At 45.4% G+C, this 270,934-nt stretch overlaps 2 protein-coding genes and 1 pseudogene across 2 annotated transcripts; 1 reads left to right on the forward strand and 2 right to left on the reverse strand.

Moving 5' to 3' along the window:
- The first annotated feature begins 9,196 nt into the window (after nucleotides 1–9,196).
- On the forward strand, nucleotides 9,197–179,867 carry P2RX5 (purinergic receptor P2X 5). The gene is made up of 12 exons (XM_088453673.1): nucleotides 9,197–9,394; nucleotides 76,962–77,112; nucleotides 77,189–77,260; nucleotides 123,377–123,452; nucleotides 142,976–143,075; nucleotides 145,591–145,671; nucleotides 150,318–150,456; nucleotides 153,510–153,646; nucleotides 165,984–166,077; nucleotides 173,083–173,148; nucleotides 174,085–174,167; nucleotides 178,730–179,867. Exons 1-12 carry the CDS (start codon nucleotides 9,258–9,260, stop codon nucleotides 178,824–178,826), a joined length of 1,233 nt encoding a protein of 410 aa, XP_088309799.1. The 5' UTR covers nucleotides 9,197–9,257; the 3' UTR covers nucleotides 178,827–179,867.
- LOC148481327 (5S ribosomal RNA) lies at nucleotides 68,313–68,431 on the reverse strand (annotated as a pseudogene).
- A 33,170-nt stretch (nucleotides 179,868–213,037) lies between the features above and the next one.
- EMC6 (ER membrane protein complex subunit 6) lies at nucleotides 213,038–220,547 on the reverse strand. Its single transcript, XM_088453661.1, has 2 exons — nucleotides 220,222–220,547; nucleotides 213,038–213,769 (listed from the first exon to the last, which is right to left on the reverse strand). Exon 2 carries the CDS (start codon nucleotides 213,738–213,740, stop codon nucleotides 213,408–213,410), a length of 333 nt encoding a protein of 110 aa, XP_088309787.1. The 5' UTR covers nucleotides 213,741–213,769; nucleotides 220,222–220,547; the 3' UTR covers nucleotides 213,038–213,407.
- Between the last annotated feature and the right edge of the window lie 50,387 nt (nucleotides 220,548–270,934).

A 270,934-nucleotide genomic window follows, 5' to 3' on the forward strand; every position in this document is an offset into this window, starting at 1 on the left:
TGTACGCAGTTTGCGGAGCATACAGATGTGTCCTCTTACATCCTTGCCGATCACACTACAAACGTCCGCACACATTGCGCCATGCGATTACCCGCAGCAGTGTATGCTATTGTACGCTACGGAGCGCAATGCGATCACATCATGCAATTCTATGGAGTCGCGGATGTTAACGCAGTGCACGTATCCGCTTGCGAGAACACGCCTCGCTAAGTGCATGGCGCGATTTTCTGCGTGAGCAGGAAAAATGCAAGAGGACATATCTGTACCTTCCATGAATTCTGCATGCAAGTGCAGGCAGTACAGAGACATATCCATTTCAATCGCATCTCCACATACAATCGGAGAGGCTGAACAGGGATGCACAGGGTTTCAGCGTTCATGAAGAGCATGTTCACGCAAAAGCATCCTGTGCAAACCTGGACTTAAGCAAAATTATTAAACCTTCTATCGGATGAGGTGTGTCATGTGTGCAAATCACTTATCAACAACAATAATAATAATAATAATAATAATAATAATAATAATAACAATAATAATAATAATAAATTAAGACACAAAGACATACATTTGGCATATAAATTGTTAGCTAATTATTTAAATATATATTTAAAGGAAAGAATAGTGTCACAATCCACAATAACAACCAACAAAATACATTGTAGGCGGATACTGCCTAGTGTGCACAACTCAACTATAACACAGCTATAACATCACAAAGGGCATCCACTCGACCTTCCAACTTGACTAACCACCCGTTTAGGTGATGACACTGCCCCTGTCAGGGTGGTCAGCCAACTTATGGTCAACAAAGGGAATGTACATAAAATAAATTATTGTCCCCCAACTGGAGATCAGCCCTCATGCCAGCCCCCATCCTAGAGGTTCAACCACTTAACTGACTAATTTTTTTTTCCAAAAACCGCTCCGAAATTGTCGTTTTTTTTTTATAATTGAATTAGGTCAAGAACATCTTTTTAAAACTATTCCAACGCATTTTTTTTTTTTAAACACCATATATCATAAAAATAAACATTTTTATGGTATACTGTAGTGATAGCCATTGACAGCTGTACCATCGATGGCTGATGGGTTCAACAATCGATATAAACAAAAGCAGCTGCCGATGTTTCCTTGACATTGGTTGGGGGGCTGCACACACAAACTATACACTTATACAGTATATATGCATATATATGGGTATATATATATACAAACATACAGTATATGTATATATACATGTGTGTGTGTAATGTATATATACACACACATATATAATATACAGTATATACATACACGTATATGTATATACACATGTACATATATATATATATATATATATATATATACACATACATATATACACTCACTCACTACCACTGAACGATCACTGCTCCGAGGGGGAGACATGGAGCACTCACCCAGTCACTGACAGCTGCGCCGAGAGGAGAAGGGGGAGGTCGCTGGGCTCAAAGCGGCAGCCGCCGCCGCCGGGCCGGAAAGAGAAGGTGGGCAGACATCAGTGGTGGGCTGGGCCGGGGGGCAGGGTGCCATGTGCCCCCCAGGCCGCAGCGTCATGCGGGCCGCGGGCCGGTGCAGTCTGTGTCACTGTGACACAGACTGCACCGCGTGTGTAGCGCTGACCGGACGGAGTCCGGTCAGCGCTACACAGCACAAACACACAGCCGCTGGAGCCGGCAGCTGCGTGTTTGCTGTAATCAGCAGCCGCTGAGAGTCTGTCAGACTCTCATCGGCTGCCGCTGCTCCCACTGCGGGAGCCATCTTCCGGCTCCCGCAGTGGGTAATGGGAGAGCCGTCGTCATGACGACGTCTATCCCATAATGCAAAGCGGCCAGAGGAGCCGGTGGAAGCGTCGGGACCGGGAGCGGGAGTTTCAGGTAAGTGTTTTTTTTGTATTTTTTTTTTATTAAGCCGCTCTCTACTGGGGGCACTACCAAGGGGGGGATTACTATGGGGGCACTACCAGGGGGGGATTACTATGGGGGCACTACCAGGGGGGGGATATCTATGGTGGCACTACCAGGGGGGATTACTACAGGGGGCACTACAAGGGGGGGACTACTACTACTGGGGGCACTACAAGGGGGGGACTGCTACTACTGGGGGAACTACAAGGGGGGACTACTACTACTACTGGGGGCACTATAAGGGGGGGCTACTACTGGGGGCACTACAAGGGGAGGGACTACTACTAGGGGCACTGCATAGGGGGGAGGGGACTACTACTAGGGGCACTACATAGGGGGAGGGGACTACCACTGGGGGCACTGCGAGGGACCACTGCTGGGGGCTCTATATAAAGGGCAATACTGGGGGTACTGCATAGGGGGGAGACTACAACTGGGGCCACTATTTAAGGGACATTGCATATGGGTTACCACTATTGGGGGCACTGCATGGGGGGGTGGACTGCTACTGGGGGCACTGCATAGGGGGTACCACTATTGGGGGCACTATATAAGGGGCTTACTACTGGGGGCACAAGGGGCACTGAACAGGGGGGACCACTACTGGGGGCACAAGGGGCACTGCATAGGGGGGGGATCACTACTGGGGGCACTACTGGAGGCCTGCATAAGGGTGTTATCTCCTGTGGCACACGGGGACACTGCATATGGGCACTACGACAGGGGGCTGCCCCTAATCTTTATTTTTACCTTACATTAATCCCATATGGACCCGCCTCCTCCCTGAAACACTTGAGGGGGGCGGCGCCGTAGCATGCACGTTCTTCGGGCACCCTGGCTACACGCTACTCCTCTGCCAGGGCCGCCTGCATGCATTTGCCCCCCAGGCTAAAAGTTGCCAGCCAGCCCCTGGCAGACATCAGCAGCCGCCGGGCCCGGAGGAGATGGACACAGAGCGGCATCTGCCACCGGTCACCCAGCAGCTGCCGACGGGAAGAGGAGGTAAGTAAACTTCAGCAGCCGCTGCTGACGACGCCGCGCCTGGAGGAGGAGGAGGTGGAGGGTGGGCTGGAGCGGGGAGTCCATCAGCACCAGAAGACACTACTACAGCGCCGGATAAAGGGGACCCAGCCGCGCAGGGAGGAGAGCCGCTCGGGGAGTCCATCAGCGCCAGAAGAAGAGGGCGGGCAGGCCCGGGGACATTACTACAGCGCCGGGCGAAGGGGACCCAGCCGCGCAGGGAGGAGAGCCGCTCGGGGACTCAGTGCAGCGCCGGAAGAGGGTAGTCCGGCTCGAGGAAACTGAAGCGCCGGGGGAAGGGGACCCAGCCACGTCGGGAGCAGATAAAGTGGCGCCGGCTGCCAGGGGAAATGTCACGCAGGCTGCCCGATCACTGCTGGCCACAGTGATCGGGATACACTGGAGCCTGGAGCCGCGCGGGAGGGGGGTGCCGCCAGATGTCCAATCACTGTGGCCAGCAGTGATCGGGACAAACTGGCGGGGCAGCTGCTGTTGCAGAGGGACCAGCAGGTCCCTCTGATGTAGGCGGCCGCAGGAAGATTAGCTTCACGCAGCCGCCCAGTGGACATCTCTGACTGGTCGTATCAGATACGACCATGTCAGTTAAAGCCCAGTCTGGTATGGTCATATCTGATACGACTGTGCCAGGCAAGTGGTTAAACTACCTCATTCTTATAGAAATTATTCGGTCTCTCAATTAACCAGGTACATGTAACACACACCCAGATAGTGGAGTATTTTCAGATGTGTACAACTCTGCTTATGAGTGAATATATGCATTTTTTTCTGTGCACAGAACTTTTGAGCAATGTACACCTGATTACTGCCATCTCTCCATCAGCCCCATAATGTACAGTCTCATATTTAAGGACATACATAAAACATTATAATAACCAATGCACATCTACTTATCTCCATAGTATTATATTGAATAATAACATTGAACACTGGTATGATAAAAAAAAATGAGCTCACTAACTTTGCAGTAAATCATATTTGCCTACTTTTGAAAAAGCATTTCAGGGAGATTGTGAAAGCAACACCTATGAGAGCGGCGGTAAAGTGGGCGTATACCGCTACATCTGAGAGACGTGTCATAAAATTGATTTACATTTAAATGTAAATGAACCCCAAAGCAGTTAGTAAGATCTACATGTTGATTCAAACACACTGATACTTTTCAGAAAATACATGTAGCCATAGGGATCATTGGAGTAGATGTATTAAAGCGGCACGTTAAGTGCCGCTATAGCGCTTCCTGCTTCACCTCTTTACCGAGGGGAAGCAGGAAGCTCTACCGATGAGATGTAAGAACATCTCATTGGCCAGAGAGGGGGAGCGTTAACTCCCCTCTCCGGCGCTACCCGCTAGATACAGCAGCGCATCAGCCTAGTGCTGATGCGCTGTGTCTCTGTCCAGGCTGGCTCCACTGATACATGGCAGGGTCACACATACATACATACATACAGGGTCACACATACATGAATGGTCACACATACATACAGGCAGGTTCACACATTCATACATACATACATACATACATATGCAGGCAGGGTCACACATACACAGATACAGTACATACAGGCAGGAAGGGTCACACATACATACAGGCAGGAAGGGACACACATACATACATACATACATACATATGCAGGCAGGGTCACACATACACAGATACAGTACATACAGGCAGGAAGGGACACACATACATACAGGCAGGAAGGGACACACATACAGGGTACATAAAGGCAGGAAGGGACACACATACAGTACATACAGGCAGGAAGGGTCACACATACAGTACATACATACAGGCAGGAAGGGACACACATACACACATACAGTACATACAGGCAAGAGGGTGATAGACATAACTACTAGAGTATAACCTCTCTTACCTTAATGTGGACCCTAAAGCTTCTTCCTCGAAATGTTGCTGTAGTGTAGCCCCGAACCTGCTGGGGTTAGATGAACATGTGCTGAGCTCCACCAATCAGGGCTCAGCACAAGCTCCTCTAGTGACCAGGAGTTTCTCACTAGAGCAGGAAGGCAGGACAGGATGCTGCTGCTGCAGACTCGGCACAGGCTGTCAGCTACTTGACAGCTGCTCCGGAGTCCGACTGCAGGGCGCCCTCTGGTAAGTAAGGCGCCTGGAGCTCACGCTCCAGTGGAACCTCCCTCCCTATGCCCCTGGGTGCAATCAGTCAGATTATTAGACTCTTCATGGAGTTAGGGAGATTGCTACTATTTCAGGGAGTCTCCCTGACAATCAGGGAGTGTTGGCAAGCATGCAGCATACTTGCCTACCTTTTGCTTCTCCTCGACGGAAGAAGCCTGGGGAGAAGCAGGTGGGTTGTGATGGGGGCGGGGCTTGATGGGGCGCATCATTAAGCCCCACCCCTTTGCAGCAAATTGTCATGGTTGGCTTAAATTTAAATAGGGGGCGTGGCTACATAACGCGATTCATGGATAATTGCGTCATTAAGCCCCGCTCCCTACACGGGGACCAGCGATCGCCGCAGAAATTCTCCCAACTTCACTACTAAGTGGGCAGAATGCGGGAGCAGTGCATACCCTTCCGTTGGTGCGGGGGGTTACCCAAAAAATCAGGAGCCTCCTGTGAAAACCAGGAGGGTAATCATGTATGGTACGCAGTAAATAAATTCCTGTATTAAGTATACAACCTAGTGATACTGTATCTGGACTCACCATTCACCATATGCAAAGCCCAGGTTCACATGTAAGGGTTATTTGCAGTATTATTTTAGCACTGTATTCCAAAAACAGTTAATCATATAGCAAAACCACATAAGGTGAAATCATGTATTCCCTCTCCTACATGTGAGTACATGAGGGAAGCCAAACATCATACTATCGCAGGAGATCTTTCAGAGCATCCCTTAATAAATCCTACAGGGGTAAAGAAAAAGGAAGTACACTAGTTAACAGCAATAACTAAATAGAAATTATATGGAGTCTTCCAGGCAAGACGACCACTTATGGCACTTGCAGTTATTTCTAGATCAGTCAGGCTGTTCATTGGGCATCAGCCGACATCACCTTCAGCCAGTTGAAGATGATCTTTGTTAAAATTTAGAAATGGGCCCTGTGCTGATATTTAATTCTCAACCAAGGGATATTTTAGTAATTGTTTCCTTAATAGCTTATTCATCTCTTATCATTGTACATGCCTCTTCTGTGTGCCTAGACATCCAGCTAGACAGACACAGGATGATTATCACATTATCAGGCCCTCCTTGTATGTCAAATTAAAGAGGATGTCTGTCTCCACACAGTAATTAACTTCAGTATGACAGTGCTGGGGCATACAAGTAGGCAAGTATGTGCTGGGGAGACACTGCTGGAGGAAATCTGATGAGACCTATATCGTTCCATACATAGCTTTGGGGACAAGGGTTGCACACTAAAGGTATCAGTCGTTTTCAGCCTCAAATATCTTTGCCCTCAGCTTTTTCAGTGTGACTGGCTAACCTGACATGATTGTGGTACATCATAGAGATAAACAAAAACCGAACACACCCGAACTTAGGGTTTCCGAATGAATCCGAGTCCCGGCTCGGGGTCTTCATGCCAAATTCAGATCCCTGAACAAACCAAAACATTCTCAGAGTCGGATCTCGCGTGTTTTTTCACTGTCTCAATTTAAACACTTCCTATGTGTAGGAAGAAGATGATGGCCCAATAAGCCCTACCATTTTATAAGCCCGACAACCGCGTTTTTATTCAACACATGACAGATAAAGGGGGAGATAAGGACTTTAGATCCCACCATGTGTTGAAAATGTTCATTGATCACCAGACAATAACTACTAAAGGGGCACACAATTTAATAGAAAAGACTCCCCTCTTTCAAGACAGGGCACCTCCATGTGTGTGCGGGCCAGTATGGGGGAGATAGGTCACAATATGCCATACCATTGTGACCCTTGCCTATCCATGAAAAAACTGTTGTGGTCTTTGCACATCCAGTGCTGGAAGAGGGCGGCACTGTGCCATGTGCCAGCCCAGCCGCCAGAGATCATGACACAATGTCGCACTGAGGGGACAGGGACAGCAACGGGAACTACAGCACTGCCCAGAGCATCCTCAAGATGATCCAGGAAGCTGTACAGGCTGCAGGATGCATGCCTGGAGCTTCCAAAGTACTCCAGCAGCAATACTGGCTGCAAGCTAGCAAGATGCAGGTGCTGTGGGGCCCTAGGGCCCTGTGCCAGAAAGAGCATCGATACCCCATCCCTCCAAGCACCCCGGCTATTTTTAAAATCATGACATTTTGCAGCGCGTGCTCAAAAAGGGTGTGGTCTTGTGGGAAAAGGGTATATATATTTAAATAAATAGACTGGAGATGATGGTTCTATATCCTTGGGAAATAAATGGGATATGATACATGGGTGAGATGGGGCCTGTATCTGAGAGCTGTGACCAGGAATACATACTATGTGCCCATGCAGACTGAGAGGAGAGGGAGGATGAGGGAATATGGTAGGGAGGTCGGCGACCACAGCCTTCAGGAGAGGTTTCAGTGCATGCTTCCTTTTCAGAAGCCTCAGGCCTCAGGTAAGGGCGAAGCCAGCACTTCTTGTTACCAAGTTCACTACACTACACAACACACTACACAGTAAAACACACTACACTAATGCACACTACACAACACGCATCCGACACACACACACACACACACACACACAAGCATTCCACTACCCCAGCCACCACCTGGGAGGAAGTACACCCAGTTACTGTAGGTCACCGGCACTGCCACTATGGTACATTAAACAAACTCCTCCAAATCACATTCACACCCCTCTCTCTGAGCAAAGCGTCAATACATCTCCAGTGTGCAGGGAATAAGGGCACACTCACCCCTTATACAGTGCCCTCAGTAGTGGTCCCCTCTATGCAGTACCCCCAGTAGTGCCCCTTATGTAATGCCCCCAGTAGTGCCCCTTATACAGTGCCAGGGGTGCCCGTTATGTAGTGCCCCTTATAGATATACAGACGCAGACAACAAAAATCCCTGCTCCTGCGCCCACCGCCATCCACTCCATCCTCCCGGCCCGCTCGGTGCTATGGGAGAGATGTCATGACGATTCCATTGCGGGAGCCGGAAGGCGGCATTCATGAATGAGCTCCAGCCTGGCTCCGGCCGTGGTTGCAGCAGCCAATGAGAGTCTGTCTGACTCTCATTGGCTGCTAAAACAAACACGCCGACGACACTGGTGGCGGTGTGTTTGTTTTACTGTGTAGTGCGGACCACACTTACTGCGGTCCCCATTTCACTAACTGAAATGGCCCAGGACCGTGGCCGGTGGTGCCCCCTCGCGCCGCTGGTCAGACTGCTCCCAGGGCATGAGCCCCGGCCGACCTACCCTAGTTACGCCACTGCATTCCAGGCCGCCTGCTTGCCAGATATAGGGACTGTGGGGGCAGCGATGGTGCTGCCAACAGGTCCCTGCTCTCTGTGCGGTGGCACAGCTTGCATACCCCTAGCTACGGTCCTGGGGCCTACTTTAGTCTAGGACCCACTTCAACTCTATTATCCTTGTATTGGGGATTAGGTAGGGTTGCTCATCTAGGTTGTACCTTCGATGATCAATGGTTTCTAACCACTGGTGGGAAACCATTGATGGTTGAATCATCAATGGTGAACTCTTGCATAGATGCAGAGCCGGCCCTAGGCATAGATGTAAACTATGGCTGTGCATGTGTTGAACACAGCTGTCATCCACCATTGGACTTCCCACTGCCAAACTTCGCAATCAGTGGACTCCCATCAATGGCAAAATTAGTCACCATCAAACCACCAATGATTCCAAGCCTAGCATTAGGTGACCTAGGCTTCCTTTGCCAGCAGTAACCCACTGCTTCCACTAGCTTCTTCTAAAAAACTGCTTTACCTTACTTAAGAGTAAGAGGCAGTAGTGAGGCAAATTTATGGACATAAGCAAACTGCAGGTCTTTATTTTGCAATAAATATGTATAGGAGTCCTAATCAGCTGGTCAATTTTAAAGTCCCTGCTTGTAGAAATTTATGTGAAAAAATGTATGAATAAAACTAAGCCGTAAATATCATTTTATTTGCAGACTGAGTGATGATCTGACAATGACACCAGGGTGTCCCACACACAGGTGGTAGAGCTACTGTACTGTGCGCTCTGGCTGGTCATGCAGTGAGCAGTAGCACAAGACTCAGCTGCTCGGTTCTCATGTGTCAGGACAGGACGCGTGTCTGAATCAGGGCTGCATTCCCTTCCTCTCTGTCTCTCCAGTACTGCTGCAATGTGAGCAGACAGAATGGGGCAGGTCGCTTGGAAAGGCTTGTTCCTGTCACTCTTTGACTATAAGACTGAAAAATATGTCATTGCCAAGAACAAAAAGGTGGGGATTTTATTCCGTGTTATTCAGCTGTCCGTTCTGGCTTATCTAGTGGGGTAAGATCTCCTTTCTCTTTACTGTATATTAATGTACTGCGTGACTGTGCTGACTACTGTACATTTTATGTAGCTTCTATTGTACTGTATCTGCAGATCAGGATATCTATATGTATACTATGGGGTTAAATCATTGGATCTATATGGATGTACCTGTCTTGCATAAAATATTTCTATAGCACAAACATTAGACAGTGTTCTCCCCCCATTCCTAAAATATACAAAAGGTGTCATTTATATACAACTATTATAACTTAAATTACAATTAAACCAGACTTATATTTAATTATTTTTCAATAATTTCAAGTCCATCTTAAAATTTTTTTTGAAATGGCTTGCTTTGTATGCACTAACATAAATTATAGCTTAGACCAGTGTGAGACACTTTAGACATCAGCACAAAGTAGGTAAATAAATTTATATTTAATATATTTTTGTTCATAAATTAATTAGCCTCTAAATCAATGATTTCTGATGCCTCTGACTGCCTTACTTACCACCATGTAGTCTGAATTCAGAGCAATGTGTGAAACAAATGTAAAATACCAGTAACAATGTTTTACTTTACTTAGAACATTCTACGTGTTTATTTCATTATTTATTTTGCATTCATGCTGCAAAGCTGAATGGGGAAACCATTCTCTCCCCATTTTTATGCTAACAGTCATTCATTAATTCTAATAAAGCCCCACCCCTCGCTGTCATTGGACGCACCCACTCTGTATGAATTAAATTTTTGTGGGCACAGTAAGCTTTAATTGTCCATACATTAGTTACACTTTCCTGTTATGCCAGTTTCATGATGTTCACCAGTGTCCCAATCTATTTTATATATTGACAATGCTACTTTATTAAAACGTGCAAATACACAATATGTGCTTTGTGCAAGATTTTTGGATAGTTTTAAGTAGAAGCCCATAACCAATGCATCAGTACAAACCTGAAACTATCAAAAATAGCAGGTATATCTAGATGTATAGAGATAATATAATCCTATAGATTTTGCTTTTCCGGTTGTATTCGTGTCCGCTAAATACTATTTTTCTCTGTAATCATATATTGTCTACAGAAAGTGTCTGCTAGCTTTAAATATGTTTTACTGCATGCAATACTGTAGCAGCAGCTGATACACAATGTAAGGAGGCAGGTGAGGCCATGGACAGCATGAAGAAAGACAGCCATGTTTATATTAATTCATATAATTAAATGAGAACTCCTTATCCAAAAAAAACCAACTATCTTATTCACTTAAAGTCAAACTACACATCAAAGCGCATGATTTTAAACTGCGAGGTTTAAAACTGCCATCATGATTAGTATATACAGTAGGTATACAAACTGTCCCATGCATTAACAGGCCATTTTCCAAACCACATGGCACATTGTCATTTTCAGTTAAAAAAAAAGATATGGTTCACACATGTGAGATAGCTAAACCGCTCGCTGATTAATAATCTCGCCTGTCAGATTGAGAAAAATGAAGCAAAGATATAAATATTAAAAAATTCCCTTGTACATTGTTGACAAGCCCAGAGCTACTCAGCATTGGGACGCATTTTCTAGCGGGCAGCCTGAATAAAACAATCATATCTCTACTAAAGATGCCAGCCCAAGGCTGAGTAGCACTGGACCCTCCACGTTCACTAGTCAGTGTCTACCAGGGAAAAATGTGTGGGACTATGGGGCTGATTCTAAATCAGACAGATTTCTGCGCACAGACACAATAGCGAGACACAATGGCGAGTGTTTGTATACAGCGCAGGTGCGAGTTTACACATTTTTGTGTATGTCCATCCTATTAGGAGTCTTGTGGGACTTGGGATCTGTCTTTCCATGAAATTGGGTGTTTCAGGGAGGGAACTGGGGGATAACAATGGGCGCTCACAGAATGGCTCTGACTTGTTGGAGTATCATGGGAGTGTCATAGTCATGTATCTACAGCGTTGTGCTATTCTAGATCATGCGTGGAGAAGGGAAACCTGTGTCTGACACATCTCTTGCATGACCTGGTACAAGTGCCGATACTGACAATAACGACTGTGATAACTGGCATGAAATCAGTGGGCAGAGGGGCTTCTCGCTTGCAGATGCATGGATAGGGTTACTCTATTTGGAAAAAAAAATCTGGGCACATTTCCGATGTATCGATATAGCAAAATGGATCAATACATCCATTTAAATTGATTTAAAAAAAATATATATGGGGGAGGTGGATTATAGCAATTCAGTTAATAAGAACGTAGTGACAGGTGCCTGGTGGTGCAATGTCCACAGTCCACGGTACTGGAGCTGTTGTGCTCTAAGGTATTCAACGTTGCCCTGTTGAGTGTGTCTAGCTGTGGGAGGATACAGCTGGTGAGGGATGTGTGCTGCAGTGTAACAGAGAGAGCTCCTGTAAGCTATCTACCCGATTCCCCAATGTAGTTGGTCAGCAGATTAGGGTCGCTGGTTGGTAGGTAGTAGTAGTGGTGCTGCTGGCAGATCCAGCCCCTGCACCCCGCGTTCCCTGACAGGAAGTGTGTTACTGGGTCCTGGTCCCAATAGCCAGAAGACAGACAAGAAAGAGTCATTTGGACAATTTAGTTAAATCAAACGGATCTAATGAATGTGTCTGACTGACCAGTTTTGTCTGTTTTCAGTGTTTGGGAGCACATAGAGGCCTGTCATTTGCTCCCATACATTACCAGATTTTTCGTTCCAGCCAGCCAGATTGGACAGATAATCTTATAGTGTGTACTTATCTTTATAGTAAAGAATTTTTTCCTATATTGATGGTGAAACCTTCTTTCTTCCATTTACAAATGATGACCCATTTTCCTCTATAAAGTTTTTAGTACAAAAAGTAAATTATACCAATCTATTAAATGATCTTGGGCATATCTACACAATAATTAGGTCACCTCTTAAACGCCTTTATTCCAAATTAAAACAAACTTTATAATTTTGCCATTTCATTCACATTATTAATGAGGCTGACTGCCTCTCAGCCCTATCTAATTCTCCTACGGCCATCTCCAACTGTATCACAAATCAAGATGTTATCCATACTTGCAAACCGTCGGCACTGCGGGCGATGCAGGTGGCTCGGCACAGCATGATCGCGTCATCTTGGCCCCGTCCCTGCTAGACATTGCCAACATTGTAAAATGTGGGGGGGGCCAAGATGATGCGATTCAGCGTGAATTGCATCATCGGCATGCCTGTATTGCCCACCTTACTCGGAAAGTAGGTGGCTGGGGTTGGGGGCAGCTCCCGGAGACTTGCCCACCCTTCTGGACAGCCGAGAGCACAACCCAATTTTTGGGAGCCTCCCGGCGGTTCCAGAAGAGTAGGCAGTGTGATGTTATCTAACTAGTTACTTAAACAATGGTAAACCTATGTTTGCATCAAATACATTTATCCCACTTAATGCATCATCAAATTCTGTTTGTCTTTCTAATCACTGCCTTACACTGAGTGCTGCTGCACCTTCATTTTCCCAATTGTATTCTATTTAAGGTTTAAGTAGTAATGATATTACCATGGCCTAGGTGCCTATCCCTATGTAAAGCTACATAACTGTACATCATGCTTGCCAACGTAAGGGAGTCTCGTATAGAAGGAAGCAATAGCTTCTAGAAAGCAGCAGTCCGACTAGATTTATATTGTCACCAGTTAAGCTGCCCATCCACTAGCAGACCTCAAAACGACTGCACTATTACGACATTGTAATCGTGCAGTCGCTTGTCAGTCTGTGCTGTGCCTACACTAAACGAGCAGTCATTCAGTGTAGGCACATCAATCATCTGCAAACATGCTGAACCTGACGTTATCCAGCATGTTTGCCCGATGATAGATGTCTAAACGACCAGCAGGAGCGCCCATCGCTGGTCGTTTTAGACATTTTTGCAAACAATTTGCAAATTATTTGCAAACGATTTGCAAACGATTGAACGATAATGATATCATTATCGTTCAAGCGCTCAACTTAATCGTCTAGTGGATGGGCACCTTTAGACTAGCGCCCTGATTTTTTTTTTGTCTGAAGAGGGCAGCACTGGGAATGGATGACACGACTGCATTGTGTCATCTTTGCCCCTCCCCAATGGTAAAATGCTGCAAATCGCTACTCTGAACAGCGGAGGGCAGAGCCACGTCGTGGCCTCACGCCATCCATCCCCTATTGGATAAGGATGCACTCTCAACCATACATAGAGCCATATAACCAGGGACGTGCAGTCAGGGTAGACAGAGCCTCCCCTATCATACTCCCTGTCATGCTCCAGAGTTTTGATATAAAAACTGTGTTTTTATACATGTGTGCCTCCCCAGCCATTGACCTCAGCGCACGTCACTGCATATAACCTTATATAGAATTACATAGCCACATATAAAGTTACATAATCCAATATAACCATACATAAAGCTACATAAAATAAAAAATTTCATTAGGTCTAAATCTTCTGCAGGTTACATAGGTCCTCAGTCAGACTCAGTCGCAAGCGCTGAGCGCTCGCAACCGGGTCGATGTCTATGCCCTGCGCACGCACAGCGGCCGCACTGCGTTTGCGCAAGCATTTCTGGAGCTCATTACAAAAGGGGCGGCTGTCGATGTTGATCGACAGCTCTCCCTGTTTTATAGGCACGGCGGGGGGGGGGTGTTTCACATAAACGGAGGCGTTCCTTAAGAAACGCCTGCTGTTTTGTGAGCCGCCGCACTGACATCAGCAGTGATGTCAGTGTGGAGCTTCCTGCTCGATCAGAGCAGGAAGCTCCCTGGGGCTTGCTGTTGCCAAGAACCAACCTTAGGGACTCTTCGCAAGCCCCGATGATCGCGATGGTCTTGACCATCGCGACCGTCAACCTGGTCGGTCGCTAAAGCTGTGGGTGGTAACCCACAGCTTAGCTAGCGACCAGGAGGCCGCACTTAAAATTACAAGCGGCCGCCCTCATTCAGAGCGAGCGGTCGCTTCTTGCGACCGCCTCTGAATGAGGGCCATTGTGCTCAGTGTACATTAACTTACATACTTAGTGACATCAGCAAATATGAACACCTTTCAGGGGGCGTTTTATAAATTTAGAAGGCCTGTCTGTGTACGAGACTAGATCTTGCTCTTATTTGTGACATGGGGAGAATGGAGGAGGAACTTTCCCCTTTTCACATATGCTGCTCCACCATTATTCCCCTTCCCTTGTCACATGTGTCCTAAGTAGGTTTGGCCATCAGTGGGTTAACCATAGATGGTGACTATCAATGGTACCATTGGTGGTTAAACTTGATGGTATGAAACCATTGACAGGGGAACGATCGATGGTAGCACCCACTGATGGTCATCCCTGCTCTAGTACTCACCATGCAATGGGCAAATCAGAGGTGGTGCGGAGCTTTGAGAATAACGTCAGGGGCGGAGCTGGGCTCCGTGTCCTGGAACCTTGTTGAAAAAAAAACATTGGGGACTGAGGGCCTGTTTCAGACCCGCTCGCAACCGGGTCGATGGTGGCCCAGAGCACATGCGCACGATGGAGCCTGCTCCGTCGTGCGCATGCGCGAGACCCGGATAGCGACGGGCAATCCGTCGCACCAAATGGGGTATGCTATCGATGTTGAGTGACAGCACGCCCCCTTTGGTGGGCGGGCCGGGGGGTTGCTGCCCAGACGGAGGCGTTCCCATGAGAACGCCTACCATCTGGGGGCGGCCCCACTGACATCACTCTGTTTGAGCCGAAAGCTCTCTGGGACTTGCGGCCACGAGACCCTGCCACAAGGGTCTCGTCGCAAGCCCGATGGTCGCGATGGTCTTGACCATCGAGACCATCATCCTGGCCGCTCGCATTAGCTGTGGATGGCAACCCACAGCAATGCGAGCAGCCAGGAGGCCGCTCCATAAAAAAAAAAAAGACGCCCTGATTCAGAGCGAGCGTTCTGTTAGAGCGTATGGCTCTGAATGAGGTCCTGTGTACCATCGATGACAGACAACCATTGGATATCTGACATCGATGACAAAATAATCTAATATTGGTGTTTAACAATCGATAGTTCTTATCCTACCAACTGTGTGAGCTGTGGTCTGCCTAGCAGCTCCCAGCACCACTGCTCCATGTGAGAAGGTATTCTGAGCAGAGTTCTGGTGGCTTGCACTGACGTCACTGGCACAACATCATATAGCAGCAGTATGCTGACCCCTCCTCCAATGGACACTGCAGCAGGGCTGCTATTGGGAAGGCAGCAAACACAACATTATTACCACACACATATGACACACTGCATTAATGCCACACATATATTAATATTCCACTACACTAAACTGAGTAGAAAGGTCTGTTAATTGCTGAGCTTAGGGCCTGATTCAGAGATGGACGCTAATGCTGCTGAATTTTTATGCAGCGATTGTGCAAAAATATGCTGTCGCAGCCGCCTAGAATTGTATTTGAGATGTGCACTGGCAACATCACAGAACCACGGCTTGTGTATAGGGATGCAACCATTGGATGCTCATCGGTCGATAATCGACCTTCTGCGACAACCATTTGGACATGTAGAATGGCAGTGGGAACTGAGACGCTTGAGCCATATTATCTGCATAAAGGATCGCAATCGCTGTCTGCAACATGCCCCAAAATGTCCTCAACATACCTGCGTTTGAGCCGTCACTCCCCCGTTGCCTCCCACAAACAGACCCTGACTGTCAGTAACACTGTGGTCTATGGGACTGATTCAGAGCCGGACGCTCTGACCAGACCGCTCGCTCTGAATCAGGGCCCTCCTACCTTTTTTTGGAGCGTCCTCATGGACGCTCTCATAGCTATGGGTTACCACCCACAGCTATAGCGAGCATCCATAATGATGGTCGCGATGGTCAAAGACCATCGCGACCATCGAGCTTGCGACGAGACCCTGCGGTAGGGTCTCGCTGCCGCGAGCCCAAGAGTGATTTTGGCTCTATCAGAGCCAAAATCACTCCCACTGACATCATTACTGATGTCAGTGGGGCCGGACTCAGACGGTAGGCGTTCCCATGGGAACGCCTCCATCTGGCCGGCACGCCCACCAAAGGGGGCGTGCTGTCAGTCACCATCGACAGCACGCCCCCTTTGGTGCGAGACCACGAGCGACGTACTTCTCGTCGCTCGCCGGGTCTCGCGCATGCGCACGACGGAGCTCCCTCCGTCGTGCGCATGCGCAGTCTCACAACATCGACCTGCTAGCGAGCAAACTTTGCTCGCGAGCGGGTCTGAATGACCCCCTATATCCTCATTGTGAGAGACATCGGTACACAATCTTCATGCAGATCACCGATAATCGCTCGGTATTGCGTCCCTCTCTGAATCAGACCCTATGGGGTATATTTACTAAAGTGCGGATTTTTAGAAGTGGCATTGTTGTTGCCAAAAGCAACCACTCAGATTCCAGCTATTATATCCTAGAAGGTGTTAGATAAATGATAAGTAGAATATGATTGTTGCTATGGACAACAACTCCACTTCTAAATACACACACTTTAGTAAATATACTACCCCTAGTTCCTTTAGCACACATGGGTGGGTGTTGTCTGGGTCAGGTGCTTTGTCAGTCTTTCTGGTTGTTTAGGTGTAACTATATCTTCTCTTGTGTTAGACAAATTAAATTGAATGATTTGCACAGGCTATTACTGCACAATCTTCTTGCATTTATTCCTCCTTGGTGAATACAAATGTAATAAAAACATATTGAATAGATGCGCTTTCTGTTATCTTCTACACTAAGTGTATCATTTAGTTATCTAATGTTATCAGTATCTTCTTACTGTTCCGAATATGAAAACAATTCTGGCACTAGACTTGCTATCTCTAACAATCCATCCTTCAGCTTTAAACCTTTCTAACCTGATTTCCTTTACATGTTTTGCTACATTCTTAATAGCCATAATTTTATCAATTTGTACGAGCTGCTTTTTTACCCGTATGATCGGAGCAAAATAAGAAATACTGCAAAAAACAAAAATACAGCGCTGAAAATACAATATAATAGGAAATATTTTAATGATAAAAATGTTAAGAGCATATGCAGTAATATCAATCGTTAAAATACATATGTCATCCGGTTCACCCTAATTAGCTAGTCCATGGGTGCTGAGGAGCAATTCATAGTCCAATGTAAATGATGAAATACTGTATAATTCCAGCCAGATAATTACCAAGTCCAATGTCCAATATGAATGAGGGATCAGAGCTGACAACCAAGTCCCTGACGCGTTTCGCTGTGACAAACCCACAACTTTATCAAACGTTTGATAAAGCTGTGTCTTTGTCACAGCGAAACGCGTCAGGTCTTGGTTGTGCCGGTATCTACCACCCATCTTCAACCAGGAGTGCGAGCTGCATCATTTATTTATGTGCCACAATAGTTGTACCAGCTCATCGCCATACCTTTGACCAGGGGACCAGATGTATGCGGAAGCTTGCCAGCACTGCTAATTAGGATCCCTCATACAATCCCAATATACAAGATACAGCGGTACTTTGAACTGATTACAGTTTTCCTTCTAAAATTCAGATTATTTTATGGCTCCCTTAAAAGTATTATTAAAGCTCAAGTTTACTTTTACAGTGTTGTGATCACTATTTCCTAAAGCCCCATTGCCTGTATATTAGATATATTGGGCCTGATTCAGTAAGGATCGCTATTACGATCGCAATAGTGATTACGCACGCAGTCTCACTGCGAAAATATGCTAATGATTGCAATCGCAATGCCGTCACAGCCTAATATAAGGACGCCCCCTTTACCTTACACACATCCGTAATACTTAGCAAGACTGCGAAACCATCGGTAACATTGAGTATAATCGCAGCCTCACGCACACTTACTCCGGCATTGTTAACCTCAGCGCACGCAGTGAAAGGCCAAGGTGCATATGGCATCGTAGTGGCTAATTTATGCATGCCCCTGTAACAACGTTCAAAGCACTGGCATGTGTGTGTTTCGCCGACCACCCTCCCGTCACCACCCCCAAGCGGTACTTCCTGTGAATCACTCTGCGATGGGTCTGCAAAGTCACTTCGATAGCAGTCCCAATCGCAGTGGAGTCTTCAGGCACGCGCACTGCGATTCAAACGCATGCGCAGAATGCAACAATCAGCCGATTTCGTGCGTTATCGCAGTTGCAATCGGTAGTGACTCATGCTCATTATCTGTTCGAAATAGGTGGTATCTAGGTCAAAGGAGCTCCCCTCTTTATATGATTTATATGATTCTTCCACACTTGTAGAAGTAGATGTCTGCTAAAGAGAAGTTCTTTAACCTGAACCCAGGGGCGTATCTATAATGGGAGCAGGGTGTGCTGAGCATACGGACCCCTGGGTCCATGGGGGCCTACACCGTACACCCTGCACCCATACTTGCACATACTTACCTCTCCAAAGTCCCACGTTGGCTAGAGAGGCGCTACACAGAATGCCTGGAATGTGGCCGCAGTGGCCACTTTCCTGGCGTTCTGCGCATTCGCAGTAGGAATATCGCCAGGAAAATGGCATACATGGGCAGTAGACTCCGGACACAGACTAGTGCCTGGAGTCTACTGAATGTGTCAGTACACCGTGGCCGCCGGAGAGAGAGGAGGGGGCCCAGGATGGTAAGTGAACACAGACCCCCTCCTCTCTAAATACGCCACTGCCTGAACCACTAGTTTTGTTATCTTAATTTATATTTGAAATGTTAAAGTTATCCACAGGGAGGATCACAGTTTTGAAATAATAACTGAATTTCAGTATACTTGACAACGTAATGTAGCTCTTAACACACCCCATTCAGTATTTTACTTTGAGGAATTTTTGCAGCACGTTCCTTCTGCTGTGTGGGTCAGATTTATAACATACTTTCCTATTGATAATATTGCCCATGCATGCATTCTAGTCTGTGTGCAATGTTACAGCAGTAACTGAATTTTCTTGTTCCTATAGTAAACATTGTGTTTATTATACAATACCTTTCACCTCTGTATGTTACCACACAGTTACTGAGTTACATGTCCACATCGGTGTTGTGTCTCCCAATACACTATTTCATGTTCAACTTCTTAGAAGTTGATTGTGGTATAGTATCTAGTATATTTATTTAATTGTGGCAAGGTTAGGTCAGGGTCATTGCAGTGCAACACCAGGATAACAGAATACCCAGGATAAGATTGCTGATTGAGCAGTATCAGTTGCCATTCCTCTAAAGCTGCAATAAGAGAGACCATCAAACTAGTGACTAATTCATTATAGTGTTGATTTAACAGTCAGTTTAAGTCATTTGCAGAATTAACTGGAGTCTAGTAACAGGTTAATTAATATGATTCAGTATAAGTGGCTGAACCGTGACCCTACAAGCAGTGTTTAGGAAATCCCTTGCAAGTAACTGAAGATGTGTCAAGTTAAATTTCCTCTTAGATTCAGACTGTAGAGAACAGCGCTGCACGGTGCCCTGCCATTTACAGGGTCAGTATGGTATCGAAAGAACCATGCCACTAAATATTACATTATAAACACGTAAAACGAAATTAGTACATCAATTTAACAGTATGAGCAAAAATCATCTACTAATATATTATTATCCTTTATTTATATGGCACCACAAGGACTCTGCAGTGCCTTACAAAGAGCAAAAACAGTATGAATATATCTCCCAACTGTCCCGCTTCCAGCAGGACAGTCCCGTTTTTCTGGGACTGTCCTGCTGTCTCGACCGCGGGCCGCAGTGTCCCGCGATGGGGGGGAAGCTGGGGAAAGCACAAACCGCTGCTCTGCATAGCAGAGCAGCGGGTGTGCAGGAGGAGAACAGATATGTTCTCTTGTTTACGGGCTGCCTGGGGGCTGCCCAGCATCTCGGAGAGTGCTGGGCATGCTCCCAAAGTGACAAAAACGAGGGAAGCCGCGAGGCTCCGCCCCATTTTGAATCGACTCCGCCCCTTTCCCGGAAGCCACACACCCCTTTCTGTGCGCGCGCCCTGTCCCTCCTTCCTTCATTGAAGTGTTGGGAGGTATGGTATGAACAAAACAAGAAAAAGTGACACAGTACAGAACATTGCAGGACATGGACATGGGTTATAAACATTGCTGCATCAGCCGCCATAATACCCAAATAAGACAAAGGGCAGGAAAATTATGGTATAAGTGAGGGAAGGAAAAGCACATGAGGGAAGTGGGCCCTGCTCATGAGAGCTTACACTTTAAAGAGGAGGGGCAGACAGACAGGGGTGACACAGAGGGGAGAGACAGTGAGCAAGAAGCATGGGGCATTGAATTAGGAGGAGAGCAGGAAGGTTTAGATAAATAAGTGGGTCTTGAGAGCCCATTTAAGGTTTTGTAGAGAGGTGGAGAGTCAGATGGGAAGAGGGAGAGAGTTCCAAAGAAAAGGAGCAACACGGGCAAAGTCTTTGAGGCAGGTGTGGGAGGAAGTAATTATTTAGGAGGAGAGGTGGCATTCATGTATAGAGCGAAGTGGGCGGGTGGGAGTATGAAGGGAGATAAGGTCAGAGATGTAAATAGGAGAGGATTGGGTGAGGGCTTTGTCAGTGAGTATGATAAGTTTGAATTGGGTTCTGAAGGGAAAGGGGGTAGTGTAGGACTTATAGAAGAGGAAAGGCAGATGTACATTTGGGAGGAATATTTCTCAGGCAGCAGATAAGAGGGGGAACAGTAGTCCAGTCGAGAGATGATCAGTGAGTGGATTATGGTCTTAAGAACCCCATAAATCTGCCGGCCTTTCCCCAACTTCCCATTTGGACCAGAACCGACGATCTGCCAGTTGAAAATGCTGATCAGCAGCCATCGATGATCAGTGATCTGTCATGGAATCGCTAAAATTCTTTACATTGAAAATCCATGATTTGTTGATCCTGATCATATTTTGGTTGAAATCGACAAATCAGGGAAATCCAAAATGTTGGATTTTACCAATGCCCCAACCCCAGCATCTGGGGATTGGAGAATTGGCCCAATACATTGCAGATGTATGGGGGCCCTGAGTTGCTTCCAGGGTGAGAGAGGGTCTGTTCCTGAAGGTATTTTTGAGACGGAAACAACAGGACTTCTGTCAGGTACTGAATGTGTGGTTTGAAGGAGAGGGAGGGTGGGAAGATTGTCAGTTCAGTCTTAAGGCCCCTATACACAGGGCGATTTGTATAAGATCCGATGGCACATACGATTTCCCTCGAAAATTGTACGTATTATAATTGACATTTTGTACGATTTGTGTTTAGAAAAGGTACGATTGCACAAACGACCATTCAATCAGATGTATCTTAAATGATTGCAAATCGTTTAACATATATAATATGCAGCAAATTAACACACGATGCATCTGCTGGAATGTCAATAGGGGAGGGCTTAGCTAGGGGGTATAAAAGGCAGCATCCATTTTAGATCTGGGCACACTCTGCTCAGTGACTAGTGAGGCTTGGTTTTATGCCCTGTTGAATGTTGTACTTTGCTAGTGTGCTCTGCTTTGTTTTAAGGCTTGCCTTTACAAAGTGTGATTATTCTACTTTCTATTGTCTGCTGATGGATTCCTATCACTATAAGCTTCTGCTAGCCTATGGCTATCTGAAGCTGAAAGGTGAAGGAGCCGAGAAGAGGAGGAGGATGAGATCCTGCTGGACCAAGTGGATGATGAGGAGGGAGAGTCGCTCCCATATGCCCCTGCTGATGGAGATTAGGGAGATCAACCCGGATGATTATCACAACTACCTGCGTATGGATGATGCCACCTTCCAGGAGTTGTTGCGTCTGGTGACCCCCTATATCCAGAGGCAGGACACCAATATGAGGATGGCCATCCCGCCTGAGGGATGGTCGTTTGAAGACCTGAAGTTTGGGACCCTCATTTCCCCTCAGGCTTTGGCTTTGTCATTGTCCTGAAGTTCCACTACTTCAAAGTAAGTAAAAGCATGACACATTTTTTTCTTGTGAAAGAAACACTTGTTTTTATTTTTTTTAACACACTGGGTTAGAAAAACAACCAACATGGCTGTATAATGTATATATCTATAAAGTTTTTTGTCTTATTCAGTTAAGTTATTCAAAACCAACAGGGCTGATATTTAATGTTTTACCAAACCAACATGGTATATTTTCAATGTATAAAAAGTGCTATATCCACAAGTTTTAGTCTTCATTAGCTATTCAGTTGCATAGTATACGGCGTGTCAGACGACGGATTGAACAGGCCAAGAAGCACATGGCACAAGTCCAGATTGAGGCCCCGGCAAACAAAAATCTGTCCTTGTGCCATGTGTTTAGTGATCCCGTCCAACCCGCTTCATCAACATCGTATACCATGCAGCGCCTATTGGGAGACATAAAACTTGATGATAGTTGTAAATAATTTAAAATTAATAATTTAAAAATTGAGGGGGATCCTCATCTTCTGCCAACATGGCACTATACACAACTTCAGAGGATGTGGAGGGGTTGGTGGTTTGAGGAGTAGGATAACTGGGATGGGGTGTAGGGTGTGATGGGCTTTGCCCCATTATTGGTGTGGCCTGGAAGGTTGGTGGAGGGTAACTACGGGATGTAGATGGGCCATAGTTAAATGGCTGCAGCGTTGTCAGGGGGACAGGGTCATCGATGAGCCTTGTAGTGGTTGCCAGCTTCTTCATTCTCCCTCGGATGACTGTATCATACATAATGCGTTGGGCATGGATTTGCTGGCTTTCCTCCATTTCCCTCAGACTGCTACCTGTAGCTATGTGTGTGCCCAGGTGGGGGAACATGTCCGGGAGTTTATTTAATGCCTGCTGACCTGGCTTAATAGATCTTCTTGCTGAACCTGGTTCTTACGCTGATATCTCCGGCGTTTTGGGGCAGGTTGTGGAGTTTCTGCCTCGAAAAGAGATATTTGTATAATGTTAATAACATGTTTTACAAATGTTTGATTTTATTCTAGTTCCCAACAATGGTGGAGGAGCGGCAGACCATTGCTGAGGAGTTTGAAACGGAGATGGAGCTTCCCGAACTGCTGTGGAGCTATAGACGGAAAACATGTCCGGATTACCCCACCTGCCCACAGCGGGTCCTTTTCTTAAAACTATAAAGGTTTTTTTAAGCATAGTGCTCATGGCAGTGGTGAATACCACTTACGAGTTTATTTATGTTGATGTGGGCAAAAATGGCCGTGCTTCTGATGGGGGGGTCATTTAAGCAAACACTGTTCTATGAGAGACTTAGCTCCAAACGCCCGAATTTGCCACCAATAATGTAAATGAAGCACGGCCTATTTGTGGCTGATGAGACGTTTGCTCTCCATGAGCATTTGCTGAAGCCGTATGTGCAAAGGTGCCTTACAAAAGAAAAGCGCATCTTCACTTACCGTCTACCATCATGAAAGGACTTGCTAAACTTGACAAGTGCCTGGATTGCAGCAGCTCTCTTAATTTTATTCTAGTACTTCGGACTTTTAACTCGCCACAAACACTCATGAGCGTGGAAGAGCTCAATAAACTCAGACACAAACTGCCTGCCTTTCTCTTGCCATTCCTGTTGGGAACACAGATTGTAAAAATATTAAAGTTTGAATGTTTAATAGTGTTTTAAAAATTTAAATTAGTTTATATGTTTTAAACATGTTTGACTGTTTGAATAAATACATTAAGTTCACTTATTTTATTGTAAAAAACGGGGATAACAAGTATTGTTTTACACTGTCACAACTTGCTTGGGCAGGGGTTACAATGCGGGTGTTGTGGATTTTACACATTGATGGGCTTGTACGTTGGTGGTATAGTATAAGGTTCATTGGTGGTGCAGGGGTATGAATTGGTGGCGCAGGGGTTAATACACATTGGTGGTGCTGGGGTATACATTGGGGGTGCAGGGGTATGCATGTGTGGCGCAGGGGTTAAAACACATTGGTGGTCCAGGGGTATGCATTGGTAGTGCAGGAGTTAAAACACATTGGTGGTCCAGTGGTATGCATTGGTGGTGCAGGGTTTAATACACATTGGTAGTGCAGGGGTATGCATTGAGGGTGCAGGGGTATGCATTGGTGGTGCAGGGGTTAAATCACATTGGTGGTCCAGGGGCATACATGCCGACTATCTGGCTGCCCCTTCCGGGAGGGAGCAGCCAGATCGGCATTACTGGGGGGGCGTGGCCAGCAGACGGGGGCGGGGCCGGCAAGATGAGAAGGTTTTGCCGGCGGGGCGGGGGTGGAGCCACGCGAGCGTGTCATTTTGGCCCCGCCCCCGCTACACACTGCTGATATTACAGGCAGTGTGAAGCGGGGGGCGGTGCCAAAATGACGCGAATTGCGTCACCGCCCCCCTTCGCTGCCGGGAGACTTGCGGTGGGACAGGAGGGGTCGGCGGTGGGACAGGAGGGGTGGGCGGCAGCCGGGAGACTTGCCTGCCATCCCGGGAGGTCGGGAGCGGCACCCGATTTTCGGGATGGCTCCCGACCAAATCGGGAGGGTAGGCAAGTATGTCCAGGGGTATGCATTGGTAGTGTAGGGGTTAATACACATTTGTGGTGCAAGGGTATGCATTGGTGATGCAAGGGTTAATGCACATTGATGGTCCAGGGGTATGCATTGGTGGTGCAGGGGTATGCATTGGGGACGCAGGGCTTAAAACACAATGGAGGTCCAGGGGTATGTATTGGTGGTGCAGGGGTTAAAACACATTGGTGGTGCAGGGGTTAAAACATATTGGTGGTCCAGGGGTATGCATTGGTAGTGCAGGGGTTAAAACACATTGGTGGTGCAGGGGTATGCATTGGTGATGCAGGGGTGTGCACTGGTGGTGCAGGGGCTAATACACATTGGTGGTGTAAGGATGTATATACTCACTTCACAATCCAAACTCCAGACATATGATGCTGTGCTGATTTCTGCTGTCTTCTCCAAAGTTGTCTGTCACAAAATGGAGGAGGGGAGTGTCCAGGGACATCGTACATTGCATCGTACTTCAGCAAAAGTGCGTACGATGTGTGTTACATCATACACGATCAGTCGAAATCTTTCTGCAGAACCATTTCATCTACGATCCCGATACACGGCGCCGGGGACGCGCATCGGCATCGTAATCGTGTATGAAAACACCACTTCTGACACCTCCTTCTGCATTTGCATTAAGATGGATGGATTTGCAAAGCTGCTTGTGTGCGGCTCTGCCATTTTGTCCATCTCTGAATCAGGCCCAGTGTGCACAATTAGTCACATGACTTATGTGTGCCACCCAGAATGTGTCCAGCAGCAGCAGCATACCAGCTTTGGTTTTTACACTGAGATCAAAACTAATCATCAGGCATTGGAGGGACCAACACACCAAATGGCAGCAGAAATCCTCTCCTAAATGCCCACTTAAGCAATTACAAACAGAAGATAAGGTGCTTAATCAAAGTACAAGTAGAGTACTAGAATATATATATATATATATATATATATTTATAATTATATATATATATAGTTCGCCACGTCAGCCCACATGACAGCTGAGATTGCAGAACTGATGTATAGCATACCCACAAATCACTTTCACATTTATGAATAGCTGCTCTTCTGCTCCTTTCATACTGATATATATATATATATATATATATACATATACATATACACATATATATGCTTAGGTCCATTTTATGTTATATGACAAACAGCTGCTTGAAATAATTAAGGAAAGTATTTGTTTATGAAAATAAAGCGAAGCTAAATGTACTGAAGAAATGCATAATTGAAATCAATGCCTAGAAAGTCTGAAGTGTGAGGTAATAGTCAAGAAATGTCATGTGTAATGTAGACAATGCTGTAGCAGGACATGGAGGCGCCAAAGGCCGGCACCCCACTGCCTTTAGTACATCATGATGTGACACAACAAGCGCCAGGAGAAAAGAACATTCGCCATAGAAGATGGGTGTCGGGTGCGTCTTCTATGTAGCCATCTGAATACTGCCTGGAGAGACTTCCAGCAAGGTGTAAAATAATACAGATGGGGCAGCGACCATGTCGCCACCTTAGGCACACACCATGGGCGGCTGCACTGGTCACACACCTCTCATTACTGCACTGAATATGCATGTGATGTATGTGCTCAGACACTTTACTAGTAAATTTACTAAGATTTTTGTTGTTGTGATCTCGGGTTAAAAAATAATTTTTTTGCTTATCGGGAATTTACTATTATTAAACTCGGGTGGTTTATAATCTTTTGGGGCTGAAATCGGGTGCGTTAATGCAGCAAATTCATCCGTTTTGATCACTAGAAATGAATACACCATCGTCTCAAATCGGAAGTACTTTTCATTCAATTCGGCCTAAATCGGGAATATACCATTATTCGTTTTGCTGTATTCGGACATTTTTACAGCCAAATCGGGGACTAAATAGAAGTTTCAAATGCACCACCTCCTGAGCTGCGAGATTCCATCAAACATACACAAATCAGTGTGATGTGGGTCATAGGGATTGATGAATCCAGGGGCGTATTTATAATGGGTGCAGGGTGTGTGGTGCACACGGGCCCCTGAGTCCAGGGGGGCCACACCTCACACCCTGCACCCATATTATACTTACCCCTCCGAAGTCCTGTTTTGTGCTACGCTGCACAAAACACCTTGAAAATGGCTACTGTGGCCATTTTCACGCCATTTTGCGCAGTAAGGAAATCACCGGGAAATTGGTGGCCGCACCATTTTCCTGGTGACCTGCGCATGTGCAGTAGACTCTGGGCACAGGCTAGTGCCCAGAATCTACTGCTGCAGTCAGTGCGCAGCCGACCGACGGGGAGAGAGGATGGGGCCCGTGTGCATTCCCCGTCTGGTGCCCCCTCCTCTCTCCCTGTTGGTCGGCTCTTAATACGCCTCTGGATGAAAGTCAAATAAAAATGATAGTTCTCTGTCTACTAATTATACTCCAGCACTGAAAATGTAAGGTTCATCCTAAGCATCCTGGTGAGAATGTGGGACTAACAAAAACAGGATGTCCTTGTGTAACAGATGTGCCTTCTACAGAATTATATGCTTACCACACAGTAGATCCTTTACTAAGCAACAAGGGCTAACTACATTGTTTTGGGGGCAGTGGCGTAACTAGGGGGGCCCGAGCGGGGCTCGTGCCCTGGGTGCCATGGCAAGCCATGCAGAGGGGGGCGCCGCTGCCCTGGGCATCATACACGCATTCTTAAGAGGTTCCACATTGTGTGAAACCACTGTATAGGTAAGGTGCAAATGGAATGGAAAGGAATGTTCCCAGAGTGACAAGAAATGGGTGGCGTGTCATGTTGGCACGCCCCATTTTCAGTAGCCGCGCCCCTTCCGGTATGTGACCATGCCCATTTTCGGAGTGCAAAATATTTTTTGCTACATTGTGGTGGGAAGGGGTGGCGCCAATCTTAAACTAGCCCTGGGCTCCGAAGACCCTAGTTATGCCACTGTTTGGGGGTGACTCCCAACATGGAGTCCCTAGTGCTGGACTTTTTGCTTTCAGTAGAAGGGGCAGTTTGCTTTCAGTAAAGGGTGAAACAAAGTAGGCGAGACACCTACTTATTATAATCAGGGCTCTTCCTTGCTACTGTTATACAGTGGTGGCTTGGGAAAAACGGTTCCCGCTTAATACACAGCTAACTATACACTTATTATAAATCCTAGCACACAGAGAATCCTTCTCACAATTTTTTTGTGCTTCTCAATGGTTGATATTGTCAACTAATGAAATACATGACAAGTGTCTGAAAAGGGGCTGAAGTTATGAGACCGGCAGCCGCGATGCCGCCGGTATAAATCCCAACAGGGGAAGCCTGACAAGGGACTTAAGTTAGGTGTCGAAATACCGACGCCTATTTTAATCCCGATGCCGCCGGAATCCAGAAGGACAGCCCGAACTAGGTAAGTCCGGGGCACCCTTAGCGTTAGCCGCGGGGGGGGGGGTTAAGTTTAGATAGCATAGCGGGGTTAGCATTAGGTTTTGGGGGGTTTAGGGTTAGGCACACTTAGTGAGGAGGGTTAGGGTTAGGCACCAGTGGGGGAGTTGGGGTTAAGCACTAAGGGGGGAGGGTTAGGTTTAGGCATGAAGGGGGGAGAGCTAGGTTTAGGCACTAATGGGGAGGGTTAGGGTGTGGGGTGGGGAGTGCTAGGCTGCAAGAAGGGAGGGCTGTGGGGAGAATAGGGGAGGATAAATATACTTACCCGACCAATATCGGGATACCAACTATAAGGATGCAGCTGTCGGTATTTTAACAGGAGGCATCCCGACAGCGGGCATTACATACCGATTCCTTATGTATGATTTTTGCCATTACTCTCTGATTGGTTGAACCTTGGCTTTGCCCATATTGGAAGGGCACCAGGTAAGGGGCCAATTTATTGGAGGGGGCTCCTACAACTTAGTTGCCTTGGGGCCCCCACAAGACTTAATCTGGCCCTGTTTCTAATACTTCAGAGGGTAGAGTCACAATTATTTTATTCCTTAAAATTATATTATGCTCTACGAATAGCTGTTACATTTGTACCTCTCTTTAACTTTACTTTCGCAAGTCGCAGTTGTCCATGTGACTATATCTTTTATTTTCCTTTTTTTTGTTATTCTTTGACTTGCTTTTTTATGCTCTGAGTTGGAACCTTCATGACTTGCAACGATAAGGTATTGTTTTGGTAATGCTGTTTTTGATTGTTATTTTCTGTGATTTATTCAATAAATACATAAAAAATATGTATAGGGTTTTTTTTTCCCAGTGGAATGCTTCATTTAAAAGTAGGGTCAAGGACTTTAGCCAAGATATGCTGTGTATTATACTGTATCTAATGAAAGTCCATTACTTTGATTGACAATGCATAGAATGTGGGAATAACAAAAACAGGATGTTTTTGTTTTTTAAATATGTTATGATATTTTACCCTATTTCATATTATTGTATATTACTTTTCACCAGCACCTGCTCTGCCCTATGCACCACTTAGCACTGTATTAGTTTGGGAGTTATCAAGTTTCACCACTCCTCATTTTAGTCAGTAGATTACTTAATATAGAATCAACCAATATTACATTTTATGGAGATTGATGCTTTTGTGTATTTTGTTATTTTTATCTTATTTGATCTGTTTTCATTTGTTTTATTACTATATTATACAATTTAAGTTTGTTTTCTAAACTGGGCTTAGAAAACATTAAATGATGCAACACATCAAATGGGAAGATGCGGCCACACAATTAATTGAACAATGAATAGGGTGGAATTGGGGGTACACACTATGGGCGAGATGTAATAGGGTCCGAGTTCTAAAAATGTCCGAGTTTAGCAGTAATATCAGTGTGATCCATGAAGGCTTCTGTCTTATTAAAAGCAAGTAAACAGTTAAACTTAAAAAAAAAGACATGTCCCCTCCCTCCTCCACAAGCATTACAAGTACTGGGCTCTGTTGAGCCTGTCCTGGTTCTAAAAATACAGGAAAAAAAGGTGTAGGGTTCTCCTTTATTTTAAGAACCAGCACCAAGCTCTATTGAGCCAGTCCTGGTTAAGAAAATGTAGGAAAAACTGATGTAGGGGTCTCACATATTTTCATCAACCAGCACCAGGCCCAGGACCGGTTGTGGAAATACGGGGGACAAAATTAGTAGGGGTTTCCGCGACTAGCGACTAGCATCAAACTCATTCTAGCGGGTGTGTAATAACATAGCCTTCAATGGTGGAAGCCGCTAGGTTACTAAAGGTTAGGTTTGTTGGGAACTGTAGTTCTACTGTAAAAGATGATATTATTAATTCTATTTTGCTGTAGCATAATAACCCCCGCTAGAAAGATTCTGGTTATGGAATATACAGTGGACCACTACTCATTTTGTCCCCTGTATTTCCAGAACCAACACTGGCTCACTGAGCCCGGTGCTAGTTGTTGAAAATATAAGGGAACCCTACTTTTTTTCCCCTGTATTTTCACAACCAGGGCCGGCTCAGAAAAGCCTGATGCTGGTTGTGCTTTTAGGAAAGAACCTCACGTTATTATTATATTTTTTACACACAGAAGCCTTCACGGATCTCACTGATCTGTGAAGGCTTTTGTATAACTCGGACCTTGAAATGAATCGCATTACAAGGTGCAAGTTTTCATAAGATTAAACTGTAATAGCCTCAAACTCACAAGTTCACAGGCTATTACATTTGCAGAGTTGTGGGACAAACTCGGACCTTTAAATGTGCAAGAAGGCCAGAGTTTTTCTCGCACAGAAAACACGGACCCTATTAGATCTCGCCCTATATGATGGTTGTTGTGATCCATCACAAGATTGGCCAATATATCCTATTGTGTGTACGCAGCTTTAGACCTGCTGTCATTTCACTTCCACCTGAGAGGGTTGTTTGCAGGGCCAGATTAAAGCTTGTAGGGGCCCCAGGGCAAGTAAATTGTGGGGGTCCCCTTTAAGCAACACAGAGCCTACCCCTCAGCCGCACGGAGCCGACCATCATGGGATTCGCAGGGACAGAGCTTTGCTGCAAACCTGGTCTTGAAAAAGGTTCCTGGAGGAGCGAAACATGTCGACATAGAGGGGACAGATTCACTTGTGACTGCATTTGCACCGATCATATACACGCCTGGACCAGCGTATACAATCATTACATTTGGCGGAAGGGAGGTGCACGCAGGGATATAAACAGATACATACAAAAAAAAAAGAAAAAGTATTCCTATAATGGGGCACTCACAGACTAAATACTAATCTTTACCAACTATTATAATAGATGTTTCACTTATAATGACCCTTCATATCATCAAAACTGGTTATAATACATTACTTTTAAATCAGCCTTAAAATTAGGTCAGCAAAATATTTATTTTTAGATTTATTTTCTTTAAGTGTAAAAACAAACAATTGTGAAAATTAAAAATGTTGTGTTACCACCAATATGATGTCTTGTATTATTTACATTACAATCTCCATCACAATGCCGCATAGTTATTATAAGTATAACAGATGGGTGTCTGTAGAACAAGGACATATACTATTTATTTGTAATCAAAGGTGATTTGTAACTCTAATATGTTAGGGTCTATATGTAATCCTAACTGCCACCAATCTTAATACACAATTTGAACTGTAGATCTTATAGCCCTCAAATCTCTTAATCAAGCTGATGTATTTCTCATAATTAGTGTTTCTATCTAGCCAAAATAGATCATTGCTCTCTATATATATATATATATATATATATATATATATATATATATCCATCCCAATCACCATTAGCAATCAGGTTCTTAAACATAATTAGGAATTCTGCTGAATCCCATGTCCATGATCACTTAGGGATTATGGCAAATCCCATATGATGAACAGATCATTCAAACAGCCTAAAGATCAAGTTATCTCATAGTACCTATCAATCCTAAACACTGTAATGTATTTGTTGTTATAGCACGTTGAGAATTAATCTGTTTATTTAGGTTTACTTCATCAACCCTTTAGGAATTGCTGCAAATCCCATATATCACAATAGATGAGAGCTGTGCTATTGATATGGTGTATCCAATTGTTTACTGTTGTTAAACAATGTTGCTCTTCTAACATAGCGCCTGATTCACTACGGATCGCAATTCTGCTTATACGCACGTAACGCAGTTGCTAATATCAGCGCTGATATGTAAATGTTTGCATTCGCATTGCGATCGCAGCCTGACATAAGGACACCCACTGCCTCTTACTCACATCCGTATACTAGGGCAACATAGCGAATCAATCGGTAACATCGAGTAACATCGGAGCCATACGCACAGCAGGTCAGACCTCACTCAGGAACTGCTTACTTCAAGCCATGCTATGAGAACTCAGTCTGTGTATGGCTTTGCAGTGGCTAATTTATGCACGCCCATGCAACGGCGTCCCAACGCACTAGCACGCCTGTGTTTCCCCGACCTCCCCCCATCACCACCCCCAATCTGCACTTCCTGTCAAACACTCTGCTATGGCTCTGCATAGCCTTTGCGATTGCAGTCCTGATAGCAATAGCTAGTTTGCGCACGCACAATGCGATGCATACGCAGAATTCAACAATTGGCCGATTGCGGGCGTATAAGCAACCGCGTTCCTTGCTGAATCAGGCCCATAGTATCCAATACAGGCTGAAAAAATCACTGCGATCTCCTGGTACACGTTATTATATTAAATAGCAGTCACTTTCAATTGGTAAACATATCTTGTAATAGGGTATTTAGGAACAAGTTGTCAATGGCAATGTATCCTAATGTTGTGAGTAGAGGGCTAATAAGTTCAATGTCCTCCGCTCATAAACATAAACATAGACTGGAGTGCTGCATTATAAAACCGGGAATGGATTATAACACTTGTCAGTTTCACCAGCATATTTATTAACTCAGCAGCAATATCTGTGCACATAAACTAGTGCAGATATCCTCAGTAAGGTACATCTATATCTATATGGTGAGTTTAGAACACTTTGTTCTCAAACACTAGTAAAGCTGCTGCACACTAGGGCTGAGCAGTGGTTATGTCCCTTGACGATTATACAGGTATTACTGGTATCCCAGCAGCATATTTGACATTATTCTGTAGTGCACTGACATTTTGATATGAATGTCTCCGGTGATATACAATATACATGCTGGGTCACTTGCTTAGTCTGGGCGTCTAACAGACAACCATTACAATAGTAATCAAATTACAATTACAAATGGTGGTAAACACATTAAAAAACACACAGCACACGCTAAACAGCTCGCACCGCGTGTCTCCAGACAGACGTGTTGCTGTATTGGTTAATCATAGGAACAACTCGTCTGTTAGGTATATCCTCACCAACCACCAATCCCAATCAACGTCCTCCTTGGTGATTGATGGAACTCCTGGCCAATCCGCTTAGCCTATCAATGTTTCTATTAGTTAGCATACAATAACAATGATTTGCTTCAGGAAGCTGGAGTGTGCTAGGATTGTAACATCATTGGTATATATTATTCCCTAAAGGGATAACCCCTACTGTTCCAATTCTTACATGGTATTTAATCCTTTTATAATATACTCATATCTTATACTATCCATTATGATACGATACTATCTCACTCCCTATTAACATACAGTACATAATGGGATAATATGTATATACAGCCATTGCCAAAAGTTTTTAGAATGACACAAGTGTTGGTTTTCACAAAGTTTGCTGCTTCAGGGTTTTTAGACCTTTTTGTCAGATGTTACTATGGTATACTGAAGTAAAATTACAAGCATTTCATAAGTGGCAAAGGCTTTTATTGACAATTACATTAAGTTTAAGCAAAGTCAATATTTGTAGTGCTGATCCTTCTTTTTCAAGACCTCTGCAATTCGCCCTGTCATGCTGTCAATCAACTTCTGGGCCACATACTGACTGATGGCCGCCCATTCTTGCCTAATCAATGCTTGGAGTTTGTCAGAATTTGTGGGTTTTTGTTTGACCACCCACCTCGTGAGGATTGACCACAAGTTCTCAATGGGATTATTGGGGATTTTCCTGACCATGGACCAAAAATTTTGATGTTTTGTTCCCTGATCCACTTAGTTATCACTTTTGCCTTATGACAAGGTGCTCCATCCTGCTTGAAAAGGCATTGTTTGTCACCAAACTGTTCTTGGATGGTTGGGAGAAGTTGCTCTTGGTGGATGTTTTGGTACAATTCTTTATTCATGGCTGTGTTCTTAGGCAAAATTGTGAGTGAGCCCACTCCCTTGGCTGAGAAGCAACCCCACACATGAATGGTCTTGGGATGCTTTACTGTTGGCATGACACAGGACTGATGGTAGTGCTCATCTTTCCTTCTCCGGACAAGAGTTTTTCCAGATACAGCAAACAAACTGAAAGGGGATTAATCAGAGAAAATCACTTTACTCCAGTCCTCAGCAGTCCAATCCCTGTACCTTTTGTAGAATATCAGTCTGTCCCTGATGTTTTTCCTTGAGAGAAGTGGCTTCTTTGCTGCCCTTCTTGACATCAGGCCATCTTCCAAAAGTCTTTGCCTCACTTTGCCTCACTGTGTGTGAAGATGCACTCACACCTGTCTGCTGCCATTCCTGAGCAAGCTCTGCACTGGTGGTGCCCCGATCCCGCAGCTGAATCAACTTTAGGAGATGGTCTTGGCGCTTGCTGGACATTCTTGGGCGCCCTGAAGCCTTCTTCACAACTATTGAACCACTCTCCTTGAAGTTCTTGATAATCCGATAAATGGTTGATTTAGGTGCAATCTTACTAGCAGCAATATCCTTGCCTGTGAAGCTGTGAAGCTCTTTTTGTGCAAAGCAATGATGACTGCACGTGTTTCCTTGCAGGTAACCAAGGTTAACAGGAAGAACAATGATTTTAAGCTCCACCCTCCTTTTAAAGCGCTCAGTCTGCTATTCTAACTCAATCAGCATGACAGAGTGATCTCCAGCCTTGTCCTCATCAACACTCTCACCTGTTTTAATGAAAGAGTCAGTGTACATGATGTCAGCTGGTCCTTTTGTGGCAGGGTTTAAATGCAGTGGAAATGTTGTTTTTGGGATTAAGGCCCTGATTCAGAGCCACTCGCTGCCGCTGCCCGCACGCTGAAATTGTGGGTGTTTTTTTTCTTTTTCTTCTCCGGCAAAGCTGTGGGAGACCACCCACAGCTTGTGCGAGCGGCCAGGAGACCATCGCGATAATCGCGATCATCGACCTTGCGACGAGACCCTACAGTAGGGTCTAGGCTGCCGCAAGGCCGAGTGGACTTCCTGCTTTAATAGAGCAGGAAGTCCACTACTGACATCAGTAGTGATGTCAGTTAGACCTCCCTACAAATGCCAGGCATTCCTAAGAGAATGTCTGCATTTGCCCAGCCACCCCCCCTACCCGCCCACAAAACGGGGCGAGCTGTCACTCACCTTCGACAGCTGCCCCATCTTTTGCTAGCCCCATAGCGACTGAACTTCAGTTGCTCAGCGGGGCTCGTGCACGCTGGACGCGGCGCATGCGCAGTGCCTAAGCATCGGGCCGCTTGCAAGCACACAGCACTTGCATGCAGCTCTGAATCAAGTTCATTGTCATGGCATTCTGGAATATATGCAAATTACCATCATAAAAACTGAAGCAGCAGACTTTGTGAAAAACAATACCTGTGTCATTCTCAAAACTTTTGGCCATCTCTCATATCTCATGATCTACCCTAAAATAAATGTGAAATATGAAGGTGATAAAATAAATGTGAAGTTGGCAAAAATAATTAGTTAAGTGTTTAGAGTGATATCAGATTGGCATTACTACCCATCTGTATCACATATTTTTATATAACCATAAATTAATTAGATGTTAAATCTACAAAATGTGAAATATTTATGTGAATAGTGTCAAAAATAAAAAAAAATTAATAAATCTGATACAACAGTGTTAAAAAAAAGTGTATAATCCAATTAAATGTATAATAAGATGCCCCAATATCCCCTCATATGTTTTGCTCATTTAATCCTACTGACTGTAGACCGCCCAGTAGGAAAGTCCAATGGCTCTCTTTCTTTAATAGATCTTGGGTGATATCACAACCCCTAATCCCTAAATTAACTAATTCTATACCAAGTATTCTTAAACCCATAGGATCACCGTGATGTTGATCATAAAAATGTCTTGCAACAGATGTAAATTGTTTAAATCTCATCAGATCTGTTTTGGAGTTCCTTATACTGCCTACGTGCTCAAGCACTCTCTGCTTCAGGGGTTTGGTAGTCATTCCAATGTACCTTTTCCTACATGGGCATGTCAAACAGTACCCTACCCCTGAAGTTTTGCAATTGATAAAGTCAAGTATTTTATTAATTTTATTATATTTATCTTTCAATTCTGTAGTGCATAACATATAACTGCAGGCCTTACAACTGCCACATTGAAATGATCCTTCAGCCACAGGTTTTCTTTTCCTGTTGTTATTAAAGTGGCGGTGAACCAGTCTGTTTTCAGATTGTTTGATTGTCTCCAGCTTATCAAGACTTTGGGTCCAATGTTCTTAGCAAGATCTGGGTCAAGTGTAAGTACCAGTCAATGTTTATGTATTATGTGTTGGATCTCTTTCATTCAACACAAAAAATCTCCAACAAGTCTGATCTTATCTGGTTCCTTTGGTTTGATTTATTGGGATATACTGTAGGAGGGAATTTCTGTCTCTCAGACTAGCCTCATGTCTGGTCCTCTCCTGATATATCCTCTCCTGATCAATCTCTCAAACAGTTCTTTAGATAATATTGCAAATTGATTGGGGTCTGAACAATTTATTTTAAGATGTAAGAACTCCCTATTTGGTATTCCCTTGAGGACTGGGGGCAAATGTGCACTTGTTCTGTGCAGAACACTGTTCATGGCTGTATGCTTCCTGTATAAGTCTGTAGAGATTTTACCATCTTCCATATCCTTAGATCAAGAAATGGGACTTCCAGTTCACTGACCTTCTAAGTTAGTCTGAGGTTCATGTCAGTAGTATTCAACAGATTGATAGATTCTAAGAATTTCTCTTGGGGACCGTCCCATAGTATTAAGACATCATATATGTATCTCATACAATCAATACATGTTTAGTGTATTTATCATAGATCTCAGTGAAAACTATGGTCTCTTCCCACCAACCTAAGTAGATATTTCTTTATGTGGGGGCACACACTGCCCCCATTGCTGTACCCCTAATTTGAAGATAAAATTTGTCATTAAAGACAAAAAAATTTTGGTTAGTACAAAAAGAGTAAGTTCACCAGGAAATGTCCAAATTCCATTATTCCATCCTTTTCCAAATAATATGGGACTGGTTCAATGCCTCTCTCATGTTGAATGCTTGTGTAGAGCAGTGGTTCTCAAACTCGGTCCTCAGGACCCCACACGGTTCACGTTTTGCAGGTCACCCAGCAGGTGCACAGGTGTACTCATTACTCACTGACATATTTTAAAAGATCCACAGGTGGAGCTAATTACTTCACTTGTGATTCTGTGAGGAGACATGGAAAACATGCACTGCTTGGGGTCCTGAGGACCAAGTTTGAGAACCTGTGGTGTAGAGTGATTCTACATTACAAGTCGCGAGTAAAACCCCCTTGTCAACATGGATTTCATCCACTTTTCGTAATACGTCCATAGTGTCCTGCGTGTATGAGGGCAAGTTGGTTACAAATTGCCTCAGATGGGTATCTAAAAATGTACTCGCTTGTTCTGTCAAGCTTTTCATCCCTGACACTATCGGATGTCCAGGTTGTACAGTTTCCTTTTTATGGACCTTCGGTAACATAAAATGTAGGAGCCACTTGGTCCTCTACCTCTAAGAATTGGCATTCTGTTCTGGTGATAACTCCCTGTTAGTACTCTGTTTTTACCATGTTATACTGTCTCTTGTAGTCCCCAAGTGGGTTGAGTAGTAGACTCTTATGGCAAGTATTGTCTTTTAATTGTCTCATAGCTTCCGTTATGTATAATTCTTTTGCCCAAAGAACAACAGCGCCCCCCTTGTTGAAGAGCTTTACTGCTACATCATTCCAGGATTTAATTTCTTTGAGGGCCATATTTTCTTCTCTACTTAGGCTGATGGTGGTCCTCTGATGTTTTATATTCTTATTGTACAATTTGTCTAGATCCCTAGACACAAGATCTATGAATGTGCCCACTACTGGGCATACACTGGTTGGTGGATATAAGGTCCCCTTCTTCTTACAAATTTGTCTAACTGGAAATTGCATACTACTATTCTCATCAGCTAAATCTTGAAGGATATTGATGGCTTCTATCTCTTCTGGAGAGAGTCTTTCACTAGAAGTAGAGTTGTCAGTTCCCACAATGTTTCCCTTCAAACAGGTCATAGTTAATTGTAAATTATCACAACTTGTTACATTGGTGGAATAAAATTTTGCAAGCAGGAGCTTTCTTCCAAAATGGTGGAGATCTTTCTCCCATTTAAATTGATCGAAGTTTTTATCAGGGGAAATGGTCAAACCTCTACTAAAAACATCTATCTGGGTTTGTTTTAAAATCCTAGCAGTCAAATTGATAATCCTCAATTTGCTTTCATTGTCTGATTATGATATCTCCTTTTCTGGGATCTCTTGATATTTGGGATTGCCTTGTATGTCACATTTGTCCCGGTATCTGGTGTTTCTTCCCCATCCTGATCTTTCTCTTGGGGTCTTTGATCCAATATGGATCCTTGAGGTAGATCTAAAAAATCCTTGGAAGTGTATGATGGTAATCTATCCTTTAACTGGAATGATTCGTCTGTGCCAGATGTTCCCTGGTCTTTTGATGTATACCCCTGTGAAGGTCTCCTCACTCCCTCCCTTGTCCGGTCACCCCTTCTAGTATTCCATCTAAAGACCTCATTCAAGGCATAGTCTCTTTTATCACGTGCAAACTCTTTTCTCTTGTATTCGGTTATTTGTGACTCATATTCTGCTAATTCTTTTTTCAATGGTCTGTTGGAACTTTAATTCTTGCTCATACATCTTAAGTTTATTAGTTAGGTGTTCAATTTCCTTGGTATGTTGGTCCGACATTAAATTGTCGTGTTTGAATAATGCCAACATGAGATCTTATGCACACTTTTTAAGTACATCTTCCCACTCCATTTTTAAATTGTCAGTAGCAAGCTCGAAAGATGGAATGACTTTTGGCCTAAGGCCTCTTGGGCTCATTTTTTGTTTTATATAATTCTCAAATGTAAGATTAGTGGCAATTATAATTACATAGTTTGACCCTTGTAACATATTAGAGTTACGAATCACCTTTAATTACAAATAAATAGTATATGTCCTTATTCTACGGACACCCGTCTTTTATACTTATTTTAACTATGCTGCATTGTGATGAAGAATGTAATATAAATATAAATAATACAAGACATATTGGTAGTAACACAACATTTTTAATTTTCACAATTGTTTGCTTTTACACTTCTAGAAAATATATATAAAAATGAATATTTTGCTGACCTAATTTTAAGGCTGAATTAAAAGTTATGATTTATTACCAATTTTGACAATATGAAAGGTCATTATAAGTGATACAACTATTATAATAATTTGTGAAGATTAGTATTTATTCTGCGAGTGCCCTATTATAAGAATACTGTTTCTTTTCTTTTTGTATGTATTCATTCCAAAGAAGTCAGACTGATAAGTGATGAATGATGCTTTTCATTTTATTACAGTACATGGGAACATCTATTATGTCTTTGATCAAATGGAGGGAAAACTAGTTCTGTGCAAACCGACTATTGTGAACCACAAAAAAATAAATAAATGTTAATTTGTTAGGATGAGATTATACATGATCCTTGTATAACATATGAATATGTATATAACCTTGCAAAGATTGCCTGCTGAAATATAAGCACTAACTAGCAAAATCAGATGGAATTAGTACTTATCTTATATTAGTAACAAATACACATAATCATACATCGCTCATTATTCTGACTGCTGAGTTCCTCACTTGTCACTCATAACTTGTCAGTCATCGTTCCTCACTTGTCACTCATAACTTGTCAGTCATCGTTCCTCACTTGTCACTCATAACTTGTCAGTCATCGTTCCTCACTTGTCACTCATAACTTGTCAGTCATCATTCCTCACTCTTCCCTCTCTCATTGGTCACTGATTATATCATCATTTATGACTCAGCATTTATCATTAGCCACTCATCACTTGTCAGTCATCACACACTAATTTGTTTCTGATGAATGATGATGTTTAACTGTGATAAATGATGAAGTACTAAAATGTACACACTCTACTGATTTATTATATCATTGACATAATGGTTTTGAAATATGCGCATAATAGAAATAATTGATATTTTATGTTATCCAGATTATAGTTTTTCAGCAATCTGGGATATCATCATGGCTTACCCTACTACAATACACTGAAAAAGGGCCACTGAATTTCTCTGTGCAATCTCCAGCATCTCTTTCTTTGTTACCTTGTGTAACAGGACTCAGCATAGTGAGTATAGAAGGAGACTTATGCAAAGTTAGGCAATCAAAAAAGGAGAAAAGAAAAGTAGTAGTTCTATAAGTGTACAGGTTTCAGCCATGACGGACTTTGTTGTTATGAAGACTGTAGATGTAGACTGTATATGTATACAGTCAATATATTAGTTGTTGAGTTTCTAGCAGGTCCATTTTGTAATTATCTGTATATGTGCTCTTTAAGATATCCTGTCATATGGTTAACAGTAACCATGTCAACAATCATAATGTTGACATTGTTCAACATGTTGACAGGCACCATGTCGTCATCCTCAGAATGTTGGCATATTCACAATGTCACCATGTGAAATGTCAACATTCTGAGGATGCCGACGCTTAGGGTTGAGCATCTCTGGGATGGTTAGTTAGGCTGCGGGGGTAGGTTAGCGTTAGGCTGCGGGGGTGGAAGGGAGATAGGGTTAGTCACTAGGGGGTGTATTAGTAGTAGGGATTATGGATAATTTACTCTCCGGAACACCGCTGCTGAGATATCACCACTGGCATTGCTCTGCACATGAGCAATGGGACCTGAAAGAAGAAGGTGGAGCCGGCAGAGTGTAAGATACCACTAGACCAGGGACTGTTTGTCGATAGTTCAGCATGTCGACATGGTCACTGTTGATGGTTCAACCATGTCAACATTCTCAAGGTGACCCGACTCGTGTCAACATTATAACTGTTGACTAATCATACTGCACCACTCTGTAAGGTGGACAGACCCTTTGTGAATTCTATATATAGTGGTCAGTTGGCTACACCCCTTCCCAACCTTAAATATGTCTGCTTCTTTTAAATCTGCCCCACCTACAATGCACGATGTTAATGCCAAGTTGCAAATGTGCACTTTTTTATGCACTTCTAAAGCTGGGTACACATTAGGATGACAGATCGGCCATCCGACGATTGGTAAGTGTCCCGGAGTGCAGCACTTATCGGAGATTTTTTTTCACCACTGCCCCAGCAGTTAAAAAAAATCCCCGATAACTAGGTGGTTAACGGGTGTGCAACCCTGTCAACGTTCAAATCCATAAACGTTTAATGGATTCTGGCCCTGATTCAGAGCCGGACGCTCTTTCAGAGCACTCGCTCTGAATCAGGGCGGCTTTTTTTTTTTTGGAGCCGGCCTCCTGGCTGCTTGCTAAGCTATGGGTGCTCACAGCTGCACTCCATTCAGTCAGTGTGTGTGCAGCTCACAGCTGCAATCCGTTCAGTCAGCAAGGAGTCTGTCTGCAGGACTTGCTTTCATTGGTCCCTGTTTCTGTTAAGTTACAGCCAGCCCTACATTTTCTGCCGGTGATATTGCCTGACTTCCGGAATACGTGTGTTGCCCGGTGCTCAGAGTTTTAGCCGGTCTTACCTTGTTCTGCAGTTCCTACGATCAAAGTTGTTGTTATTACTAGTTTCCTGAACCAGCTTTCCTAGTCAGAGGTCACCCTGGTTTCATCTGCTGTGATTCTACCTGCAGCACCGGCCTACCGGTCATCAGCCTGCGCCTTTACCACTCCTCAGCCTATGTCTAAGCCGCATCAGCCAGTGTTCAGCCGCTTCAAGCTAGCAGAGGTCTCCTTCTCGTTGCCTCCAGCCTGCAGTCTAAGCCACACCAGTGATCACATGTCTGTCATACCTCAGCCGGTGGCATAGCCGCACCTCGGACCTTAGTCTGCTACATCAGCCAGTGGCCCACCCACATTATTGTGCTTAGGCCTGTTGTTCTACAGTCTGCGGCATAGGCCACATCACTGTCCATGGTCCAGTCGTTCCACAGCCTGCGGCTTAGCTGCACCGGAATCCATAGTCATTCACTCCATAGCCTGTGACCTTGCTGTACCACAGTCCCGGCCGCTACTGCTCCATAGCTAGCGACTATCCACCTAGTGTTTATTCGCTTTATGCCTGGCAGCCCAGTTGCACCATAGTCCCTAGACGCACCTGAGACCATCACCATTTGCCACTGCCAGTGTACTTTTACAGCCGTTCCTTTACAAGTTACATTCCTTCACTCCAGCTAGTTCCTGCACTGGTAGGACTACCACTTCATAGCATGACCTTGTCTCCAGCCAGCAGCCCTGCGGTCTTCCGTCAGTTGTGTAAGCCTCTACTGCTGGAGGTTTAAGTCCAGACAGGCATCTAAGTACCGATGTGAACATCTACCACTAAGGGAACAGCGGGTGGCTGTTATTGGTGGAATATCCTCTCCCTGGCTCTAGAGGTCTTACACAACTGTGCGGGATTCCATAACAAATCACCTAAGCGCGTTTTCACCGGAAATTCCAACTTTAGCAGAGACAAGTGTGCCTCTAATGAAGCTGGTATAAACACGATAAGGTGGACCAATACGTCTAATGTTATTACGCCGAGAACACTTCTCAATGCCGTCTATCTTGTTGCGTAGGTAGTAATTATCTTTCTGTAGAACTTGTACCTTGCCTTTAAGATCAAAAACATCTTGAAATGTGGCACCCAAACTGTTTCCTGTATCCGTAACTCTTACCAACAATTGCTGAAGCTGTTCTTTAATGTCAGTTACTGCCTGAGACAAAAGAGGGGTCATTGTGCTTTTGATTGCTTCTACTATATCTCCATAGGTAATAGGATCTGTAAGATGACAGGTCTGTTCTCCTACTTGTGCCGCAGCCTTTTTGTGGGCTGGAGGGGTGACCTCCGTTTCATCATCAGATGCCATGTTGTTACTCCCACTGTGTTTTTTCTGGTGCGGTGATTTTGAAATAGAAGAGGTCGGAGTCTGCAAATATTTCTTCATACAAGCACAATTTCAATAAAATATTATAAATATATCAAGTAGTAGGCGCCTTGAGTCTCCGTATTATATGTAGGAATGAGGGAATGATGGTGTAATAGCTCAGTACAATCCAAGCATTTAAAGTGATGTAGGGTGTCACAAACCTTGTCCTACACAGGTGGAAAATGTGAGTTTTTTTTTTTTCCCAGGTGTGTCCCACTACAAAGATAGCATAGCTAAGTCAGATAAGATTCCCCTAAAAGTTTGAAGGTGCATGCAGCAAACAGACAGTCTCACCAGCGGTTACAGTGTGGGGATAATGGAGTGTCCAGCAGCGCTTGTATTTCAGCTGCCTAGCGTCTCTAAGCCTCAATCAGTCTCAGCTGGAGGACCGAGGTCCCACAGTAAGCTGTGGACACAGAGATGCTGTTTTACTGTGCGGGCGTCTCACCACTTACAGCATCGCCGCGTGATCCGTCTCCGGAGTCGCGGTGTTTCTTCTGAGTACGACGGGCACACCAATCCGAACCTGGTAACTACCGGATCTGAGAGGCTCAGGTTGGTGATAGGTGGGAGGCAATAATAGCCTTGAAAAAGGGTATGCTACCGGGACTAGCATGGAGCTGCCTACTCCATGAACCCGGAACCAGAAGTCCTCGATGATGGGCCTATTTATATGTGGAGGCCTGGAGGTGGAACTCTATCTGCCCCATTGTTAATCTAGCTCTGACAATATGGCGACATTCCATCATGTTGACATTTTATCAGTGTCACTCTACATGATGGTGTCTACATTATGACCATGTTGACATTCTCTTGTTGACATTATGAATGTGATATATCATACCTAACCCATTAGAACTCTCACATAATATAAATGTTCTTAATTGGCTGTAAGAGAACCAAAACTGCTCTTATTTTTTTAAACTGTTGCAACAATGTTGTGATCTGTACAAGTCATATAACTCCTTATGGAGCCTATTTATCAATTAATATTTGCTGGGTATTCCATGAAAACAGCCATTTGTGGGGGATACCTCCAAATATTAAGGATCCCCCAAGATGTACCATGGAGGGATTTCAGCAGATATCTCCGATATCTGCCGTGATCCCTCCATTTCTGACGAAAAATGCAGTCCCCATAGGTTTCGATGGTGGCTGCTGTGCCGCCGGATTTATCAAGCTTTGCCCCAATAGCTAATGCCATCAGGCATCAGACTCTAGAAGCATATGGACTACTGTATCAGGGATTCATTCGGAGAGAGGAATCCTCTGGATCCCTCTGTATGTTCCCTCACTGAAGCATGTGACGGCCGACGGCCACGCATGCACAGTACACACAGAGGACCTGTATTAGGAAGCAGAGTGGGTAACGTAAGCTATCACTCTGCTGCCAGTTCCTCTCCCGGATGGACTCTTATCATGGCTCATCTCCAGGCAAGAGCTTTTTACTAAATTTGCATGAAAAATAAACATTTTCACATTGAGAATTTAATATTTATCTCATCTGCATTTAAAATGCAGATTGTGATAAAGGCATATTTATGTCCTGCTGAGATAGTGATAGATTAAAATATTGCTATCAGTATCAACCATAAGGCCTTATATACAGGTTCTAATTTAAAAAATGTTTAAAGACTAATAAATGTTCTCTGACGCTGATAGTAGAAGAAAATAGGATTTTGGTACTTACCGATAAATCCCTTTCTCCGATTCCACAGGGGACACTGGAGCCTCAGTACAATGGGGTATAGAAGTGGGTTAGCCGGGAGCTGGCACCTTTAATAAAAAAGTTGAATGGTGGCTAGCTCCTCCCCCTCTATACCCCCCCCAGGTCAGTCTAAACAACTGTGCCCAAGGGGAGCTGGAAAGTAAGGAGAAGGAGACAGAGAAACCACAGCATTCATATATAAAGAAGGTTAATAAAAGACAAACCAACATTCCAATCAGACAACAGTAACATAAACAACTGTCTGAATCTGGAAATAATAACAATGCAGGTAGAGCAGTGCAGGGTGGGTGTCCAGTGTCCCCTGTGGAATCGGAGAAAGGGATTTATCGGTAAGTACCAAAATCCTATTTTCTCCTTCATCCACTAGCGGACACTGGAGCTTCAGTACAATGGGGACGTCCCAGAGCTCACATCCCGGGTGGGAGAGCACTGAGAAACCTGCAAAACTGCACGGCCAAACTCTGAGGTGGAGGCCGCAAGAGTATCAAAACGGTAGAATCTTAGAAACGTGTGCTTGCCGGACCAAGTGGCTGCTCGACAAAGCTGGTTTAAAGAAACCCCACAAGCAGCCGCCCATGAACGTCCTACCGAGCGCATAGAACACGCTGTAATAGAAGCCGGAGGTCGTCTGGAAGCCACCACATAAGCCTGTTTGATAGCCAGACGTATCCATCTGGAAATAGTTTGTTTGGAAGCCGGCCAACCTGGTCGGGCCAAATCAAACCGAACAAACAAAACATCTGATTTACGGAGCGAAGCAGTCCTGTCGACATCAATCCTGAGTGCTCTGACTACGTCTAAGGATTTAGAAGCTGGAGACTCATCCTTAAACACAGGGACTACAATTGGTTGATTTATATGAAAGGCAGATACTACCTTTGGAAGGAAGGATTTTTGCATGCGTAATTCTGCCCTGTCTTCATGAAAAATGAGATGAGGGTGGCATGATATGGCCCCCAGTTCAGACACACGCCTCGCTGAGGCGAGTGCCAAAAGGAGAACCACCTTCCAAGTTAAGTACTTTATCTCCCCTCTGTAGCGGCTCGAAGGTTTCAGACTGGAGAAAAGCCAATACCAAATCCAAGTCCCATGGTGCCGTAGGAGGCACAAAAGGAGGCTGATGCCTGACTACTCCTTGGAGAAAAGTCTGGATATCCGGTAATAAGGCCAATTTTCTCTGAAAGAAAATGGATAACGCGGATATCTGTACCATTATGGAGCCCAGACGAAGACCCGCTGTTAAGCCAACCTGAAGGCAAAGAAGGAGACGTGATACCTTAAATACTGATGGAGGTGAATTGCATCTGTAGATTTTAAAATGAACCTCTATATACCCCTGCCTGTACCTTCTAAAATCCTTCCTATAAACCTCTAAGGATGATGCTAATTTGCGTACGCAGTCATACAATAAATAGAGACTCCAGACTCAGAACATGTGGTTCCGAAGCACAAAGTATAATTCAAGTAAAAGTACAGTCAGTTACACGCTATGATCTGTGTATAATAAGCGCAAATAAATACAATGAGAGAGACAGAGAGAGAGACAGAGAGAAACACCCAGAGAGAGAGAGACACACGCACACAGAGAGAGAGAGGCACACAGAGAGAGAGAGGCACACGCACAGAGAAAGGCACATGCAGACACACGCACAGAGAGAGAGGCACACGCAGACACACGCACAGAGAGAGAGGCACACGCACAGAGAGAGAGGCACACATGCAGGGAGAGCATGCAGAGAGAGAGGCACACGCGCAGAGAGAGAGGCACACATGCAGAGAGAGAGAGACACACACGCAGAAAGAGAGGCACACACACAGAGAGAGAGGCACACGCAGACACACGCACAGAGAGAGGCACACAGAGAGAGAGAGGCACACACGCAGAGAGAGAGGCACACACAGAGAGAGAAGCACACACACAGAGAGAGAGGCACACGCACAGAGAGAGAGAGGCACACACGCAGAGAGAGAAGCACACACAGAGAGGGAAGCACACGCACAGAGAGAGAGACACACTTTAGGCGCAAAAGGAAATTATACAGACCCCAAGTACAGTATACATACGCTGCGCCTCCGGGCCCGGAGATAGACATCAGTAAGAAACCTTCAGTTCATACATCATTCAGCATGGACTAAAAAAACAGTATCCGGGCACACATATTTATCCCCCTCAGACTAGAACAGGACAATGGGGAAGTTTCTTGCTGATGTCATTGGTTCCCAGAGGAGAAGCATATGTTACAGCACATTTAACAGGCTGGTTCAAATAGACTCTCCCTGCCTCTAACAGCGGGGGAATCTTTCTAGTAACGCCTCCTGTACATTCCAACAGTTAAACATTTTGTTGCTTGTAGGTTCTGCGATCCATAACTTGAGTTTGCATGATGCGATCTCTCCACCGATAATACCGGAATGCTGTAAAAAGCGTGCGCATAAGAACAAGACCAAACACAACTTGCTTATCATGTATAATACCTTAGTTATCAAAAAACTTTATTTCTCAGCATTTAAACTAAAATAACCAACTTAAATCATACATTTTGATGCTTATTGAACCTTATGAGTGAATATGAAATGTGTGGGTATTCAGGGTTTGATATAAGGACATATTTAATGTGTGTATGAAGGTGGGTGCATTTGTCTCTAACATTTTAGCATGCTGGGCCAGATAGTTCTACATGTCCTGTCAGCAGGCCCTCCCACCTTTCCTGTGTCCAAAGGAAAGATACCTCTGTCGGTCTCTTGTGTGAAGATGCAAAATATCCCAACTACAAGGGACAGACCTAAGGTGACACTCCAGCCCTTGAAATCATGTCATTGCAGGAAGCTTGCTTATTTATTCTAGCCAGACCACCCGTAGTGAACAAACACTATGCAGGAAGCTTATCTACACAAGCCAGTTGTCACCTGGCCACTTGCTTAACGCAATACTGTAAAGCCATTTCTGGAATATATCCTTTATAATACGTAAAGTAATGAAATAGGCTTTTAGTGAATCGCCATAACATATGATAATGGTCACAGATGCATTCGCATGATGCTAATGGTATTATCGCCAAATATACTAAAATGTGAGTTTATCTAAAATGGCGCTTAGGCGGCCATTTCGCAAAATGGCATCTTGCGGCCAGTCGCAAGATGGTGTCGCTGCGATTCAATTTTAAACTGATCTTGTCTCGGCCAATAATCCAGCTTCGACAGTCCACCCTTTGATAGCGAACAACATGCTATCACAATCTACTATTAGAATTTAATATAGGCTTACATTTACATATTATTTGGTGTTATTATGGGATGGCACAAGGTGGTTCTTACTCCATCAATAATGTGTCTCTGAGTGGGGACATAAAACTACTATTATACGCACACCGCGGATCTTGGAAGATCATGTGACAGGTGTGGGAATGCACTAGTCTTATAACAGCAGTCTTGAAGGGGAATTGAGACTTTACATTGTCTGAGGTGTTCTATAAATAACATTTCATTAATACATTCTATGCATGTCTAAATATAATACATTAAATGATGGTACTTACTAGCTCAGGGTTGTAATGCAGTTCTGTGTCTACCTCGGTATTCATACTGGCCACTATCATAATTTCATTCTTTCGTTTTACTCTATTTTTACATTTTCCACACTTCAACACAATAGGAACACACCGGACGCATATGCCAATTACTATGATGACAATCAGCATAAGGATCAAGAATTTGCCTATGCTGGCGATCACTTCCTGGACCCATTCCCCTATACCTGAGAACCATTTCACTGGGTTCAGCCATGACACCCATCCTTCTATCTTTTCCCCTGCTTCAGCCACTGATGCGTTATGGTTCTTACGGAATTCCCACTGTAGCTGCAGAATCTCATCCATCTTCTGGTCTATCACCTCCTTAGGGTCGCTGGTATCATTGGTGACATAAGTACAACATTTTACTCCAAATTGGGTGGCTAACGTTATGCAATACCCTCCAGTAACAGCAGTTAAATAATTCAACACTAGCCTGTGTTGCACTAGTTCTTTCTTGTACGCTTGCAATTCTCTCCCTGTGTACCTGAATGTGTCATCGTACATCTCGGTGATATTATCTATTAATTTAGCAAGTTTCTGGATATATCTAAAATTTAATGTACCCCTAACAATCCTAGTGGGATCCAGGGCGACTAAAACTTGGAAGCCAGTTGTCTCACTGATTAACTGAGCGGCTTTATGCATATCACCAGGTATCATATTTCTCTTGCCTCTGTGTTCATATTGTGTGTGAAGATATGGTGACGGTGTGTTTTTATGTATTCCCAACATTTCAACATGTGTGAGGGTCATAACTTCTGGAAGTATTTTTCCAAACAACATAACAATTACAATACTAAAATTGGTCAGAAACTCCCCTGATTGGCATTGCACTCCTCCTGACTCCACTCCATCAGCTCCGCCATCAGCTTACATCTCTTTTATCGGTCCCCCATCACAGACACTGAGTATTCCCAAACAGATCATCATGACAAAAACTCTGGAAAGAAAAAGAACTAGGATGACCACAGCAGACCACTCCATTGCTGGAAGCACTGATCTACATATTTCTTTAGCTCAGGTATCTCACCGTCACCTTTTTAATTCTTCCGGCACAAGCTCGCAATCGACAGGTCCACGTTATCGGCCTTGTCTCTGTCTTGTATCTCCACCGGTTGGTTAACCTCCCTATAGTGAGTGGAATGGACCCACGTATCTTCCCCGGCCACCCTTTGAGGATGCTGTATCGTCAGATACGGACCTTTCCACCGATCAGTCAAACGACCTGAGCTAAAAAAATTTGGATCATAACAAATTCTTCCAGATTTTGACATCATGACAGTTTGCATTAGACATGTTAGTTAATAACACTTTCAATTTCGGTTATTCTCATTCATCTTCGTGAGACCCTGCACAGTAACCTCATTATCATATTTTCACATGAGGCTGCCTGTTTGAACAGTATCTCAAAGGGGGGGCAAATAAAGGAAAAGACAGTCTCAGTGTTGTTACCCATCATCTTACACATGTTCTTGGAAACATCACCTGTAAAATAAGTCCCCCTATCATTTTTAATAATTCTAGGGATATAGTATCTGCATACAGGTTCCTGCAATTAAATCTTGTTATTAATAGGTACTGTTCTAAATAATGCCTGTGCCACTGTTTTGGATAGTATCCCGAGTAGTCAGCCTCAGCCTGGCATGGCTGCCGTTTATCCTCAGCAACCTTGTGTCCTATGAGTGGGAGATAAAGCACAACCGTTTAACATCATTTAAACATGACCTAAATTACAACAATAAATCATCCACATTTTACATTAGAACAGATCCATTGATAGGTTGAAAAGATTATAAACAGTCATATAAGGCCTGGGAGAAGATACTGGGGTTACCTATGAACCCATGGGAAACTCGGGTTCCTGTGTGGTGTTCTTCATATTGCAGTTCTTACTTACGTGTCCCACTTGGTGACAGTTAAAACATAATTTTGAATGGGGTGGATGAAAAGATTGTTGTGGGATTTGAGCAAGAGGGAAAGGTGGTGGGTATGGGTAAGGATAGGGACGGTAAGGATATTGTGGGGGATATGAGTATGGGACCTGTGGTTGTGTATGATATGTGGGGTAAGGATGTGTTTGCTGTGGTGTGGGATTGGTGAGGACGTGTAATTGTTCAGATGCAGGTGTGGGTGCAGGTGTGTCGGTTGGCTGTGATGTTATTGTCATTCCTTCCAGAGCTTGGATACTGACAGCCATTAGTTTTTCGCTCTGGGTCTCTCTCTTCTTTGTGATATTTTTATCATGTTCTATGGCAGACTTTATGAGGGTGTCTATTGTGAGTCCCCTTCAGCCAGTTTGTGAGGTCTGAACCCGAATCTTTAAATCATCTTTCAGACCGTCCATGAGTACCGTGACTATCATTCCCCTGTGGTGAGTGCTATCTTTAATATCTTCTATCCCAGTGTACTGGGTGATAGCCTGCAGAGCCCGGTCGCAATAGTCTTCTGCAGTTTTACTCTCCTTTTGTTTGATTGTGAAGATTTTGTTCCAGTTAACTACTACTGGAAAATATATACCCAATTGAGTCACAATGGGGGAAATGTTACCTTGGTTTACTTGGTCTGTTAAGGGAACGTCACCATCCAATACACAATCCGTGATAAATTTTGTCACGTCGGTATTGCATGGCAGACAGGCCATTAACACCACACGCCAATCTTTATTAGTGGGCTCATGAGAACTACCCAAATTTATCAAAAATCTTTGACATTTGGCTAGTTCCTTTTTGGGATCGGGGAAATCATTTATGATGGAAGTTAGTTCTGCTCTTGTCCATGGACAATGCATTACTACTTCCCTCGTGGGCACTACACCGTTTGCATCCGCATTTCCATTCGGAACAGTTATTATCCGAATGGGATGCAGACTGGCAGCGTTGCTACCTCTGACCTGGTTACCTGGCTGGGGGTTTAATCTGCTGCTGCTACATATGGTATTAACAACTTCCTCTACGGGTGCAGAGGGTGTTAACACTTCCCTTGCTGTTACCAATGGAGATGGCGGCACCACCCATGATTATGGTGATGCAGCATCTATCATTTGCACAGCATGGGAAATGGCAGACATTACAATAGGCTCATCATCCGCATCATGAACATTTTCTTTATAGTTGCTTAAGAGATGGTACAAGTTGCTTGTTACATTTTTATGGTTTTTTTTTTTAACTGTACTTGCACCTCCATCCACATAAGGTGGGGGAGGTGAGCGTGAACTACTGGCAATACTCTCCACGACGCTACCTTGCCGTACGTGCGCGCCAATTTGCAGCTTGCCCGTATTGCAACTCAGCGTCGTGGATGTATTTTCTGGCAATGCGCTCGCAGCGCTGGTTTGCGTAGTTTGCACATTTTTAAGCCAAGCATCCCCTTCATGCTGCCATAGTTTTAAACATTCAAAATACTTAATATTTTTCTCTCGGGATCGCACCATACTGATGTGATCCTGGACATTGTCTAACACATTTTTATCAAAACTACCAATTCTGGGAAACGGTCTAACACTCTTCCTCGTCATATTAAACCATAAATCACAATACCTTATTGCATAAGTACCGTACTTAGTATGCATAATACGACGGGCCGATCCAATCGGAGCCTCCATTAGCAGCACATCATTGCCTAACATCTCTACTGTTTGCGTGGCTCCCATTCTGAGACAACTCCTTCGCTTTTCAATAAAAATTTAAACTAGTGAAAGACAATCAAGATACTTTCACTTACCTGTGGACGATTTAAGTCGGCGGCGCCCACACACCTGGATAAGATTTAGTAAGGCAACTTCCACACCTAGATAAGATTTGAAACAGGCAACTTCCACACCCGGATAAGTTTTAGTAAGGCAACTTCCAAACCTATGAGAGTTTATATGTCAGCTACTCTCACGCACCTCTATACAACAAAGACAACATGTACACCTGCTACTGTGAATAGAACGGTAAAGCTGCTTACCGAGCAACTAGGCTAACCCTTGCACCTAGCCCTTAAGAATCATACGATACCCTTAACTTTGTTCAACAAATATTCACTGTTACACACTTTTTTTCCTGCACAGAAAAATACACGTTTAACCCAGATATTGGTAATAGAAAAAAAAATGTAAACCTCAATGGCTTTGTTCAAACACATGGCAGCAGAGCCGGAAGTGCGTATACGCTATTGTGCGACCAGCCGCATACACATTAATGCGACTACCACACAACCGTATAATGACTTTTTAACTGCGTACTCAAAAGTGCGTCTTTTCTGTGCGCAAAACTGCGACTCAGCCGCATACTCAATACTACGGCACCCCTTTAAACACTAGGTTCTATCAACAAAGGAAAACAAACTTTTTCCTTTCTTGTCCCTGGATTCTAGTCAGCTTCCTTTGCTCACACGAAAATGGATAGCAATTTTTCAGCACAAAGCGGTTGCAGGAAAACCCTGCATGCGGCCACTCCACCCTTTGCTGAGACATCGATAGCCGTATGTGCCGTGTGAGTAGGTAAGTGACTTCACTGGATGAGCCCCCATCTGTAGATTTTAAAATTAACCTCTGTATACCCCTGCCTGTACCTTCTAAAATCCTTCCTATATACCTCTAAGGATGACGCTAATTTGCGTACGCAGTCATACAATAAATAGAGACTCCAGACTCAGAACATGTGGTTCCGAAGCACAAAGTATTATTCAGGTAAAAGTACAGTCAGTTACACGCTATGATCTGTGTATAATAAGCGCAAATAAATACAATGAGAGAGACAGAGAGAGAGACAGAGAGAAACACCCAGAGAGAGAGAGACACACACACACACAGAGAGGCATGCACACAGAGAGAGAGAGGCACACACACAGAGAGAGAGGCACACGCACAGAGAAAGACACACGCAAAGAGAGAGGCACACGCAGACACACGCACAGAGAGAGAGGCACACGCACAGAGAGAGAGGCACACACGCAGAGAGAGAGAGGCACACGCGCAGAGAGAGAGGCACACACGCAGAGAGAGAGGCACACACGCAGAGAGAGAGGCACACGCAGAGAGAGAGAGGCACACGCAGACACATGCACAGAGAGAGAGGCACACATGCAGAGAGAGAGGCACACACAGAGAGAGAAGCACACGCACAGAGAGAGAGGCACACACGCAGAGAGAGAAGCACACACAGAGAGAGAAGCACATGCACAGAGAGAGAGAGACACACTTTAGGCGCAAAAGGAAATTATACAGACCCCAAGTACAGTATACATACGCTGCGCTTCCGGGCCCGGAGATAGACATCAGTAAGAGACCTTCAGTTCATACATCATTCAGCATGGACTAAAAAACCAGTATCCAGGCACACATATTTATCCCCCTCAGACTAGAACAGGACAATGGGGAAGTTTCTTGCTGATGTCATTGGTTCCCAGAGGAGAAGCATATGTTACAGCACATTTAACACACTGGTTCAAATAGACTCTCCCTGCCTCTAACAGCGGGGGAATCTTTTTAGTAACGCCTACTGTACATTCCAACAGTTAAACATTTTGTTGCTTGTAGGTTCTGCGATCCATAACTTGAGTTTGCATGATGCGATCTCTCTACCGATAATACCGGAATACTGTAAAACGTACGCATCAGAACATGACCAAACACAACTTGCTTATCATGTATAATACCTTAGTTATCAAAAAACTTTATTTCTCAGCATTTAAACTAAAATAACCAACTTAAATCATACATTTTGATGCTTATTGAACCTTATGAGTGAATATGAAATGTGTGGGTATTCAGGGTTTGATATAAGGACATATTTAATGTGTGTATGAAGGTGGGTGCATTTGTCTCTAACATTTTAGCATGCTGGGCCATACAGTTCTACATGTCCTGTCAGCAGGTCCTCCCACCTTTCCTGTGTCCAAAGGAAAGATACCTCTGTCGGTCTCTTGTGTGAAGATGCAAAATATCCCAACTACAAGGGACAGACCTAAGGTGACACTCCAGCCCTTGAAATCATGTCATTGCAGGAAGCTTGCTTATTTATTCTAGCCAGACCACCCGTAGTGAACAAACACTATGCAGGAAGCTTATCTACACAAGCCAGTTGTCACCTGGCCACTTGCTTAACGCAATACTGTAAAACCATTTCTGGAATATATCCTTTATAATACGTAAAGTAATGAAATAGGCTTTTAGTGAATCGCCATAACATATGATAATGGTCACAGATGCATTCGCATGATGCTAATGGTATTATCGCCACATGTACTAAAATGTGAGTTTATCTAAAATGGCACTTAGGCGGCCATTTCGCAAAATGGCGTCTTGCGGCCAGTCGCAAGATGGTGTCACTGCGATTCAATTTTAAACTGATCTTGTCTCGGCCAATAATCCAGCTTTGACACGTCTTTCACACCAAGTGACATAAGCTTTCCATATTCGATAGAAATGCTGAGATGTAACCTCCTTGCGAGCCCTAATCATGGTAGGAATTACACTTGACGGGATTCCTTTCTGTCTGAGAATGGCCCTTTCAGTAGCCATGCCATCAAATGAAGCCGCCTTTAGTCTTGATAAATAAACGGCCCCTGAAGCAGGAGGTCGTCTTGAAGAGGAAGCGGCCACGGCTCGTCTACCAACAGATTCCTTATCTGCGAGTACCACGCTCCTCTGGGCCAATCTGGTGCTATGAATAGCACTCTGACATTCTCGCATTTGATTCTCTGAAGTAAGCAAGGAATTAGTGGGAAAGGAGGGAATAAGTATACGTAGCGGAACCTCCACGGTGTTGTCAGTGCATCCACTGCTGCTGCCTGTGGGTCCCTGGTCCGGGAACAGTAAATTGGTAATTTGTGGTTCAGCCTCGATGCCATGAGATCGGCCTGTGGACGACCCCACCTGGGAGTTAGTTGGTGAAATACCTGAGAATTGAGCGACCATTCCCCCGGATGAATATCTTGCCGACTGAGATAATCGGCCTCCCAGTTTTCCACTCCTGGGATGAAGATGGCAGAGATTGCCACTGCGAATTCCTCTGCCCAAAGCAGGATCCTGCTTACTTCCCTCATGGCGGCTCTGCTTTTGGTGCTGCCTTGTCTGTTGATATAAGCGACCACTGTGGCATTGTCTGACTGTACTCAGACTGCCTGACCCTGCAATAGAGGATGCGCCAGTTGGAGAGCATAAAATATTGCTCTTAATTCTAGAATATTTATGGGCAGACCTGCCTCCCTCTGAGTCCAGTGCCCCTGAAAATGTCTTCCCTGGGTCACTGCTCCCCACCCTCTTAGACTTGCGTCCGTGGTGAGGAGAATCCAATCCCATACTGCGAACCGTCTTCCTATCAGCAGGTGCGAGGGATTCAACCATCAAATGAGAGATGTTCTTGTCTTGGGAGACAAGAGGACTCGCTGGTGGAGAAATAGGTGGGATCCTGACCACTGGGAAAGAAGGTCCAACTGAAATGGGCGTGCATGAAATCTCGCATTTTGAATTGCCTCGAAGGTCGCCACCATCTTTCCCAGCAGGCGGATACAGAGATGTACTGGTCATCAGCGATGCCGCAAAATCAGGCGCACCATGTTTTGAATGGAGGAGACTTTGTCCTGGGGCAGAAATACCTTCTGTTCCACTATGTCCAATATCATGCCCAGGAATAGTAGACGTTGTGTCGGAGTCAGGGAGGATTTTTGGAAATTTAGAATCCACCCGTGATGATTCTGGGTTAATTGAATGTTTTTCTTAACAATCGAGCTACTGACGGCGCCTTGATCAGGAGGTCGTCTAGGTATGGGACAATGACTACCCCTTGAAGCCGCAGCAGAGCCATCATGACGGCCATGACCTTTGTGAACACTCTTGGTGCCGATGAAAGACCGAAAGGTAGGGCCTGAAATTGCAAATGCGAGTCTAGGACCGCAAATCGAACAAATGCTTGATGAGGAAGCCAGATGGGTATGTGGAGGTAGGCATCCTTTATGTCTAGGGACACAAGAAACTCGTCTTTTTTGAGTCCTGCTATAACAGATTGGAGAGACTCCATCTTGAACTTGAAGGTTCGAAGATACGGGTTTAGATCCCTGAGATTGAGAATGGGTCTCATAGAGCCGTCCGGCTTGGGCACCACAAACAAGCTGGAATAAAAACCCTGACCTCTCTGATGGGTCGGAGCCTTCACTACCACCTGGGACAATAACAGCTTCTGTATTGCTTCTAGAATAACCTCTCATTTTTCTGATGCCAGTAGTAAACCGGTTGTGAAAAAACGAGAAGGCGGATCTATTCTGAAGTCCAACTTCAGACCGTGGGTAATGATGTCCCTGACCCAGGCGTCCTGGCAAGACTTGATCCACACTTCCCTGAAGTGTAGAAGACAAGCTCCCACCCTGTGATCCCCCAACTGAAAAGGGAGTCATGCGGAGGACTTTGCTGCTATCTTGTCCTGCTGGGACCCGGATGTAGAGGATATCGCAGTGCTACCATGGCCTCTAGACCCTCAGGAGAAAGCCGAAGCTCCCCTGGAGCATCCTCTAAACTTGTCAGGGGGACGAAAGGACCGAAAGGAAGGTCCTGCAGAAGGTCGCCTAGGAGGGAGAGCCGCAGATGGTAGGTAAGTGGATTTCCCACCAGTAGCCTGTGAGATCCACTTATCTAACTCCGTCCCGAAAAGAACTTCCCCGGTAAAAGGAAGAGCTTCTACTGCTCTCTTGTACTCTGCATCTGCGTGCCATTGACGCAGCCAAAGGGCACTTCTGGCTGATATAGCTAAAGCCGAAGATCTAGCAGAATGACCACATATGTCCTTAGAAGCATCCCCAAGGAAAGCGGCTGATTCTGCAATCTGCTCAGCCAGCTGAATAAGATCTTCAGTCTGCATTCCTGACCTGAGACCTTCTGCAAGTTGTGTAGCCCAGGCTTCGACAGCCTTATTTACCCAACAGCTAACCAGTGCTGGCCGCAGTGATACTCCTGCCACTGTATATATGGATTTTAGCGTGTTTTCCAGCTTTCTGTCGGAGGACTCCTTTAAGGAAACAGCCCCCAGAACAGGAAGCACCGTCTTTTTAGAAAGGCGGGATACTGTTGGGATCTACTGCTGGGGGAGTTTCGCATAATTTCCTACTATCTGGTTGAAATGGACAATAGGATAAAAGTTTCTTAGAGATTTGAAACCTCTTATCGTGGTGTTTCCACGCTGAGGTTAAGATATCATCCAACTCCTCTGAAGCTGGGAAAGTGACAGCCTGTCTAAATCTCTTACCAAAAATAGACGGTTTAGAAGTCACCTCTGAGTCCTCTATATGTAAGGGCTGGCGTACTGCAGTGATTAATGCATCTACGCCCTGTGATATAGGTTCTGATTCATCAGGAAACTGAACCTCCTCTTGAACCTTGCCCTCCTCTGGTTCCTGCGCTTCCTCGTCATCCGAATAATCCCAATGTAAGGGATTCTGGATAAGTCTCTTACTGGGGATATTATATGACGAGGCAGCAGTGGGGGCCTGGGACATAACTTTAGTAAGTCCCTCCACAGATTTGGCTAAAGAACTTGCCAAATCTGGTTCAGGTGATGTCTCTATGATCACCTCCCTGTCTCTGCGAGCTGCTTCAAGCTCTTCAGACAGTTTTGTCATAACAGAAGTTATTTGATCAGACCATAACGGTTGTGATGGTGTGTCAGCAGCCTGCAGCTGAGACATACACTTGTCACACAGCAGGGAAGAGTTAGATTGTTCTTGTGTGAACTTCTCCGCACATTTTTTGAATGAGAAGGATTTTTGTGCAGCTTTAGATCCCTTGGAAGCTATGCTGCAGCACTCTGTCACACACACACACCACACACACAGTAGGTGAGGGGACAGTACAGTGGGCCTGATTCAGAGCCGCTCGTAAGCGGCCGCTCGTTCGCTCGTTCGAGCAATGTTCGCACATCTGCGCATGCGTATGGGTCGTAATGCGCATGCGCCAACCAGCCAGTGCAGTCGGAAATCGTGTGTTCGCAAAATTGCGAGTGCCTACTAATTTGAGTGACAGGATGAGGCGTTTGTGGGTGGTAACAGGGGAAGGTGCTTGAAAACGGGGAATGGAGATCCAAAAGCAGGCGTGCCAAATGGTCAAAACGGGCGTTTTAAGGGTGTGCATAATTAACAAAGCAGCGTCATCGGCCATGTCACATGGTTGTCTCTTAGCCTGAACTGTTCGCATGATTGCGGTAGGAAAATCCAACCACAAGCACTGCGAGCAGTTCAGATGCCTTTCGATGTACTCGATTAATCTAATAAATAGCGGAGATGACGTATGATGCGAGCGGCCAGGGGGCGTCTTTACAAAATAGCGAGCGTATGTTTCGTTCGCTCGCTCAGACCGCAAAGAGCGAGCGCTCAATTTAAATATCCGGCCCCTTTTTCTGAACAAGCGAGCGCAAATAGCGTCCGGCTCTGAATCAGGCCCAGAGACCACATAGTATCAAGGGGGGGGCAGAGAGGGAGATTGCACCCTATGCAGCTCTATTAATAGAGCTATACACAGCCTTAAAAAGAAACCTTTTTACTAGACTTTTTTGCCATATAGTGCAGTCTCCAGGAGCAGCCCTTTCTTCTAAAATGGCCCCCAGCGTCTACTGTAGAAACGCTGGGGTTGCTGGGAGGCAGGAGCAGAAGATGGACTTAAGCTCTGCCCCCTCCGCTATGGTGCTTTCCAGCGCAAGCGGATGCTGCTCCTATGTACCCGGCTGATTAAGTCCTGGCTCTCCCGCTAGTCGGGGAGCCAGGACGCACTGACCTTGTACCTGTCATGGCTGCCGGCGGCGGGGTTTGTGCTGGGGGAAGCCCGCGACGAGAGCCGCATGCAGCGCGTTTAGGGCTCCCCAGAGACTGAGGTCTCTGTAGCTGGAGACCTCAGCGCGGACCGCAGGCAGTAGCGGTGAGGTCTCCCCGGCAGCTCCAGCGGTGCAGACAGGCAGGGGCAGTTGGCTGCCTATATGTATCCTCATTTGTATTTGATTGAAGATTTTTTTTTTTTGTTCTAGTGTGCCTTTCGGAGCAAAGGTCCAGCTCCCATGGCACAATTTTTAGACTGACGTGGGGGGGGGGGTATAGAGGGGGAGGAGCTAGCAACCATTCAACTTTTTTATTAAAGGTGCCAGCTCCCGGCTAACCCACTTCTATACCCCATTGTACTGAGGCTCCAGTGTCCCCTAGTGGATGAAGGAGAAATAATGTTAGTGATGAACCTGTGCACACACAGTGCGCAACCGGGTCGATAGTGGCCCACAGCGCATGCGCACGATGGAGCCGGCTCCGTCGTGCGTATGCGCGAGACCTGGCTAGCGATGGGCAATCCGTCGCTCCAGGACTCGCACCAAAGGGGGCGAGCTGTCGATGTTGAGTGACAGCTCGCCCCCTTTGGTGGGCAGGCCGGGGGAGTGGTTGCTCAAACGGAGGCGTACCCGAGGGAACGCTTGCCGTTTGGGGGCGGCCCCACTGACATCACGAGTGATGTCAGTGGAGAGCTTCCGGCTCTGTTAGAGCCGAAAGCTCTCTGGGGCTTGCGATGAACAATACCCTACCACAAGGGTCTCATCGCAAGCCGATGGTCGCGATGGCCTTGACCAGGAGGCCGCTCCAAAAAAAAAAAAAAACGCCTTGATTCAGAGCGAGCGCTCTTTCAGAGCGTCCGGCTCTGAATCAGGCCCAGTATCTGGTAAGCATTTGCCTGGCTTTGCTACATGCATCAGTTTGCATGTAGGCTGCGATGTTCAAAAGCATTTATGTTCAGTAATTTACAATGGGACGAACCTGGGGCCTGATTCAGAATACTATGCAAACCTAATGGTTGGCATAGTATTCCGATTGTGCGAGACCTGCGATGATCCTGTGCATGTGCAGACCTCCCTCTGTGACGTGCTGTGGTGTTTTGGCAGTGGAGCGGGGCCGGTGATTGGGAGCATTCTACAAAATGGGGGAGTCTTCCCATTTTGTAGACATGACCAGGTCAGTGTCTGCGTCTTCTGACGAAAACTTCCTGGCTCGGCTGAGAAGTTTCACCAGTCATTCTGAGTAAGCTGAGGCTTATTCAGATGGCCTGTGGGCTACGAAGCATTCTGGAGTTTGGCCCTGGCAGCTAACGCCATATTTTAGATGGCATTAGCCCATTGTAGCCTATTGGTTACATTTGCAGAATTTATCGGGAAAGGAATCCATAGGTTTCCTCCCAGCTGCTGCCCGCTCGTAAATGTGCCACCAGATGTCGGAACATGCACAGTAGCTTTCCGAAGCAGAAAGTAAAGTGATCGCTGATGCAATTACTTCACTTCTACTGATCACCAAATCCTTGCCATTCAGGACAATAAGTCATTCAGGCCAATAAGGGTTCCTTATTGCCGTGAATTGCAGTAAATAGACGGCAGAAGGCATATATTAATAAATATGTCTCAAAGTCTTAGGAAACACCACAATTAATTTCCTTTCCTCTCTGTCAGTGCTGCATTTGTAGTTGCTGTCCATGTGAACCACATGCTCATATAAGTATAGTTATCACTGGTCCTTAAGTCATCACAATTGTCCATGTGGTTGTGGTTCTCTTCTGACCCCATGTTGTGTGAAATGTCACATAAGAAAAGGTTAATAAGTGCTTGTCTGGACAAGTTCCAACACATAAAGAACTTGTAATATAGAGAACTGGTAATAAGCCTCATTAATCTGTTCTTATTCTGTGATTATTGCAATGTACAAAAACATGTGTGGGTGGTGTTGGTTTCATTTAAAACAAAGACAGCATGTCATGTATTGTTTTATGCATTATTATTAGTGTGTCAGTGTCAGCACAAAGAGGGACAAACTGTGTGTTGTGTTGCTGAAACCAATTTTGTGTAATTGTACAGCCTACAGGCAATGTCACAGCAAAATGAATCCAGCTCTTGTCAGAATGACGTGTACTGGGTCGTTCACTTACCACGTACCAGGCGGTGTTGGCAATGTCTCTGTGTATAAACTACATGGAATTATCATATTGTTACTGTGCTCAGCATTTAGAGAGTAGGCATACTTGCCTACTTTTGAAAAAGCATGTCAGGGAGATTGTGATAGCAGCACCTAAGAGCGCGGCGGTAAAGTGGGCGTGTACTGCTACATCTGAGAGGCCTGTCATAAAATTGATTTACATCCACATGTAAATGAGCCCCAAAGCAGTCAGTAAGATCTACTTGTTGATGAAAACACACTGATACTTCTCAGAAAATACATGTAGCCATAGGGATCATTGTGCCTTACAACCAATGCAAGGAAATGATACTAATGATCCCATTTGAATGTATATCTCTCTGATTTTTATTTTATATAACAGTGTCATAATGGGGGTAAGGTGAAATGAGGGAGATTGCTGGACTCTTCGGGGAGACAGGGAGATTGCTGCTATTTCAGGAAGTCTCTCTGACAATGAGGGAGAGTTGCCAACAGTGCCAGATTAACGTCCACATGGGCCTGGAGCTGAAATTTATGAAGGGCCTATTGCGTGCCGCTGCAGGGGGTGTGACAGTCGCTGCAGTGGTGTAACTAGTGATGTGGGGGCATGACCTGTGTGGTGTGGGTGTGGTCTGCACAGGGGGTGTTGCCTGTGCCATGGGTGTGGCTATAGTGGAGCAATTACAAGAAAAAGTTGCTTTCTGTGTGAAATGGTATGAACTCTATTCTCTGTCTTTTATTAAGTGTTAAGGTGCGTACACACGGGTCGATTTTTTGGATGACTGAACGATAACGATTTCGTTATTGTTCAGTCGTCCAAAAAATCGACCAGTTTCAGCCCCAAAACGATGAACAGCAACTACCAATGTGCGCTTCCGTTTGTAGTTGGTAGTTGCCGTTCATCGACCGAACCTCCTGTCCAAGCTGACGATATTGTCAGGTTGAACATGTTCAGGGATGAGGGAGGGAGCCCGGGACTGAACGAAATCGTTCTTGATTTCGTTCAGTGTTTGTGCTCAGTGTCGATAACGACACTGAGCACACCCCTGCCAGGGACACACAGGACGATTTAATTCGGGGTGAAAATCGTCCCGTGTGTACGCACCTTTAGAATACAGGTTGAGTCTCCCATATCCAAAATGCTTGGGACCAGGGGCATTTTGGATAACGGAATATTCCGTATTTTGGAATAATTGGATATTATAATGAAATATCTTGAGAATGGGACCCCAATATACACACAGAATGTTTGTGTACAGAAATTAAATTCATTTTTGTTTCATATACACCTTATACACACAGCCTGAAGGTTATTTTATACAATATTTGTAATAATTTGTGCCTTAGACAAAGTTTGTGTACATTAAACCATCAAAAATTAAAGGTTTCATTATCTCAGTCATGACAAAATTATTCCGTATTTCGGAATATTCCGTATTTCGGAATATTTGGATATGGGAGACTCAACCTGTAGTTGCAATTGAAAAAGAAAAAAAATCTAAATTGTTCACTGATCATTGTCATATTTCTATAAGTATTCATCCCACATCCTTAGTCACTATCGTATATTAATAAATGAAATGCCTTCTTTAGCTGTTCCTTTAAAAAAAGAAAAATATCTGTAATGATAATACTGGACTAGGGCAGTAAGGGCTACCTTACTGCTCTGCAGCTGTGCATGCGTGAGTTGGGTTGGGCTTTACATTTTGTTAATTAAAAAAAAATAAAGTTTAAAATAAAAAAATATTTAAAATGTAAAAAAAAAAACACATAAAAAATATATATATTTTTTATTTTAATGTAATCTGTTATTGCCATCCTGAGATAATGCTAATAGAACAGGTAGGGCGGGATGTACTAATGGGGATAATGCGGTAAAACCCTGAAAATTAAGTTTTTACCACATTCCCTATATGTACAAAGCTCGATGGGTAATGCCATCTTCAGGTGGCGTTACCCAATACAAGCCTATGGGCTTCTTATCGGTACGCTCCCCCTTGGGAAGGATCCAACCGGATGCACACACATACAGCACGACCATGCAGTACAGCTGGGACTCGGAGGAGCAGCATGTGACGGAGAACTGCAGAGCACAGTGCAAACTGGACAGACAGCAGAAGGGATGGGATGGTGAGCACAATGGAGGGGGGGTAATCTTAGGGGTCCTTCATAAACCAACTTTCTGGGGCCCCTATACACCTTAATCCAGTGGGATGTAGTTATAATCCTGACCTGCAGCATCCCAGCTGAAGATGTCCCGAGATACCGGAATGCCACTACCCGGCTACAAGACCGGCGCCGGAATACCGACAGGAGGTGATATCCCGACGCCAGAATTCCGTCAGCCAGGATGCTGAATGTGAGTATAGCGGGGCTGGTTAGCACTTAGCTGTGGGAGGGGGGAAAGGTTAGGTTTAAGCATCACAGGGAGGGTTACGGTATGGCACCACTGGGGTTAGGTTAGGGTCATGCACCACTGGGGGAAGAGTTAGCGGGGGAGAGGAGGAGGGTTAGGGTACTTACTGGTCCCTGTCGGGATTTTGAAGATCGGGAATGTCGATGTCGGTCTTCTGACCGGTGGCATCCCTTCCGGCGGTATATCATACCGATTCCTATATTCCTATATTGTATACACACACACATTATACACACACACACACACACACACATATATATATATATATATATATATATATATATATACACACACACACAGTATACACAGACACACACACACATATATATATATATATATATATATATATATAGAGAGAGAGAGAGACACAACACTCCGGCACTCACTCACTCCGTGTATCCGGACTAGCAGTCCAACCTTGCTCCGGTGCCCTCCAGGAGGACAGCACCCCCAATGCACAATGCACACAAAATCATAGGTGGCACTCGGAGACTGGTAGAATACGTGAAACCCTCAACTAAGGGACTTTATTCAGTCGACGTTTCGGGGTCTTCCGCCCCTTCCTCAGGACAACAAGATAATACATAACATACAAACAACGTATTTATACATTTCAACTTACCCCTAATTGGCGCCATGAACACCTGAGCTCATTCAGTAGCCGCACTTCCGGTCACGTGACCGGAAGTACGGCTACTGAATGAGCTCAGGTGTTCATGGCGCGGGGCTTTATAAAACACAGGAGCAGGCAGAGCTTGGGCATCCCGGAGTATACAGCATAAGGAGGCGGGGTTTAATGCGATTCATGGGCGGAGCTTAGTGCACCTCAGAATAGACTGCCAGCCAGCCTGGGGGCGGAGTTTTAGACTATCTGGGGGCGGAGCTACGAGCAGGCCCGATGGTATGCGGGGCTTCGGGGGTAGAATGGGAGATGATGCTCTGACAGCAGAATGGATGGGGAGTCGGAACGCTGTAGTGGTGACAGTATAAACTTTTTTTTTTTCCTGTCAGCGCAGCCTGTATTGCAGTAGGTCTTGTGGGCCTATTTTTATGGGATGGCTTGGAGCTGCAGCTCCACCCGCCCCATTGTTAATCCGGCCCTGGTTGGCAAGTATGGTGTAAGGTGGAACTTGCCTACAGTCTCAGACGTCGCGGGAGGTTCCTGATTTTTCGAACAGCTCCCCGCACCCCAGGGAAGTGTAGGCAGATCTCCTGCATCTTGCCCACTTCCTAGTGAAGCGGACAGGATGGGGACATTTAATGGGGTATTCACAGGTGAGCGAGGACGGTGCTAAACAGAGCAATTTGTGTAACTTAGCTCCGCACCCTCCTCACGGTCCTGCGAATCGTAGGCTTTACCAAAGAAATAGGTGGGGCTTAATTACGTCCCCCAAACCGGCCTGCGGCAGCAGGTCTGCGGCTGCTCCCACAAAAGAGGACTATAAAGTCAGTAAGTATGATTATCAGAATGAAGCCTATTACTGCACTAAAAAGCAGACACATCACTGAGATATGAGGAACTTTGTGCACCTGCACCTGTACCGTAGAGATGTCACTACTTACTAGTGAATTTCTGCAGTCCCAAATATTGGTTGAAATGACAATATGGCAACAAAATCTACAGTTAACAGGGACAGTGCGAATGCAAAATGTCAGTGTGTGCAGATATGCAAATATTTGCAGGTTACCTTAATTTACACATACCTCCCAACTGTCCCGCTTCCAGCGGGACAGTCCCGTTTTTCTGGGGCTGTCCCGCCCGTAGGCCACAGTGTCCCGCGGTGGGGGGGTGTGCAGTAGGAGAACAGATGCCCTGCGCATGGCATCTGTTCTCTTATGTAGGGAGAGCCTGGTGGCTGCCCAGCGTCTCGGAGACTGCTGGGCACGCCCCCAAAGTGACGAAAACGGGGGAAGCCGCAAGGCTCCGCCCAATTTTCTGTAAGCTCCGCCCATTTTTAATTAAGCTACGCCCCCCTTTTCGGCTGCACACGCCTTTGGCGCGCGACCTGTCCCTCCTTTGCAGGATGAAAAGTTGGAAGGTATGATTTACAGGTGTACAGTATCAGTGGCAAAAGCAGGATTTCTAGAGCGGGGTTTCCAAACGCTTCAGTTTAAAGTGTGACCAGCCTATGAAGAGGGCATAAATAATTAGCACATAACAAGCTATAGTCTGCCTAATACAAAGTGCAGGATATGTAATACACCAGGGGCGAGATGTAATAGGGTGTGAGTTTTTTGTGCGAGACAAACTCTGACCTTCTCGCACATTTAAAGGTCCAAGTTTGTCTCACAACTCGCCAAACAGGGCCGGATTAACAATGGGGTGGGTGGAGCTGCAGCTCCAGGCCATCCCATTAAAATAGGCCCACTGTGTTGCTGTAGACAGGACTGTAAACTTAGTGCCAGCATTATCTAAGGCACCGACAACTCAATCCCCGCCAGACCAACACCCATCTCTCACTTCTATTCACCCGCAGGGCCGGATTAAGGGGGGGGCAACAGGGGCGGTCGTCCCTGGGCCCCCAGACACAGAGGGCCCCCACACAGGGTCAATGTGACCCTGCCGAGAACAGGTGCCGGCGGCACCTGTTCCCAGGAGGAGGGCGCTCTGCAGCTGCATGCAGCAGCACAGTCAGTGCTGCTGCATCAGCTTGGGGCAGGGCGGTAGTGCGGACGGCACATAAGTGCCGTTCGCACTACACAGCACAAACACACAGCCGCCGGTGCCGGCAGCTGGGTGTTTGTTTTAGCAGCCGATGAGAGTCAGACAGACTCTCATCAGCTGCTGCGACGCGGCCCACTGCCGGAGCGTCCGTCTTCCGGCACCCGCAGTGGCTGATGGGAGAGACGTCGACGTTTCTCCCATCATGCAGAGCGGGCCGGCCCGGGAGGACGCTGGATGGAGGAGCAGATGCCAGAACGGGGATTAAGGTAAGTGGAGATTGTTTTTTTTCCTGTGTGTGTCCGTGGGGTGGGGGAAGTGACTATTCCTAAGGGCATTGCTGGGGGGGGGGGAGTGACTATTCCTAAAGGCATTGCTGGGGGGGGGGAGTGACTATTCCTAAGGGCATTGCTGGGGGGGTGAGTGACTATTCCTAAGGGAATTGCTGGGGGGGGGTGAGTGACTATTCCTAAGGGCACTGCTGGGGGGGGACCTTTCCTAAGGGCACTGTTGGTGGGGGGACTATTCCTAAGGGCACTGCTGGGGGGGGACGGACTACTCCTAAGGGCACTGCTGGGGGTACTACTGGGGGCACCGCACACTGCTGGGACCACTACTAGGGGACACTGTTTAGAGGGGGGTACTGCTAGGGGCACTGCTGGGGATAACAATGGGGGCACTGCACACTGCTGGGACCACTACTGGGGGACACAGCATAGAGGGGGGATCACTACTAGGGGTACTCCTGGGGGGACTGCTACTGGGGGCACGGCTGGGCTGGGGTCAGCGCTATGTAGCTTGAAGGGGGCCCCCGCAACCTAGTTTCCCTGGGGCCCCCACAAGCCTTAATCCGGCCCTGTTCACCCGCGATTCAAATAAAATGTGGGTTACTAGCTATCCCTGTGTACTATGTAGTGCAGTGTCTAGGGGCCTCCTCCACGTCATGTGATGTCACACAACATGACATCACATAGGTGCTGCCGCCCGCGGCCAGCCGCGACCACTACCTCTAGCCGCGACCACTCATGAGCATAAAAGCAGGCTATGCCAGGACCTGCTCTTCGTGAATGCAGCCCGGCCGGGTGATGTGAACTGGTGGCTGCTGCCTCTGCTCATTGGGGATGCAACGTCCTGCAACCTGAGCCTCAGAGACTGTGAAAAAGCTATACTCCACCTGTGAGTGCCACTTAGAGATTTTTTTTAATGTTCTGTTTCAGTTATTTACTAGTATATATACATATATATATATATATATATATATATATTTGTGTATATATATATATACAGTATATATATATATATACATACACACATACACACACACTACACTGCAAATTGTATATAGTGTGTATACATATATATATTTCTTACACTGTATGCTATACATAGAGTGTGTGCGTGTATATATATTTAAATGATTATTATGAAATAGCTCCATTTCTGTAATGTGATTACACCCCTATATTATTTATTAAAATATTTTTTAACTTATCCCCTTTCTTTTATTATTTTTTAACTCATTCCTTTTCTACAATATTGTTTTAAGATACTGTATTTTATTGGTTTTATCCTCGTTATTAGGTTTTACTAAGGGTTTTAGAAGTATCCTACATTTATGGACACAAAGAAAGAGAAGAAAGGCTCTTTGTTGGGGCACTCTTATGAAATAACATGTTTCAAATTTCACATAAAAATTAACTTTTATTAAGCTTGCATAAAATAAGAGAGGTACATTTACATAAATATAAATACAAACATACATGAATCAAAAGCTCGGATATAAGAGCTATCATCCAAGTTAATAGGCAAAAATAATAGAATAAATCCAATCTGCATTTCACAAAATAAGATGCATATGATCTTTTCTTCAATCCATAAATTGATGGTATATATTCATATACAAAAATTCATGCAATGTCTGTGCCAAGTGTTTATCCTATTCTTCCGAATGGGAATTAACCTACGGCACCTGGTATTCCTAGGAGGTCTCCCATCCAAGTACTAGCCAGGCCTATTACTGTATCGCTTCCAAGATCAGACGAGATTGGGCAGGTTCAGATAAGTATGGCTGTAGGTGTGTTTCATTCGGTAAAGGTAGATGTCCCCTTACACATGGTTTCCACAGATTGACATGAAAAAGTGTAGGACTGTCACTCACTGGAGAGTCCGGTTAGTAGTACACAAATATGTTGAGAAAAGTGATGCATGTGCATACCTTATTCATGGGATAGAAGAATGTCATAAATTATCATGCATTAGAAAAACCATCAATATGTGATCCCCAGTAATCCTGATAATTCACAGGAACAAAATCACCCCTGTATGTGATAATTATTTATTTATTTAGGGATCATAAAATAAATCAAATATGTTACATATTAATGATCAATGCTGGTAAGAGAAAATAATACATCAATTATCACCACTTAATCACAGTTAGAATTAACAAAATAATCATATGACTCATATGCATAGTACTGTGCAATTGTATCAACTCATAGTGTCACCGCCGGTCGTAATATGGTTTAAAGGTTAAACACATCACATTTGCATATTGCATAATTGCAAGCAGTGACAACTATGAGTAGTGTTAATATGAGTACCAAAGAGAGGCATTTCCTAACAAGAAAGCGGAACATTGACCCATAACATTAAGTTCTTTTTTCAACCATATCCAGGTCAAATAACTCTCTCTCTCAGGTCATATAAGGTCAAATAACTCTCTGTTTCTTATTACGCTTCAAGATGATCAAAGAATTAACAATAATCACTTTTAAACATCAGAGAAAGCCTCTAACAATCGGACACATATATGATACAAACATAGGGGAGAGGAAAAAGGGGGAAATCAGCTGACCAAGATTCTATTAAATTATGCGCAATATTCAATGTGCATGTCCAAATACATCATGCACAAGGTATTAACCTAAAAAGCTGTGGTCAGCAGTAAGTCTGGCAATGATTTTATAAAATAACAGCTGTTTTATGAATCCCCATATGCGATCTCCCACATGAGCCCTTAACGGTATATAAATCAATGAGTCAAATAAGTGACTCATCGGTGATAAGAAGAAAAATTGCTGAAACATGCACTGTGTCAGCAGAGCCATATATATACGATACCAGCAGGTTCCAGTTCCAAATCAACTGAACCTCCACATGTCGTGTGGCAGATGGAATGAGCGAGGATGCGCGTTTCGCCTGGGTACAGGCTTGTTCACCTCACTGTGAGAACTACAATCCTTAATGCCCCGCATGCTGATGCTTGTGGTTCTCTACGTACCAGCATGTGGGGGAGGCCCGCTGGGACTTGTAGTTCTCCAGCAAAAGACAAAATTATTAATTCTATTTTTTATACATACATTTACACTATCAACCCGGCACCCACCGGGGTGCCGGGGATAGCCCCAGGCTATCAGCCCAGGCCTGGGGTGCCCTGGAGAGGGGGAACCCCTTTATTGGGGGAGTCCCCACCTCCCCATGGATCCCCGGCCTGGGCTGAGTAGCGGTGAGGTGTAAAGCTTTGGCCAGGGGACCTGGTGAAAGGGTTGCCCGGTTGTGGCATTACACCCTCGATAGAAAGAGTCAGGTACTGGTTATGGAAAATACAAAGGATGCAGCTGGGCATATCTGTATCCCATTATAAATATACGTTCATAGTCAGGAACGGACTGGGGCTGGCAGTCCGCCCTGTGCAGGAAGGGGGCATGGTTTAGTTTCAAGGGGGCGTGCCGCGAGTCATGGGGGCCTGGCCTCGCGTCATAGTATTACACCTACCACTTTGATGGTGTTGTAGCTTAATTTTAAACAGAGACAAAGAAATAGGCATTGTGCAATATAATTACATTTTGGCATTTCATATATAACTTTTATCACTTAGTTTATTTTGCGTGCCACAATTAAGACTTCAGTTATTACAAAATCAGTCCAAAGACATACTCAGTTAGTAACTGCTTAGTACTGCTAAGACTGCAGATTCTTAATTTATTTTCTAACACTGCCAAGATGATATTTAATTATGACATCAGTTGAACTGTGACCAAGAAATATTCACATTTCCAAGCTGTGTAAAAATATTGCACTGAGGTAATTATGATTTTGTCATTGAAATTGCTAACTTCATTGCTGCCAGAGGCTGCCTATCCCAATAGCACACTATCTATCTTTACTTTAACTTACTGGGACCCAGGTTTTCAAGATTCATCTTTGCCTGTTCTTGTCCCTTATAATGTTTATAGTTTCAAAATGCACAGTAGTACATTAGTTCTACGATGCCTGAGCTCATCGGCCCTGTCCTTGGAAATGGCATTAAGAAGTTTACATTTCTGCAATTCACAGGGGATTCTTTGATGGCAAATTGGAAATGTGCAATAAATCACCTGACTATATAGATTGATCAAACTTAGGGGTATATTTACTAATGTGCGGGTTTATAGTAGGGATGGGCGTTGACCATTAATGATTCTAAATCATCGATGGTTTGTGGCCGATGTCGAATAGTTTTACCATTAATGACAGAGAATGGTTCTTTGCCATAGATGGACGAGTAGGAGCAAATTTTTTTAAAAAAATCCCCCCTGGATGGGATGGAGCGTAGCCCCGCCCCCTGCTAAGACCCACCCCTTGTTGTGATTGGTCTGAGGCCCCGTTCCCCACCATGGCATTGGCCATCAGGCTGCAAACCATCAATGGCTCACCATAGATGGTTTGTGTGCCATCTATGGTAACCACCGATGGACTAATCGATGGTAACCATTGATGGCCGATGGCCTCCGATGGCCATCCTTAGTTTATAGAAGTGGAGAGGTTGTCCATAGCACATACTTGCCAACTCTCCCTGATTGTCAGGAAGACTCCCTGAAATACAGTAGTAGCAATCTCCATGACTCCCTGAAGAGTCTAGCAATCTCCCTGATTGCACCTTATCCCATACATGCCTACTCTCCCAGGAATCGCGGGAGGCTCACAATTTTTCAGGTAACCCCCTGCACCCTCAGAAGAGTAGGCATATCTCCCGCATCCCGCCCACTTCCTAGTGAAGTGGGCAGGATGGGGAGATTCTATCTGGATTTTCGGGTCCATAGGGAAGGGGCGGAGCTAAATTGTGCAAATCGCATAATTTAGCCCCGCCCCCTCCTCACAGACCCGCGAATCACGGGAGTTTTTTGTAAAGGGTGGTGGGGCCTAATGCTGTCTATCATCTGGCCCCGCCCCTCAAAGAGGGGAGCAGCAGGTTTCATCTTTCTGCTCCCGGAAAGCAGCCCAGGAATGTTGGCAAGTATGCCTTATCCCTATTATGTCGCTGGTATATACTTGAAAAAAAAAAAAAAGAAATCAGAGATATATACATTCAAACGGTATAATCAGTGCCACTTCCCTGCATTGCTTATAAGGCACAATGATCCCTATGGCCACATGCATTTTAATATAATGTTTCTCTTGGCCTTTTATATGGAACCCTTATAAAACATAATACATGAGCAAACCCTCAAAAGAATCAGTGTGTTTTCATCAACAAGTAGATCTTACTAACTGCTTTGGGGCTCGATTACATTTGGATGTAAGGCAATTTTATGACACGGCTGTCAGATGTAGCAGTACATGTCCACTTTACCGTTGTTCTAATCATACTTGCCTACTTTTGAAAACTAGTTTCAGGGAGATTGTAGGTGGCAGCAGAATGTGCCGCGCGTGTCATGCTCCGCCCAAAGGGCTTGTCTAGCTTCACCTATGGGCGTGTCTGGCACTCGGGGGGCGTGTCCTGTATTGCCAGTTGAAAAATATAGTCCTAAGAGCAGCATACCAGAGCTAGTTTTTCTATGGGTAGCCTACTACCAGAGGTGTACAAAGACTGCAATCATGTATCATGACTTATACCTTTTATATATGGTTGCAATGCCCCCATAGTACCCCACAGTGCCTCCATAGTAATCCCCTGTACACACAGTGAGCCTGATTCAGACCCGGTCGCAAGCGCTGAGCACTCGCAACCGGGTCGATGGTGGCCCAGAGCGCATTCGCACGACGGAGCCGGCTCCGTCGTGCGCATGCGCGAGACCCGGATAGCGACGGGCAATCCGTCTCTCCAGGTCTTGCACCAAAGGGGGCGTGCTGTCGATGTTGAGTGACAGCATGCCCCCTTTGGTGGGCGGGCCGGGGGGGTGGCTGCCCAGACGGAGGCGTTCCCATGGGAACACCTACCGTCTGGGGGCGGCCCCACTGACATCACAAGTGATGTCAGTGGGAGAGCTTTCGGCTCTCTGGGGTTTGCGGCCATGAGACCCTACGACAAGGGTCTCGTCGCAAGCCCGATGATCGCGATGGTCTTGACCATCGCGACCATCATCCTGGCCGCTCGCATTAGCTGTGGGTGGCGTCCGGCTCTGAATCAGGGCCAGTGTCCCATATTAGCCCACAGTACAGAGCACCTCCATATTACCCGCAGTACCCTCATATTGCTCCCAATACACAGTGGCCCATATTACCCCCCAGTACACACAGTGCCCCCATATTACCCCCCAGTACACACAGTGCCCCCAGTACACACAGTGCCCCCATATTACCCCTCAATACACAGTGCCCCCATGGTACCTTTTTTCTCCTGTAAAAACAGAGCAGGGAGCCTGGGCAGTGTTGTGAGGAGGGTGGCACAAGCAGTGACACGGACAAGGAGCAGGTCAGCAGTTTGAAGAGGGCTGATATTGCCTCTCCCAAGGGACCAGCCAACCACTTTCAGTAGGTTGGCTGGTCCCTTGGGAGAGGCAATGTTGTGTGGAGCTCTGTGCTGGTTAGGTCATTTCCTTCAGCCTGCGACATACTTGCCGACTTTGGTTCACTCCATTCCGGGAGCAGCCGGGCAGGACCATCTTCTCCCTGCGTCGGGGGGCGGGGCCAGTCTATTGCTGACATTCGGCCCTGCCCCCTTTACAGGAAACCCCCCGCGATTCGCAGGTCTGCGCGGAGGGGGCGGAGCTAAATTATGCAATTCGCGTCATTTAGCAAATTTCAAAGAGAATCTCCCCATCCTGCCCACTTAACTAGGAAGTGGGCGGGATGCGGGAGATCTGCCTACTATTCCGGGGGTGCGTGGGGTTACCCGAAAAATCGGGAGCCTCCTGCGACTCCCGGTAGAGTAGGCATGTATGGCCGTCGAGCAGTACAGGCTCACTGCTGTGTGGGCGCCATGGAGGAGCGGGTCCCGCAGCATTTCTGCTCAATTTAAAGAAGCCCCAGGGAGGAAAGGTAGGGAGTGGGGCCATGCACTGTGGCCATAGTGGGTGTGCCGCGCTGCATGTTGCAAGGAACAGCCCAGTCATCAGACATCCCGGGCCCGCTGTCAGTCTGGTGACAGTGGCTGACCAGAGAGGGGGCCGACCTCAGCCGCTGATCAGTGCCGCAGTAGCCGCGCTGCCCGCCTGTCCCCTCTGGATGCGGACTGCTGGGCTGACTATCCGGCCACCGCTGCTCACAACCCCGCGGTGGCCGGCCTTTTAGTACAATAGTGTCACGCATGACGTTCCCATACAGGCCCCGCCCCCCGGCATTACCGGACTCGCGCATGCGCAGTCCGTTGGCTTAAAAAATTAATAATAAATCGGGAGATAATGTTCCTTTTGCGGGGCGGCGGGAGGGTTCATTAGAAATCGTGAGCCTCCCGCTAAAATCGGGAGGGTAGGTAACCCTGGTTCTAATAGGTGTTGCTTTCACGATCTCCTTGAACTGCAAGCATGCCATAGCAACCAATCAGATTCAAGCTATTACGTCCTAGAACTTGCTAGGTAAATGACAAGTAGAATCTTATTGGTTTCTATGGGCAACATCTCCACTTCTATAAACCCACACTTAGTAAATATACCCCCTATGTCCACTCTGATCGTATTGTAAATAAGTCCCCTGCATTGCTCTGATAAAAAGAGAAACTATCCAAGGTTAATGACATATAAATATTAATGTATATTTTACTGAATTTTAGCAAACATTCATCAGATATACCTCCACCATGAATTCAACAAGTTAGGGAACAGAATTCTATGAATGTGACTGAGCTGATCAGGAAAAAATGGAGTGTTTTAAGTCTTGTGCACACAGTGGAGACAGGAGTTTGTTGGCTGGACCAATATTTACTGTTTTTATTTATATTGCGCACACATATTCCACAGAGCTTATTTGCCCATTCACATCAGTCCCTGCCCAGTGGACCTTACAATATATGTTCCCTACCACATGTAACCGAAGCCTTAATTCCTTACAAGTGTACCGGCCCAGGGTGCAAATAACATTGCAGGGCAGTGGGCAGCAACATCTCCCTCCCCCGACCATGGGGACGCAAAGCCCTTCCCCCTATCAGAAAGGGGCGTGACTTGAACATTACCCAACTCCCCAGCAGCCTAGTCAGAGCCTGCTCACACCCCAGACACACCCACATCTGCCGAACCCAGCCCACACTTGCCGAGCCCCACCCCTTGCAGAGCCAAACTGGCTGCTTCGTCCTGGAGTTGGCAGTCAAAAGGTCAGCAAGTATGCTTTGCACCAACTAGGAGATCTGTGAAACATGCACTGTTTGGTGTCCGTAACAGTGAGGACTGGAGTTGGAAACACTGCCTAGCATTATAGAGCTTTATGTTCTTCCTCTGCTGTTTACCAGAATTTGGAATTTCTTGTTTTTGAAAAACATAAAATACTTCTTTCCTTGTGGCATGTTTATAATATATGCATCGCATTCCGGTGCTTAGTACATATGAGAAGTGCAGTAAAACCCCGAAAATAGCATTCCCCCGAAAACTGCATTTTCGAGAGTTTTACCACATTTTTGTACTTTGGGCCTGATTCAGCAAGGGACGCATGTGAGAGATCGCACGCACTCGGCCGCTGCGTGTATATGCTAATCAATGCATACGCACGGCATCCGCAGCACAAGGTTGCAGACGTCCAGCAATAAATAATGCCGTCCATCTCCCTTTACTCAATCTGCAGGATAGTGCAAACATTAGTAACATCGAGAACCATCGGAGGCAGATGCACAATAGAGGATGACCTGACCTGGTGTCGTGCAGGATTTTGGCCACTTCCTGCGTGCATGGAGTCGTCTGGCTGCGTATGCCGCCACATTGCCTTAATTATGCATGCCCCTATAATGGCGTCCCAATGCCCAGGCATGCCTGCATTTTCCCAACTACCCCCCCCCCGTCACAACCACCAAATGGCACTTCCTGTCGATCAATAGTGGAAGGGTCTGTATACACACTGCTTGTAGTCTGCGTAGCCTTACCCAATCGCACTGGCTAGTTCGCACATGCGCAGTGCGATGCATACGCATGCTCAGTGTGAAAACATCGGTTGAGTGCGGGCATTCTCTCCCTTGCGTCCCTTGCTGAGTCAGGCCCTTAGTACATCCCGCCCACAGGGAGAAAATACTGCTGAAATAGCAACGATTATTTTTCTCATGAACCTTATTGTTTAAATGTAATCTGTGTAGCCGTTACTGAATCTGTACAGCTGTTAGTTTCTCTAACGTAAAGTAAGGTACACTGTTCAGTTTTACAATATAACAACTGTATTTTATCAGTTCCCATGACTTTGGCCTCTATTTATTAACATTATTTTTACTAAAATAAAGTGAAAAAGGGTGTTTTCACACCCTTTTCACATTATTTTAGTATCACCTATAGTTATTCCAGGGCAATTGGATAGAAATTAGTAAAACTCAACTCCAACCCCTAATTATCACTTATTTTTAGTAATCCGATCGCATTTCCCATAATTTTAATGGGAATTGTGATCTGACCAAAGTCACTAAAAATAAATTTGAAAAAAATATCGGGGAAAGCCCTGTGATAATAACGCCACCTGGAGGTGGCGTTATCCAGGGTCTCCCCCGGTTACCGGCCTCCTACTCTTCTCTAAAAGGCAGAGCAGAGCCCGGAGCCGGTCCCAGTGATCAACTGTGTGGTCTAAACAGACCGCAAGCTGATCACTGCAAAAAAAAAAAAAGTAAAAAAAAAATTCACTTACCTGACTCCAGGGACCAGTGGGCAGGGCTCCGGTGATGACTCCCCTCCGGTCAGCTGGTCTCCCATGCTGCACTATGGCCCAGTCATCAGGTGATCGGGTCCCAGTGTAGTATGGGATATCAGCTGACCGGAGGCATGGAAGACATCATCGGAGCACCGATGACTGCAGGTAAGTGCTATTAAGGGAGGGGGATTGCGGGGGGCATCCACGATTGGGGGGCAGGGCTTAGTGTCGGGGGCGGGGCTTAGCACCGGGGGGGGGTAGCAGCGGCGGCTGGTCGGCCCATGCGCGGGGCACTAGTCACGGTATTTTTTTGAGAAAATATCATGACTTCAGTGCAGAGGGGATTCGCAGGGACAGAGCTTTCTCGCAAGCTCTGTCCCTGCAAGGAATTTGTAGTAAATCCCTGTGATATTGCACAAATTCGCAATGCGAATTCAGTCGATAATATCACACTACAATCTGCATTACAAATGCGGATTGTAGTAAATAGAGCCCTTTGAGAGTTATGTACTAGCAAGAATATTCTGGTGAACGTAACATCTAATCCCTGTCAGAAACACATTTTAATATGAAGTTCTTGTTTGCTGTACAGGTGGGTGTTCGTGGTTAAAAAGGGTTACCAAGATACAGACACGTCCATACAAAGTTCTGTCATCACAAAGTTAAAAGGAGTTGCATATACTAACACCAGCGAACTTGGGCCGAGGCTGTGGGATGTGGTGGATTATGTCATACCACCTCAGGTCAGTAACATTTCATTTCAAGAAAATAACTTAAAATAGAAAGGGGCCGATTCATTTTTTTTATTGTCTCTTTCAGGGTGAAAATGTTTTTTTTGTAGTAACAAATCTGATTGTCACCCCAAATCAGAGGCTGGACAAATGCCGTGAGGTAAGAAAAAATCAAAAAAGAAACCTATTTGATGATGATAATAATGAATGGTAATGAAATACATTTAGTATATACTGTATGTATATAGGTTGAAACAAGGCATACCCATTAAATTCAACAATTCCTTCTAGTAATCCCTAATTAATTGCTTTAGGAAAGGTGAATTAAACCCAATATAGCATAGTTTAGTTTGCTCTTAGGGGCATATTTATCACAATCTGCATTTTTAATGCGCATGTGATAAATAGTTTTTGCCTAAATTTTCATTGTGAAAAATAATACTTTCATGCAATTTACAATGTGTCTCTTGCCATGAGACTGGCTCCGATAAGAGCCTGTTCTGGCAAAGAGCTGGAAGCAGCATGGTAATTGACGTTATCACGCTGCTTCCAGGTCCAGGTGCCCTGCAGTCAATGCGCATGCACGGCCATAGGCTACTATTGGCTAAAACCATCTGCAGAAGGCATTAGCATTCTGGGCCAGGCTCCAGAATGCATTGCATTCAGGAGCTTTATAAATCCAACTGCATGGCAGCCCCCATAGACACCTATGGAAGCTGCATTTACAGCTGGAAATAGAGAGACAGCAGCAGATATGGTAGATATCTGGTGCAATCCCCTTATGGTACATCTGGGGGCTGTTTTCAGGGAGGGATGTAGTCCGGAAGCCGACGGTCTAAATCCCGACTGCCGGCTTCCAGACACTGTATTCCCGGCGTGGTACTAATGACAGGCGTCGAAAACTCGACGCCTCTCATTAACCAGACGCCGGAAGACCGACGCCCGGCATACCGAACAAAGGCAGCCGCGGGGGGGGGAGGTTTAGGTCTAGGGCTCCCGGGGGGCCTTAGGGTTAGGCACCCCCCGGGAGGGTTAGGCTAGGGGAAGGGAGGGTTAGGGTTAGGCACCCACGGGGGAGGTTAGGGTTAGGCACCCCCCGGGAGACTTAGGTTTAGGCAGCAGGGAAGGGGGGGTTAGGTTTAGGCACATACAGGGGGGATTAGGGTTAGGCACTTGGGGGGGAGGTTAGGGTTAGGCACCCCTAAGGGAGGGTTAGGGTAGGGAATTAGGTTAGCGATACTTACCTTAGGACGATCGGCTTTTTCACCCTTGCCGGGTAGCTGCTGTCGGGATTTGAACCGCCGGACATGCGTCCGCCAGTAATACTTACCACACCCTTCAGGGAATATCCCTCAAATACTGATTAATAAATATGTTTTTCCTGACCTTGTGCTGACAATCAAACTAACAGACTATTTCATGTTTATTAGCGCTAGGTTTCTGTTTTACCAAGAAGGCATGTAACTGTGTCTACTATAAAGAACAATTTTTGTAACTGAAAATAAAATATTCTTTCCTCCAACAGCGAGGACTGACCATGTGTCCTGTTTGGAGACTTAGGGGCCTATTTAGCAAATATCGCGGCCATGCCCTGAAAAGTAACATTCCTTATTGCTACATATTACAACGGTTTGGAATTTACTTTCTGTGCTATTCAACAATGGTGACACGCTGGGACACAGACTCCGAAAAGAGCCTGTACCAGCGAATGTTGAAAAGTAAAGTGGTCTCTTACGCAAAATGGAAAAATGTGGCCGTATTTACATTTTCAAGTAACTTCCAGCTAATCACAGCCTGTCTGGCTGTGATTAGCTGGAAACGCACCCAATAGAAAGCTACTGCTAGGGAGTCCCTGTGGGTGGTGAATTTTACTGGGGAGGGATACAGTCCTGCAGCCGTTAGTTAAAATCCACTGGTTAAGTGTAACACCCAGCCATGGCGATGTGGCCTAGTTAGACTTGGTCACACTACCAGCTAAGATGCATATTGTGGCATAGGAGGCATCTTAGAAAGCATATCATTTGTGGGTCTGTAAAGGCTAGCTTTAAGTTACATACTGAAGATGACAGCATCAGTATTCTGTGAAAAAAAACAGCTTAAATATGGTTTTAAAAAACAAACAACCTACCTTCCTCCAAATTAGCAAATCAGCAATGTGCAACAATACTTTGGCCAGGTCTATTTGGAGCTTTAGATAGAATAGAAAGGCCCTCCCACTCATTATTCACCTACTTTAGCTATAACCAGTTCAGGTAGTAGTACTGGTGCTGGCAGGGGTGAAGGTAGGCTTTTTATCACCGGGGAAAATAATCAGCTCTGCAACCCCCTCTCACTCCCCTGTAGATAGTAGTCACCCTCTACCGACATGACTGACATATAATGCAGGGAACATCACAGTAACCGCCATATAATGCAGGGAACATCACAGTAATCGCCATATAATGCAGGGAACATCACATTAACCGCCATATAATACTGCGAACATCACAGTGGCTTCCATATAATACAGAAAGCATCAGTGGCCACCATATAATAAAGAGAGTATCAGTGGCTGTTATATAATACAGAAGTGTTCCTTCCGTACAATGCAGAGTATTTTTGATCCCCTTACAATATCATTCCCTCATCAATAATTAACAATATCTCAAAAAGTACAGTATTAACAAATTCAGCATCATCGTAACAACCCCATTCATTGTAATTTATATAATTACCTGCTGTACAATAATAACCTTTTTAATTATTAATTAGGTCCAACATCATCAAATAATTCCATTTAACTCCCTAATTACCTCACTATGGGGATCCCGTTTCTTTCCACCAGACATCGTGTATTTTTTTATAGTCTTATGTATCATTTATTTTCGCCAAAAATGGGAATATGATAAACCCCCTGAATTGTGATAATAGTTTTCAATTAGATAATGGAAAAACAGCTGCATAGTTGATTTTTCATATTCTGATAAAAAAAAATAACAACTGCACATGCTCTGTTTCAGTCTTGGACATGCGCAGTGAATGGTAGTTGGCATTCCCCATAAGTGACGAGCGGAATATATATATATATATATATCTCACAGAGCTCACCACTCATCATAATAAAAACAACTCCATTATTCTATAGGACAGGTATGTGCAGTATATATATATATATATATTTTTATATATGTACATTATATTTATAAAATTATTCCATTTGCTCCTGCACTGTTCCTCTAATAAATTCAGCAGTCAGGGTGCCACATCATTATTTTCTGCTCTTCAAGCGAAACGCATCTTTAAATCCGTAAAGGAGGGCACTCTTCACTTTGTAAATCCAAAAAATCATTTTTATTTAATTCCTTTTAGTCTTCATCACCACCCAGTGTATTCACATAAATTGGAAATCTTGACACTTTTCAGGAAAACAAGCTGGACTTTTACCAAGCCACGCTTTAGCCAAGCATATACAATGCTTCTCAACTCAGCATGATATAGACAAAATGTTACTCACGTTGTCGTGTCCATCGATCTCGGTCCCCTCACAGACCGTTCAAGACAAACAGCTAACCACCTCCGTGTATGATCTCTTGTCAATCAGATCCTCCTCCTGTGGCTTACCTGCACGAGCTTCCTTAAACTGTCTCCCCTCTCGTTAGTACGGCTCACCCTGTCCCACCTGTGCACCTGGTGTGCGTTCCACTAGAATGCTAGAATGCGCATTTGTGCGCATGCCTAAGCAATCAGAAACGTCTGGCCACGTCAGATTCCTCGTACATCCTCATCGCCATGGTAATAACAGTTTTAACCTCCACCGTGCGCCGTGGACAGGGAGCTAGATCTCTATCCAAACATTCTAATAAGTAGACGGACTTCTGGAAGCTCAATGAAACACAGCCACAGGACAAACAAGGTCCTAACAACATCTCACAATAACTTATCCAACAAACAGTACTTTCTTGAACTGTTCATCATGTATCAAAAAACATGACAAACTACCAAAATATAATACAAATATTATCAGTGCTGCCAGAATACAAACATAGATATAATATCTAACAAAAAACATCTAAAATTAATATTCTCATTTAAGCCTTTTAGGCTATGGTGTCCAATGCGTAAATCCACCGTGCTTCCTTCTGTAATAGAATCCTACTCCGGTCACCACCCCTCTCAGATTTTGGAACATGATCAATTAAAATGTATTTTAAAACAAGAAGAAATAACAACGCTGTGAAATACCTGTAACCAATGATAAAATATAACCAGCTATGTCAAAAAGATGAATTTAATAAGCTCACACCCCCTCTGAGGACATCCCGATGGGAAGAAACGCGTCAGTCATTGCATCAGCGGCCATCATCACTAGCACATGTGAGAGACTTGCCAACCTTCAACCCCAAGTACTGGGACATATAATCTTGGAGCCCGAGGCAGCGGGACGCCAGTGTTTTTTTTACATACGGTTGGCAACCTTAACAGCAGCGTGAAACACCAGTTTTTATTTACATTTAAATTTAATTGTGATTGCACGTGTGTCCTTTTTGCAGCGCCATTGCCTTTTTTTCTTGTTTTAAAATGTATTTTAAACTTGCAACTTGATGCCCATTCAGCACCCAATGACGGGCTACAGGCTTATCGCTATGTCCTTCCGCTATGGCCTGTCGGAGGGAACTTCTATGGTTGGCCATCCGTTCCCTAAATCTTGCCGTTTGTGGGTGGTGACGGGGGTGGTCGATGGAAATGGGGGTGTGGTGGTACGAACGCAGGCGTGTCTGTGCGTCAGAACGCCGTTTCAGGGGCAAGCATAATTAAGACGCAGGCTCAACATACACGTCACATGGCTGAATTACACACTACAGCACTCGTGCTTGCGGTATGGTCATCCACAAGTGCTGTGTATGGGTCCGATGTTACTCGATGTTACCGATTGTTGAATACACTTCCTGGAGATGACGTGTGTTACTAAGGGAAAGTGGCTGGTGGGCACATACCGCGATCGCACGCCAAGACATAGAGGGGCCATGCAATTGCGAGTGGGACAGCGGGACAGTGCCTCTAAAACGGGACTATCCAGCTGAAATAGGGACAGTTGGGACGTATGCTAAATGTCGTGACATTTTTCTAGCTTTCTGCAAAACAACAAAATGATGTGAAGTTATCAAGCAGTGAGATCTGTGCTGTCCCGGACAGAATATGGAGATCTGCTGATATCATTTCTGTTGGCAATGCACACTTTCCTGTTCAACATTATCAAGTGTCCATGTGATTCTTCTAATATTCTCATTCCATATGAAACGTGTAAGAGACCAAATGGGAAAGAACTTGTCACTGATAATTCATTTATATTCTAAAATTAGAAAACACCTGTTAAGCAGCAGCTAACGTTGAAGGAATACTTCACCCTCAATAATAAACCAATGTATAAAAAGAATTGTAGTGCTAGGAAAAACAGGTAATGTATTAAAAGTTATATATAATATTCACACTGGCTGATACATAAAGAGAAACATAAAAAATATATACATTAAAACCCAGTAATAGTAATTTTGTATGTAGTCAAATGTAATCAGCATTTAAACCCCATAGGCATAGGAATAAATATAAGTAAGCAGTTAGGGGATTAGTAGCATAACAGTTCAGGTTTGTTTACCAAAGCAGATAAAGCAGTTAGTACATAGCATATAGGCCAGCAGAGCGTAACTAGACGTTTTCGTGCCCTGTGCCAGAAAGAGCATTGGCACCCCCCCCCACGTTATTTTTCAAACAGGGACATGAGAAACGCACCCGAAAAAAGGGCATTGGGCTCATGGGGAAGTGCCAGGGAAGAGATAGGGGAGTCCATGAGCTGCTGGGGATAAAAGAAGAGGAAGCTACAAGCGAGAATGATAATAGACAGAAAATTGACAGGCCCAAACAGTGCCCCCTGCCCAGCAGTGCCCTGTACCACGGCACAGGTCGCACTACCCTAGTTACGGCCCTGTAGGCCAACAGCAGTTCTTAAATGCTTGTTTTAAAGCACAGGTGTTTTATAAACTGGTATAATTACCTCCTCCTGTTTGGTAGCCCTTGCCAGGTTTTGCAGGTCTTAAACTGGGTCTTTTAGCAGCCTTTTGTATTGTTTGTAAAATGTACCTATTACACCTTCTGGAGTTTCCTAATTAGCCCCTGGACACTGGAGGCAAAGCGGTGGCACCCAAACTTGGAATAGGCTGCAGTCTTGGTAGCCTTTAGGTGCATACATTCAGGGCCGGATTAAGGTCTGTGGGGGACCCTGGGCAACAAACTTGTTGGGGCCCCTATGTACCACCGTCCCCTCTAGTAATGCCCCTTATGCAGTGCCCCCAGTAGTGGTCCCCCTATGCAGTGCCCCCAGTAGTACCCCTTATATAGTGCCCCCAGACCCAGTAGTGGTCCCCCCCTATGCTGTGCCCCTTATATAATGGCCCAGTAGTGGTCCCCCTATACAGTGCCCCCATTAGAGCACCTTATATAGTGCCCCCAGACCCAATAGTGTCCCCCCCATGAAGTGCCCCTTGTATAATGCCCCAGTAGTGGTCCCCCTATACAGTGCCCCCAGTAGTGCCCCCAGACCCAATAGTGGTCCCCCCTATGCAGTGCCCCTTAAATAACTATCCCCAGTAGTGGTCCCCCTATGCAGTGCCCCTATTAGTGCACCTTATATAGTGCCCCCAGACCCAGTATTGTCCCCCCCTATGCAGTGCCCCTTATATAATGACCCAGTAGTGGTCCCCCTATACAGTGCCCCAGACCCAACAGTGGTCCCCCCTATGCAGTGCCCCTTATATAACTCCCCAGTAGTTGTCCCCCTATACAGTGCCCTCAGTAGTGCCCCTTATATAGTGCCCCCAGACCCAGTAGTGGCCCCCCACCCATGCAGTGCCCCTTATATAGTGCCCCCAGTAGTCCCCCCTTATGTGTTGCCCCCAGAAGTAGTTCCCCCCTATACACTGCCCCCAGTAGTAGCCCACCCCTATTCAGTGCCGCCAGTAGTTGTCCTATGCATTGCCCCCATGAAGCGCCCCCCCCTATGCAGTGCCCCTTACACATACACACACAAAAAAAACCCCACAACTTACCTGAAACCCCGCTCCTGATGCGACCGCCGCTGTCCGCGCCGGCTCCTCTTCTCCTGCAGTATGGGAGAGATGTCAGCGTCATGACGTCAGTCCCATCATCACCCAGGGGGAGCCGGAAGACGGAGCTCATAAGTGAGCTCCAGCCGGTTCCCTCCGTTGAAGCAGCAGCCAATGAGAGTCTGTGTGACTCTCATCGGCTGCTGTAACAAACACACAGCTGCCGGCGGCGGCTGTGTGTTTGTCACTGTGTAGTGTGGCCGCGCTCACTACGCGGTCTACACTACACAAGCAGCGGGTACACTAGCGGCGGGTGAAGCCACTGGCTGCACCTCTGCTAGTGGGGCCCCTCTGTGTGTGGGGGCCGATGGACGACCGCCCCTGTCGTCCCCCCCCTTAATCCGGCCTTGCATACATTGTTACGTGGCCGTTTGCCAGTGGGTCAATTGGAATTACAAACAATACAAAAGACCACTAAAAGACCCAGGTGGAGGTAATTATACCAGTTTATAAAAAACCTGTGGTTTAAAACAAGCATTTTAGAACTGCTGCTGGACTATATGCTATACTGTATATTAACTGCTTTATCTGCTTTGGAGAACAAACTCTTTGGGCTCTATTTACTACAATCCGCATTTGTAATGCATATTGTAGTGTGATCCCTGGGGATCCCGTTTCTTTCCACCAGACATCGTGTATTTTTTTATAGTCTTATGTATCATTTATTTTCGCCAAAAATGGGAATATGATAAACCCCCTGAATTGTGATAATAGTTTTCAATTAGATAATGGAAAAACAGCTGCATAGTTGATTTTTCATATTCTGATAAAAAAAAATAACAACTGCACATGCTCTGTTTCAGTCTTGGACATGCGCAGTGAATGGTAGTTGGCATTCCCCATAAGTGACGAGCGGAATATATATATATATATATATCTCACAGAGCTCACCACTCATCATAATAAAAACAACTCCATTATTCTATAGGACAGGTATGTGCAGTATATATATATATATATATTTTTATATATGTACATTATATTTATAAAATTATTCCATTTGCTCCTGCACTGTTCCTCTAATAAATTCAGCAGTCAGGGTGCCACATCATTATTTTCTGCTCTTCAAGCGAAACGCATCTTTAAATCCGTAAAGGAGGGCACTCTTCACTTTGTAAATCCAAAAAATCATTTTTATTTAATTCCTTTTAGTCTTCATCACCACCCAGTGTATTCACATAAATTGGAAATCTTGACACTTTTCAGGAAAACAAGCTGGACTTTTACCAAGCCACGCTTTAGCCAAGCATATACAATGCTTCTCAACTCAGCATGATATAGACAAAATGTTACTCACGTTGTCGTGTCCATCGATCTCGGTCCCCTCACAGACCGTTCAAGACAAACAGCTAACCACCTCCGTGTATGATCTCTTGTCAATCAGATCCTCCTCCTGTGGCTTACCTGCACGAGCTTCCTTAAACTGTCTCCCCTCTCGTTAGTACGGCTCACCCTGTCCCACCTGTGCACCTGGTGTGCGTTCCACTAGAATGCTAGAATGCGCATTTGTGCGCATGCCTAAGCAATCAGAAACGTCTGGCCACGTCAGATTCCTTGTACATCCTCATCGCCATGGTAATAACAGTTTTAACCTCCACCGTGCGCCGTGGACAGGGAGCTAGATCTCTATCCAAACATTCTAATAAGTAGACGGACTTCTGGAAGCTCAATGAAACACAGCCACAGGACAAACAAGGTCCTAACAACATCTCACAATAACTTATCCAACAAACAGTACTTTCTTGAACTGTTCATCATGTATCAAAAAACATGACAAACTACCAAAATATAATACAAATATTATCAGTGCTGCCAGAATACAAACATAGATATAATATCTAACAAAAAACATCTAAAATTAATATTCTCATTTAAGCCTTTTAGGCTATGGTGTCCAATGCGTAAATCCACCGTGCTTCCTTCTGTAATAGAATCCTACTCCGGTCACCACCCCTCTCAGATTTTGGAACATGATCAATTAAAATGTATTTTAAAACAAGAAGAAATAACAACGCTGTGAAATACCTGTAACCAATGATAAAATATAACCAGCTATGTCAAAAAGATGAATTTAATAAGCTCACACCCCCTCTGAGGACATCCCGATGGGAAGAAACGCGTCAGTCATTGCATCAGCGGCCATCATCACTAGCACATGTGAGAGACTTGCCAACCTTCAACCCCAAGTACTGGGACATATAATCTTGGAGCCCGAGGCAGCGGGACGCCAGTGTTTTTTTTACATACGGTTGGCAACCTTAACAGCAGCGTGAAACACCAGTTTTTATTTACATTTAAATTTAATTGTGATTGCACGTGTGTCCTTTTTGCAGCGCCATTGCCTTTTTTTCTTGTTTTAAAATGTATTTTAAACTTGCAACTTGATGCCCATTCAGCACCCAATGACGGGCTACAGGCTTATCGCTATGTCCTTCCGCTATGGCCTGTCGGAGGGAACTTCTATGGTTGGCCATCCGTTCCCTAAATCTTGCCGTTTGTGGGTGGTGACGGGGGTGGTCGATGGAAATGGGGGTGTGGTGGTACGAACGCAGGCGTGTCTGTGCGTCAGAACGCCGTTTCAGGGGCAAGCATAATTAAGACGCAGGCTCAACATACACGTCACATGGCTGAATTACACACTACAGCACTCGTGCTTGCGGTATGGTCATCCACAAGTGCTGTGTATGGGTCCGATGTTACTCGATGTTACCGATTGTTGAATACACTTCCTGGAGATGACGTGTGTTACTAAGGGAAAGTGGCTGGTGGGCACATACCGCGATCGCACGCCAAGACATAGAGGGGCCATGCAATTGCGAGTGGGACAGCGGGACAGTGCCTCTAAAACGGGACTATCCAGCTGAAATAGGGACAGTTGGGACGTATGCTAAATGTCGTGACATTTTTCTAGCTTTCTGCAAAACAACAAAATGATGTGAAGTTATCAAGCAGTGAGATCTGTGCTGTCCCGGACAGAATATGGAGATCTGCTGATATCATTTCTGTTGGCAATGCACACTTTCCTGTTCAACATTATCAAGTGTCCATGTGATTCTTCTAATATTCTCATTCCATATGAAACGTGTAAGAGACCAAATGGGAAAGAACTTGTCACTGATAATTCATTTATATTCTAAAATTAGAAAACACCTGTTAAGCAGCAGCTAACGTTGAAGGAATACTTCACCCTCAATAATAAACCAATGTATAAAAAGAATTGTAGTGCTAGGAAAAACAGGTAATGTATTAAAAGTTATATATAATATTCACACTGGCTGATACATAAAGAGAAACATAAAAAATATATACATTAAAACCCAGTAATAGTAATTTTGTATGTAGTCAAATGTAATCAGCATTTAAACCCCATAGGCATAGGAATAAATATAAGTAAGCAGTTAGGGGATTAGTAGCATAACAGTTCAGGTTTGTTTACCAAAGCAGATAAAGCAGTTAGTACATAGCATATAGGCCAGCAGAGCGTAACTAGACGTTTTCGTGCCCTGTGCCAGAAAGAGCATTGGCACCCCCCCCCACGTTATTTTTCAAACAGGGACATGAGAAACGCACCCGAAAAAAGGGCATTGGGCTCATGGGGAAGTGCCAGGGAAGAGATAGGGGAGTCCATGAGCTGCTGGGGATAAAAGAAGAGGAAGCTACAAGCGAGAATGATAATAGACAGAAAATTGACAGGCCCAAACAGTGCCCCCTGCCCAGCAGTGCCCTGTACCACGGCACAGGTCGCACTACCCTAGTTACGGCCCTGTAGGCCAACAGCAGTTCTTAAATGCTTGTTTTAAAGCACAGGTGTTTTATAAACTGGTATAATTACCTCCTCCTGTTTGGTAGCCCTTGCCAGGTTTTGCAGGTCTTAAACTGGGTCTTTTAGCAGCCTTTTGTATTGTTTGTAAAATGTACCTATTACACCTTCTGGAGTTTCCTAATTAGCCCCTGGACACTGGAGGCAAAGCGGTGGCACCCAAACTTGGAATAGGCTGCAGTCTTGGTAGCCTTTAGGTGCATACATTCAGGGCCGGATTAAGGTCTGTGGGGGACCCTGGGCAACAAACTTGTTGGGGCCCCTATGTACCACCGTCCCCTCTAGTAATGCCCCTTATGCAGTGCCCCCAGTAGTGGTCCCCCTATGCAGTGCCCCCAGTAGTACCCCTTATATAGTGCCCCCAGACCCAGTAGTGGTCCCCCCCTATGCTGTGCCCCTTATATAATGGCCCAGTAGTGGTCCCCCTATACAGTGCCCCCATTAGAGCACCTTATATAGTGCCCCCAGACCCAATAGTGTCCCCCCCATGAAGTGCCCCTTGTATAATGCCCCAGTAGTGGTCCCCCTATACAGTGCCCCCAGTAGTGCCCCCAGACCCAATAGTGGTCCCCCCTATGCAGTGCCCCTTAAATAACTATCCCCAGTAGTGGTCCCCCTATGCAGTGCCCCTATTAGTGCACCTTATATAGTGCCCCCAGACCCAGTATTGTCCCCCCCTATGCAGTGCCCCTTATATAATGACCCAGTAGTGGTCCCCCTATACAGTGCCCCAGACCCAACAGTGGTCCCCCCTATGCAGTGCCCCTTATATAACTCCCCAGTAGTTGTCCCCCTATACAGTGCCCTCAGTAGTGCCCCTTATATAGTGCCCCCAGACCCAGTAGTGGCCCCCCACCCATGCAGTGCCCCTTATATAGTGCCCCCAGTAGTCCCCCCTTATGTGTTGCCCCCAGAAGTAGTTCCCCCCTATACACTGCCCCCAGTAGTAGCCCACCCCTATTCAGTGCCGCCAGTAGTTGTCCTATGCATTGCCCCCATGAAGCGCCCCCCCCTATGCAGTGCCCCTTACACATACACACACAAAAAAAACCCCACAACTTACCTGAAACCCCGCTCCTGATGCGACCGCCGCTGTCCGCGCCGGCTCCTCTTCTCCTGCAGTATGGGAGAGATGTCAGCGTCATGACGTCAGTCCCATCATCACCCAGGGGGAGCCGGAAGACGGAGCTCATAAGTGAGCTCCAGCCGGTTCCCTCCGTTGAAGCAGCAGCCAATGAGAGTCTGTGTGACTCTCATCGGCTGCTGTAACAAACACACAGCTGCCGGCGGCGGCTGTGTGTTTGTCACTGTGTAGTGTGGCCGCGCTCACTACGCGGTCTACACTACACAAGCAGCGGGTACACTAGCGGCGGGTGAAGCCACTGGCTGCACCTCTGCTAGTGGGGCCCCTCTGTGTGTGGGGGCCGATGGACGACCGCCCCTGTCGTCCCCCCCCTTAATCCGGCCTTGCATACATTGTTACGTGGCCGTTTGCCAGTGGGTCAATTGGAATTACAAACAATACAAAAGACCACTAAAAGACCCAGGTGGAGGTAATTATACCAGTTTATAAAAAACCTGTGGTTTAAAACAAGCATTTTAGAACTGCTGCTGGACTATATGCTATACTGTATATTAACTGCTTTATCTGCTTTGGAGAACAAACTCTTTGGGCTCTATTTACTACAATCCGCATTTGTAATGCATATTGTAGTGTGATATTACCAACTGAATTCGCAATGCGAATTCAGGTAATATCACAGGGATTTGCTAGAAATCCCTTGCAGAGAAAGCTCTGTCCCTGCGAATCCCCTCCGCACTCTAGTCACAATATTTTGGGAAAAAATACCGTGACTAGTGCCCCGCGCATGCGCCGACCGGCCGCCGCTGCTACCCCCCGCCCCAACACTAAGCCCCGCCCCCCACAATCGCGGACTCCCTGATGACCGGGCCGCAGTGCAGCATGAGAGACCAGCTGACCGGAGGGGAGTCATCACCGGAGCCCCAACCACCGGTCCATGGAGTCAGGTAAGTGAATTTTTTTTTTACTATTTTTTTTTTTTTTGCAGTGTATCAGCATGAGGTCTGTTTAGACCACACAGGTAATCACTGGGACCGGCTCCGGGCTCTGCTCTGCCTTCTAAAGTAGAGTAGGAGCCCGGTAACTGGGGGAGACCCTGGATAACGCCACCTCCATGGGTTGGAGTAGAATATTATGAATTCTATTCCAATTGCCCTATAGGAACTGTAGGTGACACTAAAATAATGTGAAAAGGGTGTGAAAACACCCTTTTTCACTTTATTTTAGTAAAAATGATGTTAATAAATAGAGCCCATAAACTCTTATGCTACTAATCCACTAACTCAGTGGTTCCCAATCCATTTGAATCGTAGCGCCCTAGAGTATCAGCATTGTTTTCAAGGTGCCCCTAAGCCAAACGTTTCTTAATGAGAAATTCTGAATATATAATTATTAAGTAAATTGTGCTTGCCTGTCATCCTTAGGTTCAGTTATGTGGTGGTTTGTGCTTCTGTTTGTCCACATATTTACATTACATTGACTATAAATAATTTTAATTGGTGCTGGACCACCAAGATGAGGCACCCCTGCAAGTGTCCCGAGGCACCCCAGGGTGCCACGGCACACAGTTTGGGAACCACTGCACTAACTGCTTGCTTATATTTATTCCTGTGTGATGTGCTGTGAATTGGGGAATATTTTGGAATGACTTGGGGCACAGAACAGGGATGGCCATCGGTGGGGTGTCCATCGATGGTTACCATTCATGTGTCCATCGGTGGTACCATCAATGGCACAAAAACCATCTATGGTGAACCATCGATGGTTTGTACGCGCCTTAATGGCCAGTGCTGCGAGGGGGAACAGCGGGCTGCGGGCCAATCAACAACAGGGGTGGAGCTTAGCGGCCACCGGTGGTGGGGCTAAATTCCGCCCCATCCGGAAAAAACAAAACCGTCAGCTCCAATGTGATAGTATGGAGGATTCACAGAAATGTTATATAGGGCAAGTAAAGGGACCCTGTATATGTAAAGTCACCGCAGTCTGTCCCCTGCTCCTCCCAAGCCCCCCACTCTTTCCCAACTTGTCCACTGCTCCACCACATCCTACCCTCCATTGTCATGTCCTACCTGCTCTGTGGGGGTCATTCAGACCCGTTCGCGAGCAAAGGACGCTCGCAAACAGGTCGATGTTGCCCCACTGCGCATGCGCACAACGGAGGGAGCTCCGTCGTGCGCATGCGCGAGACCCGGACTGCGACAGCCAAGCTGTCGCTCCGGGTCTCGCACCAAAGGGGTCGTGCTGTCGATGTTGATTGACAGCACGCCCCCTTTGGTGGGCGTGCCGGGGGCGTGCCTGTCAGACTAGCTGTTATATTGCTGCTCAGGAGCACGAGCAGCACAGAGTAACAATCATATCAGTAGTAATTTGTAAACTCTGGGGGTCATTCAGACCCGCTCGCGAGCGCAGGACGCTCGCAAGCGGGTCGATGTTCCCCCAATGCGCATGCGCACAAAGGAGGGAGCTCCGTATTCCGCATGCGCGAGACCCGAATAAGGACGGCCAAGCCGTCGTTATGGGTCGCGCACTAAAGGGGGCGTGCTGTCGATGGTGACTGACAGCACGCCTCGTTTAGTGGGTGAGCCGGGGACGTGGTTGCCAGATGGAGGCATTCCCATGGGAACGCCTACCGTCTGAGTCCGGCCCTCACTAGTGACGTCAGTGGGAGTGATTTTGGCTCTGATAGAGCCAAAATCACTCCAAGGCTTGCGGCAACGAGACCCTACCACAAGGGTCTGGTCGCAAGCCCGATGGTCGCGATGGTCTTGACCATCGCGACCATCTTTTGGCCGCTCGCATATGCTGTGGGTGGTCACCCACAGCTATGCGAGCGTCCAGGAGGATGCTCCATTTTCATGGAGGAGGGCCCTGTTTCAGAGCGAGCGCTCTGTCAGAGCGTTCGGCTCTGAATCAGGCCCTCTGTGCAAGTGGTATTCAGTAAAGAATAGAAACTCTGTCAATGAATACATAAAACATTTTTTATTATTTGTTAAACTATAAAAACAATTTATTATGCGGAATGACGCAGAAGTGTGAACTGGAGAGACGCAAGGAGCTAAGCTGGAGAGATGCAGGGACGTGAGCTGGAGAGACGCAGGGGTGAGCTGAAGAAACGCAGAAGTGTATGCTGGAAAAATGTGCCAGCCCTAACTAGTCTCGCAGCACCCAGAGTGGCCGCACCCTGCCTGGGACGCGCTGGCCCTAGCTAGTTTCGCAGCACCCAGAGTGGCCGCACCCTGCCTGGGACGCACCGGCTTTAGCTACTCTTGTAGCACCCAGCGTGGCTGCACCTTTCCTGGGACGCGCCGGCCCTAGCTAGTCTCACAGCACCCAGAAGAGTCGCACTCTGCCTGGGATGCGCAGGGACATGAACTAAAGAAACACAGGGTGTGAACTAAAAAGACGCAGGGGTGTGTCAGCTGGAGAGACACAGGGGTGTGATATGGAAATAATAAACAGAAATTTGACCGGCCCAAACAGCACCCCCTGACCTGTGGTGCCCTGTGCGATGGCACCGGCCGCACTACCCTAGCTACGGCCCTGCGCAGAGATGTGAACCGAGGAGATGCACAGGTGTGAGCCGGAGAGAGACGCAGGTGTGTGAGTCAGAGAGACGCAAAGGTGTGACCCGGGGAGATGCAGCAGTGTGAGCTGGAGAGATGCAGGGATGTGAGCTGGAGAGATGCAGGGGTGTGAGCCAGAGAGACGCAGGTATGTGAGCTGGAGAGACGCAGGGATGTGAGCTGGAGAGATGCAGGGGTGTGAGCCAGAGAGACGCAGGTATGTGAGCTGGAGAGACGCAGGGATGTGAGCTGAAGAGACAGATGAATGATGGTGATCATAATGGCATAACAGCCACATACTTGGGCAACCTCTAGACTCACGAAGAGTCATCCTTCAGCACTCAGGAGAGGAAAAACCCCCTGTGGAGGAAACCTCTGGGGAACCATGGCTTCAGGATCACCCTTCCCTCTGGGCATTAAGAGGTGTATTAATAGATAAAGGGAGAGGTTCAATACTTTCCAATACTAACCAAAGATCAGCAGTTGTTGTGTAGAGTAAGGGGAAAGAGAGGAGAAGACATTGTTAGTGTAACAACAAGCAGAGTGACACACTGTAAACGTTGATGTGGTTGTGAAGAGGAAAAATCTTTCTATGTAAATAGGTTAATCCGATATTTCAACTATTGAGGACATTGAAAATGCTCTATTTCACAATTTTAGTGTATTTTATTTGTCCCATTTCATCATTTGGATATTCTTTGTACATTTCTATAAAGGTATTTCACTATCTCCAGATCAGTGGCTTAGGGGGAGCGAACAGAGAAAAATAGTCTCCCCAGGTCCAGGTGCTTCTCATGTGGCCCTTATAAGGCCTATCAGATGCCCCACATGCTCCTGATCTCTATGCCCTGCTTTATGCACCCCTATCCTCCTGTATGTCTAATATTGTGGGTGGCTCCCGACCAAATCGGGAGGGTAGGCAAGCAAGCCTGGTGTTATTGCTTCCTGTACTCCTCCTAATTATATTTCCTTGTACATATATTCCCCTATTCTATATTGTCCTGTCTTTCACCCTTATACACTGCACCCTACGTTCCTTACCCACCTCCATCATACCCTGCTATGTAGGACTTACCTTCCTCCTTCTTGACTAGTAACTGTATATTGCAGCAACTGTAGACAGAATGTTACAGGATGAGGCACTGTGATGTCACAGAATAGGTGTATGATGTCACAGTAACCATAGCAATGCTGCTGAGTTACAGCTATTATACATATACATCAATTATAACTGGATTTACATGAACTTTCAGTAAAAAAAAGAGAATAATGTAGAAAAAGAACTACAAGGCAATGTTGTACAGAGTGCCCCAATATTTAAGTGAAGGGGAAGTCTAAGTGATAATAAAATCTAGACTATGGGGCCTATTCATCATAACTAAAGAATCAATGGAGGTAATTAGGTTTAGAACTGTCATGGAGTTTTACCTAATTACCGGAGGAATTCATCATTCCTCCTCTCCATCAGTATCTATTCCGAAAAGCTGTCATTTTTTGCGATGATAGCTTTTCAGGAAATAAATACATTTCCCTATCTACTATACCTTACCACAAATGTAATCAGTGCTACGCATGTGCTGTTACATTCACAAAATCGGCACATGCGCAGCACTGATTACAGCTGCAGTAATTCTGTAACCCGGGGCCGGTGCTACCATTAGTCAACCTTAGGCAGCCGCCTAAGAACACCGGCAACTGGAGGGCGCCGCTGAGTCCACTAAAAAAATAAATGAATGGCATAATTCATGGCTGAGTATCATATAATGAATTTGTGGCACAGCTGTGTGGCGTATTATATATTTGCGGCAGTGTTATGAGGTACATTATGATTTTGGCGCTCTACTGTGTGTAATATTCTATATAGTATATTATGAATTTGGGACACTGCTGTGTGGCATATTATTTAACTGGGACTGATACGTGGTATATTATGAATTGGAGGGAGCAGTGGCGGTTGGTGAAATGTTGCCTAGGGCGACCGGAAACATTGCATCGGCCCTGCTGTACTCCCCTCCTCCCCTCCGCTCAACTCCCCCCCACCAACCTGGCCACTGCAGCAGTATACCCCAACCTCCCGTCTGAAGAGGAGAGAACAGTAAAGTAAAATACATATATATATTATTATTTTTAAATTTTTTTTAAATTTAAACTTTACTGTGTTCTACCGGGAGAACACAGTCGGAGCAGCAGCCGGAGCCGGAGGAGGGACGAGGGAGAGACGGAGCGAGCTGGAGGAGGAATTGCCCAGTTGAAAGCAGGTAAGTGTAACCCGCTATACGCCACCTGAGAGTGGCGTATAGTAACACCATTAAATTCCGAACACATAATTTTCGGAATTTGATGAATAACCTAATTTCTACCTGTGTCCCTTCTCAATCTTCCTTGACAAATTTTTCTACATGTATTCCCCACTTTCTCTCTTCTGTTCTCTTCTCCCTCATACAGGGTGACTTCAATATCCACAGAGTGTGGAAATTAACGCAGGCGGCCTTAACCAGGATATATTAGTAATATCACCTGTGTTAAGTGTGTTATGAATACTAAAATAACGGTAATGAAGGAAAATGTCCTTAAAATTGTTATTTTAGTGTTGATGAATAGGCCCCATACTCACCTATGTATCCCTGATGCCATCACGTCCACTTCTCCAAGTAGATAATCCATAGGGTATCTGTAATAAAAAAAATCCATACTCGCCTCCTCCTCTGTATGTGTCATGTCCTCTTCTGTCCATGTAGGTATCCACGGGCTTGGCAAAACAAAAATACGAAATATTGCGGAACTACGAACTTAGGACCTGACTCAGACCCCCTCGCTAAGATGCATTCGCTCGTAGCTGCTGATGGTTCACATCTTGCGCATGCGTATTGCGTAGGCAGCGCAGTGCGCATGCACGAACTACTGCGAGAGATCGGGATGTGTTCGCTCACTGCGCATAGACTGCCCAGCAGAGTGAGTGACAGGAGAAGCCGTTTGTGGGTGATGACAGGAGCAGGCCATTAAAAACAGGGGAGTGAAGCTGCGAATGCAGGCGTGCCTGAACTTCTCAACGCCGTTTCAGAGGCGTGCATAATTAAGAGGCAACCCCCCTGCGATCAGCTGTTAAACCACCGCAGTGGGAGGAGGACAGTGACGCGATTCTTTTGCCGCCCACGCCCCCTGCCCTGCAGGTCTGGCTGCTCCCTCCCGGAACGAGCAGCCAGAAAGTCGAAAACTATGGCCTAGGCCTGGGGTGCCCTGGAGATGGGGACCCCTTTATTGGGGGGGTCCCCAGGGATCCTTGGCCTGGGCTGAATAGCAGTCAGGGGTAATGCTTTGGCTGCGGGACCCGGTGAAAGGATTTCCCTAGCTGAGGCATAACGCCCCCCTCCCCCGCTAAAAACAGTGGTGCTGGTTCTGGAATTTACAAGGGAACCCTATGCAATTTTCTTCCCCCTGTATTTCCAGAACCAGGACAGGCTCAGAGCCCAGTGCTAGTTGCGCTAAATACAGGAGACCCCCTACGTCTTTCTTTTGTCCCCTGTATTTTGGCAACCAGGGCTGGTTCTGAATAGCCTGGTGCTGGCTTTACTTAATACAGGGGACCCCTACGTCATTTGTCCCCTGTATTTAGCACAACCAGTACTGGGTCTCCAAAGCCCGGTGCTGGAGGGGGCCACGCCGTTTTTTTTTTCAAATTTTACACTGGTTTTAATTTTTTTTATTACAGAAGCACAGACGGATCTCACTGATCCTGTCCATGCTTATGTGTTTATTTATTTACACACAGATGCGTGTATCACGGATCTCCTTGATCCGTGAATACATCTGTGTAGGTTCAGATGTGACACTCGAATAGAAAGAGGTGTTCTTTTTCAGTTTTCTATTTGGGTTATTTTTTGTGTCTTTTGCGGCTGATTGCACTATATTTCGAATCCTTAGTAAATTTCCAGGTCCAATTGCTTTCTATGGCAAAGTAATGCCGAGTTGTTCCGATGATCTGTCTGTCTGAAAACATGTTACCGGTCGAGTTACAAGTATTGTCAGCAGAGTTTTAGACATCGAATGGAGCAAGATCGGCAGAGTTTAGCCTTTAATAAATTCTGAATATGCATTTAACGGGCAAATTTGCCCCATTCGATGTCATTCGACCTTAGTAAATTTACCCCTAAGGTGGTAGGAGGCAGCAGTGTGCAAATGCAGGTTAGTCCACATAACAGACGACTTAACCAGGGATTGGTTTATTAACCAAGTAGAAACAGGAACAGGATAACACAGGGTAAATAGAAGGTATAGGTTATAAGGATTCTCCAGTTGCATCCAGGAGCATTTGTAGGGTTGCTTGTGCTTGTGGACCCAGGGGCCCGTGTGCACTGCACACCCTGCACCCATTATAGATACGCCCCTGATCAGCCATCTATCTCAGAGTTTTTCCTTGCAATGTTTCTCGGCCAATCAAGTTAAATATAGATGATACTGGATTATTGCAGTGACATGAATAACCATTTTGTGTTGTCAAATATGTGGAAGTAACTCAGTAAGTAAAAAATGGAAAATGTACAAGTACTTGAAAGCATGCAACTGATCTACAGTAACTATGCCAGTGGTGAAATCCCCGTCATTATAGCTGGTGAAGAATACAGATGTGTACTCATATACCTAGCATCTATATCGCATGCGGCGCAAGACGCCCAGAGCAACTAAGTCACTTTGAGAGGAGTAGCGTCTTATACGCATCGCAGACGCAGGACAAAGCCACTCACAGAGTACTAGAGACACTAGCCTGCAATATTAACCACACAGGAATTGGTTTTACACATGTACAAAGTCACAGACAAAGCATCACTTGTCATGAGTAAAAGCCACAAAAAGTTCACATCGAACCCTTTTTAGTTACACAGATTCCGACACAGGGCCTGAATTAGTAAGGATCACTTTTGCAATAGCAGCTCCGTAATAGCACACAGGTCTGCTATGAAAATATGCTAGTGATTGCAATCGCAATGCCGTCGCAATACCAGCATAGAGACACCCACTGCCTCCCACTACCGCTATCTCACATCCGTAATACTTTGCAATCCTCCACAAACATCGATATCATTGAGTACCATCGGTCCCTCACGCAGAATCACAGCAGCCATGACTTATCTTAGAAATTGCTAACTTCATTGCACGCAATGAGTACTCAAGCTGCATCTGTAATCATAATGGCTAATTTATGCACGGCCATGCAACGGCGATCAAACGGTCAGGCACACCTGCGTTTCTCCATCCACTACCCCTTTACCACCCTCAACTGCTCACTACCTGTCAATCACTCTGCAAGGTCTCCGTGATCGCAGTGCGATCGCAGTGGTGCATGCGCAGTATGCAACAATTGGCCAACTGCGAGCTCTGTTGCAGTTGCGATCCTTAATCAATCAGGCCCTAAGTCACACACAGAAGTACAAATGTCACAATTCAAATTAACCAGTGTAGATCTTCCTACTGTATTTATGCTTCCACATTTGTGCTTCTTCTTTAAATCCTACCAATCCCCGTATCCCCTTAGTATAAATGATGTACTAGTACAGTAGATTTGTATAATAGCATACAAACCACAATAAAAGGCATAAAAAATGTAAAAACATATTAGTCAGAATCAGGAAAATAAAAGCACTAACCACCGGGAAATGGATTATTTAGTATAGAAGATAGTTTATTTATGTGTGTATTTTCAATAGTTCTATTGCAATATGAGCTGCAGAGAATATTTCTGCTGTATATACATGAGCACACTGGCGCTGATGCAGATGACTGAATACTCATTTAGATTATTTCCCATAAATTGGCCCAGTGCATTCTCAGAAGTCCAAGTACTGTATGAGAATACAGGACCATACACGCATTTAATAGCATCTATGGCCCGTATTCAATTTGAGGCGAAAAGTCTGGACTTTTCACCTGCTGGACTTTTTGCCTCCTTTGCCTGTTTTCTAGGCGGAAAAGTATCGCGCACGTGCCCGATAATCCCCGTATTCAATTTCAAAGGACGCGAAAAACGGGACCCGGCGAAACTGGTAGCGGCGAAAAAAAAATGGGAATTTTCGGGAAAACATCCTATCACCCCCCTAAAGATGTCCAGACATGGGGGATCACTATGGGTACCCCAGTTTTTCCCTGCTGAAGGGAAGTCAGGTTTTTAAATAGCTGCGGCAGGTGCATAAATTCGGCTTTGAAGAAGGTGATGCAGAAGAGTATTTAGTAATTTTTTTTTAGAAAAATAACTATGCCCATCATATTTGGGGTACATGAATATGGGTACAACCATATTTTTAAGTCCCTAAAATTCTTCAAAAATGCACCTGCTGCTACTACCTGCAATGAAGAAAACACCTGCCGTATGTATGGGAACCTCTCTGGATTGAATTTAGCTATTTTACAAGTGTCTTCCCTATTTTATTTTTGAATTTGAAATATTTTTTGGGGGGTGTCCCGATTTTTTTTTTTTTCACATTTTTTTTTTACACACATTGTTTTTATGTTTTTAGGGGGAATTCCCAGGGGTGCAGGCTATTTGTCTGTTTGTATTTTTTCCCTGATTAATGTTCATTTTTATTTACAACACTGCACCAGCCCCACTGTGCTGCCCTACTCCTGATCCACTCCTGCAAAAATAATTTTTAATTAGCTTAATTTGGCCAATAATGACATGTACATTTTGGGGTGAAAAAATTTAAAGTAGTGGAAAATTAGTTTAAAAGTAATGGGTCTGATATTTTGGGGGTTCTGTATGGATGGGACAAGTGTTTTAAACATTGCTGTTGGCTGCACCCGATGTATTTTTAAAAAAATTTAAAAGTGTACTTTTTGGACTCAAAAATATACTTGCACCCATTATAATGTACCCCCAATTTAACTGCAACAATTATTTTCTCCAAAACAAACAGCTTTTTAGCATTTTTCAAATATTGTATGCGTATTATAGCCCTTTGACCAGCAGAAGCTCCTGGCCTCTTACCTTAGGGGGGCTGCCGCTAGTCTGGCCGTGGCCGACCGGGTCCCGACGCCCGCACAATGTATCTGGCAGGCGCCGGGACCAGCGCATGTGCTGGTCATAGTTGGCAAGTATGATTTAGGATGCGGTCATGGTATAGCAACATTTACTTTTATCCTGTAAGCAGCACACATTTACCCTTCCCACACTCCATTAGCACGTTCCACACTGAAAGTATTTATTTATCCATTTTGTAAATCAACTGTATGAGAAGTAGTGGTACAGAAACAATAAGGAAACTATACAATTATTATCCAAGTGCAAATTATGTTATAGGCCATCAAATAACTATTTATTTGTAAAATATGAGATATGGTAAGAACTTACCCTTGTTATCTCTATTTCTACGAAGTCCATAGGGTTCCACAGGATACCTTGGGGTATAGGCGATGGCGGCAGACATCCAGGCACCACAGAGTTAAAAATCTTCCATCCTCCCAGGATGCACTGGAGTCCCTTTCCTATACCCCACCTCCGGGCCTCAGGCACTCAGTTTCATCACAAGCCATAGGCCGGAGGAGGATAAAAAGAGAGAGAAGAAAGTCTGGAACACACAAGAAATCACATTCTCACCAGAGGGAGACGGAAAAAACGGTGACCAGAGCAAAGCCCATCTGCAGTACAGGTGCGACAGGGCGGGAGTCCTGTGGAACCCTATGGACTTCGTAGAAATAGAGATAACAAGGGTAAGTTCTTACCATATCTCATATTTTCTACTTCAGGTTCCATAGGGTATTCACAGGATGCCTTGGGGATGTCCCAAAGCAGTATCCTTTAAGGCTGGGGATGCTCCTGTGCTGAGAGGAGAATCCGCCGCCCGAAGGAAGCATCCTGAGAGGCGTAGGTATCAAAAGCATAATATCGTACGAAAGTATGGACAGATAACCATGTGGCTGCCTTGCAAAGCTGAACCGCTGAGGCACCACGTCGAGCCGCCCACGAAGGACCCACAGACCTAGTGTTTAGTGGTTGGCCTACCTCTCTTATGGAGGCCATAAAGGACAAACAAAAAGTCCGACTTCCTAAAAGCAGAAGTGCGGTCCACATAGATTTTCAAGGCCCGCACCACATCCAAGGTGAACTCACCAACCGAAAGGTCTGGTGAAGTAAATGGTACAATAATTTCCTCGTTGATATGGAAACTAGATACCACCTTTGGAAGAAACCCAGGACGAGTGTGCAGCACAGCCCTGTTTCTATGAAAAATTAGAAATGCAGGTCTACATGAGAGAGCTCCCAATTCCGAAACCCTTCTGGCCGAAGCAATAGCCAGAAGGAATACAGTCTTAATGGTTAGCCATTTCAAATCCACTAAGCCCAGTGGTTCAAATGGCAGTCCTTGAAGAGTCTTCAAGACCACAGCCAGATCCCATGGTGCCACAGGTGGAACAAAGGGAGGCTGAATAAGAAGCACCCTTTGCATAAAGGTGCGGACATCAGGAAGCATAGCAATCCTACGATGAAACCACACTGAAAGTGCAGACACCTGTACCTTCAGGGAAGCTAGGCGAAGACCCTGGTCTAAACCCGCCTGTAGGAAGGCCAGAACTCTGGACAATCTGAACACCTGAGGAGCATAACCTCTAGTGCGACACCACTGGAAGAAAGCCCGCCACACTCTAAAGTAGATGTTGGCAGATGAAGGCTTCCGAGCTATCAGCATGGTGTTGACCACCGAGCTGGAGAAACCTCTGGGCCTTAAGAGGGCAGTCTCAATAGCCACGCCATCAAAGACAGCCGACTCAGGTCCCCGGATGAAGGCAAGGACCCTGAGATAGCAGGTCCTGACGTTGAGGCAACAACAGCGGAGTGTCCACTGACAGACTCTGAAGATCCGTGTACCAGTGCCGCCTGGGCCACGCTGGAGCAATCAGCAGTAGCGTGCCGCCTTCTTGCTTGAATTTGCATATCACTCGAGGAAGAAGGGAGAACGGAGGGATGAGGTACGCACACTGGAAGGTACACTTGACCGCCAGAGCGTCCACTAGACAAGCCCTTTGCGTCTTTTGTTCTTGACCCGATGGCAGTTTGTTGTTGTGTCGTGAGGCCTTGAGATCTATCTCTTGAAGGCCCCACTTGTTCACCAGTAGCTGACACACCTCCTGGTGAAGAGACCACTCTCCTGGATGCACGTCTTGACGGCTGAGAAAGTCTGCTTCCCAGTTGAGAACTCCTGGTATGAACACTGCTGATATTGCGGTGAGATGCTTTTCCGCCCATACTAGAATGCGGGACACCTCTGTCAGAGCCGCCTGACTGCGAGTCCTTCCTTGGCGGTTTATGTATGCCATCGTGGTGGCGTTGTCCGACTGTACCTGCACAGGTTTTCCCTGCAGGACCTGTCTTGCTTGCTGGAGAGCCTTGAATACTGCCCGCAGTTCCAATATGTTTATTGGAAGAGCAGCTTCTACTGATGTCCACCTTCCCTGAAAGAAGTGTGGACCCATCACCGCTCCCCAGCCTCGGAGACTGGCATCCGTCGTCAGAAGGGCCCAGTCTGCATTCCAAAAGGGGTGCCCCTTGTTCAGGTGAGCCGTCTGTAGCCACCAGGCCAGAGATAATCGCACCTCCGGGGAAAGCACCATAGTCTGTGCCTTTATCCTTTGGGGCGACCCATTCCATCCGGAGAGGATTAGCTTCTGCAGAGGTCTTGAGTGAAACTGGGCAAACTCCACCATGTCAAACATGGATACCATGGATCCCAGTAACCTCATTGCCGAGTGAATAGACACCCGGCGACTCTGCAGGCAAAGACGGACCTTTGCCTGTAACGCAGAGATCTTTTCTCCCGTCACCAAGATCCTCTGATGTTGGGAATCCAACAGAGCTCCTAGATGGAGCATATTCTGTGATGGTACCAGGGAGGACCAATTTATCAGCCAGCCGAGAGACTGCAATACAGAGACTGTTAGTTGCAGATGGCACTGAAGTTTCTCTGAGGACTCCGCCAGTAACAGGAGATCGTCCAGATAAGGTAACAGGCGGACTCCTTGCAACCGCAGGTGGGCTGCCATGACGGCCATAACTTTGGTGAACAGCTGAGGTGCTGTAGCCTGACCGAAGGGCAGAGCCTGAAACTGGAAGTGGTCCTTGACCACTGCAAATCTGAGGAAGCACTGGTGTGCTGGGACAATAGGGATATGCAGGTAAGCATCCTGAATATCCAGCGACACCATGAAATCCCCAGGTTCCATTGCTAAAATAATGGAACGCAGGGTCTCCATCCTGAACCGGGGAACCCTCAGAAATTTGTTGAGGGATTTGAGGTTGAGTATTGGCCGATAGGACCCATTGGGTTTCTGCACCAGAAAAAGATTGGAGTAATACCCCAATCCCTTCTGAGACAAAGGAACTGGCACTATAACTCCATTCTGGAGCATCGAGTGCAATACCTTCTTGAGTTCCCGGGCCTTGTCCTGATTGGACGGAAGGCCCGTGGTGAAAAAAAACGGTTGGGAGGTCTCCTGCGGAAGGAGAGGGCGTACCCCTGAGAGACCACTTCTCTGACCCATGTGTCTGAAGTGGTCAGACACCAGCTCCGGGCGAATTTCAGAAGTCAGTCTCCCACTTTGGGGTCCCCCAAAGAGAGGCTCGTCCCGTCAGGCCGAAGGTTTGTCATCAGACTTGGGAGGAGGACGTCTGTCCAAGCCAGCTTCTTAGGCTTTGCAGGTTTCTTAGCGGCAGTCCTTCTTGGGAAGGACCGTACCCTGGACTTATTCTGTGTTCTGTAAGGCCGAAAGGATGAAGAACCCGACCCTGATGGGACTGTAGCTGATGGCAAGCACGCAGACTTAGCTGCTGCTAGAGTGGCCACAATTTTGTCCAGGTCAGGGCAAAATAGGACTTCTTCATTGAAGGGTAAACCCTCCAAACCCTTCTGGAATACACATCCGCCTTCCAAGACCGCAGCCACAGGATACGACGAGCCTGCCGAGGAGATCCTAGACAGAAGCAGGCCCATATCTAGCGCTGCCTCATTAACGTAGGTAGCTGAGTCCCTTAAATTACCCACCAACTTCACCTGCTCAGGTGACAAGTTTGGGTCCAGGGATGCTTCCAGGGTATCAGCCCACTGTTCCATGGCTCTAGCCACCCAGCACACGGCCATAGCCGGTCTGGACACACCTCCTGCAAGGGAATACATAGATTTTAGACATATTTCACTTTGCGATCTGTGGGATCCTTTAAGGAGGACATGGAGGGTATTGGCAATGTAGCACTTCTTACTAGACGTGTGACGTGGGAATCCACACGTGGTGGGGTCTCCAATTTTGAAGAATACATTTTCTGCAAAAAGGGTATGCCACCGCCATACATCTAGGGGGCTGGTAACGTTTACCGGGCGTTTTCCACGCCTCCTCTAAATGATCCACTAGCTGACCAGATAGGGGAAACACCGTAGCATCACCTTTAACATCCCCGAAAAAGGCATATTTTGATTTGGCTACAGGAGGTACGTCATCCTCAATAATCAAGGCCGTGCACACCGCACGTATGAGGTCTGGTATATAGACCTTAGACTCCGTCTCTTTATTACGGGAAGTGTCTGGGTCCGACAGGTCCAACATCTCACCGTCACTTGTTGTCACATCATCCTGATCACCCTGATCATGCTGAGGTTGCAGCTGACGCTTCTGCTGCCGCAATGACCACTCCCTTTGCAAAGCATCCGACAGATGTTGCACAGAGGTAGACAATGAGCTAACCCACGCAGGTTCATGGATGACCTGGGGGGGCGATATCGGGAAACTCTGAGGTACTACCAACTGTCTGGGGAACCCCTGAATAGGGGACAACACCATAGACTGCTGTGAGACCCCCATCTGGGGAAACGCAGGAGGTGTCGCTAGCTGGCCCACTAGGGTTGTAAGTGCCTTAGCAAAACAATCCCACGGTAGCTCCTGCACAGGTGCAGTGACAGAAATTGGCCGTGCCTGTCTAAGACACGCCGTACATAACCCATCAGAGTTACCATCACCCTCTGCCAGTGGTACGAAGCATATAGTACACTTAGGCTGAGTGGAGAACTCAAGCTCACTGTCAGACATCCTGTGTGACCTCCTGTATGTGACAACCTGTATGTGACATCCTGTATGTGACAACCGCACTCACAGTAAACTGTATAGTGAGGTAATAACCCCCTTGCAACACCGCACCGCAAGGGCTTTAGAAGAGAAGAAAGGGATAGTTAAAAACAAATGACTGACAGTTGTGAAAGTGAAAGTAACAGGCAGCAGCTAGCATTAAGTCACATACAATGCAGAATACAAAATACCCTGCACTATCTGCGCTTTATCAACTACACAGACCTGAGTCTGGTAGGAAACAGTACTGCATACACTGACCTTGCACCGGAGGAGAGGTATGCGGGGGGACCCAGACCACGATGCTGCCGTTATCAGCGTCCAGCAGCGCTTGCCAAGTTCAGAAAATGGCCACCGAGGAGCAGAAATGAGGCTGGTCCGGGGGAGGAGCGCATGTAGATGCCTAACCACAGTGGAGAGGCCATGTGCAGCGGGGGAGGCGCGCTCCCCTGGCATGCATTTAACCCCTGGGACGCTGGACATTACTGTTTCTGTCCAGCCCGCTGTCCCAGGGGGTAGTGAAATCGCAGGGATCAGTAGCCTGGTCCACACTGCAGCCAGTCCCCAGGGAGCCCCCTGCCTGGGGACTAAGGACTGTGTTATTCGGCGAGAACCCGCCGCGGGACCTCACCGCTTACCTGCAATCCTCTTGAGTCCAGGCACAGTCCGGGCAACCGGGGCCACCGCTAGCTGTGACCCCAGTTACCCACCAGGATCCCCGGATCAGTACCGGCGTTCTGGTACCAGCGGGGTGTAGGAGCGACGACATGGACGTCAGAATTGACTGTCCATGTCGTTCACTCGTTAGGTGTGCAGCCACAGCTGCGTTGAAAAACTTCAGGGGCCTTAGAGACCCCCACTCTGTACAGTGCATCCGACTTCGGCAAGGCACCGACGAAAACTGAGTGCCTGAGGCTCGGGGGCGGGGTATAGGAGAGGGACCCCAGTGCAGCCTGGGAGGATGGATGATTTTTAACTCTGTGGTGCCTGGATGTCTGCCGCCATCGCCTATACCCCAAGGTATCCTGTGGATACCCTATGGAACCTGAAAGTAGAAATATGCCTGTTTATACAGAAAGTGCATGTCAAGATGGTGTCACCTGCGCTGGTGAGGATTGGGGCATCTTTTATTGCAGCCACCGGCAAAAACGAGATTTAAGTGCGGAACCAGATATTTAATGAAGACTTGAGGTGTGGACACATTGCTATTACCTGTGCATCCTTCGGTCATCTGGTGACCGCGTGTATCACCCCTGCAAAACTTGTAGCAGGATACACTTTGTATATTTCAGGAGCACTTATACAGCAAACTAGAAGAGCAATTGCATCAATGTAATAGAACAGAAATGTAGCACATATGGCGGAATTCAATTCTTTATAGCCGCTATCGCGCCCGACGGAGCTATTCAATTCTTGCTCCTGTCGTGCACGATGAGCTGCCAGCGCTACATTTCAGCTCGCAGCCCCTGGGGGATGAGAACTGAAATGTGTGAAAAGTGACATGTTTGGGCGCCCAAACATCACTTTTCGCGATCGCGCCCAGCACTTTGGTCGGTTTAGCTGCTTTACGCGGCTAAACCTGACCTCTATGGGCGCGATCAGCGCGAACATCTTGGACAATTGTATAGCGGCCTGCGATCTCCTGTCACTTTAGACGGGAGATGCGGGCCGCGAATACAATTGAATTCCGCCCATAGTGGCACTTGTAATCAGGATAGTCCAAATGTCTCCTTCCTTACGCTTGTGGTTTATTTAAGACATAAATGAGACTTGACCTAGCAGAACTGTAGGAGGAAAATGGGAATGTTGCAATGAAAAGTGTGCTCTCATATAGTGATAGTTGGCACCACTTTGGCATTATGTTTTTAATCTAACAACTGTGCTCACTTCCATGTAGACCAACAGTCCTGTAAAAGACCAGTCAGTGTGTTTTTAATTATGGAGCAATTCTGAAAAGGAATATGTAGGCATGCAACTTAAGCTGGGCACACATGTATTGGATAATTTGCCAATTTCCGATGGATCGGACCAACAAATCGTCCATGGCGTACGTTCTATTACGCACTCCCACTTGTAATTTTTCGCATATTCGGTGCAGGCCTATTTGAAGATTCAAAGAACGACACCATTCTTGTGGATGCGGTGGGGGAACGACATATCGATATATATCGTTCGGTCGCATTGTGTGCTGCTGGGTGCACACATTGGATCTCATTCAGACCCCGTCGCAAGTGCCTATGTGCTCGCAAGCGGGTCGATGGTGAGACCCTGCGCACGCGCAGCGGCCACAGTGCGCGTGCGCTAGCTCAGGAGCGAGTGACAAATTCACTCGTACCAGGGCACGCTACAAAAGGGGCGGCTGGCGATGTTCATCTACAGCTCGCCCCGTTTTGTAGGCGGGGAGGGGGGGTGGCCAGACAAACAGAGGCGTTCCGGAAGGAACGCCTGCCATTTGTAGGCGGCCCTACTGACATCAGCAGTGGTGTCAGTAGGTAGCTTCCTGCTCTGTCAGAGCAGGAAGCTACCTGGGGCTTGCGGGAAACGAGACCCGACCCCAAGGGTCTCGTCGCAAGCCCCGATGGTCGCAATGGTCTCGACCATCGCGACCATCACCTGGTCACTCGCTAAAGCTGTGGGTGGTCACCCACAGCTTAGCGAGCGGCCAGGAGGCCGGATTTTAAAGAGGAAGCGGCCGCCCTCATTCAGAGCGAGTGCTCGCAATTTGCGAGTGGCTCTGAATGAGGTCCATTTTCTAATGTGTACCCAGCTTTAGTATTCCAGATAATACGAAAATATTACAGAAGGGAAGCATGTTTGCCCAATTTGCATATTATCCACAGAGTGATTAGTTCCACATCAGAAACAGATAATAAAAGTGTTTATGGGTAATGCATTATTTTACTTCAGTAGCAAACAGTATGGTAACTGCTGCTAGTCAGCCAAGGGCAAAGGTTACATTGGCAGATCTCCATACCCCTTTGACAGAGCGAGATTGTTGAGATTCAAAGTAGTACTTCTTATTAGCATAGCTGGACTTAAATTAGTATTTCTAAAGGCATAGAGTCCATGGATCAGTGATTCCACACACAAGTTATTTTTATTGGTGTATGACTAGTAGAGACCAAGAGCTGTTGAATATTTAATAACGTTAAATTAGAGGTTGTAGCTCTTTAAGGGATTCTCCTATCCATCCACCATTACTACTGGAAGTCCCATGTTCTGGTGAGAGTGGACCAATAACCCTCTTTTCCCCCCTGTATTAAAATGGCGCTGGCTGTCACTTATTGTAACAGATGTAACAATGCAGATATATTTATGCTCTGTGCAGGTCAACATGTTTTACTCAGAGGTTATTTTCCGTTGAAGAAACATTGGTAAATGTCTCTCTGTTTTTGTATTCGATTTTTGTAAAATGTGTGCGATGGAGTTATTATTGATAAAAAAACTGCTTTCAAGCACAATTGTACTCTCAAGCTTTGCTTTACGAAGCTTGGTGCATATGAGAAATGCGGTCAAACACCCAAAAACTGCATTTGGGGGGGTTTGACCGCATAATTGATGATAGTGCATCCCACCCACAATAAGATGCATGATTCTGATATAGCTTTTCACCAGGAAGCTCATACGAGTTTACAATCTATAGGGGACACAATTGGGAGAGGTAAGCTTAGCCAGAAGAAAACCCATTGTATTGTCTGATCGTGCACGGATCTGGGGCCTGATTCAGACCCGGTCGCTAGGCTGCATTCGCACGTAGCCTGCCGATGTTTGCATTCTGTGAAAGCGTACAAGACGCAGTGCGCATGCGCAAACTAGTCCATGCAATTGGGAAGCGTTTGCGCCCTGAATATAGACGCTCCACAAGCATGAGTGACAGGTGGTGCCGTTTGTGGGTGGTGACAGGGGGTGGTCGATGGTAACGGGGGTGTGGTGGTGTGAACGCAGGTGTGTCTGTGCGTCTGAATGCAGTTTCAGGGGCGTGCATAATTAAGACGCATCATCAGCATACACATCACATGGCTGGTTTACACACAGCAGCACTCACAGTACTTGTGGTAGGGTATGGGTATAGGTCCAATGTTATTCGATGTTACCGATTGTTTAAGACACTTCCTGGAGATGACGTATGCTACTAAGGGAAAGTAGGCATCTTGTGTCAGGCTGGTGGGCGTCTAAAAACATACAGCGATCGCAAGGCAAGACATAGTGGGCATTCTAATGTCTTGCTAGCGATTGCGGGATTTGCATACTTTGGCTGCTGACGGCTGTGTGTGAACGCAGCCTAGCGAACGGGTCTGAATCAGGGCCCTGGTTCAAAATCGCTGGTGGTAATATTCATGGAAATTTCAGACAGTAGATATGTGGCAATTTCACACTGTTTAAAAAAGCAAACCTAGAGAAGTAGTACATTATGTAGTAACTGTCTAAGATTTGAAGATAACTAATCAAAATGCAGCAAATGTTTCAAATTGCAAAATGAATGAAATATGAAAACACAACTTACACCCAAAACAAAGAAATAAATTAGATAAAAGCCTCTTTTGACACAATAGCCTACTCCCGAGTAATCTAGATTCATAATTGTGTTCATTTGCTAATTTTATAAGTATGGGAAGAAAACATTTTGAATGCTCCCTAACCTATGGCATAGAGATCAGAAATAATCTCCGGGAGCTCTGTGGGGACCTTTATCAGGAAAGGAAGATAAACTTTCAGATGAAGTAAAACTACCCAAAATGTCTGAACATCCAGCATAGTTAGGTTTGAATTGACTCCAACACTAATGTAAAGGTGCTAAAGTCATAAAAACATCTAAACCTTTTAAATCCCCAGGACCAGATGGGGTCACTGGGGAGATGTTTAAGCAGGGTCAGTATTACATGTACGTTGGTTACGAGGCCGAGTAGGCTGTAATGGAGGTGGCTGTGATGAGGGGGGTGAGGGGTTGTGATGAGGGGGCTTTGATGAGGGGATGAGAGGGGCTATGATGAAGGGTGCTGTGATGAGGGAGATGAGAGTGGCTGTAATGAGGGGGGCTGTGATGAGGGGATGAGAAGGGCTGTGATAAGGGATGCTGTGAGGGGCTGTGATGAGGGGTGCTGTGAGGGGCTGTGATGAGAGGTACTGTGAGGGGCTGTGATGAGGGGTGCTGGGCTGTGATGAGGGGTGTTTTGAGGGGCTGTGATGAGAGAGGCTGTGATGAGAGGTGCTGTAATGAGGGGGATGAGAGGGGCTGTGATGTGAGAGGCTGTGATGAGGGGGATGAGGGGTTGTGATGAGGGGGCTTTGATGAGGGGATGAGAGGGGCTATGATGGAGGGTGCTGTGATGAGGGAGATGAGAGTGGCTGTAATGAGGGGGGCTGTGATGAGGGGATGAGAAGGGCTGTGATAAGGGATGCTGTGAGGGGCTGTGATGAGGGGTGCTGTAAGGGGCTGTGATGAGGGGTGCTGGGCTGTGATGAGGGGTGTTTTGAGGGGCTGTGATGAGAGAGGCTGTGATGAGAGGTGCTGTAATGAGAGGGGCTGTGATGTGAGAGGCTGTGATGAGGGGGATGAGTGGAGCTATGATGATGGGGGCTGTGATGAGGGAGATGAGAGGGGCTGTAATAAGGAGGCTGTGATGAGGGGGATAAGGCTGTATTGAGGGGTGCTGTTAGGGGCTGTGATTAGGAGAATGAGTGGGGCTGTGAAAAGGGATGTTTTGAGGGGTTGTGATAAGGGGTGCTTTGAGGGGATGTGATGAGAGGTGCTGTGATGAGGGGTACTGTGAGGGCCTGTGATGAGGGGCTGTGTTGAGCGGTGCTGTGATGAGAGGGGCTGTGATGAGGGGGATGAGAGGGGCTGTGAATGAGGGGTGCTGTGAGGGGCTGTGATGATGGGTTCTGGGCTGTGAGGGGCCCAATGGGGGGGGGGGATGAGTGAGCCGAGATGGAGGTCCACTAAGGGGCACCAAAATCTATATCCGGTTACATAAAAAAATTGGCTCGGGCCAGCCGTGTGTTTAAGCCATATACAATAAGTTAGCTGAATACTTGTAGGGATATTTTATTAACATATTCGTATCCCAGAGTATTCTGAAGCACTTTAATTTAACTTATATAAAGGTTATTCTTAAATCTGGATGATATCCAGAGGTACCAGCATTTCCTCCTGTTAAATGCTAAATACTCATTAAAGTTTTGGCTGAATAACTGAAAACTATGTTGCTCTCCACCATTAATAGGGGTCAGACAGTTTTTAATGTGGGCAAGAAGTTGTGTGTTAAATATTAGAAAAGTATTGGCAGGAATCCAGCAACTTAAAAGTGCTAAAAACAAAATTCAGATCCAAATTTAATTTTAGCTTTAGACGTAGAGAAAACTTTTCATCTGACATCAAGAGATGCTGATGATTTTCATGCACTCTGCGGACAAATTCTTAGGCATTAAAGTGGAAAATAAAGAATTTACTGTAAACTGTCTAGCACTAATGTGGACAATATGTTATTGATCGTCTCGTAAAATGAAACACATCCCACAAATCTTAAATATCTTTGAGAAACATGGCAGGAAATACGTTTACCTTCATACAAGGTTTAAAATGGATAACCAAAAGCAAGAATTCATCGCTCACCAACAATAAAAGTATATACAGATAACTATTTACCAATACTGCAGAACTCTAAAACTGTAACAAATTTTACTTTATCTTGATTATGCTGCAATGTGGTCCTTAAATCAATTCACTTTCTGAAACTTTTCGATCATATCCAAATGTTACTCATCAAACTTACTTAGACATAAGGAAATGTACGAGGCAGTTTAAGAAGTTTGGCACAATAATAGATTGAACAATGAGTAGGGTAGGTGTATTTAAAAAGTGTCCCTCCAGTTGCTGTGGAACTACACATCACAGAATACCCTGCCATAGTTTTTCTATTAGGGCATGCTAGAACTGTAGCAGGGCATGCTGGGTTCTACAGCAGCTGGAGGACTGTATATTGAATACTTGAGTAGGGTATATGGAAGTACTGGGTTTCCAAATATAACAGTGTTTTTTTCATGAAAGCAGTATACTGACTTGTTTTAGGTGCAAAATACAGTTAGCTCCAGGATTTGCCATGTAGTGGAAAGCTCTATTCAATCAGCATTTTCCCGGCATGGTAAACCATGGGTTAATACCATACTTGCCTACTTTTGAAAATGACTTTGAGGGAGATTGTAGATGGCTGCAGAATGCGACGCGCCTTTGTGGGGGCGTGGTCTGCTCCACCCAAAGGGCGTGTCTAACTCCACCTATGGGCGTATATATTCCTATAAGCTGACGCCCTAGCTCCCCCACTGACATTAATACATCTCTACCCTTCCATATTGACATTAATAGATTCCCCCCCAGACACACACATTCATTTATATGAATAGATTCACACACACACAGACAGTTTCACACACATCACATGAATAGATTCATACACACACACACAGTCTCAGCACATCCCATGAATAGATTCACACACACACAGGAGCTTATTCAGAGGCGGCCGTACGTTCTTCCTATGGGAACGCCTGCCGTTTGGGGGTGGCCCCACTGACATCACTAGTGATGTCAGTGGAGAGCTTCCGGCTCAGACAGAGCCAGAAGCTCTCCGGGGCTTACGACAAGTGAGACCCTACCCTAGGGTCTCGTCGTAAGCCCCGATGGTCGCGATGGTCTCTGACCATCGCGACCATCATCCGAGCGGTCGTTAGAGCTGTGGGTGTTAACCACAGCCTAACGACCGCAACAGAGGCGAGCGGTCAAGATGCAAGTGGCCGACCAGTTTCTGAGCGACCGCTTGCATCCTCCGACCGCCTCTGAATGAGGCCCACAGTCTCTCACACACAGACACCCAGTCAGTCACACACATCATATGAAGATTTCACCTCCCCACACGCACACACACACACACAAATACATCACATTACTACACACACACATACATCACATTAGTACACACACACATACATCACATTACTACACACACATACATCACATTACTACACACACACACATCACATTACTACACATACATCACATTACTACACCCACACATACTGTACATCACATTACTACACACACACACACACATACAACAAACACACAGTAATAGACCGCCCTCCCTCCCCCATGGCACTGACATGAGTTATACATGTGGCAGGAGCTGCAGTGAGCTCTACACTCACAGTCTCAGGCAGCTCCTCTGTTTTCAGTGTCCTCCGGCGTCGGCTCCTCCCCCCTCTGTCATCACAGGCTGGCCAGAGAATGCTGGGAGCATCAGTCTCTCCCAGCAGCAGTCTGTGAGCAGGGGAAGGCGTGCCCAGGAGACCTCCTGGCCAGCAGCAGCCACACTCCTGACTCCCTGCACCCGGTGAGTGCGCCCCTGCATCTTAAGCTCGGGCCCCGCCCCCTTTAATTCCGGACTCGCGCATGCGCAGTCCGGATTTTTAGACAGGGCAGAGGGAATGCGGGGGATTCAACCTACTTTACGGGGTAGCGGGAGCTCCCACCTTTATTCGGGAGACTCCCGCGAAAATCGGGAGGGTAGGCAACTCTGGTTAATACGCGCTAACACATAGATTCCGCACCAGGTATTATATAGCTATGAGGCATACTTGCACTCGTTAAAGTGAGCGTGTACTGCTACATCTGAGAGGCGTGTCTTAAAATGGACTTATATCCCAATGTAAATGAGCCTCAAAGATGTTAGTAAGATCTACAGTACTTATTGATGAAAACACACTGATACTTGTCAGAAAACACATGTAGCCATAGGGATTAATGTGCCTTATACCCAGTATAAGGAATGATCCTATTTGAATGTATATATCTCTGTTTTTTATATAGATAACAGCTTCATAATGGGGGTAAGGTGCAATCAGGGAGATTGCTGGACTCTTCAGGGAGTCAGGGAGATTGCTACTATTTCAGGGAGTCAGGGAGATTGTTGGACTCTTCAGGGAGTCAGGGAGATTGCCTGACAATCAGGGAGAGTTGACAAGTATGCTATGAGGTGCTGAAAGACAACAAATCGATTCCGAACTTGCACTTCTAAATGTATCTGCAAGCTAGACATTATTTAAATTCACTACTGGTGATCAGTTCAAGTGTATTCACTTCTTATCCAGTGGAACGTGTATTGCACCTCACTCAAGTGTATAACTAAAAATACCTCTCTCTATAAAGACTTAACAACTATTGATAATAAGAAATGTTTGCCACACACATGGCAGATATGGAAAAAGCGGGATAGAAAAAGTTAATAAATGTTATAGTCTCCAAATTTGTTACAATATATAACAATAGGCAGAGGTTTTCTTGCGATTCTGGCATCCAAATTACCAGATATAATACCAGGCGATTTGGAAGGGGAGAAGCCAAGCTGGTGGTCAATTTGCGGCAGGTTTAAAACCGTCACATTGCCAGCTCCTTGGCTCGTTATGTGCTTTTAAAAAATAAATAAAAAAGCATGCCCTGGCCATCATTAGCGCTCAGTGTCTAAGTTGGTTGTGGAGAACCCATGCTGTTTATCTTCCTGCTTTTGCTGTTACCAGAAAAAGGATTTGTTTTCGAAGACTTGTGAACTAGGTGATTATAACATCCGACGACTTGTATTCTTAACATTGGAAAAAATCAACACAGTGACGTGTTGAAAACTGCATTTTTTGGTGAGTTTTCAGTGATATCGTCTCTTGGTATGTACAGATGTTTGTAACTAGATTGAAAATAGCTGGATGCCACAATTTTGGCAAAATTGGAGATTATTACATTTTGGCCAATAGACTATGAAGCTGTTAACTTCTTTTTTCCAGGACCTAAATTGCTTATATACTATATGGACAAAAGTATTTGCCCACACCTGTTAATTATTGAATTGAGGTGTTTCAAATCAGACCCATTGCCACAGGTGTATAAAAGCAGCCATGCAGTTTGCAAACATTTGTTATACAAAATGGGTCATTCTGAAGAGCTTAGTGACTTCAAGCGCCGTACTGTGATAGGATGCCATCATTGCAATAAGACGGTTTGTGAAATTTCATCCCTGTTGGATATTCCACGGTCAACTGTAAGTGATATTGTTAGAAAGTGGAAGCGTGTAGGAACAACAGGAACTAAGCCTCGAAGCGGTAGACCACGTAAAATCACAAAGCGGGGTCAACGACATAAAAGTCGCCAATGCCCTGTTGATTTCTACCTAAACTTTTGTTCTTCCCCCTGATTCCACCTCTATCCTTTTCCCCTGGTCTCCTCCACCTCCTCCTATCTCCCCTTCTCTCTCTTCTCCCATCACTCCTTCTTCTTCCTCTTATATCCCCCTGAGGATCCTCCTACCCCACTGCTAATCTCTCCACCCTCACTTCTCTCCCTTTTCTCTTCACTCCACCTCCATCCATTTCTTCATAATTTCCCTCCATACCCACCTCCTACAGGTTCCCCTCTTAGCACAAGAGCCCGCATGATCCCTACACTCTATTCATCTCGGTCCCCCAAAGTAATCTCATCTCCATGCTATAGCAACCCTGATAATCTCATTCACATTTCTCCTAACAACTCTGTCACTCTATCCTTTGCCCTCTGGAATGCCATATCTGTCTGTAAAAAACTGACCCCACCCATGACCTTTTCATCTCCAACTCCCTGAATTTCCTTGCCATTACGGAAACCTGGATTTTACCCTCTGACACCACTTCTCCTGCAGCTCTCTCCTATGGGGGCCTCACCTTCTCCCACAACCCCGGCCTGGGGGTCACCATGGGGGTGATGTTGGGGTCCTTCTATCCCCTGGTTACTCATACCAACTCATAGCCTCAGAACCATCCCTTACAGTTGAAGTTCATGCTATACCCCTCTTCCAACCAGTACAACTCCGAGTAGCTGTCAATTACCGCCCCCCTGGCCCTCCCTCCAAGTTCCTTGACAACTTTGCTTCCTGGCTCACTCACTTTCTCTCCTTTGACCTTCCCTCTATTATCCTAGGTGACGACAATATTCCAATCAATATCCCCACAGAATCCTCTGCCTCCAAACTACTCACCCTCACTTCCTCATTTGGCCTCTCCTAATGGACCTACTCACCCTCCCATGTGAGTGGGTATTTGCTCGATCTGGTATTCACTCAACATTGTGATATTTCTGCCTATTCCAATTCCCCATTGCCCTTCTCTGACCATCACCTTTTCTCTTTTAACCTATCCCTCTCTCCTTCCCCTCCTCTACTTCCGAAAGCCACCATCACTAAGCGTAACATTGAAGCTAGCTTTCTTTTCTTCCCTACTTGACTCACTTCTCTCCCCTATCCTTTCCCCTGCCCTGAACAAGCTGCTTCCCTTTACAATGCCTCCCTTACTTCTACTCTTGACTCTGTTGCTCCGTTGATCACTACTCACCCTCGCAAATCCACACCTCAACCCTGGCATTCCAAATGCACCAGATACCTGCAAAAATGTTCACGAACTGCCGAGCGACAGTGGAGAAAATCACGCTCTCAGGCAGATTTACTCCATTCTAAATTCCTGCTGTCATCCTACAGTGCTGCCCTTTTCCTCTCCAAACAGTCATATTTCAAGAATGTCATCTCCTCCCAGTCTTCAAATCTCCAGCGTCTCTTTTCCACCTTCAACTCCCTCCTCTGCCCACCCCCTCCTTGTCTCCCCTCCTTGCTCTCTGGCATTGACTTTGCTACCTATTTTACATCTAAAATTGATTCCATAGATCAGGACATCATATAAAAACCAGTCCTCCAGCTCTCCACCTCCTCCTTTCCTAGATCACCCCTCCCCATCCATTTTATCGACATCCTTCTCCCCTGTAACTGGAGAGGTAGTAAAGGCCCTCATCCAGCCCTCCCCCCTTTCCTTCTCTCCCCTCGACCCATCCCCTCCCACCTCCTCCGCTTCCATTCTCTCCATTCCACTGAAACTGCCCTCATGAAAGTCAACAATGACCTCCTTGCTGCCAAATCCATGGGCCACTACTCCATGCTCATTCTTCTTGACCTCTCTGCTGCTTTTGACTTTCCTTCACTCCCTTGGTCTATGTGATACTGCTCTTTCCTGGCTATCCTCCTACCTCTCTGACCGTTCCTTCTCTGTTTCCTCTCATGACTCCTCCTCTCCCCCCTCAGCCTCTTACAGTAGGTGTGCCCCAAGGTTCTGTTCTTGGACCCCTCCTATTCTATCTCTATACGTCCTCTCTAGGTAAACTCATCCGCTCTTGACCTCCATCTCTTCCTGGGTGTCCCAGCGATTTCTCAAACTTATAATGTCTAAGACTGAGCTGATCATCTTCCCACCTCCCACCTTTCCCACTATTTCTTTATCAATAGATGGCATAACTATCTCATCTAGTCCCAATGTACGTTGTCTTGGAGTCATCCTGGACTTTTCCCTCTCCTTCAAACCACATATTCATAACCTCTCGCAGTCCTGTCGTTTCCATCTCAAGAATATTTCCAAGATCAGACCCCTTCTCACCCAGGATGCCACCAAAACCCTCATACATTCACTGGTCATCTCCAGATTGGACTACTGTAACCTCCACTTATTTGGCCTCCCCAAATCCCTTCTCTCTCCTCTCCAGTCTGTGCTCAATGCTGCTGCTTGGCTCATCTTCCTCTCCAAACGCTCTACATCTGCCTCCCCTCTCCTACAATCCCTCCACTTCCCTTTCAGAACCCAATTCAAGGTTCTCACACTCACTTACAAAGCCCTCACCCATTTACATCTCTGATCTCATCTCCCTTCATTCTTCTGTCCGCCCTCTTCGTTCACTTAATACACGCCGCCTTTCATGCCAATTGATTACTTCCTCCCACTCCCACCTCCAAGATTTGCCTCCCTCTCCCCATCAGACTCTGCACCTCTCTACAATCATTCAATCGAGCTCTTAAGACCCACTATTTAATTAAAGCCTTTCAGCTCTCATCCTAACTTGCTGCTACATCTTCCTTCCTCCCCGCCTACCCCATCTGTGTCACTTCTATTTGTCTGCCCCTCCCTTAAAGAATGTAAGCTCTTTCGAGCAGGGCCCTCTACCCTCTTGTAATTTCATTTATCTCTTACTCCCCACTAGAGCAACTAACACTTGGCTGCTTATGTGGGTGTAAAGATCGCTAATATAACAATGTTTATTATCCATGTCCGTGTCCTGCTTTGTATTGTTTTGTATTGTAAGTTGCTGGTCACTTATTTGTTTATGTACTTTGTAAGGCGCTGTGGAACACTTGTGGCGCCATATAAATAAATGATAATAATAATTCCATAGCTGAAGAGTTAGAAACTTCCACTGGCATTAATTTATTCCCTATGCTCTGGTAAGCTTTGGAACTATTAGCATATTTTTTGCAGCTGCGATCACATTAGTGTCCACGTCTGAATCAGGCCCTATGTCCATGCTGTGAAACTATTAAAATGGGAGAGTTCAATTTTATTGCCCAAACAACATTATGAGACATTTATGAAAACTGTATCACCAGTAGAAAATGTGCTGCTGATCACAACAACAGATCCTGTCACATTCTACTGTAGTTTACAAAATGAAAACAAAGTCTGATTGATAACAAAACCTTTTCCTCACAGTGACTTGTGGAAGAGGCACAACCAACATGTTAATGTGGTACCCCGGGTGCTGTTTTGGGCACAGATAAGTACAGTAGAGTTGGTAGGATCTTCCTTCTTCTCTGGCAACAACTCCACGAACTTGCCCTTCTCAAGCTGTAGCAGAGAGGCTAGACCCATACAGTACACACAGTAGAATGACTTAACATGACAGCCTTCCAGCACTGCCACACTGTCTCTCCAGATCTCACACATACACTGCTGGCGCTTCCTCCTGCAGTCTCCAGCACTCTGTCCGCGGGTACTCAGTGTCCCTGGCCCTCGGCACCACCTCAGCATTGTTGCTTGCCAAGTCTCAGCTTTCAGCCTGGGGCACATCACCCCGCTCTCCAACTCCTCAGCGTCTCTGTCTCCAATGTGCATGAACGACCTGCAAACCCTCTTTCTCTTAGTAGCCTGTCCATTTTTTGTGTTCTATGGCTCCACCTGGTCCGATATCACAGCGTCTATTTGCTTCCATTCAAGCCAGGGGTATCACACTATCACTAGGCAACCTAAGGTGGTTGTCTATGGTATCACGGTTTAGGGGACAACTAAAAAGACTGAAAGGACGACGCATCATATCTTCAAGAGATAAAGTGGAGAAGTTGCCCAAAGCAACCAATCAGCTTCTAGCTGTCATTTATCTAGCACAGTCAATAAGATTACAGTTAGAAGCTGATTGGTTGCTATGGACAACTTCTCCACTTTATCTCTCCAAGGCTTGATACATCTCCTCCTAAATAAGTGATACAGCACTCTCACACTAAGGGGTATATTTACTAAAGTGCGGTTTTAGATGTGGATATGTGTCAGATTGCGGCCTAGGATCGGCCGTTACTCACCCCAGCACCGGCTTCCCCTGGTCGCTCGTGTGGTCAGATGCCAGGTGCGGCGGAGGGTGACGCGCTGAGTATTATTCTTAGAGCCATGTAGACTGCCTTGAGCTGTGCTGTGCCTTGGTTACTGCGGTCGCCGTCATGGATGCAGCCATGACAGTTTGCATCACCTGACTACCCTGTACCCAATGGTAGCATGGTGGTGGTCAGCTGATGCTATCCACTAATGATCTGCTACTGCAGGGTATAAAGCCGGCCTCCGGACAGCAGGAAGTTGCCTGTGCAACGTTGTCGCTTCTGAGTGTATTCTTGCTGTTACCTCGTTCCAGGTTCCTCTGTGATTCCCTGTGATACCAGTGTCAGATCTTTGTGCAACAGTGCGTCCAGAACATCTAGCCTGTGTGCCAACTATACCAACTCCTTGTGCAACAGTGCGTTATCATCTTGCCTGTGTGCGTTACAAATACCGGATTCCGACACAGCATTGCGTCAAGGATCCCCTTCTAGTGTACAAGTTATAGCGTCTGTTGTGACGGAGTTTTGCATCAAAGCTCCTCTCCAGTGTACATCTCTCAAGTGATCTCCTTGTCATCACAGGACACCTAGCACTACCAGCATTCTAGTACTAGTATCAATCTCCTGTATAGGTGCTTCTTGTTAGAAGTATATCTACTGGGCCATTTATATCGGTCTCTATTCCCACGGTATCAGACACCTGCCAGTTGGGTGCAGCTTAAACCCATATCCCGATTGGTGGGGTCACTGGTGAACACCTCCCTGCTGGTTAGACTCCGTGCCTTGGACTGGTCTCGTCAACGTCTGACATCCGTGGATGAGGAAATCATATATACAGGCCCCATGCCTCCGGTTTCTCCCTCAACCCGGAACTTCAGCTTTCACTCCCTCCAAAGGGAAATTCTCCATGGCGGACGTGACAACATGTTGCCCATAGCAACCAATCAGATTGTACTTATTTATCTAGCACCTTCTAGAAAATAATAGCTAGAAGCTGATTGGTTGCTATGGGCATCATCTCCACTTCTAAAACCTGCACTTTAGTAAATATATCTCTAAGGGCTCTATTTATTAACATTATTTTTACTAAAATAAAGTGAAAAAGGGTGTTTTCACACCCTTTTCACATTATTTTAGTTTCACCTGTAGTTATTACAGGGCAATTGGAGTAGAATTAGTAAAATTCTACTCCAACCCCTAAGTATCACTTATTTTTAGTAAAGCAGATCGCATTTCCCATAATTGTAATGGGAAATGTGATCCGACCATAGTTACTAAAAATAAATTGTAAAAAAATACCGGGGGAAGCCCTGTGATAATAATGCCACCTGGAGGTGGCGTTATCCAGGGTCTCCCCCGGTTACCGGGCTCCCACTCTGCTCTAACGGGGAGAGCAGAGCCCGGAGCCGGTACCAGTAATCAGCTGTGTAGTCTAAACAGACCGCAAGCTGATTACTGTAAAAAAAATAAAAAAAAATTGAAACATTTTTTTTTACTTACCTGAATCCAGGGACCGGTGATCGGGCCTCCGGTGATGGCTCCTCTCCGGTCAGCTGGTCTCCCATAGTGCCCTGCTGCCCGGTCATCAGGTGATCGGGTCCCAGTGCAGTATGGGAGATCACCTGATCGGGAAGCCCGGAGAAGATCACCGGAGGCAAGGAGGATGCAGGTAAGTGTAATGGGGGGAGGGGGGGTGGCGGGGGTCCGCAATCGCCGGGAGCGGAGCTTAGCGTCAGTGGGGGGTAGCAGCGACGGTGGGTCGGCGCATGCGCGGGCTCTTAGTCGCGGTATTTTTTCCGAAAATACCTCAACTAGAGTGCGGATGGGATCCGCAGGGACAGAGCTTTATCGCAAGCTCTGTCCCTGCAAGGGATTTATAGTAAATCCCTGTGATATTGCCTGAATTCGCAATGCGAATTCACTCGGTAATATCACACTACAATCCGCATTCAATATGCGGATTGTAGTAAATAGAGCCCTTTGTGAGAACAGTTACTGCAACCACAGAGAGGTACAAATCAGAATAATGGACATTCAAAAAGCACCAGAAGATTCAGTATTGAGCCATTATGTATATATATTTTTTAACTCCTCTGTCAAACTTCCCCATTCATAATGTAGATACAGGGGGCGATTGTGAGTCAGAGACATCTGTAAAAAATGAACGCATATTCCAATTTTGAGCTTACTGCATCTGAATCACAAAACATGGTGTTCACATGTGCTGCATGATGTGTCTGAAGTTGCAAGTAGGTGCATGTGTGCCTCAACTTGTGCGAAATTAGAACATAAATTAGGCGAGTATCAAGAAGCACCAAGTGGTTGTTTCTGATGGGAGTGTGTTGGGTGTGTATATACATCTCTGTGCAATTCTGAGCATACTTTCCTACTCTCCCGGGAACTGAATGGAGGGTCCTGAAACTCGTGTGGCGCTCCAAGTCCCCTGGAAAGGTGGACAAGTCTCCCAGGTCACGGCTGCCTACTTTCCCAGTGAAGTGGGCGGCACAGGCGGTCAATGACGCAATTCACGTTGAATCATTTCATCATGGCTCCGCCCCCCACTTCACAATCCTGGTAATCGTGGCATTGCATAACACCACCCACATGGCCGACCTACTGTAGCTGCCTCCTCCCAGAAGAGGCAGAAAAAAATTGGCAAGTATGACTCTGAGTCATGGGTATGGGGTAGGGAAGCCTGTGTCTGACGTATCTCTTGCACCTAGTATTTGGCTGGTGCAAGCACCTATACTAATGATGACGTCTGCGGACGTTAGAACAATTGGCGGGATAGAAAAATTGAACTTTTGTGACTTAGTTTTGCGGATTGTTGCATTGGCATATGAAAGTGAGTACAATGGTGCAACAGTGTAGTATGACCTAAGATTATTGCTATGTGCCAAGGTCTGTAGGAGTAGATCCCAGGGAAAATGGCAGAAAACATCAGCGAAGTGATGCAAGGAGAAAGCCATACAGAGTTTATCAGGAATCCATCCATTTATTACACTCACAAAGGTTATTTTTCCTTAGTTCAGACTCTGGATGCATTTAGATGAGATGAACATGTGGAAGTTGTCCTTAGAACTGTTTTCCCTTATCAGTGACCCAAAAGGAAATATGGGATGAATTTTACGGTCTCAGTTGTTCCTTCTTAACTTCTGAATTTTTGATGCCCTTTTCATGGGGCAGCTATCCTTCAGCACCAGATCACCACAAGCTCCCCCCCCCCCACTCCTATTAAGGTACAATATTATATTTTGCATGAACTGGCCACTACAAATTGCATAGTGTTATCACTTTGGTTAGCGTTTGACCAAACTGCTACATGCTTGATGCTTGTTTGTTCCCATGGTCAGGGCCGGATTGAGGGCCACATGGGCCTGGAGCTGAAAATGACCAAGGGCCTATTATGAGAAGCAGAGGAGGCATGACCAGTGCTGTGTGGGTGTGTCCTGTGCCATTTGGATGTGTACCCCCTATACTCTCAGCCCCAATGTCTCCCTAAATATGTAAAGGAAAAAAAATATATTCATTTTGTGAGGTAAAAAGAAATACAATTTTACTACTTATGATTTATGGCTGACCGTGTGGAGAGCAGATGGCCAGTCAACATCATGTTGTCATGACAATGGGCCTATTTTTATGTGGAGGCCTGGAGCTGTAGCTCCATCCGCCCCATTGTTAATCTGGCCCTGCCCATGGTGTCTAAGTTTTCCTCTGGGTACTCTGATTTTCTGCCATATTTCAAAGACTTAGGAGGTTTAGGATGTAAGATTATTTGAGGTCGGAAATTATAGACCTTATTAAGATTCTCTGCACAGATACTGTATATGGAGTATGCTGGCATTATAAATAAGAGGAAGAACAAAACACACACTCTAAGCTCTAAGAATATTGACAATCAAAATAATTTTGATAAACTCTACAATTGGGAGCCTCCCACGACTTCCGGCAGGGTAGGCATGTATGGTATGTAGTTATACGCAACTGAGGTCTAAGAAATGGCCCTAAAGATAGATAAACACACCCGTAGCATTGCTTTATAATTTAACCTCTATCAAGGATCTGCACTAAATAAATTAATGAAATCATTTTCTATATTTGTATTTCTGCAGAGTTTTGGAATCCCTGATGCAGCATGTTTAAAGAACAGTGACTGTCCGGAGGGTGAACCAGTCGTTGCTGGCAATGGTATAACCTGATCATATTTATAGACCTCTGGATAATGTGCTGGCATTGTCTCTTGTTCACTGCATAAATTACATTGCTTAAAGTAGAAAAGTCATAAGTCTGTAGAGGAAATTGCATTCATTAATTGAAGGTGAAGCAGAGAATATGACAAAATAAAGTATAGCATAAAAAGAAGCAAACCCAAAAATACAGTTGAGCGCTTACACTGACTATAACTCATAGTAGAGATAGTTATTGAACATGTCAGACTATGAATATATAGAGAACATCCTGGGGTGACTTTTTGTATTTATATCTTAAGGGAGGTATTCAATTAGCCACGACAAAACAAAAAGTTATCGCCGGAGAAGTTTTCACCCTATTCGCCAGTTTTGGTGCGACCTTTCGCTTACTTTCTTAATGCACGCTCCTGTTTTTAACCCTGTCCAATTACAATATGCAGAATTGCGCATGGCGGAACTAGCAAAAAGTACAGCACATTTTGGGGAATTCAGTCTGCACCCCATAAAAGCCTAACTGACATAGGAAATCAATATACAGTAGAAGTGTATTAAAATCCCTAATAAAAGTATTTTGGGTTCTTAAACTGTGTCAAATGGCTGTTGAATGCAAATTTGCATAAGTGTTCAAAAATTATAAGAAAGCAATATTTTGGGAGAAAATAATTGCTGCAGTTAAATAAATACATTAAAATGGCTGCTAATTTATTTTTGTGTCTATAAAGTGCAGTTTACATTTTTTTTTAAAAAACACCTGGTGCAGACACCTGCAATCCTAAAAACACATGTCCCATACGGCACCCCAAAATACCTGACCCACTACTTTAAATCCATTTTCCAACACTTTTTACATTTTCACCCCAAAAATGACGTCATTATTAGTGGGAATTAAGCTAATTAAAAAATTATTTTTGCCTAATTTGCCATTAGGGGTGTGTCCAAAGGGTTCTGAACCAAGACTCTCATTCAGAGGCGCTCGCAAAATGCGAGCGGTCGCTCTGAATGTGGGCGGCCACATGGGTTTTGAAGTGCGACCTCCTGGTCGCTAGCTAAGCTGTGGGTTGATGGTCGCGATGGTCAAGACCATCGCGACCATCGGGGCTTGCGACGAGACCCTGAGGTTGGGTCTCGGCAACCGCAAGCCCCAGAGTGCTTCCTGCTATGATCGAGCAGGAAGCTCCCCACTGACATCACTGCTGATGTCAGTGCGGCCGCCCACAAAACGGCAGGCGTTCCTTAAGGAACGCCTCCCTTTGTGAAACCACCCCCACCACGCCTACAAAACAGGGCAAGCTGTCGATCAATATCAACACCCGCCCCTTTTGTAGTGAGCTCCGGAGCGAGAGAATTTCTCTCTCGCTCCCTGGCTTGCGCATGCGCAGTGTGGCCGCTGCGCGCGCAGTGCCTAAACATCGACCCGCTTGCGAGCGCTCAGCGCTTGCGAACGGGTCTGAATGAGGTCCTAAGTTCCCACATTTTTTTCCCAAAAATAGGGATTTTGCTAATTTTTTCACCTGCTCTGAGATGGTGAAAACTTTTCGCCGGTTTCTGTCTATGAAGTTTTCACTCATGCAAACACTTTGGGAATTGGATACGGTGATACGCACTTATGTGCAAAAAGTTCGCATCTGCGAACGCTTTTCGCCAAACGTGACTTTTCGCATCTAATTGAATATAGCCTTAAGTCTCTTGGTTCTGCAGCTGAACAGATAAATATTGATTTATTTTGTCAATCATAAGCTCCGTGCACATGGAGCGACAAAACGATCAGATGAATGTTGGGAGACACCTAACTGTCACTTTACAGGCTGTGGGGTCTATTTAATAAAACTCCACATACCGTGAAGTTAATGCCGCTCCTGTTTCACCTGCTAGGTGCCGGCTACTGCAGCTGTTACTAAAAATAGACCTGCCAAGGAGAGTGAACGCTAAAGCCGGGTGCACACTGGAGCAATGTCGGGCCGATATGCTGTTTCGTTACGACATATCGCCTACATTGCTCAGTGTGTACAGATGATTGTGCGCTGCCGCAGTCGCTAGCTACAGTCGCCAGGTTTGACATGCTCCACATCAAACCTAGCGACATCGTTAGCAGCCAGTGCATTGTTAATGAATGACGAAACGGCAATCGTTCTGTTGTTCATTAAAGTCGTCCAGTGTGGACCCACAATCACTTTTCACGGGCATTCACCCCCTCGGCGGTAACAGCTGAGACCCCTTTCCCCTGACAGCCTGTGTATGACTCATCATCTCCCGGCGGCAGCTGCAGCAGTGACTTTTTTTATTTATTTATTTTTTTGTAAAAACTTTATCAACAAACTTGAAAAATGACAACAAGCACCAGATAGGAGAAGCAGATGCCGGCAGCTACAGGCGGCAAAGCCAGCGCTGGAGAAGACACCCGGCGGCAAGTGCCCTCTCCCCTTAGTAACACCTGGGACACTTAGCGCTGCCATAGGTGTTTATGGCAGTGCTAAGTATGGGTGATCGGGTTCGGATTTCTGAAATCCGAACCCCCCCGAGCCCCTCGATCCAAGGCCGATCCGAGTCAGGCTCGACTTTTCCCGCCTGACTCGGATCTGAAATCGAGGCAAAACGTCATCATCCCGCCTTCCGGGTCTCGCAGGTTTTGGATCCTATATAAGGTACCCGCGTCGGCGCCATTTTCTCACTTGGCTGTGGACAGTGAAGAGGGAGGGTGGGAGTTAGGGCTGGCTGGGCTGTGTAGTGTAGTGTAGTGTAGTGCAGAGTAGTGTTGTGCTGTACTGCGCTGTGCTGCTGTTGTCCATAGGTTCTGTGTCCACTACTTCAAAGTCCATAGGGGCTGGCTGGACTGTGTTGTGCAGTCAGTTGTCCATAGGGGCTGTGTCCACTCCAAAGTCCTGTGCAGTGTCCCAGTCCTAAAGGGGTGCTGTAGTGTTGTCCAGGGGGTGCTCTGTCCGTCAGGGGTGCTCCCCCCAAGTGCTAAAAAAAAAATATTTTTTCTGTGTTTGTGAATTGTGTGCGCAGTAGCCGCACGTGCATCAACAAAGTAGTGCCAAGCGTGCGCCTGTGTCATAAGTAAAGGGCCGGCTGGCTTGACTGTTAAAGGGTGCTGTAACCCCCAAAGTACACTCCAAACCAAATAAAAAAATATTTTCTGTGTTTGTGAATTGTGTGCGCAGTAGCCGCACGTGCATCAACAAAGTAGTGCCAAGCGTGCGCCTGTGTCATAAGTAAAGGGCCGGCTGGCTTGACCGTTAAAGGGTGCTGTAACCCCCAAAGTACATTCCAAACCAAATAAAAAAATATTTTCTGTGTTTGTGAATTGTGTGCGCAGTAGCCGCACGTGCATCAACAAAGTAGTGCCAAGCGTGCGCCTGTGTCATAAGTCAAGGGCCAGTTTGGACATCTGGTCCGGACTGAAGGACGTGCCAACAATTTCTGACAAGTCTACTGTCACTGCATATGATACTGTCCTCAAAGCAGCAGCGACAAGCGTGCGTCTGTCTGTTAAAGGGTGGTGTAACCCTCAATGTGCGCTCCACAAACAATAAAAAAATTCTTCTTTTTTTTTCTGTCTTTGTGAATTGTGTGGGCTGTAGCCGCACTTGCATCCTCAAAGCAGCAGCGACAAGCGTGCGTCTGTCTGTTAAAGGATTACATCGGTGACAGCATCCAAGTAGGCATGTCAGACAGTCCATACCTGTACTGGCAGGAAAAAGAAGCAATTTGGAGGTCCCTGTACAAACTGGCTCTATTTTACCTGAGTTGCCCCCCCTCCAGTGTGTACTGCGAAAGAGTGTTTAGTGCAGCCGGGAACCTTGTCAGCGAAAGGCGTAGGAGGTTGCTTCCACAAAATGTGGAGAAGATGATGTTCATAAAATGAATTATCAACTCTTCCAGGGAAACCAGCCTCCAGAACGTACAGAGGGACCTGTGGTTGTGGATTCCAGCGGGGACGAATTAATACTCTGTGAGGATGAGGATGTACACAACACTGAAGAGGATGAGGAGGATGAGGACGACATCTTGCCTCCGTAGAGCCAGTTTGTGCAGGGACAGATTAATTGCCAGCTTGTTTTGTGGGGGCCCAAACGAACCAATCATTTCAGCCACAGTCGTGTGGCAGACCCTGGCGCTGAAATGTTTGGTTTGTTAAAGTGTGCATGTCCTGTTTATACATCATAAGGATGGGTGGGAGGGCCCAAGGACAATTCCATCTTGCACCTCTTTTTTTTCTTTGAATTATGTACTGTTTGGGGCCTAGTTTTTCAAACTGCCATCCTGTCTGCCACTGCAGTGTCACTCCTAGATGGACCACGTGTTTGTGCCGCCCACTCGTATCTCTTAGCATAGTCATCCAGCTACCTCGGTGCAACCTTTTGGATATAAAAACACTATTGTGAGGTGTTCAGAATAGACTGGAAATGAGTGGAAATTAAGGTTATTGAGGTTAATAATAGCATAGGAGCAGAAAAACACACAAATTCTGTGATTTTAGCTGTTTTATGCTTTTTAAAAAAAAAATACAGATCCAAAACACAAAACCCAGAACCCAAAACACGGAAGGGTGGTTTTGGCAAAACCAATCCAGATCCAAAACACGAAGAAAGATCCAGATCCAAAACCAAAACACGAAAAGTGGCCGGTGCACACCCCTAGTGCTAAGTGACCCAGGTGCAGTGGCATATTGTAGCCTGCACTTAGCACTGGCAGGCTGCAGGCAGAGAAAATCTATTTAGTGCATACTGAGAAGCGGGATGTAAAGGGATGTTCTCTGCCTTTAGCGCCTCTAACCCCTTATCTCCCCTTAGTACATAGACCCCTGTGTCAGTTAGAAGCTGATTGGTTGGCATTCTATCTTTCTAAACTTTATCTGTATCCAAGCTTTGACAAACCTCCCCCTTATTGGTCATCTCACTCATCCTTTCCTAATTACCTGCTCAGTAGCTTCACAAATCTCCCAGTTTTCAACTGGGAATACAACAAGTAGAATGTTGGAGCCCCGAGAAAAATGACTGCATAGAGGAGCCCATGGATGACCCATGGTAATGTACCTGGTAGTGTAGCTTTAAGGAAATGTTCGTTCTGCAAATAATTTGTATTGGTCCTCTATTTCTGCCCTTGCCGCATCTTAGATCAATGGGTTTCACTTATGAAAACAATCCTTAACTTAAGCAATATAAACTAACTCCATTGTTATGTTTTTCTATTAATGTCACAGTAGATCATATAGCAATCAATAGGTGTATTGCATTAGAAGTAATGGTAGCTTGCTCTGGTGTGTTTATGACGTCAAAGACGTTACAAGGTCAAATAAGAGTATTGGATTACTATATATTTTTCTATTTATTTATTAATATTGTATTTTGAAGCAACTTAACATTATATAGTACCTTACTGAACATCATTTCAATGGGCCTAAGAGAGACAATTACACTTGTTATAATAATATATACTTTTTCATGTATTTATATGTATGTATTTAAGTTGATAAAAGTTGATTTTTGGGCACAAATTTACATACAGCACAAGCTAAGCTACAGTATGTACACCCCTGACTAACTCGCCGAGTGCATACACACTTACCAATCATTCAGCCAATGTGTCTGCATTGATATCACAACTGGGAGGACATTTAAAATTACCCACACAGTCATATCTAATGCAGGAAAAGATCAGTAATCAGTATTTTTAGTGCTTAGACTGTGCTTCTGCATTTTCCCCTTTTTCTGCATTAGAACTACAGGTCTCAGCATGGTAGCACCTTTTATTATGTTTAAATTAGGATGTGCAGCCCAGCCCCCCCCCCCCCTTTTTTCCTATGTATGTGTGTATTTAATGTATACTTGAAGGTGAAACCCCTTCTCCTGGGCTAGCACTCCCTGCACCTGCCTCAGGTGATTTTAATTAGTATAGGTCCTTTGTATTGCAGTACACACATTTAATGGGCACTATGAAAGGTGTCCTAGATAAATTTATACAATGTGTCAGTATTAGGGATGTCAGGGACCCACCTGATGAGGTCACCGTGAAGTGGTAGGTGGGCAAAACAAACATGTTAGTTAATTAATTGTTGGAGTGGAATGAGATTGAAATGCCGGTGGCAGGTGCTCGACAGAGATGCAATCGGGAAACCGGCTGACGTGATCCCGACAGCTGGCTTCCCGACTGCTGTATCCCGGCGTGGGTTAAATGACAGGCGTCTATATCTACACGCCTGTCATTTTCCCGACGCCGGGAGACAGGTGCCCGGCATCCCGATCAAATGGATGCCGGGCGCCGCGGGGGGGGGGGAGGTTTAGGTTTAGCGCACCCAGGGGGGCCTTAGGGTTAGGCACCCCCCCCGGGAGGGTTAGGGTTAGGCTAGGGGGAGGGAGGATTAGGGTTAGGCACCCCCCCGGGGGACTTAGGTTTAGGCAGCGGGGAAGGGGGGTTAGGGTTAGGCACTTACAGGGGGGGGTTAGGGTTAAGCACTTGGGGGGGAGGTTAGGGTTAGGCACCCCTAAGGAGGGTTAGGGTTAGGGGGATTAGGTTAGTTTTTACTTACCTGAGGATGATCGGGATTTCCAGCGCTGTCGGGCTGCCGCTGCCGGGATCTGTTCAACTGTCGGGCTGCCGCGAATCGAACCGCGGGCCATGTGGCCGGCGGTATTTCATACCGATTCTACTCGACAGGATGAAAATCCAGACAGAGGCAGGTAAGTATCCTAACCTCCCCTGTCCCCCCCTAACCCTAACCTTGACCCACCCGTATTGATTCCTAACCCTCCCTTAGTGGTGCCTAACCCTAACCTCTCCCTCTAGTGCCCAACCCTAACCTCCCTTACCGCTCCCCAAACCTATCCCTCCCAGGGGGGTGCCTAACCCTGACCTCCCCTAGGGGTGCCTAACCCTATCCTCTCCCTCTCAAAACCTAACGCTAACCCCGCTAAGTGCCCTAAACCTAACCCTTTCCCCCGCGGCTAACAGGATGGGCGCCCCGGACTTACCCTATTTGGGCACGCGTCGTCCTGGATTCCGGCGTCGGGATTATGATAGGCGTCGGTATTTCGCCTATCATGAATCCCTAGGCAGCATTTTATTATATATATTTTGATCATCAGTATTCTTAGTGCTTAGAGTGTGCATCCGCTTTTTTCTGCATTAAAACTACAGGTCTCAGCATGGTAGCACCTCTTATTATGTTTAAATTAGGATGTGCAGCCCAGCCCCCCCCCCCCCTGTGCCATTATATTTGCAAGAGATATCGACATCAGCTGTGTTGCAGGGCAGATGCGATATGTCTATGTAGGATGTTGTACACAGACACATCGTATGTACACACCCACTGATACGCTACAGAAATATTGCCTGTTCAATGTAATGGACAATATATCTGTCAGTTTGTACTCAGCATTAGTGTACTGCACTATACAGCTGTCCACCATCGTGACCATTGACCATAGATGGTCGCAATGATCGCAGCCTGCGATCTCCGTCGTAGTGCTGGGAACGCAAATGCAGCAGGAGGTGTCATACACCTCTTGCTGCATTCGCATAATAGCGCGCAGCTTTTGGAATTGCGATCCTTGCTGAATCACCCCTTCAGAGTTAAGACCAGTAAAAGATCCTTCCTATTACGCTGTATTTGCAAGTTGCAACATAGTCCTATTCGCCTCCCATGCTAATTGATTGCAAGCATCAGAATGATGATACCTATCACCAATAGTCTATCCTGCAATAATTTTTTTTTTATTAAATCACTTTATTATTCGAGCATCACACAAAATTACAACCATCGATCATGATATGTCAAGTATACTGAAGAAAAATGGAAAAACACATGTTCATAATCGTATACAGTAATATACATAACTGTAGTCATCTACATGGCTAATGCGCCCAGTGTCACTGGTACAATAGCAAGTACATATCAAATACAGTAACAGTTCCAGGAACATATCCCAATAGAGCCCTTGTTGGAGACAGGAGGAGCCAGAGACCCAAAAGGAGTAATGAGATATCAAGAAACTAGCTATCCAATATTATTATGGATCTAAAAACAATCTGGTTTCGTACCATTCTGTATTTCTAAGGGAACGTCTAATCCGACCCTACAAATCTGATGGGAGCAGGCTCGGACTGGGCCACCGGGGATTCGGGGAATTCCCTGGTGGGCCCGAATGATATATGCCCACGCCCTCTACTGGTGGAGGGCAGGGATTAGTGTATGTCATGGTCCCCCATGACATGAGGGCTTTGTGGGTAGGTCTCATGCCATGTGGGGAAGTCTGAGGTATATTTGAGGGCTTTAACCTTTTTATATATTACACTTAACCTGACATTCTGATGGGACCCAGAAACAGTGCTATAAGATGCCAAAGTTTGAAAGTGATGGGTCACTGGCACTCACATATTTTTTGACTCAGCGCTATCATTTATATATATATATCTCCAAAAGATTAGAGGGCTTTACTCCATATTTGAAAAAAAGCAAAAAATTCTTTATATTGATTGTTCATCACTTTACAATACTTTTTCATCATTATCTTCCAAGTGTATTAAAGCAAATTCATGCACAAAAAATAGTCACAGTATTCCAGGAATACTGTGACTATTTTTTGTGCATGAACTTCCTTTAATACACTTGGATGATAAAGTGTGCTATAACTGAGTGGTGATGAAAAAGTATTGTAAAGTGATGAACAATCAATATAAAGATTTTTTTGCATTTTTTCAAATAAGGAGTAGATCCCTCTAATCTTTTGGATTTGTGGATGGCAGGATAATGACTGCATTGGAGGTGGCATCTTCTGTGATGAGGAAATGACTGGTTGTGCACTTGCTTATTTCTCTCTCTCTCTCACTCTCTCTAAAAATTGATTATGTCCACAACCCTCCCCCTCCCCCCCATCCCCTGCTGCCAAGTCGTTTCACTCCTCTCTGGTTGGATGGCCACAACCCCTTAGTAGACCCCTGTGGGTGCATTCACCTGGTGGGTCCTTCATTCCCCAGTCTGACCCTGGCTGGGAGAATAGAAATATAACTTTCCCAGGACTCCAAAAATTTTGAAACTAATTTCTCTTTATCTAAGGTCATCTCCAACCAGTCCATTTGAAAAATGTGGTGTAACTTCCCTTTAAACAAGTTCAAAGAAAGTGGGAGGGGAAAAATCCATGCTTGTAACATAGATTTGTGGGCTTCTGCGCTGACTGCCAGCAGTAGCTTTCTACAAGCTCTGGAAACCTTCCTGCAATCATTTTACAAAGTTGTCTCCCAAGGATCTCAGTCTGATTAGAGCTACCTCCTCCATTGTCAGTTATCATGCTGGTAGTATGATGACTGCAGGGGGAAGAGAATGTTATTGGTCTTACATTATGCTGTATTCAGTTTTTGAGGGGCAGGTGACTGTTAGAAAGACAAGTGGAAAAGGACCATGCAGCTAGTACAAATATTACAGGAAGAAGAGCAGGTGACTGCGATTACATTGCACCCTATGCTGTATTTAATGAGCAGGTGGTTGTCAGAAAGATAGTAGGGAAAGACAAAGCCACTAGTATAATAACTGCAGGATTAAGCACAGGTTATTGGTGTTACATTGCACTCTGTGATACATTTGGTGTTTCAGGAGCAGGTTGCTGTCAGAAATGCAGCAGAGAAAGGAGATAGGGCTCTATTTATTATCATTATTTTTACTAAAATAAAGTGAAAAAGGATGTTTTCACACCCTTTTCACATTATTTTAGTTTCACATAAAGTTACTAAAGGGCAATTGGAGTAGAATTCGTAAAATTCTACTCCAATCCCTAATTATCACTTATTTTTCGTAATAATATTTCCCATCATTATAATGGGAAATGCGATCTGCCTAGTAGTTACCAAAATAAATTATGAAAAAAATACAGAGGGAAGCCCTGTGATAATAATGCCACCTGGGATGTGGCGTTATCCAGGGTCTCCCCCGGTAACAGGCAAAGCAGAGCCCGGAGCCGGCCCCAGTGCAGGATGGGATGTCAGCTGACCGGATCCATGGAGGACACCACGGGAGCCCCGATCACTGCAGGTAAGTGCAATCAAGTGAGGGAAGGTCGCGGGGGGGGGGGGGGGGAGGGGATCGCGATCGCGGGGGGGGGGGGCTTAGCGGCAGCCGGTCGGTGCATGCATGGGCACTTGACACTGTATTTTTTGCGAAAATACCGTGATAAGTGCGCGGAGGGGATTCACAGGAACAGAGCTTAATCGCAAGCTCTGTCCCTGCAAGGGATTTTTAGTAAATCCCTGTGATATTGGCTGAATTCGCAATCCGAATTTAGTCGGTAATATCATACTACAATCTGCATTCAAAATGCGGATTGTAGTAAATAGAGCCCCAAGCCATTAGTATGATGACTGCAGGAGGAAGAGCAGGTGATTGTGTGACATTGTGCTCCTTGCTGTATTCAATGATTCAGAAGCAGGTGGCTGTCAGAAAGACAGGAGGGGAAGAACAGAGCCACTAGTATGATAACTGCAGGATTAAGCACAGGTTATGGTGTTACATTGTACTCTTTGCTAAATTTTGTGTTTCAAGAGCAGGTGGCTGTCAGAAACAGGAGGGAAAGGATTATGCCATGCTGGAGGGAAGTATAAAAGCCAAAGCAAAATGAATACTTTTTGGAAATACTTATGTAGTAAAATATCCATAAACTGCTATGCTACTAATAAATATTGGTTATCGTGTAATTTATGCTTTTACACAAAGTAATTTTAGTGGTTACATAATGTTGGTGTAAATATTTATCATCTGAGAATTATATAGTCATCTAGTTCAATAAATTTGTCATTTTACACTCGCACTTCAACTTTAATGTTTTGAGGTAAAATTTGTAGAATATGATTGCACTGATGCCAGTAAATTGTAGGAACCTTTATTAGAAGTGAAGCAGGTTAGGCTTCCCGTCACTTTGCTGCAAGAACAACTAGACTAATATTTATCATTACTAATTCATAGAGTAATTATTTTGTAGTTTTATAGAGTTTGCGAGATTGCTGATAGAGGTGTACACATACATACTAGCATTTACCAATTGCCCATGTTTTAAATGATATGTAGTCATGTCAACAACAAAATGTTGATAGTTATGATGTCGACTTTGTTAAATTGTTGACATTGTCAGAATGTCGACACTAGGGTTAGGCTGCGGAATGGCAGAGTTTGAGTTCGGTACTAGGAGGAGGTTAAGGTTAGGCTTGAGAGGAAAGGGGGCTTTAGGGTTAGGACCTACAGGGAGGGGTAGGGTTTAGGGTTAGGGGGACTGTACTTACCTGAATGCCACACTGTCAGATGACTGCAAGAAGTGACTTTCACATGACTGTCGGGAGCCGGAAGACACCACTGGGCCACCAGGGATGATATGTCAACATTCTAACATGATAATTATATCGAATTTCTCATATCTATATTATGAATGTCGACATACAGCAGGGGTGGGGAACCTTTTTTCTGCTGAGGGCTATTTTGATATACATAACATTATTTGCAGGCCCAGTGCAGGCCCCTGTAGTAGTGCCCTCATAGTTATGCCCCTGTTGTAGTGTCCCCATATAATGCCCCTGTAGTAGTGCCCTCATAGTTATGTGCCTGTAGCAGTGCCCTCATAGTTATGCCCATGTAGTAGTGCCCTCATAGTTATGTCCCTGTAGCAGTGCCATCAAAGTTGTGCCCCTGTAGTAGTGCCCTCATAGTTATGCCCCTGTAGTAGTGCCCTCATAGTTATGCCCCTGTAGTAGTGCCCTCATAGTTATGCCCCTATAGCAGTGCCCCCATAGTTATGCCCCTGTAGCAGTGCCCCCATAGTTATGCCCCTATAGTAGTGCCCTCATAGTTATGCCCCTATAGCAGTGCCCCCATAGTTATGCCCCTGTAGCAGTGCCCCCATAGTTATGCCCCTGTAGCAGTGCCCCCATAGTTATGCCCCTGCAGTGCCGCTTGTACGAAAAAAAAAAAGTTACCTTAATCACCGCTCCTGCATCGGCCGCCGGACTGTCCGCCTGGCTGCTCCTCAGAACTATGGGAGAGACGTCATGACGTCTCTCCCATATTGCGCATGGAGAGAGCCGGAAGCTGGAGTTCAGAAGAGAACTCCAGCCTCCGGCTAACGCATCACTGCAGGGAAGGAGCCGGTAATAACATCTCGGCGGGCGTCCAGCTTAGAGCCTCCCTGCGGCGCCGGGCTGGAGGTCACTGATGCCGGGTGACCTCCATTCCTGGGGGTAATGGACGGACAGCCGGGCATGCAATGATTCATATGTATGCTTGGCTGTCCGTCCATTACCCCCAGGAATTTCAGTTTTGCCCCAAATGGGGTAATTTACCTCTGTTCCCCGACCACTGCTTTATGTGATTCACTTAACCTAAGATGAATTTCAGTGGGGAGATTGCAACTTTATATTATAATCTAATGCTGCGTACACATGGTACGATGGCAACGATCAGATAACAATCAGACTATCGTGTCTGATCATCCTGCATGTGTTGTATGTTCATCCATCACATGCAGTAATTCCTTAACGACTATAACGACGCTCACGGGTCCCTATAGTAAGCAGGCTAAACTGGTCGATATCGACCAGGTCTGCCTGCTTGCACAGATGACGGTAGTTGGTCGATAATGACCATACGTGGCCGCGCATCGACCATCGTATGGTCGTTTGCAGGGGCCAGAAACTGTAAGATTTTAACGATAACGTTAGGATTGTTATCATTATCGTTAAAATCTGACAGGTTATCTGACTGTGTGTACGCACCAGTACAGCAGTTGTCTTTGCAAATGGTAACACAGTTTTTTTTAGCAGATATAGGGGTAAATTTACTAAAGTGAGAGTTTTTAGAAGTGAGTTTTAAAACTGATGTTGCCCATAGCAACCTATCAGATTCCAACTATTATCTTCTAGAAGATGCTAGTTAAATGTTAAGTAGAATCTGATAGGTTGCTATGGACAACATTACTTTTAAAACTCACTTCTAAAAACTCTCACTTTAGTAAATTTGAGCACTGAGCTAAACCCCGTAGCGAGAGAGAAATTCACTCGCTCCGGGGCTCACTACAAATGGGGCAGCTGTCGATGTTGATCGACAGCTCACCCCGTTTTGTAGGTGGGGTGGGGGGGGTGGCTGGACAAACGGAGGCGTTCCTGAAGGAACTCCTGCCGTTTGTGGGCTGCCCTACTGACACTCGTGATGTCAGTAGTGAGCTTCCTGCTCTATTAGAGCAGGAAGCTCACTGGGGCTTGCGGGAACGAGACCCTACCACAAGGGTCTCGTTGCAAGCCCGATAATCGCGACCATAACCCGGCTGCCCGCTAAAGGCTTAGCGAGCGGCCAAGAGGCCGGGTTTAAAAAAAAAGCAGACGCCCTGATTCAGAGCGAGCGCTCGCTATTTGCTAGCGCCTCTGAATCAGGCCTCAGTACACAGCAAACAGAAAGTTTCAGGCTTGCGTCTGTCCATGAGGAATACCAAGGATAAAAGATGCGTGGAGATACCTCACTTGCACAGTAGTGTATGTCAAAGATATATATTTCTCAAAGAGAGCGTTTAATTATAATATTTATTTAAAGATTTAAAATAATACATAATAAAAATACCATCATTGGAAAACGTTAAAGTTAAAACAAATATCAATACATAAATAAGACAAACTCCATTTGGTAGTGTTATTAGGAGTTCCGAGAAATAGTGTATCAGTACTGCATCAATTCATCACATCAGCTGCAGTGGTTGTAATCAGCGGCTGAAAAAAAGCATAGGAAAATTCCAAAATAGTTGAAAAAAGAAGAATCCGTACTCCTGATAATATAATAATGCGATTAGTAAAGTTGTTCCATGGGTAAGTAAACTTTGTAATTAAGATGCCTGCAGTCTCAGGGCCTGATTCAGAGCCACTCGTTAGCGGCCGCTCGTTCGTTCCGAGCGATGTTTTCCCAACTGTGCATGCGTACGGATCGTAATACGCATGCGCGAACCAGTCAGTGCGGCCGAAAATCGTTCGTTCGCTAAATAGCGAATGCCTGCTATTTTGAGTGACAGGTGGAGGCGTATGTGGGTGGTAACGGGAGAAGGTACTTGAAAACGGGGAGTGGAGATCAGAACGCAGGCGTGCTTAAAGGTCAAAACAGGCGTTTTAAGGGTGTGCATAATTAATACAGCAGCGTCATTGACCACGTCACTGGGTTATTTTATAGTCAGAACTGCTCGCAAAATTGCGGTAGGAAAAACCAACCACAAGAATAGCGAGCAGTTCATACGCTGGTCGATGTACTCGATTAATATAATAAATAGCAGACATGACGTAGGATACGAGCGGCCAGGGGGCGTAGTTTTCCAAAAAATGACCACATGTTTTGTTCGCTCGTTCACACCTAGAGGCGTGAACAGACCGCAAAGAGCGAACGGTTCATTTGAATAGCCACCCCTTTTTCCTGAACGAACGAGCGCAAATAGCGTCCAGCTCTGAATGAGGTCCTCAGTTCTTATATCAGTGGCCAGCGCTTACCTCTACTTCCCCCACCCTGTGCCGCTGTTCTTTCACCAAGCTGATTCCGGATGGTAGGCACAGCGCGAAGATATAACACCAGACGGCGACCGACAGCCACAAGGTGTTCCTGAAGTGCCACTGTTTACCTTTCTCTCCTGATGTGGCCCACTGACCCCATACATTAGTATGGGGGCCTAAATTCATCAAGCTCCACAAATACAATATTTTCGGAGCTTGATTTGCTCCCGCACACCCACTCCTCCCGGGAAGGAGTCCTGGGTTGTGAAGAGTGATCCTTTCGGATCCCTCCACCCCTGTCCGGCTCCTTCTGCTGGACGCCGGGGCTTTATGCGCCTGCGTGAACTACAGTACTAGAGTGCTAAGTCAGATGTCTCCATGAAAACGTTCATGGAGACATCTGATTTTTAGATCAGCTGTCTACACACCAAAGCAATGATGAATTGCTCCGGCACTCGCTGCGAGTAGAAATATTAATAATGAGCAGACTCCTTATTCAGGATTTTCTGTGCCTGATGATATTATGTAAGACGCACCTTTCTTTGCAGCCCTCCTCTTCTTTATTATATATATCTCTTTCATATTTCCTTAAAAGTATTATCCAATTTTGTCTAAATAAAAGTCTTTCTAGGGGAAGAAAATGCCCCACACCGATTTTGGTGAAAGCAGATATAGAATGGCTCAATGTTCATGAATTAAGCAGCAACATTGAGCATTGGGGCTGGTGAGGTTAAAACTTTTGGGAATCAGGGCCTGATTCAGAGCCGGACGCTATTTGCGCTCGCTCGGTCAGAAAAAGGGGCCGGCTATTTAAATTGAGCGCTCGCTCTTTGCGGTCTGTTGACGCCTTTATGTCTGAGCGGGCGAACGAAACATCCACTCGCTATTTTGTAAAGATGCCCCCTGGCCGCTCGCATCATACGTCATCTCCGCTATTTATTTGATTAATCGAGTACATCGAAAGGCATCTGAACTGCTCGCAGTGCTTGTGGTTGGATTTTCCTACCGCAATCATGCAAACAGTTCAGGCTAAGAGACAACCAAGTGACGTGGTCAATGACGCTGCTTTGTTAATTATGCACACCCTTAAAACGCCCATTTTGACTGTTTGGTACGCCTGCGTTCGGATCACCACTCCCCGTTTTCAAGCACCTTCCCCTGTTACCCACAAACGCCTCATCCTGTCACTCAAATTAGCAGGCACTCGCTATTTTGCGAGCGCTCGATTTCCGACCGCAATGACTGGTTGGCGCATGCGCATTACAACCCATATGCATGCGCAGTTGTGCGAACATCGCTCGGAGCGAACGAGCGGCCGCTTACGAGCGGCTCTGAATCAGGCCCTCAATTCACTGAACTGCAAGCAATAGAACCTTGAACATTGATGAAATCATATGATTTGAACCTCTCACATTTCAGTTGGCACCCTACATAGGTGCAAAAAAAACAATCAAACTTTCCGAGATGAATGAAAATCTACATGGCTGTAGTAACTGAATCAGTCTCTTATGCCGGCCATACACGGTGCGATGGCAACGTGCGAGGCGACAGGGGATCTGATGTCCGACATATCGGGCGGTCCGCACACACGGTGCGATCGGGTGGCCAACCGCCCGATATGCCGGCTCCCCCCTCCCTCGCCCGCATAGCAATGCATGGGATTGCACATCGCATCCCCTGATCGACTGATCCTGCAGTAAGATCAGGGAGTGCAATGTACTACCCCACGGGAGCGTGTTTTGTTCGATATAATGGCTATATACGATGCGATATAGCAGCCGAATTGTACCAATCCGTCGGATCGGCTGCTTTATCGCACAGTGTATAGTGGCTTTAGAGTGGACTACCGGTTAAAGGGAAGTTACAGTAGTCAATGTAGGAAATTATGACTGAGTAAAATAGCTATTTATTGAAGTCCAGCGTAGGAGCCAGAAAAGTGGAGGTGAGTAGAAAACTCACAGTGTATTTCGAACTGAAGGCCTGATTCAGGAAGGATCGCAACTGCAAAGCTGCACGCAGGCAATAATGCAAATGCAGCAGACGGAGTTCGCAGGCTGGGATCACCATCGTGACCATCGGTGGTCGATGGTCGCAATGGTGTAAGGCGCAGATCCTGGCCTAGACACTTCCCGAAAAAGGGGCATACACGTCCCTGTTTCTGGGAACGGCGGCCACCCCAGCCCCCGTGCCGCCCCTTAAATGTCTCTGCCTGTCAATCAGGCAGAGGCATTCAAGGGTTTGCGTGCAACTACGCAGGAACCATTCTGCACACTCGCAAAATGGGTCCTGCGCACACACAGATTCTCAAGACAGCCTGAGGAGAGCTTGAAGATGCGATTTGCAGTGAATTGCATCATTGTGGCCACGTCCCACTCCCAACTGCTCATTGCTGCAAGCAGGGGCTGGCTGGCAACTTTTAGCCTGGGGGGCAAATGCATGCAGGTGGCCCTGGCAGAGAAGTAGCGTGTAGCCAGGGTGCCCGAAGAACGTGCATGCTATGGCGCCCCCCCCTCAAGTGTTCCAGGGAGGAGGCCCCGTCGTGGTGCCCATATGCAGTGCCCCCCTGTGCCCCAGGAGAGGACCCCCTTATGCAGGCCTCCAGTAGTGTCCCCAGTAGTGATCCCTCCTATGCAGTGACCCTTATACAGTGCCCCCAGTAGTGGTCCCCCCTTTGCAGTGCCCCTTGTGCCCCCAGTAGTAAGCCCCTTATATAGTGCCCCCAGTAGTGGTACCCCCTATGCAGTGCTCCTTATATAGTGCCCCCAGTAGCAGTCCACACCCCATGCAGTGCCCCCATAGTGGTAACCCTTATGCAGTGCCCCTTAAATAGTGGCCCCAGTTGTAGTCTCCCCCCTATGCAGTACCCCCAGTATTGCCCTTTTTATAGAGCCCCCAGCAGTGGTCCCTCGATGCAGTGCCCCCAGTGGTAGTCCCCCCCCCTATGTAGTGCCCCTAGTAGTAGTCTCCTCCCCCTATGCAGTGCCCCTAGTAGTTGTCCCCTCCCCTTGTAGTGCCCATAGTAGTAGTAGTCCCCCCCCTTGTAGTGCCCCAGTAGTAGTCCCCCCCTTGTAGTGCCCCCAGTAGTAGTCCCCCCCCTTGAAGTGCCCCCAGTTATAATCCCCAGTAGTGGTCCCCCCTTGTAGTGCCCCCCTGTAGTGCCCCCAGTAGTGATCTCCCCCTTATAGTACCCCCAGTAGTGGTCTCCCTCTTGTAGTGCCCCCAGTAGTAGTCCCTCCCTCTTGTAGTGCCCCCAGTAGTGGTTCCCCCTTTGTAGTGCCCCCAGTAGTAGTCCCTCCCTCTTGTAGTGCCCACAGTAGTGGTTCCCCCTTTGTAGTGCCCCCAGTAGTAGTAGTCCCCCCCTTGTATTGCCCCCATTAGTAGTAGTCCCCCCCTTGCAGTGCCTCCAGTAGTGGTTCCCCCTTTGTAGTGCCCCCAGTAGTAGTCCCTCCCTCTTGTAGTGCCCCCAGTAGTGGTTCCCCCTTTGTAGTGCCCCCAGTGGTAGTAGTCCCCCCCTTGTATTGCCCCCATTAGTAGTAGTCCCCCCCCCTTGCAGTGCCTCCAGTAGTGGTCTCACCCTTGTAGTGCCAGCTCGCCCCCTCCCCAGTAGATACACGTAGTTAAAAACACTTACCTGAATCCCCGCTCCCGCCGTCGCCATCCGCTCCTCCGTCTGTCCTTCCCGGGCCGGGCCGCTCTGCATTATGGGAGAGACGTCATATGACGTTATGACGCCTCTCCCATTGCCCACTGCGGGAGCCGGAAGATGGAGCGGCTCCTGCAGTGGGCGCAGCAGCAGCTAATGAGAGTCTGACAGACTCTCATTGGCTGCTGATCAAAACAAACATACAGCTGCCGGAGCCGGCAGCTGTGTGTTTGTCACTTGTGTAGCGCTGACGGAACTCCGTCCGGTCAGCGCTACACACGCGGTGCAGTCTGTGTCACAGTGACACATGATGCTGCGGCCCAGGGGGCACATGGCACCCTGCCCCCCGGCCCAGCCCACCACTGGCTGCAAGATGTTTCATTGAGCGGCAGGGACGGGGCCATAGTGACATGATTCACTGTCACACACTTGCCTACTATGCTATTGTCTCCGGCAGAAGCCAGCTGGGTGGGAGGTACGGGGGGCATAGCACGATGATTGTGTCACTGTGGCCCCACCCCTGCTATACAAAGTTGTGATTCCAGACTCTATAATGTGGTGGGCGGCAGAGCCGTAAATAGACTTTTTGGTGCCAGAGAGCATTGGCGCCCGCCCCCCACCATTTTTTAAATAGGCACATAAGATAGTGCACCTGAGAAAGGGCCATGGTCTCATGGGGAAGGGCCAGGGAAGAGATAGGGGAGACCAGGAGATGCTGGGGATAAAAGAAGATGAAGCTACAAGTGAGAATGATAATAAACAGGAAAATTTACAGGTCCAAACAGTGCCCCCTGCCCTGCGGTGCCCTGTGCCATGGCACTGGTCGCACTACCTTACTTACGGCACTGGTGGGTGAAGCCACAATGACACATTTCAATATGAATCGCATCATCAAGCCATCTGGACCTCCAATTTCAAGTCGGTTTCAGCAGATTGCATGAGCCTCCCGGACAATCCAGAACAGTAGGCAAGGTTCCAGCATCTCCTGAGGAGGGGGGTGGGGGAGAAAAACATTGGCTAGTATGCCCTAAGGCAGATGCTGTAGAAGTTGGATATTATTGTGGCATTGTTTGCCGCTAGGGATATTGCAGAAAGGGTTGGGTACGGGATTGCTGGCACTCAGGATCCTGACGGTCAAAATCCCGATGCCGGCATCCCGACAGGGTTAGGATACCTTGTCTTGAAATACACAATATTTCAACCCAGTTCTGACACAGTGGTTTAATGTATGATACAATAAATACAGTATAATATATATACATTTTCACCTCAAACATTTTAATTTGCTGTTTGTGCTGCATTGTTTACTTCTGCGGAATATTTCTAGAACAAAAAAATTAGAAATGCTTAAAATACAGTCCAGCATAACAAACGTATGATCATAGGGGTGAAGACTGGACGCTGCTTGAAGACAGGGGCTATAAACGCAACAGGAACGTGTGAAATATTTGCATGGTGTCCACTGGAGAAGAAGCAGAAGCCAGAGTAAGAGCCATTTATCATGCATTGATTATGTTTACAGTAACTACAAAAGTGATTTACAATGATTTAAAAATGATACAAGCATCTGACACCCAGAGTCATGTATCACTACAAACTACACATGTCCAATATATTTCACTTAGGGCCACATGTTATAGCCCACGATAAGTGGGAGCCGGGGCGAGTCCAGCAAGATAGTGACTAGAATTAAAGTGGCAATCAGTTCAAAGGCAAAACCAGGTTGGTTTTACCCTGAAACTAACAGCCGCTTTAAATCTAGTGACTATCTCGCTGGAATCGTCTTTATCAAAGGGCGAAAAGCCCCATGGCCAACAATAGGTCTTTTTGCCTGTTACGGGCTTTGCATGAGAGACTATTTACAGGGATCGTAGTGGCACATGTAACGCTGCAATACTTGTTCTGTTGTTACCTTGGATGGCGATAACAGTATCACTGTTGCTCTCCTGAACCCATCAACAATTTTTTTTTTTAAATTGGGGCAACAACACAATTTTTATTACAACAATAAGCAGCAATAAAAAAAAATCACTGTTATCGACACTTATTGTTATATAGTCCTTTCTATTTTAGTTTCCCATTAGTACAAATGCATTCTGTGAGGCATTAACAAATAACAGTGATAACTGTAATTCTTTTCTCATTGTAATTTGATTTAATAAAAAAATACTGATTATTTATAAAGGATTTTAACTAAAATTTAAAATTTGTTTGCTCCTGCGCAAAGAAATTCTTTGGGGTATATTTACTAAAGTGAGAGTTTTTAGAAGTGGAGATGTTGCCTATAGCATTAACATTTAACTTGCACCTTCTAGAAGATAATAACTAGAATCTGATTGGTTGCCATGGGCAACATCTCCACTTCTAAAAACTCTCACTTTAGTAAATATACCCCTTTGTCTTGGAAACCAGATATTGGTTTATTTTTAATAGAGTTTATAATCTACAAGTTTTCAGCAATACTGTGTTGGATCTTACATGAATGTGTATAAGTAACATTGTATGTAACAAATATAAGGCCAAATGACTATTATTGAACAGATAGCTTATCTCATCTTGGTAAAATGGGAAATAATGTCCTAAATGTGTCTTTCCCAGTCCCATCTTCCCATTTCCAAAATTCTGTCCTGCGATATGTACATTTTGTTTGTCCACTTCAGTACAAATCTAGGCAGACTAGTGTGCTTCATCTGTATTTTAATAGGGTAGACCCTGATTTGCCCAACCACCTCCACATGATGTAATATATGATGTTGACAACACAATGATGATAGGCAACATGTCGACATTCTCACAATGTCAGCAAGTGAAATGTCGACGGCTGTGGACAAGCGAGGTTATTCTTAGGCTGCGGGGATAGGGGAGAAATGCTCACCGAACGCTAGAGCATCAAAGGTCTGACCCGGAAGTGATGGTCACATGACCGCCAGGACCTCAAAACCAGAATGGGAGCCGCTGTAGCCATTGGCTGGGATATCATATCAAACCACACCCACTTCCACAGATACTGCCAGGTGAACCTAGTACAAAATGGTGCTTGTATGCCAAAGTAGGAATTAAGCATTTACACTTTTATAAATTACCCTTATTTCAAAGATTTGCACATTGTCACAAAATATGTCACAAAATAATGGCAAATCTGTTACTGATTAACTTGTGCAGGAAACATTTTGTAGAATACAGACACCACTCATGAATCTGTTAAAAGCCATAAACCCCCACAAGTCTAATGATACCAACATTTTTAAATTACTTCTTGGGGGTAAATTTACTAAGGTTCGAGTCTGGTTCAGTTTGAGTTTTTTGCCTTGCTGAAACTCGGGTGATTTTCCAGTTTTTAAATTCTCAAATTTTTTTAAGAAATGAGTTTAGCTGAAAGTGAGTTGGCCAATCGAGAAGCAGATCGAGATTTCCCCTCCGAGTAGTAAGTTTAGATGAGATTAATCTCCCGAGATTGCTGATCTGTGTATGTTTCTGCAAAACTCGCAGCTCAGGAGGTGGTCTATTTGAAACTTCAATTTCTCTGCGAGCTTGCTACAATCTCACCCGAGATTGTAATCTCGATTCTTGGTAAATTCTCTGTTCCCGAGTTGCATCTTTTTCATGAAAAGTACTTCAGAGTTTGGCCGATGGTGAGTTTATTCGAGTTTGCAATTTCACCCGAGTTTTTCAGTGAAAAATTAAAACTCTCTCCCAAACTCACACGAGTTTGTCTTTAGTAAATTTGCAAGATGAAAAACATGCCTAAACTCACCCGAGATTGCAATCTCGACCAAACTCGAATCTTAGTAAATTTACCCCTTAGTATCAGACCAGTCTTGTAATAAAAATTAAATTATAAAATAATAAGTATAGTCTCCAATTTTATAAAATTTTAAAACCAGTTTCTCCCACATAATGATAATATTTTAAAAACCATCTAATATTATTATAATTAGAATTTTTTTTCTTTATTAGTAAGTTCTCAGTGTTTATTTTCTCTTTATTTATTCATTTTTAGGATACCATTGCTTGGAAAAGCCGAGAACTTTACAGTCTACATTAAAAACTCCATACGCTTTCCAAAGTTTAATTTTTCAAAGTAAGTGCTTATTTTGTTGTTATGATAGCACTGTTATATTCTAATGTACTGTATTTTAAAAGAATGATGGTAACCAAGATTAATATTTTATTTGTTTATTAGTAGTGATGCTTTCATAAGCTTGCTCACCGCCCACCTGCTGTTGCTGGGTGGCAATCCTATTCCTAGAACAAAGGAAGTTTGCAAGAAGGGGTGGACTGACCCTATCAAATATAGTCAGCAGCAGCACATTGTACCCCCTAGGTCTCACTCTTTGTTGCTGAGGAGAGACCCCAGGATCTGCAGGCTGGAGTTCACAGCAGGGTTGGGGGGAGCCAGATGAGCCCCTGCCCTGGGTTCCTTCGCTATCTGTGTGTGAGCTCTCTGGAGGCTTTGTTGTTGCTGGGCAGCTCCGTTCAATGCTGGTCTGCTCTCTCGTGGAGCCCTATGCTGGTTGGCACACTGTGTGTCAGCATAGTTAGCGTATAGGTTAGGCTAGCACTGTTGGCAGGTCATAAATTCCAGCAAACCACTGTTAATCCAGACCTGGTTCCAGTGTCTACAACCCCTGTAGTTAGCATGATACCATGGCTCTGCCTGTACTGGCCAGTTTTCTAGGTCTTAACTCTCAGAAAATGTTATATGTATAAAGCGATTTGTGGAAATTTATCCACAAGATAGATAGATGGCATCATTATCGCTCCAGTTATAGAGAGCAGCGGATTCACTGGATTTTTGTTCACATTTGTTGTTTGCTTTGTCAATTGCAAATATTAATTCCTCAGAAGACATTAGAAAAAACATTTGCTCAATAGAAACACAAAAACTGAGCAGCAAATTAATGGGAAAAAATGACGGCACTTCACAATTACGACTAAAATCCTGGGTCAATCCCGGATGAGACGCGGGTCAAATTCCATTCACACCGCACTGGCAACCTGGTTTATTCCCAAGTCGGCCCCATTTACACTGCAAACAGGTGCAGTGCTTTCTGCTCTGCCCGCATCATTTCCAAGCGATGGTGATCCGGCTCCCCATAACCTTGAAACGGAACATGGGTCGGATGACCCGGGTCACCCGTTCACCCTGCCAGGTAACCCTGGTCCCTCTCGTGTTCAACCCTGCGCAGGTTGAAATGCCAGGGCACTCCACCCGGGTTATTTTTCAAGGACCCTTTCACACCAAGCCCGACCCAGGTTGACCCGACAATAACTGGGGTCGAAACCGCGGTGTGAAAGGGGTATTACCGAATGCTAACTGATTATTATCTTGAGCATCTTGTACACCTTTCTGACTTGGCATCAGTTTGTTTAGTTGCAAGTAATACTTACTTTTGGTAAATATTTTGCAGCCATGTCACTGCAGCCTCTCACTGAATGCAAGATCCAAGGGGCTCACAATTTGAACATTTGCAAAGTACATTCCTTAATGCCCCAATCATATAATTTTCTCATTTATATCATATGTATAACATTACTGTTTACTATAAATATTATCTAAAAATATATATATTAAGTATGATCATTTTTATTTAAATGATCACTGCGGCCGATCTGACACCTTGCAATCACGGACGTTTGCATTAGTGCCCTAGGTACATTACCCTTCACTTCCATGACCAAAAGGTGAATGCAGTATAAGCAGATGGCAGTCATTCTGACAACTGCATGCTGGATGGGCCAATCAGAACAAAGATGTTCCCAGACTGCACCCAGAGTACAGTGGGTATGGAGAAAGCTCTATTTATAGTGAGGAGTATGAGTCATAGACTCCATATTTATAGGGTCCGTATATATGGCAGCTTAATTAATGAGTTGCACTTATCTTGATTAAAGACTGCAGGACCCAAAGACTCTTGTAGGACAGTGATTTAATGAATCAATGGTTGTGAATTCTTTATGTACATATTGGAAACACTGATAGAAAAGGGCTCACTGGTGCTGAGGAAACAAAATGTAATTTGCTGCCAGTAATACCTGTGGGAGATAAAAGCTAATTTATTTCATGATATGTGACGAGAAGACTTATTGCATTTATCAATAAACCAACCCACTGATGTACAACCAGCTGGCCACAACTAGCAGACAATAGGTAGTGGTGCTGTTTACCTTCATCATCAGTTCACCAGCACGCTAACATCTGCAAGAGAGATAAGTCTTCTGGTGTATGTATATGCACCTGCGTTCATGTCTACTTGTGTTGCAGTTACGTGGATATGCCCATATTTTACTCAGCGTTCCTTCACCATGCAGCCTCTCTGGTTGGAAGGAGTGTAAGCTGCATGGGCGTAGCTGTAGAGGCTCTAGACCCAGGTTATATACTGTAGTTCAGTGGTGGCCAAAGCATTGATCACAATTGACTGGCTGAACGCTGACACTCGACTGGTAGATCACGTTGGATGTCCAGCAGCAGTCGATAAGAATCAGGCCGATTTTTATTGGCTGACTGCACCAAAGCCGTTGCTGGTTGAAGGCACAGCTAGCTGAAGCTGCAACTGTCTCTGTCGGCTATCACGTGTGACAGCTATAGCCAATAAGAATCAGGCTGATTCTTATTGGCTGAGGCTGTCACATCTACCAGTCTCCACTGCTCCGGTGCCAGAGCCAGTTTAAGGGGGGGTCATGGGGGGTATGTGCCCTAGGCCCTCCTCTCACAGGAGCCCCTCAGCCAGATCCTCATCTCATTGGCTTAAAAACCCTACAAGCATACTTCCCAACCGTCCCAATTTTGGCGGGACAGTCACCACGTTCCTTGCCACAAGGCCACATAGCCTTATTTGGGCACACCCCACCCACTTTTTTGGCTCCAAACCTTTGGCCTTTAGAGTAGATCACAAGTCCAAAAGTCTGGCCATCCCTGCTGTAGTTGCATAACAATTTCCCGCATTTTCCTGCTAAGAAACTGGGTCTGACCTGTTGCAGAGCCTGAATGGGGTGACATTCAGTTTTCAGTAAGAAGTGTGTGTAACGGATGTTATAATGCTAAGGGGGCACTGTGATGTGACATAATTTGAACTAGGCACTGTAATGTAGCATAATGTGAACTGTATGGCACTGTGTAATGTGACATAATCTGACCTGCTCATTGTAATTTGATTTTAAATGAACTAAAATGCACTATAATGTTATATAATATGAACTGGGACACTGTAATGTGGCATAATATCAAATGGAGGCACTGTAGTGTGACATAAAATGAGTTGGGGTCATTGTAATGTGGCATAATATGAACTGGGGTTGTTGTATGTCATAATGTGATTGGGGATACTGTGTGACATAATGTGTACTGGCAGCCCTACAAGGTGAGATAATGTGAATAAGGGCACTACTATGGTTCATAAAATAAACTAGGGCACTACTATGGGGCATAACTAGGACTCTACTACAATGGTTCAGAAAATGAACTACGATACTATAATGGGGCATAACATTAGCAAATGCTGCAGAAGATGTCACTCTAAAAACATTGGTACATGGGCCCCTTCAAAATGTTTCTATGGGGCCCACAAAGTTCTGGATACACCCCTGATAAAATGTTACCAAATCTGCATATGGATGTAAGTGCATGCAGGGCCGTAACTAGGGGTGTGCAAGTGGTGCCACTGCACATATCACAGAGCCCTGTGGGCAGCACCACCGTTCATCCACTGTCCCTGTATCTGGCAAGCAGGTTGCCATTCCAACCAGAAATGCTGCTGCAGTGCTGCCTGGAGTGTCCTGAGGATGCTCCTGTATATCCCAGCGCTACTGGCCCCGTCCCCTCTGCATGCACTATGGGGGCGTGACCAACACAGGGTGCAGAAAAGCCCTGTTACACCGCTGTGTGTACGAATCTGTTGCTGCATATTTTGCACAAGTTTAACAGACTTACATCCAATTCAACAGCCTTATGTAATTCGAAAATTATTCAGTACAATTATACAATAATGAAATTTCAGAGATATCATTAATTTTAGTGTTAGGTGGCCTTAGTGGTGCCACCCAGGTCCCGGCAGGCACCCTAGGAGTCTGCCTAATGTTAGCACTGTCTCTGACTACGATGGGTTAGTTTCTGTGCTAATATCCGATGTCTCTCACCTGTGAACTTCCCATTTATGTTCAAAGAGGAGAGGCATCAACAATATCACTGCCTGTGTAACATGGGAAAGTGGTAGTAGGAGAGAGGTGAGCAATACTGGGCTATAGGAGACTGTGACATGGAGCACCAGATTGGATGTTTACTTATCAAGGGTTGGGCGCGGGTTGCCTGCACTTGGGATCACGGCGGTCAGAATCCCGACGCCGGCATCCCAACAGGGTCACAATCCATACAGAACGAGGTAAGTATACTCTCCTTCCCCAAACCCTCCCTCCCTACAGCCTAAACTTAACCCTCCCCCCATAGCCTAAACATAACCCCCCCAGTCTAAACCTAACTCTCCCCCCCTAGTGCCTAACCCTCCCCCTAGTGCCAAACTCTAACCCCTAACCCCTTCCCTGACCCCAATACTTACTGTCGGGATTCCGGCACCAGAATTCTGAGCACCAGCATCCTGACAGCCGGGATCATAACTACATTCCCTTATCACAGGTAAGTTTTACTTATTTACCGTTATTCAAAGTGAACATTAAGTTTAGGGTGAAATTTTCAGATTTTTCTCTGCTAAATGTGTTGGTTGTTTCTCATAGAACTAATATTCTGAACACAGAAGATGATTCATTTCTGAAGACATGTCGCTATAGTAAGGATAATCACTACTGCCCCATCTTTCACCTGGGGAAAATTGTCTCATGGACTGGAAATGAATTTCAGGACATGGCAATGGAGGTAAATGACTGAGGACTATTTAAAGTATTTTTTATAATGTGCAGTTCTTATGTGAGTGTGTTCATATTTGTTTAAGACCTCCTTTGGTGTTTTACTAATTAACCAACTTAGGGCCTGATTCAGACCCACTCGCGAGCGGCTGTCCTACAATTTTTTTAAGGAAAATTTCGTAATTTAACGCAAATCCCACTTCGCAGGCTCCCGTTTTCGTAGGTTTCATATAGAATACGGGGATAAGCGGGCGCGCGCCCGATACTTTATCCCAGGTAAAAGCTCCGATATGAAACGTAAACTTCGACAGCGAAGTTTACGTTTCATATTGAATACCCCTCCAAGTGTTAGGTGCCCTAGTGGGGAGTAAGAAGTAGATGAAAGTAAACTAAGGAGAAGCACAAGAGGGTAGAGGGCCCTGCTCATAATATAAATGTATCACTGGACTAATCCTAGGAAAACAAAATTGTTGCAAACAAAACTTTGTGAGAAAATCAATAGGGTGATTCTACCACTGTGACATTAACAGCTTGAAGATACATTTCTCCAATACTAAATCAGTGGTGTCAAACTCAGGTATGTTGCCCTCTTGTGTTCAGATTGAAGAATTACATGTTTTAGGGTCACATCTCAATATAGGAATTATTTATTAGCTGAAAAATATGCAGACATGTTGTCCAATGCATAACAGCGTCATTTCACATCCTGCCTCACTTTTGCTGTCACTTTTTTATTTACAACATTACATTTTTGTACTAAAGGACTTCTCATTAAAGCCTTATCCGTACCTCATTGGGGTAACAGAATACTGGGATTGTATTTGTGTCATCTGTCACATATGTGAATTTAAAATTTCTAATTAATATTCAAAATTAAGTTCACCATATTACTGCTGTCTCAAAGGGCATAAAGAAAGCAGTTCCTACAGCGAGAAAGACTCTCCCATTATCCACTTTATTGGGAATGTCTCCAAAATGCATAGTCTTCATCCCAGTGACTTATCTATCATGGGTAATGGGTGTATAGAGCATACTGGTCAATGAGTCTAGGGGGCCCCAAGCTGTATGCCCTGCACAACCAATTCATCACTGCGAATGTGGTGTCCCCTCCTCCCTATACTCATCTGGCGGCATCATCTTTCTAGTGATATATTCGGAAAGATAGCTCCACAAAGGGCATATTTGCCAACATCCCGGCAGGGATACAGGCGAGGGTACAGCCAAATGGGCGGGACAGGAGCGTTGTGCTACAACTTCATTATTGTGGCACAGCTTCCACTATACAAAGTCATAATGATGGGATTCAGGGAAAATTGCTTCATCAAGCCGCAGCCCGTCCAGGACGGTCAGCAGTAATGGATTCTGGTAGACTTGCCTGCCCTTCCCAGAGTCCAGGAGAGCCACCTGAGATCTGGGAGTCTCATGGACATTCCGGGAGAGTAGACAAGTATGGCACAGGAGCAGCAATATTACTGGGAAGATGGCACTGCCGTAACAGGTATGAGGGAGGCCCACTGCACAACGAGGAGGCCCACTGCACAACGAGGAGGGCCGATGTACATTTATCTGGTCAGCTCCACCCATAAGGAGTCCCACTTTACACTCCAACAGTCACTACATTTTATCATGTTTATTTCTTTTGCTGACACACTAAATATGTTTATTTTGATTTCTTCTCAATTAAAATATCATATTCTACTTTAGGAGTAAGCAATTCTCAGCCCTACATCTGCTACTGAACAGCTATTTGGATTATAAAATCACAGAAATGTTCTGTCATTATGGGGCATATCTATTAATTATTGAGTCTTAGACCCGAGATGAATAATTTCTTATTGTCGCTATTCACGGCAATCAGAAAGTAAGGGTTACCCAAATGCATTACACATGTACAGGGGCTCAATAATGAGTCCCTCCCTGTGGTGTGTAAGAAACGAAAAGATCACATTACCTGTCCCTTTGAGTCTTCCCCCAGGAGCTGTGCACTTGCAGGAATGCTGAGTGCCGGGGATGCTGGATATGTAGCCCATAGGCTGACATCTTCAGATGACGTTAGCTATCGGGGCCAAGCTACAGAATGCATTGCATTCTGGAGCTTGATATATCTGGCTAAAAAACAGCCCCCATAGAAACCACAAATAATAATTGATAAATAGGCCCCTATATCTTCTGACAACCTGTTGGGATGCATGCACAGGCAGAGGCTCCTGTAGTGTTGGATGATTGCATGTATCACTAGAGAGTGTGTATATAATAAATGTTAATAAATATAAATAAGATGGAATCTGATTGGACAAGCACTGCATACATCCCAGCAGGTACTGCCATCCTGCTAACTGTTTACAAATCTAAAGGCATTCAATGCCAGGAATATACACACTTTTGCACAGTGTATTACTCTAATTCTGTTCACTAGCAAGCCGAGGGTTCATGCGAAAGAAAATATACTAAGGACACAAGTATATATGCATGCTGAGCAAGAAGTATTCTAATATTCGTCCGGCTCTGCAACAGTAGCATATGCAGCAGGTATATGCCACGAGTAACAAAAGCTTAGAGATGTGGCCTAACAGTGTTAGTAGTAAATGCTAAAGTCACATTACTCAATCTGTATACAGTTTAATACTATAATGCAGTGCATTGTTACTAATGCATGCAATAGTCACATTTACCCACACCTGCCTACTCTCCCGGAATGGCCAGGAGGCTAGAGAAAATTGCCTGGAAGAGTGGGCAAGTCTCCCGAAGCCAGCTGCCACCCCCAGCCAGCCAGCCACCAACTTACAGAGTGAAGTGGGCGCTCTGCGCGGCCCATGACGTAAACTTTGCTGAATCACCTGATCGCGGCCTCACCCCAGCTTCCCAATGCTGGTAATTATGGCATTGTGTAGCCACATAAAACCATTGCAGCTAAGCAATCTATGTAATGTGTGGCTGCAGGGGGTTAGATGTACTTTTTATGCGTTCTGTCATAACAGAATATACCAGTATACGTATAGGACAGGTACATACAAATTTCATGATAGAGAATAAAGGTGCTTTGTTATAAATGTCTTCTCTCAGGGCGGAGTCATTGGCCTTCAGATAGAGTGGAACTGTAACCTGGATAAGGACGCTTCTGAATGTCACCCACACTATTCCTTCACTCGCTTGGATAACAAATTTACTGAGAAATCGGTCTCCTCTGGATACAATTTCAGGTACATCTAATAACAGATGGTAATATTAATGCAAGCAAGCGGCTATAGGTTTCAATGGGGATATGGTTATCGGTCGGGATGCTGGCGCCAGAATCCCGACCGCTGCCATCCTGATGGTAAGTATTAGGGGAAGGGTTAGGGGCAGGGCCATGGTGAGGATTGCTAGGCCCTGGTTATTTTGGGGGGCGTGGCTTGCACTGCCAAAGATGAAAACTGCTGCTCATCACCGGCAGCAGCTTCTCTGGTTCCACTGCAGCCCAGCAGACAGTAGCGTGGACTGGTCTGAGGAGTGACAGGTAAGGGAGAGGGGCAGTGAATCCAGGCCCCCAACGGGCCACTTAATCAAGCCTGGGTAATTAATACCCGCCCCCCTCTCAGCACCCCTGGTTAGGGGTTAGGGTTAGGTTGGGGAGTGGTGGGTTAGGGTTAGCCTGCAGGGGGGAGGATTAGTGGTTAGGATTAGGGCAGTTGCCTAATTGGGTTTTGATTCTGACTGTTGGCATCACGACCGCCCGGATCCCGTACCCAACCTGTTTCAATGTCCTCACATGTGAATTGCTACTTGCCCATCAAAGTGCTGTAATGCAAATTCTTTATTAGAGCCCAGGGCCAGACTGGGACTAGAGATATACCTGGCATTTAAAGCATACAGCCCATCTGCTGTGACGTGCATGCACATTATTGTTGCTATCTGTAGTGAACTGAGCTATCTGATGGCACAGGTGGGTTATCTCGCTAGTGACCCTGATGTCACAGACTGAGCAAAGTGGGGGTTGTCTCCAGAGTAACCTGATGTCATCAGGGCCAGTGCCAAACGTCTAGAATTCTAGGCACCCTAGGCAAAACTTCTACATGCCCGCCCCCCCCCCCCCCGTACTCATCTAGCCGCTCAGGTGAAAATTACTTTGCACAGGTGGAGTGGCGGATAAGTTTTGTGTTAAAGGTAAATATATACGAAGAGGAGGGCGCAGGCAGAAGTATGTATGTATATATATATACACATATATATATATACACATATATATATATATATACACACACATATATATACAGTGTATATATATATATATATATACATACACACAGTATCAGGGGCATAACTAGAACTTTTTGGGCCCCATAGCAAAATTTTTAAGGGGCTCCTCCTAACTTAGGTCTTACACAATGCCCACATGAGTAGTTCCCCTAAAACACTAAATGCCCACTTGTAATGGTGCCCCTTATGCAGTGTCTCCAGCAGTAATAATGTCCCCTGTAGCAATGCCCCTAAAAGTAATGCCCCCAGTAGTAATGCCCCCTCCACTGCCCTCAGTAGTAAAGGCCCCTGTAGTGCCCCCAGTAGTAATGCTCCCTGCAGTGCCCCAGTAGTAATGCCCCTTGAAGTTCCCCCAGTAGTAAGGCCCCTGTAGTGCCCCCAGAAGTAAGGCCCCTGTAGTGCCCCCAGTAGTAAGGCTCCTGTAGGGCCCCCAGTAGTGAGGCCCCTGTAGTGTCCCCAAATAGTAAGGCCCCTGTAGTGCCCCCATATGATGCCCCCAGTAGTAAGGCCCCTGTAGTGCCCCCAATAGTAAGGCCCCTGTAGTGCCCCCAGTAGTGTGGCCCCTGTAATGCCCCCTGCAGTGCCCGCAGTAGTGCGGCCCCTGTAATGCCCCCAATAGTAAGCCGCCCCCACTGTGCACACACTTAAAAAAAACAAAAAACACTTACCTTAAACCCTGCTCCAGTGCATGCTGACGTCATGATGTCACTCCCATAGTGCACCTCGGGACCCGGAAGACAGAGCTCAGGACTGAGCACCGTCCCCGGCGCCCGCTCCTCGGAACTAGAGGAGTGACGTCATGACACCACTCCCATAGTGCACTGCGGGACCCGGAAGACGGAGCTCGGGTTTGAGATCCGTCCCCTGCAGCCACCGGGGGGTGGGGGGCACCGGGGGGGGGGGGGGGGGGGGGGTGATCGGAGGGCCGGGGCGCCCTCTAGTGGCCGTCGCTCCTAAGAAGCTGCCTAAGCTTGCCTAGTGGAAGCACCGGCCCTGGATGTCATAGACTGAGCATAGTGGGGCTTAAATCCTTAGTAAACATGTCACAGACAGTGGGGGTTGTCTCCCTAGTGATGCTGATGTCACAGACTGAGCACAGTGGGGCTTAAATTCTTAGTAAATATAATGTCACAGACAGTGGGGGTTGTCTCCCTAGTGCCCTGATGTCAAAGACTGAGCACAATGAGTATGATTTCCCTTGTTATTTTGAGGTCACAGACTGAGGATGGTATATATTTCTTTAGTGACTCTGATGTCACAGACTAAACACATTTGTTTTTTTCTCTAGTTTTACTGCTGTCACAGACTGAACAGTCAGGATTATTTCTCTAGTGACCCTAATGTCACAGACTGAGTACACTAGGGATTGTCTCCCCAGCGAACTGATGTCACAAATTGAGCACAGTGGGGGTCAGGGCTGGACTGGGACTTACATCAGCCCTGACATTTAAAGCACACAGGCCCACTTACTGTGGGTTCCATGCACAATATTGTTGGGCAGGGCCGTAACTAGGGGTGTGTGAGTGGTGCAGAGCCCTCTGGGCGGCACCGCCGCTCACCCACTGCTTTTGTAACTGGCTAGTAGGGTGCCTGGAATGGCACTCTTCAGTGCTGCCTGCAGCTTCCCTATAATGCTTCAGACGTGCACATCGCTGCCCTAACAGCCGCCCGGAACATCCTAAGGAAGCTACAGGCATTGCTGTAATGCTTGGTGTCCGTAGCCCCACCCATTCGCGTGATGTCACATGGAAGGGGCATGGCCTACACCGGTTGGCGGAAGTCATAGTTGTTGGGCGCTAATGGGGTATTGTTGGTACAGTGCAACATAAAGCATAGGCACAAACCTATGTATCACGCTGGGTGTTCTGCCCATACCTATTATTTCCCTTGTCATGCAAAGCATTGAATCTGTGTGACCGCACTTGCAGGAACAGAAAAATGTATAAAACCCATAATGTCTAATAAAAGTGATATATGGTAAAATACAAATGGCAAATTAGGTTCTATAACCTAATTTGCCAAAGCAAATGTCCATCATCGAGAAACCTAATTTGCCAAAGCAAATGTCCATCATCGAGAAACCATGTACAGTACCACACCACATAAAGATGTATTGAAAGGTTCAAGTGGGAACAACTCCTTAAATCTTTGTGTCAGCACGCTACCACAGTTTATGACTTTGTGGACATTCTTGCCCAGTATTTTTACTACAAAACGAACATGGCACCAAAACATCAGTCATGTACTTGTTTACTGCCAGAGGTGGACTAAAAAGTCCCCTTCAAAATACATTAATTTATAACCCATATACCTACAGCTGCAACTATATAAGGAGAGCTGCAATTATATTCTGACAGCCAACCTTTCCTGATTGGGTGGTCTGGTTAACACAAGTGACGATTGGGCCAGGCCATCTCCAGTGACAACCGGGGCAGACTATTTGCCAGATGGTTAGTACGGCCCTGACTTAGTGGATAGGCCGCCAAGCATTGCCACATGCACCTGCCACTGTCAGCAGAATTGGTGAGCAGGACACACCTCAAAAGAGTGTTAGCCATTGGGACGAAGAAAAAGATGACACTTGGGTGACCTGTTCCCAAAACCAAAACAAGGCCTTCTACACTGCATCCTATAGAAAAATGTCCAAACTTATGCTGGACTGGTGCTGTTAATATATACAGTAGGTCCTCCCAATCAAGATGCCTGATTGAAAATTAAACGGTTCTCTGAAAGAAAATAAAATGTTTTTTTATTTGTTTTAAATTAACCTTTCCAAGGAATCACCTTGGACCAAATCATTATGCAGCCTTCTAGGAGCTGATTAGAAAGGGCCATGCTTCTGCAAGTTCATTAATATGCACATAATCTAGTTAATTTGACCTAACATGAAGCGGTAGCCTGAAGAAGTTTGGCACCCCTTTTCATGAGATCAGTCTCCTAGATAATAAGAGACTACGTATACCGTTTTTCCTAAGCCAACTAAGGGCCTGATTCATTACGTATCGCAACAGCATACGCAGATTGGCTGATGGCGCTGCACTACAATCACCTATGAAGATACAAAGCCATCGCAGATCAAGGGATGGGACATCAGCGTTTGTGGGTGGTGACGGGGATGTGGTAGAAGAAATGCAGGCGTGCCTTTCCTTTTGAAGGCCTTACTTTGGCGTGCATAAATTTGCCACTGCAACTGCATACTCAGCTTGAGTACTCACTGCGTGCGACGACAGTTGCAGTTTCTGAGTAAGGTCAGGCCTGTTGTAATTGAACATGAGGTCGATGGTACCTATGTATACGCAGGTCTGCGAGAACTTACGGATGTGCGAAAGCGGTAGCGGGTGTCTCTATGCTGGCTTTGCGATTGCAAACATTAGCATATTTTTGCAGCAGGTCTGCGTGCGTAATCGCAGCTGCGATCACAATAGCGTTCCGTAGTGAATCAGGCTCTAAGTACACTCTTATCCATTGGAAGACCAAGTTCATTCCACAGGGCAGACATACTATACAACTAGCTTCCCAACCCAATAAATGTAAGAATCTCTACATATCCAGGTAGTGACTGTAATGAAACCTAAAATATAACAAAACAGCATGAATGATGAAGTCCAAACAAACTACCCCTAGAGGCACAGCTCTCAAATATTAAATAGTTTACTCCTACATGTTTCCTCCTATGTGGCTTAGGGGCCTATTCATCATCATTTAATTTCTACAAAAGCAGGTGAAAATGAACATTTTCACCTGCAATTGTAGAAATTACGTTATTGGGCCATTCATCAAGAAGGTAAAGCAGAAGATATCACAGATACCTCCTACTTACCTTCCTTTTCGCGGAATGGTCCACTGTCCCCATACACTAGAATGGGGACAGAATTCATCAAGCTCCGAAAATACAATATTTTCGGAGCTTGAGTGTGGGAACATTTGCCTTCTTCAGATGCTAATGGATGTGCCTGGCACTTTTTAAGCACTAGGCAGCCCTTTACTCCTCTCCTTCCATTTGCACTTGCACCAATGGTAAGTGTCACCATTCACTGCTGCTCTGTGGGAGATACCTAACAACTTTCCCACCCACGGGTGGAAACTCAGGGTGGCGGTATGGCGCTCTAAAATCAGGACTGTTCTGTCTCAATCAGGACATTTGGAAGATATTGCCTCCACATATTCTATAGATCAGAGGTTCCCAAACTTTGCCATTACAGTCCATGTTTTAAAGATATCCATGCTTGAATACAGGTGACTTAATTAGCACCTCAGTCAATTTGATTAACCATCTGGACTCAAGCATGGATATTCTTAAAACCTGGACTATAATAACGGAGTTTGGTTCCCTCTGCTATAGATGACATTTCGGAATAAGGGGGGATTCTTCCTGCAATCACCATGTGGAGTGCCTAAGAATTACATACGTTTATAACTTCCAAACTTATACAACCTTGATTAGCTTACTTAACCTTAACTACAAATAAAGACACAGACACCATAGCTTGGCTAAAAAAGGTCACAGCTTTTATTTATAATTGAATCAATTAACCTAACCAGGGTGGCAAAGAGACGCTGCAGACTCAGTTCTAGCTTTTTAACTTACTCCAAAATACTCAGGGAACGCCTAAACCGTTCCCCCTTTCAGACGCACTTAAACCGTGAGGGTCTCACTTCCCTCCTGGGCCAATCCGAGGCGTTTCGTGCAAAAACACCCGGGTCCCCCCGTGCGGAGCAGGACAAATCCGCCTTGTACATCGAGAGCAAGTGCTCCCACAGTTATCTTGCGTCCCATAAAACCACTGAGCTGCAGCGTACTCCCGCCAAAGCCAGGCCCTAATAGAGACTGGCCCGCCACCCAAAAGAACTAACCAAGAAACGAAAACAAATCCTGAACAAAAAGATTCATACCCAGTCCGTTCAAATGCACGCCATCATGACGGAAGAAACGTACAAGATCACCCTCAAAAAAGCCATGACGCACCACCAAGCCACCTATCGACACGACATGCTTAGACACTGCCACGTTCACCTTCCTCCGTGTTCTTTCCAATGCCCCAAACTTTCGCACTCCTCTCCACGTCAAGCGGGGTGTCATCTCTGACCACACCATCTGAATGGATGGCCATTTTGTACGAATCGAATCCACAATCTCACGCAGACTCACGATTAAACCCACGCCTGTCAGCTGACCAACATCATTGCCACCAACGTGAAGCACCAGCCATTCGGGCATTCCCCATTTTGCTACCGCAGAAACAATCAGTGCCAAAACACCGTCCACTCGCAAACCTCTCACTCCAATCCAACGCACTTTCCGACTACCAATTGGCAAGCCACTAGTCCGACCCGAGACATGTTTTTCCACCCAAAAAATGTAGGAGTGGCCAACCAACCACACCTGCCCGTCTTCTTTTGTCAACACTGCAAAAGAAGAAACCCTAACATGAGAAACCACACCCAACCTGGATCAAAACGACACAACTTAGAACAAAACAGAGCAACTAACTAGCAGGGATGCCAAAAAAGGGGGAAACAGGAACCCGAGTGAAGAAGAAAAAACCAAAAACCTACCCGTGAACCAAATTGGGCCAGATCATGGCTAACGGGAGGAAAATTAAAAAATCCCCTCACACCCCCAATTGTTGAACGCTAACCGTTCAACGATTGGCAGGTAAACAACGTTTTCGGGTTATCGCAGGGTGCGCACCTACAACTTGTCGCAGCGAACATACTTCTTATAACACCCTGACTTCCAACGCCCCACCTTTTGAATATCCGAAGGAGATGCCCCTGCAAGAGCTGCACAAGTGGCTGCCCCTATTCGAAAGGAATGGGTGCCATAATCTGTATGATCTAAACCCAATTCTATTAAACTTCGCTTAAATAACGCAGTGAACTGAAACTTTGTGAGAGGCTTAGCATCCGCATGAACCAACCACTGAATCCCCCCAACTGGGCGCACTAACATGTATAGCGATGCTAAATGAACCGGGCAAATATTGCAATCCTGCTGCTGCGCAAGCGTGACCCATTTACCCCTACCTGACTGATCCGTTTTAGAGAGACGGAGCTTACAAAGCACCGCCGCATCTCTAAAAACAATGTCCTAATACAACAACCCGGAGGACTCAGATAAACTATTAACTGCCACTAATTCGCTAACCCTGAAAGCTCCAAAAAACGCAGCAGAAAAAGCTAAACGAAAAAGAGCAGCCTCAAACGAATCAGAAGCTACCTTCTCCATAACCTTAAGCAATGCTGCCAAAAGCTGGGTGTCCACTGGCCGACGGGAATCGGCGCGAGCAGGAGCTTGCCTAGCCCAACCTTTTAGAGCCTTAGCAAGAAGAAAAGACCTGGTTGGGTCAATCAAACCTTTTAGTTTGCAAAAAAAAGAGACTCCCGCAAGCGCCGACGCCACGTAGGCCCTGGACCTCCCCTGCTGATATCTCTCCCACACAAAGGATGACAGCAACTCCTTCGGAGACTTACCCTCCGAATCTTGGCGCACGCAGTGACTGCTCCAATCCCGCCATGCGGCCGAGTATTTGCGGAGAGTTGATGGAGCGAGCGATTGCATCGCCAAAGCCTCTAAGCCGGCCTGATTATCTGCCACACAAACGGGGGGCATGTCAAACCAACAGTAGAAGCAGACGGTGCAAGCGCCCGAAAACGTTCAAATTGAAAACGAGACAATGCGTCTGCAATCTCGTTAACAACACCCGGTACATGACGAGCTCTAAAACGTATGTTGGCCTCTAAACAGCGCAAAATTAAATGACGAAGCAAACGCAAAACTAACGGAGAGGACGATCGCTGATTGTTAATAGCATGCACCACCCCCAAATTGTCGCACCAAAAAATTACATGCCGGTTACTCAGACGCGCTGACCAGAGTTCCACAGCAACGACAATTGGGAACAGTTCCAAGAGCAACAAATTACTAGTTAAGCCTTCGTCGCGCCAAACTAAAGGCCAAGCAGTAGCGCACCATTCCCCATTGAAAAAAGCCCCAAAACCAGATGATCCAGCCGCATCAGTATACAGTTGCAATGACCCATTTGCCACTGGAGGCGCTGGCCAAATACGTTCGCCATTGAACTGAACCAGAAACTTGGTCCAAACCCGAAGATCTTGCTTAATCTCTGACGACAAACTAATATGATGATGCGGCTGTCTCGACCCAGCAGTGGCCCTCTCCAATTTCCTACAGAAAACCCTGCCCATGGGAGTTATGCGACAAGCAAAATTAAAGGAACCCAGCAGTGACTGAACTCCACGTAATCTTACCGTGTCCACTGCTAAACAACCCGCAATCTGTTCTAACAATCTAGCCACTTTGTCGCTTGGTACACCTACAACAACCCGCAACCGTGTCTATCTCAATTCCCAAGTACGACAGACAGGAAATGGGACCCTCCGTCTTATCTTGCGCAATGGGAACTCCTAAACTGCGAAACAGAGCTTGAGCGGAAAACAGGAGGTCTGCACAGACGTCGCTCTCCCCTGGACCTATGAAGAGAAAGTCATCTAAATAGTGTGCCACGCCCGCTTGTCCTGTGCCGGCATGAACACACCAGTGTAGAAAAGAGCTGAATTTCTCAAAATAGGCACAGGAAACCGCACAACCCATAGGCAAACATTTGTCAACAAAGTAACCTGACTCTAGTTTGAATCCCATAAACTGCATAGCGTCTGGGTGCAACGGCAATAAACGGAAGGCTGACTCAATGTCTAACTTAGCCAGCAGCGCGCCCTGCCCAAAACTGCGCACTAAACCTAAGACTTCATCAAAACTTTGATATTTCACTCTACAAAAACTATCAGGAATGGCGTCGTTCACCGAACGCCCATCAGGATATGATAGGTGTTGGATCAAACGAAACTTCCCAGGGGCCTTCTTGGCTACCACACCTACCGGAGAGATACAAAGATCCTGCAACGGAGGAACAGGGAAAGGACCCTCCATCCTCCCCAGCAGCACCTCAGCCCTAACTTTCGCTTGCACAACTTCTGGGTAGTCCCTGGCCGAGCGCAAGTTACGGGGAGACCGGACCCATAAAGGACCCACTATTGGCAGAGAAAAACCGAACGAAAAACCTTCTAACAAAAAAGAAGCGTCCTCCTTATGAGGATATAGACCCAACCAGCGAGCTAGTGCAGCTAAACAAATAGGCGAATGAGCCTTAACTAGCTCCTTTTGACCCTTCACGATCCTGGGTGGCACTAGCAGACCCTCTACGGCAATCTTTGGCTGGATGTTCCCCCCCGCAGAGACGACAGGAGTGACGAAAACGACAGGACGACCCCCGTGTACACCGGGAGTCGTTGAAAGCAAAACACTTGCCCTTCATAACTCCCGTCGCCCCCGTCCTACCACTAGCATAACCCTTGCGAGGATGCATCCCGTCCAAAGGGGACCTACGCTGCTGCGACACCTCTAACCACACCTCTACGTCTTTTGCTCCGAACGGAATAATCTTGCTGCCATCATGCTTTCTTCTAAATTGCACGTCGTATTCCCGCCATGCCAAGGCCCGCGAACGGACAAACATGTCTAGCACTAAAAAAATATATCTCACTATGTTTACATGTTCATCCGCTCGCGTCTCCAAATAGCACGCCGCAAATACCAGCATGCCCTTCAACTAACTGGTGAAACTACAGAAAGCCTCCTCGCCCATACCCCCCGCCTTCTTAGCCTGACCAAAAGCCTTTTTCATATCTTCGGTAAGCGTAAAGAAGTCGACAAATTGACCTTTACGAATTCTCCCCCTCACACTCTTTCGCAGGCCGCGAAGAACGGCGGTGTTCGCACAATGCACTGAATCAGCCCCTGCCGCCACTGTAGCTAGCTCCACACTAACGCCCTGTGCAGCTGTACTCACTGACTTCTTGGCTAAACGCCTGGCAACCATTTTGGCTATTTTACGCGGGCGCGCAGGGGAACCAGAAGAATGAGAAGAGGAGTCAGACATAGACGAACAAGAAGACTCATGCTCACCAGCACCAGATGGACCCGGAACAGCTCCCTCGACTTGCTCATTCGTCGTGGCCGAAGACTCGCCTGTCGTCCCTTTCTCCGCGCACACCGGATCAGCTGCTGCAACAGTGATTGGTTCGCTTGACGGAGCCTCGATCGCCCTCCGATTATCTGCAACCGGGGTAGACTGGTGAACAACAGGACTGGAAGTCACTACCATCTGCGCGAGGGGGGTGGGAATGCCGGGCGTAGGCGGAAGGGGTGTAGGCGCGGCTAACAGACGAGCCGGAGGCACCAGCGTGAAGTCGGGCGTCGCGGACAAACTGGTGGAGGTTTGACTGTACATGACAGGAGATGCGGAAGGTAGCATCGGCATGGGAGCCGATGATGCGCTTTGCTGCGAAATTGGCAAATAAGGGAAATAAAGCTGCGGATGAAAACCTGAGAAAGGGTAAGGTCCAAAAGTGGCCCCAGAGTAGTTGGGATAAAACTGAGGTGGAGGGATAAATGGGGGGGGCCGCCCCGGAGCTCCATGAAGCCTGACCCCAGGGATGAGCCGACTGACAAGGGGGGCGCATTATAAATGGGAGGTGGGGCACTGTTGGCGGGGAACCATGGATTCTGATAGGTGGAAGGGACAGCTTGCCTAGGCCAAAATTGGGCAGGTTGACTAAGCATGGGGCTGATAGACCCAGGGGTGCTACTCAAAATGGCCGCCGGGGTTAAGATGGCCGCCGGGCCCGACGTGCAGACCAGGCCTGCGGGACCCCCCGCTCCCCGGGGACCAAAACCTAATGACCCCACGTGACCCGCGACGCTAACCCCCGGCGGGCCCAATGCAGAGTAACCAGCGGGAGGCGCGAGCACTTGCGCCCCCGCCGGTGCAGCGTAAGCGGCAGCCGACGTGTGGCTGATGGGCGCCGGCAAGGAGCGTCCATCGGACGCTCCCGACGGCGGGCCCGATGCAGAGTGACCAGCGGGAGGCGCGAGCACTCGCGCCCCCGCCGGTGCAGCGTAAGCGGCAGCAGCCGCCGCTTGGCTGGTGGGCGCCGGCAAGGAGCGTCCATCGGACGCTCCCGTCGGCGGACCCGAAGCAGAGTAACCAGCGGGAGGCGCGAGCACTCGCGCCCCCGCTGGCGCAGCGGAAGTGCCAGCCGCTGCGCGACTGCTGTGGGACGGCGAGGAGCATCCATCGGACGCTCCCGCCGGAGCCGCGTGGGGAGTGAGTCGGCCCGGGGAGGTTGCCGAGTGCACAACCTCCGCCGGGGTAGCAGGACCCGCATGATGCGCTGGTGCAGCCGCACCAGCGTGCACGGGAGGAGGGGGAGCCGATGGGGAGGACGGCAGCATCAGAGGTGAGGTGGGGGGGGAAGGAGGACGTGAGGACAGCACAGGTGGGGAAAGGGGGGGGCGCGGACGCGCAGGGGGCAAGCTGAGGGGACTAGCATAATCAGCTAGCTGACGGGGTGGGGGAGCAGAGCGACGTGGGCGAGGCATGATCAAACTAAGCTGCTTGGGCTATGGCACAGGGGCACTGGTACTTAGCTTTCAAAATTTCTTTCAAAGAGGCTGATCCCAAGGACCACAGGCTCCTATATAGTCCCCTATAACCACTCCCCCAAACTATATGACTGGCCCTTGGAAGCAGCTGATCACACCCAAACTAATACTCAATTTATCCAGCAACAAGGCTGTCATTCAAAACACACTGTCAGTAAAAACTAATAATCTTAACACTCCTCAATCCTATTCATATTTCGTCATTCATTCTAATCTGATGTCAACTACACAAGTATTGCTATACTCTGCCTCATAGTTCTCAGAAAATACAGCTGACATGATTTCAGGAAATCTCAGGACTGTTACCTTTAGCTGCTGCCTCTGTATGAAGCTGAAGTGCCTGCAAAGAAAAAACCCAGCTTCAGGAGGTGTGTATTACTTTTGTAGGGAGGCCAGTGCAGAGGAATGTGAAAACACGAATGCTGCAGTGCTTTTTCTAAGTCTTGCAGCAGGAAGTATGTCTCCCGCATTCCCCCTCGCCCATACACTCATGTCTCTTAGCCACCTAGTGAGACTTCCTCTGTGAATAGCTAGAGGCTGTGAGAATTTGTGGCACCTGAAAAGTTTTATAGATGTTACAGGTGATAGCCAGTCACGGTGTTAGAGAATGTCACACAAGTCATTATCTAAACATGTTGTTCCCATAACCCATTATTAGCACATCAGAAAACCTTTAAAAAAAAAAATGTGAAAAACATCCAGGACTGTTTTTAGAATGAACATAATTGAAATAATATAATTTATTTTACATATTATATTTTCCTTATTTTTTCAAGGTATGCTAAGTATTACCGTGACATTAATGGAACAGATTATAGGACACTGATAAAAGCGTATGGTATTCGTTTTGACATCATGGTGAATGGAAAGGTACTGTATAACATTTTACTATCATATTAATGTGAATGACGTATTCAGTATAACACTAGTACCCGTTACAGCTTACATTGGTAGTAGATAGTCTTAATTGCTAGTAAATGTATTATGTCAAGATATTTGTGAAATTATACATAGGGGTGTCAGGGACCTCCAACAAGTATCCCTGACGTGGGGGTGAAACTGTGTTATATACAGAGCGCCGTGATACAAATACCTTGCTTATATACTGCCACTACCGATGGAAGGGATGTAGTTATGAGACTGGCAGCTGCAAGGCCGCCGGTCTCAATACCGACACCTGAATCCCGACAAGAGACTTAAGATAGGCATCGAAATACCGCGCCTATCTTAATCCTGTCACAGGAATGGCGAAGGACGCCGGACCGTCTGGGACGCCCCTATCATGGGTTTGTGATTGTGCATTCTTGAGATATATCATATCTTTGAAACTGTATGTCTCAGTGATCTGTGAATCGCACCCAACCTGGATGTTGATTCGTTATGTGTATATGATTTTCCAAGCTTCCAGCTATCATTGATACATCAATTTTATATAAAAAAAACATCTGAAATATGACTGGCCGTTGATCTGGCTATATCTAATCACACCTGAATGTCAGACTGACTACGCTTTGTTTTACACCCCCTAAGGTGTTTGCTCGGCCCTTTGTATTTGCAGCTATAGGAAGCACTCTACATGTCCTGGTATATCTACCCTAGATATACCTGCTCAGTATTTCCTGACTTTGTTGATAGGCTAGTGGCAACTTGGCCTGGCTCTTAATTCCGTTACCTGGGATATTATGACAGGACTTTATCCAAAGGGCCCTCCTGCCCTGTACACTGCTTAAAATTAAGATGCGTCTCCTTTATGTGAAAAGAGGCCTCTTCAGGAACATATAGAGCTAGGTTCCATTTACATGTCAAATGGTTAGATTGGCATCTTCCCTGCTTGTTATCCTTTCATTAACTTGTAACAGGATTCACAGGATACATGATCTAATAAGTCAGCTTGTGATCAGGACTGCGATCGCAGAGGCTACGCAGACCCATCGCAGAGTGATTGAGAGGAAGTGCTGTTTGTGGTTGGTGAAAGGGGTGGTCGGGCGAACGCAGGCATGCCAGTGTGTTTCAATGCCGTTGCAGGGGCATGCATAAATTATCCACTGCAATGGCCTACACTGTCTGAGGTCTCACAGCATGCGTGGTTGTTAGCAATTTCTGAGTAAGGTCAGGGCTTGTGGAAGTGTGCATGAGGCTGTGATTGTACTTGATGTTACCGATGGTTTTGCAGTCTTGCTAAACAATATGGATGTGTGGTAAGTAAAGTGAGCGTCCTTATGTTATGCTACAAGGGCATTGCGTTCGCATTGGATTAGCATACTATCGCAGTTGAACTGCGTGCGTAATCGCAGCTGTGATCGCAACAGCGATCCTTGCTGAATCAGACCCACAGTTAAGAAGAGATGGTAAGAAGCTAAGGAGAGAGATATTCGTATTGAATATTGTAGATGGCGAAAATATGGTATATGTTATTATGTGCCCACTACAGTATATCCATATGTTTCCATACACTGTTAGTCTCATTAATCACCCACACACCCTTCCTCATAATCCAAGTCTATGCCAGTCTTCTGCACTACTTTAAACAGAGTTCTCTATACACTAGTTACTGTATGAAGGTGGCATAAAAACACAAGCACAATTAATCCATATTTAGGTATGAAATAGTATATTTACATATAGGGCTGCCATCAGAAATTCTGGGGCCCAGGACTGATGAAATAGGCAGGCCCCCCCCCTCCTAAATCTCATACGTCATGACTTGCACTATCTCCTTGAAGAAGGCTCCTTCCTTCTGGCTTCTTCTCTTCCGGTCCTGGCTGGCACTGCACCTAACCTGCTGCGGCTCCTCTAACCTTTCCCTTTCAGCGGCACGGCGTGACGTCATGACGTGTGACGACTCCAAAGGAGGAGCAATAAAACCTTTATTGAACAAGGGGGTTGGCGGGGGCGGGTCATGCAGTAGCGTGCAGGTTGAAGCAGGCCTTCCTCTCAATGGGCAGTTTCACTCAAGGGGGTAGTGCGGACTGTGCAGCGGCCCCCACCCGTTCTGCCAGTGTCCAGGCCTCCAGTCCTGGCAGTCCCCTCCTGACTGCGGCCATGTTTACATATACAATATTGCAAGATATTTTTAAAAACTTAACATACAACAGTTCAACATATATGATACAATACGTGTGTAGGTACATGACTTAGGGCTCTATTTATTAACATTATTTTTACTAAAACAAAGTGAAAAAGGGTGTTTTCACACCCTTTTCACATAATTTTAGTATCACCTATAGTTATTACAGGGCAATTGGAGTAGAATTCGGGGTTAGTGTTGGGGGCGGGGCTTAGCGCCGGGGGGGGGGGGTAGCAGCGGTGGCCGGTCGGCGCCTGCGCGGGGCTCTAGTCATGGTATTTTTTGGTGAAAATATCGTGACTAGAGTGCGGAGGGGATTCGCAGGGAAAGAGCTTTCTCGCAAGCTCTGTCCCTGCAAGGGATTTGTAGTAAATCCCTGTGATATTCCCTGAATTCGCAATGCGAATTCAGTCGATAATATTACACTACAATCTGCATTACAAATGCGGATTGTAGTAAATAGAGCCCTAAGTCCAGTAGTTGTTATTCTATATTTTTGTAAATAACACATTCAGATTTCACAATTCCCATTCACAATATGACATTTTTACAGGCATTTTACTGCTTTCACTTGCAATAAAATATAAACTGTTTACAGCCAACATCATCTGGAATTAAGAGCTACTGATATTGTTACTAGGGTAACAGAACAGAGATATAACAGATATAGGGGCCTATTCATCAACACTAAAATAAAGTTTTTAAGGACATTTTCCTTAAATAACGTTATTTTGGTATTCATGAACAGACTTGCTAAGTTCCCCTGCGTTAATTTCCACACTCCCCATACATTAGTATGGGGATGTGGAAATTGTGGTAGTCATCAAATTCCGAAAATTATGAATTTTCGGAATTTGATGCAGTTACTATTAGCAGAATCGACTTACCTGTATCCGCGTGTGCAGGTCCCCCGACGAGTCCCTCCGGCGCTCTGCTCCGTCCTCAGGCTCCGGAGGCTGGTCGGACATGTGTGCTCCCCAGCAGAGCACAAGAAAGTTTTGAAAAAAAAAAAAAAGTATTTTTTTTTTCTAATCTGTCATGTGGTCTGCTGGGAAACCACATGACAGACCAGCAGGACGGAGCCGGAGGCTGCTGCGCAGACAGGTAAGTCGGTGGGGGTAAGTCGTGTTGGTGAGCGGAGGGGGGTTGGGGGGGTACACAAACTTAACGCATCTGTAGGCAGTTCTGCGCATGCGCTGGTTTTACAGATGTAACAGCGCATGCGCAGCACTGTTTCCAGATGAGATAAGGTAGTGTAGGCAGGGAAAAGTATCTATTTCCCAAAAAGCTGTCATCGCAAAAATGACAGCTTTTCGGAATAGATACTTATAGAGAGGTGGAATGATGAATTCCACCTATAATTAGGTAGAACTCCATGCGAGTTGTAAACCTAATTATCTCTAGAGAATTTTTAGGTTTAATGAATAGGCCCCATAGGAACAGATTCTAGAGAAAAGAGAACAAAAAACATAATAAAGACATAAATAGACTAAGGGAAACTCTCACGCAGGATCCGGTCTAAAGATCTACAGTAAAAAGGTAGACAGTGTCTAGATAGACACCAAATGTTAGACAGTCAATAGGTCGACAGGGACAAAAGGTCAACACACTAAAGGTCGACGTTAAGAAGGTCGACAGGTAAAAATGGCATGGTCAAAGAGTTGACACTAAAAATGGTCGACACCTTTTTTTAGGGTAGGCACTTACCCCGACGGTTAGGGTTAGGCACCAGGAGGAAGTGTTAGGCACTTACCGGAGGGTTAGGGTAAGGCACCAAGGGTAGGGTTAGAATTAAGATTAGGGTTAGAAAAAAAAACTGTGTTGACCGTTTTTGCATCGACATTTTGACCATGTCGACCATTTCTACTTGTTGACCTTCTTACATGTCGACCATTAGTATGTCGACCTTTGTCCCTGTCGACCTATTTACTGTCTAACATCTGGTGTCTATCTAGACATTGTCTAACTTTTTACTGTAGATGTTTCAATACACGCCACTCTCACGGTATACATACATCAGTACATTTGGATTAATATGGTTAAAACGTTGACCTGAGAAAGCATCTGTGTGAATCTAATTAATTATTATTATTTTAAAGTTTATACTATCAGGTTTATAAACCAATTAATTTGTGTATCCAGAACATGCTGCCCAATACGTAGTTTGCCTCTAGGGTTTTGTAAAAGTTGAATATACAGAGTAAGTAAAAAAAACCAGTATGAAACCACACCCCACCTGCAGGTAGGACTAAGGCATTTTCTTAGGTATTTTTATAGCATCCATATTCCAATTTAGGGAAGGTAGGAACATATGGCTTGGTGTATTAGTCTTAAATATTGTGTTGCTAAGGCCTATTAGATTTATTTTAATAAGCACGTGATTTATATGAGTAATTGAAACTTGTGGTGTCCTAGGCCTCCTCAGTTATGTTATTATCATAGATAGCAAAGTGGTGGTGACCCAGGCCTTCTCAGTTATATTATTATCATAGATAGCAAAGTGGTGGTGTCCTAGGCCTCCTCAGTTATATTATCATAGAAAGCAAAGTAATGGAGTCCCAAGCCTCCTCAGTTATATTATTATCATAGATAGCAAAGTGATGGTGTCCCAGGCCTCCTCAGTTATATTATTATCATAGATAGCAAAGTGATGGAGTCCCAAGCCTCCTCAGTTATATTATTATCATAGACAGCAAAGTGATGGTGTCCCAGGCCTCCTCAATTATATTATTATCATAGATAGCAAAGTGGTGGTGTCCTAGGCCTCCTCAGTTATGTTATTATCATAGATAGCAAAGTGGTGGTGACCCAGGCCTTCTCAGTTATATTATTATCATAGATAGCAAAGTGATGGTGTCCTAGGCCTCCTCAGTTATATTATCATAGAAAGCAAAGTAATGGAGTCCCAAGCCTCCTCAGTTATATTATTATCATAGATAGCAAAGTGGTGGTGTCCCAGGCCTCCTCAGTTATATTATTATCACAGATAGCAAAGTGATGGTGTCCCAGGCCTCCTCAGTTATATTATTATCACAGATAGCAAAGTGATGGAGTCCCAGGCCTCCTCAGTTATATTATTATCATAGATAGCAAAGTGATGGTGTCCCAGGCCTCCTCAGTTATATTATTATCATAGATAGCAAAGTGATGGAGTCCCAAGCCTCCTCAATTATATTATTATCATAGATAGCAAAGTGATGGAGTCCCAGGCCTTCTCAGTTATATTATTATCATAGATAGCAAAGTGATGGAGTCCCAAGCCTCCTCAGTTATATTATCATAGATAGCAAAGTGGTGGTGACCCAGGCCTTCTCAGTTATATTATTATCATAGATAGCAAAGTGGTGGTGTCCTAGGCCTCCTCAGTTATATTATCATAGAAAGCAAAGTAATGGAGTCCCAGGCCTCCTCAGTTATATTATTATCACAGATAGCAAAGTGATGGAGTCCCAGGCCTCCTCAGTTATATTATTATCATAGATAGCAAAGTGATGGAGTCCCAAGCCTCCTCAATTATATTATTATCATAGATAGCAAAGTGATGGAGTCCCAGGCCTTCTCAGTTATATTATTATCATAGATAGCAAAGTGATGGAGTCCCAAGCCTCCTCAGTTATATTATCATAGATAGCAAAGTGGTGGTGACCCAGGCCTTCTCAGTTATATTATTATCATAGATAGCAAAGTGGTGGTGTCCTAGGCCTCCTCAGTTATATTATCATAGAAAGCAAAGTAATGGAGTCCCAAGCCTCCTCAGTTATATTATTATCACAGATAGCAAAGTGATGGAGTCCCAGGCCTCCTCAGTTATATTATTATCATAGATAGTAAAGTGATGGTGTCCCAGGCCTCCTCAGTTATATTATTATCATAGATAGCAAAGTGGTGGTGTCCCAGGCCTCCTCAGTTATATTATCATAGATAGCAAAGTGATGGAGTCCCAAGCCTCCTCAGTTATATTATTATCATAGATAGCAAAGTGATGGAGTCCCAAGCCTCCTCAGTTTTATTATCATAGACAGCAAAGTGATGGAGTCCCAGGCCTCCTCAGTTATATTATTATCACAGATAGCAAAGTGATGGTGTCCCAGGCCTCCTCAATTATATTATTATCATAGATAGTAAAGTGATGGAGTCCCAGGCCTCCTCAGTTATATTATTATCATAGATAGTAAATTGTGGTGTCCCAGGCCTCCTCAGTTATATTATCATAGATAGTAAAGTGATGGTGTCCCAGGCCTCCTCAGTTATATTATCACAGATAGCAAAGTGATGGTGTCCCAGGTCTCCTCAGTTATAATATCATAGATATTAAATTGTGGTGTCCCAGGCCTCCTCAGTTATAATATCATAGATAAAGTGATGGTGTCCCAGGCCTCCTCAGTTATAATATCATAGATAGTAAATTGTGGTGTCCCAGGCCTCCTCAGTTATAATATCATAGATAGTAAATTGTGGTGTCCCAGGCTCAGTTCTATTATCACAGATAGCAAAGTGGTGGTGGCAATGTGGCAGAAGTTTGAGGTACTGATCTCCGTAGTGTGTATAGTCATATTATTTATCGTGCAGGGAAGTGAGTGGCGTATAAAGTATCTAAGTGTCATTAACCCTTTCAGGCAAACACAAGTCTCGGGCACTCTGATAGTGAAAAGTTGTGACACTGCAAAGTACAATCTTCAAAAAAAATTGTCATTGCCTTTTGTTAGTGCATAATTTCTGTATTTTTTGGTTAAAGTGCTACTTATAAAGTAAATCAAGTATATACACGAAGCATAATAAAGATACATTTTGTTTGTGTATTTGCACAGGCTGGGAAATTTAATATTATTCCAACAATTATCAACATTGGCTCTGGCCTGGCCCTAATGGGTGCGGTAAGGAAATTTGTTTATTTTAATGATTTTGTTTCTGTGTTTTTATGTCATTATTGGATGAGAGATTAGTGCTTTTTTATTATCAATTATATTTACTAAATATGGGGGGGGGGGGGGCGCTACATGATACCTGGAACATGGGGGGCCATCCATATTTGAAAGAAGGGAGTTACCTCTTTTAAATTGTGTGTCTCTTGTCTGGTGATCATCTGTGATAACCATACAAGTTTACACTGCGCTATGCAAAATGCACATATTCCGTATATGGGTGGAGGGCACTATGTGCTCTATTACGGCCATAATACCTGTAGACATTAGACTTGGGTACACCCACATTTGAAATAGAAGAGTCCCCTCACCAGGAATTGTCTGACGATCTCCAGACAATGGGCCCGATTCGTAGGTGGACGCAGATGCGACTCCATCTTTATGCGCAGTCAAACAGCGACTTTATGCTAATGCCGCAGCTAATGGGCTTCCTAATGAGATGCCCACTGGCTGTGGCTCTAATCCACCACTGTGCATCAAGAGTAGCTCCATTGGTCGCACATTGGTCATTAGAGCAGCCTTATAGTTGCTGAGAATGTCCGCCTGAACATGGCCACATGTGCCAGTGCAACTGCATCTTTGGACGCAGACTCTGCTCGTGGCATGCTCATGTCTGACTAGCCACTGCCCTGTTACCTCTCAGGAACGCCCACCGTAATTGCCTCTCTCTGCAACAAAATGTATTTTCCTTCCCTCAGCGGTAACTTTGTTGTATACTATGTGTGAATAGGCCATAATACATTGAGGTGCAGACTTGTTTAGAGTAACAGAATCTCTGGCACAACTGGCCTCGGTGCCCATCACTGACCTAGCTTGTACACTATCTGCAGTTATTTTGTGTCTATGTTATTGTCTATGTATTCACATACATTTCCCCCCACATTATAGGGAGCTTTCTTCTGTGACATGGTCTTATTGTATTTCATCAAAAAGAGCAACTTTTACAGAGACAAGAAATTTGAAGAAGTGAAGTAAGTAGAATTTAAAGACACTGAAGAAGTTTGTTTCTTACCTTTGTATATTACGGAAAGGGGTCCACCAGCTTTAAGAAAATGTTACGAGTTATGATAAAATGTGGATAATACTGACACTGTACACACATTTTCTCAATTAGTCGTTCAAAAATGCTAAATGCTTTTACTTGCACTTCAATATAATAGCATAGGTGTACAATGATTAATAATTGTGATTCATCCAAGCTGTTCACAATTATCTGAATGTGTCTAAAATGGGATGGGTGTGAAATCCCGGCTGTCGGGATGCCGCTGTTCAGAATACCGACAGCAGCATCCCAACAGCCAGAATCCCAACACCCATAAGAACGCAAGGTATGTGTTTTCCCTACCCTACCCTAACCCTCCCTCCCCGGTGCCTAAACCTAATCCCCCCTTCCTAGTGCCTAAACCTAACACCCCCTCCCTGGTGCCTAAACCTAACCTCTCCCTATAGTGCCTAAACCTAACACCTCCTCCCCGGAGCCTAAACCTAACCCTCCCTCCCCGGTGCCTAAACCTAATCCCCCCTTCCTAGTGCCTAAACCTAACACCCCCTCCCTGGTGCCTAAACCTAACCTCTCCCTATAATGCCTAAACCTAACACCTCCTCCCCGGAGCCTAAAACTAACCCTCCCTCCCCGGTGCCTAAACCTAATCCCCCCTTCCTAGTGCCTAAACCTAACACCCCCTCCCTGGTGCCTAAACCTAACCTCTCCCTATAGTGCCTAAACCTAACACCTCCTCCCCGGAGCCTAAACCTAACCCTCCCTCCCCGGTGCCTAACCCTTCCCCTAATGCCTAAACCTAACCCTGATACCTAACGCTACACTCCCCTTACACTCCGATACTTACCCTTCCGGATGCCGACGGTCGGGATACTGGTGCCGGGATCCCGACCTGTCAGGATTTCAGCGCCGGCATTTAGACCGTCGGCATCCCGCACGCAGGGATGCCGACTACATCCCTCTAAAATAGTACTGTACATTACAGCTAATTGTTCTACACATATAAAATATACAAATTATTTGATTTCATTCAGGGTAGAGATGAGCAGAATTTTCAAAAAACTGTTTCATGGAATATTAGTTTCCAGAGCCATAGATAGGCATTTTGGTGCCCTGTGCCAAAAAGAGCAGTGGTGCCTCCCCCCCTATATTTTAAACAGGGATAGTGCGCAGCGAAGGCATTCACATTACAACGCACTTTGGTGTCCGTTATTCACAGTACACAGCACAGTAGTACCCCAAACCCCTTTATACATGTTACACCTCATAGTAGTGCCCCTTATACATGTTACGCCACACAGTAGAACCCCTTATACACATGCCACACAGTAGAACCCCTTATACATGTTACACCACCCAGTAGCGCCCCTTATACACATTATGCCACACAGTAGTGTCCCTTTTACACATTATGCCACATAAAGACCCTTATACATATTACGCCACACAGGAGTGCCCCTTCTACTGTACATGTTATACCACCCAATCACAGCCCACTGTCTAACTGCCCCTATTTATAGCTATCACTGGCCCCAATCACAGCCCACACTTCCCCCACCTATAGCTATCACTGCCCTCAATCACAGCCCACACTGCTCCTCCCTCCCAGCTTACTGCCCTCCTCACACAGCCCTACTCAAAACTCACTACCCTCCTCACACAGCCCCCACTGTGAAGCTTCTGCTTCTAGACCTAAGCCTCAGTTCACACCATGTCTCTGCAGCAACCTCAACCCTGCCCCCATGTCTGTCTACAGCCCTCAGCTCAACCCCTGTGTCTCCCAATAGCCTCAGCCCTCCCTCCTGTGTCTCTATAGCCCAAACACTTTCCCCCTTCCCCTTCCTCAGTTACCTGGATGATAGATCTTCTACTTGCTCCTCCAGAGTCCTCTTCATTGCTGCGCGGGTGACAGTAGGCTCCTCAGTAATCTGTTTTTCATCCCTTTGACGTCATGACGTCACGCGCGCAATGCAGAGAAAAAAACTTTATTGTTCTGAGCGGTCACGTGATTCCGGCCCTGGTAGTCAATGCCTGCATCCTGCTGATTACTGCAGTGGCGCAGGCACAGGCCATGACCGGTTACAATCACCGGACTGGCCCTGTCATGGGAGGGAAGCAGCTAGAGCTGGGAGGAGCAGCTACGGCCAGGGGGCCCCTGTGAGAAGGGGGCCCGGGGTTACTCGCTACCTGTGCTCCCCCTCAATCCAGCTCTGGGCGAGGGCAGCAGCTGTTGAGCCGGTTGCACCATCCTCGCTGTGGCCCTTCTCTCTTTCCCTCAGCCAGCGCGTCCAGTGTTAAACACTGAGGGCCTGATTCAGACCCACTCGCGAGTGCTGAGCGCTCGCAAGCGGGTCGATGTTGGCCCAGTGCGCATTCGCACGAGGGTGCCGGCTCCGTCATGCGCATGCGCGAGACCCGGATAGCGGCGGCCAAGCCGTCACTCCGGGTCTCGCTACAAAGGGGGCGTGCTGTCGATGGTGAGTGACAGCACGGCCCCTTTGGTGGGCGTGCCGGGGACGTGGTTGTCCAGACGGAGGCGTTCCCATGGGAACACCTACCGTCTGGGGCCGGCCCCACTGACATCACAAATTATGTTAGTGGGAGTGCTCTCGGCTCTGATAGAGCCGAAAGCACTCCAGGGCTTGCGGCAGACGAGACCCTACCACAAGAGTCTCGTCGTAAGCCCGATGGTCGCGATGGTCTTGACCATCGCGACCATCTTTTTGGCTACTTGCTATAGCTGTGGGTGGTCACCCACAGCTATAGGAGCGGCCAGGAGGCCACTCAAAAAAACAGAGGGACGGCCCTGATTCAGAGCGAGCGCTCTGTCAGAGCGTCCGGCTCTGAATCAGGCCCTGAGCCTGCACTGGTTTTGTTCAGAGGCACTTGGAACATAGTGGTGGGCGGCTGGTTCCACCCTCAGGGCTGCTCCGCTCTGTGCGGCGGCACCGACCGCACCACCCTAGCTACGGCCCTGTTCGTTTCATTCCACATTTTAACTGTTTCTAGTCCAACTCGAACCCCACCACATAGCAGCATAACAACAGTCCTAAAAATTTCATCTAGTAGTAAAGTAGTAGGTTATATGGATATTGTTGACATTATCCATGTTCTACCATTTTTATAATATTCATAATCATATTTTTTACAGTATTTGTCAAAATCTAAAATATGTAATCAAATATCTGGTTTTTTTTTACATTCATTGCTACAAATTAAGGGGGTCATTCAGACCCACTCGCGAGCGGCAGTACGCTCGCAAGTGGGTCGATGTTCCCCACTGCGCATGCGCACGACGGAGTGAGCTCCGTCGTGCGCATACGAGAGACCCGGCGAGCGACGGGCTTTCCATCGCTCGGGGTCTCGCACCAAAGGGGGCGTGCTGTCGTTGTTGATTGACAGCACGCCCCCTTTGGTGGGCGTGCCGGGGGCGTGCCTGCCAGACAGAGGCGTTCCCGTGGGAACGCCTACCGTCTGAAGCCGGCCCCACTGACATCACTAGTGATGTCAGTGGGAGTGATTTTGGCTCTGATAGAGCCAAAATCACTCCTGGGCTTGCGGCTGGGAAACCCTACCGCAGGGTTTCCTGTGGGGGGAAGCAATCACACTGCTCAGAGCGCCCCCCTTGAAGGGGGCATGGCCATGCCTCCCGCAATTAGGTCACGCCCCCTGTTACCCGGGCCTGCCGCGGCTCTTGGCAGGCCTGCATGTGGTACTCAAGCTTGAGAACCACCTAGTCTTGTTAATTATAACATCCGTTGAGAGCCACTGATTTAGTGTACTGTTTAACAGATTACCAAATATATTAAACAAATTTAAAAATAATAAAAATATATATTTCAACAAGCTAAAACATTTTAATTTGGGTTGTTGATCAATGCCACAAATGAACAGTGATAAATTTGACTTTGTAGTGAACTCATCACAATATTTGATAAATTTATAAAATATTTTTTGATGCAACAATTGTAGAATTGGAATGTTTTGTATTTTGTATACGCCATTTTATGCATATACTGCTTCAATTTAAAAAAAAAAAGATAAAATATGATGGGTAGAGAGAGTTATGAAGCCAGCTAACAAGTGTGGAGTTCATAAAAGACTCTGGGCCTGATTCATCAAGGATCACAACTGCGATTACGCACACAATCGGACGATTGTTGCGTTGTACGTATGCATCGCAGTGCGCGAACTAACCACTGATATTGGGACTGCGATCGCAGTGACTACGCAGACCCAATCCAGAGTGAGTGACAGGAAGTACCGTTTGGGGGTGGTGATTTTGGTGAAACGCAGGCATGTCAGTGCATTTCAACAACATTGCAGGGGCGTGCATAAATTAGGCAGTGGATTCGATGAAGTTAGCAATTCCTGAGTAGGTCAGACTTTGTGCATGTGTACGTGAGTCTGCGATTGTACTTGATGTTACCAATGGTTTTGCAGACTTGCTAAGTATTACTGGTGCATTAATGTTATAATACTGGACATATAATTTCAGCACCCAGTTATATACTAATACATTTCTATCTACAGGTCATTGAAGAAAACAATGCACGTTAATGGACAAAAGAAATCAAAAAGCCATGACGCATTAGACCAACTGAAACAGCTACAGAGTGTGGAGACCTAATTTATGATGCAAGAAATAAACTTTTATTACAGAGAAAGGACTGGAGAATTATACTGCTGGACGCACTGGTCCAGTGCTGAATTGTGTCCATGAACAGTGTGTTCCATCCGCTGCTTCTTTTTGTGCTGCTAGGAGCTGCATATATGAGGAACTGCTGTATCAGTGACTGCAGCATTAACCTATGTAGCCCCTGGGTTGTTACATTACTGTCTATGGTACACGGCAACAAAGTTGCAGCACCTTCTATGCTCCACAGTATGTTGCTTATAATGTATTCTGCTGTTATTATTCCCTGTAGAGCAAATACTAAGAGACTCATCAAAGGACAGCTACTGTACTTCCTACATACACTGCTTTGCAGCTAGAGGGCAGTGTTGTCTTATTGTCTTCCTACCTCTTGACCACCGGACTATTTTTTTATTTGAATTTTTTTCATAATTATCTTCTTGAAGCATGGATTGGACCCTAGTTGGCATAACTATTGCACAGCTCTGTAACGTGTCCAATAAAAGGGTAAACATTATTAAAGGAAGCAAAAATTACTCTTGCTTCCAAGATATCAAACCAAAGAGTGATGTTTTATACATATGCACACACGGCTAGCTGGTCATTGAGGCAGACATTGCATAGGCATACCTAGTAATAACCCATTTATAATACCTAGTATGTCACTTATTGTGCGACCAGAGCTAAACTGGAATGGTAACAGTGCGCATACAACATTCAAATAAACTAGAAATGGTGGTGACATTGAAATGACCTGGCTTTTATACCTGATCCATCGGTCGGTAGTGAAAACCTGGACTATCATTAGGAAACTGAAGCTGAACTAGGTCATAAATTAATAATTAATTTTGAAATACCTAACATAAATAAAACACATGCCCTTTGTCCAATTAGTGCAGTGAGTTATTTAATAATAAAATTAATGGTGATTTAACAAGTATGAAAGGAAGGTTGGTCGGCAGAGCAATATAAGCACCTATGTGATCCAATGTTTTTATTTTGGTAGATTGTTTTTGCCATTAATAAAATACAGGTGTGTGGAATGTTTCTACAAATGTGTTTGGGAATTTATAGCCTGTATTTAGCAATATGAAATGAATCATCCTAATGTTCTCAAGCATTTTTCCTTAGGTTACACACATCATGTTTTGGTGCTCGCTAAGCTTAAGCGATGTTTAGCTCCATAGAGGACAATTAGACCTATACGGAGGCCGTGAGGTGCCTTGTGTACGCAGCTTGAAGCCTAGTTACACTGTGATGCACTGTGTCACTGACAGCATGTCTGCTATCAGACGTAGGGGCCTATTTATTAATCTACAAATTGCTGTCAGTCCTAAGAAAATAGAGGTTTTTGGAGGACTGTGGTATTTTAGAATATTGGGGCTCATTAACAAGAGGGTGCTACAGCAGATATTGGAGACATGTGCTGTGGTTCCACTCTTAATGAGCAGCAGTCCTCATAGCTTGCTACGTTAATGTGAAATTGCCCCATTTAACTTGGTTCTGTTACTGTAGCTATTTAGATGGCTTATGGCTACATTTACCCTTGTTTGTTCCGAAGAAGGATCTGCTAGCTGCATATTCGCATTAGGTAACTGTGCCTGGAACAAAATGTGAAGTGATAATGTTAGCTATCCCTTTACCTTTTACCCTTCATTGAGATGAGCTCTTATCGGAGATTGTGGGGGAGGTGTATCAAGCTGATTTTTATATAAAATCATGCAGAAACGGCATTGCGATTTCACAGAAATCTCCGACAAAGTGCTAATTAGCACTGCAGATCGCAGTCCCCATTATTATCAATGGGGACTACGATCTGACCCCTATGTACTAAACTCCAAAAAGCAAATCTTTTCGAAGTTTAGCCTCCAGTAGTTTACACCATCTTCAGATTACGTAAACTACTGTAAGCCTATGGGGACTCCAGAGGGAGGAGAAAAATCTTTCAATCCTCCCCCCCCCCAGCCAGCTCTGGAAGCTGACACTGTGCGCATTCGCAGTGTCAGCTTCCCCTGGGAAAGACTTTCACTTCTGTGAAAGACTTCTAGTAAATTCTGGGGATATAACCGCAACAGCTGTCCCTGCAAGTTCCCCGTTGCACATAGGGCCTGATTCAATAACAAACGCAACTGCGTTCTGCACATGCATCGCAGTGCGCGAAGACCTCACTGTGATAGGGGCTGCGATCGCAGTGACTATGCAGACCCATCGCAGAGTGATTGAGTGGTGGTAGTCGGCGAAACGCATGTGTGCCAGTTCGTTTGAACGCTGTTACAGGGGCGTGCATAAATTAGCCACTGCGTTGCCATACGCAGCTTGGGTTTTCACTCCGTGCAATCAGGTTAGCAATTCTTGAGTAAGATCAGGTCTTGTGCAAGTGTGCATGACGCTGCGATAGTACCCGATGTTACCGATGGTTTTGCAGACTTGTAAAGTATTACGGATGTGTGTAAGGTAAAGTGGGTTCCTTATGTTTGGCTGCGACGGAATACCGATTGCAATCATTAGCATATTTTCACAGTGAGACTGCGTGCGTAATCACAGTTGCGATCGCAATAGTGATCCTTACTGAATCAGGCCCGTAGCGGGGATATTTTTATTAAAAATGAAAATACCTCTGGCGAGTTAGGTAGATAATTATCACGGCTGGTCCACGATTATTAGTACATAGACCCCTAAGAGAGATAAAGTGGAGATGTTGCCTATTGCAACAAGTCAGCTTATAAAAGTCATTTAATAGACTATTCTAAATAAATGCTAGCTAGAAACTGGTTGGTTGCTATGGGCACTTTCTCCTCTTTATCTCTAAGATCTAATACATCTTCCCTGTGTCATAATTAGCCCTGAAAAAAAAACATTTAAATTCTCTGCACTATGTTGCGATAAGTGGTGTTCATTTTTGAAACTGCACCACAAAAATTAATAATTAGGCTCCCTAAATATCATTCATGCTTAGAACAGCAGGCCTGACCCGCTCTTACAGCATAAGATGGCCTATTTATCATTAAATATTTGCGGTATACTCACCGAAAACACCAATTTTCGGGAGATACCCGCAAATATTAAGTATCCTCTGACTGTACCATGGAGGAACCAAGGGATATCTTGGATATCTGCTGCAGTCCCTCTATTTTTGACAGCAGCCGCAGTCCCCTTAGGTTTCTATGGAGGTTGCGATGCTGTCAGTTTTACCAAGGAATTCTGGAATTTGGCCCCCGCAGCTAACGCCATCTGAAGTCACTGTAGTCTATGGACTACAGTTCGCAAAATATACCAGGAATGGCTGCCGCACATGCGTGGTCAGTAGACCGTGCATGCGCCGGAGTCCCGATAGAGGAGTGAAGAGATTGCTGATGCGGTTACTTCACTACGAGCACATTGCAGGGACAGGCAACATTCGGAGCCCCCGTCCTTGCATGTGCTATTTGATACATTACGTTGTTATCGCATACTGCAATGTGATTTTGGGCGCTAATATCGCGCTCAGATTGCATTAAGTATGTGATTATTGATCAGTGGGCCCCTATAGCAGAGAATAATCACCACCACACCAGGCACAACTTGTATTTCCAGCATAACTGTTTTTAGTGTGTGCTATTGTGAGAACAGAGAGTGACGCTAGTTTTAATGATCCTTAGATCACTGTACATTTTACTAGTGGAAGAGGAGGATAAATCATATTGTAATTTGTGAGTGAAACTTAATAGTACTGATTCTAACACCACAAAAGTTAGATCCAAGTGGGTCTAGTAACAAACCCGTTATAGACTAAAATCAAGCATACTTTCTTCTGACGGGAAATTTGTGTCACAGGACCAGTCAGGTTGAAGCAAGGGAGCACATGAATAATAATAATATTAACCTTGCTGCACATGAATAATAATAATATTAACCTTGCTGCACATGAATAATAATAATATTAACCTTGCTGCATCTCCCCTCTAAAATCCACTGTCACCTCTCTGATTTTGAGCACAGCTGCACTATGTGCAATACCGGAATATCACAAAGTGTTCGCTCTGCGCCAAAAATAGAGCTTATGGTTTTATATATGTTATTACATACAGTTCAAAGATTTCTCAGGAAATATAAGTTAGGGAAAAACATATAATGTTTATAATGTGCCGGTCTGATTGTCTGGGGCGTATTAAAATGGAAGAGGGCCCGTGTGCATTCCCTGTCCGGGGCTCCCTCCTCTGTCCCCAGTGGCTGCCAGTGCACTGACAGCAGCAGTAGATTGTGGGCTCTAGTCTGTGCATGGAGCCTACTGCTGCCAACATTCCCCAACACATGTGCAAAACGCCGGGAAAAATGGCCACGGCGGCCATTTTCCAGGCGTTTTGTGTAGCGCTGCTCCAGCCGATGTGGGGTCTCAGAGAGGTAAGTATTAAAAAGTATGGGTGCAGGGTGTGCGGTGTGGGCCCCCCTTAGACCCTGGGGCCCAGTGTGCACCGCACACCCTGCGCCCATTATAAATACGCTCCTGCTGATTGTGTGGTCTGCTGGAGTTACAATTTAACTACATAGCAGTCAGTTTTAATCCCAAAGGGCAAATTTATCACAATCCTCATCTCAGATGTGGATGAGATGTGATAATATTACCCAAATTCGCAAATGCAATATTTGAATACATCGCAAGGATTTATCAAATATCGCATGCAGGGACAGAACTTACGGGAAAGCTCAGTCCCTGCAAATCCTCTCCCTGCACTTCTGAGGATGGGATGCGATCAATAGCCTGACGGTAGGGATGCCAATGCTTAGAATACCAACACCTGTCAGAATCCTGGCGCCGGCATCCCATCCGCTGGCATCCTGAAGATAAGTAGTGGGGTTAGGGGGAGGGTTGGGCACTAGGGGGAGGGTTAGGTTTAGGCACTAAGGGGGGGGGCTTAGGTTTAGGCACCGGGGAGGGAAGGTTAAGTTTAGGCTGCGCGGGGGAGGTTAGGTTTAGGCTGCGGAGAGGGAGAGTTAAAGGTAGGGTTAGGATACCGACCGATAGGTGTTCGGTATCCTAACTCCGTCGGGATCCTGATCTCCCCCACATCCCGTACCCAATCGCTCAGAGTGTGACTGACCATGCATGCACCGCCTGTGCCTATTGATCATAAATCTAACAGGTAAGGTTAGGTTGTAATACAGTTTTATATTGCAGAGCTATGCTGGGCATTCAGTGCTTAGCACAGAATTGTAGGCTGTTTCTGGGGGTTTTATTTGTGTAGTAGAGAACCATTATGTATGGTCTGTGAAGATCACTGTGCACCAACTTCCATAGCAACAATGAATGGACTCACTGGGAATGTGCTATTAATAGAGTACATCATTAGGCAGCTGTTTATCTGGCATCTTAATTAGGCTTACACTATTTGGAGCCCTCACGCTTTGTGATCTTGACTTTAAGCTCAGTCGCCAAGCAGTGTTTACTCACAAACATAAATGCCCAAGGCGAGCAGAGCCAATCATTCATGGGTTATATTGGATGACTGGGCAGCAGGGCGCAACATGCAGTCTGTTTTGCCAACCTTGAAAAAAAAAATCCAATAGAATTTTTATTGTGCAGATCCATTATTGCCTACCTTTAAGTACATAGGGACATTATAGATAGGAGTCATAGGGAATGCAGAGGAGGGGAAGGGGATGCCTCCATTCCTAAGAGAAGGAGCCATGGCTTCCCAAAAGAACATACATAGGGCCTGATTCAGCAAGGAACACAGTTGCTTATATGCACGCAATCGGCCGATTGTTGCATTCTGCGTATGCATCGCAGTGTGCAAACTAGCCACTGTGATTGGCAGAGGCTACGCAGACCCATGGCAGAGTGATTGACAGGAAGTGCCATTTGTGGGTGGTGCGTTGGGATGGCATTGCAGGGGCGTGCATACATTATCCACAGCAATACCATATGCAGCATGAGGTCTCATAGCGTGCGCTGAAGTAAGCAATTCCTGAGTGAGGTCTGACCTGCCCTAACTGTGCATATGGGTCTGATGTTACTCGATGTTACCGATTGTTTCATTATGTTGGCCAAGTATACAGATGTGAGGAAGGGGAAGTGAGCGTCCTTATGTCAGGCTGTGATCGCAATGCGAATGCAAACATTTACATATCACCACTGATATTAGCAGCTGCGTTACGTGTGTATAAGTAGAATAGCGATCCGTTGTGAATCAGGCTCATAGTTTGCAGGGGAGAGAAAAGATCACAAAACAGTCTGTATAAATTCATTTGCTGCTTGAATACAGCTGTTTCCACTGTCCAACAACCAGAAACAGCCTTGTGTTGATAAACAACCATGTGCCCTACAGCAAGTAAAATCCTCTGTAAACCACATTGACCGGCACTCACGATTGCCCAGGTGCCCTCCACACCAAATAGTGTAAAACATAAGTGTCGATTCAGAGCCGGACGCTAAGCTGCGCTCTCTCGCTGCCAGTAGGGGCCGAGTATGCAAATTACACAATCGCACTGTCTGGTGTAAGGACGCCCTCTATGTACTAGAGAACGACGGCAGAGTGAGCGCACACCAGTATAAAGACGCCCACTTTTCTTACCTAGCACAGGTCATCTCCAGGAAGTGTATGATTAATCAGAACCATCGAGAACCATCGAAGTAGCACGCGTCGCTTGAGGTAGACCCTACCACGCCGCAAGCACTGCGATCACTGCAGGCTGAAATACAACAAAGTGACGTGTACAGTGACGCTTCCATGCTAATTATGCACACCCATAAAACTCTGTTTTGACGCCCAGACACGCCTGCGTTCGCAGCACCACTCCCCCGTTCACAAGCACCTTCCCCTGTTACCACCCACAAACGGCATTATCTGTCACTCAAAGTAGCGTCCAGTCTGTGTACTATGAGCGCACAATTCCTGAGCGCAGTGAGTGACTCGCGCATGTGCATATTGACGTATACGCATGCGCAGACGGGCGACTATCGGCCATAGCGTGCGTTCACGGCTTAGTGTCCGAGTCTGAATCAGGCCCATAGACCGACACACGGCTGCACTCAAAGAACTTGTTATCCAACAAAACTTCGCTGTACACGTTATTATGATTCCAAGATTTTAGATTCTTTTAATCTTCTGTCAAGGACACAACACTGAATCCTTGACAAGAGATTAAAAGAATCATAATAACGCAGACAGCGTAGTTTTGTTGGATAACGAGTCCTGTGAAAGCCACCACGTGTGGGTCTAATATATTACTAAAAAATACACAAAGAACAATGCTGCAGACCAAGTGATTTTATACAGGTCATAGAAATTTGAGACAACGTCTAATTTATGTAATGTGGCCTGCACAATTGGACAGTGGTTGCATCACAGTTCTGGTTTGTTTTCAACCAGGGCCCCATGGTGTGTGGAGTTTGTATGTTCTCCATGTGTTTGTGTGAGTTTCCATTGTATAAGTTAATTGGCTTCTGACAATAGTGTGAGTGGTAGGGAAATTAGACTGTAAGCTCCAGTGGGGCAGGGACTTATGTGATACATATAAAAAGCAACTGAGCAAGCCAAAGATGGCTGTCTCTCCATCTGCAATAATGTATGGTGCATTTAGCCCTTTAAGGAGAAATATACATTATAAATAAATTATTATAATATACAGTATGTGTGCATTATTCTTTATAATACGTGTGCCTCATGAAAATTAAAGCAAGGTCACTCATCATTAATACAGACACCATTTACAGGAGTTTATATTTACACATTATGGACCCCATTCTGAGTGGGATGCATCTGCGACCGCTATTCCATATGACCACCTGTTTACTACCATATGCTAATGAGAAAATCTGCCGTCTTTTCTGAAAATCCTTCTGTCTTCATGCGCATGGCCGGCCCACCCACTGTTTTTTCATCTGTCGCCTCCGTTGTCATCATCATTTTTCCCTGCACTTACATCCACTTCATGCTGGGCGGAAAATATCTGTCTGAAACGTGTCCCACATCCTTCTGTACGCTCCAAACGACAATGGAAGTTGGCCTAAACGCCCACGAGGCGGATCGTTTCTGTGATTGCATGATACCCGCCCAGAAACCATTTCACAGAAAGAGTGATCAATCAATGGATCAGATCGGACCGTCCACTCTTTGTCTCCGCCCATGTTGTGCATATGCATAATATGCAATTGCTTCATACTTGCCAACTCTCCCTGATTGTCAGGGAGACTCCCTGAAATAGCTACAATCTTCCTGACTCCCTGAAGAGTCCAGCAATCTCCCTGATTGCATCTTACCCCCCATTATGTAGCTGTTTTATATAATTTATATATATATATATATATATATATATATAAAAACAGATATATACAGTACATTCAAATGGGATCATCAGTATAATTTCCCTGCATTGGTTATAAGGCACAATGATCCCTATGGCTACATGCAATTTCTGATAAGTATCAGTGTGTTTTCATCAACAAGTAGAGCTTACTAACTGTTTTGGGGCTTATTTACATTTGAATGTAAGTCAGTTTTATGACACGCCTCTCAGATGTAGCAGTACACGCCTATCACATGTATGACACGCCTCTCAGATGTAGCAGTACACGCCATACTTGCCTACTTTTGAAAAAGCATTTCAGGGAGATTGTGAATAGACACCTATGAGCGCGGCGGTAAAGTGGACGTTTAATACTACATCTAAGAGGCGTGCCATTAAATTAACTTACACCCAAATGTAAATGAGCCCCAAAGCAGTTAGTAAGATCTATTTGTTGATGAAAACGCACTGATACTTTTCAGAAAATGCATAGGGATCATTGTGCCTTATAACTAATGCAGGGAAATGATACTAATGAGCCCATTTGAATGTATATATCTCTGTTTTTTCTTAATATAACAACTTCATAATGGGAGTAAGGTGCGATCAGGGAGATTGCTGGACTCTCCAGGGAGACAGGGAGATTGCTGCTATTTCAGGGAGTCTCCCTGTCAATGAGGGAGAGTTGGCAAGTATGGTACACTCCCACTTTACCGCCGCGCTCATAGGTACTGCTTTCACAATCTCCCTGATATGCTTTTTCAAAAGTAGGCAAATATGAATTGCTTTCTACGGTGCATGTGCAGTTTGCAGATATCCACGTGATCTGTCTGCATTTGGATTTGCGTCTGATCATGAATCTGCCCCTGTATTAGCATCAGTTTTGTACTAGGCAAATAAGAGAATTATGATAATTTATTTTCTTTGCCTAACTCCAGGACAACTCAGACTAATGGGATAAATCCTCACCTACTGAGAACCAAAAACAAGGGGTCTGAGTCTAAAGCTGGGTACACACGGAACGATCATCAGCGATAACGATATCGCTGAATGATCTTCCTTTAAAAATCCTGGTGTGCTGGATGAACGATATTGTTCATCCACACACCCAAAAACTCACTGCGCTCGGAAATTGTGCGTTCGTAGTACACAGACTGGACGTTACTTTGAGTGACAGTGCCGTTTGTGGGTGGTAACAGGGGAAGGTGCTTGTGAACGGGTGAGTGGTGCTGTGAACACAGGCGTGTCTGGGCGTCTAAACAGTTTTTTATGGGTTGTGCATAATTAGCATGGAAACGTCATTGTACACGTCACTTGGTTGTATTTCAGCCTGTAGTGATCGCAGTGCTTGCGGTCGGGTAGAGTCGACCTCAAGGGCTGCGAACAGCTCCGATGGCTCTCTATGTTACTGATTAATCATACACTTCCTGGAGATGACGTGTGCTAAGAAGGAAAAGTGGGCGTCTTTAGACCGGCGTGCGTTCGCTCTGCCGTTGCTCTCTAAGACATAGAGGGCGTCTTTAAGCCTTTCCATGCGATCGCGGAATTTGCATACCCTGTCCATGATGGTTGTGAAAGTGCGCTGCTTTGCGCCCAGATCTGAATCGCCCCCATAATTTGCTTATATCTTTTTCAGACTAAGGGCCAAATGTAATAGGTGAGAGTTTAGAAAATGTGAGAGTTTAGCAGTAAAACTATCACACTAATACATTGATTGAGTTGTATTTTCAATACACGAAATACCTGGATGAGGGTTTAAGTCTTAAGAGTTTATTCAATCTGAAAAACATGCAAATTTGCATGTTCTGTGACTTTATTACATTGGCCGAGTTTAAAAATGTGACAGTTTTCTCTCACATTTTCTAAACTCTCACCCTACTACATTTGGCCTTAAATGACAGCCCTGACTAATGGAATGTACCAAAGCAGTTAACATGGGGGACATATGAATCAATCAAGTGTTGAACTCACTTGTATATCACATATATAACATACCTTCCAACATGACCCATTCCAGGAGGGACAAAATGCTCTGTTCCTGGACGTCCCTCCTAATTTATGGGTCCAAGAAGTTGTGGCAGCCATGGTTGAATACCTTGGGGATTCAAGGTCTTTCCCCCTTTAGGCCCGAGCAATATCATCTCATATCAAATCCACCTTGCAAGGGTCCTATTTGCAGGAGCCTGGCCTTTCCTAGGACCATACAGAAGCACAAAGAGGTGATCTGTCGTCCTAATTTGCTTAGATTTTGAGAACTATATAGAAATTGCTCTTACCCAATCTAGAGTGTGCAGTATGGCATCTTGTGGATCTCTTGGTTGAGGACAAAAAGCTGGTAGAACAATATTTTGATTCCAATAAGATTTAGAAATTACTTTAGGAAGTTATTGAGGGTTTGGCCTTAACACCACATTGCATAAATATTGAGTAAAAGGTTCCTTGTGCCCAGGGGCGGGCTGGGCTGGGGGGCAGGGTGCCATCTGTCCCCCAGGCCGGTATGATTTTGGTGTTTCAGGGCCGCCTTCAGCTGCACTCTGCATGCACATACCACAGCTGCGGGAGGCAGAGGAATGGATGCTCCCCGTCCCCAACCACACGTTTGTTCCTCCTGTGCCAGAGCTGCTGAAGTAATCAGCAAGCACAGGCTGGCATGAACTTGGTCTTGGGGCCAGGTCGCCGGGACATGACCCAGCACAATAAAGGTTTTTTGTTTCCTTTTCCGCGCGCGTGACGTCATGACGTCCGCGCACTGCAACAGAGGAGTAGCCACCGCCACCGCAATGAGCAGAGACCAGGCCAGGCCAGGAGAGGTAAGTTTGGGTGTCGGAGATGCGCTGCTTGATTAAACTTGGCTTCAGCCACGAGCCAATCATGGCTCACGGACCGGTGGCCAATCAGCAGCGACCGGTGTCATATTGCATTTGGTGCCGGCCCCAAGCCAATCAGGGGCCGGCCCAAATTGGCTGCCGGTCCGCGGCTGGAGCTAAAATCAATATGCTGCGAGGAGTGAGGAGAAGAGGGAGCATCGCCGGTCAGAAGAGTGGAGCGTGGCACTGGCCAGTAGAGTTCTGCGCGGAGTGGTGTGTGCTGTGAGGGCAGGTGAGCTGGTAGCTCAGCTGGGAGTTGTGAGGGCAGGTTATCTGGGAGCTGTGGTGTGAGGGCAGATGAGCTTGTTAGGGAGGTGAGCTGGGAGGTGTGGTGTGAGGGCAGGTGAGCTTGTTAGGGAGGTGAGCTGGGAGGTGTGAGGGCAGGTTATCTGGGAGCTGTGGTGTGAGGGCAGATGAGCTTGTTAGGGAGGTGAGCTGGGAGGTGTGGTGTGAGGGCAGGTGAGCTTGTTAGGGAGGTGAGCTGGGAGGTGTGGTGTGAGGGCAGGTGAGCTGGGAGCTGTGCTGTGAGGGCAGGTGGGCTGGTAGAGGAGGTGAGCTGCGAGGTGTGAAGGCAGGTGAGCTGGGAGCTGTGCTGTTTGATGTGAGGGCAGGTGTGCTGGGAGGTGTGAGGGCAGGTGAGCTGGGAGTTGTGCTGTGACATGTGAGGGCAGGTGAGTTAAGAGCTGAGCTGTGGTGTGAGGGCAGGTGAGCTGAGAGCTGTGCTGTGAGGTGTGAGGGCAGGTGAGCTGGGAGCTGTGCGGTAGGAGGGCAGGTGAGGTGAGAGCTGTGCTGGGAGGTGTGAATGCAGGTGAGCTGGGAGCTGTGCGGTAGGAGGGCAGGTGAGGTGAGAGCTGTGCTGTGAGGTGTGAGGGCAGGTGTGCTGGGAGGTGTGAGGGCAGGTGAGCTGGGAGTTGTGCTGTGACATGTGAGGGCAGGTGAGTTAAGAGCTGAGCTGTGGTGTGAGGGCAGGTGAGCTGAGAGCTGTGCTGTGAGGTGTGAGGGCAGGTGAGCTGGGAGCTGTGCGGTAGGAGGGCAGGTGAGGTGAGAGCTGTGCTGGGAGGTGTGAATGCAGGTGAGCTGGGAGCTGTGCGGTAGGAGGGCAGGTGAGGTGAGAGCTGTGCTGTGAGGTGTGAGGGCAGGTGAGCTGGGAGCTGTGCGGTAGGAGGGCAGGTGAGGTGAGAGCTGTGCTGGGAGGTGTGAGGGCAGGTGAGCTGGGAGTTGTGCTGTGACATGTGAGGGCAGGTGAGTTAAGAGCTGAGCTGTGGTGTGAGGGCAGGTGAGCTGAGAGCTGTGCTGTGAGGTGTGAGGGCAGGTGAGCTGGGAGCTGTGCGGTAGGAGGGCAGGTGAGGTGAGAGCTGTGCTGGGAGGTGTGAATGCAGGTGAGCTGGGAGCTGTGCGGTAGGAGGGCAGGTGAAGTGAGAGCTGTGCTGTGAGGTGTGAGGGCAGGTGAGCTGGGAGCTGTGCGGTAGGAGGGCAGGTGAGGTGAGAGCTGTGCTGTGAGGTGTGAGGGCAGGTGAGCTGGGAGCTGTGCTGTGAGGTGTGAGGGCAGGTGAGCTCGGAGCTGTGCGGTAGGAGGGCAGGTGAGGTGAGAGCTGTGCTGTGAGGTGTGAGGGCAGGTGAGCTGGGAGCTGTGCGGTAGGAGGGCAGGTGAGGTGAGAGCTGTGCTGGGAGGTGTGAGGGCAGGTGAGCTGGGAGCTGTGCTGTGAGGTGTGAGGGCAGGTGAGCTGGGAGCTGTGCGGTAGGAGTGCAGGTGAGGTGAGAGCTGTGCTGGGAGGTGTGAGGGCAGGTGAGCTGGGAGCTGTGAGGTAGGAGTGCAGGTGAGGTGAGAGCTGTGCTGGGAGGTGTGAGGGCAGGTGAGCTGGGAGGGGTGCTGTGAGATGTGAGAGCTGTGAGGGCTAGTGAGCTGGGAGGTGTAAGGGCAGGTGCGCTATGAGGGGAGGAAGTGGGGGTTTTGAAATATAAAGGGGGCTCAGTATTGCTCCTGCCTAAGTAAAGCCCCCCTGATATTTCCATACCCCCAATTCAAAATTTCCACTTCGACCACTGCCTGGAAGTCCATTCGCTGGAACTAGACATAATGACCTGACCTCTCTTGGTCTTTTGTTCATTGTAATGCTTACATCTAAGATCCAGTATACTGAACAGTGGGTTTCTGTGTCCAAAAGACAGTTGGGGAGTTTGCAGCATTAACTAAATGAATAATAAGTTATGGGAAGAAGTTTAAATGGTTTAAGGTGGAAACCTCACTAATAACAGCTAATGCTTGGTTCCATATCGGGTGATAGGCACTGCAATGCCAGAACAAATGTAAAATTCATCTAGTCTTGTGGCAATGACATCACATATAATACACAGAGAAAAACAGACGGAGGGTGCTAGCGTCCAATTGGGAATTTATAGCTTGTTATTTAATATCTTTAAGCATGGTGTATGTGGCACATACGGTTCTAGGGTCCTAGTTATCATATGGTATATGTATGGGCACGTGTGTGTGTGGTTGAACAGGGGTAGTGTATAAACACAGGGGTATTGCATGTGATATGATTGGACACATGGGGTAAATAAATAGGACATTATTTTATATTTATAAGATAATTAATTTGCACAGAACTTTCGACAAATTCGGAGGGCAATGAATCTAATCCTCACGTGTTCTTGTCCTGTCTTTATGTATGATTTGTTATACCCACTGTCTGGATCTGTGTGGTTTTTTGGCTCCTTACAAATAAACTATTATGAAACCTTATACATCTGCCAGGACGTTCAGAGGGACTTTTGGGGAACATCCGTCCGGGGCACCTCATTATCATTCTGACATGACCATGCTGTGATTCCTACATGTTATGCTTTACGTTCCTGTTTTATGTGAGTGTTTTATGTAATTTAAAATAAATTAGTTATTTGGACATATTTTTGTTCACATATTGATTTGGAGGAAGTGTAAGAACATGCCATATTTCATCCGGTGAACCATCTAATGTTGGAAAACCTTGTGAAACTGCCAGATATACAACTATCTCTAGTAAGGGAAAACCCATTGGGGAGGGAATTCCTTTTCCCTATATCTTACCAATCTTGAATGGCTTGTGGGAAATAAGAAACACATTTCTTCAGCACATTTTGAGTTGTCAGATATACAACACTGTTACTTTTTTGTGTGTTTTTTTTATATATATGTAATATTTATTGAAGATATATTATCGGGATGAGAGCCCAAAAGTGGTGCTGTGAGATGGACAGTGAAAAGGGCAGTGAGTGAACTGTGAAGGGGAGTCAGTGACTGCTGTGAAGTCAGTGTGTGCTGCGAGTGGCTCAGTATTATATGGTAGGAACTGGCAGTGAGAGACCACTATGGAGGGGGCAAATAGGGAAATATGCAGGAAGGGCTGGTAGAAAAGCCAGGGCCACTTGGTTGCATTTGCCCCCAGGCTAAAACTTGCCAGCCAGCCCCTGCTTGTGCCATAGTGGCTGTAGCTCTCCTATTCTTGTGGAAGATGTTATTGCAGCCAGAACAGCAGAAAAAGACACAAACGTTTTCTCCCAGCACACTGCAGTAAGAAAGCAAATAAGGCCTGTACTCAATATGATAATACAATGCAGAGAACTCCGTTACACACATCCGCAAATATATGATAATCCACCCGTCACATAAAGACACCTCTGCTAAGGGGATGGGTATGGGATGCTGGGGCTTGGGATCCCGGCAGGATTAGAATACCAACACTTGTCCGTCAATATTCTAACCCCCCATCTCCTAACCCTCCCTCCCCGATGCATGACCCTAACCCCCCCGCCCTAGTCCTTTGACCTAACCTTCCCCTCCCTGCACCCTGAACCTAACCCTCCCCCTAGTGCCTTACCCTAACCCTGTTACTTACCGTCGGGATGTCGGCGGTCAGTAATTATCCCACCGGCTTTCACAGACAGAAATTTTCAAAACATGACCAGTTAGGAAAACTTGAGGGTTGAGGACCATTGCCCTAAACAATATGAACCCCCATGTTCAGTCACACTTTGTGTTTTTAAATTGAGATCTCACTTACCAGGAGGTATCCAAAATCCTCCAATATGGCACTAATAGGACCAGCATTCCCTCCAGCTCCTGGCAAGTTAGCTCTCAATTTAAAATCGCATGACCCAATCGGGGGCTCATTGTTTAGAGTTGGGTCCACCTTAACAGAGGCGCATAGAATACAAGCCTACTTTGCTGGCTTATTACATTTTGCAAAAGGGAAACCCGTTGTGGTTTTTTTAGCATCCAAATTCATTTAGCAGCCTGAAAATAAATCTCTTGATTTATCTCTTGATTAACTTATCGGAGAATAATTTAACTTAAAGAACCATACTTAAAGTTGACACTGTACTTTTAATGTACCAAATGCTAGGCCTTTCTATAATCCGTTTTGTGTGAACATTCTCTACGTTAATAGTCTGCAGCATGTTTAGAAAATTGCTCAGGCGGGTGCTTTTGAACAGACTTTCTCTGGATTCAATCAGAGTAGAACTGTTTCTCGTGACACTTTGGTAAACCCTTGTCGCAGATACCACAGACTAAATGCCTAGTTTTGCTGCTTCTCTTCCCCCCAATGGGCTCAGAGAGATTACAAATAAATAAGGAAATCTAATATGACTGACTTCTTGCATCGCCCCGTTCCCCCATCGCTTACAAAAAATAGGCTTAACTTGACCTGTTGTTCTTACAGTTCTTATAACCATACTGTAGGTGAGTTCTGATGAACTGCAATGCAATGAATCAAAGAAGAGACAGCTTGCGGGCAAGCTGACTCCTTTTTTATGTCGCCAGCCACGTTACAAGTGTTGCATATCTACTACTGGTATAGTTCAGTGGTTCTCAAACTCGGTCCTCAGGGCCCCAAACAGTTCACATTTTCCAGGTCATCTAGCAGGTGCTCAGGTGTATTCATTACTCACTGACACATTTTAAGAGATCCACACGTGGAGCTAATTATTTTGCTTGAATCCCAAAAGTTGTCGGGGATTCCTGAATCAGTGTTCAATCCAGTTAGAGGTCCAAGTGGTAATTTGTTTTTTGAGAGAACTAAGGTGGCTTACGTCATCTCCCTGCTGTACAGACAGGCTCTATCTAGCCTGGGCTTCCCTACCATGGGAGAGAAATGATCCACTGGTTAACGACAGTGCAAAATTCCTAGAAGCCTTCAGGAAGATGTTCGATGAACCTGGTTGTGTGTCCTCAGCAGCGGCAGGTATCCTGCAATTGAGATTAGACAACTAGTTCACAGATCAGTATGCAGTGCAGTTCAGAACACTGGCTTCCGAGTTAGGGTGGAATAATGAAGCCTTAGTTGCTGCCTTTATGCAAGGTCTGTCAGAACAGATCAAGGATGAATTGGCGTCCAGGGAATTGCCAACATCTCTGGATCACCTGATATCCTTGTGTATCAGAGTGGCCCTTCGCCACAGAGAAAGAGCACGAGAGAGGGAACAGTCTCAGCGTTTCAGTTTCAAACTCGCCCCATGTTTCACAGCTCCGGTTGAGTCTTCCGAGGAACTCATGCAGATCGGAAAGTCACATCATCCTGCCGCAGAGGGAAAAGAGGTTCAAGAACAAACTATTTCTGTACTGTAGCGAACCAGGTCATCTCCTTTCCGGCTGTTCTAAACGTCTGGGAGACGAGAGGGCCTAACTGATCCAGGGGTGGTCAGATTGGAGCATTTCAGCCACCTCAAAAGAAAACACTGCTTCCCAGTTCACAATTGATGTGACTCTGCTTCTAGAATCAGCCTCTGAAGACCTTTTAAGACTCTGGGGCCGATGGTAATTTTATCACAGCCATAAAGGTTCAAAAGTTAGGAATCACTAGTATGCCTCTTCAGACTCCACTCTGTATCATCAGAGTGGATGGGAACAAACTTCCAATAATTACCATCCGCTCTAGGACATTAGAAATTACTATGCCATAAGGAATTAAGGGCCCGATTCAGACTCGGTTCGCATGCTGCCGAAAGGGGCAGAGTATGCAAATCCCACGATCGCACGGCCTGGCTTAAGGATGCCCTCTATGTCTTAGCGTGTGGCGGCAAAGCGATCGCAAACTGGTCTAATGCCGCCCCCTCTCCCTTACAGCACATGTCATCTCCAGGAAGTGTATAAGACAATCGGCAACATCGAGAACCATCGAGGGCATACGCAGTGCTTGTGGTAGACCCTACCGCAAGCACTGCGAGTGCTTCAGCCTTAAAAGGAGCCAGGAGACGTGTACAATGATGCTCCAATTTAATTATGCACGCCCTTTAAACGCCGTTGTGAAGGTCAGACACGCCTGCGTTCGCAGCACCACTCCCCCGTTCACAAGCACCTACCCCTGCTACCACACACAAATGGCACATTCTGTCACTCAAAGTAGTGGGCCATCTGTGGCTTCTGGGCTATCTGACTGGCTCGCGCATGCGAATTACGATGCATACGCATGCGCAGATCGCAAAATCGGCAGCCAGCGTGTGATCGCAGCCTAACAAACGGGTCTGAATCGGGCCCTAATTTCCTTCTATATCCTCCCATCAGCCGAGAGTCCGGTCATCCTGGGCCTTCCATGGTTACTTAAGCATGCTCCCATGTTAGATTGGAAAGCACCCCAAATTTTGTCTTGGGGATCTCAATGCCATCAGAGGTGCTTGCTGACAGTTCGACCTCCATATCGTACCTTACAATGTTCTACTAACTCCCCAGATGATTCTCTTCAGTCACTCAGGGATGTGTTCAGCAAGAAAGCCGCTGAGACTGCCTACTCATTGGGAGTGGGACTGCGCTATAGATCTGTTACCTGGGAAAATGCCTCCTCATGGAAGAGTTTTTTGAACGTGGACGGAGCAAGGTCTTGGAACAATTGTAACTGAGATCCAGAATATGAAACAGTAGAGGTACCTCTAACCGATAGCATAATTTGCTCTTTTGCTTTATAATAGTGAAAGTTAACATTGCATGGTGGTTGGTCGGAGGGTTTCAGAAGTAGCGCTCTGTGCGCTCGATCTAGGTGAAGCAGTTCTTTTGAGATATCTGGAGCCAACTGAAAGAACAGTCCTTCCAAAAATTCAGGAAGATTCAGAAGATACACTCTCGGGTATATTACAAATGATATTGTTCTGACGGTTTCGGTTTTCAGTATCTTCGAGATGATCTCTGTAAGTAGCAATTCTGAGCAAAGACTGGCAAGTTCTCATCCATTTTTTGCTCCAGAGTGTCTATGCAGGAGTCTAGATCAGCGAGCTCAGATTTAAATTCCGCCAATCTCAACTCCGATCTCAACTCTGATTAGATAGTCTTAAGGCCCCCACACACGGGCCCTGATTCAGAGCCGGACGTTCTGACAGAGCGCTCGCTCTGAATCAGGGCCGGCCGTCTTGTTTTTTAGAGCGGCCTCCTGGCTGCTCGCATAGCTGTGGGTGACCACCCACAGCTATAGCGAGCGGCCAGGAAGATGGTCGCGATGGTCAAGACCATCACGACCATCGGGCTTGCGACAAGACCCTTGTGGCAGGGTCTCGTTGCCGCAAGCCCCAGATAGATTTCGGCTCTCACAGAGCCGAAATCTCTCCCACTGACATCACTCGTGATGTCAGTGGGGCCGGCCCCAAACGGAGGCGTTCACATGGGAATGCCTCCGTTTGGGCTGCCACTCCCCCGGCCCGCCCACCAAAGGGGGCGTGCTGTCACTGAACATCGACAGCATGCCCCCTTTGGTACGTGACCCGGAGCGACGGTTTGCCCGTCGCTATCCGGGTCTCGTGCATTCGCAAGACGGAGCCGGCTCCGTCGTGCACATGCACACTGGGCCACCATCAACCCGCTTGCGAGCGCATAGCACTCGCGAGCGGGTCTGAATCAGGCCCACAGTACGATTTTTTAAACGATGTGGCCATTTTCGACCTATTGGAACGGTATATCGTTTAAAAAGTGCCATGTGTGGGCATTATAACGATGCTGATGCGCACTCCCGCTGTCGTTGATCGTGTTCGCTGATCTCTTGAACATGCAGAAAGATCTCGACCTGTCTTTTACGATTTGGCATACATTGTTCCGTGTGTATGCACACTCAACTATGTCATGGATGACATAGATGCACGTACGGATCAAGGAGATCTGTGATGCATGCATATGTGTGGAAAAAATAAGACACAGAAGCTAAACAAAATGAAAAACAGTGAAAAAGGACAGTACTACCCGAATGACCACTCAGCGGCGGGATTTCACTATAGAAATCCCGGTGCTGAGTGTTCATTGGTTGAAAGAGTCGAGCCTTCAGCCCAGTGGCGTAACTAGGGCAGGGTGAGCGGGGTGCTTGCCCTGGGCGCCGTGGGACCGGCGGCGCGGGGGGGGCTCCGCCGGCCACGGTACCGGCCCGCCCTAGTTAGCCAGTGTAGCGCCGACCGCAATGAGTGCGGTCAGCGCTACACATGTAGACAGGACCGGTGCTAGGCTTCCAGCGCCGGTCAGGGGCTGCACACCTGAGCCCGTTCCCTCCCCCTGAGCGCTTGCCCAATAGCACCAGGATGCGAGCTCAGGCTGTGCATAACACACGCATCGCCGCCAGCGTTGGCGGCGATGCGTGTGTCAAACAGCAGCCAATGAGAGTCAGATAGACTCTCATTGACTGCTGCAGCACCCACTGCAAGAGCCGGACTTCCCGGGAGGACTGGCGGGCGGCGGGAGCGGCGTCGCGGAGTGGAGGAGCAGCAGCAGCGTGGATTCAGGTAAGTAAGTTTTCATATATGTATTTTTAAAAACCTGGGGGCACAACGGAGGTGGCTACCACTGGGGGGACCTCTACTGGGGTGGGGGCACAACGGGGGGGGGGGGGTGGCTATTACTGGGGGCACCATTATCAGGAGGACCTCTACTGGGGGGGGCTATTACTGGGGGCACCATTATTAGGAGGAGGGGGAACCTCTGCTGGGGACCACTACTTGGGGGGGGGAACTACTACTGGGAGCATTATAAAAGGGGCCTACTGCTAGGGGCACTGCACTGGGGGGACCACAACTGGGGGCAATAACAGGAAGGACCACTACAGGGACCACTGGATAGGGGGGGTCACTACTGGGAGCCTGCATCAGGGGGACCACTACTGGGGGCACTGCATGGGAGGGGGAGGGGACTACTGCTGGGTGCACTATATAAGGGGCTTACTGCTAGGGGCACTGCGGGGACCACTACAGGGGGCACTAGATAGGGGGGGGTCACTACTGGGTGCCTGCATAAGGGGGACCACTACTGGGAAACCTGCATGGGGGGGGACTACTGCTAGGGGCACTATATAAAGGGCACTGCATAAGGGGATACCACTACTGGGTGCACTGCATTGTGGGGACTGCTACTGGGGGCACTGCATAAGGGGGAACACTACATAGGGCACTGCATTTGTGGGGACCACTACTGGGGGCGCTGAGTAAGGGGAACTAATTGGGGGCTGTATAAGGGGGACCGCTACTGGGGATACTGTATAAGGGGCACTACTATGGGCCTGCATAAGAGGGACCACAACTGCATACTGGGGGTACTGTATAAGGGGTACTACTGGGGTTAAGGTGCATATGGACAGGAATGTTCAGCGTGAAAATAAAGGGGTGTCATGTTGACACGCCCCATTTTGAAGTGACCACATGGAGTGTTAGGGGGGGAGGGGGGAGGGGCTCCGTTTTCAATTTTGCCCTGGGCTCCAAATACCCTAGTTACGCCACTGCTTCAGCCTCTCAGTCAGTGAACAGTTCCTACCTTTGAAGTCAATGGTGAGAACCACAAAACTAAACTTAAGTTACTTTTGTACTGGGTCTCAAAAGCCCGAGCTGGTTGTGCTTTGGGGGGGGGGGGGGTTTCGGGGGCATGCCATTTTTTTTTCTTTTTACACTGGTTTTCATTTTTTTTTAAGACAGAAGCATGGCTGGATCTCACATGTCTTTATTTTTTTTACACACAGATGCTAGTATTATGTATCTCCCTGATCCGTGCATGCATTTGTCTGCTATCACACATGATCTAGTGAATATGCAAGTCATTAGATCGTGCACAATAGATCTGGTGTACATCGTGCACTGGAGCAGCCTGGGAGAGTTCAAGGGAGATCGTTAACGAGATTGGATCGTTAACTACATCGTACCATGTGTACCCACCTTTAGTAACAATTGCTATAACATCTTTAGAATGTAAGTTCTCACTTATTAGTTTTATGTACTACGTAAGGCGGTGCGGAACACTTGTGGCGCCATATAAATAAAGGATAATAATAATAGTAGATAGAGGGGTATCTGTGGGAGGATTATCCTCCAAGTCCGAAATAGGGTCCGTGAGTGACGGGTTAAAGAACCAGACTTCTCCCATGCTCGGAGGATACTAGGCTTAGCAGCCGTAGAATTCCTGCGGTTTTTTTTGCGACATAATGGACTAGTAGTTAACAGGATGCAAATGCAATAGGCAAACAGAGGTAATCTGATATTGTGGTCACCAATATAACCCAGAGTTCTGAGTCAGTGGGCAGAGTGAACAACAGCCAAGCTCAGAGAGTGAATAGGATTCCTTAAACACTTGAAGGTCGCAGCTTGGTTCAGTGAACCATAGCCATCTTAGAAGGTGGATTTAGGCAGATATTATATTGAAAAAAGGTCTCGCTGAGGGTAACAATTTCAGGTAGTAGCCACAGAGTGGAGCCCCAAGGCAGAACAACGAGTAGAAAGGCACTATGGGCCTGATTCAGCAAGGATCGCAACTGCGAATACAATTGCGATTACGCACGTAGTTCAACTTCGATAGTATGCTAATTCATTGCGATCGCTATGCTGCTGCAGCACTGCACAAGGACGCCCCACTTTACCTTACACACATCCGTAAGGTTTAGCAAGACTGTGAAACCATCGGTACAATCGAGCTCTATCGCAGCCTCACGCACACTTGCACAAGCTCTGACCTTACTCAGAAATTGCTAACTTCATCGCACGCTCTGAGTCCTCAAGCTGCGTATGTCGTCTCAGTGGATAATTTATGCATGCTCCTGTAACGGTGTCCAAACGCACTGGCACGCCTGCGTTTCTCCGACCACCCCCCTGTCACCACCCACAAACAGTACTTCCTGTCAATCACTCTGTGATGGGTCTGCGTAGCCACTGCGATCACAGTGGAGCATTTGTGCATGTGCACTGCAATGCATGCGCAGTGCATAACAATCGGCCAATTGCGTGTGTATTCACAGTTGCGATCCTTGCCGAATCAGGCCCTATATCTCCAGTAGGATAAACACATAGAAAAAAATTACTGTGTTCAGGTGACTGGGACTTTCTAAGCATCTCACTCCAGCATTGAAAGGGTCATGACACTGTGGGGCAAATTTACTAAAGTGAGAGTTGTTAGAAGTGAGTTTTAAAAGTGATGTTGCCCATAGCAACCAATCAGATTCTATATAACATTTAACTAGCACCTTCTAGAAGATAATAGCTAGAATCTGATTGGTTGCTATAGGCAACATCACTTTTAAAACTCACTTCTAAAAACTCTCACTTTAGTAAATTTACCCCTGTGACTGCTCAGAAAAAATGGTGCTAGCCAGCTATAGCAGTAAACACTTGCAATAAGTCCCAGGTTAGGGATTAATCATTTCAAGAGAAATGTCCCAAAAAATAATGGTGCTATATATAACAATTGGGTGCTCAAAGGGGAATATATATTAAAGCAGGAGCACTTAGTCAGCATAGGAGTGTCCTATATCAGGGCTCTGTGTATCAAGGCAAGACATCAACGATGGCTGCCAGCCCTTACCTAGCTCCAAGATCCTCAGTAAGTGGGCTGTCTCAGAGCTCCTTGTCAGGGCTCTTAGCAGTCGCAGCTTTCTCCAGGTAAGGGGGATTGATTGCAGGTCCTAGCAAACAGGTATGCGGCCGGGAGCAGGAGTCGCAGCACCCGGAGGTGTGTGGCCGGGGACCGCACTGTAGCAAACTCCGTAGCTTCAGGCAGCGTGCCGGACCACAAGATCAGGACCCAGTCGGGAGTACAGTTGAATAGAGGGATAGAACCCCAGGAGCTCTGGGGGCCGTCGGGAGGTAGATGTGTGGGCTATTAGTGGGGTAGTCCCCAGGAATGGCCGCAAACAGAGCTTAGGAGCAGGAGTGCAGCCAGAGCACATCTCCCATTAGTAGCTAGGCCGCGCCCCCTGACCACAAGAATCTAACGTACCTCAAGACAGCTCATTGCTTGAACTACCCTCTGTCCAGATGGTTGCTATTTTCCGATCACTTCAACTTGGTAATCACCACCGGGGTAGTAAAAACACCAAAGCTGACACCTTGTCTCGAGCATTATCTTCCACCGAGGATGTAGTTTGGGAAGATAAACCCATTCTGGCTCCTACCTGTTTTATAGCAGTGACTAACAAAATCAAAATTCCTCCTGGGAAGACATTTGTAGAACCTGAAATCCATGCGAAGTTACTGCAATGGGCACATGGTTCATGATTCACTGGTCATGTAGGAGTGAAGAAAACTCTGGAGTTAATCCTCAGGAACTATTGGTGGTCTACTGTCCGTCAAGATGTCAAGGACTTTGTGGAAGCCTGCACTACTTGTGCTCAACACAAAGTCCCGTCCCATCCCACCCACCCTCGGGATGTCTATATCTATTATCAGTACCTGTTCGTCCTTGGTCCCGTATCTCTATGGACATTGTCACGGATTTACCATCCTGCCAAGGCTTCAATACCATCCGGATCATGGTGGACAGATTTTCCAAGAGGGTTCATTTTGTTCCGTTAAAAGGCCTACCCTCAGCTTCCAAACTGGCTGAAGTATTCATAAGGGAGATCCTCAGGCCACGGGGTACAATTTACATCTATGTTCTGGAGGTCATTATGTAAATACTTTGGAGTTAATCTGAGTTTCTCATCTGCCTATCACCCCCAAAGCAATGGTCAGACGGAGCGAGTAAATCAGGATCTGGAGAAGTTTATCCAGTTATAATTTGTCAGCCAATCAGGATGATTGGGCATCCTTGTTGCCATGGGCAGAATTTGCCCACAATTATCTTTTTCACGACAATTTGGGTCATTCTCCTTTCTTTATTTAGTAAAGTCTGCATCCTGTGTTGACAGAGTTACCAGCTATCCGGTTGGTTTCACTTCCAGTTATCCAGGGTACAGTGAATCGTTTCCTCAATATTTGTAGAAAAAAAGGAATTTGTGCAAGGACTCTGCTAGGTGCAAACTGTTTGTGGATAGGAAGAGAAAGAAGGGTCCTTTATTTAATCCTGGAGATAGAGTCTGGTTGTCAACTAAACATCTATGGTTGAAGGTGCCCACAATGAAATTTGCTCCGAGGTTCATTGGACCTTTTCAGATTCTCCAAGTGATCAACCAAGTGGCAAACCATCTGAGACTACCTAACATGCTTAAAATCCCAAATGTTTTCCATATCTCTCTAATGAAACCGTTGGTGCTCAATCGGTTTTCGACACCCTGCGATCCTCCTATTCCAGTGGACCATCAGGAGGAGTATTAGGTGAAACAAAATCTGGACCCCTAGACTATCTCAAGGTACGATACAATTCTTAATGGACTGGAAAGGTTATGGTCCTGAAGAACGCTGTTGGGTCAAGAGTTCAGATATTCATGCTCCTCAACCACTCTGGAAATTCCACCAGAAGTTCCCTTCAAAGCCATTAGAGGAGGGGGTAATGTCACTGCACGCTGGACACTGACATGCACTTACAGGGTCCAGCAACGCTGGTCAGCAGCAGGGCAGCAGGCAGGGAGTCCCCGGAGTCCACTGCTCTGTCTTCCAGCTTCCTCCCTCAGGATCCTTCTTCAGTGTGCAGACGGCCAAGGCTCCCCTGGGGGTGCGCGCGCGCCAACCTGTAAGGAATTTAAAGGGCCATCCACACCATTAGGTGACGTCACAGGAGGCGCCAAATTATAGCCCTGCCTATTTAAATAAGTCCCTGGGAGCACTCCTGTGCCAGAGTATAGGCTCCCAAACCTTATTCCAGCGTTCCTGTTGTGATTATTCACCTCATTCCTGACCTTGGATTTTGTTTTGTACCACTGTTAGCTTGAAGCAGCTGATCACTGACTGAGGCAGCTTAGACTTAGGCTGTGGTGCGGAATTGCTACAGGCTGAGGACAGGTAGGCCACGGCTGCAGAAGTCGCTGCTCTGGAAGGTACCAGCAGCGAGGACATGAACAGGTAAAATAACAGCAGATGAAACCAGGGAGACTTCTGAACAGGAAAGCTGGTGCAGAAAACTGGTAACAACTACTTTGAATGCAGGAACTGCAAACTTGCACTTATGAGCACCAGGAAACACACATACTCCGGAGTCCGGCAATATCACAAGCAGGAAATGTAGGGCTGTTTCTTAACAGAAGCAAGGATCAATGAAAGCAAGCCCTGCAGACAGCCTCCTAGATGACTGAATGGATTGCAGCTATGAGCTGCACACACACTGACTGCACACACACACACAGAGTCCCAGCTGCATAGCAACAGCCGGGACTGGAATCCAAGGTATAATGCAGCATCCCAGTTGCCTAATACGGCCGGAACCTGCAGCCAAGATGATCCGCTGCTGCGTATCATAGCATGCAATCCATGTAATGTTTTTCTTAATGCCATTTCTATGCTATTTGCCAATAATGTTTGTGGAATATTAAGCGGCCCAGGCGGGGCCCTAATAATTAGGGATGTGCCGACCCCCATATTTTGGATCTGTATCTCCTTCGTGTTTTGGATCTGGATTTGGTTTTGCCAAAACCGCCCTTGTGTGTTTTGGTTTTGGATATGTATTTTTCTAATAAATCATAAAAACAGCTGAAATCACATAATTTGAGCCTGTTTTTGTTCCTACAGTATTATTAACCTCAATAACATTTATTTCCAGTCATTTCCAGTCAATTTTGTACACCTCACAATATTGATTTCATTCAGTTTAGGCCAAAAGGTTGCATCGAGCAAGCTGGCTGGCCAAGTTTAGCAGGGGGCGGCACTAACATGTGGCAGTTCAGGTTCCGACATGGCACAGAGTGGCACTGCAGTGGTAGACAGGATGGCAGTTTAATAAACTATACGACCCCATAGGAGGTTTAAAAACCAAGAATGTTTTCATTAATCAAGAACTAGGTCAGAGGCCTGAGGGAGTTGGAATATGTTTATGGACTGAACTCAGAAAGGACGGAAGGATTGATTCATTTTTAATATATTTATTTTAATGTTTTGATTCTTAAGAAAATTTATGAGGGAAGATCAATGTACAGTAGGATCAAGTGCTTCAGTTCCTGAAAGACATCTTTGATCTGGAGGAGGTTTTTTAGACATTTAATAGAAATGTGGTGGCCTTGCTTGTGGAGATGCTGCTAAAGAGTACACACTGTAAACAGATGTTTACTTCGTGCTCAGGGAGGTTGTTAGGGATAATGGGACCAAGACTTGCTGGTTACATCAGTGTAAAGCAGCCTGTAGCTCTCTGGCTGAACTACAACTCCCAGCATCCATGCTGTTTGTCAGGCCTACTGGAAGTTATTGTCAACAACTGGTGGCGTGCCTCAGGTTACGAGCAAAAAGAAGAAATACAGGTGCTCAACTCCAAATTCGTGCAGCTGACGGCTTTTGATTACAGCACCACCAGTGCTCCCTAAAACATCTTCAAACTCTGTCTATTTCATCTGGTCCAAACACATAGGAAGCGGGTGAGTTACTATATCCCTGCAACAGAGGACAATGCTAAACTGAATGGTTGTGCACACACAAGCAAATATTGAATGTGCCGTTTAAATTTTCTGCTTGCTTCTTTGCACATTAATGTGAACAAAGTGGACATTGGCAATATAAAATCTTCTCCGGGGGATTGATACTAATTTTCATTTTTACCAGTGAATTCCCTACAAACTATTCCTCTCAGCCGGACGCGGCTAACTGGTTAGGAATATTACAAAACCTTGGGAGTACTATCTTTTACCATCTCTTAATAGCAATACACTAGGATTTACCCCAGGAGAATTTTTCTGTGATTCAACACAAAGAACATTTAATAATCAGCTGATATTATTTAACCAGATGTGAATTTGAATTTTTTATTATATTTAATTGTGATATTATTAATCAGTTGTGGTAATATTTTTTTTATGTTTAGATACATATCTGCATTAAAATTGTATATTTGTATAAATGTTCACATGTTGCTGCTGATTTAAGTACTAGAGCGCGGTTGTCACTTTCTTTGTTATATTATGGGTCATGTGTTGATTGCTACGAAAGCTATAATTGCTCAGGGGTGGAAGACAGCCTCTCTCCCCAACATCACAATCATAGAAAACAAGCTACATAAGCACTTTGTTATTGAAACACCAAATACTCCTCATCCGCCAATTCCATCCACATGAAATGGTTTAAATGGGGAGAATATAGTGAAAAGCCATTCCATCATTTATAGCGCTACGGTTGATCTCGGTGTTCTCTGTTCGCCTCACTCAAATTTGGGGTAGTCCCATTAACTGACTATTTAGTAGCTCGTCTATACTTGTTGTGAAGTGTATTTTAAAACATTTTTTTTCTCTTAAAATGTTTGTGTATTAATTATATGTAAACTGACCAAGATTGATTTATTTTGTGATATGCAGTATGTCTGGCTTCCCCCTCTTCCTTTCTTTTTACTTCTGTATCCCCATTTCTTTGTATTAAACTTTCAATAAAAACTATTAAAAAGAAAAAAAAAAAAAAGAGAAATGTTGCACCACCAAGTTTATTGTGTGAGCAAAACATGGGTTGTGTTGAAATTCACCCAGCTGTAATGTTCTCACAATATTGGTGGCATTGTCAGAAATCACAAATCCCGAGGAAAGTCCAAGCGGGGTAAGCCAGACTTCCCTGAGTTTTTCTAAAAGGTTGTCAGCGGGATGCCTCTTAGTGAAATCAGTGATACACGGAGTAGCCTGCCTATGAATGAGCTGCTGGCACCACTGAAGGCAATACACCTACCCAATGGGCTGTTAGTCATGTAATCTTGCGTTTGCCCTGTTCCACTTGTCCACATATCAATGGTTAAGTGGACAGTATGTACAACGGCATTTTGGAGGACACTAATTAAGTTTTTTTTAACGTCCCTGAACAGGCTAGAAATTGCTTTTCTAGTGAAGTGGAATCTAGAGTAGCGGGGACACAGGACCCGACTGTCTAAAACCCACTGCACTAATGGGAAATATTGGGGACACATCTAATACCAGCATAGATGTTATGGCGTCAGTGATGTGCAAGTAGGTGACTGCTGCCATATTTACTCCCCCTTGCAAAAGGTTGTTTAACTGTCAATTGTTTTTTTTTTTAACTAGTACTAGAGGGCAAGTTTACTAAAGTGAGAGTTTTTAGAAGTGAGTTTTAAAAGTAAGGTTGCCCATAGCAACCAATCAGATTCTACTAAACATTTAATTAGCATCATCTAGAAGATAATAGCTAGACTATGATTCGTTGCTATTGGCAACATCACTTTTAAAACTCACTTCTAAAAACGCTCACTTTAGTAAATTTACCCCTAGTAATCTTCCTGGTTCCCTTCTGGGATGAAGAGCCACTCCCAGCAGCAGGCATAGTGCTCAAGGAATCTTCTGAGGTATCCTGGATTGGGGAGGACTCAACCTTATCAAATTGGATGCAGAACTACTTCCTATCATAATGGAGGATTTTGTTGATGAAGGTGTTGGTGGTGAAGATGGCAGGTGCTTGGATCTAGCAGAGAGAAGGGAGTTAGCTGACGCTGGACTGCTTGTTGTTACTTTTTAGCCTTTGAATTTTGCAGACACTTTTGATGGATGCACTGCAGATTACCTAACAGGGAGGAGGTTCCTAGTTAGTTAAGGTCCCCATCTCTACTTACTCTGGCTTTACAATGGGTACATATGGATTGACAATTGTTGTCCGGATGTGGGTAGAAATGATTCTACGCATAAGAAGTGTGGTTCCTGCTCTCCTCTTAACTGATAGTTCTCCATATCAACAAACACGAACGAAGTGGGGTACAGCACACACGTCAATTTGTACCAATTTTAAATAGTACACAGTATCAATGACCTACAGCGTCACAACATTTTTAATGAATATTACACTGCGGTTCCACTTACAGTGCAAAATATTTTTTATGAATATAACACTGCAGTTACACTTCGTGTCACAATACGTGTAGGAATATTACACTGTGCTACCACACTTGACTATATTACACAGCAGTTCCACTTACTGTGTCATAATATTTTTTATGAATATTACACTGCAGTTCCACCTAGTCACAATAAGTGTATGAATATTACACTGTGGTTCCACTTAGTGTCACAATAGGTGTATGAATATTACACTGCAGTTCTTCTTAGTGTCAAAATACATGTATAAATATTACACTGCGGTCTGACCGGCAGCATCACAGTACAAAAAAAATATATATATATGTGTAGTACAATACACTGGGGTATGAATCGGAATAATACAGGCTCACTCCTTAGATATATTTATGAGTACAACTGAAGGTTAGGGATCACCAATACAACAGTGACACCCAGTGGTATTGAGCATGTCCATACAGACACGCGATCTTGTTACCAATTTTGCAACACTGTTTATAAATCAGGACACGGTTACCAGATAGATACTAGTGTATGATAATAAATATAAACAGTCTTCCTGCAATACAGTCTTAAGTTTCTTAAATAGTTGCCCACTATATCTGTACCATCAGAGTTTAAAGCAGACATACATTAACTCTGGATTTAGGTACGACCAACCAATAACAATTATAAGATAATATAAATTGAGATCACATGAGACAAACATTAATTTAATAGGTTTTTATTTTCATAACATGTTATCACTTTTATATTTCACTTCAGGAACTCAAGTTTAAATTCGTCAAATAAAGGTTATATTTTATACTCATCTTTAGTGCGCCAACCAAGAGGATATTCTCTCTTTTTTTGTTGCCACAGTGTTTCAACATTGTCCTCGGCAGCACCCCCAATCTACCATATAAAAAAATGAAATGGCAGTAACTTTCAATTTGGGGTTTATCTGACATATACTGTAAAAACAATTTATGAACAAGTGCAGAAGTTTTCCCAGATCCCTCTCCCCTTTTATATATTTTATTTATACTCATCTATGGAGGCCGGCATGCGTGACCCCATGGTCACTCAGCCGGCTGAAGGGACCGCAGATCAGCCGATGCTGTGTCCTTGGACGCAGCTCAGATCAGTAATGCAATCAGGATGCGTATCTGTCCGCAGCTGAATCACCCCCTCTGTTCTGCAGGGATTTCTGAAGCACAAGTGATTTGTAAGCTATACTGATTTCTGTTCTGCAAGTCATTATGCTCCTGATGTACCCCATTCCAAACAGTATGAGAATACGCCTGCCTGCAGCATAGTCAATTACTCCTAATTTGCATAGTAATCCAGTTTATAGGCGAGGACAATGTAAAAAAAATAAAACTAAATGAAGGCTGCAGGTGTACTTCAGGGTCCAGTCTTCAACCTGGGCAACACCGGGCATCTCAAGTAGTAAAAAATATATGCTATATAAACACACCGGACAAAATAATATGGAATGCGGAAAGACAAGGTGGTATAAGTTCAACGTAGCGGAAGGTGAACATGCGTGATTATGCTATATAAAATGTCAGCATAGAATATTTACTCCACTGCCAAAAGTAAAAACAATTTTAAGCAAAGATGAATTGTATTTATAATGTTTATTATCTTTCTGCAATTTACATTAATTCACAATCCCTAAGATTTTCAATGCGAACACAGGGCCCGATTCATGAAGGATCGCTATTGCTAAAGTGTACGCAGACGGACGATTGTTGTGTACTACGCATGTATTGCAGTGCGAGAAGGCACCACTGTAATCGCATTACGATCACACAGACCACGGAGAGCCATCGCAGTGATTGACATGCAGTGAGCGTTTGGATCATAGAAACGCAAGCGCGACTGTCCATTTGAACGCCATTGTATAAATTAGCCAGTGCAATTGCATACTCACTGCGTGCAACAAGGTTAGCAATTTCTAAGTAAGGTCAGGGCTGCTGCATTTCTGCGTGTTGGGCCGATGTTAACGATGTTTATGGAGGAGGTTTGCAATGTGTTACAGATGTGAGATAGCAGTAGTGGGAGGCAGTGAGCGTCTGGCAGTGTGAAAGCATTGCTATAGCATTCATTAGCATATTTTCACAGCACACCTGTATGCAATTACGGAGCTGCAATAGCGATCCTTAATGAATCAGACCCTCAATATGACGTTTTCAATGTACAATGAATTATCAATTAATGTTAAGATTTAAATACAACATCCTTGAAAATCTGCTGCCAACTCCCGTACTCCCACTACTTTTGCACTGCACGGTAGCAGTGATACAGCAACAGCCATGACAGAATAGGTGGCTGTCAGCATTCATATTATATACCTCAGGACTCATGGGGAGAGCTAGGTCAATGTTTCACAGCACCAGTCCTCAGGAACCCTAACAGTACATGTTTTCCTGGTCTCCTCAGAGAAAGTTAATTAGAACCACTTGTGGGTCTTAAAATGTGCCAGACAATAATGACTACACCTGTGCATAGCAAGGAGATAAGGAAAACATGCACAGAAGCTAAGAAACACTGAGCTAAGGTATGGTTCTCGGAACCTCTTATGATTGTTTCCGTTGGCTGACACTCAACTTCTATAAACATCTACCATCATGTTTTTATTTTATGTTTAATTGCCTTGTTTTGTCCAGTATCTGTACATGTTAATTCAATTAGTGACAACCAGGTTGTAAGTGACATTGGTTCCCTGATATTCATTCCATAAATACATCTTAAGGTGCATATCCACTAGCAGACAGTGGAACGACAGTACGATTACAACATTGTAATCATACAGTCGTTCCTCTTGCCCTGCAGTGCCTACACTGAGTGATATGTCATTGAGTGTAGGCACCCTCCCTTATCCCTGAAAATGGTCAATCTGTCGTTATCGGCACATTGACCTACATGTTCAGGCAATGATTGATGTCGAAAATGACCAGTGGGAGCGCGGATCGCTGGTCATTTGACACTTTCATGCCTGATTCATGCACTATTAATAGAGCGAGTAAACGATAACGATTTAGTTATCGTTCAATTGCTCATTTTAATCGGCAAGTGGATACGCGGCTTTATACTATGAGGAGTGCATATATTCATTTTAATTTAGCTCTTCTCAGCAGCACCTATTTACATACTCAGGAGCACAGATATCTGACTTCAATGTTTAAATCTTTTAACATGTTCCTATACAGTGTATTCAAATGCGGCCCTCCAGTTACTGTGGAACTACACATCTCAGCATGCTCTGCCAGTTTTGCCATTAGGGCATGCTAAAACTGTCAGGGCATGCTGGGATGTGTAGTTCCACAGTAGCTGGAGGGCCACATGTTGAATACCCCTGGTTTAAGAAGTGGTGAGTCAAAATAATATTTGCTTGGCGTTTTAAGTTTCTTATACATACCTATATTCACTGCAACTTTGGCATAAAGGTTATTGAACATAACACCCTATAGCAGTGGTTCCCACTTGCATGGGTGCCTTGGGTTGGTGGTCCAGAAACAAATCAAATTTACAGTCAGTCAATGCAATAGGCAAAGCTGGTGGCTGCCAATCAAAATGTGTGGAAAAACAGAAGCGCAACCCTGCCCATCACCACATAACTGGATAAGCACAATTCACTTAATTTAATAATCTACGCTGAATTTTTAGAAGGAAGGCTGAGGGGTGCCGTGAAAGAAATGCGGATACTCTAAAGGTGCCCATACAAGGTGCGATAAAGCAGCCGATCCGACGGATTGGTACGATTTGGCTGCTCTATCGTACCGTGTATGGGCATGATATCGGACAGAGCGCGCACCCGTGGGGTCGTACATTGCACCCCCAGATCTTACTGCAGGTTGTCGATCTGGGGATGCGATGTGCAATCCCATGCAGCGCTATGCGGGTAGGGAGGGAGTCAGCATATTGGGCGGTCGGCCACCCGATCGCACAGTGCGTGGGGACTGTCCGATTTGTCAGACGTTGGATCCCCCATCACGAAAGTTTCAGAACCACTGCCCTATAGTGATGGACTGCAAGGACTTGACCACATAATATTACATTTGGTCAGGATCCGCTAATAAGAAATGGTCTAATATCTTTTTATACAGAAGACTTAATAATTTAAACAAAAACAAATTTTAATTTAAAAGTTTAATCTGTCGGACTGTTTGCATAAAGAGGTTACCCCCTCTAATACCCCTTTTATACCAAATTCCCATGTCCAACCTGGGTCAACGAACATGGGTTTCAAGCAGTGTCACAGCAGCTTGAAACCAGTTTACACCGCAGGCTGGACCAGAGTTATTGCCAGGGCTCCTCCTCTGCCAAAGCTTGAAGATGACAGTTCCAAGCGCTGGTGAGCCGGCTCTACATAGGTTGTTAATGAAACCAGAGTCAGATGACCCTTGTCACCCCTTCACACTGCAGGATTGCACAGGTCAAATTGCCAGGTCACTCGACCCAGGAATCCATCCCTGATCTCTATCACTTAGCCACAACCTGGGTTGACACGGCAATAACTTGGGTTATTTGGCCAAATTATTATAACTTACACCACTTCACTCTGTTTAGTGTTCCTAATATACAGGCCAGCTAGATAATAACCTAACCCATTTTATCAAATTTTTTGGGCATCCTGCATAATGATTAACCATGCTGTAATAGTTTTTGTCTAGCATTGTAATTTGTTGCATACACACAAAACTGTGTAGACTTTTAAAAACAATAATAATCAAAGTATGATCAACTATTTATCTATGCATACCCTTAATTCAAAGCCAAATATTGAAAGATGTCCCTTAATGTATTAGCAAGTAAGGACGCAGGCCTAGGCACAGTTGTCTGCTTTGATACTGCTGTGCAGAAACAGTAAAGTTAATATGCTGTTATTTTCCTGTCTGCAGAGCTTTATGTTAGTAACTATATACATACAGCTGACAACAGATAAAAGTAAAGGTAAAACAATTCACACAGGTAGCAGCAAAAAGGTTTACTAAGCAATGCAGAGCTCCACACCGCGGTTAGACAACTTGTACAGTAGAATACATATATTAACAGACTGTACATACTGCATATTTTATCAATACGTTCCTACCATACTTCCATACCATTTTCAGTAATTACAATAAACAGAGTTGCTTGATAAAATACAAGTAATTTTAGAAGTGTGTAATCGTTTTAATTAAGGAAAACATACAGAATTATAAGTTACTAACCAAACATCAAGCAATCATTTCATTAAATTAAAAACGTAATCTGACTAGTGAAACAAACTGTTGGGCAGGAGTCTTTGAATTCCATCATTAAAAAGAGTATTACTGAAAGGCAGATCCACACAGCAGAGTTCAGTATACATGCACCATGCCATATAGGAAAGTCCAGAACAGGACATAGGTAAAGAGGCCGCCGATTAGACCCCCAGTAAAAAGTGGCCTCCTCGATTTAAAATATTTATTCCACCTCCGTCCAGACTTTAATACTAAGAGCAAGGAGAGGAGGAAAGAAGCCAGGAAGTAAAAGATGAATCCATACAGGCCAGTTAAGCCAAGGATACCAGCTGTAGCTCCGGAGAGGGCAGAAACCGATGTCCTGCAATAGTCAAGGACCGCCGCATTCCCTCGCACTGCAGCTTCACTTATGAACTGTGGGCCTTCTCTCTTCATGGCTATGGCAGCCATTGCTGGAACTATATGGGTATCGTCTATGACTGTACAACAGAAAGAAGGGTAGATTAGTTAATCTTGTTATTAAACTACAAAAGCTCTTTTCAAAGATAACCAATTCTGTTCAAATGTCTAATGACCACCTCCCTAGGATATGACCACAAGTAGGCATTAAAAAAAAAAAAAAAAAAAAAGGAGAGTTCAGATTACAAGCCATCATCTAGAGCCTTCAATACATTTACAGCAATGCCAGCAGGTACAGAGCAATAACTTAAAAAAAAAAAAAATTAGCAGTACAAAGAAGGGGACAATCAGTAAAACTCAGAATTGGTGTGTTCTGTGATGCTATGTGTCTGACAGGAGCACATACAAACACATCAAGGTTAGGCCATATCTGCTAGTGCATATAATGTACATATAGTGCTCACTGCTGCCCCATACATCCAGTACCACTTGAAATTCCCTTTACAACATGTGGCCTAATGTGAACAGGGGGCACCGCCATGCGGGATAATGTGAACTGGGGGCACTGTCATTTACACTTTTAGAAAAAAAAAAAGTTTCTCATCAGTTTGACAATTACATTGGTAGGAGCCGCCACAAGTTAGTTGCCCTGGGGTCCACAACCTCTGTGGTCCTAGAAAAATGGCATTGACACTTGGGAAACCAGATAAAGCAAGATTTCACTGGGAGACCACCGTGCTAGTCACATGCTGGGCCAAATGTAATAGTGATTTGCTAAAATATTATTGTATTTCCCAGCCAACCACCTCTTACAGCTCTAAACCTTGGTGGAGAAAAAAATAGATACATCATACAATGACATTCTAGCAAATCTTGCGCTACAATTTTTTTGGCAACTATTCGAGGAAGGCCCTGTCCCGTTTCAGCAGGACAATGCAAACGTCCACAAAGTAAAAAATGGTTTGCAGAGTTTGGGGTGGAAGAACATTACTAGATTGCAAAGGACCCTGACCTCCACCCAATCAAACACTTATGCCATTAACTTTAACACTGGCTGCAAGCCAGTCCTTGTTGCCCAACATCAGTGCTCATCTACACCAAAGTATCTCGTGGTTGAATGGATGCAAATCTAATAGATGACAGTAAGTGGGAACTGTGGAAAGGTTTTCTATGGACACTAACCACATAAATCAGGGGTCTTCTATTCTATTTGGATTTGCTTGGTCCTCATTCAATAAAAATAGTGTAAAAAAAAAAAAAAAAATCAGGGGTCTTCAACCTTGGCCCTCCAGCTGCTGTGGAACTACACATCCCAGCATGCACTGCCATAGTTTTAGCATGCTGTTATATCAAAAAGGTGGCAGTGCATGCTGGGATGTGTAGTTCCACAGCAGCTGGGGGGCCAAAGTTGAAGACCCCTGACAAATGATTCCCAATTCAAGCTCCAACCTACTCTCACAGTACATCACAGGACAGTCATCCTGATCCCACCTGCCTTCTCTCCGCACTACTATAGTTCCCTCAGCCACTTAGAAGAAGCCAAAAGCATATTCAAAACAGAGGCTGGGGTGGATCGGGAACAGAGAGCAAGCGGAGGAACCGTATAAGGGGACAGGTTTGATAAGACTTGTCGACAGCCATAATCCAGACTTCAAAATGTTAACTGTCAACGTTGCTTACAGTCAAGTTGAAATATAGACAAGTCTCCCTAACATTTGTAATATTATTGGCTGCACATATATAAATCAAAAACCTCTTAAAGCTCACAAAAAGTCAAGATACTTTGTTACTTATAGATTTTGCTTTATTTCAAAGTTTTTTTAGAACATCACAGATCCAAAAGTTAAAGATCAACTTTTTTTTTTGTCCAACTGCTGCATATTTAATGAGTCTGATGCAGGAGAAAGCCACCCTATATACAGTTAACTGAGGGGTATACCTACCTGCTTCTGGTGAAAGTGTAGCTTGCACTGAAACACATTAGCCACAGTCGCAGGCTTGCATCTTACATGTTCTTATCTGGGGATCTCACCCACACACTCCGGCGGCAGCCCGAAGTTTAATAAACCCAGGTGACAACTACATTGGGGATTTCTCCCAGCCTATGTATCATCTCCCTGCAGTAAACACACATCAGGTTGAGGTGTGAGCCAGCATTTCTTGCAGATTTGCCTAACCCAGGTCGTTGGGGCCAAACGAGGGAGTTCTCATCCTCTGCATGACGTTTTAACAGGTGTCCAGGACTTTTCCCCAAATAATCAAGCATACACAATCAGCAGATCAAGCACTAAAGTCCAGCTACTACATTGCTAAAACCTGGGAATTCATCTTTACACATCTCTACAGGGGACAAATAATCCAGCCAGTGAACTATATACAGTTATTATTTCTTTATATCCATCTTTTCAAGCAAGGAGGAAATTCAATTGTTCATCGCTACTCTAAGCTTCAGTTGTATGAGCGTCCAGCCCTCCAATGGTCACGACGGCCGCACACTAGCGCCTTAATGCACAGGATTAGCTGTGGAAAGCGGCTTCCCCCATGCTGAGAGCTGGTCGACCAGCCCCAAAGCTCTACTCACATTTCAGAAGGCACCTCAGGAGGGTGCAAGCAGAAATCCACAATAAGTGCAGCCTCTGGGCTGGTCGCCCAAAACAACTGAATAGCTTCCAGTCACCTTAGATGGGAGCAATAGATAGCTGAATTGCTCAATAAATGCAGTCACAAACACACATATATAGATAGATAGGATATATATATCTATAGCATTACATAAGTGCCAACTAGAGAGAGAGAGATATATATATATATATATTATTTTTTTTTTGCTATTGCAAATATTGGTATATTAAAAGTATACAGTTGCCCTTTTTCTGACTTCTATACGAGAGGCAGCTAGGTAGTGTTGCGCCTTAAGAACTTAATCTTTTTTTTTTTCCTTTAAATTGAATCACCCTCCTTGTGTATTTTATTGAGATTTATCCAGAGAGGGAACCTTAACTGAACTTACAACTATATCAATATATAGTCCAGCTTATTTAGCCATTTTACATGTGTAGATTATCAGAGCTGGAATAGGCATTGCAAATGCCTAGGGCACCCCACGGCTCTACGCCTGCGCCATAGTGACGGCACCGCCGGCCAGGTGCGGTGACAACCTGCATCCAGACAGCCGCTACCAGCTCTGATTGAGCAGTGGTCAGAATGAACTTCTTCACACATTTACAGAAGGGGCACAGTCACCACAGTTTTTGTAAGCCCCACTACCTGCCCACCACTATAAGGTATGTGCTTGCGAGCGCTTTGCTGCATCTGCAAACACATACAGTACCAGCAGAGACTGTACAAAGCACACACTTGGCATCGGGAGAAGACAACGGATAATTGTAAAAACGCAATGGAATAAGCTGGCGCTCTATAAGTCAACTACTAAAGGTAGTCAACATATGCCAAGTCGGTCGCGGCTAGATCCCCTTCAGCTACAGAACCCTGACGTCATTGGTTACTATTCATGTGGACAGAGTGGGAATAGTAACCTGTGGCAAGCAAAGCAAGTCGCCGTGCCGGAAGCGCTGCGAGTGAAGCGAGCCCACAAGGGAACAATACTCTATTATTGGCCAGATGCTACAGTTGAGACAAAATAACAATGCTGTCAGGTCATGGATCCACACTTCTGCCCTCACGCAACATCACGTCAGGGGCTTTTAGCTGAAGGGGAAATACAGTCAGGTGCATAAATATTGGGACATTGACAGAATTTTCATATTTTGGCCTCTATTCACCACCACAATGGCTTTGAAATGAAACAAACAAGATGTGCTTTAACAGCAGACTTTCAGATTTAATTTGAGGGTAATTACATCCAAATCAGGTGAACGGTGTAGGAATTACAACGGTTTCTATATGTGCCTCCCACTTTTTAAGGGGCCTAAAGTAATGGGACAAACTAAGCAATCCTAAATCTAACTTTCACTTTTTAATACTTTGTTGCAAATCCTTTGCAGGCAATTACAGCCTGAAGTCTGGAACGCATAGACATCACCAGACGCTGGGTTTCATCCCTGGTGATGCTCTGCCAGGCCTCTACTGCAAATGTCTTCAGTTCCTGCTTGTTCTTGGGGCATTTTCCCTTCAGTTTGGTCTTCATCAAGTGAAATGCATGCTCAATCGGATTCAGGTCAGGGGATTGACTTGGCCATTGCATAACATTCCACTTTTTAGCCTTAAAAAACTCTTTGGTTGCTTTTGCAGTATGCTTCGGGTCATTGTCCATCTGCACTGTGAAGCGCCGTCCATTGAGTTCTGAAGCATTTGACTGAATATGAGCATATAATATTGCCCGAAACACTTCAGAATGCATTCTGCTGCTTTTGTCAGCAGTCACATCAATAAATACAAGGGAACCAGTTCCATTGGCAGCCATACATGCCCACACCATGACACTACTACCACCATGCTTCACTGATGAGGTGGTATGTTTTGGATCATGAGCAGTACCTTTCCTTCTCCATACTCTTCTCTTCCCATCACTCTTGTACAAGTTGATCTTTGTCTCATCTGTCCATAGGATGTTGTTCCAGAACTGTAATGGCTTTTTTAGATGTTGTTTGGCAAACTCTAATCTGGTGTTCCTGTTTTTGTGGCTCACCAATGGTTTACATCTTGTGGTGATACCTCTATATTCACTCTTGTGAAGTCTTCTCTTGATTGTTGACTTTGACACATATACACCTACGTCCTGGGGAGTGTTCTTGATTTGGCCAACTGTTGTGAAGGGGTTTTTCTTCACCAGGGAAATAATTCTTCTGTCATCCACCACAGTTATTTTCCGTGCTCTTCCGGGTCTTTTGGTGTTGATGAGCTCTCTGGTGCATTCTTTCTTTTTAAGAATGTTCCAAACAGTTGATTTGGCCACACCTAATGTTTTTGCTATCTCTCTGATGGGTTTGTTTTGATTTTTCAGCCTAATGATGGCTTGCTTCACTGATAGTGACAGCTCTTTGGATGTCATATTGAGAGTCGACAGCAACTGATTCCAAATGCAAATGTCACACCTAGAATCAACTCCAGACCTTTTACCTGCTTAATTGATAATGAAATAACGAGGGAATAGCCCACACCTGTCCATGAAATAGCTTTTGAGTTGATAGTCCCATTACTTTTGGCCCCTTAAAAAGTGGGAGGCACATATAGAAACAGTGGTAATTCCTACACAGTTCACCTGATTTGGATGTAATTACCCTCAAATTAAATTTCAAAGTCTGCAGTTAAAGCACATCTTGTTTGTTTCATTTCAAAGCCATTGTGGTGGTGAATAGAGGCCAAAATATGAAAATTCTGTCAATTTCCCAATATTTATGCACCTGACTGTAGATCAACCATGCCAGGTCACCTCAATGTGCCAGCTGCTCCAATCCCTGCTACATACTTATCCTTCCTGGCGCAAAGCAGAACTCCAGGTAAAGACTGCACAGTCGCACTGCTGTGGTTCACACTGTGCAAAGCAAGAGAACGTACAGACCAGGGGCGTATCTATCATGGGTGCAGGGTGTGTGCAGGGAACACGGGCCCCTGGGTGCACCCATAATATTACTGTAATGTCTAAATCCACTTCACGGAGAGGACCCTGACGTCATCAGCCAGTGTCATTCCCTACCATCCAAGTGGGCATAGAGGGGGAATATAACCATGTGGCTAGCGAGTGCAGCGAACCCGCGAGGGGACAGCAAACATGTTTAAGTGGGGACAAAGTACTTGTTTAGCTGGTCGTCAAGGGCAGGAACTGCACTTCTGCCCTCACTCATCACTTCCAGGTCCCTAGCAAGAAGGGGAAATAAGTTCAACCATTATATTACTTACCTCTCCAGAGACGCACGTCGGCGTGGGGTTCCGGCGCTGTAAAACTGGAAAATTGCTGCAGCGGCCATTTTCCCGTAGTTTGCACATGCACAGCACAGTGAAGATGGCCGCCGCGGCCATTTTCCCAGTGACCTGTGCATACACTATAGACACTGGGCACACTAGCGCACAGCTCAGTGCGCTGCCAGGCGGAGAGGAGGGGGCCCATGTTGGAGACTGCACACGGGCCCCCTCCTCTCTAGAAACGCCCCTGGTACAGACCTTACCAGATTATTATAGAAATGATAATAATGCTGGGGAAATGACATTCTTTAAAACTAGCTTCATGAAGAACAAATATATTTTCTTAGGTTTTCCTGTATTCCCTATAGACGGCTCACATAATAAACCAATGTTTATACCAATTTGCTCTAAACTGCATGAATTCATTGTTGCAGGATTAGTGACCATTAGTGACAGCTTATAGGGACCGACTGGGGGAAGGAAACACGCATTATACATAAAGTCCACTGCGGACACAGGGGTATGTGTGATACATACATGAGCGCTGTCCCCCTCCCCCGTGGTGGGAGCTGATACCAGGCAGAGTATAGGGCAATCTAGTTCTGAGGGACCAGGGTATGAGCCATGTCGCATGCTGTAGACTATAACCCAGGGGAACAGAGTGTCTCACCTCCGTGGAGGATTCCTCGCTGTCTCCCACACCGGCGGCCTCCTCACCACCAGACCCGTCTCACAGCAAGCGCTCCGCCATCTTGAGCAATCACAGGAAGTAACCTTTTACCCTTTCCGTAAACCTTTTTAGTGAGTGCAGGCGGCCATCTTAGTTACTGGCAGCTTACTCCAACGTCATCTGATTTACGGTCGGGCGCTGGCTACTCCTTTTGTAACTCATTAATTGTGTGTTCTCACAACTGATTTCAATGCGTTCTTGAGCATGTGTGTAACTATTAGTATGGCTACAATGAGATATTAATGAGATATCATCGGTGCTCTCCCCACGCTTTATAATGATCAATGATAATACTGGCATGTACTGTAGTGTATAGAGTAGAATAGATCCTCCAGACCCTCCAACATGACTTTTTCTACCCGGTACAAAATGCTCTGCTCCTGGACTTCCCATCTAATTTATGATTGCAGCCACTTGTGTTGAAACACCTGTCTCATTAATTAACTAGTTGAACACAGGTGACTGCAATCATAAATTAGGTGGAAAGTCCAGGAGCAGAGCAATTTGTACCTGATGGAGCAGATCATGTTGGAGGGCAGGTAGATCCCCTTCAATAGATGTACCTGGAATTGATGTGTGTGAGGGCGGAAGTGCAGTTCCATAAAGTCCGCCAAAAGAAGAAACTTGTCTGCTCACCACACTTCGGAAACTTGTCCACAGGTTTATATTCACTCTGTATGTCCACGTGGATAGTAACTGATGACATCAGGGTACATCTAAGGAAGGGAATCTATCCACTACCATTACCAGCATTGTAAGTCGATTCAGCGAGATTCGCGTCATCGCCCCCCGGACCTGACCACGTTTACGTGCGGGCGTGAGTGGGCACGGGGCTGGCTCCCATTTCGGGAGACCTGCCAACTCTTGCGGGCGGATTTTCGGGATGCTCACGGCAGTTCCGGGAGAGTAGGCAAGTGACATATAGCTATATAAAATTTGTACAAACTGTACAGAAGGCTGCCTGCGTCCATGAGTAATAAAGTGTCTAGATATTCGGGGCCCCATCTAACAACTAAATTTATTATCAGCAACATATCACGTTTACATACCTCCCAACTGCTTCAAGGCAGGACCCTGCACATGGCTCATGCTGAGTACACACCTTTCAATCGAACGGCCAATATATCGTGGGCGTGTTGGCAGGTGTGTACCAATGATAGGTCAGTGAACAATGCAGTTTACAGACATATCGCGTCAGGTTTGCAGCAGTCGATGGCTGATATACCTACAGTTATATTGGCATATCATGCTGTGTAAATGCCCGTCCAATTGTGATGTCAGGCCCGACACAGCGGGCCGCTGATTGGTAAGTGTATATGTACTTACCAATTGTCAGATAAGACGGCAGATCAGCCAGATGTCATCCTAGTGTGTACCCAACTTTAGGCGCGTGTGTTCGAAAAGGGGATGTGGCCTAATTTTCGCTAGGCCATACCCCTTTGATAAATTTAGTTTCAGGGGTGTGATATGCGATCACGTTCCCATTTTACGTTATGCTGGGGGCGAGCTCAGTACTCTGGAAGCTGCTGGGCTGCTCCCAGCCTCGTCCCTGCACTGAAGGACGCCGCATCCATTTTCCTTCATCGGCAGCAGCGGGACAGTCCTCCAACCACCCGACCGCAGGACATTTTGGCCTGCGGGTGGGACAGCGGGACAGTACTTGAAAAGAGGGACTGTCCCGTATAAATCAGTACAGTTGGAAGGTATGCGTTTACTATCGCAGTGATACTAACAAATATGCCACTGCTATTCAATACTACTTACTCCTCAGCGGCATCCTTCACTCTGTTGCTAGCAGCCTATCATTGCCAGTGTCAGGCTGCTTTGTCAAGCACAAGTGCAACAGTTATTCTACACATGCGCGTGACACATTTACCCAGCGGGGACACAGCAAAGCCTGTCAGGCTGCTCTTGTCATCTATAGACATAACCCCTATAGCACCAGATATGTCTCATTGATAAATGGGGCCCTAAGCCTATGGATTATAAATCATTGATGTTCACCAATCGATGTCAAATAGTTTTACCGTTGATGGAGAAGTACCAGATGGTAGCCGTGGGCTTCATTGTCCCCCCCTCCTTCCCTTTGAACAGTGCTGCACTGTGTGCAAGAGTCGGATCTGAGGGCAGTACAAGGCTGCTGACTGACAGCTGAGACGTCAGGTATAGAGCAAGGCGGGCCATCGGCATCCCGGCACACTTAATGTGTGTGACACACATTCAGTATATCAGGGACTTGGGATCCCGATGGCCTGCCTCACTCTATAGCTGACTTGACAGGCTCAGCTGTCAGTCAGCAGCCCTACCCCGCGACCAGCTCCTACACACAGTGTGTTGAGAATATGGATGTCGATTGGGACTACTCTCCCTTGCCTCGCCTGCTTGTCAGATTTTGAACTAAGCTGCCCGGCAGCCGCGCATGTGGAAACTAAACTGCTCAGCTGCACAGACAGTCTCTTCTGTGCATGTGCAAATTTTCGATAGTCTAAACCAGTGGTTCTCAAACTCGGTCCTCAGGACCACACACAGTTCACATTTTCCAGGTCTCCTTGCAAGTGCACAGGTGTACTCATTACTCACTTACACATTTTAAAAAATCCACAGGTGGAGCTAATTATTTCACTTGTGATTCTGTGAGGAGACCTGGAAAACATGCACTCTTTGGGGTCCTGAGGACCTAGTTTGAGAACCTGCGGTCTAAACCATTGAATGCACAGAACCACATAGTTGGTTACCATCGATGGTTAATGCCGCCATTGATGGCAACCGCACCGATGGCCATCCCTACCTAAGCCCCTTCATGAATTAGGGACAATCAGTCGCATGTTGAGCAGTTGTAGACAGCACAAGTAGATGACCGATATTGAGATTGTTTTTCTCTGGTCTATAAGCCAGAGCGCATATAAAATCCTGATTCCCAGCATTGACAGCACATTGTTGCCCAATCTCTACTTGTGACAAACAACTGTGCTGTTTTCTTGTCAGTGGATGGTGGATTTATTTTTCCTGAATAATCAAAAACAGTATGCCCAGCCGTTAATTGTCCCTAATTTTCTGGGGCCACCCCAGTGTTTTTCCAAATTTGATCGCGCCTGCCGACTCCAGGCTCCGCTAACTGGCAGCACACACTGGTGTGCATGGATCGGCGGGCAGCAATAGTGTGCAGTCACTCCGCAGCCAGAGCCAAACAGGCAGGACCCGCAGCAGGGGGATCTGGCAGAGGTTGCCGACAGACAGCAGATGGCCGGCAAGCTATGGGAGCCCATGATTGTAGACAGATTGTAGCCAGTATATGGATACCTGTGACCTGAATTTAAAGATGGACCTTGGAAGCCTGCCATCGAAAATGGCTGGACTTCCGCTATCAAAACATTCAATGTGAATGATGGTAACTAACCATGGCATCAAAAGAATTCAATGAAAAAAAATGTTGTGTAGGTTCGCGCATGTGCAAAAACACAAGTTTGTGCATGCACAATAGCAACCTGCGAGCATTCTTGATGTTAAACAGCTGAATTCAGCTGCATTTTAACATTGGGTGGTCATTGCTTCCACACCATTCGATGACAGCTGCCATCGGAAAGCCTCCATCAAATGGTGAAAACACTACCATCACAAGAAAAACATTGATGGTGATAAACCATCGGCCATCAATGTCCATTCCTTCCTGAATCTGTACTGTGCTTTGCATAGCAGTATTACTGTCAGGGGCAGAACTATGGGAGACAATGAAGGCGTCTGCCGCCGGGCGTCAGCATTGAAGGGGCACCCCCTCCATTGCTCACAATATATTCACCCCACTTAGGGCTGTAACTATGTACCGTCACGGCTGCCCAATACACGGCACGTCTTACCGGCACCTAAGAAGTCACCATACACTAGTGGAGAGCTCCATGTCAGACCATCAGCTGCCGCCTCCGTCTATCTATAGCAGGGATGGGGAACCTCAGGCCCGGGGGCCGTATAAGGCCCCCGGAATCATTTGCTCTGGCCCTCTGAGCTTTTTTTCTGCTAGCCTCATCTGGCTAGCAGGGAGCCTAGAATGGCACTCTGCAGCCAGAATCTATGCAGCAGTGCCACCTGGGGCGTCCTTGGGATGCTACAGACGGTTACACCACTACCCTTACAGGTCCCTGGAGCATCCTCAGGATCCTCCGGGCATTGCTGTAATCACCGGCAATTGCGCCCCTGCCCCGTGTGACATCACATGGAGGGAGCATGGCCTGCACCAGGCCCACAAATATTGTTATATATCTAAAAGTGACCCTCGACAGAAAAAAGGTTCCCCACCCCTGATCTATAGCCATACTTGCCTACTTTTGAAAAAGCATTACAGGGAGATTGCGAAAGCAACATCTATGAGCGCTGCGGTAAAGTGAGCATGTACTGCTACATCTGAGAGGCGTGCCATAAAATTGACTTACACCCAAATGTAAATGAGCCCCAAAGCAGTTAGTAAGCTCTGTTTGTTGATGAAAACACACTGATACTTTTCAGAAAATGCATGTAGCCATAAGGATCCCTTTCTATATGCTTTGTGGAGAGCTGAGTTGCTGTTTTGGATACATATTATAATAAGCACTGGACATATAAAACAGAGTTTTTCTAGAAGAACAAGCTTATAATCTTTCTTATTTGCCTGAGTACACAGATGTGCTAATAAGAACTGCAATATTTGGGTCTTTTTTTGTACTCATTTTGGACACTTCAGGCTGTGGAAACTTTCCCCTTATTTAGAAAGCTACATTTTTTACCAATCGAGTCTGATCAACTCTTTCTATCTATTTTTCATATAAATGTTCTCTTGTTCCTAGGAATAGAATATATGCTTTTTTATTATTAAGGCTTATGTGCAATAAATTGTACTTTTCATTGATAATAATGTGGTTATTGTATTAATAAAACCTAGATATATTTCTATATTGACTGTATTAGTGTCTCAGTAGGGGTACCTAAGCGCAGTATACCATTTCTTTAGTTTTCTATAGGGATCATTGTGCCTTATAACTAATGCAGGGAAATGATACTAATGATCCCATTTGAATGACTATAGCTCTGTTTTTTCTTAATATGACAGCTACATAATGGGGGTAATGTGCAATCAGGGAGATTATTAGACTCTTCAGGGAGACAGGGAGATTGCTGCTATTTCTGGAAGTCTCCCTGACAATGAGGGAGAGTTGGCAAGTATGTCTATAGCCTGTCCCTAGTCATTGGTGTCGCTGCTTCTCAGCAGCTTCTTATGTCAGTGTGACACATCCGGTGCCCCCTCACCCACAACTCTCCGTTTCACTCCTCCCTGGCGGTAGCCCTAGCCAAGGACCCGTGCAACAGTCTTGGTGCCCCCCATCACCCACAACTCCCCATCCCCCTCCTCCCTGGCCGCAGCTCTAACCACAGAGCCCTGCAGCAGAGTCCTGAGTGACTGGCCCGAGCATAAGTGCGGCTGCAGATCTTCTTTCAGGAGCTTGATGTCAATAAGGATGCATCGGACGGAGCTGCGGGTAAGAGGGCATGGGAGGCGGGGGCTTGGGGCACCAGCGACTGAGTCTGGGGGCCAGATCTTTGGTGGAGCAATTTCCCAGCATGTGATGCAGGCGGCAGTAGACTGGGCATTTTGTGATTTGTAGTCCCACCACGGTGGCAGGCTTACAGTATCTAGACTTAAACTCAGTCCTCAAAGCCCCCACATCAGGTGGTTTTTCCCCTCCATCAGGGGTATCAGGAGGGCTCCCCACCCCACATCAGGTAGCTTTCGCCAGGAGGACTCTGAGCCTCATACTAATTGTACCATACAGGTCACTATCTTATCTGTGACTAAAGCATACAGATGTGTGCACATACATCTATCCTCCATGCGCTACAAGTCGCATTACACCAAACGTGTGAGTGCAGAGTGACTTGGTAGCGCTAAGCATCTGTTCGTGCAAATTTTTCCCTTTAAATGCATCTTATTCTCACAGCGATGTTAATTGGACGCACAAGCAGCTTCTCCTAATTAAAATGATATGCAGCATGCCTATATTCTGTGTGTGACTGTGGGTGTATCTGCATGTGAAATACCACGGTACAGTGTCAGCAGCTGTGATGGGGGGGGCACTAAATTATAACTTGCCTCCGGGCGTCTGGGATGAATTTACGCCACTGAATACTGTAGGCGGACAGTGTCTGTCTACTGTACTTCTGTTAAAGTCGTTCAGTTGAGGGGGAAGGTGTCCAACTTTCCCTAACACTCAAACGATTATTGCCAAGCTAGTTGGGATAAAAAGATGTTTGATTTCTCCTGCTAGTTGGAATGACCATTTTCCAGCCTGTGGGAGACAAAGACCTAAAAATCCCTTTACACTCAAATATTCTGTTGTGATGGGGACAGACGTTATCAGAAATTGGGTGACAAAGTAATTGGCATGGGCATATTTAAAAAGGGTGCAGGGTGTGCTGTGCACACACCGCACACCCTGCACCCATATTATACTAACCACTCTGGAGTCCCATGTCGGTGCCAGTGTCAGCGCTGTAAAAAACAACTAGAAAATGGCTGCCGCGGCCCAGAGTATGCCGCTGCGGCACTGCACTCAGTAGACTGCCGGCTGCCGGCTGCCGGAGAGAGTGGAGGGGGCCTTGGACGGAGACTACACACGGTCCCCCTCCTCTCTTGAAACGCCCCTGGTAATGGCCCTTCTTTGGTGGTGACTGGGAGGTGGCCTGCAGTGAATGCAAAAAAATGGCTTCTCATATGCGTGTTTTGGGAGTGTTGCGGGCATGTCAGTGAAAGCGGCTGCGTTCTCGGACGCACAGCTGCAGCCCCAAAGGCTATGTTCAGATGAAGAAAACGCATAAGGATGGTGCCAGTGTCAATGGTGCACCCAGTGGTTTTCAGATGGTGGCATTCTACTACACCAGGGAAAGGCGAAAACTAGCATTTGCATATTATCGCAGCCGCAAACCGGCAACAGACACAAGGGCAGAAGCGGCAGTGCCCACCTCTGAATCAGGCCCCTGAAATCCAGAACAAATATGGAACTAAACATGTAATTAAAGATTACATATACTGTGACTCCACTGGTGCAATTTATAGTATTCAGTACAACTCGCCTAAAATGTACATAAGAATTATTTATTTATTTATTAACAGTTTCTTATATAGCGCAGCATATTCCGTTGCGCTTTACAATTGTCAACATTGATAGAACAAAACTGGGTAATAACAGACAGATATATAGGTAGGAAGGCCCTGCTCGCAAGCTTACAATCTATAGGGAAATAGGCAGTAATACACAAGGATAGGTGCTAAATATTGCATCTTGGTCCAGCCACAATGCACAGTTTCTTGGTTGGCTGCATGATCCAGTCACACAGGAATGTCGGCCAAATGTCATGAGGATGTGAGAGAAAGACAATGTGTGAGGTTATGTGTGGACTGTAAAAGGGGATGTAATTAGATATGGAAACTATGAAGGTTGTGTGGGCGGTTCTGGGATCTGATAAGCTTGCCTGAAGAGGTGAGTTTTCAGGGATCGCTTGAAGGATTGGAGACTAGAGGAAAGTCGTATTTTGCGTGGTAAGGCATTCCATAGAGTGGGTGCAACTCTAAGAAAGTCCTGTAAACGTGAATGGGAGCAAGTAATGCATGGGGATGAGAGACGCAGATCTTGTGCTGAGCGGAGAGGTCGGGTAGGGCGATATTTTGAGATGAGTGAAGAGATGTATGTTGGTGTGGTTTGGTTAATAGCCTTATGTGTAAGTAAGAGTATTTTGTATTGAATACGGTAGAAAACCGGCAACCAATGGAGGGACTGACAGAGCGGGGCAGCAGACGATGAACGTTTGGCAAGGAAGATAAGCCTTGCAGCTGCATTCATAATTGATTGTAATGGCGATAGCCTGTTTTTGGGAAGACCAGTAAGGAGACTATTGCAATAGTCAAGGCGGGAAATAATAAGTGCATGGATTAGAGTTTTTGCAGTGTCTTGTGTGAGATATGGTCGAATTTTGGATATGTTTTTTAGATGTATGTAACATGATTTAGAGACAGATTGAATGTGGGGAACAAATGACAGTTCAGAGTCAAGGATGACACCAAGGCAGCGAGCTTGAGGGGCAGGGTGGATTGTCGACTTATCAACTGTGATAGAGAGATCATGTTGGTAACTGTTGTTGGCTGGTGGAAATATAATTAATTCTGTTTTAGAAATATTAAGTTTCAGGTGGCGAGATGACATCCAGGATGAAATTGCAGAAAGACATTCAGTGACACGGACCAGTACAGTTGGTGATAAATCTGGGGAAGATAGGTAGATTTGAGTATCATCCGCATACAGATGGTACTGAAATCCAAAAGAGCTGATTAGTTTGCCAAGTGAGGAGGTATAGATTGAGAATAACAGAGGCCCTAACACAGAGCCTTGAGGTACTCCAACTGATAGAGGTAGCGAAGAGGAGGCAGAATCAGAAAAATGAACAGTGAAAGAGCGATCAGATAGGTAGGAAGAGAACCAAGAAAGAGCAGTGTCCTTAAAACCCAGGGATTGTAGTGTTTGTATGAGAAGAGAGTGGTCAACAGTGTCAAAAGCAGCAGAGAGATCTAGAAGAATTAGGAGTGAGTAATGGCCTTTAGCCTTGGCAGTGACCAGATCATTTACTACCTTAGTCAGTGCTGTCTCTGTGGAGTGTTGGGAACGGAAGCCGGACTGAAGTGGGTCCAATAGGTTGTGTGAGTTAAGAAAGTGTGTGAGGCGAGTGTAGACAAGTCTCTCAAGTAGCTTGGAGGGGCATGGGAGATAGGACGGTAATTTGAGAGAGTGTTGGGGTCAGAGTTTTGTTTTTTCACAATAGGAGTAATCACTGCATGCTTGAACAGTGATGGAAAGATGCCAGTAGAGAGAGAGAGAGATTACAGATTTTAGTTAGGGTTGGGATAAGCACAGGAGACAGAGCTTTACTGATTTGTGAGGGTATAGGATCTAGAGGAGAGGTAATAGAGTAGGAGGATGGGAAGAGGGAAGATACTTCATCTTCATTTGTGAGATCAAATGAAGAGAATGTGCCAGAGGATACAGGTAGCGAATTGAGCAGGTAACTAGCTGCGGAAGAGCATACCATTTCATTTCGGATCTCATCAAGAATGACTATAAGATCTTTATAGCATAGGATACTTGAACATATTGGCACGATTCAAAATGTGGAAAATTTGTTTTAATGAATGGTCTGATCACAGATACAACAACATTCTGACTACTACATAAATCATAAGTTTATTTTATGTTTTCCAATGTTAGCCTGGGATATGATCTTAGTAGGCATCCATTTGAAAAGGAATATTAATGATAAATAATTGCTATTAATACATTTATAAACTTTTAAGCTTTGTCCCCCTCAGTGGGTAATGGGAGAGACGTCATGACGTCTCTCCCATAGTGCCGAGCGGGAGGATAGAGAAGCGGACGGCGGCGGGCGTAGGAGCGTGGATTCCTGTAAGTGTTGTGTTTTTTTTAGTTGTTTGTGTCTTTGTTCTATATATGTAAGGGCACTGCATAGGAGGGACCACTACTGGGGGCACTGTATAAGGGCAATGCATAGGGGGCCACTACTGGGGGCACTGTATAGGGGGGGCACTGTATAAGGGGCACTGCATAGGGGGCCACTACTGGGGGCACTGCATAGGAGGGACCACTACTGGGGGCACTGTTAAGGGGGGACCACTACTGGGGGCACTGTATAGGGGGGACCACTACTGGGGGCACTGAATAAGGGGCACTGCATAGGAGGGACCACTACTCGGGGCACTGTATAGGGGGGCAACTACTGGGGGCACTGTATAAGGGGCACTGTAAAGGGGGGACCACTACTGGGGGAACTGCATAGGGGGCACCACTACAGGGGGCACAGCATAGGAGGGACCACAACTGGGGGCACTGCATAAGGGGCACTGTATAATGGTGCACTGCTACTGGGGACATTGCATAAGGGGCACTACTACAGTGGGCATTGCAAGAGGGGCATTACTACTGGGGGCATTAAGGTGCATATGGAATGGAAAGGAATATTCCCAGAGCGACAAGAAACGGTGGTGTGTTATGTTGATACGCCCCCATTATGCAGTGGTCATGCCCCCTGTGGCATGCAGCCATGCCCACTTTTTCAGTGCACACACATACTTGGGGGGGGGGCCTCCATTTTTTTTAACTTGCCCTGGGTTCCATATACCCTAGTTACGCCACTGTTGTGATTGTTATTGTAGTTTTTTTGCACCTATTTGCTATCATGGACTCTTATGTAAGGATTAACTAATGGAGAAACACATTTTTTATGTATAAATGTTTTAGAGACTTATTTATTTATAAATAGTGTTTAATAGAGGTTCTAGAGATTTATTCATTTTTGATTAATTTACAATTAAATGCATTGGGATTCCTTCAAGCCACATTTTCATTAATATAATTGTAAAACTTCCTAATATGGTAAATTTAGAAAATGTATTTATACAAGCGATGTTCCGCTGTTATTATATGACATAATTGACAATATAACATCTTTATTAATAAGTTTAGCATTCTGTTTAAGTAATTGCATACTTATGGTTTCCAATATACTTATATTAACAATAGCTTTAACCGGGATAAATGAATGATTGAAACATATGCTAATCATATGCATTCTCCAATCAGGGGGTGTATTTACTAAGCGTTGGGTTCTAAAGACAGGTGCTTTAGATCATATTTATGTCTGAAACTAAAAATGGAAATGCTTTTACTGGCAAAACCTTTTGACAAAATATATTGTGCGAAAATTAACACACTTTATTTACAAGTAACAAACAAACAATTAACATATACAGTATACTCAACTTTGGTCTATATATTCAGATGACACCAGTAGTTCATCATCTCCAACATAAGATGCACTTCATCTTCAACTGGGGAGCCCTCGTTTCAATAACGCCCAGGCAGTTCAATTTACATTGCAGGCACCATGTACTGCAGTCTCAGGTCCATGCACGAGCCAAAAAGCCTTTGTCTAGGTCTTGATTTATATACCATAGTATGGGTGGTGGCTTTCCGGATATTAAGCCGATATTAGTAACATACTGGGTACCAAGCACTGATTGGTACAACATAGCTGTTACAAGTCCAGTCCAGGACTTGTCTCCTGCCAGTATTCCTCCTGCTCCTGACCATGCTTCTAGGTTGCCGGTTGCTAGGAGACCCAGACGTCAGAGGATTTCACATGTTTCCTCCTAGTGTTGCCTGATTGGCAGCTGATCCTATTTGAACTTCCTGGACTGTTGCTGCCCTGTCGGCTATAGAGTTTTCATGTGGAACTTTTGGTTATGCAAGCTGCTCTCTGTGCATCCAGACTTCCAGCTATATTTTCTACATGCTGCGTGTATTCTGCTCACCGGCTTTTAAGTGACCCAAGTACCCTGGGTCCAAGCAACGCTGTCTCCAGGGCCCTCCAGGCCATACAGCTATCCTGCTTCTATACCACGATTCAAGCATCGCTGTCTACAGAGCCTCAAGGCCATACAGCTATCCTGCTTCTATACCACGGTTCAAGCATCGCTGTCTACAGAGCCTCCAGGCCATACAGCTATCCTGCTTCTATACCACGGTTCAAGCATCGCTGTCTACTGAGCTCTCCAGGCCATACAGCTATCCTGCTTCTATACCACGGTTCAAGCATCGCTGTCTACAGAGCCTCCAGGTCATACAGCTATCCTGCTTCTATACCACGGTTCAAGCATCGCTGTCTACAGAGCCCTGCAGGCTATACAGCTATCCTGCTTCTATACCACGTTTCTAGCTACGCTGTCTACTAGGCCCTTCAAGCCATACAGCAATCCTGCTTCAACTCCACGTTTCAAGCACTGCTGTCTACTAGGCCTTTCAGACCAAACAGCAATCCTGCTTCAACATCACGTTTCAAGCACCACTGTCTACTAGGCCCTCCTGGCCATACTGCAATCCTGCTTCTATACCAGGTTTCAAGCATCGCTGTCTGCTAGGCCCTCCAGGCCATCCAGCAATCCTGCTTCTTCACCACGTTTCAAGCATTGCTGTCTACTAGGCCTTCTGGACATTTAACAACTTTAGTTTGGACTGTAAACCTACAGTATATTCTATTGACTGTCCTATGGTTTCAGCTCCTTATTGCACCATTGACATGTTGTGTTTTCACTGGTCCATCATAACATTTATTTAGTAAACTGCCATGATTTAACTATACTTCTTGTGTTTGTTCTTCGATGTGCCACGTATCTCCAACACCTCCATCTCAGTCCTAGCAATTGCTGGAGGATCGTAACAATAGCACGGACCATTCTTACCCCTTGCACATGCTCTGTAAGCACTAACATATACTTAGTCAAAGAAATACAGTAATGGCGTATCCTAATGTCTGGAGATAAACTCTCAAAGTTCCTTTGTGTAGAGAAATGGGCATCACTGTCAATAACCCATAATGCTTGGCGTCTCTACACATCTTACAATGGTCACCCCACTGGAATTTGGCTAACTGTCTTCTAGTATCACCATATAAGGTATGAAGGGCTCATTATTCATCTCTGTTACTGACAGGTACGAATAGGCCCCTCAATTTATATATTGTTTGACCTCAAAAGGTTATCAGACTGCATGGATACAATCTCTTTTCAAACCTCAATGAGGGCCCAGCAAGGGTTGTGTGTTACAACTTATATGCTTATGTAGAAATTAATTATTTAACCCATTGGTTACAATTTTTTTGTTTTTTTTAAATCCTGATAACTATGCCTCACCTGGGTACTGTGAGCCTGATTCAGAGCCGGACGCTCTGACCAGAGCGCTTGCTCTGAATCAGGGCCCTCCTACCTCTTATTGGAGCGGCCTCAGCCACAGCTAAAGCGAGCGGCCATGATGATGGTCGCGATGGTCAAGGCCATCGCGACCATCGGTCTTGTGACGAGACCCTGCGGTAGGGTCTCGGTGACCGCAAGCCCTGGAGTGATTTTGGCTCTATCAGAGCCAAAATCACTCCCACTGACATCACTAGTGATGTCAGTGGGGCCGGACCCAGACGGTAGGCGTTCCCATGGGAACGCCTCCGTCTGGCAGCCACGTCCCCGGCACGCCCACCAAAGGGGGCGTGCTGTCAGTCACCATCGACAGCATGCCCCCTTTGGTGCGAGACCCATAACGACAGCTTGGCTGTCGCTATGCGGGTCTCGCTCATGCGCACGATGGAGCTCCCTCCGTCGTGCGCATGCGTACTAGGTCACCATCGACCCGTTTGCAAGCGTCCTGCACTCGCGAGCGGGTCTGAATTAGGCCCTGTGTCTGCATCAGGGAATCTTCATGGGTTTGTTTGAGACTGTCTCTCATTCTGTCTGCCTCTAACGTGACCCTGCTCATTCTGACTCACTCCCCTCTCTAGACTGCTGCTAAGCAACAAGGCACATCGCTATCTCTGATAGGCTCTCACTGTCTCAGAGAGCCAATCAGAGCGCAGCCCTCGGCCCTGCAGCAACAGTCACTCACACAGCACAACAGTTTTTTCTGTGACTTGCTTGATTTGAAGCCTGTTTCAGATGCTCTCTAGTTGTTTCATCACCCTGGGCAGCTCCCTTGCAGCATCTTAGTGCACATTTTTTTCTGTCACTTGCTTCACTAAAATAGTCACTGCTCTGCTTTGTCACAGATGAATGGTTCATACACCTAAACCTTCCTCGGCCAATGCTGTATAGAATAGTGAAAACCTCATCAAAATCCGTCCAATGGTTCAAGAGATTAGCAAAAATGAAAAGGCAGACCCCTAAACCGGGGACTTTATCTGAGAGAGAGAATGAGAGAGAGACATTTGAACAGTGAATGGCCTCTGGGCCTGATTCAGAGCAGCTCGTAAAGGGCCTCTCGTTCGCTCCGAGCGATGTTCGCACATCTGCGCATGCGTATGGATCGTAATGCACATGCGTCAACCAGTCATTGGGTCCGGAAATTGTGCGCTCGCAAAACAGCGAGGGCCTGCTAATTTGAGTGACAGAATGAGGCGTTTGTGGGTGGTAACAGGGGAAGGTGCTTGAAAACGTGGAGTGGAGATCCGAACGCAGGCGTGACAAACGGTCAAAACGGGCGTTTAATGGGAGTGCATAATTAGTAAGGGAGTGTCATCGATCACGTCACTTGGTTGTCTTTTAGCCTGTATTGCTCGCAGTTATTGCGGGAAGTAAAACCTACCACAAGCACTGCGAGCAGTTCAGATGCCTTTCGATGTACTCGATTAATCTAATAAATAGAGGAGATGACGTATGATGCGAACGGCCAGGGGGCGTCTTTACAAAATAGCGAGCGCATGTTTTGTTCGCTCGCTCAGACATAGAGGCGTCAACAGACCGCAAAGAGCGAGCGCTCTATTTAAATAGCCGGCCCCTTTTTCTGAACGGCCCTCTGTCTGCTAAGGCAGCTGAATACTTTTCTGTAACATTTTTAATAAAGAATTGTAATACTGAGTTAATGGTAGCAAAACGTAACACAAAAGATACCAAACATCGGCCTGATTCACTACGGATCACTATATAGTGTACACACGCAGTTCAGTGCGATTTTAAGCTAATCTATTGCAATCACAATGCCGCCGCAGCACTATATAAGGAGGCCCACTTTACCTTACCTTACACGCACATCTGTAAAGGTTAGCAAGACTGCGAAAACATCGGTACAATCGAGTACCATCGGACCCATACGCACAGTTAAGTCAGGTCAGACCTCACTCAGGAATTGCTTACTTCAGCACACACTCTGAGGGCTCAGGCTGTGTATGGTATCGCAGTGGCTAATTTATGCACGCCCCTAAAACACAGTTGAAACGCACAGGCACTTCTGCGTTTGCCCACTCACCCCCGTTACCACCCACAAATGGCATTTCATGTCAATCACTCTGCGATGGATCTGTGTCGCCACTACGATCGCAGTTACAACTGCAGCGGCTGGTTCGCGCACTGCGATGTGTACGAATGCGCAGTGCAAAATAATCGGCCGATTGCGTGCATATTAGCAACTGCGATCCAAGCCGAATCAGGCCCATAATCAGAGGGAGCACAGCTAATTCCTTATAAACTGTATCCAATTAATATTTTCATCTAGTTATGCGTACAGGTGGTAACATCAATTTAAGGGGATATCATTCTATTAATTAATTGATAGTACAATTGTTTACAGTATTGACCAACTACCTTATTTATTTTCAATAGAGGATTGATATACGATAAAAATGAGAAAATTTATTGAAAAACCACTCACAACCTAAACCTTATCTACAATTTGCTTAACTGTTCAACATGTTTTTTCTTATATGTTTATTGTTTATATGTTTATTGTTAAGTGAAATTGTGTTTACTATTCTTTCTTACTGCATAATTTTTTTTTTTACTTTTTGGGTGGCGTTGTATACTTTTCTTTATATATTATCATATGTAGTCGATTGTGTTTAAGGGATAGTTTCAATACTTACTATTTTAACGTATACCCAATAAAATTCACCATTTGAACTTTTTTTTTTCCATAATAATTGAGTGCCCTACAGGGAATATTCTTTGCATTTGGAATTCTCCTGTACATTAAGTTGCTGCCCTACTCAAGTCAGCAGTAACATCTGCTGTGTCCTCAAGTCAGCAGTAACATTAGCTGTGTCCTTCTCAAATAAGTAGTACTGTAACATCTGCTGTATCCTCCTAGTCAGCAGTTACATTTGCTGTATCCTCAAGTCAGCAGTAACATCAGCTGTGTCCTTCTCAAGTCAGTAGTACTGTAACATCTGATATATCCCCCTAAAGTGTAACATATGCTGTGTCATTCTCAAGTAAGTAGTACTATAACATCTGATATATCCCCCTAAAGTCAGCAGTAACATATGCTGTCTTTCTCAAGTAAGTAGTACTGTAACATCTGCTGTATCCTCCTAGTCAGTAGCAACATCTGCTGTATCCTCCTAGACAGCAGTACATCTGCTGTGTCTTTCTCAAGTCAGCATTAACATCTGTTGTATCCTCCTCCAGTCTGCAGTAACATCTGCTGTGTTTTCATCCAGTAAGCAGTAACATCTGATGTGTCCTCCTCAAGTCTGTGTATCATCTGCTCTGTCCTCCTCACATCAGCATTAACATCTATTGTGTCCACCTCAAGCAAGTAGTGACATCTGCTGTATCCTCCTCAAGTCAGTAGTACTGTAACATCTGCTGTATTCTCCTCCAGTCTGTAGTAATATCTGCTGTGTACTCAAGTCAGCATTAACATCTATTGCAGGGATGGCCAACTCGCGGCTCTCGAACCGCTTGCGGCTCTTTTGGTTTTAAGATGCTGCTCCCCCACTGGAACTGTGAACACTGGCCTCTGAAGCGATCAGAAGCTAAAGAAGCCTCTGATCACTTCAGAGGCCAGCATTCCAAGTGAATCAGTGCGTGGATGACATCATGACGTCACCTACGATGTGAGAAGCCTGCCCTGCACACCTGTTTGGTCTAGGTAGATCCAGTCACCGGGAGCCAGAGTGGTCAGGTAAGTACTTGGCTGGGGGCACTGCTTAAGGGACACTACTTTAGGAGGCACAAGTACAGGGGGCACTGCTTTAGGGGGCACAAATACAGGGAGCATTGCATAAGGGGCACAAATACAGGGGGCACTGCATAAGGGACAAACTACGGGGGGGGTACTGTATAAGGGTCACTGCATAAGGGGCACAAATACATGGGGCACTGCATAAGGGGCTCAAATACAGGGAGAGCTGCATAAAGGGCACAAATACAGGGGGCAATCAAAAAGCAAACAAACGCGCTAAACCTACTGGGTAAATATATCAAGCATATATTAGTGCTAATTAGCACCACCCTACTGACAACTGCCCCTCTTCATGTGGGGAAATACTGGATACCCCCAAGAAAAAATCAGACAGGGATAAAGAAAGTGTAAGGCACTGGTCAGTATTAAGGTCATTTTAATGACATAAAAAATGTAATTTTAAGTCACACAGTATATATATATATATACAGGTTGAGTTTCCCATATCCAAAATGCTTGGGACCAAGGGTATTTTGGATATCGGAATATTCCGTATTTTGGAATAATTGCATACCATATTGAAATATCTTAGGAATAGGACCCAAATCTAAGCACAGAATGCATTTATGTGTTATATACACCTTATACACACAGTCTGAAGGTAATTTAATACAATATTTTCAATAATTTTGTGGCTCAAACAAAGTTTGTGTAGATACATGAAATTCATTTATATGTCATATACACCTTATACACACAGCCTATAGGTCAATTTATACTTTAGTTTAATAATTTTGAGCATTAAACAAAGTTTGTGTACATTGAACCATCAAAAATCAAAGGTTTCAATATCTCAGTCATGCTAAAAATATTCCGTATTTTGGAATATTCCGTATTTCGGAATATTTGGATATGGGAGACTCAACCTGTGTGTATATATATATATATATATATATATATATATATATATAAAATAAAAAACTAAAAAAAACTAAAAAGCAAATATTTTGCACCATTGTAGCTCCTTACTAAGATCTAAAAATTTTGTATGATTATATGGCTCTATGTAAACTAATCATCCAATATTCCCACAAGCATGCACAATAAAATGCTAAAATGTAGTGATCATTTAACATAATTGTCAACAAGACCACAAGATAAACAAAGATTGGATTTCTACTATAAAATAAAATGCAGCAGCAATATACTTAACATAGTAGAAAATGGTGGCAAACAATTAGAACACTTGCAACATAAAAATTCCCAAATGTAAATCTGTTTGGAATAAATAATAAGAGTTATGGCATAACATACCTTCGTTAACTCTTTTTCTTCGAGGTCCATGGGGTCCGCAGCTGTCACATTGGGGTATATGGATTCATCCAGGCACCAAACAGTTAATCCAAGCTCTCGGCTCCCAGGATGCACCAGGTCCTCCCCATATACCCCGCCCCTGGTCACAGGGCGTCAGTTTGTCACAAAGCCCACCAAGAGAAGGCAAAACAGGTAAGAAGGAAGGACATATGTTCTCCAGACCATTCTCTCACAATGAGGGAAACACTCAGAGATACAATGGATACCCAATAACACCAGGTGCATTAGGGTGGGTGTCCTGTGGACCCCATGGACCTCGAAGATAAAGAGTTAACGAAGATATGTTATACCATAACTCTTATTTTCTTCTTCAGGGTCCATGGGATCCACAGCCATCACATTGGGGATATACCCAAGCAGTACCCCTAAGGGCGGGAACGCTCCTGTGTCTGAGGAGAAAGGAGGATCCTGCGCCCAAAGGAGGCATCCTGAGAGGCAAAGGTGTCAAATGCATAGTGTTTTATAAAGGTGTGGACAGACGACCATGTGGCTGCCTTACACAATTGTTCCGAAGAGGTGCCCCAACGAGCTGGCCATGAAGGTGCTTGGGCCAAGCAGGAGCTATCAGTATCACCATGGTGTCTTCTTGTTTGAGCTTTCTGACAATTCTGAGAAGAAGGGCTAGAGGCAGAAAGACATACGCCAGTCCGAACTTCCACCTTACTAATAGAGCATTCGTGAAGTCTGCCAATGGGTCCCTGGTCCTGGACCTGTACCTGGGGACCTTGTGGTTGCGATTCGAGGCCATAAGGTCTATCTCTGGAAGACCCCATCTGTCCACCAGGTTCTGGAATACCTGCGGTTGGAGAGCCCACTCCCCTGCGTCTATGTCTTGCCGACTCAGAAAGTCTGCTTCCACATTTTGTACCCCTGGTACAAAAACCGCCGTATCGCAGGAAGATGACATTCTGCCCATATTAGGATCCTTGACACTTCTGCCATGGCTCCCCGACTTCGTGTGCCCCCCTGCCGATTCAGATAAGCCACTGTGGTAACATTGTTGGATTGTACGTGCACCGGCTTGCCGCGCACAACATCCTGGCCTGTACCAATGCCCTGAAAACTGCCCTCAGTTCTTGTATGTTTATGGGCAGACAACTTTCTGCCCTTGTCCATCTCCCTTGGAAGACGTGCGGGCCCGACACTGCTCCCCAACCCCGAAGACTGGCATCGGTGGAGAGGAGAGTCCATTCCGATATCCAGAAGGAGCAACCCTGGTTGCGGTGGTCCGTCCGTAACCACCAAGACAGGGACAACCTTACTGCTGAGGACAAGTAGATTTTCTGAGATTATATCAACCGATAATCCCCGTTCCAGCGTGAGAGAACCCACCGCTGCAACGGCTGGGAGTGAAACTGTGCATATTGAAGGTGGATACCATCAACCCTAGCACTCGCATCGCCGCATGCACTGAGACTCGTCTGTTGTGTAGTAGATTGCGTATGCGCCCCTGTAGGACCGCAATCTTTTCCTCCGGCAGATACAATCTCTGCTTTACGGAGTCCAGCCATGCTCCTAAGTGCACCAACTGTTGTCCTGGTTGAAGGAAGGATTTCTTCCAATTCACAACCCAACCGTGCCTGTGTAAACAGGAGACTGTCACACCCAGATGACTCAACTCCTGTGGAGACTGTCCCAGCAAAAGGAAATCGTCAAAGTAAGGCAAAATTCTGATGCCCTGGCGTCTGAGAGCTGCCATTATCACTGCCATGACCTTGGTGAAAACCTGAGGAGCTGTGGACAGGCCGAATGGTAGTGCCTGAAACTGAAAATGGTCCTGCCCCCCTGCGAAACGAAGAAACTGTTGATGGGACACCACAATAGGCACATGCAGATAGGCGTCCTGGATATCCAGGGATACCACGAAATCCCCTGGTTCCAAGGCTAATACTATTGACCTCAGTGTCTCCATATGAAACCTGGGTACTCGAATGAATGTATTGAGATCCTTTAGATTTAAAATTGGTCGGAAGGACCCATTTGGCTTCCGAACCAGAAACAGGTTGGAATAAAACCCCTTCCGAACCTGATCCTCTGGCACTCGGACGATCACCCCTGCTTCTAGCAGGGACTGAACAGCTTGCTGTATGGCCAACACCTTTACCAAACCCACTGGCTGGGATACGGAAAAGAACCTTTGGGGCAGACTTCTCCAAAATGTCAGGGCATAACCCTGGGAAACTACTTCCAGAACCGAGGCATCTGTTGTCGTGTGATGCCAGGTGTCCGAGTACCGAAGAAGTCGGCCTCCTACCCTGGGATCCCCCAGGGTGAGGCCCGTCCCATCAGGCCACTGGTTTATCTTGAGGCTTGGAACCCGGGCTTTTAGTTTGCCAGGGTTTTTTAGCTGATGGATTTCTACCAACACCTGTTCTACCAAAGGGCTGACCTCTGACCTTCCCCTGAGGCCGAAAGGTATGAAAGGAAGAAGACCTCTGTCTAGGACCTAATGCTGAGGATAACTCCGCCGCCCTAGAATATGCCACCGAGGCCACAATCTTGTCTAATTTCGAGCCAAAAAGGACTCCCCCTGTGAAGGGAAGAGATTCTAAGGCCCTCTTGGACCCTGAATCTGGCTTTCAATCTCTTAACCACAATGCTCTACGAGCGACTACAGAAGCTGCTGATGCCCTGGCAGACAATATCCCTGCATCTAAAGCTGCCTCTCCAAGGTAAGATGAAGCCTCCTTCACATAAGAAACTATCTCCTGTTGTTCTTTAGACAATTCTGGTAAGGATTCCGCCAACGCCTTCATCCATTCCTCGATGGCTCTAGCCACCCAGGCTGTGGCCATCGCTGGCCGAGTAGCTGCCCCTGAGATTGAAAAAATCGTCTTAAGGCAACCCTCCAGCCTTTTATCAGTATTATGTTTAAGGGAACAAGCTGATGGTACTGGTAAAGTGGAAGTTTTCATCAAATGCACCACATGCGTATCCACTGACGGTGGAACCTCCCATTTAGAACACTGCTGTGAAGAAAACGGATATAAAGCCGAAATCTTTTTAGCCACATGGAACCGTTTGTCCGGAACTTTCCATGCCTCCCCCAAAAGCTCAGATAAATGCTCCAACCCGGGAAACTCTGCTTTGACCACCCTTTGGCGCTTAAACACCGGTGTCTTTTTATGTAGTGGCTCTACCTCATAAATATTCAAAATCGCTTTGACCGCCCTAATTAAGAAAGGGACATCAGCCACTGGGAAAAGATCTCCCTCCTCTACGGAGAGAGACCCCTGAGAAGATATCTCTTCATCCTCCTCAGAGTACAAATCAGAGTCTGTATCCTGATTTGCTTGTGTAGCCAAACGCCTTCTAGCCTTTGGCTGTATTGGCTTGGCCGTTTGAAGCGGCTCCTTAAAATGACGATGAGGGCCCCGCCTGCGCATGTGCATACATATCCATCCAAGATGGCATCATAGGAGGCATATACATAGCCGGCTGCAATGGTTGCTGAAATCTCATCACCGGAGCAGCTGGAACTGCCAACCTTTCAGCCACCTGGGCCATAATCTGGGAAAAAGAGGGGAGAAGCATACAGGGAGACTGACCCAATACTTCCTGAGCAACAGCCATGGAGAGCACTCACAGGGATCTGCAGCTGACTCAAATAATTGGAAGGCTGGGCGGAGCAACCCAAAGGCGGGAACCTCAGGAGGGCCGTAGTTCGGGTTGGGGGAGGGGCCGCCGGGGAAGCGTACCTCCCCTATGCTGCATGGACAACCCGGCAACTGACATGGCCGCCGCCATACTTCCCCCCCCCGGCTGTCAGACTTTATATCCTGGTGGTCCTGTGAAAGCAGACCCAGCCGGCTGGCTGCCACACAGCAGTCCCCCGTCCAGTCTCTATGCCGGGGGACGGACCGCTCGTGACCGCGGTGTCAGCGCCCGCCCACGTTCCTACTCACCTGCATCCCCGCTCGGTCGCGGTCCAGAGTACAAGCCCCTGCCGAAAGCACTAGCCGAGACTAGTGTTGCGGCGCTGGCGGGGGTAGATGAAGCAGGGACCTGTGCGTCTATTGACGCGTGGTTCCGAACAGAACACGTGCCCCTGCTTTTTTTTTTTTAAATAACTTGGTCTTCAGGACTACCCCACAGTCCCAATGCTAGTACGGTGCCTTCTCGCACCAAACAGTACACTGACGCCCTGTGACCAGGGGCAGGGTATATGGGGAAGACCTGGTGCATCCTGGGAGCCGAGAGCTTAGATTAACTGTTTGGTGCCTGGATGAATCCATATACCCCAATGTGACGGCTGTGGACCATATGGACCCCAAAGAAGAAAATTAGTATCCTTTTGTAGAAAAAAAAAATATATATTGTCTCAATATATTTTTGACAAAGTGTCTTTGTGCTTAAAATGTTTCAAGTACAATTCAAAAGCTGGAATGATTAACTGTGTTTAAATAGCTTGCAACAGGAACAGTCCAAATAAATATGTTAGTATTTCAAGCTTGAAAATACCATGGCTGTGGATTTATTGGGCATAGATGGTAGGGAGAGTTAGATTCAAGCAGCATGCATGCAGGATAAATGTTTGCTCCAAAACTCAATCCCAGGTGGTATCGCTTGTATTATCTTACTCCAGAGACCATATGTTTTACCCGGTCCCGATTATCTTTAGCCGGCAATGCTGTTACTGATCACAGTGATTAGATTAGACCAGGGATCCATGCCATCCAACACCAACCCGTGTGTATTCAAGCCTTTCCACAGGTGAGCACTTTTACGCGTTTCTCCGCCTCTCAAGCCCGTCTGCGGCTTCCTCAGTCATAAGAGGCACAAATACAAGGGGCACTGCATAAGGGGTACAAATACAGGGGGCCCTGCATAAGGGGCACAAATACAGAGGGCACTGCCTAAGGGGCACCAGCTACAGGGGGCACTGCATAAGGGGAACAAATACAGGGGCACTGCATAATGGGCACTGCTGCCTGAGTGCCAGTGGGTGGGGGGGGGGCAGCCTGAGAGCTGGGGGGATGATGCCTGCTTTCATGCTTATGAAGGCAGTGTGTGGCTGTTGATATAACTCCGGGAAGGGTGTGTGGCTGGAGTGACACATGAGGGGCCGCTGCAGCGGCATGGGGAGGGGGGCTGTAATGACACATGAATGTGAACTGGAATGGCAAAGGAGGGGGATGGAGTGACACATGGAGGAGCTGAAGTGTGTATCATGTGAGTCTTGCTTTTTCAATGTATTTTATGTGGTTCTGCATTTCAAAATGTATTTTATTTGGATGTGGTTTTTAAAACATATTTTATGTGGCTTTGGCTTTTTCAATGTATTTTATGTTGATGTAGTTTTTAAAATGTATTCTATGTTTACAGTTACTTTCGCGGCAAATGTGTGCGTGCGCTAACAGCGTGAACTACTGTGAAGTCAGAATACTGTGAGGAACCCTCCTAGACTTGACACTGCAGCAAGGTAATAACTGTGGTTGTTTTTTTAATTGTATTTTATTTGGAAGTGGCTTTTTCAATGTATTTTATGTGGAAGTGGCTTGTTGTAGTGTATTTTATGTAGATCTGGCTTGCTTCAATATATTTTATGTGGATATGGCTTTTTTATATGCAATAGTTTTGTTGTGTTATATACATAATAGAATGATAATAGTAGTCTGCTAAACTGATTTGATGATTTTTTGATAGTATATGACTGTATAATATTTTCTGTTTAATCACAGAATATACTAAACCTTTTTAAACATGTAAAAAATATGTAAAAATAAATGTAAATATGAGGCTGAACACAGAACATTCTTAGCAGAATGGGAAAATTTATATTTTTTCATGGAACACAAAGGCAAACCCCTCTGTCTGATATGCCAGACTGCACTGACACACTTCAAGTCTTCAAATCTCCAGTGCCATTTCAACACACACCATGCTAACATTGATCAGGAATTTCCAAAAGGTACTGAACTCCGATTGCACAAACTAAAACCTTTAAAGAGTCAAATTGAAAAACAGACGCAAGTGTTAAGCAAATTTGCCCAGCATTCCCAGACAGTTACATATGCCTCGTATCAAGTCGCTTGGAATATTGCCCGCTCTAAAAACCTTACAATGAGGGTGATTTGGTGAAAAAGTGTCTTACAGATGTAGTGCAGTATTCAATTTGGCTGCGAAAAGCCGTTATTGGTGATAATTTATAGCTGATGACGTCATTTTTGCCTATTTTTATAATCCCCGTATTCAATTACAAAGACTTTTCGCCGGAGATAACTTTTTACATGGCGAAAAAAAGTTCATAATTGGGGTTTAGGGGTGCAGGCTTAAAAAAAATAGCCTGCACCCCTGGGAATGTCCCCTAAAAAAGATCTGTCTCAAAATTTTTTTTTTTCAAAATCGGTACACCCCCGAAAATTAAGTTTAATTTTGGGGTGAATAAAATAAAAAATGGGGGACAAACTTCTAAAGTACCGAAATTAATTCCAAAGGGGTTCCCAAGTATGCGGCAGGTGTTTTACAGAATGCGGGTGGTTGCGGCAGGTGCATATTTGAAGAATTTTGAAAAAAAACTTTAGGGACTCAAAAAGATACTTGCACCCATTTCATGTACCCCAAATTTGCTGGAAATAGTTAAAAACAATAATTAAATCTAATTGCTATTCTTCACCCCTTCTTCAATGCCACATTTATGCACCTGGCGCGGCTATTACAAACCCTGACTTCCTTCAGCAGGCAGAAATGGGGGTACCCATAGTGATCCCCTATGTCTATACGTCTTTAGGGGGGTCCCAGGATCAATTCCCAAAAATTCACGATTTTTGGCGATACCTTTCCGCCAGCTCCTGTTTTTGCTGATTCCTAATTGAATACGGTGATAAAGCGGGCACGCGCTCAATACTTTATCCCTGTCAAAACCTCCGATGTGGAGCGAAAAGTCCAGCACGGACTTTTCGGTCCAAATTGAATATCCCCTGTAGTATCAATATTGTGCCCAGAAAATCTGAAAAAAAATGGTTTCAGACCTTCAACTCTCACGCCATACAATTGAGCTTAGAATATCTTAAATTAATGTTTCTGTTGAATCCCAGTTAAATTCTGATCTACAGAAATGTGAGTACCTCAGTATTGCACTAGATGAGTCTTGTGATGTACAGGACAAATGTCAGTTGCCAATATTTGTATGGACTGTGTCAAATGATTGTGTAATCAAGGAAGAACTTCTAGATATCATTCCATTAAAAGACCGAACTCAGAAATTGATGTGAAAGAAACACTGATGGAAGTTTTAGCAAAATCAAATTTGCCTTTATCAAAACTTATAGCTATAGCAACTGATGGGACACCATCAATGATTGGATCTGTGAATGGCCTTGTGGGGCTGTTCCGGGCTGACGAACGGTTCCCTGACTTCTGAAAGTTTCACTGCATCATTCATCGGTAGCAAATGGTGTCTAAAAATGTAAATTTGAATCACATAATGAATCTATCACAAGCCGCGGCCACGTCTTGTTGGACAGTGGTGCTCCTGGCAATTCTCTTAGGCCTGTTGCTGGGAGATGGAGACGCCACGCTGTCAACTCATGAAGTCCTCCCATTTGGCTGTACGTCATCTCTGCCAGGACTGGATTGGTTCTTCCTCCTTTTTTCTTTCCTGCTGATGCGTTGCTCGGATGCCAGTGATAGCGTATTACAAGTGTTTCCGGTTCCATAGAGTTGGTATCTTTCATTGTGTTCTTCCAGCATCTCCAGTTCTGAGTCTATTGTGTCTTGTGCCAAGTAACATCCTGACGGCCCAGTCTCCACTGCAGCGTCTGAGGTTCCAGCATAACATCGCAGCTATCTCCGCTGTAGAATGCTTCCAGCTACCGCAGTTGCCGCACCACTTCCCGGCGGCATTGACCGCAGTGCAGCGTCTGAGTGGACTCAGCCTAAACATCACGACTATCTCTGCTTTTCTGTGTCTCCAGTCATCACAGTTGCCGCACCACTTCTCGGCAGCATTAACAGCAGTGCAGCGTCTGAGTGGACCTAATCAACATCAAGGTTATCTCCGCTGCTCTGCTTCCCAGAATATCTTCGGCCATCAAGGCTGCTACGTGACCGCCAGTTCTTCACATTTGTCTAGTATCTCCAGCCCTCAAGGCTGCTACGTGACCACCAGGTATCCACCTTTGTCAAACATTTCCAGCCCTCAGGGCTACTATGTGACCACCAGGTCTCCATCTTTGTCAAACATCTCCAGCCCTCAAGGCTGCTACTTGACTACCAGGTCTCCACCTTGTCAAACTTATCCAGCCTTGGGCTACAACTGCATTATCCTTCGGTTGACCGCATCGCTCCAGTATCTTCAGGACTATTGTCTCCCTCCAAAGAGAATTTTCCTGGGATTCATTACATTATCACTGGCCCAAAAAATATTAGAATTTTATTGATAGTGTCGAGATCCGTAATCATGGAACCCATCCAAAATCCAGCCCAGATCCTCACAGCTCAGATTCAGGCTTTAAGTCAGAAGGTTCATGGGCTTTCCCTTCTAGGAATCACGTGCCACCTCCGCCCAAGCAGCAGTCCGCGAACCCAAGTTAAATTTGCCTGACTGATTTTCTGGCAAACACAAGGACTTTCTGAATTTCAAAGATAGCTGCAAACTCTACTTCAGATTACGACCAGGATCCCCTGGTTCTGAGACTCAGCGAGTGGGGATTATTATTTTGTTATTACAGGGCAATCCTCAAACCTGGGCTTTTGGTCCTCCCACTACACACAGTGCACTTCAAACTGTGGACACTGTCTTTTCTGCACTAGGCCTCCTCTACGACGATACAGATAATGCAGCATTGGCTGAAGCTAGTCTTTGAACATTAAAGCAGGGGCAGAGAGCGGCAGAAGACTTCTGCACTGAATTTCGCAAGCAGTCAGTCAACTGTGGGTGGAATGACCCTTCACTTCGGAGTCAGTTTCGCCTAGGTCTTTCTGACCAGGTCAAGGATATTTTAGTGGAGCATTCGGCTCCAGAGTCTTTGGATTATCTCATGCACCTGGCCATCCGCATTGACCGACGACATCAGGAACGAAGATTGGAAAAAGAACTTCCCTCGCCTTCTCCACAGTCGCCAAGGGGAGCACCTGCAATTAGGAGGCTTCCATCTCTCCAACGAAAAGAAACCCAGGAGACGGTCCCAAGGTCTCTGCTTATACCGTGGAGGAAAAGGACATACCACTCTTCTTTGTCAAGTCAGGAAAAGGCAAGGTCTAGATGGACAGGGGGAGTTACATTTGGCCTTGCATCTGTCTCTCCCAATAACTCAGTCCTTATCCCCACAGTAATCCAGGTGAATGGTCAGCAAGTTTCCATTTCAGCCTTTCTGGACAGCGGCGCAGCTGGCAACTTTATGGACGTTTCCTTCTTCAAATGCCTTGGACTGGTGTCCGAGCCCTTACCACAACCTGTCTCTGTTATTGGCCTGGATGGCGAGGAACTGTCCAAAGTTGCAGTTAACTCCCAGACGCCTTCCATCAGGTTGTCAGTGGGAGCTCTACATTCTGAGGATATTACTTTCCTGCTGCTTCAGTGTCCTCTGGCACCGCTGGTTTTGGGGCTACCATGGCTCAGGAGATATAACCCTGTCATCCACTGGCAGACTGGAGAGGTTCTTAAATGGGGAACTTCCTGCTCTTCCCAATGCCTCACTCTTCCTGTTCGCCTGGCTGCCACAATCCAGTCTGATTGGCTTCCAAAATTCCTGCGCCTTATCATGATTTGGCTGAGGTTTTTTCTAAAAAGAAGGCAGACACTCTTCTTCCTCATCACCCGTATGACTGTGCCTTTGACTTGCTTCCTGGAACGAGACTACCCAAAGGCAGGCTGTACGCTTTATGTATACCCGAAAGAAAGACGATGCAGGAATACATTCAGGATGCTTTAGAGAAGGGTTTTATTCGACCATCTAAGTCTCTGGTTGGGGCAAGCTTCTTTTTTGTGCAGAAAAAAGATGGATTCCTCCGACCATGTATTGACTTTCGTGGTTTGAACAACATTACTGTCAAAATCTCCTACCCGCTGCCTCTAATTTCTGTCTTGTTCAATCAGCTTCGTGGAGCATCCATCTTCTCCAGGATTTATCTGAGAGGAGCGTATAATTTAGACCGGATCAAGGAGGGTGATGAATGGAGGACGACCTTCAATACCCACTCCGGTCACTATGAATACCTTGTGATGCCTTTCGGTCTCTCCAACGTCCCAGCCGTCTTCCAGGACTTTATTAATAATGTGTTAAGGGATTACCTGGGAGTATTTGCAGTTGTCTACCTTGAGGACATCCTGATTTATTCAAACTCTCTGCAAGAGCATCATCAGCACTTGAGGAAGGTGCTACATAGACTCCTGGAGAACAACTTGTACGCTAAACCAGAGAAGTATGAATTTGAGATTCAAGAGGTATCCTTCCTGAGGTATATCAACTCGTCCCAAGGGTTCTCTATGGATCCAGGTAAAGTCAAGGTCATCCTGGATTGGGTTCAGCCTACCACCTTGAAAGCTGTGCAACGTTTCCTTAGCTTTGCCAATTATTACATGAGTTTTATCAAATCTTTCTCATCCATTGTCGCTCCTATCATGGAGCTTATTAAAAAAGGGGCTGATATTGTTAACTGGCCAGTCAAGGCTCTTCAAGCATTCAACTCACTGAAGTCTGCTTTCATTTCTGCTCCGGTCCTCCAGCATCCCAATTCGGATCTCCCATTCATTGTTGAGGTGGATGCTTCCGAGGTTGGCGTGGGTGCTGTTTTGTCCCAGAAAGATCTTAGAGATAATAAGTTGCATCCCTATGCCTTCTCCCGGAAATCCACTTCAGCCGAGAGAAACTACGATGTCGGGAATCGAGAACTTTTGGCTATCGAGTGGGCATTTGAAGTCTGGAGGCACTGGCTGGAAGCAGCGAATCATGTTATCTCTGTGCTAATGAATCATAAGAACTTGTCCTACATTGAGACCGCTTTGAGGTTAAATGCTAGACAAGCACGGTGGGTGTTGTTTTTCACCCGCTTTAAGTATGTCATTTCTTTTCGACCTGGCTCCAAGAACCTCAAAGCGGATGCTCTGTCACGTAGTTTTCAACCCGCTCAGTCTCTCACTGTCTTTGAGGAAACCATTGTTCCCACTTCCAAAATCCATTTTGCCCTGACCAGGAGTTTAGCGGATACTCTCAATATCTGTCAGTTGAAAGCTCCATCTGAGAAACCTCAGAGAGTGTTGTTTGTTCCTGAGAGGTTTCGTAAGGTCATCCAGGTATCGCCAAGACTACTGAGTTACTGTCTCGCGTAGTTTGGTGGCAGTCCATGATCCAAGATGTCAGTGAATTCGTGTTGGCCTGTGACATTTGTGCATGGAACAAAGCTCTTCGTACTGCTCCTCCCGGTCTTCTACTTCCTCTTCTTACTCCTTCGAAGCCCTGGACTCACATCGCCATGGATTTTATTGTGGATCTTTCATCTTCCTCTCGTTCGGTCATCTGGACAGTTGTTGACCATTTTAGCAAGATGGCTCATTTCGTTCCACTCATCAAACTGCCTTCTGCATTGTTTGCCAGTTGATATCATTTCGGACTGAGGGTCCCAATTTGTGGCTCGCTTCTGGAAAATTTTTTGTTCTGCCTTGGGCATCAACCTCAGTTTGTCCTCCAGATACCATCCCCAGTCGAATGGACAGACAGAGCGGGTTAACCAGTCCTTGGAGCAATACCTCCGATGCTTTGTCTCCAAGTACCAGAATGATTGGGTTTTCCTTCTTCCTGTTGCGAAATTTGCCTTCAGTAATTCTTGCCACTCATCATTCTCCGTTTCTCTGTTTTTTTCTTCTGTAATTCTGGGCTGCACCCTAGAGTTAAATCCTTTGAGACGGTCTCAACCGGAACTCCTTCCTCCACATCAGTCTCTAGACTCCGATCTGTCTGAAAGAGGGTTCATCAATGTCTTCTCAACGCATCCTGTCGCTCCAAGTCATTGGCGGATAAACATCGGAAACCATGCAATTTCAAGGTGGAAGATCTAGTCTGGTTATCGTCTAAAAACATTAACATCTGCCATCGATCACAGAAGTTGGATCCTAAATTCATAGGGCCTTTTAGAATCATCTCCCAGATTAATCTGGTGGGCTTCCTTCTGAAGTTGCCAAATACCCTCAAAATCAATAACACGTTTCATTGCTCTCTGCTCAAGCCAGTTAGACCTTCACCTGTCCTCATCCGGGGGCATCAAGAGTTTATTGTTGAAAAGATCCTGCATTCCAGATTTTCACGTGGGGGTCTTCAGTTCTTGGTTCACTGGAAAGGCTACAGGCCAGATAAGTCGCTCCTGGATTCCCGAGAGAGCTTTACATGCTCCTGCCTTGAAAAGAGGATTTTTTCAGAACTTTCCTGAAAAACCTGGGTCTAGGGGTTCCTTAACCCCTTGTCAAGGGGGAGGGTACTGTCAGAGACCACGGCTGTGTCTTGTTGGACAAATGGTGCTCCTGGTGATTCTCTTAGCTCTGTTGCTGGGAGACGGAGACACCACGCTGTCAACTCATGAAGTCCTCCCATTCGGCTGTATGTCATCTCTACCGGGACTGGAATGGCTCTTAGTAATTTTCTCTTTCCTGCTGATACGTTGCTCGGATTCCGGTGATAGCGTCTTACAAGTGTTTCCGGTTCCATAGAGTTGGTATCAATCATTGTGTTCTTCCAGCGTCTCCAATCCTGAGTCTATTGTGTCTTGTGATCCTGACGGCCCAGTCCGCAATGCAGCATCTGAGGTTCCAGCATAACATCAGGGATATCTCCGCTATAGAGTGCTTCCAGCTACCACAGTTGCCGCACCACTTCCCAGCAGCATTAACCGCAGCGCAGCGTCTGAGTGGACTTAGCCTAAACATCACAGCTATCTCTGCTGCTCTGCATCTCAGTCATCACAGTTTCCGCACCACTTCCCGATGGCATTAACCACAGTGCAGTGTTTGAGTGGACTCAGCCTAAACATCATGGCTATCTCCACTGCTCTGCATCTCCAGTCACCACAGTTGCCGCACCACTTTCCGGAGGCATTATCTGCATTGTTGCTTCTGAGTGGACCTAATCAACATCAAGGTTACTCCATTGCTCTGCTTCCCGGAATATCTTTAGCCATCAAGGCTGCTACGTGACCACCAGGTCTCCACCTTCGTCAAGTATCTCCAGCCCTCAAGGCTGCTACATGACCACCAGGTCTCCACCTTTGTCATACTTCTCCAGCCCTCAAGGCTGCTATGTGACCACCAGGTCTTTACCTTTGTGAAATATCTCCAGCCCTCAAGGCTGCTATGTGACCACCAGGTCTCCACCTTTGTCAAACATCTCCAGCCCTCAAGGCTGCTACGTGACCACCAGGTCTCCACCTTGTCAAACTTTTCCAGCCTTGGGCTACAACTGCATTATTTCTCAGTTGACCCCATCACTCCAATATCTTCAGGGCTATCGTCTCCCTCCGAAGAGAATCTCCCTGGGATTCATTACAGGATCCTGTCCTAAATATAGTAAAATATATTTGCACACATGCTCTTAACCAGTTACCAGAGATAATTCAGGATCTCATTGCTGAGCTCGAGCAAGGTTTTTCAGGTGACCTGAGCTTCACTGTACTGTAAGGTGGCTTTTAAAAGGTAAAGTGCTATCACGTTTTTTGGAACTTTTGAGCCCTGTGAAGCTTTTCATGGAAGCGAAAGGAAAGGAACATGCTGAGCTCCCAACCCCACAATGAGTTTTAGATCTGGCGTGTCTGGTGGACATGCTGCAGCATCTGGACAGACTCAACCTGGATTTTCAAGGGAAGTTCAAGATACTGCCTGACATGATGCAAAGTATATTTGCATTTGTCAACAAACTTAAATTGTTCAATGCGCAATTTGAAAGGGGGGGAACTAACACAATTTCCCTCACTGTTAAAAGCAAGTGAACAAGCACCCGATATCTTAAAAAGTAGCTGTCAAGATCCTGACTAGTTATTTCATTTGTTTTGTCTTGTGACTTCCCCCTGCCATCTGACCTGTGGATCTGGATGTTCTGATTGCCTGGGAGATCTGCTCAAACATGCAGGCTGCAACACTTCCAGGGTGTGCATTTAGACTGTGCTATTACTTCCAAGTTCAGGGCCGGATTAAGGTCTGTGGGGGCCCCTATCAGTAACAGTTGAAAATTATAATATATATATATATAAATAAAACAAGTCCCATTAGGTCGGCACTCCCTTAGATAGAGTTAAAAAGACCGTGCTGCCAGCAACTCAAATTCCAATCAACACATATCCATTTGCATATATATATATATATATATATATATATATATATACACACACATATATATACACAATGCACACACACGCATATATATATATATTTTAACACACATATATGTGTATATATATATATAGATTTTTTTTTTTTAACACACATACTGTATATACCCAAATACTACCCTCATTCACCAATTACTTCCCTCCTCTGTCAGGCACTAACGACACCCCAGCAGAACCCAATCACCCTCTTACATTCACAGCACTCAGATATTCCGCCATACACTACCAACACCCAGACACTCTTCTCATACACTACCATTACCCAGACACCCCCTCCTATACTACCAGCACCTAGGCACCCCTCCTACACTACCAACACCCAGACACCCCCCTACTACACTAAAAACACAGACACCCCCCTCCTACACTAAAAACACACAGACACCCCCCTACTATACTACCAACACCTAGACACCCCCCTACTAACACAGACACCCCCCTGCTACACTAAAAACACACAGACACCCCCCTACTATACTGCCAGCACCCAGACACCCCCTCCTACACTAAAAACACACAGACACCCCCCTACTATACTACCAACACCTAGACACCCCCCTGCTACACTAAAAACACACAGACATCCCCCTATTATACTACCAGCACCCAGACACCCCCTCCTACATTAAAAACACAGACACCCCCTACTACACTACCAGCACCCAGACACCCCCTCTACATTAAAAACACAGACACCCCCCTCCTACACTAACAGCACACAGACACCCCCCTCCTACACTAACAGCACACAGACACCCTCCTCCTACACTAAAAACACAGACACCCCCCCTACCACCCTACCAGCACCCAGACACCCCCTCCTACACTACCAGCACCCAGACACCCCCTCCTACACTACCAGCACCCAGACACCCCCTACTACACTACCAGCACCCAGACACCCCCCACTACACTACCAGCACTCAGACACCCCCTACTACACTACCAGCACCCAGACACCCCCTCCTACACTAAAAACACAGACACCCCCCCTACTACACTAAAAACACAGACACCCTCTACTACACTACCAGCACCCAGACATCCCCTCCTACACTAAAACACAGACACCCCCTCCTACACTAAAAACACAGACACCCCCCCAAGTACACTAAAAACACACAGACACCCCTCCTACACTACCAGCACCCAGGCACCCCCCTACCTTCCAGCTGCAGTGTACTGCTTGTGCTCCCTCCATGGTGCTCACTGCGTCCACTGACAGAGTAGAGGAAGCAGATCCCGGGCCCCGGCCGCCTTGTGTGTGGGCGGAGAAGAAAGGACAGGAGCGGAGGAGCCGATAAAGGAGGTAGCCCGGTCAGTTTGAAAAGAGGGCGGAGCCAAATCACGGGAGGGGTGGGGCCTAATTGCGGGCCTCGGCACCATTAAAAGATTTTAAAAAATAGTTTATTATGGGGATGTATCTGGGGGCAGTGTGTGGGGGTCCCCTATGTGTGGGGGCCCCGGGACGACCGCCCCTGTCGCCCTGCCCTTAATCCGGCCCTGTCCTAGTTCATTATCCACATGAGCCTCCTCCTGTCTGTGAACTCTGTAAAGTCCTGATTGGAATAGCAGGTGTAGCCCATACAATGGTGCTGGCTTTGAACTACAGAGATTGTAGATACAATTGCTCTCTGTGCATGCTGTTCCCTCTACTCATCCACAGCATGCTGCACACCAGAATTCCTTCCTAGACTGTGTAAGGGTGCAGCCTTGTTGATTCCAGTCACCTGACTTTCCTCCACCACTCAGTGCACTGCTACCAGGACCACCTGACTGCATCAGTCAGTCCCTGCCTAACTCAGGGTATAAGTATCCTGCACTTAAAGCATTCAGTGCTTGAACAATTAGTTACTACCTGCTGTGTAACAGGTTATGCTGTTGCATTCTCCCAGTTGCTATTCTAGGCTCCTGCCGGTCCCAGTCCGGCTCTGCCAGTATTCCTGCCGGGCCCAGTCTGGCTCTGCCAGTATTCCTGCCGGTCCCAGACCGGCTCTACCAGTTTTCCTGCCGGTCACAGTCCAGCTCTGCCAGTATTTCTGCCGGTCCCAGTACGGCTCTGCAAGTTCTCCTACTAGTCCCAGTCTGGCTCTGCAAGTTCACCTGCTGGTCCCAGTCCGGCTCTGCAAGTTCTCCTACCGGTCCAGTTCAGTCTGACCACTGACGCTACCATTACGCACAGAAGTTACACTACCCAGCTGCTCCTACTGGTTCCAGTCCGGTTCTGCAAGTTACTACAGTTGAATCAGCTGGGTTTCTCCTGGTTGCTCCACAGCTATCTATTGCTGTCATTTATCACCAAAGGCAGTTCTCACTGCTATCCAAATCTGTATGAGAGAGAGCTATATATTGTCTCCATGATTCCTGCTGAGATCACCTGCTGCTGATCCCGCCCTGATGCCTGAAACAGGTAATTCTGTGACACCAGCCATGACAGAAGCACAACACGGTATGCAGCATTGACTGAAGAACTTAAAGATGGATTCCTGGAAAGATCCCATGATCTACAGCTGAAAAGACCTCAGATTAGATTCCTAGTTGACCCTTTCAATACTGATGATGACACTTTGAAAGCCACTTTAGTCACAGATGAAGCAACTTCTCAGATTGAAATGCTTGAACTTCCTGAAGGAAGGAACCATTGAGTTCTGGAGAACTGTACCAATGGATAACTACCCCAATGTCAAATGTGCTGCGCTCAGACTGTTTGGGTCTACTTACCTTTGTGAGTCTTTTTTTTCAACACTGAAACAAGTGAAATCAAAACATCGATATGTTCTTACAGACACACGTGTGAGAGAATTACTGCGAATGGCCACAACTGCATATAAACCAGAATTTAAAAAATGATTGAAAACAAGGATTGTCAAAAGTCCCACTAATAAAAGATTACAGCAAAGAAAAAAGGTAAGAAACAAAATTATATTGGGAAGATTATGTAAATTGTGTATTTTCAATGTGCTGGGCTCACCCCCAGCATGACTAAAAACGGGAGTGTGACACAAGGTAATGCTCCTGCAAATGTCATACCAAAGGCTTGTGCACAGAAATGGGGCGTGGCCTTGTGACAGCTAGGCCACGCCCCATTTTTGCTTGCGCTATTGCTGTAAGCTCTCGATTGACCATCGCGACCATCATCCTGGCCGCTCGCAATAGCTGTGGGTGGTCACCCACAGCAATGTGAGCGGTCAGGAGGCCGCTCCAAAAAATAAAAAAAAACTCCCTGATTCAGAGCGAGCGCTCTTTCAGAGCGTCCGGCTCTGAATCAGGGCCATAGTTCCGTCACCTCTAATGGAGGGTGGAACTAGTTCAAGTTCAGTCCACCAAGTCCCTGCACAGAAGTCCCACAGACAGAGAGCCACTCACTGTCTGCCTAGGGAGGCTCAATTTCTTCAGAGAAACTAGCATATAGGTAAAGAAAGAATCAAGCGAAGGAAATACATAGGGGTTGCAAAAAACATTGGGCATCCAAGTGACATAGACTAGTTTATGGGGACCCCATAAAAAAGTCAGAGGCACGGCAGAAAATAACACCAATGATATAGAACATTTTTTTTTCTAACATTGTAGTCTCAGCTGATGGCAAGAGTCCTAAAAAAGCATCTAAAATGTATTTCACACCAAAGCTTCTGGGGGCCTAGGCGACCCCTGGCCATTCACTTTACTGTTTCCTATGCACAACAGTGTGTGTGTATAAAGAAGAGTTTTCACACTTGTTTTGGCCTGTCAGACTAGCGTGGCGACGGGGTGGGGAGTAGGCGGCAGGAAAGATGAGTTTCACCGCCTCTCCAGGACCACTTTAAGCCCTGCTCAAGTCAGTAGTAACATCTGTTGTGTCCTCCTCAAGTCAGCATTAACTGTTGTGTCCTCAAGTCAGTAGTGACATCTGTTGTGTCTTCAAGTAAGTAGTACTGTAACACCTACTGTATCCTCAAGTCAGTAGTAACATCTGTTGTGTCTTCAAGTCAGTAGTACTGTAACACCTACTGTATCCTCAAGTCAGTAGTAACATCTGTTGTGTCTTCAAGTAAGTAGTACTGTAACACCTACTGTATCCTCAAGTCAGTAGTAACATCTGTTGTGTCCTCAAGTCAGCAGTAACATCTGCAGTATTTTCAAGTCAGTGTAACATCTGTTGTGTCCTCCAGTCTGCAGTAACATTTGCTGTGTGCTCCTGAAGTCAGAAATAACATCTACTCTCTTCCTCAAATCAGTATACATCTACTGTGTATTATTCAAGTAAGAAGTACTGTAACATATGCTGTGTTCTCAACAAAATAGCATCAGCTCTTCCTACCTCTCTATAAATTTTATTTTCCTGCCTATATATGAAACACAATCAGCACATCTTTTGTGTTGTATATTAGAGATCCTTACCTCCTGCACTCTCCACAGAGCTGAAGGTGGAACTGGTGGAGTTGTGTATCCAGACCTATGTATTCTTTTGGATGATATACCTCAAGTGTAATTGGTGTAAGCATAATATGAAAGTTGGTCCCTTATTTAGAATTATTTCCCACTGTCTTTAGATATCCTGGTAGGGATTTACCTAGTCACCATATCATCCATTACAGTAGGGTGGAATTCAATTTTATATTTCTTGTCTTGTATTGGCTATTTGACGATAAATCTGAACTTCGGGGCGTTTGGTAAAGCAACAAACCTAGGACCAAAAATATTTCTATGAGCCACAAGTCCAGTGGACTGGTGTAAGCATAATTACAAAGGGGATTTGTTCCCCATTAATCCTCTTTTCCTACGGTCTATTTTCTGTAGACACCGAATATTTCTATACACAGGGTGTAATTAATTTGCTCTATTACACTATGTGCGTTTTCTTGTCCCTTTTTCATTGGGCATGCAGAGAACAACTAGCAAGTGGAAGAGGCCTACACACTGATAAAAAAAGGATTCTATAATATTGGGACACTATAATGTGTCAATTTACACATTCTATTGAGCTGGTGTGGATTTAGGAGTATATTTATTACAAATTGTGATATACACCCGAAAATTTACATTTCGTATTGCTGAATATCACTGCAGTAAGGAGTATTTTTTCAGGGGTATTTACCATTATGAGGATGCCGGAATATAGGCTCCGATAATAGCCTGTGCTGCTGCTGAGTAAGCAGTAAAGTGATAGCAGTCCAGAGTTGGGATCCAAAAAGAGGGGAGAGTGGAGGAGGGACTGACGACATCACTGGAGACCAGGTAAGTGTGAGACCCAATAAAAGGTGGAGGCTAGCAGTGAGGAGATGAGGTGGTAGCATATAGCCAGGTATCGTTCACATAAGGCAAAAAATAACTAATCAGTAAGGGACATAGGGGTAACTCGGCATTGAGCGGGGGGGTGGCCAACTCAAAGTAGGAGATCAGTGGCTGGGTCAGAGTTATGGAAGTTGGGAGAAGGGAGGATGTAATTACGGCAGTGCAGGAGAATTATATGCTGTTATCTGGATTTGGAGAAGAAGTTCAGGATGGGAAAAACAGGGTAAACAAGGGTCCTGTGGAGGACATTGGCAGGGAGTATGTGGCGAAGCAGAGCCAGGGCCAAATGATTACAGCACACAGAGGATGGTAGATTCTGGGACCTAGAGGATAGCACACAGGTGCACAACTGCTCAGTTCAACAGCATGAAGAGCTCATCCATTGAGACAAATTAGAAGAAAACATGCTATGTATACCCACAAACCTATGACATTAAAAATTAAAATATGTTTGCCCATTGATAACTGTTTAAGTAACCAATGCAGTGCAATAATATGCAACTGAAAATAAAAGCAATTGGGGCCGGATTCTGAGTGGCAGTTTATGTGAATGCAACACCAGACTGCTACTTGGAACGCTATGCTAATGTGACAATATACCCGTATTCTGAGTTGAACACAGCACCCCACTGCACCGTTCACAAGAACAGCGTTCACTATCATCGGCACTTATACTATGCTGGGTGCACAAGATCCCTTTGAATTCGGCATCCATAATGCATATATACTACTCACAATAGTAAGTAACCAGGGCATAAACCCGGCACACCTACAAAACTGTTCTCTAACATGCATTATTACAGCCCAGTCAGCACCCAAAAATACCCAATTAGCATCTGAAGAGACACGGTTGTGAATTGTGCAACTCTGAACCCTGTGTATGCTCACAAAGATGCGTATGCAGCCCCAGACTGCAAACGCATACAAATCACTAGAAGCAGCTACATTCGCTCTTGCGTGCAACTCAGAACCAGGCCCTTGGTGAGCAATGAGCTCTTGGAGGCATGCATGCTGGTGAATAATATGATGAATGTGTGAAAGAAAACATGGTTGGTGGTGCGCATATGTGAGACAGTGGATGGTGAGTACAGGAGCTTTTTGGACACCCCACGTAAATCATCAATTTCCCCAAACTTAATACCTTAAATGCCCACCCCTTTTATTGCATGGTCCTTCTGGCTAGCAGCTTTTCTTTCAAAATGCTATCTGCCCTACAGCTTGTCTCACATGCCCGTTTGTCGCACTTCTCTCTCATATGCTACTGCCACAGCAGGTTATTTCCCACATGCCCCCATCTTCTCCCTCACATGACTGTGCCCCACCATCTTTTTCCTGACATGCTTCTTTCAAACAGCTTATAACCCATATATGTGTGCCCCGCATGTCTCCAAGCCATACTTGCCTATGTTAGAAAAAGCATTTCAGGGTGATTGCTAAAGCAACACATATGAGTGCGGCGGTAAAGTGGACGTGTACTGCTCATACTTGCCTACCCTCCCGAAAGTCGCGGGATGCTCGCAATTTTTCTGGTAACCCCCCTCACCCCCGGAAGGGTAGGCACTTCTCCCGCATTCTGCCGACTTACTATCCGATCGGCCCCGCCCCCAACTCTGCCCACCTGCTTCTCCCAGGGAAGAGAATGTATAAGTCGGCAAGCATGGTACTGCTACATCTGAGAGACATGCCATAAATTGATTTACATCCAAATGTAAACAAACCATGTTGCAATGCAAGAGGTGCAGATACATGTTGGACAGCTTTACTTTTACACTGTAATTTAGATGTCAGTTTGGATACGCCCCTCCCAAATCTAGATTTCACTGCACATTTTAATTCTGCCCCACTTGCAGTGCAGCATGGTTTGACCAAGATGCACAGTTAGTTGCTCTTATTCTATTCCCAACTCTGAATCAGGCCCATTGTGCCTTATAACCAATGCTGGGAAATTACACTTATTATTCCATTTGAATGTATATATCTCTGTTATATCTCAGTGCACCACTTGTGCATCCTCTGCAAATGTGGGGATGAGCAGCACAAGTCAACATGCGGACATAGAAATTGAGGATGTTTCTGTTGAAGTGCCCCAGGATGAGGAGGATATTTGTGTAGCTGACACTAATAAGGATGTTGATGATGAGGATGTTATTGATGAGGATGCTGTTTGTGTAAATCAGGCCCCAGTGGAAGCAGTTGTAGCATGGTTTTACCAAGATGCACAGACAGCTACTTGCTCCATCTTACTCTATTCCCAACTCTGTATCAGGCCCATTGTGCCTTATAACCAATGCTGGGAAATTACACTTATTATTCCATTTGAATGTATATATCTCTGTTAGATATATATATATATATATATATTTCTGTTATATATATATATATATATATATGTATATACATACATATATATATATATATATATATATATATATACACAGTATATACACATGTACAGCATACTTTCCAACTCTCCCTCATTGTCAGGGAGACTCCCTGAAATAGCAGCAATCTCCTTGTCTCCCTGAAGAGTCCAGCAATCTCCCTGATTGCACCTTATCCCCACTATGAAGCAGTTATATTAAGAAAAAACAGAGATATATACATTCAAATTGGCTCATTAGTATAATTTCACTGCATTAGTTATAAGACACAATGATCCCTATGCTTTTCTGAAAAGAATCAGTGCGTTTTCATCAACAAATAGAACTTACTAACTGCTTTGGGGCTCGTTTAAATTTAGGTGTAAGTAAATTTTATGACACGCCTCTCAGATGTAGCAGTACACGCCCACTTTACCTCCACGCTCATAGATGCTGCTTTCACAATCTCCTTGAAATGCTTTTTCAAAAGTAGGCAAGTATGATATACAATATATATGGAAAATTGGCACTGGCTAAAATTGCGCCTAAAGGCAGCTAGAGGTTGCACATCCACCCAGTGTTTATCCTCACCAGAATCAAACATATACATACATTTTATTTGGATGGCATCCCCTTGCGCCTTACATAACACTTAAAAAAATAACACTTATCTTGTTACAGAAGAAAAGTTGATCTCTTTGGACCGGAATTCTCCACAATATAATGGTTTATGATAATGAAAATGTACTCTCAGACCATGAGACATATAAAGATATAAATATACACAATCTAGTGCAACCGGTTCACATCCATTATGAATTCATAAAACAAATGTTGCATTAATTCAATATGTTAGCAACAAATACATATACTGAAAAGAATATATTGCAGTAAATATTGACACAGTGTCCTTTGTAATAATAAATGGTAATCAAAGTAGATGAAAAATGAAAACATTTAATGAAGATAAAATCCAAATAGCACAATCCATGAAATTAAAGGATCAGATGTTTTACCACTGATACATCCAGACAGAAAAATGATGAGAGTGGCTTCCTACCAGAATAAGGATGAACAAGTGTATGTAGAAACCAGGTGGATATTCCAATCCTGGTCCCAGATGGAAAAGCACCTTCTCCTGGTCTGGTCAGTCCACCAATCCCCCTTATCCTACGCGTTTCAATCAGTCCTCTGATCTTTATCAAGGCATATGGTACCATCTTATCCCTCCAGGTATTTATACCCTAAGTAATGGAGAGACCCTAATTGCTGGGAGGAGCCACCCTCATTTACAGCAAACAATATAACACACATAAAATCCCTATTTAACTAACTAATACAGAGATCTAGGCTCTAGCACTAACTATCTGCTAAAAGTGCTAAAAATACTGAAAATAAACCTTTTAATTCATTATAAAAACAGTGCTTGACCTTACCTTCCTGTCCGGTAATCAAACCTATCCCCGCTATCCTTCTAAACCAAGGTTCCCCATCTGTGAATGAAGGATCGCTCTCACTATTGCATGCGGCTTCCCCCAGCAATGGAGCTGCGGCCATCTTGGAAATTGGCAATACTATTATATTGGTATGATGAAGAAGGGCAAAAGCTTTCTATATTAGAAAAGGAGCCGTGGCCATCTTGAAAACTGGCAAACCTGTTTTATTTGTATAACAGAACCTCACACAATATGGGAAATATATTTCTAGCCTATTTTAAAAGGCAACACATGATCATATAAAATGTGCATTATTTCATAGCAACCATACAGTATTTGTTAGAATATACATCCTCACTTGGAAAAAAATTAAATAAAAAATATTACTTTCATAATGTTGTTGTACTCAGTATAACTTCAGATTTTGACTCCATTATTAATTCAAACATGAAATTGTACATAATAAAAGTTATCACGATAAAAGAGACTTTCAGATCATTTATAAAGCAGAATAAGATTATAAGAAAAACAAAGAATATAATTCACTCATTTGTGGATGATATAAAACCCCAAAGATTTCTTGATTCATCTGTTCACGATTCCAGTGAGAGTCCAATAATGATCAGATTAATGATATTTTGAGAGAGTGTTCATCGCTGTTAAATATTCGTGTCGAAAAGGGACCTTTTCTGGCAAATATAAACACAATGCATGAGCGCCAATTACCCTAAGGCACAGATTAATTCAAATAATATCTAAAACTCATGAAAATATTAAAACAAGGAGTGTTTTTACTCCAAAAACCATTTGACTTCAACTTTTTTAGAAAATAGTGGATATGAATCAGAATTATGTGACTTCTCGGTTAAAGGTATAGATTTTATTTTACGCAATAATTATTTTCATTTTAAAGACCAGTTTTACTTGCAAAAATGGGGACTGCCATGGGTACCAGGTGTCGAAGCTGGATAATTAGCTGAGACAGAATCAGTTTAAAATTAGATTGGAACGACGCCATCTTGCAAATGGCTACAAGACACCATCTTAGAAAATGAAATCTGCACGACGCCATTTTGTGAATGGCCGCCCAGCACCATTTCAGAGAAACTCAAACTTAAGTACATACGGCGATGCTATTATTAGCATCATGCGATCGCATATTTCACCATACCCCATACACACATTAAACATACACAGTTGTGCTGTTAACATGACGCACATTAGCGAATGCAGAAAATCCTGCAGGCGAACGCTGTTTATTAGCTTCATGCATACGCATCTTCCCTAAGTTACATATAACTAACTAGCGTCTTTTCCCAAACCCCCTCATACTTACACACTACACACTCACATAAAAGGTTCCATAGCTCCAATGTGTAATATTCAAGGGTTATTCATTTATTACTAATGTTGTGAAATAAAGACTATTTTGATATCTAAGGTTTAGTACATGATAAGTAAACCGTGTTTAGTGTTGTACTGATCTACTCTGTCTCAACAGCTTTCTGGTATCATCGGTGAGAAGATCACAACATGCATTCTCAACTTATGGACTGTAGAGAGTTAAAACACTAAAATGTACTGTGTAATGTTAGCAGCTTAGATTTGCATGCGGCGGGAAAAAGGATACAAAGGGAGGTTGGAGACCGTTTGTATCCATTTGAAATTGTCCAATAATTGATCCTGTAACCAAGACAACTTTAAGAAGAACCAATGGAATCAAGCCAAACTTATCTATTGTATTCCCAATCCCTGTAAGGGTATAAATGTGTGTACCGACTCCAATCTGGAGTCTTCTTGCTGATGCTGTTGACGGAGGTCTCTTGTTGATGCCGGTAACTGGTTCCAGTGCGCATGCGTATGTATAACTGTACTTTGGGTCTGTATAATTTCTTTGCGCTAAATTGTCTTTAGATCACAGCATGTAACCTACTGTTTTTATGTGGAATAATATACTTTGTGCGTTGGAAACACATTTCAATGTCTGAAGGCTTTTATTTTACTGTATGACTGCGTACGCAAATAGCGTCAACCTAGAAGGTATAGGCAGGAGCGTATAAAGGTTTAGAATGTTTAGGTAGGATTGTACAAGGTTTCATTACGTTATAACACAGGTTCGCCCCCAGCTTTGCCAACATGTTCATGGGGATGTGGGAGAATGAGCATGTATGGCAGAACCATCAGTTCGGGGCGAACCTGGTATCCTGGACTAGATATATTGACGACATCCTTTTTGTCTGGAATGGGAATAAAGAATCCCTTTCCTCTTTTTGTAATCACCTGAATAGCAATGATTATAACATAGTGCTAACTTTTGACATTAGTATGACTAGTGTAAATTTTTTAGACTTGAATACATATATAGAAGGAGGCACACTCAAAACATGTAATTACATTAAACCAACCGATTCTGGATCGTACATACACATTACCAGCTGCCATCATAGCAACTGGTTGGAATCGATTCCAGAAAGCAAATTACGCAGGCTTACAGGGATTTGCATAGATGAAATAATCTATGAAAATCAGGCTGAGGATATGCTAAAAAGTTCAGAGGAAGTGGTTACAAACAAGATAAATTAGAAAAAATAAAGATAGATGCTCCCTCTTAGTCCAAAGAAATAATGAAAGAAATAATGAAAGGGATAAGAAGGATGAGAAAAAAAGGCATCTCTATGGCCTTTATATCAGGGTACAATACCCAATTCAGACAAATAGAGAAGATCTTCAAGTCTCACTGGTCCATTTTAATGGGAGATCCACTCTTAAAAAATTCCATCCCAGATAGACCTCAATTTATATACAGGAATGTGAAGGATAATTTAGTTAGAAGTGCTATGTCACCTCCAAAAACCAGCACTACAATCTTTTCAAAAGGTTTCTTTAGGTGCGGTTCATGCGGTATGTGCAAGAACACTAAGGGGTCCAGCAAATGCACAGAGGTAACAATAAATGGACAAATTAAAAAAATAGAGGAATTTATAACATGCACCTCAAAAAACATCATCTACTTTATAGGTAGTAGCTGCGAGAAATTCTATATTGGCAGGACCTCCAGAAGTCTTAAAATAAGATTTGGAGAGCACCTGCGCAATATAAGAAATGGCCTTGAGACCCATGCACTTTCATTACACTTCAAGCTGTGTCATAAAGGGAACTGTAGACAAATAACATCATTTGGGGCTTTGAAATCAATTACAGGAAGCTGGAGATGTAATAATAGAGCCAAAATATTGGCAAAGACAGAGATGGAGTATATTTACTCCTTGAAAACCTTGATACCATGGGGCTTAAATAAAGACTTTGAAGTCAAATGGTTTTTGGAGTAAAAAGACTCCCTGTTTTAATATTTTCATGAGTTTTAGATATTATTTGAATTAATCTGTGCCTTAGGGTAATTGGCGCTCATGCATTGTGTTTATATTTGCCAGAAAAGGTCCCTTTTCGACACGAATATTTAACAGCGATGAACGCTCTCTCAAAATATCATTAATCTGATCATTATTGGACTCTCACTGGAATTGTGAACAGATGAATCAAGAAATCTTTGGGGTTTTATATCATCCACAAATGAGTGAATTATATTCTTTGTTTTTCTTATAATCTTATTCTGCTTTATAAATGATCTGAAAGTCTCTTTTATCGTGATAACTTTTATTATGTACAATTTCATGTTTGAATTAATAATGGGGTCAAAATCTGAAGTTATACTGAGTACAACAACATTATGAAAATAATATTTTTTATTTCATTTTTTTGCAAGTGAGGATGTATATTCTAACAAATACTGTATGGTTGCTATGAAATAATGCACATTTTATATGATCATGTGTTGCCTTTTAAAATAGGCTAGAAATATATTTCCCATATTGTGTGAGGTTCTATTATACAAATAAAACAGGTTTGCCAGTTTTCAAGATGGCCACGGCTCCTTTTCTAATATAGAAATCTTTTGCCCTTCTTCATCATACCAATATAATAGTATTGCCAATTTCCAAGATGGCCGCAGCTCCATTGCTGGGGGAAGCCGCATGCAATAGTGAGAGCGATCCTTCATTCACAGATGGGGAACCTTGGTTTAGAAGGATAGCGGGGAGAGGTTTGATTACCGGACAGGAAGGTAAGGTCAAGCACTGTTTTTATAATGAATTAAAAGGTTTATTTTCAGTATTTTTAGCACTTTTAGCAGATAGTTAGTGCTAGAGCCTAGATCTCTGTATTAGTTAGTTAAATAGGGATTTTATGTGTGTTATATTGTTTGCTGTAAATGAAGGTGGCTCCTCCCAGCAATTAGGGTCTCTCCATTACTTAGGGTATAAATACCTGGAGGGATAAGATGGTACCATATGCCTTGATAAAGATCAGAGGACTGATTGAAACGCGTTGGATAAGGGGGATTGGTGGACTGACCAGACCAGGAGAAGGTGCTTTTCCATCTGGGACCAGGATTGGAATATCCACCTGGTTTCTACATACACTTGTTCATCCTTATTCTGGTAGGAAGCCACTCTCATCATTTTTCTGTCTGGATGTATCAGCTATAAAACCTCTGATCCTTTAATTTCATGGATTGTGTTATTTGGATTTTATCTTCATTAAATGTTTTCATTTCATTTTTCATTTACATTTATTATTACAAAGGACACTGTGTCAATATTTACTGCAATATATTCTTTTCAGTATATGTATTTGTTGCTAACATATTGAATTAATGCAACATTTGTTTTATGAATTCATAATGGATGTGAACCGGTGGCACTAGATTGTGTATATTTATATCTTTACATGTCTCATGGTCTGAGAGTACATCTTCATTATTATAAACCATTATATTGTGGAGAATTCCGGTCCAAAGAGATCAACTTTTCTTCTGTAACAAGATAAGTGTTATTTTTTAAGTGTTATTTAAGGCACAAGGGGATGCCATCCAAATAAAGTGTATGTATAAGTATGATACACAGGAATAGATGAAGGCGGCACTCTCAAGACTTCTCTTTAAACGCCAGTGTTTATTTGTAATCCAACATACTGTATGTTTCAGGCAGTATATATATATATATATATATATATATATATGAATAAAACAGCTTCATAATGGGGGTAAGGTGCAATCAGGGAAATTGCTAGACTATTCAAGGAGATTGCTACTATTTCAGGGAGTTGGCAAGTATGCTCCAAGCTCCACCCTCACATGCCTCTCTGCCCCAGCTTCCCCCTGATGTCCGCTCCAGATTATTCCCCACATACTCCCAGCTTCTTCATCACATGCCTATCTCCCACCCCCCCAGCTTTTCCCTGACATGCTTCCTCTACAGAAGCATAATACCCACATGACCACCAGTGTGCCCCGCATGCCGCCACCTTCCCTTTCACATGCCCTCGCCACAGCAGGTTATTGGCCACCTGAATGCACCACATGCCCCCAGCTTCTCCTTCATATGCCTGCCTGTTCTACCACAAGTTCTCCCTGGTTTGTTGCCACAACAGCAGGTTCTTTCTTACAGGAAGAGGGTAAGCAATGTAAAGTGTATTGAAAAAGCCGGAAATCATATAAAATGCATTGCAAAAGCCAGGATTCATAGTAAATGTATTGAAAAAGCCAGAAATCATAGTAAATGTAATAAGAAACAAAATCGCTACTCGCAATTCGCACCTAATTGGATTGACCCCATAGTGTGTTGGCGGGTGCCATGTGCAAGCCTGACCTTTCCAATACTGTACTCGAAGAGGAGCTTCCTTCCACCACTTGTGCATCCTCTGCAAATGTGGGGAGTAGCAGCACAAGTCAACATGCTGACATAGAAATTGAGGATGCTTCTGTGGAAGCGCACCAGGTTGAGGAGGATATTTGTGTAGCTGACGCTAATAAGGATGTTGATGATGCTGAGGATGTTGTTTGTGTAAATCAGGCCCCAGTGGAAACAGTTGTTGTCCATGATAAGCAAAAGCCCATTGTCATGCCTGTGCATAAAACAAAAAATACACTTCTTATGTGTGGAATCGTTTTTACCCAAATCTGGGCAACAATTGTCAAGCCATCTGTACCCGTTGTCATGCTAGAGTAAGTAGAGGTATAGACCCTTACCATCTAGGAACCTCCTCCCTGTTATGTCAGCTACAGCGCATCCATGAAAAGTGTTTGCAAAATTCATAAACTTTGGCTAAAAATGTAACAAGCAGTCTAGCGTCAGCTAGCTCCCTTCTCTCTGCTAGATCCAAGCACCTGGCATCTTCACCACCAACACCTTCCTCAACAATATGCTCAATCAATCATGATCGGAAGTAGTCCTGCATCCAATTTGATAAGGCTAACTCCCCTATCCAAAATTCCTCAGAAGAATCCTTGCTACTGCTGGGAGTTGATCTTCATCCCAGAAGGGGACCAGGAAGACTACTAGTAGTAGCAAAAAACAATTGACTGTTAAACAATCCTTTGCAAGAGGGAGCAATTATGACAGCAGTGACTCAGTTGCAGAGCGGATTACTGATGCCATAACATCTATGCTGGTATTAGATGTGCATCCGATATCCGCCATTAGTGTGGTCAGTTTTAGACAGTTAATTGAAGTCCTGTGTCCCTGCTACCAAATCCCATCTAGGTTCCACTTCACTAGAAAAGCAATTCCCAGCCTGTACAGGGATGTCAAAAAAAACTTAGTGTCCTCCAAAATGTTGTTGTACTCACTGTCCACTTAACCACAGATATGTGGACAAGTGGAACAGGGCAAAGATTACATGACTGCAACAGCCCACTGCGTAGGTGTATTTCCTTCAGCGGCACCAAGACGCATCATCTAAGAAACAGCAGCTCATTCAGAGGCAGGCTATCACTGGTTTCACTAAGAGGCATATCACTGACAACCTCTTAGAAAAACTCTGGGAAGTCATTGCAAAATGGCTTACCCCGCTTAGACTCTCCTTGGGATTTGTGATTTCTGACAACACCACCAATATTGTGAGAGCATTACAGCAGGTGGAATTCCAACATGTCCCATGTTTTGCTCACACAATCAACTTCGTGGTGCAAAATTTTTTAAAAATAACAGGGCCGTGCAGGAGATGCTCTCTGTGTCCCGCAAAATTTCTGGACATTTTTGCCATTCAGCAGGTGCATGTAGAAGAATGCAGCACCTGCAAGAAATGTTGAATTTGCCCTGTCACCAGCTGAAGCAAGAGGTAGTTACACCACCCTTTATATGCTTCAGCGAATGGAGGAACAGCAAAAAGCCATCCAAAGCTACACAACGAACTATGACATAGAAAGAGGAGGGGGAATGTACCCAAGCTCAGTGGAAAATACTTTCCGTGTTGTGCAAAGTGCTGAAACCCTTTGAAGTAGTCACCTGTGAAGTGAGTTCAGACACTGCCAGCTTGATTCAGGTAATTCTGCCAGCTTGATTCAGGTAATTCCCCTAATTAGACTGTTGTTGGAAAAGCAGCTTGAAAAACTGAAGGAGGAACCGAAACGAAGCGATTTCGCTAGGCATGTCGGACTTGTAGATCAAGTCCTTTATTCGCTTTGCTAGGATCCAAGGGTTGTCAGGATCTTACAATCGTATCAATACATTTTGGCGACCATGCTGGATCCCCAGTGTAAGTCATACGTCGTGTCTTTCTATCCAGCGGACACAGATCTGAAGAGAAGCATAGAGCGTTGGTAAGGAAATTGTTAGCTCAAGCAGCCCGTGATGCAGCGATGGCTCATCCTTCAGTTTCTCCAGCAAGTGCGGCTGTCAAGTTAAAGCTGCACTTTCCCAAAAAAAAGATCCACTGGTGATGCAGATGAGTCAACTCAACCAAGTTTTGACATCTGGTCGGGTCTAAAAGAACTGCCTACAATTAATGAGACCTCTACCGTGACTCCATCTGATACGGTCACCATTCAAAGAATGGTTGAGGACTATTTTAATGATAGGTCCAAATAGACATGTCAGACAGTTCGTTTCACTCCTGGTAGGACAAAAGGCAATTTGATGGCCCTTGCACAAACTGGCTTTGCTTTATTTGAACTGCCCACCCTCCAATGTGTACTCAGAAAGATTTCAGCACATCGAGGAAACTTGTCAGTGATCGGTGTAGGTCGAAGGCTACTTCCTCAAAATGTGGACAAGATGACGTTAATAAAAATGAACTTCGAATTTCACGTGGAAGACCTTAACCGCCAATAACATCCAAAAATGACAGAGGCACTTGAGGCTCTAATGGTGGATTCCAATGGGGACGAATAGTGTGTGAAGATGATGTTTACACTGATGAGGGTGAGGAATTGGATGATGATGGCGATAACATCTTGTAAAGCCAGTTTGTGCACGGAGAGATCATTGCCAGCAATGTCAGCTGCCAGTTGGCAGCTTGTTTTGTGGGGGCCCAAACACACCAATTGCTTCAGCCACAATTGGCAGTTTCTGTCGCTGAAATGATTAGTTTGTTAAACTGCATGTCCTGTTTACTATATACAACATGAGGGTGGGTGGAAGGGCCCAAGGACAATTCCAGCTTGCACTTCTTTTCTTTTCATTATGTGCTGTTTGGGGCATTGCTGCCTGACATTTTTAATTTTATAGTTTATTAAACTGCCATCCTGTCTGCCACTGCAGTGCCACTCTGTGCCATGTTGGAAGCTGAACTGCCACATGTTATTGCCACCCATTGCTGTTGCTTAGCTTATTCAGCCAGCTAGCTCAATGCAACATTTGGCCTAAACTGGATGAAATCAATATTCTGACCTGTGAGGTAGTCAAAATTGACTGGAAATAAATGTTATGGAAGTTAATAATACTGTAGGAAGAATAACAGGTGCAAATGATGTGATTTCAGCTGTTTTTATGATTTTTTTGAAAAAATACAGATCAAAAACCAAAACACGCAAGGGTGGTTTTGTAAAATCAAATCCAGATCGAAAACCTTGAAGGAGATACAGATCCAAAACTAAATTACTGGGGTTGGCGCACATCCCTAGTCAAATGGCTGTTAAATGCATTTTTTTTAACTGTGGAAAATGATGGAAAGCAAGTTTTTTTGGGCATATTATATGGCAGTTAAATTAGGGGTACATAAAATGGGTGCAAGTATATTTTTTTACATTTTAGGGTACTTTTAAACAATTTCAATATGCACCCTTTGCAGCCACCTGCCATCCCAAAAACACTTTTCCCATCCATACAGCCCCCCAAATTACCGACATTACTTAAAACCCATTTTCCAACACTTTTTACATTTTGACCCCCAAAATAAAGTTAATTAAAAAATATTTTTTGCCTAATTAGTCACTGAGGTGGTGGGGGGGGGGGGGGTTCAAAGGGTTCTGAACCAAGCCCCTACATTTTTAGCCCAAAATAGGGGTTTTGCACATTTTTCACCGGCTCGGAGATGG

This window comes from Taudactylus pleione, unplaced genomic scaffold (assembly GCF_031769625.1).
Source record: "Taudactylus pleione unplaced genomic scaffold, aTauple2 ptg000585l, whole genome shotgun sequence".
Taxonomy (NCBI): Eukaryota; Metazoa; Chordata; class Amphibia; order Anura; family Myobatrachidae; genus Taudactylus; species Taudactylus pleione.

Coding starts and splice junctions, on each gene's coding strand:
- EMC6 (XM_088453661.1), bottom strand. CDS start 213,740: ATGGCTGCCATAGCCATGAAGAGAGAAGGCCCACAGTTCATAAGTGAA.
- P2RX5 (XM_088453673.1), top strand. CDS start 9,258: ATGGGGCAGGTCGCTTGGAAAGGCTTGTTCCTGTCACTCTTTGACTAT. Junction 123,453..142,975: donor ACCAGTCGTTGCTGGCAATG/GTATAACCTGAT, acceptor GTATGATCATAG/GGGTGAAGACTGGACGCTGC. Junction 150,457..153,509: donor TTCAGGACATGGCAATGGAG/GTAAATGACTGA, acceptor GTCTTCTCTCAG/GGCGGAGTCATTGGCCTTCA.